This window comes from Plecotus auritus (assembly GCF_963455305.1).
Source record: "Plecotus auritus genome assembly, chromosome: 11".
In the NCBI taxonomy this organism is placed as follows: domain Eukaryota; kingdom Metazoa; phylum Chordata; class Mammalia; order Chiroptera; family Vespertilionidae; genus Plecotus; species Plecotus auritus.
Window position 1 is genome coordinate 2,188,012 of NC_137777.1, and position 281,826 is coordinate 2,469,837.

Here is a 281,826-nt window from a genome sequence, read left to right on the forward strand (position 1 = left end):
ATTAGGGCAGGAAGGTGGAGCCCCCACGCTGGGATTCGTGTCCTTATAAGACAAGGAGAGAGAGAGAACACCACTCCCCACCCGTGTGCTCAGTCACGTGAGCAGAGGCCAACTTGTGCCAGCTGCTGGCCGCAAGCAGCATCCCTGCCAGACCCACCCAGGCAGGCACCTAGATCTGTTTTTAAAAAAATATATTTTTATTGATTTCAGAGAAGAAGGGAGAGAAACATCCATGAGGAGAGAGAATCATGGATTGGCTGCCTCCTGCTCGCCCCCTACTGGGGATCAAGCCCACAACCCGGGCATGTGCCCTGACTGGGAATCGAACCCTGACTTCCTGGTTCATAGGTCAATGCTCAACCACTGAGCCACGCCTGTGCCGGCACTTTGACCTTGGTCCTGCAGCCTCCAGAACTGTGAGATATAAGTGGTTCTGGTTGAAGCCCCTGGATCGCGGGTCGTCTCTTACAGCAGCCTGGACTAGCGCACCTGGGTCCGCTTGGCGCCACTGGCTCCCTCCCTGACCCCCACAGCCACTCTGCCTTGGGGGAGGGATCCTTCAGGAGTGTTGCGAGCAGGTGTGTGTGCATGCGTGTGTGTGCATGCGTGTGTGTGCATGCGTGTGTGCGGCCCCCCTGGAGGTTGGGGCCCGGAACTGGAGAGCTCTGGCTTGTTCCCGTGGCTCCCCGAGCTCCATGGTGAGGCTCCCCGGGCTCCTGAGTGAGGGTTTGGTGGCTCCAGATGGCGTCTGGCGGAGCCCACACTCAGGGGCCTTTGCGAGGGCCCGTGTGCCCGAGCTGACATCTAACGGGCAGCCTCCGCTCAGCAGACGGCCGCCCCTCCCCGCTGGCTGCGAGAGCCTCCCTCCGGCTGTGCCTCGCCTGAATCACCACCTGAAATGAAATTTCTCCTGCGCAGATGCAGCTTAGATAACCCGCCTCCGGGCTCAGCTCCTGTGCAATCCTTTTAGCCAGGCCTGCCCTGCTCTCGGCCTCCGTCCCTCCCGCAGGGAAGGGGCAGGTGAGATGGCATCGCCTCTGAGGCTTCATCCGGTTCCGTGACGCCACCGCCCGTCAGGCTGGACAATGTGGGTGGCAGGAGGCATCGTCCGGGGGCCTGGGTCCAGACAGTGCTCTTCAGATGCCACCGATGGCATTGTCCTCGTCAGGGTTCTAACGAGCTGCGTGTCCTCCTGTTCGTTCTCAAAGCAGATGTGGTGGAACGGGCGACTCCCGAGAGAATCTGGCTTTCAATGCAATCGTGGAAGAAGGACGCTGGACCAGCAATAGCAGCTCTGCCTCCCTGGGAGGTGTGAGATGTGAACACTGTACCCACTCACTCACTCATTCACTCACTCATTCACTCACTCATTCACTCACTCACCCACTCATTCACTCACTCACTCATTCACTCACTCACTCACTCATTCACTCACTCACTCAATCACTCACCCACTCACTCACCCACTCATTCACTCACTCACTCATTCACTCACTCACCTACTCACTCATTCACTCACTCATTCACTCACTCATTCACTCACTCACTCATTCATTCACTCATTCATTCACTCACCCACTCACTCACTCATTCACTCACTCACCTACTCACTCATTCATTCACTCACTCACTCACTCACTCACTCATTCACTCACCCACTCACTCACTCATTCACTCATTCACTCATTCACTCACTCACTCAATCACTCACCCACTCACTCACCCACTCATTCACTCACTCACTCATTCACTCACTCACCTACTCACTCATTCACTCACTCATTCACTCACTCATTCACTCACTCACTCATTCATTCACTCATTCATTCACTCACCCACTCACTCACTCATTCACTCACTCACCTACTCACTCATTCATTCACTCACTCACTCACTCACTCACTCATTCACTCACCCACTCACTCACTCATTCACTCACTCACCTACTCACTCATTCATTCACTCACTCACTCACTCACTCATTCACTCACTCATTCACTCACTCACTCACCCACTCACTCATTCACTCACTCATTCACTCACTCATTCACTCACTCACTCACCCACTCATTCACTCACTCACTCATTCACTCACTCACCCACTCAATCATTCACTCACCCACTCACTCATTCATTCACTCACTCATCCACTCATTCAGTCACTCACTCACTCACTCACCCACTCATTCAGTCACTCACTCATTCACTCACCCACTCACTCATTCATTCACTCACTCACTCACTCATTCATTCACTCACTCACTCACTCATTCACTCATTCACTCACTCACTCAATCACTCAATCACTCATTCACTCACTCACCCACTCACTCACTCACTCACTCACTCATTCACTCATTCACTCAATCACTCAATCACTCATTCACTCATTCATTCAGTCACTCACTCATTCACTCACTCATTCACTCACTCATTCACTCTCTCACTCATTCATTCACTCACTCATTCACTCACTCACTCATTCACTCACTCACCCACTCACTCACTCACCTACTCACTCACTCACTCACCCACTCAATCATTCACTCATTCACTCAATCACTCACTCACTCACTCACTCACTCATTCACTCACTCACTCATTCACTCACTCATTCACTCACTCACCCACTCATTCATTCACTCACCCACTCAATCATTCACTCAATCACTCACTCACTCACTCACTCACTCATTCACTCACTCATTCACTCACTCACTCACTCATTCACTCACTCACTCATTCACTCATTCACTCATTCACTCATTCACTCACTCATTCACTCACTCACTCACTCACTTATTCACTCATTCACTCACTCATTCACTCACTCATTCAGTCACTCACTCATTCACACACTCATTCACTCCCTCACTCACTCATTCACTCACTCACTAATTCACTCACTCACTCACTCATTCATTCACTCACTCACTCACTCATTCACTCACTCATTCAGTCACTCACTCATTCACTCACTCATTCACTCACTCATTCACTCATTCACTCACTCATTCAGTCACTCACTCATTCACACACTCACTCATTCACACACTCATTCACTCCCTCACTCACTCATTCACTCACTCACTCACTCACTCATTCACTCACTCACTCATCCATTCACACACCTATTCAGCCACTGCTGCGTACCCAGCACAGAGCCACATGCGAGGGGCGTGTGGATGAACGGAGCCCCCAGGTCAAGGCGGGGAAAGACAGGGGCAGCAGCCACAACGCAGGGTGGTCAGTGCACGAAAGGGCATGCTTGGTGCCATAAGAGCCCAGATGGGCCCCCAGCCGGGCAGGGCACCCGGAGCAGGCTCCCTAGAGAAATACGCTGAGCGCTGGAGGGCACAAGGGGTGGGGGTGATGCTGGCTGGGGGGGAGGTGGGTGGGAGGGTGCCCGGGCAGAACGGGCAGGCGTGGCAGGGCCTGGACATTCAGAGTAGCCACCACACTGACCGTGAATTGGATGCTTATCCTGAGCCACACAACAGGCGGGGTTCCCTCCTCGCGCTGTCCAGCTTTGTCCTCATAAGAAGGGATGGGGCTCTGTGACCCCCTCTCCGTGGAAGGAAGACTGAGCTCAGGGTGTCACAAACAGAGCCCGGGGACCAGCTGGTTCGTGTGGAGTTTGATGCAAGGCGCGGGCTGCGGTCCGGCAGGGGGCCAGCTGGGCGATGGATTTCACAGAGGTGCCACTGAGTGAGGGGATCGCAGTGTGATCCCGGCAGACTCCCGCTGCTGCGACCTGCACGGGCAGGGGGGTGAGGAGGACCCCGGGGGTTGGGGGTGAACCTGGAGCCGGTCAGGCTGGAGCGTGACCGGGGCGGGGATGAGTCACGGTCTCGAAGACAAGCAGCTGAGTGGAGCTCAGAGGGCGCCCTCTGACCTGCAGACAGCCAGTCTCTCGGGTCCTCCTGCCTCCGTGTCCTCACTGACCAGCGAGGCCAGTGGTCGGCAAACTCATTAGTCAACAGCGTGGTTTGCCGACCACTGAGCTAGGCCAACAGGAGCCGCCTGCGGTGTGTGATGTCCGTCTAGTGTGGGGGAGCAGGTGGCCCCCTGAATAGGCAGGGGCGGCAGAGCACCGCCGAGCTGAGTGAATGACACGGTGAGAGAGAGAGAGAGAGAGAGAGAGAGAGAGAGACAGAGAGACAGAGAGACAGAGAGACGTGGATGTGAGAGAATGAACCCGCAACCAAGGCATGTGGCCCTGAATGGAACCAAACCCGGGACCCTCCGGTCTGTGGGCCGACGCTCTATCCACTGAGCCACACCGGCTAGGGCAACATTCTACTTTTTAATCCCAGCGGCACTATCGAGAGGCGGCCTGGACTCCCGTGCTTGGTAGCCTGTATGACCCTGAACGAGAGAGTTTCGTTTCTATACGAATCAGAGGACAGCACGGCCGGGGAGCCCAGGGGGGTGAAGCCCCCTCCCCAGGCGCCAAGGCTGCAGTCTGACCCCCCGTCAGCGCACGTGCAAGAATCACCCAATGGATGTTTAAAGAGGAGGAGCAACAAACCGATGCTTCTCGCTCCAAATCAGTGAAAAAAGTGGGGAGAGACGCGGAGGACGGAATCGCCCTGGGACGGAGCTCGGAGGCCCAGGGCGGCGTTCCGTGACTGACAGGAAGGACACAGAGCTTGCGAATTCTCACCAGGCCGCAAGGTGCTGGGAAGGAGACGACATTTCGGAAGCGCTGGTAAGAGCCACGTCCTCCATCCTCGGCAGAAGGTCGTGTAAACATTTTGAGCATTGCTCTCTCTCTCTCTCAAGAAAACAGTCTCCCTGGTAAGGTTATTTTAGGCTCTGTAACCACTTTCCACGAAAAAGCAGATGCTGATCTGGGAGCGAAGGCCGTCCGTCCCCCGGAGGAGGAACGCAGGAGCGTTCTAGAGGCGCGTCCCTGTTACACACACACCCGGCTCTCCTCGGTCCCACAGACAGCACCTTAGCACCTGCGGGGAGCCAGGCAGGCGCCAGAATATTCCTTTTTTTTTTTTTTTCCCAGGCATCATAATATTCTGCAGCACGAACGAACCCCCTGTGCTTACCCATCCCTCTGTCCATGGACATGTGGGTGCTTCCACCTCATGGGTGATGCTGCTATGAATGTGGGCGTACAAATATCTCCTCGAGTCCCGGCTCTCAATTCTTTAAAAAAAATTTTTTTAAGTTATATTTTTTATTCATTTCAGAGAGGAAGGGAGAGGAAGAGAGAGAGAAATACCAATGATGAGAGAGAATCATGGATCGGCTGCTTCCTGCACGTCCCCCACTCGGGATCCAGCCTGCAACCCTGGGCATGTGCCCTTGACCGGAATTGAACCGTGACCTCCCGGTTCATAGGTCGATGCTCAACCACTGAGCCGTGCCGGCCAGGCAGTTCTTTGGGGGCATATATTCAGGAGTGGGATTGCTGGACCCCATGGTAGTTCTCTTTTAAACTGTGGGGGGAGCCCTGACCGGTTTGGCTCAGTGGATAGAGCGTCGGCCTGCGGACTGAGGGGTCCCGGGTTCGATTCCGGTCAGGGGCATGTGCCTTGGTTGTGGGCGCATCCCCAGTGGCGGGTGTGCAGGAGGCGGCTGATCGATGTTTCTCTCTCATCGATGTTTCTGACTCTCTATCCCTCTCCCTTCCTCTCTGTAATAAATCAATAAAATATATATTTAAAAAAAAAATAAATAAACTGTGGGGGGAACCTTCACCCCGTTCTCCATAGTCGCTGCACTGTTTTCCATCCCCACCCCTAGTGCGCAAGGCTTCTGATTTCTCCTGCGTAATATGTTGAAACCAGAGGAAGCCACGGTTAACTGGCGCCATCTGCCCCAGTCACGTGGCCGGAACAATGGCGCACACCTGATGTACAGGTGTGTCTCCTCCTCCGGTACAACGAGGGGCCCCTCCCTCCCCGCTCGCCGCCCCTCCCCGCCCTGTGCTGACTCATGGCAAAGGGCCACCTCCCTCTCGGCCCCGCTCACTCAGCAAAATGAGAATATAATTAACTCTGCTGACTGCCCAGTGGGCAGAAATTAATAGGATTTGTAAAATTCATGGCCAGGAAGGGATTAGCAAAAAAAAGACTTTTCCTATATTACTGATGGGATTATAAATTATTACGGTCAGTTCAGAAAGTAATCCATTCTATTAAAATTAAAAATGCATCTGACTTTTGACCCAATAATCCACTTTGGGGACTATATATACGACAGAAATGAAATTACCGGCGTGTCAGGACTAATGTAGGATCATATCTTTGCGGTATCCTCTGTGGCAGGGAAAACCCTGGAAAAATGCCATTATAGGATACTTATTATTTATCTATTTTAAATCTTTCTAGTTGAAAGTATTACATAGGTCCTCCTCTCCCCTCATTAACCTCGTCCAGCCCACTCCCACCCCCCACAAGGCCCTCAGCACCCCATTATCTGTGTCCACAGGTGATGCAGACAAGTTCATTGGTTGATCTCTTCCCACCATGCTCCCCTGCCTTCCCTCTGAGGTTCAGCAGTCTGTCCACGCTCCTATGTCTCTGGTCTATTTTTGATCATCGGTATATCTGGTTCGCTAGATTCCACATGTGAGTGAGATCATGAGATACGTGTCTTTCTCTGACTGGCTGATTTCGCTCAGCATAATATTCTCCAGGCCCACCCATGCTCTCGCAAAGGGTAAGAGATCCTTCTTTTTTATGGCCGCGTAGTAATCTATTGTGTAAATGTACCACAGTGTGTGTGTTTTTTATCCACTCATCTGCTGATGGGCACTAAGGTGGTTTCCAAATCTGAGCTATTCACAGGATACTTATTACGCTGCAACGTGCCAATTTCTCTTGATAGAAGCCAAAGATCCGTCAGAGAAAAAAGGTGCATCGCAATCTATTAATCCTAGGTCCCCGCATGAGGAGATGAGCGCAGAGCAGAGCCTGGGGTTGCACCCGCACCCGCTGAGCCGAGGGCCTGAGCAGGGCCCTTGGATTGCTGTCCCGAGGGCTGTTGTGCAGGCTAGACCGTGAGAAAATGCTAAAATACGCTGTTAAATGACTGTTTCTAGAAATCCTCAGAGATGGTGTGATGAACAAGTGTAGTTCTTGGGAGAAAGACTTGATTTCCATCCTGTCAGCTACCAAGATCCGCCACCTACTCTTGGAATGTCCGTCACCAGCGGCTCCCCAACTTGAAAATTCCTCTTCAGCCCTGGCCCGTGTGCTCAATGGTTAGAGCGTCGGCCCTTGGACTGAAGGCTCCGGGGTTCGATTCCAGTCAGGGGCACATATCTCAGTTGCAGGCTCGATCCCAAGCCCCAGCCGGGGTGCAGCGTTCAAGAGGCAACCAATCAATGTGTCTCTCTCACATCGATGTTTCTCTCTCTCTCCCTCCCTCCCTCTGCCCTCCCTTCTACTCTCTCTAAAAATCAATGGGGAAAAAAATATCCTCGTGTGAGGATTAACAAGAAAAGAAAAGAGGAGAGAAGAGAAGAGAAGAGAAGAGAAGAGAAGAGAAGAGAAGAGAAGAGAAAAGAAAAGAAAAGAAAAGAAAAGAAAAGAAAAAAGAAAAGAAAAGAAAAGAAAATTACTCTCCCGGCTGGTGTGGCTCCATGGTTGATCGCGGACCTAGGAACCAGGAGGTCACGGTTTGATTCCGGGTCAGGGCACATGCCTGGGTTGTGGGCTCCATCCCCAGTGTGGGGTGTGCAGGAGGCAGCCGATCCATGATTCTCTCTCAACATTGATGTTGCTATCTCTCCCTCTGCCTTCCTCTCTGACATCAATAAAAATATAAAAAAAAGAAAAGAAAATTCCTCTTCATCCCTGGGGCCCCACGCCGTTGCTCTGACATGCTCAGTGGAACATGGGCTCTTTGAGGGCAGGTGTGGCTTCCTCCACCCTCCATCCCACAGAGCGGCCTCTGCACCCCCTCGCTTCTGGGCACGTCTGGGAAGCAATGAGCGATGAGGCAGGCCTGGGGGAGGGTTGCTCGCCAAGCCCCAGGTGTGAGAGCTTGCGGGTTCCAGGGAGGCCGTGGGAAGGGTGGACCCAGAGGCAGACGCGCTGTGAGAGCGAGCGCTCGGTGCCTGATGAAGGCAGGGACCTCGGCCGCACCTTCCTCCCGGAACCTCAGTCTCCTCATCTGCAAACCGGGACTAGCGGCATTGAGTCACAAGCGTGTCTGCTTCTGGCTTGGCCCCGCACACAGCAGGTCGGCAGGGAACGAGCCCGCGGGGTGCACCCTGGCGCAAATGGCTCAGGTGCCTCCAGCACCACGGCCCTGCGTGGAGGGGCGGCCACGCGGCTGTGAGCTAAGGCTCCTGCAGGGTTCGCACCAGAGGTACAGGTGTGACGATGATTCTTCAGGAAAGAAAGCCCTGATCTGTAACATTTGCCATTTTTCATGAAGCAAATGCTCCCCCAGGGCCCAATCCCAGCTCCTAATGGGCCGTTGTCTCCACGTGGAGTGGGGAGGAGGCGCTCCCTGGGCTGATGGGAGCCAGAGCCGCAGGCCCAGCTCCTGCTGCTTTCTCTGCCGCCCCATCACTCTTCCTGCGCTAAATGCTTGTCCAGGCCGTTCCCTCTCCTGGCAAAGGTGGGCGAGCAGGAAGCCAGGCAGGAGCTGGAGTGCATGCCATTTGTCAAAGTGATGGATGCTGCCGCCCAGCAGGGGGCGGGGCAAAGGATGCTGCCAGCAGGGGGCGGGGCAAAGGATGCTGCCCAGCAGGGGGCGGGGCAAAGGATGCTGCCAGCAGAGGGTGGGGCAAAGGATGCTGCCAGCAGAGGGCGGGGCAAAGGATGCTGCCCATCAGGGGGCGGGGCAAAGGATACAGCCAGCAGGGGGCGGGGCAAAGGATGCTGCCAGCAGGGGGCGGGGCAAAGGATGCTGCCAGCAGGGGGCGGGGCAAAGGATGCTGCCAGTAGGGGGCGGGGCAAAGGATGCTGCCCATCAGGGGGCGGGGCAAAGGATACAGCCAGCAGGGGGCGGGGCAAAGGATGCTGCCAGCAGGGGGCGGGGCAAAGGATGCTGCCAGCAGACCTGCAAGGAAGAGTGATGCCTCCAACACAGGGTCGTGCGATCTTGGCAATGGATTTATTTTTTTCGTAAAGAGGAGGGACAGGCAAGGCCACCCGTTGCCAATCATCAGGGCTCTCTGGGAACCTCCGTCCTTGCTTTCTTAGCTTTGGTGCTAAGACTGGATCACAGGAGGACAGTCCTTGCTCACCTCCCAGCACCGCTCCTCGCCTCCTACCCGTCCGCAGGGGCCTCTGAGCAGCAGCTCACGCACCGTCATAGTCTGTAAGCTAGCGAAAGGCAACCAACACCAAGCTTTTCTGAGACCGGCTGCGTGTGTGACGATTGGGTTACCTGGGGGTGTCTATCCTCTTCTCTAAGGAACTTATAAAGCTATTAGAGGCCCGGTGCACGGAATTCGGGCACAGGTAGGGTCCCTAGGCTTGGCCTGTGATCAGGGCCGATAGGGGCCTTCTGGCTGCTGGCCGGGGCCTTCCTTCATTCTTTGCTGCCCCCTGGTGGTCAACACATGTCATAGCAAGCAATCGGTCTCCTGGTCAAACTCCAGCGGGGACAATTTGCATATTAGGCTTTTATATAGAGAGATCGGCTCTGTCTCTGGGTGAGCGGGTCATTTCAGAGGTTAAAGCAGCCAACTCCCTGGATACGCTTCCACAGCTGGTAACCGAGGGCAGTGGCTCCTTCCAGGGGCATCTTGCGGGTGATTAAGAAGCGACTTGCCTAGATGAGATGCCGGCTCTCCCCTTAGGCACCACGTCGGCCACCTCTGGCCTCGGTGATCGGAGCGATGCCTTGTTTCCTGGTGGCAGCGTTCCATCCGGTAAGTGAAGAGTTTGGGGGAGAGACTCCAGGGCATCCCTCCCTCGGACGCCTCCCTCTTTGTGAAAAAGATGTGGATGGGACGATCTCCACAATCCTGAAGACTGTGCTTTAAGGGGAGCAGTCTAGGTGCTGGCCGTTAGTGAGGGCCAGGGTGTGAGTCCGGGGTCCCCAACAGATAAGCCAAAGGTGTGGGTGTGACCCACATGTGAGAATCAATCAAAGAACACACAAAATCAGTGGAACAACAGACCGATGCTTCTCTCTCTCCCTCCTCTCTCCTACATCAATCAATAACTAACACAATTTCGAAAACGGGCATTCTAGGATCTGGAATCGTGTTCACGTTATTTCTGGAGAGGATGGGGGACATGGGGTCACCTCGCTGAGCAACACCGTCTTCCGTAAAACGAGGAGGTAGCTCCTTCGGTGCTTACGGCTGGAGACAGACAGGTGGACGGAGCGGGGGTAACAGACCCCAGCTCATGAGGACGGGCCTGTGCGTCCCCGGGGGCCCCAACCAGCTCAGACGTCCCAGGGCTGGTCACCGCCCCTCTCCGCCAGGTGACGTGAGGCTGGAAATCAGTCCCGACAGCCAGCCAGACCCGTGTTTGAATCCTGTGCGGGCCGCTTCCTGGCCGCGCATCCTGGGTGAGCTACTTAACCTCCCAGCCTCAGTTTGCCCACCTGTAGAGGGAGGGTGCTTCTACTCACCTGGGAAGGTGTTGAAATAACTGAGTCAGCAGGCGGGAAGGAGCTTTAAGAGGGGGTGTCGCTGTCCTTTGGGGCCACTGCTCTCATCCAGCAGCACGGAGAGGCCGCTTGGAGTTGATGCTCCATGAACACTGTGTGAACAAAGGGGTCCCCTGAGGCAGGGGCGGGCACGGAGAGGGTTCGCAGCAAATGGCTCGCTGTCCACTCGTTGGCGAGGCAGTCAGCTTAGGGACCTCACGTCCCTCTGAGCGGGACCTCCCATAAGTTCTGCTTTAAACCCTCGGTCTTTACAGCGACGCCGCGTGTGGAAAGAAGGGGCTTTGGTGCTCAGCCAAGGGTCGGCTTGCATTCTGAGTCTCCCAGGTGTGGGCTCGGTCACCCCCAGGTCTTGCCTCCTCCAGGGAGCCTCCCTGACTGCCCAGCTCGGGGAGGAGAGAGCCATGGGCTCCCCCAGGATCTAACTCCCGCTACTCGGTTACCCTTGTACAGAAATGACACGTGTGCATACCTGCTCTCTCGCTGGACACGGAGCTCAGAGAGACTTTAAGGATTTGCCTTGTTAATCGTGTTGGAATCTGAACTAACAGCAGGTCTTAGATGAACAACAGTTGAATTTCTTGCTTCTGTCTCCACCTGCTTTCTCTTCTCAGCTTTCTATTTTTTTAAAGTATTTGTTATTGATTTCAGGGAGGAAGGGAGAGGGAGAGAGAGAGAAACATCAATGATGAGAGAGAATCATGGACCTGCTGCCTCCTGCTCGCCCACACTGGGGATGGAGCCCGCAACCCAGGCATGTGCCCTGACCGGGAATCCAACCGTGACCTCCTGGTTCATAGGTTGACCCTCAACCCCTGAGCCACGCCGGCCGGGCTGGGCTTTCTATTAACAAGAGTGCCTCCATCGAACCAACAAGAACAAACGTTACAGACGCCTTTGGGGATGAATGCACACACGGGCGCTGCCCCGCCTTCGGAGCTCACCGCATGGCGAGAGGGAGAGACGGACAGTTAGGTCCCTGTGCCCGGGTCCGAGCTGTTCAACCTCAGAGCCTCTACTCCTGCCGGGGAGGGAGCGGGGAGGGCTGGAGCCAGGAAAGACGGGGTTTCATCCGGGACCTGCCAGGGATGCAGAGCGGCCCACGGCAGGCGGTGGAGGCAGCCCCTCGCCACCACCGAGTCCCACAGCAGCGCGAGGCCGGCGGGCCAGGGGCCTTCTCCTCGCCTCTGTGGAGCCATCGCTTCCTCATCTCCCATGCCTCGCGTGACGGCCCGCTCACCTCAGGACCGCGTCACTGTCCTTGGGCCCCGTTCACCCAGGCAAGCCGTCTTTCCACCTGTCCTCCCCCAGCTTTCACTGCTGCCCGCCAGCTGCTTCTTGTTCGAGGCTTTTCCTTCTTATTCAGAACCCGGGGAGCAGGGTTTTCCTTCAATGGTGGCAGGGTACGGGAGAAATGCTGCTCTCCTCCTCTCTCCTTCCCTGGCCCAGGAACTGCAGATGGGAAATTAGCACAAGGCGGGGCCCTTTATTAGGGTGTGAAGGGACCCCCCACCGCCCAGGCCACCCCGATGGGGAGGGAGATAAATCAGGCCCTGCTGGTTTTGTTTTGCGTCGTTATCCCCAGTGACATGACAGGGTGTGATGAGGTCCATTGGATAGGGGACTTAGAACCCGACAGAGCACCCGAGTTAGTAAATCAATCATTACCTTGAATTCTTAGAACACGTGTGCTTATGTGAATAGGCGGTTACGTTTCTTATATACTAGTATGAACCGGGGTAAGTTTTTCTTAAGTTTCCTTTTCAAGGCCTGTGCCAAGCGATTAAGGAGGTGACTCAGCTGTGAATCCAGCAAGCAGAACCGATACGCAGGGTCAGACCCACCCACCAGGAGTCAAAACATCATCTCAGCCACATCGTCTCCGATGACTAAGGGCAGCAGCTGACGTCTGCGGACCTCCAGGGCCGCGGTAGCTGCATTCCGCCCCCAGTACCCCCTTATAGTTCTGCCCCCTGCACCTGCTGTAAGGCAGGATTTGAATGCTTGTAAGCGCCCTGTCTTTTGGGGGGCTGGCCTTCTCAATAAACACCTTATATGATTCAACCCCGCCTTCATTGTTGGACGCGGCGACAGGCAGCCGAGCCCGGCCGGGGTTTCCCGCACCACATTTGGAAATGGAACAATCTGGAAGAAAGACTATTTGAACGGATGCCTTGTCGTCATTTTCAGAGAACGGGATAATGGGAGACGGGCCGGGCCGAGGAAACACCAGGCCACGTGTGACCGGTAGCTCCAGGCCTCCCGCTGCCTGGACCCTCGGCCACCACCCTGGGTCCCCTCCCTGGACCAGCTCCCCAGAGGGTCAGGCCGGGCCCCAGGGACATCCTCCCTCACCCACGGCAAACCCTCACCCTGCAGAGGCGGCCGTGGCTCTCGCGCTGCTGAGATGAGGTGTGTATGTGCTACCTGCTTATTTCTGGCTCCCCGCCCCCGAAATAAAGCCCCGGCACCCCACGGCAGGCCCGTGGGAGTGCCTGGTGAACGAGAACGTGGGAGAACGATGTCCCGGGCAGGGTTTAGTATCAGAAAGTACCTCCTATGTGACAGTAACACTGATGGATGTTAACCAAACAACCCTTCAACAGCGGATTGATGGACTCGGAGGGAAGTCTTCGGCGTTAGATAAAGGGACCTTCGTGGGTCCAAGGATTTAAGTTTCATCATGACCCTATGAGCTTCCGGTCACTACTACCCCATTTCACAGGCGAGCAAGTGGAGGCTAAGAAAAGCCTGGGACGCACCCGAGTTAACAGATGGGAGCTGGTGCGCACGGCCAGGACCCAAGCCTCACTCCCCTGTACCAACCCGCACCTCGACGCCACGCCGAGGACCCTGGCTCTGTGCCTTGGGGCCACCCCAGGCTCAACACGCAAACGCACACATGACACCACCTCCCAAACCCTCTGCCCACGAACCCTCCTGTGTCTCAAGCCCCGGCAGGCGCCCCTCGCTCCCCGCAGCCCTCACGCCCCCCGCTCCCCCTGCAGCTGGGCGCTCGTATCCTGAAGCAGCAGTTGCAGCCCAGCCGGCCCGGCTCAGCCCGGTGATTCATTCGGGGTGAGTCACTTCCTGTGGCGGGGCGCGGCCAACTCTCCGACCTCCCCACCCGGGGAAGCCTGTGCCCATCATCTCCTGCCAAGTCCTCCGCTCACCAGGAGCACTTACTCCTCCTCCAGCCTCACTCCAGGCCATTGAGCAGCCCCGCCCCCTCGCCCGCCCACCGGAGGGGTGGGGGGGAGGCGGGCTGCGCAGACAGGCCTGAGAGGCGGTGACTCATGTGCGGGAGGGGCCCCTCTGCGCCGCCCGCCCGCCCCCCCCCCTGAGTTGCTGTGTGAGGACTTCACCGGCAGGCTCTGAGGCTGACCCGGTGCTGGATGCCAGGCTCTGGCTGGCTGTGAGCCCCATTTTCATTGTCCATCTCAGGGGTGACGCTCGGGTTTGGTTCCCTGCTCTATGCTAAGGGCAAGGCATGCCAACACTCCATAGCTAATTCTCCAAGAAAATATGTTTGTATTGATTTCAGAGAGCGAGGAAGAGGGAGAGAAACATCCACGAGAGAGAAACACCAAGATCCATTGGCGGCCTCCTGCACGCCCCCTCCTGGGGACGGAGCCCGCAACCCCGGGCGTGTGCTCCGGGGCCACAGGTCGACGCTCAACCACTGAGCCACACCGGCCGGGCTTGCTATCTAATTCTCAGGCAGCGCTTCGAGGACGTAGCTGTTCCCCTCATCCCCAGGGCGAGGATAGCCGAGGGCAGGGTTAGAGGTTCTGGGACGGGCAGCTGGCCAGCTGTGCAAGGCGGGGGGTGATCATTCAGAGAAGAAGCCGGAAAGCTGCGCGCTTTTTCCTTTTACAAACGAGGGTGAGAGATGGCGAGGAACAAGTGCCAGGGTCACCGGCCGAAGAGCGGTGTGCAGACTCAGAGCGCCCGCCTCTCAGGCCCAGGACGCTGCCCACCCTGCTCCCAGGTGGCCTGGTGTGAGGCTGGGTTGGGGGGGGGACCCCACGTGGGCCCACGCCTCCTGGGCTTCCCACGCTGGCAGGACGCGGGCACGGCTGAGCTATTTCGCGTCGGCTTCCTCTCCCCTGGGAGAGTTCCTACCTGTGGGGGTGTTGGAGGGTAAGTGCTAGCTTTTATTAGACTGTTCTTCTGTGTTCACAGTTCTCAGTGTTATGGAGATGACGACCGGGATACAATCTGGTCAGCGGTCCTGACCCTCCCCCCCCACCCCGAGGTGGCCGAGCCAGCAGAGGGGCTTGAGCGGCCCCGCAGACCCCTTACGGATGTTGGGTCTCTGATAGTCGGAAACACAAGCTCCCCGCACGGAGGTGGTTGGTGGCAGGCGGCCTTCTGGGGACAGCTCGCTGAGTCACTGCTGGGGAATGATGTGGGGGGTGGGGCGCTCGGGGATGGGGATGTGCAGTCTGCGCGGAGAGAGGTGTGGGCGTGTTTTGTTGCCTTTTCCACACAGCGCCGTTTCCACTGAGTTCTATTTCCGTGGGTCCTGAGAAGCCCTCTGCCTGGGGAGGGGAGCCAGACCGGGGGAGGAGACCGGGCCGGCTCCTCTCCCTGTGCCCGCAGCGCCCTCTGGTGGCGTGGAGCTCAGGTTCCTCTGCTCAGGTGTCCCTGCTGAGGGTCCTCCGGAGAGGCCCCCTCCCACCCCACCCCGTCCTGCCTCCCCCACCGTTTAGTGTCTTCCTAATTGTAATTTCCGATGGCTGCAGGATAGCCCATCCCCCACCCACAGGTGGTGCATAGAACAAGGAGGATACATGGTATCCATTAGTTGGTAGGACGATGCTACTTCTTCCCAGGAAGGACCTCCCTTCTAGCGGAGGAAACAGCACCCAGGGAAGGGGGTTGAATGAACAGAGGGGTGAGCCCTCCCCCACCGTTTAGTGCAGGGGTGGGCAAACTTTTTGACTCAAGGGCCACAATGGGTTCTTAAACTGGACCGGAGGGCCGGAACAAAAGCATGGATGGAGTGTTTGTGTGAACTAATATAAATTCAAAGTAAAGGAGCGGAGGGGAGAGCAAGAGAACCGGATAGAACAGCCGGATCCGGCCCGCGGGCCGTAGTTTGTCCACGGCTGGTTTAGTGTCTTCCTAATTGTAATTTCCTATGGCTGCAGGATAGCCCATCCCCCACCCATAGGTGGCGCATAGAACAAGGAGGATACATGGTATCCATTAGTTGGTAGGACGATGCTACTTCTTCCCAGGAAGGACCTCCCTTCTAGCGGAGGAAACAGTACCCAGGGAAGGGGGTTGAATGAACAGAGGGGTGAGCCCTCTGGGTCACCTCTGTGGGAGCCCAGGGCAGGGCACCGCCATCCGCTCGGGCCAGAAGGTGCAGACCCGACGGCTGCCGGGAAGAGACCCTGAGCGCAGCCACGGTGAGCTCCGTGCCGTGTCAGTGCTGCGACGTGTTCCGGGTGGAGACCTGCGGTGCAGGGCTGTCCTGTGCATGGCGGCGGGGCGGGGGGGGGGGGCAGCAGCCTCCCTGGGCTATGCCCACGTCAGAGAAGCAGGAACTGTCCTCAGGCGCTGCCCGCTGTCCCCTGGAGGAGGGGCAAGCCACCCTGGCGCTGAGAGCCCCCCACCGAGCCCCAGGAGACAGCGGGAAGTGTCTGGAGGGCACTGGGACTCCAGCCCCACCTGCGGGGCGTGGGGAGCCCTTGCGAAGCCCTGACAGGTGAGGCTGTGCTCCACCGAGGCCGCCTTTGCTGTGTGGCCCACGGGAGGCAGGCGCTATACCGATGTGCCCCCTGAACTCAGCTTCTAATTAGCGAGGAGACTTGGGCCGGTCCCTCTGATCCGGCCCCAGGCGGCTCCCCGCAGAGCAGCCACAGCGAGACCTCGGCCTCCTGCAGGTCCCGCTCCGCCAGGTGCTCTCGGGGTGTCAGGGTCACCGATTTCAAAGCTACGCGGCTTCCTCCCGTGGGAACGGCAGGGGCGCACGGCGGCTTTGAGGCGGGTCCGGGTCTCCTCTGATGCCTTTCACAGCGCGGCTCCGTGTGAACCTGAGGCTCAGAGGCGCTTCGGAGCCAGAAGTAGACAGTCCTCTAGGGCCTTTACTGCGTGGGGCTGTGAAGGGGGGCGGGGGGGGGGGGGCTCAGATAGTGAGCGCTTCCTCGAAGGCCCGTGGCGTTCAGCACTGCCTGGGTCCGGGCTCCTGGCGCTGACGAGGACCTGTGCTCCCCTGGGCCGGGGCGGGGGGGGGGGGGGAGAGTAAGGGGTGTGGGGTGGAACCGGCACTCCCTCTGCGTGAAGGCAAAGGGGGGGGAGGTGGGGGGGGGCCCTTGGCACCAGCAAGGAGACTTGCGGGCTGTGAGAAGCTGGTCGGCCACCGCTTCCGCCTTACAGGGTGTGGAATAGTGATTTCTGACTTAAAGAGGCATCGCTGTCTCTCCCTGTTCTAGTCTCTGTGAGTGTGAGCAGGCCCGTTCCCGAGCTCCCAACAACCCTCCCGAGAAGACACCGCTTGCCCGCGGTCACAACCCGCGGCGACATGGGCGGTGCTGTATGACTCCCCATAAAAGTTTTATTTTTATTGATTTCAGAGAGGAAGGGAGAGGGAGTGAGAGAGAGAAACGTCAGTGGTAAGAGAGAATCATTGATCGGCTGCCTCCTGCTCGCCCCACATCCCGGGCATGTGCCCTGACTGGGAATTGAACCTGTGATCTCCTGGTTCATAGGTCAACGCTCAACCACTGAGCCACCCCAGCCGGGCACGATTCCCTACTCTTAACCCCTGTGCTGGCCCAGGCTGGCTGCTCCCCTGCCCTCCCCCCTCCCGCCCACCCCCCCTCCCCGCCATCTTTTAAGGACTGGCAGAAACACCGACATTGGAGATCATTTTGAAATTAAACCGTGGTTCTTGGATAGAACACCAGAATCCCCTGGAGGACTTGCTAAAGCCGATGGCTGGGCTCTGCCCCCGGATTTCCATCAGGGGACGCTGAGCTGCTGGCCCAGGGATGTGAAGCAGCCCTTTGATGGTGATCTGGCACCTGCAGCTGGAGGTCTTGGCGATGAGGGTGTTCGGGTAAACGTGTTAGAAGTCCTGCTTGCTCCCGCCGGCTTCCCCAGCTTCAGATGGTGCTGAAGGACGCGTAGGGGACATGCAGACAGCACAGGGCTCAGCTCACGGCCTACTTAGGGAATGACATGACGGGGAATGAATGGATGGATGGGTGGCTGAGTGAGTGAGTCGTTTTGTACTTGGGTAACTGGTTTACTCCGAGTTCCCTATCCCACATTCACTGATGGGATCGTGCCGCTTGGGTGGGCTGTGGGCAGAGAGCGCAGTGCGGGGTGGAGCAGCGAGGGCGGGGTGGCTGCCCCGCAGTGCCACTCTCTCACCCCCTGCCTGCGCGCCCCCGGCTGCTTAAGCAGGCGGTTCAGCGGCAGGAGAGAGACGGGAGAACTTGCAACCCTGAGATGCAGGCATCGCCTCCCGGAGCCAACCAGCAGGCCTGGGCAGGCCCTGCCCCCTCTGCGTCCTCCCCCAGCCCCCGCAGGGCAGCAGGTGGGCGAGGACCACGGAGCTCCCCACAGGTGTCCGTGGCTCCCTGCAGGGTGGGCACGCGCTGGCAGCCTGGCCTGCGGGCACCTGCCTGGGGCGAGCGGTGACTCCAAGAGCCGAGGCTGCGCTGGTGGCTCCGCACGGTCCCCCTGATGCCTGGGGCACCACAGGCAGGTGAGGCGGGATAGGTACCCGAGCTGCTCAGGCTGCATTCTGGAGAGAAGGTCGGGGGACACCTGAGCAAGGGCCTGGCATGAAGGAGCGTGGGGAGGGTCCTGGGGTTGAGCGTCTGCTTGGACTTCTGGAAACTTCTCCGAGGATGTGGAGGACACTGCTCCCAGACACCCAGGTCGGGCCCCAAGGATGCTCCCGCAGTGGGTGTCCCGCTGGGCGTGGACCGAGCTCTGGACTTGGCCAAGCGCGCCCGGCCGTCTCCCGCCCACCCTGCGGCCTGGGGCTTCTCCAGGTGGCTTAGTTTTCTTCGCTCGTTTCCTAACGAGCGGCCAGGTCCCGGAGTGTGTACACTGTAATTTATAGGCCCGTTTCCCTGTTATTGATTGTGTGAGGCTCCTTCTAGTTTCCCCCACTAAGAATAGCGCTTCAGGGAATACATTTATATGGGGATGTTGCTTTCTTTCTCAGGCGTCAACGTGCGCCCTTGGGCTCCGTTCCCAGAGTGAATTATTGGGTCAAAGGACATAAATATTTCTGTGGCTCTGGAGGTTAGGCTGCCAAATCGCTTTCCAAAACAGCCATTGCCATCGAGAGGCAGGGAGTCCCCCAACGCCGCTGGCCTCCCTCGGGGTCTCGGGGGGGCTCCCCCGCAGAGGGAGCGAGAAGCAGCGACGCCCCTCCCACCCACGGAGACCACAGCCTCAGCCACGGAGGCTGCCGCCTGCGGTTCACCCAGCCGCTCACAGGCCGGAGGGGGCTGGGGTGGCGAGGTCGCGCTGGCCCAGGCTGACGTCCAAGCGGAGTTGGGAAGCGGGGCGGCCGCACGGGGTCCCAGGCTGACCTGAAGCGACGGCGCCTCTGCCGTGCCATTGGGTGATTCGTGGAGGGTTTTAGTTGTGAGGGTTTGAGGGCTTGGCCAGCCCCCCACCCCAAACCCACAGGTGCCTGTGGCCTCTGCCTCATGGCCACCTGCTCTCACTCAGGAGGGAACCAGGACGCTGGCTCCTGAGCTCTCAGAGCTCTCCGCCAGCCCGCAGCCGCCGGGGGCGGGGGTGGGGATGGAGGTGGGGGTGGGGGTGGGGGCATCGTGTTCGCGGCCCCCTGGCTGCCCTTTGGCAGCTGAGCCTAAGCCCCTGGCCCGTCACCAAGACTCTGGAGAAGATGAGCCCCAGGCGGCTCTGCTCCAGCCCCTTGACCTTCAGCAGCAGCAGGTGCTAGGGGAGCGGCCAGAGGCCACACCTGGGGCTGGGTGGTTCCGGGACAGCAGCTCCCCTCGCCCTGGGGAGACGGGAGGGGGGCGGGGAGTGGGCACGCATTTTGCCGAGGTTTCTGGTTAAGCAGCGTTTTCCTGCTAATGTTATGGTTTTCCCCCTAAAGCTAGTCTTTTGGAGCCGGCCAGGCCCGCCGCCCGCTCCACGGACGCGGGAGGATGCTAGGACCCGTCCTGCCTGCTGGCCCTTCCACGAGTGCTCCCTGCCCGGCCTGTCCCGCGGCCTTGCCCACAGGCTCGGGTGCCCGGCGTGCCCCCACCCACCGCTGTTTCCACAGCAAATGGAGGTCTCGGAGACCCCATCGGTTCCTCTCTAGAAGGTTTGAGGTTAGGGTCTCCCTGCCTTGTTCTTGTGAGCGAGGTGCCCCAAACCTCCCCCTGGGCCCACGGAGCTAAGGACACGCAGCCTCACGTGCTGACGGGGGCGGGGCTGGGGAGGTCGGCGTACAGGCCTCGTGGTGATGGGAAGGTCAAGAGGGACAGCTGTGCAGGCCGCAGGGCCCTTTCACGGAGGACAGAGGGGCTTCGGAGGAAAGCAGGCTTTCTCCGCGGAGAAGAGGCCAGAGCAAGTCTCACGGACACTCAGTGTGAGGGGCAGGGGACAGGCCCCCACGCCCGCCCCTCCGGGTCAGGGGGACAGAGTCTCCTAGTGAGAGCAGCTCAGGGGTGGGGGAGCAGAGAAACAGCCTTAGGAAGAGAAGGCAGCAGCTTTGCCCCAATGAAGAACCAGGCCAGGCCGGGCGGCCGGGCCTGGGCTCCCTGGACGCCCGCCCCACACTGGCCCGTTCCCGCAGCAGCGCCAGCAGCCAGCACACCCTGCAGCACCCACCCTCCCGGCCTGACCCACCCAGCGAGAGGCGCAGCCTCAGCCCTCTCCTTATACACCTCCCGCTCCTCCCCCACAATGGGCAGTAACGGTGCCCACCTGGGCCTGGACCGCCCCCTGACCTTCCTTGACCTCCCCCTGCGGGGCGCTGGGCTCAGAGGGCGGTGTGAGCACGTGGTCCACGTGGGAGGCGAGCGTGGCGCGGGCCTGCACAGCTGAGCCGGCATCTCGAGGCACGTCATTCCTCCGAGGAACAGGTGGCTCCTTCTGGAGCCGGTAAATCGTGGTTCGCCCTTCGTGAGCTGCTCGGGGGCAAAGGACCAAGACCATCACCACAGTTTCGTGAGAAAAACGTTACTTAAGGCGGACTCCCCGTTCATAGCGTTTACGGCGTGACAGGGCCTCAGCGCCCCACGACCTCTCCGGGAGCGTTCCTGAATGTCTGTCACCGATCGAGAAGCACCTTAAAAGGGACTCGAATTCTTAAAAATACAAAGTCCAACGCCTTTCCATGCACGTCGGGTGTACAAGAAGCTGTTCCCCAGGGGGGTTCGTTCTGACCATTTCCCTTGAGAACTTAGTTTGATGCTATATTGTATACACGTGGAAGGGACCTTTCATTGTTCCACTAGCTGCCGTTCAGATGTGGGGCTTCCTCTTGTTTGGAAAGGAGGCCTCGGGGCAGAGGGACCGCCCAGATGCACTGTCCCCTTAAGGGCTGGTCGGACGCCATGTGCTTTATGAATGTGCACGCTGATTTTTAAAAGGACAAGGTCAGAAGCCCGAATGGGTGGGCATTTGCTGGAGGCCTGGACATGATTGTATTTTATTTTTTTTAAATATATTTTATTGATTTTTTTACAGAGAGGAGGGGAGAGGGATAGAGAGTTAGAAACATCGATGAGAGAGAAACATCCATCAGCTGCCTCCTGCACAACCCCTACTGGGGATGTGCCCGCAACCAAGGTACATGCTCTTGACTGGAATCGAACCTGGGACCCTTCAATCCGTAGGCCGACACTCTATCCACTGAGCCAAACCGGTCAGGGCAAGCCTGGACATCATTTATAGCCATGCAGACTCGAGAGTCCCCAGTGTGACCGAGTGCCACGCAGTCTTGGGCGTGGCCTCCTCTAGCCTCACGCCTGCCCCAGCTCTTGTTTATTTTTTTGTTTATCCTCACCCCGAGGATATTGTCCCATTGATTTTAGAGAGAGTGGAAGGGAGGGGGAGAGACACAGAGAGGCGTCGATGTGAGAGAGACCCATCGGTTAGTTGCCTCCTGCACCTGCCAGACCAGGACTGGGGATCGAGCTTGCAACTGAGGTCGTGCCCTTGACGGAATCGAACCTGGGACCCTTCAGTCCATGGGCCGACGCTCTATCCACTGAGCCAAACGGGCGAGGGCCCTGCCCCAACTCTTGCTGGGAGGGCCACCTTGCCTTCCTCCTGCCACCTGGGTCAACCAGGCCTCTGGCTGCCCCACTCTGCACCCTCGAGGTTACGCCTCAGTCCCATGGGCTCACCACGTCTCCATGTGGAGAGGGAAACACTCTCCTTTGCCAAGAACCTCGGAAGCAGTGGCCCAGGGAGCAGCCAGGTTCCAGGAGAGGCGGCAGGGACCTTGAGACAGAGAGAAGTCACCACTGTCTGCAGAGGGCCAGCCCTCCAGCCGGCTCAGCTCAGAGTGTCTCACACCACGGGGGAGTGTATCGCCATGCGTGCAGGAGGGAGCTGTGTCACAGTCGAACTTTCTGAAATAAAGACATAGAAGGGACAATGACAGTATGTGTGAATTCTTGAGAAAGCAGACCAAAAAGTGGACAAAAAGCCAGGATGTATAGTGACTATGTGACAGAGTCATTTTATTCAACACTAGAGGCCTGGTGCACGAAATTTGTGCATGAGTAGGGTCCCTAGGCTTGGCTGGCAATCAGGGCCGATCTGCGGGGTGACCAGTGGGGCGACTGGGGGCCCCCCTCTGGCACCTGACTTGGCTGGCCTGGCACTGCCCACTTGCTGGCCCTGCTTCCTGCCGCCGCCGGTTGGGGCCTGCGGGCTAGGGGCAGCTCCTGCGTTGAGCGTCTGCCCCCTGGTGGTCATTACACATCGTAGCAACTGGTCGTTGCGCCGTTCGGTCGATTTGCACGTTAGGGTTTTATTATATAGGATGGCCAACGTCGCTCTCATGAATATATCTGCCGAAACAATGGACATTAAAGCAAACGCTAATTCATTTTACGAGCACTTTCTACATTCCATTCTTAGAGTGAGACCTCCTCTGATCAGAGTTGACCTCACCTGCCCAACATCGACCCAATATGGACCGCGCAGGAGGACCCAGAAGCGGATCAGTACCACAGCTGTCTGACTCACGCTCCCTGTTCTCCGTCACACTGGGTTTCTGCGCCCTGCTCTAGAAGGATAAAAAGTGCCCTTTAACCAAGGGCAGCATCTCATCTAACTCATTCCAGGAAGGTGTAAACATTCCTGAAGGGGCCTGTTGTGGGAATAGCTTTGGGGACAGACAGACAGAGGTGGGTTCAAGTTCGGGGTCTGCCCCCACCGGCTCTGGGCGAGGCATGGACACTCCATAAGCTTCAGTACGTCTTTCGCTCACAGAGTCTTTATTCCAAGGAGCTGTGAGGACACACACCCAGCGTCCGGCACCCCGTGCACCGCAGATGCTCCTCCTGTTGAACCGGCGCCCGGCATCGGCGGTTCAGGATCCGGCCTCCGATGGAGTTCGCCAGCACGAGAGGAGGGGCTGCTTGTTCCGGCAGCTACATCTCCCCCGGAAAACGAGGAAGCTGGCGCTCAGCCTCGCGTCACTGGCTCGGCAAATACGAGTCGTTCCGCAGGGCGAGACAAACCCTCGGAGGACCTGTCGGTTCCGTTGGTCGGCGGTACAAAGCTGTGGGCCGGAGTGTGTGGTTCCTCCGCTCCCCAAGATCCGCCTGAGCTGGCAGCCGCCTCCCCGCTCTGATGACACCACGTGCGAAATTCCTCTGACGTGGCTCTGCTCCGATGGCTCCTCCCGATGCCAGCACAACGCCCCCCCCCCTCGGTTGTTCACATTCTAAGTCGCCTACTGCGTGGCGCATCGGTCTCAGTCCCTGAGAGAATGACATGAGATTTCCCCGTTGGCAAGCTCACAGGCGCCACCCTGCTGAGGCCGCGGACCTCGCCCGGCAGCAGCCATGCAGCACCCGGGTGCCAGCCCCACCAGCCTCAGCTCTTCTCACCACCCCACGCCATCGGGGTGCGGTTGTCGGGCCCACTAAGTGAAAAGTTCATGGGGGGGGGATATTATTCTATGACCGTGCAGGGCCAGGACTCAAGGCTTACAAAGAGCCAGGGCTGTGATTGCCCAGGAGAATGTCCGAGATCCTCGCCTCGATCCTAAGGGTGGGAGATCCCTGCTCTGTCCCAGCACGGGGACACGGGGTGACATTCTCACCTCCGGGGTAGGGCTCAGGCTCCTCCCCCTGAGCCCCACCCGGCCCTGATGGCGGTGGACCGGGGACGCCCTCGAGGTTTCCGAGTAAGAACGGAGCAGGGGTTTTCCTGGGATCCGGATGCACCAAGGGTGCAAGAGGAGTGACCGCTCACACCTCCAGCTGTCGGAAGGGGTCCCACGGCTCGCACTGTTTACTTAACTTCATCTCATAGCAACCGCAGAAGCTGCTGTTCTTTCCAAAAACTTTTCTTAACCCTGGACATTTCCCGGGCCCCATACACGTGTGCATCTCGTCCGGACACGTGAGGTTCAACGCTGGCTCCCGGAGCTCACGCGGGAGGGACGAGGCATCCGTTAAAGGAGTGGCGTGCCGTCTTGTCAGCCCGACCACCCCTGGACTGCAAATGAGGGGACGGACGCCCGAAAACGCTGTCACTCGGCCAATTCTGCAGAACGCGGCCCACGGCCTTCTAGCGCCTTCCGAAGAGGATGGTCTGCCTCTCAGGGCCGAAGTGATGCGGCCAGTTAGCCAAACGCAGACGCCCCCCACCCCCCCAGGGCTGCGATTGGCCGCGGGCCCGCCAAGGGGGTTTGGCGCCCGCACCTGAGTCCTGTCCCTGGCAGCGAGAGCTGGCTTTGCAAGCGGACGATCCTTTTGCCAATCTCCCAGTGCTTTTCCACGATTTATCCACCATGACCCCCTGTTATAGGCTTTCTGTGTAATCTTTTATGTTTTCCTTCTGTCTTGACTGGACAAATGAGCCATTTCGATCCTGGCGTCTGAGTGAGAATTCCTGGGGTAAACGCCCCATCTCTAGTCACACGCCACATGACCTTGGGCGTGTTAACGAACCTTTCCTCGACTCAGGTTCAAATTCACGAAAAGCACGGACACAGGGTCTGCCCCGTGCAAGTGCTTAGAACGCGAGAGCTTTTGTCGGCACAGTGGAGCCCACGATCGCCCCACTGGGACGTAGTGAGATGACAGGCCTCCGCCTCCCAGGGCAGGCCGGCTCCTGTCCTCTCACTAACCTTCAAAGGGGGGCCCTCCCTTCTACGCAATCATATTGCTTTATCTCCCTCGGGGGCCTGCCTATAGCGCAGAAGAGGCGCAGCGTTTGAATGGGACCGCGTGACGCAGATAGATGCACACGTGGATGTAGTGTAGACATGAGGGTTAACTTCTTGAATTTTCACGTTGCTTCGCTGGGTCTCCGCCTTGTTGTGGGGAAAACGAAGGACTTGAATTAGATCAGCGGTTTTCAACCTTGACCCCACCCTACCTTTGCCAGCCGTTACCTTGGGTGAGTCACCTCATCTTTGTAAGCTGCAAGTTCTCCTGTTTGAAATTGATGGGGCGGGGGGGGGGGGGGGGGGGCGTGGGAGGGAGGACATGATTTCTCTGCAGGAATGTTGAATAAGTAACATTTATGAAGATAACATTTCAGCCCGACTGGCATGGCTCAGTGGTTGCGCGTCGACCTATGAACCAGGAGGTCAGGGCACATGCCCAGTCTGTGGGCTCAACCCCCAGTGGGGGGCGTGCGGGAGGCCGCCGATCCATGATTTTCTCTCATCATTGATGTTTCTATCTCTCTCCCCCTCTCCCTTCCTTTCTGAAATCAATAAAAATCTTTTAAAAAATTTTAAGATGAAATAAGAGAAATGTAATTTACAACGGAGTGATACTGTCCAGGAGGAAATCCTGGCCTGCAGAGTTCCAGGGTTGCAGGAGTGTTTGCCTAATGAATGCCTTTGTTTCTTCTACATCCCCCGCTCCCACCCCCCCCCCCATCTCTGAGCATGTGACACTCTGTCCAGGCCTCCTTGGAGGAGACTTGATTACAGCAGAAGCAAGATACGCAGGAATTTCAGGAGAAGAAAATGCACGAACTGTTAAGCAAGACGAACTTCAAACTCCAGTGGATTTCAACGCCGTTCTTCCTTATTCGTGGGTGCGAACCCCAATGTGAATCCACACACGAGGGGTTTAAAGGTCAAAGCTGCCTCATCACTTACGGTGTTAATAAGAACATGATTAAACACTCCTGATTAGACAAACCCTTGAATAATGCAAAGCCATAACTCATCGATGGTCTTTGGTGCCACGAAAAATGCTGACTTCAAGATTATCGAATTTATAAGGTTTCATATAATGAGCAGAAAAGCAGAAGTGAAAAATGCATCCCTCTTTACCCTAAATGGGTGCAGATATTTTTTCTTAATTCAGACGTACAAGCGTTTTGTGCTTCCATTATAATCTTTACCACCTTCCCAGGGGATAGTCACTCACGACAGGACAGCTGAGTGACTCTTCTGGAACCTCTGCAGGTGCACCCATCTCTCGCATCCCCGGTGTCTTCGATGAGCTCACTCCCTGAAGTCACCAATAAACGCTTCACATGTCACCTTGACTATAACCTTGGGGGTTCCTGGAAACTTTCTCTGATGGGTTCGGAAGCACCAGGCAGGTGAGTCACACACTCCGAGTCTCTGTTCCGGGGGCCGCGGCAGAAGTGGAAGGCAAGGGTGACAGGCCTTCTGGGCAGAGGAGCCGGCACCGGTGAGCGGGGAGGAATAAACACACATGGCGTGTTTGGATGAAAATGTCCAAGTTCCCTTTTCATCGGTGCATTGATGTTTGTCATTGATGAGTTCAACATGAAGCAGAGCTCAGAGAATCTGCTGGGGTCCTCTCTCTCTCTCTCTCTTTCTCTCTCCCCTTCTTTTTAAAAAATATATTTATATTGATTTCAGAGAGGAAAGGAGAAAGAGAGAGAGATAGGAACATCAGTGATGAGAGAGAATCATGGATCAGCTGCTTCCTGCACTCCCCACACTGGGGATGGAGCCCACAACCCGGGCATATGCCCTGACCGGGAATTGAACCGTGACCTCCTAGGTCATAAGTCAACGCTCAACCCCTGAGCCACTGCAGCTGGGCGAGGTCTCTTCCCTTTACCGACAATTCACACAAAGGCCCCAAGGTCTCCACCAGAATAAACAGGAGGAACCTCATAGTTAACCCAGTGGGAGAGATGTTTCGCTGGGCCACCACGTGCTGGCTGCAAAGATGGGGACCAAAGGGGTGGCCCTGTGGTTGTGGAATTTGAACCCTCATGAGGATTGTAAGAAAGCCCTCGAGTACATCTCACCCGAGAGAGAGGCGTTGATTCACCAAGGTCAGACGTCAGAAGGGGGTTTCTACCTACGACGGAGAGGAGCGCTCTATTCAAGGAGCCAAGAGATCATCGAAAAAAACAAGCATTTCAGCACCTGGACAGCTCCCGAGGGCACCCCGGCCTGGAATCCCTGTTGGCAGTTCTGAGAGGGGTTTCTGACCACCCATCCTGTAAGGACGCCAAGAGAAGCGCCGGGCACCCACACTGCTGACTGGTCACAACGCGGAAAAGAACCGCATCCTCCAGGGATGACAACGGAGAACATCAGCTCGCCTCTGAAATATCGTCGCATTTCTACAGTCGTGGGAACCCCTTTTCACGTCCCGCGTGGTTCAGGGTTCCAGTTCAGGGTTCGGGTTCTGGAGAAGGCCGCACACACATGAAAAGAGACTTGGAAAAGTATTAATTTGGGAATATTGGGGGCCAGGTGGGCGCCCAACTCTAGTGGGAGGACTACCACCTCACTCTGGCTTTGCTATCCCTTTTATTAAGGTTATGGGATACACTCATATCCTTTAGGCAGGAAATTCCAATAATAGCCAATCAGCAAGAATTTACATAAGAGTAACAGGTGGAGGAGGCTGCTTCAACTACCAATGTCTCAACTAAACAATGAGTGATTAGCTCCAACCTTTCAGAGCACTTAAGGTTGACCAGCCTTCCTGATTCCCTTTCCACATCTATTAGTGGGACAATGATCGGTTTCCGGCACTACAGGAATGCATCTGTCTGGCTTTTCCAAAAACACAGGAAGACAGAGCCGCTACAAAGTGGAGCCGAAAACCACTCCGTAAGCGAAATCCAAGACAAAAAGCCAAAAGAGTGTGTGTGTGTAGGGGGGGGGGAGGCAGTTATCCAGCTGAAAAGAGAAATGCCACCTTGCTGGGGGCTAAAAAAAACCACGGAGGTGTAAAATTGCGTAGACCCACAGTAAATAATTCAGAGAAGAAATGTGCAGAAATACCTCCGGGTCGCAGTGGAAAGTAACGGAGCTGAAAGCCAGGAAGCCCAGTTAGTCGTGAAAAGGGAGGATAGAATGATGCTTCAGAGCTGAACGTGGAGAAATGCGCTGTCCACCTTTTATTTTTTATTTTTATTTTTTAAATATATTTTATTGATATTTTACAGAGAGGAAGGGAGAGGGATAGAGAGCTAGAAACATCGATGAGAGAGAAACATCGATCAGCTGCCTCCTGCACACCTCCCACTGGGGATGTGCCCGCAACCAAGGTACATGCCCTTGACCGGAATCGAGCCTGGGACCCTTCAGTCCGCAGGCCCGACGCTCTATCCACTGAGCCAAACCGGTTTCAGCGCGCTGTCCACCTTTTAAGTGAAATTACAGATTGCTGAGAACGGGGATTATATTTTATGGAAAACACAGAATGGCCGGCGAAGCCCCTCTGGCGACGGACAGCACTGGGCGCCAGACCAAGGGGAGCTCCTAGAGGCCCTAGGAGACAGGCCCTGGACTGCCCCTCCTCCCGGACCCCAAGACATTCTGAGTCCCGTCCACCGGGGATGGGGACCGCTGGTGACAAGCGGTGTTGCCTCACGTCGGTCTCACGGCAGGACGAGCACTTGGGCTCCGGCTCCCCCGTGAGACGGGTGCTCCGTCATGTCTGAGAACCGCAGTTCATGTTCAGACCTCCCGTTTCTTATGTGTGTGTGAAAACGGAGGCCTCCAACATGGAAGGAACGGACCGGCGGTGCCGGCCAGGACCCGGATCGCACAGTCACCCTGAGACACAGCCCAGCCTCCCTCCCCTGGGCTCAGACTCAACGGGACGGCCGCGCGACCCCTCCGCTCCCCTTGGCGCCGAGAAGCTTGAGTCAACGACGGAAACGGATAAAAATGACGGGAGACGTAGAAACAGCACCACAAAGCAAAGAAAATCTAGATAACTGTAATGGAGCGCGTCCCCCGGAGATAGACCACCGAGACCAATTGGATCAAACAGGGAAAAGTTTATTGCAGATTCGAATCTGGGCCCCGCCGTAGCTGACGCAGCAGCAGGCAAGTGCCGTGGCGAGAGCGCCGTTGAAAGGGGCAGTCCCTTCCTTTATACCCCTTCCCTCTATAACCGTTGGCCTGGCATTCCCTGATTGGCCCCTTTGAATGACCATGTGGGACCCCTTTGTCCTGGACTTTTCCTAATATGGTTCGCTCGCGCAGTGAGGAAGTTCTACACCGGACCTTTCCCTATATGGGTTGTTTGTTACAGAGACAGCTCTGTAATGCCTCTGGCAGGTAGGGGAGTGGTGGCCAGGCAGAAACTATTTCTTTTATTTATGGAACGGGGAGTTCTATAGTGCCTGCAGGGGGTGACCTTTCCAAGTGGTTGTTTTAAATTTTTCTACTCTGACTCTAGACCCCAGGTCTAGTCCCTTCCTGCCCTCCACAATAACCAGCCTCAGTGAGACCCCACACGTTGCTTTGCTAGGATAAGAGAGAAGCTGCTGGAAACACACGTGCGCTCACCCCGCCTCTCCCCGCGAGGGTGGCTGAGATTTGGACAGTTTTGCTTCTTCGTGTCACGTGACTCCCTCTCCTCACCGCCTCTCTCGTGACCCACGGAGAAAAAATAAACGTGGATGGGTGGGACTCCCCGTGATACCAGCTTTGCCTTCCTGACCAGATGCAAACGTGCCATATATCAAGCCTTCCTTTTTAATGTTCTCATTAACATGGAAGGATTCAATCATCTCGCGCCAGCAGACCGATCGCCGGGGCTAATAACACAAGGTTGTTTATGAACATACAATGCGCCAGGGTGCTTCTGTACTGTTTCCAAAATGATTGCAGTAAACGTACACTCACACACACGCACACACACACATGTTCACGTGGAACGTCGAGATCATGAGCACATGGGTCGAGGCACGGCTGCAGAGCTGCCGATTTTGACGATAAAACACACACACGTTCTGACCCGGTTTGCCCAGGACGTGTGAGCGCAATGAAAGAATTGTGCTTCTGCCCTAGCCAGTTTGGCTCAGTGGATAGAGCGTCGGCCTGTGGACTGAAGGGTCCCGGGTTCGATTCCGGCCAAGGGCACATGCCTGGGTTGCGGGTTCGGTCCCCAGTAGGGGGCGTGCAGGAGGCAGCCAATCCATGATTCTCTCTCATCATTGAGGTTTCTATCTCTCTCTATCCCTCTCCCTTCCTCTCTAAAATCAATAAAAAAATAAAATAAAAATAAAAAATAAAAAGAATTGCGCTTCTGTTTCCGCCGCTGGCTGGACGGGGTAGATGCCTCTTTGTATGGACGAGGGGATTGCCTTTGAACTGCACTTTGACTAAGGGAAGATTTTTAAGGTCAGCTTCCAATAATGGAAACCGGGGGCAATTCCGACATGCCATTCCCGTGCACCCCGCGTCCACCGAGGGTCTGTTTCCCAGGCGAGCGTTTAATAAGCCAGCAGGGCCCTTCTTCAAGCAGCACCGCGATCGCGTTCCGTCTGTGAATATGCCATCCTCCAATGGCATTCCCGGAGCTTGTTGAACATGAGATAAAAACAGGTTTGTGCTCACAGCCTTTCCAATGGAATAGCCTCCCTCTGTGGCTGTTCATGGCCGGCGGGGGGGGGGGGGGGGGGGGCGCTCTTCAAGCTGTGGCAGCAGCGAGACTGGAGGAGACCCAGCACCCTCCCAGGGGACGTTCAGAGTTCTGGGACTCACCACTCCTACGGCGGACAGACGCCGCTGTTGTAACTTATTGCTTGGCCTCAACTCGGAGACTGAACGTAAGTTTTGGTCCAGTGTTTGCACACGATGAAGTAGCACCCAATCCTACGACGCAGCCCAAATTTTAAAAGTAAAATTTTCCGGGAAATTAATCATCCTAACTTTTTATTACATCCTGGCAGGAAAGAGGTGACAGGCATGTAATGAAGAAGCATATACATAGACACGGTTTGTAAAAGGAACCGTTTCATCCTGAGGGCGGGAGTGAGGGTGTCCAGGAGGGAAAGTCCGTATCCTGAAGCCGGTGACAGCTGTGGGCCGGGGCACCCCTGGACCTGCAGGTGGGCGTGGTGGGGGTGCAGTTACAGACCCAGAGAGGGTGAGCTGTGCAGAGAGCACCCCCAAGAGGAACTGGGATTGTGGGTCAAGCAGCCTGGCCTCCCTGCAGGCCGCCTCCCCTCAGCCAAGTCCAACCCCATCCCGGGAGCAGAGGGCACGGAGCCTGCTGCTGCTCCGAGCAGGTGGGCGTGCGAGAGCCTGGGGCCAGGTGGGAGCGGGTGGCGGGCAGGGGAGGGTGGGAGGTGGACGATGTACAGCGTGGAGTGTTAAGGAGACCTCACAATGCAGTCGCGATGACCCTGAATTGCTGAGTGATTTATAACGTATGCAATTTGCGGACGTTGGCATTTTCGCGGGGATGAGTCCCGCGTTAGTGGGCCATGGCTCCGCCCTCTGAGGTGCGCTGCGCTGGACCGGGGACATGAGAGAAGGGCGGAGAAGGCCCTTTCGCTGGAACACGCTGGCCTGCAATGCTCCCGACAAGCGCTTCCACCGCGTAAGTACGTCCATTCCAAAGGGTGCGACCCTCTGAGGAACCTAGAATTTACTGGCAGCGCCGTCTGCACCTGTTCTCCGAGGTGCGCCTTGGCCACAGGAAGTAAGAAACAGCATCTATGACCCATGTTTACACAGTTTCAGTCCCGCGGCTCCAGGGGCTTGTCACTCGGACCGCCCGAGCCCCCGAGAGCACTCACCTGTTTGTAAGCAGAGCTACCACTGCAGCAACGCACTCTCTCCAACCGCCCCCCCCCGCCCCCCCGCCTCCCTGGATGGCTGGGCTAAGGAAGGGCATCGGCCGGTTATCCACAGGCGCCAGTCACAGCATTCTCCCCCGCCATTCACGACGGGAAACTGTCCCGCAATTCCCAAGTTTCACCTCTGACTGTGAGTGAGACAGAAAGTGTCAGAACAAGCAATTCTAAAAATAACTAGAAGAGCTAGCTCTCTCTCTCTCTCTCTCTCTCTCTCTCTCTCTCTCTCACACACACCCACCCACACACACACACACACACACTATTATTACACATTACAATTCTATGAACATGTAACGAACCACCCCAATACATGCATGTACACACATGTGCACACATACATACCATGACTGTATAAAGAACTACCCCCAAGTCGGAGGTTTAATCCAGGCAAAAAACTGCTGCTCTAAGATCCTGCAAGCGGCACAGCTGCAGCCAGGAAGCACGGGCAGGGCCGGGGGACCCATCCCCAGGGCACTCGTCACGTGCCCGCGGGCAGTGCTGTGGGCTGGGCCTCCGCTGGCCTCCAGCGCTCGGCTGGCCTCTCCGGGGGGCGAGGCTGGGCTCTCGGGGCAGCAAGGCCTCCAGGTTCGCAGCGGGAGGTCCCAAAGCGATGCTGCTGGAGCTCGAGCCACAGGCCCCAGGCTCCTCGCTGACGTGTCAGGAGCAGGAGCGAGTCCCGGGGCCCAGCCCCCGGCGCCAGCGTGGACGGACTGCAAATGTGCATGTGCAGCAGCGAGCACAGTCCAGTGTGTGTGTGTGTGTATATGTGCATGTGTATCTGTGCATGTGTGTGTGTGCACATGTGTGTGTGTGTGTGAGTGAGTGAATGTGTGCATGTGTGTGTGCGTGAGTGTATGTTTGTGAGTGTGTGTACTTACAGGCATAGACAATCTACCAAAGAAGTTAGAATTTGGGGAGAAAATCTTAGAGAAGATAAAGATAAAATGAAGTGAATCCAAGATTGGACTGGGTATTGCTCTTTTCTCCGAGTAATTCATTTTTACGTATATGTGAACGACCAAGAATGGCCAAGGCTACCCTGAAGAAGCAGAGTGAATGTGGAGGGTTTCCATGAGCAGACACGAAGACTTACATTAAATTACAGGGTTAAGACAGGACAGTAAGAGGTGCAAAAACAGGCAAGTAGAGAGATGGGATAGAATAAATTTCTGCTGACCACACATCAATGTGATAAATACATGGATTACTCTGGATCGGTTGGATATCCATATCTTTAAAATGTGAATGCTGATTATTTCGTTATCGCATACATAACACTCATTCCAGATAGAGATCTAAATGTAAAGGGAAAATGGTTGTAAGTTCCAAAAAGTCACGCTGGAGATGGCTTACTGCTGCGATGTAGGCAAAGAGTTTTCAAAGAGGGACACTAACACAGAGTATGCTTAAAAAGATAACTTACGGGGATATAATTAAGACTCTCCATTGGTCACAACATGCCACTAAGAAAAGGCCTGTGTAAGCCACAGGGAGAAGGGGATGGTTACTTATGGAGACGGACTCATGTTCAGATTGAGGACAGAACTCTTTTAAATCAGCAAGAAAAACAAAGGAAGTTCAATAGAAAAATGGGCAAGAGATTGATCAGGCACTCTGCAGAACCTTTCTCCCCAAGGCCAGCGTGCACGGAAAGTGTCCCCCCTCTTTTCTTTCAGTGCAAATGTGAACGACGGTGAGATCCCAGGACACGCCCCACGCCCCCAGGAAGCTGACATGGAACGGCGGGCCGCGCTAAGCACCGGGGAGGGTCTGTGTGCTGCACCGCTCCCTCTAACCTGGCTCTGGTGTCAACTGCCACAACCACGTGTGTAATGGGTTGGCAGGACCCAAACGCGGAGCAAGGCAATGCTTTGTGGCCAGAAGCTCCGTTCCCAGGCCACCAGGGGAGCGTTGTTTACCAGAGCCGTGTTCCAGAACTTCCGTAGCAGCGCCATGTGCATACGGCTGCAAACAGCCCCGCCTCGGGGAGGTGGATAAACGCGTGTGTATTCACACAGTCGAGTAGGAAAGGATGGTGATGAACTGAATACTGACCTGCACAAAAGCACAGATCGGGCTCAGAGGATCCCACGGAGCGAACAATGCGGTGCACACTGTGGTGTGTGTGTGTGTGTGTGTGTGTGTGTGTGTGACTATATGTGTAAATGTGTGAATGTGTATGTGAGCGTGTGTGAGCGTGTGTATGTGAGTGTGTGTGTGTGTGTGAGACTATATGTGTAAATGTGTGAATGTGTATGTGAGTGTGTGTGAGCGTGTGTATGTGAGTGTGTGTGTGTGAAACTATATGTGTAAATGTGTGAATGTGTATGTGAGCGTGTGTGAGCGTGTGTATGTGAGTGTAAGTGTGAGTGTATGTGTGTATGTGAGTGTATGTGAGTGTATGTGTAAGTGTGTGAATGTGTATGTGTGTGTGAGTGTGTGTGTGTGTGAGTGTGTGTGAGTGTATGTGTAAGTGTGTGAATGTGTGTATGTGAGTATATGTGTAAGTATGTGAATGTGTGTGTAAGTATGAGTGTATGTGTGTGAGTGTATGTGTAAGTGTGTGAATGTGTGTGTGAGCATGTGTATGTGAGTGTAAGTGTGAGTGTATGTGTGTGTATGTGTGTGAGTGTATGTATAAGTGTGTGTATGTGTGTGAGTGTATGTGTATGTGTGAGTGTATGTGTGTGAGTGTATGTGTAAGTGTGTGAATGTGTGTGAGTGTGTGTGAATGTGTAAGTGTGAGTGAGTGTATGTGTGTGTATGTCTGTGAGTGTATGTGTAAGTGTGTGAATGTGTGTGTGTGTAAGTGTGAGTGTATGTGTGTGTGTGTATGTGTGTGAGTGTATGTGTGTGTGAATGTGTGTGTGTGTGTGCACGCACACATGTGTTTCAAACACAGGAAAAGCCCTCTTTGGTGGTAGGAACCAGGGCTGTGCTTGTCTCTGGAAATGGCGTTGGGACGGGAAGGGACCCGGGGAGCCTCCAGGCGCAGTTCTGCTTTCGTCGGCGCTGGACCTGGGCGGTGGGTGGTTCCGCAGCAGTTAGCACTGGTGACACCCCCAGTGGCAGAGCTCCGCCCTGATGAGAGGCCCCAGAGAGCTCCCTTCCTGCTCTCCAGCCCCAGCATCTGCGCCATCACCTCGCGGCCCCGGGAGGGTGGGTCCTCCTGCCCACCTGCCCTTCCCAGCTCCAGGCCTGGTCTCCGAGCCGGCCCCACCGCCCGCCTCGCCTTATGCCAGCCCATCGCCAGGTCCTGTTAATGAGACCTCACTGTCTCTGTAATTACGGTGAACTTATTACTAAGAGTTAACGTTTAAAAATAGGCAAGCGTTTGGCAGCCATCCACTAAGCACTTGAGGTGGGCTCATTAATTCACTGAGTAACACCCCCTCACGTGGATACTATCATTCCTCCGGTTTTAGGTGGGAACCTGAAGCCTGGGCATGGAGTGGCCTGCTAGCATGGTGCATGTGCAGTAACAGGAGCCACCCCTCACTGACAGCTCTCCCCTCTCCATCTCCATCGCCGGAGCCTGCATTGCAGCTGCAGAAATGAGCTTCCCGATACACGACAGCGAGCACATCCCTCCTTGAAACCACCTAGGAACTCCCATCTTTCGAAGATGCGGGACGTACCTTATCCTTCGACCTCTGCGCCCTGCCCCTCCACCTGCCTCAGATCATGCTCTTGTTGCAGCCACACTAAGTGATGATTACAGCATGTGACACTCTTTGCTGCCCCCTGCTAACCGCCCAGTTTTTAAAAGTACTGTATCTCACACACACGGGTCCATGTGCATCTATTGAATCTATAGATGGCCCTTCAAAGGTTAAAGCCAATGCACACCTCTGTGGAGTTTTTCAGGCCCATCCTGCCCTGTGGAATCGCAGGCCTCCTTCTGTTCGCACAGTTCCCAGTCTTCGGTAACAGCACTTCATGGTTTGCAAACAGCAGGGGCCAGGTGAGCAAAGTGGTTATTGGAATCCACTCTGGGCAATTGCTAACATTAAGATCTAGATTTCACAACTGGCTAGCGATGTGATGTTGAGCTATTAATTTAATCTCTCTACCACTAAGTCTTCCCTTCACAAACATGAAGATGACCATAGAAGCTGCCCTAAGAGTTGTGAAGATTAACTGCAGCAAAGTGCCGGGTACAGAGCTATGCTCAATTCCTACCCACTGTCATCATTAACATCAGTATTATCATCAATTATCTCATCCCCATCATCATCACCATTGTCATCCCCATCATCATCTCCATCATCATCACCATCATCATCATCATAATCAACATCATTATCACCATCATCATTATCATCATCTTCATCATCACCATCATCATCACCATCATCTCCATCATCATCACCATCATCTCCATCATCATCACCATCATCATCACCATCATCTCCATCATCATCATCATCACCATTGTCATCCCCATCATCATCTCCATCATCATCATCATAATCAACATCATTATCACCATCATCATTATCATCATCTTCATCATCACCATCATCATCACCATCATCTCCATCATCATCACCATCATCATCATCACGATCATCTCCATCATCATCACCATTGTCATCACCATTGTCATCTCCATCATCATCATCATAATCAACATCATTATCACCATCATTATCATCATCTCCATCATCATCACCATCATCTCCATCATCATCACGATCATCTCCATCATCATCACCATCATCTCCATCATCATCACCATCAACAACGTCATTATCATTATCAACATCACTATCTCTCCATCATCATCACCACCACCATCAACATCCTTATCATGATCCTTATCATCCCCATCCTCATCTTCATTAGTGAAAGAGGAATGTAGATTAGATTATCGGCCAGTCCCTCCCAGCACTGTGATTCTATTTTTCCCTTTCACGGTGCTCGCTAACGCTCTCAAGGATGTCATGAACATGGTCCATGTGACATCATCAGAGGCCCTTTTCTATTAATGCTGAAAGGTTTCTCATTCCATTCCATGTCTAGATCACAATTTGAGGGCGGTGCTGGGAATAGCTTATTGTTAGAAAATAAGTAAAATCCCAAGTGAAACAATTTTGTATTTATTCTCACCAAATCCAAATGATTTCATGTAAAATATTTACAAGGTATTGCCAAGTATAATAAAAACACTTTGTTTTTCCATTTCAGCAGTGACCACCATGAAGAGTTGAATGTATGATTCTCCTGATTTTTATGGGCTTACGGTATCCCTGTTTTCAGTTCTTCCACATGTATTTACCGATTTTCTGCTGTGTGCTGGAATACTCCACTCTGCTGGGGACCGGGGACACGACGGGCAGGCTCTCTCCTCCTGTGGACTTTACATTCCAGCCGTGGAGGCAGAGGAGGGCGAAGCAGATGAGCAGCGCCCCATCGGCAGAGAGACGGGGGAGAGGGTGGTGGAGCCTTGTAACCAACGGGGACCCAAACGATACCCAAGGATCAGTGGCTTCAAAGCATAAGGTACAAGAGAGCTGCGGAGGAAAATACGATCGGCTTGAAAAGGACGAAGCTTCGTGCCCTCAGCCACCAGGAGGAGTGGCTGGGTGTGTGTGTGAGGGGGCGGGAGGGAGGGAGTGGGCAGAGATGCATGGAGAGCTGGATTCCACGTCCCGCGGAACCTTTCACGGGGGCGGGGAGAGGTAGAGAGAGAGGAAAGGAGTGGGCAGAGATGCATGGAGAGCTGGATTCCACGTCCCGCGGAGCCTTTCATGGTGGGGGGGGTGTAGAGAGGGAGGAAAGGAGTGGGCAGAGATGCATGGAGAGCTGGATTCCACGTCCCGCGGAGCCTTCACGAGTGCATTCAGACAGCAGTGCATGCAGCACATCGTCATCGGAAGGTTTAGGCAAAGACTCCGGAGTCCACCCCACGATTAAAATGTGGTTAAGCACAGACACACACACACTGACACATCTGATGCTTACACTGAAATGCATGTGTATTTACACATATACAGGGTGTCCCCTAGAATGTGTACACACGTTAACGGCAACCCTCGCTGAGTCCTTGCAGTGCCTGCCACGCCGCCTGACGTCCCAGAATCGGGAAAGGCCCTGTCCTCAAGGAGCAGCAGTCTTGAGAAGGTCACACGGCACCGCACGACCAGGTCCTACCGAGGCTCTGAGCTCAGGGAGGGAAGACCGCAGAGGGACGGAGAGGCACACGCGGGCGGGGATCCAGCCCAGGGCGCCGGGGACCAGGGAGAAGCTTGCAGAGCGGCTGGCCGGGGAAGGACTTCTGGCAGATGAGGGCGGACATGCCCGAGCGGGCCGCAGGCGGACCTAGGCCAGAGCGTGGCCCAGCGTGTGACAGGTACGCCAGCAGTTCCTAAGGGGACTCGAAGTGACTGAACGTCAGGGCTCCCGACTTGCCTTCCTCACAGGCACGTTCCGTCCCCTCTCTGTGTCCCCGTCTCTACTCCTTAGAGCAGCCGTGGGCAAACTACGGCCCGCGGGCCGGATCTGGCCCGTTCGGCTGTTCTATCCGGCCCGCGGAGCCGAAAGAGCGGAGGGTTCTCTTGCTCTCCCCTCCGCTCCTTTACTTTGAATTTCTATTAGTTCACACAAACACTCCATCCATGCTTTGGTTCCGGCCCTCCGGTCCAGTTGAAGAACCCATTGTGGCCCTCGAGTCAAAAAGTTTGCCCACCCCTGCCTTAGAGGAATCCTTTGGCTTTCACATCCTGTGACTTTAAGAAAAAAGTCTGACACAGGCAACATTATGGGGGCGGGGGGGGGGGGTGGGGGGAGCGGGGGAGATTCTGCTTTGATGGCTCCTGAGCTCAGAAATGCTGCCAAGTCTCTTCCCAGCAGACGATAAAGAAACAATTAATGTGATGAGCAGTACGGACCTGGGAGAGGGTGCCTTCCGCAAACAAAGGGGAAAGATTAAATAACGCTGTCGTTATGGATTCAAAGTAACAGGGCGACATTGGGGTCAGCTCCCCGTCGATGATTTGATAATTCTCAGCAGCGCCACCTGGTGGTCATCCAACGGGCTTGCTGCTGTCCCAGGAGGCGGCCCACCCCCTGCAGGAGATGTATCTTCTCCCCTGGAAGGGGCAGGGCTGCCCATCATAGTAATGATGATCTATTTGTTAGGGTGCCCGCCCCACCCATAAACTATCCGGGGCGCTTAGACGGGACACCCTGACCCGGGGAGTCCGTGTTCCTTACAACGTGACCCCTGAGTCAAGAAGACCCATTGCCCGTCCTCTTCTCAGTGGAATAAGAATGGGTGACTGTTGCCCAGCCGGCGTGGCTCAGGGGTTGACCATGAACCCCTGAACCAGGAAGTCACTGTTCCATTCCCGGTCAGGGCACAGGCCCAGGTTGCAGGCTCGATCCCCAGGAGGGGCGTGCAGTAGGCAGCCAATCAGTGATTCTCTCCCATCATTGATGCTTCTCTCTCGCTCTCACCTTCTCCCTTCCTCTCTGAAATCAATAAAAAATATGTTAAAAAAAAGAATGGGTGACTGTAGCCCCACCTTCTCCCTGGGGGAGATGATCCAAGACCCCTAGTGGATGCGTGGAACTGTGGGGACGACCGAGCCCTATCAGCTATGGTTTTTTTCTATGCATATGTACCTGTGACAACTTTTAATTTCTAAATGAGGCAGAGTAAGAGATTCACAACAGTAACTAATGATAAACCAGAACAACTATAACAATATACTGTAACAAAAGTTCACGTGACTCTCCCTTCCCCACTCAGCAAACTAGCATGAAATTCGAGTTCCTTCTTCACGGTTTCACAGACCGGAGATTTGTTCTTGCCGTAGATCTCGGCAACCTCAGCATACGATTTCCTTATGAAGTCACCCTTGTCTCTCCAGGACCCAGCGCAGTGTCCGGTGCACGCCAGCTGCCAGTACCTGTGAGGTCCCTGTAAACCGCGAGGGAAGGACCGCCTTCACCCGCCCGTGGCCCCACCGCAGCTCTTCCTGGCGGACGGGGAGAAACCTCTGGGAAACATCTGGGGCTGCGCTAACTTCCAGACGCTCAGGGGACACTTGCAAACCGTTCAACAAATCACTGTTCATCTGACAGATCCCTGTCCGTTTTCTAAGATCACTTGTCTGTTTTGCGATGTTGGTTCCTGCCTGGGGCCTCACGGGAGCTCAGGCTGTGCTGCTTCATCCCATCAGTGCTGTTAGACCGCGATGCTCACGCAGGAGCGGTCCCGTGGCATTTAGAGCGTTAATGAGACAATTAGGCTGCTTCTGCTTGATGACATTCTTGAATAAATTCCTATTTATTCTTTAAAACTGAATTTACATATCTTATCCTTCTTAATGCCTTTGCTAAACTCTTTAAGACAGAACTGGTGGTTCCAATTAGAGATTATATATCTCTCCTATTATATGTAATAGTATGTATACATATATAATCTCTAAGGCAGTGGTTCTCAACCTTTCTAATGCCGCGACCCTTTAATACAGTTCCTCATGTGGTGGTGACCCCCAACCATAAAATTATTTTCGTTGCTACTTCATAACTGTCATTTTGCTACTGTTATGAATCGTGATGTAAATATCTGTGTTTTCCGATGGTCTTAGGCGACCCACAGGTTGAGAACTGCTGCTATAGAGTCTAAGACCATCGGAAAACACAGATATTTACATTACGATTCATAACAGTAGCAAAATGACAGTTATGAAGTAGCAACGAAAATAATTTTATGGTTGGGGATCACCACCACATGAGGAACTGTATTAAAGGGTCACGGCATTAGAAAGGTTGAGAACCACTGCTCTAATGTGTGCCAGTGTGTGTGTGTGTGTGTGTGTGTGTGTGTGTATGAATGAGAGGCCCGGTGCACAAATTCGTGCACAGGTGGGTCCGGCCCGGGGCTGGGCTGGCTGGGGGGAGGGGTGTGGGTGGTTGGCGGGCTGGCCCTCTCCCCTGGTAGAACTCCCCATTGAGGGGACAATTTGCATATTAGTCTTTTATTCTATGGGACACACACACACACACACACACACACACACATATAAGTCTTCTTGATTCTTTTTTGTTTGTTTGTTTTGTTAATCCTCACCTGAGGATATTTTCCATTGATTTTTAGAGAGGGTGGAAGGGCGAGGGAGAGACAGAGAGAAACATCAATGTGACAGAGACACATCGATTGGTTGCCTCCTGCATGTACCCCAACCAGGCCCAGGGAACCTGCAACCAAGGTATGTGCCCTTGACCGGAATTGGACCTGGGACCCTTCAGTCCGTGGGCTGACCTCTATCTACTGAAGAAAACCCGGCTAGGGCACCTTCTTGATTCTATGAAGAGGAGGGTGAGGGATGTTAAAGGACTATCGACTGACTACCTCTTATGTCCCAGCTTCTATAAAAGAGCAATACGATTTGACCAAGCGTACTTATTCCAGGAATGAAGTTTGATTTGATATTAAAATTGTAATCACTGTAATTCACACATTAATAACACAGGAGGACAACTCTGTGGTATTCCCAATAGACATGTAAAAGGCATTTGACAAAATTTGATACCTGTGTAACGATGAAAAATAATTAACGAAGTGACTTAAAGGGAACTTCTTTAATCGGATAAAAGGTATCAGCTAAAAACCTCTTCTTATTTCACACCCGGTGGTAAAGTATTTAGTGCCTTCCCTCTGGGAATGGGAACAGAAAAAAGATGTCCATGTCATCATTTTTAATCAGCTTTGTACTGCAGACATTAATCAGTGCAATTATGCACAAAATACAAATAAAAAACTAAAAAGATTAAATATGAAATTAAAGAGCCATCTGTCTTCATAAATGGCATAATTATGAATTAGATCTACAGTTAGGATTAATAAGTCAATTTAGCAGAGACGCTGGAGACAAGGTAATATGAGGCCCACGTGAAAACTATTATGGTTATATACCCTAGCAGCAAAGAGTAGGAAAGTAAAGTTGAAAATACTACTGTCTACAATTGCATAGGAAAATCCCCAAGTGCACAGAAATAAATCCACGGAAATATGCGTAATATTAAAAAATATCAAATAACTGGCGATAAATCTAAGGAGAGGTGTGCAAGAATTCCGCACAGAACACAGAACACTGTGGAGAAATGTTAAGGGAAACCTAAACCAATGGACGGATGAAGTTCATGGATTGAGATACTTAATTTTACTAAGATTTCAATTCTCCCCCAATTCATCTGTAGACGCCATATAATTCCAATAAAAACCCCGTAAGATCACCCTTTTTAAGTGAGCATTTAGATACCGATACACAAACCCTGAAGTTTTATTGAAATGCTCTGGACATAGAATGGCCATGATCATATCCTATATAATAAAACCCTAATATGCAAATCAACTGAACGGCGGAATGACCAGTTGCTCTGATGAGCACTGACCACCAGGGGGCAGACGCTCATCACAGGAGCTGCCCCTGGTGGTCAGTGCGTTCCCACACAGGAGTGCCACTGAGCCAGAAGCCGGGCCCACAATGGTGAGCGCAGCAGCAGTGGCAGTTGGACATCCTCCGGGGGCTCCTGGGCTGCGAGAGGGCGCAGGCCGGGCTGAGGGACACCCTCCCCCCCCCCCCCCCGAGTGCACGAATTTCGTGCACCAGGCCTCTAGTTCAAAAAGATAAAGGTAGAGGATTTTAGGTTTCAACACTTAGAAGGCAGTGAAGTAATTAGGTCAGTGTGGGCATTGACGCAAGGATAGACAAACAGAGCCCTCGGTCCAATCAGAGTCCAGAAATAGCCACACGGAAACCCTTGACTTTCACAGGAAAGCTGTCTTTCCACTCCACCCCCCTGCCCCCCAATTCCAATATGTGAGTGGGGGAAAACGGACTTTCTATTTCACACTTTCATTTGTGGAAAATCGTAAGCGTCGTTCTGAACGTTAAAATAATGGAGCTTCTGAGGAAAGCCGTAGAATGGCTTCACGATCTTGTTTGAGGACAAGATTTCTTCAACAGCTACAAACCACTAAAAGAAAAATGAAGATAGATGAGAAAACGTACTCAAACTAGAAAATTCTTCCCACCCAAAGACAAAACTACACCAAGGGATGCGTGGGGCTGGGCCTTGGAGCAAGTGTCTGAGGTCCCCTCCGTACCCTGGGCATCCAGCTCTGCCCTGGGCCCCGCCCCGAGCCTGGGCCTCCGCCGGGCGAAGGACAGGGTCGCTCTCTCCCCGTCTCTCCCGCGCCCCAGCTGACGGTCCCGTGCTGTGTCGCACAGGGACGAGAGCCCCTCGCTCCAGCGAAGGGATCGCAGGCCCGCCACGCCTCCTGTGAAGACGCCAATGTCTCCTTACAGGTGCTTCATTCTGCAAACGTTCAGAAGGAACCCCTCCGAACACCCAGGTTGGAGGACTCCGTTGGAAAAGCCAGTGCACGCACAGCCTGACACCCACGGCCCAACGAGACCCGTTCATCCGGGCCACGTGGACTGGCAACCGGACGGATGTGCGTTCGGATCCCGGGGGGCGGGTGTGCTCGCTGGCTTCAGCCGGACCACCACGTCCCTCGGGGTCTCGTTAGTCGCCTCTGTAACGGGGCAACTGCTTAGCAGTCTGTTTTTCATGACTGGAACAGCAAAATCTCTTCCCTGAAACATTAATTCCCACCCTGCGAATAGATGGTCCACGTACACACTCGCCCGTGATCCAGTATGGTCCAACGGTTCGGAACAGAGATTAATTTTTTTAACTCCGTGGCTCCGAAGGGGGTGTTTGCTGTGAACGTTGTCAATCTCCAGGGAGGGGCTAGAGCATATTGTTTGCTGCCACGCCTCTGACCCACGGGAACATCGTGGGACTGATGGAGAGCAGGACGGACATTCCAAACGCTGTTTGCTGTGGCTGCTACTGTCAACAAAGAGGGTTAGGGTATTCCTGATGACTTGGCAGCAACGATGATCATGCACGAGGCCCCCATCTGAACAAATCCGAGTTACAGTTCTAAAATTCACAAAGCAACCTTCCCCCCCCCCCCAAAACAACGTTCTGCGTGTGAGATGCTGCCTGGCACATCGCTGCCTTCTAGAACCGAGGGTTTGAAAGCAGATCCCTCCTCCCCTTGCTCATTAGCGTGATGGACTGTTGCGATGGGACTCAGACATCACCGTGCAGACGGTGCCCTCGCTTTTAATTAACCGGGCAGGGACCTGAATGAGTCCACAAGAAAGAGAAATCCCTACCGAGCCCACGTCCCGGGTTAACGACGAGGGACGTCAGGGGGAAAGCAGAGCGATGGGCTCACATCTTCGACCGAGTCCCTCGTGTGACCGCAGGGCTGCACGGACCGTGTTGCGTATTTATAACTGTCTGTGTTTCCTGGACGCGGGGCTAATGGGAACGCGGACAGAAAAAGCGGTGGCGGCCCATAATTCTTCGGCGCCAGCGTTTCCTCCCACTGCCTCCCGGGCTGTGCTATTAATTCCGGAGAAAGTTTGATTCGGGGCTGTTGCTAGGCGACGACGAAGACGGTCCATTACTCACCCGTGCTCTCTCTCTTGTATGCAAACAGCAGCCTCCACGTGCCAGTGTTGTTTTACTGGCTGGGACAGAGGCCCCGCCCACGGCACCCTGGCTCCCGGCCCTCCCAGCATCCCAGGGTCTCCGGGGAGACTGGAAAGAGCCTAGGCCTGGGTCTTGGTTCATAACCAACAGCTTCCCGAATGTCTGCGCCCCTCTTCCAAATTAGGGCCAAGCGGAGAAAGCCCAGTGCTCACCCCCAAACAATCACATAGCAGGTCCTGCCTGTTGCTAGGCCGCCCCCAGTGTCCCGGGGCCAAGGGCATCGGTCAGTCACACCTGCAGCCTCCCTTCCCACCCTCCACCTGGTCCGTCAGTCACCCTCCGCCGCCTCCTCCTCCCCCCTGCCTGTGTCTCCGCCAAATGCTAGTGATGGGGGCGACTCCCTGGGTAGAGCCAGCGCAGAATAAATAGCTTTGCTTGTTTCTATTTCAATGATCTGCATTTGTTTTCATAGTACAGAGCATGGGACCATGCATTTTGTGTCAAACACGAAATATGCATACTTAGTGTGGATAGCAGTGTGTGTGTGTGTGTGTGTGTGTGTGTGTGTGTGTGTGTGTGTCTGGGAGTGTGCACATGCCTGAGTGCAAGGGAGAGGGATGGCAGATGAGTTTGAGAAACCGGCCAGACCTGCCTCAGCTTCCACGGAGGTGTCAGCGGGGCCGGTCTCATCCGAGGCTGGACTGGGGAAGGGCCTGCCCCTGGCTCAGGCGCTTGTCGGCGGCACTCAGTTCCTTGGGGGCTGTTCGTCTTCCTGGCTGTTGACTGGAGGTCACTGTCATCGGCAGAGTAATGGCCCCCCAAAGGCTGCAGGCGCTCCCCCCAGGACCTGGGACTGCGTTCCCTTACCATCAGCTGGGTGGCGAACAGGGCGTGTTATTCACCAGGGAAATGAAACGTGAGACCCATTACTGTTGGGTGGTGCTGACCAGGAGAAAGACCCTGGAGGGCCTGGGCATCAGGCTGGTGCGAAACCCAAATGTCACCAACACTGCAGCGTGGCCCTGGCAACCTGCCCAGGGCACCCCGGGCAGGGCCTGGCACCCCTGAGCTTTGTGTTGGGAGAGATGACAACAGAGTTTGGTCTGCATACCGCGTCTGCTAAACACAGGCTGCAGGGAGGGCATGTCACTGCGCTGTGCTCGCCCCACACCACGCCGGCCTCGCTGCCCTGAGAGGCCCAGGCAGCCCAGCAGGCCGAGGGCCAGGGGCCGGGCAGCCCACGTCGCTGCCGGGAGTGGGCAGATGTGAGGGCTCTGGGCTCCCACGGGCCAGACCTTGGCAGCTCCTGGAATCCGCCTGAAGGCTGGGCCGTCAATCACACTGGATTATGCAACAGCCTCCAGGTGGCTCCCTGTCTTTGGGGCAAGGGGGTGCGGGGGGAAGAGGCAGGGGCATTGCTAGGGCTTTGCAGGAAACAAAGAGAATGAGGACGGCACGGAGAGCCGCCAGCACATGGTGGCTCCACGCCAGCCCTCGCTGCTGCCAGGGCCGCGGCTGCACCTTCTCGCCCCCTTACAGACGGACCCCCGGTGTTTGTGGGGTGCCGCCACCCCTGGGTCCCGGGGACTGCGCACGGGAATGCATGCTTCATCGAATGCCACGGCCCCACCAGGAAAGGGCTACTGGGCCCCGCTCCACAGGTGGACCCCGAGGCTGGGGCTCTCGGGGGGCAAGGGAGCCGGAGGGGAAGGAAGCTGGCCCACTCTCAGCCCGGGTCAGAGGTCCACAGAAATGTCCCACTTTACAGGGTGGCCTTGGGGGACCCCGCTCATTGTCCCCCAGTTTCCAAGGAGGGAACAGCCGCTCCTCTGATGGCGATCCCGCCCTCAAACCTGATGCCACGTGGCTGAGCGCTGCAACAGACGGACTGGGGGACACGCGCTAAGTGAAAGAAGCCAGACACAGAGGCAGCGGAGCCAGCGACGCGGCGGATATGAGGTGCCCGGGGGAGGCAGGGCTGCTGGGGAGGCAGTGTTGGCCCAGGGGCCGGCAGCGGCGGCGACAGAGGACTGGCTGCTAACAGGCACCAGGCTTCTTTCTGGGGCGACGAAAGTGCTCTGGGATCAGATGGAGGCGACGCTGTGTTACTCCGCTAACGTATGCAACCCCAAACGGTACTCGGAAGTGATGAATTTTAGGGACTATGGATTACATCTCAATAAAAAGGTCCCGTTCTTCGGATGTTCATGTGCATTTGTTTAAAGGCACCGAACACCCCAAGGAGTGGATGTGACCGTGTGTCAATACGGCCTCGCTTCAAAGAAGCCAGTGTGCAGAACGAGTTAAAGAGCATCTCAAATGTCCATTAAGAAACCACCCTGTCAGACCGGCGAGGGCTCGAGACCGAATAAGAATCTCGGATAAACAGATAAGAACCTCCCAGGAGGAAGCACTGTGTTCCTCTTCATCGGAGATAATAAACTCTGAAGGAAGACGTTCTATTTAAAAAACACAGCTGACTTTGTCTTCCCTTTCCCTCGCTTTCTCTGCATTCTTTTGCTGCGGTTATTCTAGAGGTGAAATGTACAGAACACAGCTGTGACACATCACAGTCTACCTGCAAGTCGCCGTGAGCGTAAGTTAGAGCTTTATAAACACACCCCTGGGCGACGCCGGTGACACTGTGTGCTCTGTGGTCACCGTGTCCCTGTTTTTACTGTTAACCCAGGTATTTAAGGCCCACGGGGCACTGTTATATATGTGCTTTTAGCAGCAACTGCCTTCCGGTGCGCACACGCCTGTGTGTGTGCTGTGCAGGCGTGCGTGTGCGTGAGAAATGCGCGTAGCTCCTCCCGGCAACGGGAATGATCCCACGTTACAGGGCAGGAGCTGAGGCCTGGAACCCAATGACCTTGCTGGAGGCCCCGCGGGTCAAAGTCGGAGACTGAGATGATGGGGTACAGATGCCGATACAGTCAGTCACAGGCCAAAACTGTTTGCTGAATATCTACATCCATATAAACACATTATATACACGTATGCGTGTCTATCCACACGGGCCCACAGGCACATCTTTGCGTGTGACTGTACATGAACCATACGTTGCCCACATCCCTGCAGTGGCCACACCCAGTCCAGGTGTTCGTCCTGACCCATGGGCTGTGGCGGGGGTGCTGGCAGCGGTGGGTACACCCCCTTCAGCAGGGACCGCGAGCAGACCCTGTCCCTGAAGGGGTGGGTGCACCCCGCAGCGGTGGGAAGGCGCAGAAGGAAAGCAGCCGCGGCCTGCCAGGGCCAGCGTCCCACTCCCTGCTCTTCCTAAGACAGCAGCGACCAGCACAGGGGCATCTTCCACGCTCCTGGAGGCCGAGTCGGTGGGGTCACTCCTGGGCCTGTGGGAGCCCTGAGCCCCGGCACAGCGCGCTCCGTAGCGTCAGGACCGGAGCCGGAGCCTGGAGCGGGAGGGAGGCAGCAGAACCTCCCCTGAGCACATAGCGGGGGCAGGGGCCCGGGAGCAGCAGGCAGGTTTCTGGGGAGAGTCCACTCCAAGGCCCTGGGGGTGGGGTGGGGGGTATGCTGGGATCTTCCGAATACAGCAAACTCACTCCCCCACCCCCAGTCAGCTCCCCTGAGTGCCCCTCCCCCGCTCCTCCTGAGGGTGCAGGTTCTCTGGAGTTTAAACCACACACACCTGGCTGGGCCCAGGCTGGCTCCCTAAGGGGCCAGGGCCCGGGCAGGGTCAGTACCCCCGCAGGCCAGCAGAGGGCCCACGCTCGTCGGGAATCAGCCCTGGCCCAGTGGCTGGAGGGCCCCTCTCCCCCCTGCACGTGCCCATGTGCTGCTGCTCCTGCGGGATCTTTCTCCCGCCGCCCCGCACCTGCACGTCGCCAGTGCACACGGAGATGGCTGCACTCGTGCTAGGCAAGCACACTTCCATCCCCGTTTCTCTTTACTCAGAACGACACGCGACAGCAAGAGCACCCCAGCCGTAACCGAGAGTGACTGCAGGACCGGGGAACCTCCCCTCGCGGCACCCACAGCACCTCCCTGCCCTCCCCGGGGAGCTCCGCCTTTTCACTCCGAGCGGACCTGTGTGTGATGGGTCCATCCGGGACAGAGCATCTTGGAGTTCAAAGGGGACGCGGGGGTTGTATTCGGACGCTCTCAGCTGTGGAACCGGGGGTGAATGCGGGTTGTTGCTCAGGTTTCCGGCTCACCCATCCCGGTGGCCGGTCCGCAGGGCCACACGTGGGCCCAGCCCAGTGGCTGGGAGCTACAGCCTGGGGGTGGGGGTGGGGGGGTGGGCGGGGGATGGGTGGGACAAGGGGGAGGGTTTCCCAGCAGCTGCCTGGCCCAGGGCCCCAGCCCGACCCGCATTCTCTCAGCGCCTGTTCTGAGGGCAAATGTTGCCTGTGGAACCGTTTTCTGAGAAAGTCCCAGAAACCCCTGCCCCTTCCCAACACAGTGCCTTTAGTCATGTGGGCGCCCTGGCGGGAGGCCCGTGGCCGCAGACAGCCCTGCTCTGGCCCACACTCACAGCGTGAATGTCCCACCGCCTGGAATCCGGCCTATTCACGGTATTGTGCCCGGAGAAAGAAGGGCGCCTCGAAGCGCGGAGAAAGGAGGGGGCACGCCTTGCCTCGAGCAGGGAAGACGGCATCCACCCTGGGGTCCTGGGCCCCCATGTTCCCACGACTCCTCTCTGTGGATTTGGCCTCATCCCACCGGCTTTGAGTCTGAAGGTCATTCCCAAGGTTGATCTGCTTGACACATCTCGGATGAGGGGAAAAGAAAGGTGCTTATGTTGGGGTGGGGACAGGCTGCGGGTAGAGAAAGCTGGGTGGGCTGGGCTCTGGGGGGGGGGCAAGGGGGGCAGGCAGGAGGGCAGCGGGCCTGGGAAACATTCTAAATGGCTCGGTTCCTAGCAGACCTGCCGGCCTTTCTCAGAAAGCCCTCTCCTGACAGCACCTTTCCTCCCCGTTTGTTCCACCCCGAATCAAATCTGCTCGCTCACTCCTCAACACCCCCACCTCCTCCTTCCGTCTGTCTCCCCATCGGCCAGCCTCCTGCTCCTGGTCGGGCCGGGGCAGCCGGGAAGCATCCCCAGTGTCCTGCCAGCACCATCCCTGCCGCTCTCCCTTCCCGGGCCCCGCCTCCGTGCGGCGTGCCTGGGTCTAAGGGCCATTCCCGGGCAGACCTGGGGCCTCACCTCTGACACACGTCCTGTGGTGTTTTGGTTTTGTTTTTTTCAAAGTGAAACTCCCTCCTCAATGGAGTGCCGGCTCCTGGCCTCGGGATGTGCAGAGGAGGACCCAGATCCAGGAGAAATTCCGGACCTGCCGCTGTCGGGCGGTGGGGACGTGGGTGGGAGTCTCCGATTCCTCCCACGCTCGGGGCTGTGGGGAGGGTCAGTGAGCCAGGCCTCCGGCTGCGGAACTGGGGGCGGAGGGCTCTAAATGACCCTTCCGTTCCCAGGTGACGCCCAAGGCCCGGGACTTCTCCCGCAGACGAAGAGCAGAGATGCTCCAAGGAGAGGCAGCGCTGGGGATCCACAGGGTCGGCTCCTGCTCGCTGAGGCTGCGTGGACAGAAAGGAGCGGGGTGCGGGAGGAAACGCCCTGTGATCTCTGTGAGCCCCCAGCCACAGAGCAGTGAAGGAGCACCCCGAGGTCAAAGGGCAGTGAGGAGGGCTGGGAGGCCCCTGAAGGAGGTCCCCGGACCAGGGGGCTAAGAGCAGGGAGGAGCCCCCCCCCCCCACCGCTTCTCTTTGCAAACCCAGGTCCATCCACGCTGCTAGTTTCCAGCCCCCTGTGACCTTGAACAGGGCGCTCCCCTCTCTAGCGCCCCTCCCGCATCTTTGAAGGCGGAGGATGAAGGGGGCATGTTCCCCCGAGGGCGGTCCAGAGACTAAGCATCGAAAGCCCCCAGGGACGTGGTCAAGGACCAGAGGTCTGGGCTGCACCCCGGACGCTGAGCTACGGTCAAGTGGGAAGACCAGTTGCCAAGGCCTCCCCTCGCTCGGATGTTACAGACAATGTTTCCAAGAGGCACCCCCTGTCCTGAAGCCAAAAGCAGAGTCCTCGGCGCAGGGAGCGCATGTGCTCTTGTCAAGCACGTTGGGCTGCGTCTCTCCTTCCTCGTGTATTGGAAGACACGCCCACCGATAACCTGGTGAAGTGGGTAGAAGAGTAAACGGATGCGACATTTATCTAGAGCAGCCGTGGGCAAACTACGGCCCGCGGGCCGGATCCGGCTGTTCTATCTGGTTCTCTTGCTCTCCCCTCCGCTCCTTTACTTTGAATTTATATTAGTTCACACAAACACTCCATCCATGCTTTTGTTCCGGCCCTCCGGTCCAGTTTAAGAACCCATTGTGGCCCTCGAGTCAAAAAGTTTGCCCACCCCTGGTAGAGAGACAGAGACCCAGGACGGCCCACACGGTGTCGAAGGAGAAGAACCAAGTCGCAGGCCTTGCTGTGGTCACGGTGGTCAGCCCCCAGGTCGCTGGGAGGGCGCGTGGTGCGGGCCCAGGGCAGAGCCCAGGTCGCTGGGAGGGCGCGGAGAGCCTGGAAATAGATCCACATAAATATTCTCAGCTAATCGCCGGCAAAGGAACAAAGCGGTATATCCGAGCAAAGATAGGCTTTTCACCAAATGGTGCTGGAATAACTGCACGGCCACGTGCAAAAAATGGAAGTGGATCTAGACACGGACCGGACACCCTGTGCCAGAGCCAACTCAAAATGGACCACAGACCGAAGGGCCATGGGCAAACCCTAAAACTCCTGAAGGTGACACAGGAGAGACTCTAGATGGCCTCCCGTTTGGCAGAGACACTTTAGATACAGAAGCAGAGACGCTTTAGACCAGCCGTGGGCAAACTACGGCCCGCGGGCCGGATCCGGCTGTTCTATCCGGTTCTCTTGCTCTCCCCTCCGCTCCTTTACTTTGAATTTATATTAGTTCACACAAACACTCCATCCATGCTTTTGTTCCGGCCCTCCGGTCCAGTTTAAGAACCCATTGTGGCCCTCGAGTCAAAAAGTTTGCCCACCCCTGCTTTAGCCACAGAACCAGAGACGCGGTCCGTGAAAGAAATCCCTGCTAAGCTGGACTCCGTTAAAATAAAGACGCGTCTGCCCTGCGCAAAACAAGGCGGGGGCGAGCGAGAAGACAAGCCACAGGCTGGGAGAGAACGTCCACAAAAGACACGACCGATTTAGAAGACACCTGTTGTCTACATGTACCAAGGCCCTTGAACGCTCAACAGTGAAATACGACGGCCCCACGAGAGAAGAGACACTCCGATGGAAAAGGGCCAAAGATCTTAACAGACGCCTCACCCAAGAAGAGGAACAGGTGGCAGGTGAGCGCCTGAAAGGATGCTCCACATCCCACGTCGTCAGGGAAACGCAAATTAAAACAACAACGGGGGACCCCTGCACACCCATTAGAATGGCCCCAAACCCAGACACCGACCGCACCAAACGCTGGGAGGACGCGGAGCCGCAGGACCTCACGCACCGCTGGCGAGGGTGCTGGCGAGGGTGCAGGCAGCACAGCCACTTTGGAAGACAGTTTGGCGGCTGCTTACAAAACCCAAGGTGCTCCTCCCACACGATCCAGCCCCTGCGCTCCTTCACCCAAAGGGGCTGAAAGCTCTGCCCGCACAGAAGCCTGCCCACGGATGTTTCACGCAGCTTTGCTCACCATCGCCAAAACTTGAGGCGGCCAGCCTGCCCTTCAGCGGCGATGGATGGATACACGGGGGCCCATCCAGACCACGGAGTAGGATTCAGCGCCAGAAAGCACCGGGCTGCTCAAGGACATGGCGGACCCTTAACGGCGTGGCACTAAGTGAACGGAGCCAGTCTCCAAAGGCTGCACGCTGCGTGATCGCGACCCTGTGGCATTCCGGAAAGGGCCACACGATGGAGAGAGTAAAAGGACCCGCGGTCGTCAGAGCTGGGGGTGGGGGGGTGACTGGGCGGAGCACAGAGGACGTTGGGGGCCGTGAAAATGCTGTGCGTGATACTGTAATGATGGACGCATGTCATTATACGTTTGCTCAAACCCACAGGATGTGTAAGAAGCATAAACCGAAGGTTAGGGACGACTTTGGGCGATTATGCTGTGTGCACGGAGGTCCATTAATTGCCACCGAGGCTCCGCTCCGCTCGGCGGGGAAGTTCACAGTGAGGTGCCGCGTGTGTGAGGAGCGGGGGAGAGTGGGACATCTCGGCACAGCCTCTCAACTTCCCTGTGAACCTGAAACTGCTCTAAAGAAAGAATGTGACATCTTAAACACACACACACACACACACAAACCCACAGAAATAAAATACAATGAAAACGCGACCATAATGAGGTAAGTAGAGGGCTCCAAAAATGTGACCGTGTGAGATAGGGGGTCATGGAAAAGCGAAGTGAAAGAAAAGCAGTGTCTTAAGTGGCCCGAAGTCGAGGAAAAGACGACAGTGAAACTCATATTATGCACAAATGAATGAGCAGCAGCAGAGGAAGTCAGCCATCACGGGCAGGCCCCTTCCATGCACGTGGTCCCCAGCCCCGGAGCAGGCGAGCTGTGGGCCCACCTGGGAGCAGGGCTGTACCGAGGGAGCAGCACCCCTCACCCCGCCCCCCCCCCCCCGAGTCCTCCCTGCACGTGTCATGTCAGCCCGGGGCCCCCTCTATTCTCTGTGCTCACGCACCCCGTGTGCAGGCCACTCTTCTCACGCAGGGGCCACGGCTAGCTTTTCTGAGCACCTACTGAGTGCCGGCGCCTGTGGCTAGTTTCATGAAGGGGACGTCATTTACTTTAGGAAACTGCTTTGCAGTGACCCTTGAACTACATCCCTGAGCCCGTGTGACGGGGGTCAGGACGTAGGGCCAGGGGTGACCACGGGCGTGTGGTCCAAGGCTGTGCAGCCAAGGAAGTGGCTGGACAGGGACTCAAAGGGACGCCTCAGCCTCTGCCCTGTGTCTGCTGGATGACGCTCTGACCTCCGGCAGGGCCTAGCAGCCCTCTCCTCGCCCAGGGAGCCCGCGGGCTGGGCGAGTCCAGGCTGCGCAGCCTCCCACTGCTCACTGCGCCTCCCCCCGGCAGAGGTGGGCGAGGGCGCAGCGGGACGGGCGTGTGGGCACAGCGGTCGGGCTGCGTAGTTCATGGTGGAGGCCCGAGGGCCGGGCGGTGGACGCCTGCCGAGCAGAGGCGGAGGATGTCACCCTGTAATACACACTGGCACGTCCTTTAGAAAGCGGGTTCGTGTTTCTGGGACACCGGGGACGGAGAAGGCCACTCCGTGGAGGCGGGGCTGTCTCCGGAGAGTTCTGGCTGTCTTTGATCGCTGCACCCCATTTCATTGGTTTCAAAGCCGGGGGGGGGATGGCTCGGTCCTTTACTCCCTCGGACACAGAACGGGTGAGCCTCTGAAGCTCGCTTTCCTGGCGTGGAAACGGGAGTGCGTGACCGGAGCTGCTGACGGGGACGATCGCGGGCGGCGCAGTCACAGGAGCCCAGGGACTCACCGCCCTGGGGGATGCCCAGGGAACAGAAAGATGGTGTTTACGGTCCTCACAGAGATCAAAGGCAAACAGGGAGGCAGGAAATAAACGCGCTTTTTTTTTTTTTTTTTTTTTTAAATTACCAATTTCAGGAAGTGCAGAATTTTGAAAAAAGGGTGAGGCAGGTCGGAATTACGACCCTCAGGAAAGTGTCCCGTCCTGCTCCCAGAACGGGGCTGTGAAGCATCGGAAGGTCCCGCGGGACTGACCGTGTTCCGTGGCCCCGTGACCTTCATGGAGGGAGGTTAGCACACAAGCCCAGGAAATCAGCCTGCTCATGTGGCAGCCGGGGGCGGCAGAAGGAGACAGAGCAGGTGACTGCAGCCGGCCCCCGCGGCGGAGGGGGGAGGGGCCACTGATGGAGAGGTGGCCGGAAGCCCAGAGCCTCCTCTGATGCTAACAGGTAGGGGAAAACAGGGGTCTCAGGGCCTCAGCCGCAGGAATGAATGAAGTCATTCATCCCAGTGAACTCAGGGCAGACGCTCCCCCGGCCTTCAGGAGGCGGCGGTCCCGCCAGCCCTGGTCTCAGCTTCTGAAACCCCAGCGGGCGACCGTGACGGAGAAGACAGACTCCGCTTCCACACGAGGCTCCGAGGCCTGGCAGCCGCCTTCGAGTTGTCCGTGTATCCATGATCCATGATGGGTGAGTGTCCGTGTATCAGTGACCCGTGATGGGTGAGTTGTCCGTGTATCCATGATCCGTGATGGGTGAGTTGTCTGTGTATCCATGATCCGTGATGGGTGAGTTGTCCGTGTATCCATGATCCGTGATGGGTGAGTTGTCCGTGTATCCATGATCCGTGATGGGTGAGTTATCTGTGAATCAATGATCCGTGATGGGTGAGTTATCCGTGAATCACTGATCCGTGATGGGTGAGTTGTCCGTGTATCCATGATCCGTGATGGGTGAGTTATCCGTGTATCCATGACCCGTGATGGGTGAGTTATCTGTGAATCGCTGATCCGTGATGGGTGAGTTATCCGTGTATCCATGATCCGTGATGGGTGAGTTGTCCATGTATCCATGATCCGTGATGGGTGAGTTGTCCGTGTATCCATGATCCGTGATGGGTGAGTTGTCCGTGTATCCATGATCCGTGATGGGTGAGTTGTCCGTGTATCAATGACCCGTGATGGTGAGTGGCAGGAATGGGAAGAAGCTGAGCCGTGCGGAGGCATTGCTCCCTCTGGCAAAGGCACAGCATGTATTTCTGGTGACGATGACGTGTGCGCATGTTCCTATCTGTTTAATCCATCTCAGAGCGTTGAACACGGGGTCATCCTGGCAGAGACCAGCCGGAGGGGAAGGCGCAGCCAGAAGCTTCCGGATCATCTTTGCAGAAGCGCTGCTCTCAGCCTCCAGCCACGCGGCCTCTCGTGGCAGAGAGAACACGGCGGGGTCTCGCGCTCCTCGGCTTCGGGGCAGAGCTGGGCCGCGCGCATGACGAGCCAGGCCGGGTGGGAGGCAGTGCTGAGCACACACCACACCAGCCTTGCCTTAGGCCTGGGGCACTCAGGTGACAAGGGGCCGCAGGGAGTCGCCGTCTGCCCGGGCCCCCAGCATTCACCTGCAGTAGGCAGAGCTGTGGGACAGGGAGCCTCACATGGGGTTCCAGAGTGGCTTCCTGGGGCGCAGGGGACTGTCCTCCGAGCCAGACCTCCCCATCACATCTCAGGGTCACCGAGGGGAGAGGCTGTCTGGGGACCTCTCAGCGGCTGCCCCTCAACTGGCTGCTTTCCACTGCGGGGCCTTCGCACGTGCTGTTCCACCCACCAGCACACGCCGTTCCGTCCTCCCGTGTCTCCGTCCCTCCTTCCCTTACGGTCTCTCTCAGCTCCAGGATAACCAGCCTCTCCCTGAGGGGGTCCGCTCCCCAGTTCTGTCTGTCTCCTGCCAGGATGCACGGAGGCCAGCCCCATACTCAGGGCGCAGGCCCAGCACCTGGCCGCCCCAGGGGCACGCTGGGCTCCTGACAGCCACCGGCGTGCGCCATGAATGTGCCACGTGGCTTCCCGGCAGGTGTGGCCACGCCCCGCGGCCTCCCACCCATCTGCGCTCTGATCAGCAGGGCACCCCAGCCAGGCCTGTCCTCACCCGCACAGCGCCTCCGCTCCTGCAGCTGGCACCCACCGTTGCCTGGCGCGCAGTGGGCACTTACTGGGCAGGCGTGGAATGAACAGTCACAGGGTGGGAACCAGGGCAGGGGAGGAAGCGATGGGGCCAACGGCCGAGGATTCCCTGGGTCGAGGAGAGGCCCCGTACGACCTGTTCATTAAACCCCGCTCCCCAGCAGGTGCCACACAAAGATGCCCCGGAGTTGAGGAGCCCGCTGGGAGGGTGCAGGGTGAGGAGGGCACACCAAGTAGGCCATGCTCTCACCTGGCTCAAACCGCCTGCCCGGGCCCCCAGCCTGCTCTGCTGTGGACCCGCCAGGGGACAAGGGCTCTCTGGGAGCCTTCCCAGTGTCTGGCTAAAGATAAGGTATCCCCTCCCCGCCTCCCCGGGGGCAGGGCGAGCCCGTCAGCCGGCCACCTGCAGATGGCAGGTGCTGGACAGGAGCAGGGGACGCTGCCCCCTCGCCCGGCCCAGCCCCTCTAGGCTTGGAGACGGGCTGCAGTTGCTGCCTGGAGGGGCTATTTCTGACGGGGCTGTAAACGGGACCAAAATATCCGGGAAGTCTATAATTGGGCAGAGCTGTCAGTCTGTGTCCCCGGCTTCCAAGGGAGGCCTCTTTGCTGCCTGGAACCCTTCGCTGCCCCTGCCTCCCCGGCCCCTGCCCCCACCCCCGTTCTTCTGGGCACCTCCCCTGCCTGCTCTTCCTGCCTCTTCAGCCCAGAGGGCATGGCTCCCCCTGGGAATCCACCGCCCCTCCCCACAGCCCGCCTCCTCCTGGCCCCGCCCACCGCCTGGCTCCACCCTCCGCAGCTCCAGGCTGGGGATCCCACTGCTCTGGCCACTCTGCCCCTGGGGGGACCAGCAGCTGGGCAGCTGCCTCTGCCGCACTCACGGAGGCAGTGTCCCCCTCCCCGATTTTCCTGTTTCTCCCCCGCTTTCCAGTTTGTTCTCTAAGCCCCAAGCCTTCCCCAGTCAGTTGTTTTCAAACTAGCTCTGTCTCAGGACCTCTGGCCTGGGGAAGCCCCGGACTAATGACAAGTCTCCTCTAGAGACAGAGGAGTTGCCAGATCTCGGGGGAGGGTGGGTGCAGCTGCTGGCAAGTGACCCCGGGAGGGGCTGCCTGGGCCGGCATCTTCCCATCTTCCCGGGACTCGCTGCTCCCAGAGGACCCGGCCTGGACTGGAGCCCCAGCGGGCATCTCCCCGCCAGGTAAGGCTGGTGCTCTCTGCGTGGCTGCTGGAGGTGGGGGCCCCACGTCCACGCTCTCAGGGGACACGAGGGGAGAGCCGTGGGCGCGTGAGGGTGGGAGTGAGCCCCTTCCAAGCTCAGGTGGCTCCTGGTGGAGCCTGAGCTGAGGGCTGTGATCTGCCTGAACGCCAGGGCCCAGGGGAACGCGGTCTGCAGGGAGCCACCTGTCAGATTCCCGTGGGGCGGCCGGGAAGCGGGGGCGCAGGGCCCACACGGTGTCAGACGCCGGCTTATTTCGGAGTTGCTACTTTTAAAGTCGCTGAGATAGCCCAGCCTCTTGCAACTTTCCCGTAAGAAATGCGGAGCAAGAGCCGGAAAAGTGGGAGGGGGGGGAGAATCCTCCCTCTGCAGCGCTGCATCTGCTGTCAAAGGAAGCCTGCCTTTTGGGTCTACATGGAGGTCCTTTCCCGTCTGAGCAATGAGCCCCCCCACCTTCTCCAGCGGACGTGCTGGTGCCCCTTCTGCATGTGGTCCCCGTCGCCGGCTGAGTTCACGTCCAGGTGACCCAGTGCAACCCGTTTGTCACGGTGTTGGCAGGTGCCCTCACTTGTCCCCACTGAAGTGAGACGCAGAGATGACAGGGACACGCTTGTCAGGACCCCCTGAAGGAGGTGACTCACTGCCCTGGGGCTCCCTCCCCAGAGCCTCTACCCTTCCTGCCATCTTCCAGAGCCCTGCGCAGCCCCTCCGTCTCCACTCGGGCAGGGCAGCCCCAGTCTCCGTCTCCACTCAGGGCAGGGCAGCCCCAGTCTCCATCTCCACTCGGGCAGGGCAGCCCCAGTCTCTCTCTCCACTCGGGCAGGGCAGCCCCAGTCTCCGTCTCCACTCGGGCAGGGCAGCCCCAGTCTCCGTCTCCACTCGGGCAGGGCAGCCCCAGTCTCCGTCCCCACTCGGGCAGGGCAGCCCCAGTCTCTCTCCACTCGGGCAGGGCAGCCCCAGTCTCCGTCTCCACTCGGGCAGGGCAGCCCCAGTCTGTCCCCACTCGGGCAGGGCAGCCCCAGTCTCCGTCTCCACTCGGGGTAGGGCAGCCCCAGTCTCCGTCTCCACTCGGGCAGGGCAGCCCCAGTCTGTCCCCACTCGGGCAGGGCAGCCCCAGTCTCCATCTCCACTCGGGCAGGGCAGCCCCAGTCTGTCTCCACTCGGGCAGGGCAGCCCCAGTCTCTCTCCACTCGGGCAGGGCAGCCCCAGTCTCCGTCCCCACTCGGGCAGGGCAGCCCCAGTCTCCGTCCCCACTCGGGCAGGGCAGCCCCAGTCTCCGTCCCCACTCGGGCAGGGCAGCCCCAGTCTCCGTCCCCACTCGGGCAGGGCAGCCCCAGTCCCCGTCTCCACTCGAGCAGGGCAGCCCCAGTCCCCGTCTCCACTCGGGCAGGGCAGCCCCAGTCTCGGTCTCCACTCGGGCAGGGCAGCCCCAGTCTCCGTCCCCACTCGGGCAGGGCAGCCCCAGTCTCCGTCCCCACTCGGGCAGGGCAGCCCCAGTCTCCGTCCCCACTCGGGCAGGGCAGCCCCAGTCTCCGTCCCCACTCGGGCAGGGCAGCCCCAGTCTCTGTCTCGCTGACCACGTACATCTGGCAGAACCCTACCAAGCCCGACTTCCGCCTGAGAACCACATCTCAGACCCTCCGAGTTGGGTCCACTGAGTTGGTCTGGGGACAGTCTAAATCCTGGGGCACACACTGTGAGTGGCTTGCTGGTGGGCGTGCCGCCTGCTGGTGCAGGAGGAGCTGGTGCCGGAGATGCAGGTGCAGGAGGAGCAGGTGCAGGAGGAGCAGGTGCAGGAGGAGCAGGTGCAGGAGGAGCAGGTGCAGGAGGAGCTGGTGCAGGAGGAGCAGGTGCAGGAGGAGCAGGTGCAGGAGGAGCAGGAGGTGCAGGAGGAGCTGGTGCAAGAGAAGCAGGTACAGGAGGAGCAGGTACAGGAGGAGCTGGTGCAAGAGAAGCAGGTACAGGAGGAGCAGGTACAGGAGGAGCTGGTGCAGGAGGAGCTGGTGCAGGAGAAGCAGGTACAGGAGGAGCAGGTACAGGAGGAGCAGGTACAGGAGGAGGTACAGGAGGAACAGGTGCAGGAGGAGCAGGTGCAGGAGGAGCAGGTACAGGAGGAGGAGCAGGTACAGGAGGAGCAGGTGCAGGAGGAGCAGGTACAGGAGGAGCAGGTACAGGAGGAGGAGGTACAGGAGGAGCAGGTACAGGAGGAGCAGGTACAGGAGGAGCAGGTGCAGGAGGAGCAGGTACAGGAGGAGCAGGTGCAGGAGGAGCAGGTGCAGGAGGAGCAGGTGCAGGAGGAACAGGTGCAGGAGGAGCAGGTGCAGGAGGAGCAGGTGCAGGAGGAGCAGGTGCAGGAGGAACAGGTGCAGGAGGAGCAGGTACAGGAGGAGCAGGTACAGGAGGAGCAGGTACAGGAGGAGCAGGTGCAGGAGGAGCAGGTGCAGGAGGAGCAGGTGCAGGAGGAGCAGGTACAGGAGGAGCTGGTACAGGAGGAGCTGGTGCAGGAGGAGCTGGTGCAGGAGAAGCAGGTACAGGAGGAGCAGGTGCAGGAGGAGCAGGTACAGGAGGAGCAGGTACAGGAGGAGCAGGTACAGGAGGAACAGGTGCAGGAGGAGCAGGTGCAGGAGGAGCAGGTACAGGAGGAACAGGTACAGGAGGAACAGGTGCAGGAGGAGCAGGTGCAGGAGGAAGAGGTGCAGGAGGAGCAGGTACAGGAGGAGCAGGTACAGGAGCAGGAGGTGCAGGAGGAGCAGGTGCAGGTACAGGAGGAGCAGGTGCAGGAGGAGCAGGTGCAGGTACAGGAGGAGCAGGTACAGGAGGAGCAGTGCAGGTACAGGAGATGCAGGTGCAGGAGGAGCAGGTACAGGAGATGCAGGTGCAGGAGGAGCAGGTGCAGGAGGAGCAGGTACAGGAGGAAGAGGTGCAGGAGGAGCAGGTACAGGAGGAAGAGGTGCAGGAGGCACAGGTGTAAGAAGCGCAGGTGCAGGAGGAGCAGGAGGCACAGGTGTAAGAAGCGCAGGTGCAGGGCCAAGCCTGCTGTCTTGCTTTCCAGTCCTCACACTGTCACTCAGTCGGGTTCTAGGGGCGAGGAGTGTGCGTCCAGTGAGCCTCAGTTTCCTCCTCTGCCATGATAAGATAACACAGGTGCCTGGTACTTGGTGAGTGTGACAGATCCTAGTTTGCTCCCCATTCCCCGACCCAGGGAGGGAGCGGCACCAGTGTTTCTGGCGAAGGAAGCACCCCCAGTTCCCCATCCTGGATCTCCTTGTCGCTCTGCTGCTCAGGGGCCACCGCGTGGCTTTGGGAAACTGTCACCTTGCTGTTGGACCTTCATGTAAAGCGAAGAGATGAGGGAATGGCTCTGGGGAGTCCACAGGCCCTTTAGATGTTTGGAGCAGACATTTGTCTGTAGCTGGTTTTCTGGGGCGTCTTCAAAGTTCCATCAGATTCTCGAGAGCTGTTGCACGCCGACGAGATGGTTCTGCAGGTGGCCTGCCGGCCGCCCAGCCCACAGGCCTTGGGAAGCTTCCTCGGGGGTGACGTTAGCGTTGTGTTAAGGGCTCACCAACACCAAACGTGCAGATTTCCTGCACAAATCTCCATCTCTGGCTTTTCTTGAAACATGAGAAGACGGGGACCTTTGGGCTTGATTTCCTGTACGGCCGGCAGAGTAGCCGCCACCTTAGGCAGGCGCGTGCCCTCCAGTCATTCAAGGTTGTCTGCGTGGGCCGCAGGGTCTCCCCAGACACCGGGTGCACGGGCTCTGGGCTGGACGATCCGGTTCTCTCTCCCGCTCCGGTTCCATCCACTGTACGAGGGCTGCAGGGGGAGGAAGCACTTCCACGGGAGGGAGGCCAGATGTCCCGGGAACGGAAGCTGTGGTTCACGTGGAATGATAAATGCCACCGTCACAAGGGCCCTCGGTGTGGAGGGAGGATGTGTGGCCACGGTGACCTGGAGGGCTGCCACGTAGGAGGCGGCTGGTCTGTTCTCCGGGTCCCCACAGTGGAAGCAGGGGGCCAGAGGGGGAATTCCACTGGGCACTGGATCCAGTCCAATCCCAGTGATGCCACTGGCAGAGGCTGGCCGGGCACTGCACACACCACCAGCAGAGGCTGCCTGGGCACTGCACACGCCACCAGCAGAGGCTGCCTGGACACTGCACACGCCACCAGCAGAGGCTGCCTGGGCACTGCACACGCCACCAGCAGAGGCTGGCCGGGCACTGCACACACCACCGGCAGAGGTTGTTTGGACACTGCACACGCCACTGGCAGAGGCTGGCCGGGCACTGCACACGCCACTGGCAGAGGCTGGCCGGGCACTGCACACGCCACTGGCAGAGGCTGGCCGGGCACTGCACACACCACTGGCAGAGGTTATCTGAGCACTGCACATTCCACTGGCAGAGGCTGGCCGGGCACTGCACACGCCACTGGCAGAGGTTATCTGAGCACTGTACACACCACTGGCAGAGGCTGGCCGGGCACTGCACACGCCACTGGCAGAGGTTGGCGGGCACTTCCCAGGGCCTGCAGAGGGCTGATCTGAACTTGACTGTGTGGACCAGGCGCACCTTTGAGGTCTTTTCTCAGCCTGAGGTCCTGCTCGGGAAGCACTCCCTGCCCAGCCTCTGGGGCCTGCGAGCCTGGCCTGCCTCCTCCTCCTCCTCCTCCCCCTCCCCTCCCTTTCCCCCTCCCCCCTTGGTGCTGCAGTGAGGGTGACAACAGGCTAGCACAGCTGTGTGGTCCCCACGGTCAGGGCCGTGAGCTGTGCGCCATCCATACCTCAGCTTTGTAAACAAGGAAGGAAAGATCGGGCAGTCCGAGTGGCTCACCTGTGGACAGGTACAGAGAACCCAAGGAGGGGGTTCAAGGGCACACCTGGAGACCGAAGCTCACTTCCATGTCGACCCAGGCTGTCTCCCTCCGGCGGGGAAACTCCCTCTCAAAGGGGACATGTCACTGATGCAGGCCCGCCCAGGCCATCCTGAACCTGAGAAAGGCACACGGGGATCTGTAGGTGGGACAGGCCCCGGAGGAGTTTCAGCCAGTCCCCGACTCCGGAAGCGGGACACCCTGGGTTCCCAACCAACAGAGCCAGCACCCAAGTAGAGGAGGCCGCGATGAGGTGGGGGGAAGGGCCACTTCCCCGCGTCCCAGGTGAGGAGGCCGCGATGAGGTGGGGGGAAGGGCCACTTCCCCGCGTCCTGGGTGAGGAGGCAGCGGCCGGGGCGATCCCGCCTGCCTCGTGTTTACACAGAGAGGTGGGTCCCAAACACGGGTCTCGTTTAGTCACCGGGACACAGAGGGGTTGACCCTTTGGTCTCTGACCCAGGACTCTGCATTGCGTGTGTGTGTGTGTGTGTGTGTGTGTGTGCGCGTGTGTGTGCGTGCGTGTGTGTGTGTGTGTGTGTGTGCGTGTTGGGGTGGGATCTGATGGCAGAGACATCCCCCTCCCCCCCATTTCAAACCCAGGGGCCCCGGCCGGCACCTCCTTTGCACTTCGGCTGGGCCAGCACAGGGTTCGTTGAATCAATGCGTGAGTGACCGACCACACACGTGCCAAGTCGAATGAATGAGTGACATGCCATGACCACTCCTCAGCTTGATGACTTAGCGAAACTGACCACCTCTTTGTGACGTGAACAAGCATGATTCGGTGTGGCTTCTTAGACCCTCCCGGGGAATGAGCGTGACGCGCTGGCTGGTCTGCTGGCGGCCGCAGGGAGCATCCTGGTGCACGTGAGCTCGGCCACCTGGCCAAGCTGTCCCTTAGGTGACGGCCAAGGAACGGGACTTCTGGGCATCGTGTTCTTGGTTCTCCATCGTAAGACGGAGCATTCCCTCCCTTCGCTTGTGCACGCCCAGTTCCTGGAAGCTCACACTTGTTAACTCTGGCTGGGGATGGGGTACCGTTTTAATTTAAGGGGGTTCATAATCCAGTAGGAATTTGCACCCTCTTTGGTTGGAGCCATCTCTAAGGCCGAGCCCTCCCTTTAACTGAAGGCTGGCAGAGGCGGGCCGAGGGGCGTGACCGCGCCGGCCTGGCATCTGGGTTGCTGGGAGGCAGTGTGACCCTGATCCCACACGGACGAGAAGAAGCAAACTAATCACACAGCCGATGAAACAAAAGCCTCACTTGATGTAAAGCAGAACCGCCGCTCCAAGGCGATCACGGAGCCACAGGAGTAGCCAAGTAATCGCCCCTTTCACGGTTCTTTCCTAAGAGGCGTGAGATGGCCATCGCAGCCCCCCTGCCGCTTATCCGAGGACCCATCACGTCCCGCCCGGGCACTGCCCGTCTCCTCCTGGCCCAGCTCCATGGCAGGCCCAGTGGCCCGCGCAGCCTGGGGCGCCCTGCAGAGGGCCCGCCAGGGTCGTCCTTGCCCCGCACGCGCCCTCCCTGCCGCTCCTCTGTCTGTCCGTCCTCACTGCGTCTTTCTTGGGAGCGTGCAGAGTAACAGAAACTGAAGCCCTGGCCCCGTGACATCTTCTGGGCTCTGCAGAAACGAACATGGTGCCCCTGGAGCCCAAGACGGGTGCCAGCTGGTGCCAGGCTGTGGGCGGGGCACACACCGCTTACTCCTGTGGACTGGCGGGCTGTTAGTCCCACACCTAAGTGAATGTGGATGGAGGGGGGAGGAGGTGGGAGGAAATGTGGATGGAGGGGGGAGGAGGTGGGAGGGAATGTGGATGGAGGTGGGAAGATACTGGGAGGGAATGTGGATGGAGGGGGGAGGAGGTGGGAGGGAATGTGGATGGAGGTGGGAGGAGGCTGGGAGGGAATGTGGATGGAGGTGGGAGGCAGCCCGTGGAGCAGGGAACTCTGGGAAAACCTATCTAAACTGAGCTGTCAATAAAGATGGAAGGAGAGGAAGGGAAGAGGAGATACCGGGTGAGGAAGGAGTTGCAGGAGCTGGGACACCCCTTGGGAGAGGCTGGGCGAGCCCAGAGACAAGGTGGCCCTGGCTGTCCGGCCCGCTCCGTGGTCTGCGTGGGAGAACCCAGCTCACCTGGGTGAAGGTTAGAAAGTGGGCGGGGGTGTGCATGCTCACCCCAGGAAATGTACTGCAAAACAAAACTATGGCAGATGAGGGAGAAGCCAGAGGCCCACAGCTCCTGATGGCGGGACACTCAGCCATGGCCAGGAGGCCAGCTCATACATTTTCCTGAATGTGTGATGTTTATGGTTGTTGTCAGCTTTTTAAATTTTGTCATGTGTCATCATTGCTTTTTTCATTCTAAGCAAGTGTTCACATTGGTTCCTAGAGCAAAGGAACAAACAGAAAGGTAAAGCGGGGGAGCGAGGGTGCGGGGGGAGGCGGGGGGCGGGGGGAAGGTCGGGGCCTCTGGCCTTTGGAAGCCTTTGCCATGCCATGTGGCCTCCAGCTTCTCCAAACTGAGCTCTCCCCTGTGGCTTCCTGGTTGGGCACCCCCCCCCGGTGACCCAGCCCGGCTGCCTTCCGGGGTGCCCCTTTGACTCATGGGAGACCTGCCACATGGAATCTTGGGACTGCAGGCTGCCCCTCCCCTGCCCCTGCATTGCCACCGCCCCCATTCCCCTCTCCCGCTCTCCTCTCCCTTGTTCACATGGGCCACGCCTACATGCAATCAGGTGACAAAGGTGAGGCCGGAGAGGCGGGGACAAGCCAGCCCACGCAGGGCTCTGAGGTGCAGAGAGGTCAGGGGACCTCCCCATCTGCACACTAGTGCGAGGCAGGCGTGGACCCCGAGCACAGGGATCTGACTGAGGAGCTTCCCCAGGGTGTTCGGTCCCTGTCCCAGGAGCGATCAGTGCCGAGGACACAGAAGGTGCTCAGGATGTCGTGGGTGACTGAGTCAGGTACACAGAGCTCAGTTCTGAGTCCAGGTCTCAGGCCTTGGCTCTTCCCAGGCCCTGGGCTCTCAGGCAGCCCCAGAGAGACACAAGCCACCAGCTCCCTCTGCCCATCCCCGACCGGCAAGAGCAGCTGGCGTCACACACAGCTCGGCAGACACGCACCGGGGCCCAGCGCTGGGCCTGTGCGAGAAGGACGTGGCACAGGGTTCTGGACACAGTCACGCCAGGCTTTCATGTCGCAGCCAGATTCCTGCCCGGAGCATCACCTGTCACCCCAGCAACACACCCTCGGTACCTCACTCCCCGCCAGCCACCTCCCCCGGCGGGCAGCAGCCAGCGGCCAGACTTTCTGAATCAGACAGAGCTCACACTCTGCCCAGCCTGCCCTAGCCGTGTGCCAAATCTCATTTTCTCCTTCTAAATTGCTTTCTGCTCAGTGTCTCTCCTCCCCCATCTGTGGGTCCCTGAAGAGGGAATGCTGGTTACTATGGTGACGGGCTGGCTTGTGGAAGGAACTCGGCTTAGTAAATTAATTGCTGGACTTTGGAGACTAATGGCAGAGCTCTGCCTCCCAGGGACAGGGTGTGGCCTACATCATGCCAGCTGGGCAGCCAGGCTCCAGAAGGAGTTCAGGGCCTGGTGAGGCTGAGGGAGGGTAATGGTGCCCATTGCAGTTTGTAGGGGCTGCCACCTGAGATGGGCTGGACCGTGACAGGGGGCGGGGGGGCTGCCAAAGGTCTCACAGTGACTGTGCGTCCAGTCTGTGCCAGGATCTGTCCTGCTTGCTTTGCAGAAACTACGTTTTGTAACCCTCACTGCACCCCCTATGGCGAAGAGGCCATCCTCCTTTTAGGGTGCGGCGATGCTCACTGACCCACGGTGGAGCCTAGGGTCCCACACCAGGCCCGCCGCCCTCAGTGGCGTTTGCGGTGATCACTCCCTTCACTCCTGGGTCGAAGGCCATTCTCTCCTTCATAATTTTTTCCCAGAATATAGAGGCCCAGGGAACATTTCCAAACTCAGTCTATAAAGTCAGCATTACCCTAATCCCCAAACCAAAGGACAGTCCAAGAAAAAGGAAATGACAGGCCAAAATCTCTCATGAACATAGATGCAAAAATCCTCAAAAATATTAGCAAGTCAAGTATGCTAATATATAAGAAGAATGTACACCCCACGAGCAACGAGGCAGGAAAAAGAAGTAAAGGCATTCAGCTTGGAAAGGAAGAAGTAAAATTATTGCTATTTGCAGATGACATGGTCCCATATGTAGAAAACGCTAAAGTAACCACAAAAAGCTATGGTAAGTAATACCCCAAATCAGCAAAGTTTCAGGATATAAAATCAACACTCAAAAATCTGTGGCAAACTCTGTACACTAGCAGTCAATAATTATAAAAAGGAAAATTAAGAAAAGAATTCCATTTATAATAGCATAAAAATACTCAGGAATAAATTTAACCAAGGAGACACAAAACTTACACACTGAAAACTATAACTCGTCATTGAAGGAAATTAATGAAGACCTAAGTAAATGAAATGATCTCCTGTTATTGCTTAACTAGAGACCCGGTGCAAGAATTTGTGCACGGGTGGGGTCTGGCCAGCCAGCCCCAATCGGGGTGCGGTGGGGGGGGGGTTGAGAGGGACCGTGGGCAGTTGGCCAGCCAGCTCCGCCCCCTGGTCGAACTCCTGGGTGAGGGAACAATTTGCATATTAGCCTTTTATTACATAGGATGGTTACAGACTTTCAGTCTGGGCGATTACAAAGTCCAAGAAATAGTGGTGATGGTTGCACAACATGCAAATATAACTTATGCCACTGAATTGCACACTTGAAATAGTTAAAATGGCAAAACTGATGTGATACATTTGTCATCATACACACAAAAAAGGCGTTCATGCCCCAATCTCCGTGAATCAGTTCCGTTACCTGTCGGGGAGACTTAAGTTACAGGTGGAATTAAGGTTGCTACCAATCCGACTTTAAAATACGGAGATTAACCTGGAGTACCTGGTGAGCTCATGTCAGAGTCCGAATCAGAGAGATGGCAACCGAGAAAGACCTGATTGGTCACCGCTGGCTGTGAAGATGAGGAGGGGGCCACGAGCCAAGGAATGCCTTTCAACTTGGCTTGGCTGGTGCTGGTTCAGGAAGCCAGACCTTCCCCCAAAATGATCATGTGACCTCCCCCCTCCCCCACTCAGTGCTCCCATAAGCCTTTGCCCTTCCCTCTACCTGCACTCATTTCATCCTCCCTTCCTCGGCCCGAGTCTTACCTGTCCTCCAGGTGTCAGTGAGTGCCCTTGAGGGGGCATTTGGTGTCATTTACCTGGCTGCCCTCAGCATCAGGCGCGTGAGGCCACTGGTAAATACCTATTAAGTGAATAGATTAACTGTGAACTCTATAAACTGTTTTTCCTTTCCTGGATCTTGCATTAATAATGCCAAGTACTTTTTGAAAAGGACGTGAAAATACAGAGAGGGGCCCCATACACATGCCTGCCAGGAGGCGGCAGAAACCAGGGCACCTCTCTATAAAGCACTATGACAATTCATACCGGGGTCCTTTCAAAACTCAAATGACACCCTAAGTATTTTCCCCAAACCTGCCCTAAGAAAAGAACTCAATATAGGCAAAGACAGGTGCAAAGATGTCCTCTTGTAACATATTAAACTAACAAAATAGCCCATTCGATGTCCAAATGTAGAAAATATCACAATGGTGCTGGGGCCACAGGGATAGCCTGAGGTTGTCAGTGATGGTGGTCCTGGTGCAGGTTTGCCAATGGATGGAGGGATGGAGGGGACAGATGGAAGCAGTGAAGGGGAGGTCACACGGCTGGCTGTGAGAGGGTCGGTCTGATGAGGGAAGACGTGCCAGGAGCCAGGTCTGGGGGAATTCCTCCCACCTGGGCCCAGAGGTTGCTTCTGCGGCGTCTCAGCTCGAGGGCCGCCTCTAAAAGTGTCTTTCTTCGCACAGGAAATGCTGCAGTAGACCCTAACGAGGCCTCTTCCTGGCTGAGAGAAGCCTGACCCCAAGCCCAGGAGAGCCATGGCCAGCCTGCGCGGGGATGGTCCCACCTGCCTGCTCCTGCTGCTGCTGCTGCTGCTATGGAGTGGGGACCGCGGCTGCTTGGCCCAGAGAGCAGGTGGGCCTCAGGGTCTGCGCAGGCCTAAGTCAGTGTGCACGCTCCTGGGGGTGGGGGGTGCGGGGCAGGGTGTGCCCTCGAGGGGGCTGGTGACTGTGTGTGTGGGGGCTAACTACTGTGCTAACAGTCACTTATCCAGCAAGGGCGTGTGCTTGCGTGTGAGTGTGTGAGTGTGTGTGTGTGTGTGTGTTGAGAAAAGACTGAGCTGTCTGAACCCGTTTTGAGTGAATCATAGAATGGGTCCTGAGCTTGTCCCTCTCAAGTGCCCGTCAGGTTAGGGGGCAGCAGGCAGGTGCTGTGTGTGGTTGTGTCCTGCGAAGGCGTTGCCGCCATTCCAGGGGAAATGGACACCCTGGGCCGGGCCAGAAGGGGTGGCCCGGCAAGTCTGCAGTGGATGAAGGAAGCGGGCACATTTACGGGAGAAGAGGAAGCTGGGGCAAGGGTGGGCTGGGGCGGGGCCTGGCCTGACGATGGCTCCGCTCACCTGTCAGCTGTCCAGGGCCTCTGGGAGGAAGACACTTTGGGAGCGGAGGCCTGCAGGGCCAGCGGGAGCATTGGGCACCGGATCACTGAACATAAAGCCCCGCCCCGCCAAGCCCTGCCCCAGAAGGCCCCGCCCCCAGAAGGCCCCGCCCCCCAAAACCCCGCCCCGCCAAGCCCCGACCCACAAAGCCCCGCCCCCACAAAGCACCATGCTCACGTAAAGCCCTGCCCCTCATAAAGCCCCGCCCCACATGGAGCCCCGCCCCCGCAAAGCCCCACTCCACATAAAGTCCCCCTCACGCAAAGCGCCACGCCCACGTAAAGCCACACCCCCAAGTAAAGGCCCCGCCCCCCACGTAAAGCTGGGTGCCCATTTTGCGGATGAGAACCTGGGTGAAGAGAGGTGAAGGCCTGTTCGGGTGAGGCTGGGGGAGCTCGGTGCTGAGTCAGAGGCCCCGCTATTTTCTCTGAATCTGCAAGAAGACAATAGAAAACAAGCAAACCCCCCAAAACCTGAAGGCTCGCGTCGGTATCGTTGCTACGAAGCCTTCTCTGGTATTTTACTCTTCCTGAGCCTCTCAAAGGCCCGTTCGCAGGAAAGGCAGCGATGCCCGTGGCCTCCTGGGCTTCAGGGGAGTCTGTGGGCATGTGTGCACCGAGGCATCCCCGTGGACAGTTCACACACAGGGTTATCCAGGTCACAAGTGGGCAGACTGAGGACAGGCCGGGCTTTTCCAAATTCCCATTTCACAGGTAGAAATGAGGCTGGAGGGAAAGGGAGTGACCTGAGGGGCGTCCCATGGCCTTCACCTGTCCCTGAGCAGAGGCCAGAGGCCAGAAGCCAGGCACCAGCCCCAGGGTCAGGGCCCTGGCTCAGACATCACCCTTAACTCTCATGGGCCCACCCCCGCATCAGCTCCCTGGCCGCCAGGAGAAAATGCGGGGAGAGCTCCCACAGGCTCCTAGGTGAGGCCTTCTGAGCAAGTAACCTTTCTGCAGCATTAAAACAGATTTGCTCGAGGATTATGAAAGGTTCCGAGTGGGCCGGGCTCGCGGTGACGTGGGGCCCTAATGTATCAAAGGAAGCTTTTATTTCAGGCTCCTGGGTGCAGCGGAGACTGAAGGAGGAGGCCGACTTCTATAAACCTCTGCTGCCTGCCAGCCGCTCTGCCGGCGTGAGGGTCTGGCCCGTCCTGGGCTCCTCCCAGGCCAGGTGTCTCCTGGTTATCTGAGCTGTGCGGTGCTCAAGGCTGCACGCTTTCTGCAAGATACCTGCTGAGCACAATACGTTTTCTCTGCCCGTGTTATTCTCTTTAGCTCTTGCAGTGTCCTCAGAGGCGTGGTCAGCTGCTGCTCTTGGCAGCCCAAGCCTCGGGTTCTGGGAGAGTCAAGACCAGGCTTCTTCTTCTTTTTTTAAATACATTTTTATTGATTTCAGAGGAAGGGAGAGGAGAGGGGAGAGAGAGAGAGAGAGAGAGAGAGAGAGAGAGAGAGAGACAGACAAGAGAGTGAATAATTGATGGGCTGCCTCCTGCATGCCCCCACTGGGAATCGAGCCTGACAGGGAATCAAACCTCGACCTCCTGGTTCATAGGTTGTTGCTCAACCACGGAGCCAGGCTGGCTGGGCAAGACTGGGTTTACTGATTGTTTCCACAGCACTTTGGGGTTCAGAAAACACTTCCCCTCATGTCATCTCATGTAAAATGGGGATGAGCAGAGTGTCTGCTCTCGTTGCTGTGAAGACCAGAAATAATGCTGTTTGCTGTTTAATCAAAAGCATTGTATCGTTAATGGGAAATTTGTATTTGTATACTTACCGTAAAACGTAAGCACATTTTTACAGAGCTTGATAGAATTCCGTAAGTCTGTATTGACAGTGTATGAATGCAGTGTATTTCCTGTGCTTTCTAATGTCGAGGGGCAGGGAACTCTTTAAATACCCACGAAGCAGCACCAGCTAAGTAAATTATGCTCATCCTTGCAGTAGACGCTCTGTCACCATGGAAACCGTATTATCCACTGAAAATGGGTTCCCAGCACCTTGCTGGATGCAGGGAAAACAGCTTGCCCGTCAGCTTGTCTGATCCAGCTCCACTCCCATCAATAACTATCCGGAAATACATGGAAAGCGGTCAGGTCGATGCAAGGTGGCTAACGGTGTCCCCGTAGATGGGAATGTGAGCATTTCAAGCATTTTTTGATTGCCTTCCCGGGCGTCTCTGAACTGGGCATGCATTCTTTTGTGGCAGGTTTAAAAAATAATGAAGTCACCTTAACCACGTCGTTAAGGAAATTGGCACAGTGATGTTCCATGAATGCTGATCACTTTCCTGTCAGAGTATATGTTGTCCGCTGAGCCTCACAGCAGCCTTGGGGACATGCATGGCCATGTGACAGGAGAGTGAGGTTTCGCTTTCAGGCAGCTGGTCCAGGCCCCTGCCAGGGGGTCTGAGGCAGGTGGTGTGACCCAGTGACCACACCTCCAGGCCCCCACGGCAGGCTCTTCCACAGCCCGTTGACCTCCCTCCCCCTTTCTGTGGCCCCTGTAGGTTGCAAAAGCGTCCAGTACGACCTGGTCTTCCTGCTGGACACGTCCTCCAGCGTGGGCCAGGGGGACTTCCAGAAGGTACAGCAGTGGGTGGCCAACCTGGTGGACACCTTCGAGGTGGGCCCCGAGCACACCCGCGTGGGGGTCGTGCACTACAGCGACCAGCCCACCACGGCCTTCGAGCTGGGCCGCTTCGACTCCAGGGAGGCGGTGAAGGCGGCCGCGCGCTCCCTGGCCTTCCACGGCGGCCACACCAACACGGGCGACGCGCTGCGCTACATTACCCGCCACAGCTTCTCCCCGCGGGCCGGCGGCCGCCCGGGCAACCGCGCCTTCAAGCAGGTGGCCATCCTGCTGACCGACGGCCGCAGCCAGGACCTGGTGCTGGAGGCCGCGGCCGAGGCGCACCGGGCGGGCATCCGCATCTTCGCCGTGGGCGTCGGGGAGGCGCTGAAGGAGGAGCTGGAGGAGATCGCCTCGGAGCCCAAGTCCGCCCACGTCTTCCACGTGTCCGACTTCGACGCCATCGACAGGATCCGGGGCAAGCTGCGGCGCCGCCTGTGCGAGAGTGAGTGTGCGCGCTGTGGGCGCAGGGGTGCAGTCTGTGGTGGAGGGGGGGTGGAGGGATGCGTGCTGCTGGGGTGGAGGGCTCTGAAGTGGGGGAAGGGAGTGAGGGGCTGCGGGGCTGGAGGGATGCGTGCTGCTGGGGTGGAGGGCTCCGGAGCGGGGGCGGGGGGGGAGGGGCTGCGGGGCTGGAGGGATGCGTGCTGCGGCACTCCCGCCTACCTAGGGCGTGGGGCTCCTTGAGCAGGGAGAGGCCATGTGGCCAGGTTGAGTGAGGCCTCAGCTACGTGCCTGGGGGTGGCCGTGGTGGCCTGTGTCCACCACTTCCGGGCTCTGTAAGGAAAGAAACCCAGTTGCACCTGCACACCGCAGGTGCCTGTCACCGGGGTCATCACAGCCTCGCAGGATAAAGACGCCTCCTGGTCGCAGGTGGAGCATTAGGACGCTGAGGCCCTGGGAGGCACAGCTGCAGGCCTGCTGGGTTCTCCGCTGTGGGCCAGAGAGGGGATGGGACCACGACGGGAAAGAGGCGTAAGGGAAGCACAGCCTAGCCAGGGTGGATCTGAGTGAGGCCCCGGGAACTGGCCTTGGGGAGCCAGCTGATAGAAGGGATGGGGGGTTGCTGGAGCCCTGTTGGGGGGCTTTCTCTCCTGGGCTCTGGCTGGTGGGTGCCTCCCATTGGCCAGACCCTATCAAATGCCAGCCAGCACAGGGGCCCACATGCAGCCCGCCTGCCCGGGCGCGGAGCAGGCAGCTGTGATGAGAGGCGGATTTCCGGGGCCACGCCCTGGGGCCTCTCCTATGGCCTCCCTACCGCCTGCTCTGGCATGTGGCTCACCGTCCCCCTGGCCTTGGCCTCATCCAGGGAAACAGCTCAGTGTCACGGCATCGGGTCCTGCCTCTCGGTGGCCTGACACGGTTCCCAGGGGACGCCATCCAGCCAGGCTTCCCGCAGCGTGTGGGGCGGGCGAGCCGGGCCCCAGAACGTCGGCTGTAATTAAGAGCTTTCTCCACCCGGGCTCTGCTGTGCCACAGAACAGCTGTATATAGCTTGTCGGGCCGCCGGAGCAGGCCTGCGGGATGCCAGCCCCACTGAGAGCCCCGCCCACTTCTATTTCAAGGACCCTGTGGTGGTCCCCTCTCCCACGGGCCAGGGACACGGCCCTGGCCCTATCCTTTAGCTCCTGGACAAGGGGGCTGAGATGTCAGCGGGGATGAGCGCCAAGAAGGAGCCTCCCCATCCTTCTAGGGCTTGGCCTCCTGGCGCGGGGTCACCCTGCGTCTCCGCTTGATGTGGTTGCAACCAGCTTCAGCGCGGCTCCAGGGAGCGCTTTGGCCGCCGGACATTGCACTCCCCCCGTGGCGGGACAGAGACAGAGACTGTGCCTCTTTGGGAGACTGATGTTTGTTCTCCCGCAGTTCTCACTGGGAAACAGGGGTGTCGGCACCCAGCGCTGCATTTGGATTAGGGTGGCCTCAGTCTCAGCTCCCGTTTGTGAGCACCGCCCCTCCTCACAGATGTGAGCACACGGTCTCCTTCCTGACGCACTCTTGCCCGGTCCTCCTGTCCCTCCGCCCGGCCTGGGGCCTCTGCAGTAAACTCGGGACACACGCACACACACACATTCACACACTCACACACACACACACACACACTCACACACACTCACACATAGCCCCCCACACTCACACACATTCACACACTCACACACACACACACTCACACATAGCCCCCCACACTCACACACATTCACACACTCACACACACACACACACACTCACTCACACACACATTCACACTCACACACTCACACACACTCACACATAGCCCCCCACACTCACACACATTCACACACTCACACACACACACACACTCACTCACACACACATTCACACTCACACACACACTCACACTCACACACATTCACACACTCACACACACACACATTCACACATTCACATACTCACAGACACACTCACACACACACACATTCACACACTCACTCACACACACACACACAGCCCCCCACACTCACACTCACACACACACTCACACACACAGCCCAAGCACAAACACAGCTCCCCCACACTCACATAGACACAACCCCCCCCACACACTCACTCATACACATTCACACACACAGCCCAAACACACACACACACACCCACACACACATACACGCACACACATCTGGGAATATGCATGTGGCCTCGAGGTGACCCACCCAGCTGGTCCCTGGGTGGATCCGGAGCCCAGGAGGCATTGGCGGCGGCGGCATCGGCTGTGGGCTGGGAGCCGCCACGTGGATGGCTGTGGCTTGGCCCTCGGGCCGGGTCAGCCTCAGGAAGCGGTGCAGGCGAGGGCCCCGCCCTTTCCCCAGGGTCACTGGGAGTGCCTGCGGGAACAACTTGTTATGCTCGAGGTCACCCTAGAATAGTCATCAGGCTTCTGAACTCTGATCATGTGTTGAGGAATTTTATTAGAAACTGACCGAAACTGCCGAAACACTGCAAACAGCCCATAATTCCCTCTTAATTTGTTTACAGAGCAAAGGCTGTGGCAGCCAGGCCCGAGGCTGGCGATGACCCCGGGGGGCCCAGACGACATGGCCCACGTACAGAGCCACACGGTTCTGCCTTTAGCTCTGCGGGACCGGGGACTGTCCCACCCTTCAGACCAGGACTGTCCCAGTGGCCCCGTCTCACCCTTTAGAATGAGAGTGTCCCCCTCCACTGTGGGGCACGCCCATTATTTCCCCAGCTCTCCCCACACCGACCTGCGGCCACTCTGCCGCTGGGAGGGTGTCCTGCCACGCGTCCCAGCTCACGGGGCTTTGGCTGTGTGTTTCACACGGCGGCCTCAGTTCTGAGCTGATAAAGGGCCGGAATAGAGTGGCCACCACCAAATTGGTACTTGCAAAAAGCGTGTGTACATATACGCACTCTATATAAACCGACGTCTATAAATACAGCTCCTTGTAATTAACTCCACGGAGGAAGGCTGGCTGTCTGAGTGTCTCCCGCCCTGCGGCTGCCCTTGTCCTACTGAACGGGTTTCACACTTGTCGGGGGCACGGGAACTCGGGGTTGCATAGCAGGTCGGGGCTTTCCAAGACATGTGGCGGGTGAGCGCGTGCCCTAGGCCAGCCTGCCGCTTCCCGGGAGGCTGAGGGCTCCGGCTGTCGCCGCCGGCTGCTCAGGTGACGCGTTTGACTGTGAAGCATGTCCATCCTTGTCCTTTTAATTAGAGACCCTGGTCTCTCTGAGTGTGTCCCCACCCGACACATGTGCAAACCCACTCACACTCACACTCACACCAACACAGACACGTGTATCCGCTCGAACACCCCGGAACACACTCACACATGCCCAGGCGTGCACACCCTAGGTGCATGCATGTGCGCACACTTCCCTCTGCCCCGCCCCCCGGGCAGCCCGCGTGCAGCCGTGGAAACGGCTTTCTAGAAGCCAGCGCACCTGATGCTGGCTGTACCTGTGAGGCCCTGACCAGCCGACTGGCTGCGCTATGACAGACACCTGGACGGGGTGTTCCGTTTGTTTGTTTCTAATAACGGTTCTTATTTACACCAGTCTAACAGGTGTGGGAAGGCGTGGGCGAGGGGGGCTCTGTGCTAACCGTGCCTGGGGGCGCCCTGAGGGGGCCTGGCAGCAGGAGGCGGTGCTCCCTGGCAGGGCGAGTCCTGGGTCCCTCAGTATCTGTGCAGTGAGGGGTGTGTTTTCTCCGCAGCCCGCTCCTGCCTCTGACCCCACATCCCGCCTTGTGCTCGGGGTGGGTGCAAGCGAGGCACTCCGGGCCAGAGCAGGGCTGTGCCAGGCAGGAGTGAGTGAGTGAGTGACACCTAGGGCTACACGAGGCCAGAATGCGGAGCTGAACCCCTCCATCCGCTGCCTCCGCCCGCCAAACCCTGCTCCGCACCGGCTGCCCCTGACCCCTGAGAGGCCTGGGCCCGAGAACAAGGGGAGGCCTGGGGCTACCCCCTCTGTGTAAGTTACCGACCATGTTTGAAAGGGGTTCCGGGGCGATGCTCTGCTGCCCTAAGCAGGGGCCTGGGAGGCAGGTCCGTGTTTGGAATCCCCTGGCCCTTTTAAGTGGCAGGCAGGGTCACGGTGCCCAGGGGAGCCGCACCCGGCCCAGCCCCCTGTCCTTGCACCACCTGTGCCATCAGTCCTGCACCTGGGGCCTCGGGCATGGGTGAGGGCACCTGCCATGAGATGCAGATCAGCTCCAGGACCCACGCCCAGCTGCCTGCCAGCCGGCCTCTGACCCCCCGCAGGAGGCAGGTCAGCAGTGCGGCTGTGCCCTGTGCAGCAGGCCTGGCTGGGGCTGCCAGTGCTCAGAGATGTGCAGACTGCAGTGGGAGGAGCAGGCGCAGGTGGGTACCCGCAGGAGCACCTGGGCAGTGGCCCTCCTCCCAGGGCGTGCACCTCCCCCTCCCCCTGGCCTCAGCCCCTTCTCAGCTACAACCCTGCTGTGCCAGCTGCATTTGTCAGGGAAGGAGCAGGGCGCCCAGCTGCTCCTCATTGACATCTGGCCGTGATTCCCCCCAGCCCGCCAGCCCCCGCAGGAATGCAGCCAGTGGCCAACCCTGGGCCCACCTCCACCAGCCCGCAGAGGGGAGAGCAAATGAGGGGCAGGGCTGGCCAGCCCCCTGGACCAGTGGCGGGGCCCTGTCCTTGCTGCCTGAGGCATCAGAGGGCAGAGCCCGGCCCTGCTGGCTGGGTGGGGGGTGGGGGTGGGGGGGGGCACTCGGTCTCCTGTCCCTGGGGCCTGCCTTTGCCACTGGTGTTCTGATTCTGGGGACACGACCCGAGCCTGCATACAGATAGGTCTGGTCCCTGCCACATGCTAATGGAGAGAATGTGGCTGCAACTAGAAAAAATAAATAGCACCGTATCTTGTTTGCCCATCTCCCCTGAGAACCGCAGGCTACTGGCGGAGGCAGGGATCCCCCCCCACACCCCCGCCGCCCCCAGGCCTGTTGGGTTTTGCAGCCAGTCCTGTTTTTCTGAGGCTGAGGGGAGGGTGGATGGTGTGTGGCCACAGGGTGACTTAGGGACAGCGCTGCCCCCAGCAGCCTGGCCTTGTTCACGGCGTCTCTTACCTTCTCTCCCGACCTGGACTGTAGTGTCCGCTCCCGAGGGCAGGGAGTGGCTCGTCAGCCCTCCTGGGGGCGCACTTTGCCATCTGATCACAATCCGCCCACGTGGGACCCGTCGCGTGGGAAGAAGGGAGGTTCCCCCTCCCTGCAGGTGTGCCCGCTGTCCTCCCAGCTCGGCACCTGCCCCTGATGGTGAAGTCCTTGGGGGTGCCCCTCCCCGCGATCCTCGGAAGCTCAGGGTTCATGGGTGACCGAGGGCAGACGGGGTGCCGTGACCTTTCCCGCAGCAGCCCGGGCCTCGGTGGGAATGGACAGGAGAAAAGGGACCGTTGCGAGGTTGTGGTGGCTTGGGACGGGGTCTGGCTCCCGTGCTGTCTGTGGACTGATCCCTGTAGGACCCGGAGGGCGGCCGTTAGGAGTGGACTGTGTTCCTGAATTGAGCAAACCCCCAGAGGGTGTAAAGCACAGCGGGTGCCGCACACAAGGGCACAGGGTCACCCCCTGGCCCGGAGCCCACGGGACAGAGAGTGGGAGGAAGCTTAGAGGGGTTTGTGCACAGGGAGCTGCTGGGGTGACCGCCCAGGCCGTGAGCGTGAGCAGAGCGTGTGCATCAGACAGAAGGCAAAGCTCTGCGGGCAGAGTTCGGCGCTGGGAGACACACGCCATCATCCCGCGGCCTCGGACCTCCTCGCTCCCTGGTGCTCCTGTCCGCTGCCTCCTCCTCTGCCATTTCCTCGTCACCTCCCAGCATTAACGTGGGCGGCCAGGACTGAGTTTGGAGACTCCTCTCTCTCTCATCCACTCCCAGGACTTAAGCCCTGTCTGCACTGGCCACTGTCCAGTCAAAGCCAGGAGCCCTTCCCAGAGGAGGTCCCTGCAGTCTCTGGTGACACCTACTGGTGCCTGGCCCGTGGGACACTCCCCTGGAGGGAAAGGGGTCCAGGGACCCGGGACATTGGGAATCACAATGTACCTGCCCCTGACTCTGCCCGGCCTCCAGAGCACACCTTGCACCCTGGGCTTGCCATCTTTCGTTGCCCTGAATTCCGCACCCTGCCTGGGTGAGGACCAGACCGCCCCTGGCCCAGCACCTCCCCTCCCTCTCCTCTCTCCTCAACCAGGTGACGGGGGAGGGGGGGTGCTTCCCTCCCAGGCCCCAGGGCAAGCCAGCCCCTCCCCGCTCAGGGCTCTGCTCTGGCTGGGATGTGGCTGGGGCCTGCTACCTGTTTGCTCTTCCCCTGCTGGTTCACGCCCCTCGTAGCTCTCAGCTCATGTGGCTCAGCCGAGAGGTTTCCCCAGACCAGCGGGTCTGAGTGGGTCCTGGCCCCACACCCAGCGCCCATCCCATGGCCACAGATTTCATCCACAGCCCTGATCCCAGGCGACCAGCTCATTTCTCTGTGTCTGTCTCTGTCTGTTCTCTGCCCCCTTCTTTGACACGTACAAAATGAAATTTCTTTGGAGAGCCACATTTTTTAAACTTAAACTTCTTCTAACACCACTTCTTCAAAATAGACTCGCCCAGGCCGTGGTATTTTGTGGAAGAGCCACACTCAAGGGGCCAAAGAGCCGCATGTGGCTCGCGAGCCGCAGTTTGCCGACCATGGGTCTAGGTGAAGCCTGCAGGCCCAGACCTCCTCCTCCACCTGCGAGGCGACCCCGCCCCCACTCCCCTGTTTCAGCCTCAGTTTACCCCGGGGAGCAGGCACGTGTGGGGCTGGGAGACCAGACATGGCCTTTGCCACCGTTTCCTTTGTCTCTCAAGCTCCAAACCAATCAGCACATGTTCCCATCAGAAGCCATGTCAGGACGGGCTCAGGCTGTCGGAGCCCCGCCCCCAGGCCTCACGCCACACCAGCCCCTCCTGGGATTGCGGACATGTGACCCGGCTCTCGGGGACCGGTGCTCGCAGCTGTCAGCAGGTCCAGAGGGACTGTCTTTCTAGCAATGTCTTGTCACGTTCCAGCAGGCTGCCTCCGGGACACTCACAGGAACATTCCCCCGACCTGACCACATCCTCCCGCCAGCCCAATGGAGCTGGGGTCCCATCCCTTAGCCAGGGGGCGTGGGGCCGCTGGGGAGGCAGCGGGTGCCGATGCCCTTTGACCTAGAAGGGAACCGCAGGCCAGGGATCTCCGGGAGGTCCTAGGACAGGAGGTGGAGGTGCCACCTGACCTTGGGTGGCCTTTTCCTCTCAGTGGGTCCACACCATGACCCTGGGGCACAGCCCCCAGCAGTCTTTGATCCTTTCCAGTGGGACAGCTCTGTATTCCCCTGTAAGGGATGCTGATGCCTGGCCTGCGGGGCTGGGACGGGACTAAATGAGAACCGTGTGCCCCTCGGACAGTGGAGCTGTCCAGCAGCTGGCCGTGTGTTGTATTTGCACGCAGACTGCTTTCCAGTGCCAAGCTGTGTGGGCAGGATAACGGCCCGGTGTCCGATGCCCAAGGCCCAAGGCCTGGGTTCCATTCTTGCCTCTGCCACTCGCTAGCTGTTGATGTTGGATGTTTCTTAACCTCTCTGAGTGCCAATTCTGCCCGTGTGCTCGGAGGGTCTTATGTCTCCAAGGAGGACTACTCTTTCCACTCCTCTTGTGGAGGGGGCTGCTGGGGGGTGGGCGAGGCTTAGCTGGAGACGTCCGGGGATTGGGAGGCGCACGCGGCTGCATTGAAACATCTAAGTGGCTTTCACGAGAGAGAACGGGGACCTGTTTGGGGGTTGGTGCCAGCAGCGGGCAGGCGGGTGTGTTTGCAGTGTGCCCACCCTGGGGCTCCCAGCTCCATGTCAGGGGCACACGCTGGCCCGACTGAGAAAGCACCTGCATTCTGTCGGCTCAGGGGAGCAAGCCCCTCTACAAGTCAGGGCCGTTCAGAGGCAAAGGGGCTCTCAGCAGGCCGCAAGCTGTCTGCCTGTCCATGCAGGCTTCAGAGACAGACAGACTTGGGGTCCCACGGGCTGGGTGACCTTGGAGAGACTGCTGGGTTGGTAGAGCCGGCATGCTGACTGTACCATTTACTAGCCTCTGGCCTCCGGCGATCTGCTTTCTAACTTCGCTCTGGCTTGCTTTCCGCTTCTGTAAACAGGAGCACCTATTGTGCACCTTGGATGGGGAAACATCCCCACAAATGTTTACACCTATTTCTGCAGGGAGCGTTGGCTTAAGTGTTCAGGTAATCAGCAGCTGGTGCAAGCAGGCTGTCTGCATGTCTGTCTGCTGGTCCCCAGGCCACTCCACCCCCGGCAGGACAGACACGGTCCCCAGGGGCGGGATCTGCCCTGAGGATCGTAGTCATTATTCATGTCATCCCTGGCCCGGGGCCTGCCTCAGCGTCTGGGGCCCTACCGAGTGGGAAGGAGTGGACGTTTCCTGTGCCCCGCATCTGCCGGCGTCTGATTCATCGCTTCCCTCCTCCGCCTCTTCCCTGCCCACTTGCAGTGTCATCATCTTGTCTGTGGGGAGCTGCCCTCAGAGCGGCTGCCGTGAGGTGATGGATGGGCAGTGATTGCTTCCTCTCGCTGCACCCTGGGCTCACAGGCTCCGCCCCCTGCCTCCCCTGGTCCTGCCCATCTGACCTCCTGGTCTGGGGTACCTCCTCTACTCCCAGATTCTGGAGGCAAGTAGGCCTTTATTTAAATTCAGACGCTCCTAGCTCATGACGTGCTCAGCCTCACTTTTTACATCTGTGCGATGGGAACAAATTGAACTCCCAGGGTGGTGGTTGTGGATAACATCCCCACTGGGTGCGGGGTACGCAGTAGGTGCTCCACGATTGCCAGCGCTCTCTTTTCCCAACTGGAGACACCCTTGGTTGAGAGCCAGGGCCTCGCTAGGTGTTCTCCAGACAGAACGTGGCTGTGCCTGCCCAAAGCAGGAGGACATTGGAGACCACCTTGTGCCAACCTTCCTCCTCCGTGAATGCGCAAACCTGCTCTCCCCTTTGCCATGTGGAAGGCTCTGGTGAAACAGAACCCGCCCTGTGGGAGGCGAGCGCCGATTTCTCTCCAGGCGTCTAGGACGCTCTGCTTACCCAGAGACCGAGGGGAAACGCACGCCAGTGGGCGGCAAGGAGGGAAGGCAGTCAGCCGGGTCCGCTCAGCGCTCCCGTGCTTTCAAGGAGGAAAATGCCCCCGCTAACGGGAACGGACTGCGGTCGCATTTTGATTCTTGAGAACCGACCCGGCCCTTAATTCCGGAGCTGCCTCTTCTGTGGCTCCGTTACCCGATCGGCCCATATTCGCTGGGGTAGAGAAGGTGGCACAGTCTGTCGGGAGACACTTACCCCGAGAAGGAATGGACCTGTTCTCCCCACCCCCGGTGCTTGTCCTCGGGCCCGGGGAGGAGAGGTGGCCCTCAGACCCTCCCGCCTGGCTCACCCCAGCCTGCAGGCTTGGAGCACACTCCACCACAAGTAGAGAAAACCCAGCTGCTGTGGCTTAGACAAACACGTTCCCTCTGCTTTTCACCTCGGCCGGGGGTGTAGAGTCCTTGGTTCTTCTAGCCGGCCGCTAGACATGGCAGCCAACCTTCGAAGGAGGAGGGAGGGGAAATAAACTCGCCCAAATCTTCCACCTGTCTACCCCTTACGAGGGGAAGAGCAGACGCTCTTTAGGAATCCACCCCTCTCCCGACCAATGCAAACGTCTGTGACTCGTTTCCTCGTCCAGAACGGGTCACAGGCTCATCCCTAGCTGCAAGGGAGGCTGGACAGACGGGGAGTCAGCGTCACTATAATATAATAGTCTTACACCAACCGGCCACAGCTTTTCTCCTTGGGCCGAGAACTCTGCCATTCGGCACAAAAGTGACATTCTTTCAGCCAGGAAGGCGCTGGGAAATGACGTTAGGCCGACCCCTCAGGGAGTCTGTGCCCCACGCAGGAGTCCCGAGCCCGTGAGCTCTTCTCACTGGCTCATCCACATCGTGAGGAAGCCCATGTCTGGAAGGGGGCCCAGCCCACCACTCAGCGTTTCTTCTCAGTTGAGGTGTCACTGTCATTTCTGTTCTGTGTGGGCTCAAGACCTGTCCCCACCTGGGGCTGCAGGGACAGTGTAGATAGAGTTGGACTGAGATCCAGTCGGGTCTGCAGACTTCCATCACGGGGGCGACAGACAGGTGCACCAGTGCCTTCTGCATGGCACCCCCAGCCCTAGGACACGGGTGGGGAGAGGGCCTTCTCACCCAGGGAGGGGGACGGAACCAAGTCGGGGGTGGGGGTGGGGCTCCAGGCCAGGAAGATTCTCAGAGCTTAGGCAGGAGGAGGGGCTGAGAAGCAAGGAGACTCGGACGATGTTGCTTTCTTGGGTTGTCCCCTCAGTCAGCCCACAGGGCCCTGGAGCCGGGATGGTGACCTATCTGTTATCCCTCTGTGTGTCCCCAGAAGCACCTCAGCGCCGGGACGTATCTGGAGCCCTATGAGGATTTAGTTAGAATAAATGAAATGCGTTAATGCAGAAATAAATAGGTCATTACCCAAGCCATGGAAACCTCTGGGCCAGAGGGATCGAGTTACGGGCTGAGAGGGACTGGATGCTACCCCTGCCTCCCCGCCAAGCAGGTGAGCCCCGGCCGCACAGGCTGCGGAGCTGTCTGGACAGGGTATTTTGGGACCCTGTGTCCTGACTGAATGGAGTCAGCTATAAATTGCCCCTGCAGCGTCTGAGGCTTAGTGAGGTCCCCAAAGGGGGTGGCAGCTGGCGTGGGGAGTCTGGCTCCTTAGAGCGACCCGGGCAAGTGCTGACACTTTGGGGAGACTATTTTTTCTGCCTTCGGGGCCTTCAGCTGTCCCTGTCCATTGGGGTTTGGGAATTAGTCTGTCCCCTGGAATACCTCTGGAGACCAGGCTCAGTGGCTCTGCCTCCCCCCGCCCCCCCCGAGCCCCAGCCACCAGTCCTGGGGTTCGCTCGTCATCAAGGCTAGAACCTCTGAGTCAACTCATTTCAGATGACGCATGCTCCCCAGCCAGTCACTCTGGCCGGCTGCCAAAGTTAAAGCCATCGATCGCCACCCCACAGCTGCCACCAGCCTGGGTGGAGCGTCTAAATATTACCCAGCGCCTGCCTCCTCCCTCGGACCGGGTCCTGGACAGACAGCTCGGTGCTGGTTCCAGAATACCTTCTTCCATGGGGCTCATCAGACCCCCCGGTGCCTTTTAGGGTCAACATTAAAAATAGCCCCTCCCGCCCTAGCTTGTTGGACTCAGTGGATAGAGTGTGGGCTCGAGGACTGAAGGGTCCCGGGTTCGATTCCGGTCAAGGGCATGTACCTTGGTTGCAGGCTCGATCCCTGGCTCTGGTCAGGGTGTGTGCGGGAGGCCACCGATCAATGTCTCTCTCTCTCTGTCTCTCCCCACCCCTTCCACTCGCTCTAAAAATCAACGGGGAAATATCCTCAGGGAGGGTTAACAAAAATAAAAATGAAAGAATAGCTCCCCCCAAATCAGGAAATGACCTCACTCATGCCCCTCACTGCTGATTGGCAAGGGGCCCCACACCTGCCCCGCCCGTGAATGTGTGTGCCCCACAGATGAGCAGAGGGCCTGGCGTGTGGAGCGGATGGGATGCGGATGTACCTAGCGGCGTGTGGTTATAACAAGAACATGAGTGACCAGGTTGCTTCATGGGCGGGGCGTCCACGCTAAGCTTCCTCGGCCTAGGAGGGGCCTCCTCCCACCCCAGTCCTGTCCTGGACCTGATCTCACCCCATCCTCAGTGCAGCCCTAGGACACGCGTGTGCTCTGGAGGGCCTCCCATGGCTAGGACACGCTTGTGCTCTGGAGGGCCTCCCGTGGCACCGGCCCGCACACCCAGACCGAGAGATTAGGAGGCGGGTAGGGGAGCCCACCCTGGGACCCAGGCCCCTCAAGTTCAAAGTTGGTGCCCTCCCTGGGATTGACAGGGCAACTAAGGAGCCCTTTCCCGCCCAGCCTTTTCCTTTATCGAGGATCATGAGGGTGCTCACGGAGTGCCCTACCGTGAAGTGTATTTTACCGCATGACTTGCCCTCCTACGACCCAGCAGTTGGGCATCCTCCTGGGTTTGCCCCTGCAGCTCCTCAAGGTGCATAAGAGACACCTCTGGTTGGTCACGGGCGCCCGCTGGCTCGGATTTTCACGTGCAGGTGCACGCCTTTCTCGGGGAGGCTCCGTCCGCGGCGTCTGTGCGTCTGGCTCGGCCTTCCTGCTCCTCATTGGAACCTCCAGCCTCGCTTCCCAGGGAGGCCCCGCCCTCCCCACGCCAGGCCGGGAGTCGGCTCTGTGCCCAGAGCCCCCAGCACCCATGTCCTTCCCTGCCCCGTATCACCTGTCCATCCTGGGTTTGGTGGCTGGCTCCCTCTCTCGGTAGACCCTCTGGGCTCCTCCCGGGTGGGGACGGGGCCTCCTTCACACGTGCATCTGCTCCAGGCACTGGGCCCTCCGTGCTGTGAGATGGGGGATCCGTGTGGACCCCTCCGTGCTGTGAGATGGGGGATCCGTGTGGACCTCTCTGTGCTGTGAAATGGGGGATCCGTGTGGACCTCTCTGTGCTGTGAGATGGGGGATCCGTGTGGACCTCTCTGTGCTGTGAGATGGGGGATCCGTGTGGACCCCTCCGTGCTGTGAGATGGGGGTGGGGGATCCGTGTGGACCCCTCCGTGCTGTGAGATGGGGGATCCGTGTGGACCCCTCTGTGCTGTGAGATGGGGGATCCGGGTGGACCTCTCTGTGCTGTGAGATGGGGAATCCGTGTGGACCTCTCTGTGCTGTGAGATGGGGGATCCGTGTGGACCCTCCGTGCTGTGAGATGGGGGATCCGTGTGGACCCCTCTGTGCTGTGAGATCGGGGGGGTGGGGAATCCCTGTGAGGTCACGTCCCAGAGGGGCTGGCCGCCCCGGGCTCACTGGCCTCCCTGTCTGCTCTTGCTTCTCAGACGTGCTGTGCCCCAGTGTCCGCGTGGAAGGACATCGCTTTAAGCACACCAACGGCGGGACCAAGGAGATCACAGGTGAGAGCACGCGCCCGCACGCGAGCCGCTGCAGTACTCACTGCACCTGTGTCCGACTCCCCGTGCAGGGTGGCCTCAGCCGTCCTGGGCCCGGGCCTCTTCAACCAAAGACCCGCGGGGATGGTCTGACTGTGCGGGTGGCCAGACCCTTCAACACTCCGCCTGCCGGTCCAGACTGCACGTGTCCGTGGGCTGGTGACCCGTAGGAGTCACCGCGTGGTGCGTGAGCTTGAATGCGCGGTGACACCGCTGTGAACGGGTAACGGGTGATTGGCAGGGCCAGCAAGAGGGAATGCTGAAGGCGCTGGGAGTGAAGGGGCCGGGGAGCCACAGTTGTCAATATGTGAGTGAATGGATGGTGAGAGAACAAAGGGACAGGTGACCCAGCCTCTCCTCAGAGGCTGTCTCTGAAGTGACAGGTGTGCTGGGGACAGGCGGGCATGGCTCAGGCGGCTTCCCATCATCCTGATAACGGTGAGCACCCGTTTCCTCCCCGCTGTGGCCTGGCGTCCTGCCTGCAAAGCACCTGAAGGCCTGACCTCAGGGACTTTTCTCTCCCCCGGGACGGCAGCCTGCCCTCCTCACCAGGCCACTGGGTGCCCCTCTCCAGTCCACCACGCCTCGGGTCCAGTCCTAGCCCATGTGTGATGCCCACAGGTCAGGCTCCCCTCCAGAGAGTGAACCAGGGACAATCAGGATGGGGTGCTATGTGGGTGCTGCCAGTCCCCGCCCGGGACCTGCCAGGTCAGGGGCTGCTGCCGAGGACTCAGAAGGGCCAGCAGAGAATGGGGGCGGGCGTGCTGCCCGGGAGCACTGGGCGGAGAGGGCGGGGTTCGCAGGCCTCAGGAGCAGCCTCCACCAGTGACTGTTTTTCTTTAATATGTTTTTACTGATTCAGAGAGGAAGGGAGTGGGAGAGAGAGCGAGAAACATCAGGGATGAGAGAGAATCATTGATCGGCTGCCTCCTGCACGCCCCACACTGGGGATCAAGCCCCCACCCCGGGCATGTGCCTCCACTGGGAATTGGATGGTGACCTCTTGGTTCATAAGTCACCACTTAACCACTGAGCCACACCAGCCAGGCCAGCCAGTGACCATTGATGTAGAGACCCCTTGGGCCTCATTTCCCGGTTTCCCCGTTGGATCCAGCTGCAGGCTCAGCCCCATGCTCTTACCAGCTGCTTCCTTCCCTGCCCCACCCCCCCTACCCCGTCAGCGCCTCCCTAACCTCCAGCACCTGGTCCTGCTCAGTGCCCAGGGAGGTGCCATCACCATCTGCTTTGTCCGACTCATGAAATGACTCAGCTTGTTCGCCTTGTTAACTCGATCACCTTGAAGTGAATGTGTTCACAGCCGAGTCACTGCCCATTGGGGGACACTGCTGGCCACCCCCGCCGACTGCCCTGGTCTTCCGTCCCAGCTGGGCTCTGACGGCACCCGATTTCAGTGGGTGGCCCGGTGCCTCCCCTCTCCCCCTCCGCCCCCCGCACCTTTTCCTGGGACAGGAATTGAAATGAGAGCTGGACCTCTCCTTACTCACTGCTGTTTGTTTGCTCCCAAGTATGTACCTGCAGGGTTTCCCCCGCTGAGGCCCCATCGCTCCCGGGGTGGGGGGCAGCTCCTTGGTCTCCGTGCCCCTCTCTCCAAACTCACCCCCCTCGCGCCTTCCCACAGGGTTTGACCTGATGGATTTGTTCCGCGTGAAGGACGTCCTGGGACAGCGAGAGGACGGGGTGCAGAGCTCCTACGTCCGGATGGGGTCCTTCCCCGTGGTGCAGAGGACCGAGTGAGTGCTCCCCTCCTCCTGCGGCGGGGCTTGTGGGAGGGGGAGGCCAGGCCACGCTGCTTCCTGCGGACAGTCGCCGCTAGTGACCTTTCCCGTCCTCATTGTAATAACTTCCCTTGTTTTTCCATATATATATACATGTAGTGTATGTGTGTATATATACTGAGTACCAGATGATGATGATCTCTGAACGCATAATCATCTGGCCACTCAGTGTATATCCTATAGAATAAAAGGCTAATATGCAAATTGTCCCCTCGACCAGGAGTTCGACCAGCACGCAGGCCAGCCAACCGCCCATGTCCCCTCCCCCTGGCCAGGCTGGCTGGACCCCACCCATGCACAAATTCATGCGCCTCTAATATATATATATACACACACACATATACATATATATATGTATATGTATATATATATACACACACACACACACATACACACACACACACACTGAGTGGCCAGATTATTATGTGTTCAGAGATCATAATAATCTGGCCACTCAGTGTATATGTAGTATATGTGTGTATATATGTAGTATACGTGTGTATATATGTAGCATACGTGTGTATATATGTCCTAAGGAAAGTCTTAGTTCCTCTCTCTGTAGACACAGATAAATAGAAACAGATGTAGATATAGTATAGATATCTATAGGCATAAATATATAGGTAGAGTAACATATAGCATATAGAGATATATACATATATACATATCTCTATATACATATCCACACACACGTGTGTTCTTTCAAAGGTATAAGAAGAAAGTGTGTTTAGAAAACAACAACAGACCAGTAGGACTCAGGAATGAACTTAGAGGAAGTGAGGGAAGTGAACTCCGGCTTCAGAGCCCGTGTGTGCGGACGGAGGGGAAGTCCAGGCCATGGCCTCCGTGTCCCTGGCTCCGGGGGAGGCCCAGGCGCTGAGCCCGGCCCTGCTCCTGGTGCCCGGTGTGGGCCTGGGAAACCAGCTCAGACAGGGACTTGGAACAACCCCCCACCCCCCCAGCTTAGGTCTGTGCATGGGAATCGGAGAGGGAGGCCCAGGCTTTGCCAAGCGCAGGGTCCCTGAGGGTCTGCGCGTCTGAGAACCAGGAACCCGGCCGCCTCCTCACTTCCCCTCCCGGCTCTCTGGCCAGACGGCTAATGGGGAAGCCAAGGCCGAGTGCGCTCCCCAGGCAGCCGCCTGCCCCAGGTGTGCAGGGAGGGCGTAGGCAGCTAAGGGGAGGCAAGCTCTGCGACCAGCTGGCCCTCAGCCCTCGGTGTGAGCCTTCGCCTGCCACGTTCCAGCCAGACGGGAGCTAACCCTCCCAGCCTGGCTGCCCCAGCCGGAGAGAGGTCGGGACGCCCTCAGCACTCCTTGCGAGGGACCCCTTCCATTCTGAATTGGGAGGGGAGCTGCAGGGAGTTGGGGACTCCCCCAGGTGGGGGCTGCTCCCACGCCCACTGGAACCCGGTCTCCATGGAGACGGGAGGGTGTCCTGGTGTAGGGGCAGGGGGCCAGGTAGGGCAGGGTATCAAAGGTGGGCCTTGCTGCCAGGGACAGCAGGGAGTGCGGCTGGGCCACTCAGCTGCTGTGAGCCTGGACTGTGTCAGGGACGGTGGCCCTGGGGAGAGGGAAGCTTTGTGGGTGGATTTGAAGGGGCCAGTGGAGGGGCCACAGGAAGGTCTGACAGGGCCACCCCCGGCCCTGATGGAAGGAGGAGGCAGTAAGGCGGGAGGGCGGGGGAGAAGTGTTCAGGAGGCTCAGCGGGCAGGGCTTAGGGACCAGGCTGCGTGGCCGCCATTGGCAGCTCCTGTCTGGCCTCGTGGGCGTCACTGTCTGTCTCCGTCCCCCAGGGATGTGTTCCCCCAAGGCCTGCCTGATGGGTACGCCTTCGTCACCACCTTCCGCTTCCGGAGGAGCTCGCGGAAAGAAGACTGGTACATCTGGCAGGTCATCGACCAGTACGGCATCCCGCAGGTGCGCAGCCCGGCGCAGGCCGCAGCCGTTCCTTCTCGGAGCCGGCCTCGCCGCCCCCCCTCCGCCCCCCCAGGGCTCCCAAGGGCCTCTGTCCTGGGCCTGGATGTATGGAGGCCATGGGGGGTGGGGGGGTCACAGCTCAGAGAGGCACCGCTTCCCCCGGGGCGGGTGGCATGCTGGCTCTCCGGTGGGGCGAGGACCTGACCTGCTCCCCACAAGCGTGGCAGCAGCTCCGCTGGCCGATGGTGCCTGTGTGTCTGCAGCCTGAGCGAGGCTCGGGACGGAGGAGAGGAAGGTGGACCCGGGTTCCGATCTGTGTCTGGGTGCGGCCCGGAGACGTGGTCCTCTGGGTCTTGATGTTCTTCGCCGTGAACTGGGCACACACCCACCACCCAGGGCTGGTGGCAGCACCTGGCACAGTGCCTGACCCAATACCGTTGGCACAGGCAGCGCCCTCCCGGGACTGAATTGGGAGGGGAGCTGCAGGGAGTTGGGTGTCAGCTGCATGAAGCAGGGAAGCGGGTCTTTGCCCACCTGGCGTGTTTGGGCTCCGTCCCTGCGAAGGTGGATCATCCCACGAGCAGCCGTGGCCGGGGAGGAAGCCGGCCTCAGCATCGCAGCCGCAGCACGAGGCGCTGGAGCGAGAGGCAGCAACTGTGCTTTGTGCTCTGCCGAGTCCCAGGGCCCGGCTTCGGCGCCCGTGGGCCAGCCCGTCGGTGTCCGTGGTTTGCCCTGTTCTTTCCTGACCCGTGAACCGTGTGAGGGAAGACAGGGCTCCCCAGCCAGGGGTGCCAACTGGACTTCCACTCAGGTTTCATTAGCATAGAGGCGGCTCAGGCCCTCGCGTGGAGACCAGCTCCCCCGGACCCTGACCTGGCACGCACCTGCTCACCCCCATGGGCTCGTCCACACGCGCTTATCCACCTGTGCTCGTCCACATGGGCTTGTCCACACGCGCTCACCCACACGCGCTCGTCCACACGCGCTCACCCACACGCGCTCACCCACACGCGCTCGTCCACACGCGCTCACCCACACGCGCTCACCCACACGCGCTCACCCACATGTGCTCACCCACACGCGCTCACCCACATGTGCTCACCCACACGTGCTCGTCCACACGCGCTCACCCACACGCGCTCACCCACACGCGCTCACCCACACGCGCTCACCCACATGTGCTCACCCACACGTGCTCGTCCACACGCGCTCACCCACACGCGCTCACCCACACGCGCTCACCCACATGTGCTCACCCACACGTGCTCGTCCACACGCGCTCACCCACACGCGCTCACCCACACGCGCTCGTCCACACGCGCTCACCCACACGTGCTCGTCCACACGCACTCACCCACACGCGCTCGTCCACACGCGCTCACCCACACGCGCTCACCCACACGCGCTCACCCACACGCGCTCGTCCACACGCGCTCACCCACACGCGCTCGTCCACACGCGCTCACCCACACGCGCTCACCCACATGTGCTCACCCACACGTGCTCGTCCACACGCGCTCACCCACACGCGCTCACCCACATGTGCTCACCCACGCGTGCACACTTGGTAGGAGCCAGGGGTGGTCTTGAGCACGTCCCATATCCCAGCTCACTGAGTCTCATCACAGCCCTGAGAGTGACCTGCTGGACCAGCTCACAGGGGAGGCACTGGCCCCAGCGAGGGTAGGCACGTGCCTGCCTCTTTAAGGTGGCGAGAGGAGAGGTGGGATTTGAACCCGGGCAGTCAGGCCCCACGGCTGTCTCTTCTCCACCGTGTTCGGCGGTTCCTGTCTGGCGAGTTGGTCCCGAAGGATGAGTGATGCTCCTGTCGCGGCCCTGGTCACGCCGACCGTGGGCTTCCTCAGGCTGCCTGCCGTGCGGCCCGATTTCTTCACGTGGGAGGCAGCGTGCCTTCTGGAGAGCAGGCAGCTCGTGCTGACCCTCACCCCTCGCCTGCCAGCACCCGGTCCTGCTTCTCCGGTTCCCAGGGTCTCAGCCACGGGCTGGGCGCCGGCCACGACATTCCTGTGGGCCAGCCGGCCTCCCCCGCAGTCTGGGTCCCCGTCCTTTATGAGGTTTGCAGAGCTGGTGCTCCGCTGCCCGCCTGCCTCCCGCGTCTGCCGGCCGGGCCGCGCCGGGATGCTGTGCGATGAGCCGGGCGGAGGCTGAGCCGCTTGCCAGGACCCCAGGCGCGTTTTCCCAGAGGCGCCTGGCAGTTCGCCGTCCCTGGGCAGCCTTGGTGGCTGCCGCCACTGGCAGTGTGATGGGCATCTCCGTGCCCTGGGAGGTCCTGGGACACTGAGCGGGATGGCTCACCAGCCGCCCATGCCCTTAGCCCTTGTCCATCCGCTCACAGAGGTTTTCAGATGCGTGATCCTACTTACCAGTAGTGTTTACAGCCACCCTGCACGTTGGCATTTTCCATTGCCTTTGGGAGAAACCGAGGGCCGTCACTCATTCCGGCACGATAAAGGGGCAGGCGGGAGGCTGGGGTGGAGGGGCAGCGTGTGGGGCAGTTAGAGGGGAGGCCACGGATCCTGGCCCGGTGGGCAGCCTAGAAACAGGGAGACGGTTACAGTCGTCCGGGCAAGGTGACGCTGACCGGCCCCCGGTAGGGAGAGTACCTGTGGGGACGTGGCCCGACTCTGGGTGGGTGAAGATAAAACCGACAGGACTTGCTATGGGTCTGAGCTGTGAAGCGCCTCTGGGGCCCCAGCCAGTGCTGGTGGGCCCAGGCCTTGGGTCCGCCACCCTCCCCCACCCCCGATCTGCACCTGCTGGAAGAATGGAGACCTGGAGGGGAGCCCCGAGTTCTCAGGAAGCCCCCAGGTGGTCGAGGACACAGGGCTCCAACCTGTGAAACCAGTTTCAGGAAATCGAAGGCGTATTGGATTGATTACGTGCATCAGAAGTGCTGGGTTATCAGTCAGGGTTTGTGGTTTTCCAGGTTTACACCCGAACAGAAGCATGCCGGCAGGGAATTGAAATGTGTGCCTCAGGCTCCCTGGGCCGAGAGAGAGGAAGGACCCTCCCGCTCGGCCCCACGCAGCTCACGGAGCCTCTGGTCTCCCTCCAGGTGTCCATCCGGCTGGACGGCGAGAACAAGGCGGTCGAGTACAATGCTGTGGGTGCTATGAAGGACGCCGTCAGGGCGGTCTTCCGCGGCACCCGGGTCAACGACCTCTTTGACCGGGACTGGCACAAGCTGGCCCTGAGCATCCAGGCCCAGAGCGTCTCCCTGTACATCGACTGCGCGCTGGTGCAGACGCTGCCCCTCGAGGAGAGGGAGAACATCGACATCCAGGGCAAGACCGTCATCGGCAAGCGCCTCTACGACAGCGTGCCCATCGACGTGAGTACCAGGTGCTGGGGTCGCCGGGGAGGAGCCTCGGGGTCACGTGCTCCCCATGCCCCCCACACCTGCCTGTATCATTTGTCAAGTCATCGCCTCGCTCTGTCTTAGAAGGGAGGACCCTGACTCAGAACTGCCATGTGGAAGCTCAAGGTCACATCACTCGCTCACTCACTCATTCAATCAGCCAGCCATTCAGTCATTGATCACATATATATTGGGCACCTATTGTGTGCCAGGCACTGAGCTCAGCCCTGGTACAGGGTATGTTTATCTACATATCTATATCTATCTCTCTCTCTATATATATATCTGTTAAGAAATACGGGCAACTTGATAGCATGTAGCCCATATGCATACGAACTATTTAGTACTGTAGTTATACATGCTTATGTAATCCTATCTAATAAAAGAGTAATATGCAAATTGACCATCACACCAACACACAAGATGGCTGCCCCCATGTGGTCAAAGATGACTGCCCCCATGTGGACACAAGATGGCCACCACAAGATGGCCAGCAGGGGAGGGCAGTTGAGAGGGATGAGGCCTGAAGGGGAGGGCAGTTAGGGGTGACCAGGCCTGCAGGGGAGGGCAGTTAGGGGTGACCAGGCCAGCAGAGGAGGGAAGTTGGGGGTGACCAGGCTGCAGGGGAGAGCAGTTGGGGGGTACCAGGCCTGCAGGGGAGGGCAGTTAGGGGTGACCAGGCCAGCAGAGGAGGGAAGTTGGGGGTGACCAGGCTGCAGGGGAGAGCAGCTGGGGGGTACCAGGCCTGCAGGGGAGGGCAGTTAGGGGCAATCAGGCTGGCAGCGGAGTAGTTAAACATCAATCAGGCTGGCAGGGGAGTGGTTAGGGGGTGATCAGGCTGGCAGGCAGAAGCGGTTAGGGGCAATCAGGAAGGTAGGCAGGCGAACAGTTGGGAGCCAGCAGTCCTGGGTGGTGAGAGGGATGTCCGACTACCCGTTTAGGCCCCATCCTACCAGGACAGTTGGACATCTCTCGAGGGGTCCCAGATTGGAGAGGGTGCAGGCTGGGCTGAGGGACATCCCCCCCCCCCCCCCTGCACGAATTTCGTGCACCAGGCCTCTATATAGAATAACCCTACTGTTTATTCATTTTACTAATTCTATGTGTCCCTCCTTTGGTTCAGGTACTAAAAATATAACCTAATTTGATTTCCATAATGCCTTTGAAATGTCTAGATGATATTTACATTTTAAATATAGAAGCTTTGTCTCGGGGAGGCTACACTAACTCAATAAACAGTTTGTTTTATTCTTTGTTGAGGCGTAATCCGTCAGTAAACCGCACAGATGCTAAGTGTGTCCCTTGATGAGTCCTGTCAGGTGCATACCCTGTGCAGGGCCCCGGGTCCCAGAGACGCCCCTCCGCCCTGGCTCTCTTTCAGTTTGACCTGCAGCGAATTGTGATTTACTGCGACTCCCGCCACGTGGAGCTGGAGACTTGCTGTGACATCCCCTCGGGCCCGGTGAGCAGTCCTTGCGCAGAGGCCGGGAGGAAATGGGTCCTGGGCCTCCAGAAGGGGGGTGTCCAGGCCTGGGGAGGGGCAGTTGGGGTTCAGGGGACGCCCACCATTAGAAGCCCGGAATCATTGCTAGGGACCCGTTTCCTGGTCCAGCTGGGCGAGCAGGCCGTGAGGTCTGTCCGGGGTCGTGAGGAGGCTCCAGACAGCCTGACGGGGAGGGGTGCTGGGGGAGAGGCAGGTGCTGACCCGCCCGGGTTTCCTTCCAGTGCCAGGTGACCGTGCAAACCGAGCCGCCGCCCCTGCCCCCGCCGCCACCCACCGCCGGCAGCGAGCAGGTTGGGTTTTTGAAGACCATCAATTGCTCCTGCCCAGCCGGAGAGAAGGTACCCCCTGCAGCCCCATCTCAGCCCTCAGCCGGCAGCCCCAGAGCTGAGGGGCAGGCTGGCCCATAGGACCGGCCGTGGAGGTGGGAGTTTCCCATCATGCATTTGTTTTGCCGGGGCCTGAGGCTCCCAGGCGCCCGTGACTCTCGGGTCAGGGAAGTGTTCTTGCTCCTTGGACCTCTCACTTCTTGGTTGTGTGCACGCCAGGACAGGGGCCCCTCACACAGCTCCGAGGGCTTTTTCCCGAAGTCCGTGAGGGGTTCCCGCAGAGTCCCGGCCCCACCTGCGTCCCCTGCCCTCACGGGCAGCCAAGCCAAACGGGACTTGGTTTGTGAATCAGAGAGAGGGGCTGTGGTGGGGTGTGGGTGTCTCTGTGGACACCACGTCCCTTTCTTCCCCACGTTTCTTTAACTAGCTGGACTCTAACAGTGCACAGGCGAGTAGGTTTTTATGCATCTTGTTCTAATTTTAAAAACGAGTGTGCGTCTGTGGACACACGGCATCCATTACCTAGACGGAGTGTCATCGAGGGCCCGGGCTGGCTCATCCAGGGAGCCAGCCAGGCAGACCTGGGGCTTCTAAGGCGCCTCAGGGGCCCGGGCTCGGAGCAGGGCCAGGCCGTTCCCAGGGACACGCGTGACCTTGCAGCCACTCGCTTTCTCAGAGGCCCTCGCTCCTGGGGGAGGAGGCTGGGAAATTATTCACATCTCCCCTCCTCAGTGTGGGCAGGGTGGCCTCATGGTGCAGGCACGACAAACACATACAGCACCAGATGACAAAAGCAGAATCGTGCTGGGCAGGGTCTCCGTGAGGTTCACCGACCCACAGCCCCGGGCCTTGGCCTCCAGCCTGCCGTCCAGTCTGTGGCTGTGTCTGCCCCTCCCAGCAGGGCAGTGCCAGGAGGTGCTCGGTGGTGCTGCCAGGGGGGAAGGAGACAAAGACCTGGGCCGCGGGACGCAGTGGCTTGGAGATCCTCAGCGCGGCGCACAGAGAGACTGGCTTATGCTCGTGGGGTGGAGCGGCCAGTCGTGCAGGGAGAAGGGGGAGCGAAAACTCCGCCTTACGCGTGCCTTTTCTCCTTTCCCTGTAGGGAGAAAAGGGCTCCGGTGGCCCCGTGGGACTGCCCGGCCCGAAGGTCAGTACTGGGGCCGGCAGAGGTGGCTCTGAGCCCGGACACCTCGGCCATGCTCTCCGTGTGAGAAGGAACCCGGTGCTCGGCCCCCGTCCCGCAGGCGTGGCTCCCCGGCGGGTGGGATGGAAGGAGGAAGCAGGGCCTGGGGTAAAGGACCTCTGAGCCTCTGCTCAGCACCTCCATTTCTCACCCGAAATCGTGAGCAAGGAGGGGCGAGGGACACAGCCCTGACTCAGCAGCAGCCCAGCTGGGGTTCCCCCTGGGGCTTCTTTAAAACAAATTTTTTAAACATATTTTTATTTCAGAGAGGAAGGGAGAGGGAGAGAGAGAGAAACATCAACGATGAGAGAGAGTCATGGATCGGCTGCCTCTTGCATGCGCCACACTGGGGCTTGAGCCCGCCACTTGGGCGTGTGCCCTGACCGGGAATGGAACCATGACCTCCTGGGTCAGAGGTCGACGCTCCACCATGGAGCCAGCCAGGCAGACCTGGGGCTTCTAAGGCTCCTCGGGAGCCCGGGCTCGGAGCAGGGCCAGGCCGTTCCCAGGGTCAAGCGTGACCTTGCAGCCACTCGCTTTCTCAGAGGCCCTCGCTCCTGGGGGAGGAGGCTGGGAAATTATTCAGCTCTCCCCTCCTCAGGGTGGGCAGGGTGGCCTCATGGTGCAGGTGACAATGCCAAGGTCAGCTGCTCCTCGGGTGGGGCACGCGGGCTGTGGGCCCCTGTGCGGGGAGCCCTGTGGGAGGACCAACATGATGTTCATCTCCGGTTTCAACTCCCCAGGGCGACAGGGGAGGCCCCGGGCCATTCGGGGCTCCGGGACCCAAGGGTGAGAAAGGCGACTCGGTGAGTGAGGGCGCCCCTCCGCTGCGTGGCTGGGGTGGGAAACCCGGGGGCCCCCGGTCATGCCTGTCCCTGGAATGCACGGAGCCCCTGGTGGGTGCCAGGCCCCGAGTCCCGTACTTCCTCACAGTGAAGCCCAGGCTCCTGTCCGTGGGCACGGGGTGGGGCCTGTGGGCAGGGCACAGCCGGCCGCTCTGACCGTGTCCTCACCTCCGCTCTCACCCCTGGACCTCTGCCCCCCCCGCTGGGAAGTCAGGCTTCCCCACATGCTCACCTCTTCCACCGGCCCCTGCGTGCTCTCCCTACAGGACAAGTGTGCCCTCCACCCGCCCGGTGTCCCCCGCTCCTTCCGTCGGGCTCACATTTTCTCTTCCCTCACAGCTGGCTGTGGGGTGCCCTGGGGTATCCCCGGCCCCCAGGTCTGGGTCACCCACCACCTCTGTGCTCCCGTGTCACCTCCCTTCCCCAGTCCCAGCATCAGCTGACTCCCTCCTGTCCCCATCTGTGGTGTGTCACTGTGGCAGCCTCAGGGACTGGCCTAGCCGGGTGGTGCTGACGAATCCTCCGCTGGGGAGGGATGAAGGCCACGGTCAGGGGGAATCCTGGAGACGGCCAGGTCCCGGTTCAGAGCAGGGCCTTAGGGGCCACGTGCCTGGGAAGTGAGTCCTGACTCCAGCGAGATACTCAGCCTTTCTGTCCTCGGTTTCCTCACCTGTGAAATGGGATGATGAAACTAACTGCCAGTGGCGTCATGAGGATGACGTGTTCTCCATGTCCAGGCGTCCTCAAACTACGGCCTGCGGGCCACATGCGGCCCGCCGAGGACATTTATCCGGCCCGCCGGGTGCTGCTGCCTGTCCTGCTTAGCAGCCGACTCATCCCGGGCCCACAGTGCTCATAGGAATTTGTTCATAGTTTTTTTTTTAAACTATAGTCCGGCCCTCCAACGGTCTGAGGGACAGTGAACTGGCCCCCTGCTTAAGAAGTTTGAGGACCCCTGAAAACGATCTGGAACGTGCAGAGATCCAGCCAGTGCTCCCTGCCGTTCCTCTTCCCTGCCTGTGAGCGCACTGGCCCCGCCCCCTTCGCGTGGGCATCGTAGTGTCAGCAGCAGGAGCCGGGTGTCCGAGGGACCCCGTAGTCGCCCCGGCTCAGCCTCAGTTGCCGTGTGATCGCGAGCAGGTCCCTTTGCTCCCCGGAAGCCTCACCGGCCCCGTTAGCAGCGTGAAGAGAGGCCCAGGGCTTGGTACACCCCCGCCCACGGCTGGGCAGCGAGGACCGCGGTCCTTCCCATGTTGGAGTGAGTCCCTCTGGTGCTCGGTGCGAAGGGGGCGCCTGGGGACTAGACAGCCTCTCCGAGAGCGTTGCCCTGGAAAGGGCAGCCCCTCATCGCCCCCGCGGTCACCACGTGGCTTGTCCCGCAGCCGCGCACGTGGACCCTCCGGTCCTCCGCAGGCGCTGCTTCAGCACCGTCTCGTCTCCCCTCTAACGGGAGCGGCGCAGCGCTCTCAGGCTGCGTGACGTGTCCGTCACAGGGCCCGGTCTGGCAGAGGCCGGCTCATCCTGGTCCCTTGTAGCCGAGGCCCGGGGCCCTTTCACCCGTGGCCTCTGCGCCCACCTCCTGAGTGCAGGCGGGAGCCCCGCTCTCGAGAACCGCGGGGAGAAGAGCTGCTGCCCTTGAGCGGCCCATGCTGTGCGCCTGGCTCCCGTCTCCTGCTTATCGGGCTTCGGGCTCATTTAAACCCACGTCAGCTGGGTGAGGCGTCGTGGACAGAACCCGTGCGCAGGGCAGAAGCGGGACGGGAGCTGCCCGGAGAGGGCGTGGGCGTGGATTTCGCACCGTCGCCCTTCTAACGGCGTCCGGAGAACCGCAGGAAACCACTCTTACAGAAACACGGGAAGGTCACGTGACAACATCTCATCAGACGCTGAATATTAAAAAGAGAGAGGAATCGTGGAAAGGAACCAAGTGGAATTCTGAGGTTTAAAATGATCATAACAGAAACGTCAAAGAAAACCACTAGGGAGACCCACAGCGGGTTGGACGCTGGCTGGAGAGCCCGCATTCTTGAAACTGGATCAGCAGAGATGACGTGATCCCGAGTTCAGAGCGAAAAACCATGAGGAAAGATGAATGAGCTCAGAGACAGGTGGGCCCATCGTGTTCCCAGCGTGCACAGGATGGGAAATCCAGAAGGAGACGGGGAGGGGAGCCGAAGGGTTTCAGACGTGCGGCTGAGGCGGCGTCGGTACGTCGTAGAAGCGCAGTGAGCTCCGGGCCAGATCCACACAGAGACCCCTCCTCAGGGAAGCATAGTGCAAATCCTAAAAGATGTGAAAGCACCAGGGGAAAAAGAGTCACTAGACAAGGACACCCTCTGTGAAATGTCTGGACTAGGCCGACCCACAGACAGACCATCGGAGAGCGTGTTCCTAGGCCGGGGGCGGGGGAGCAGGGGAGTGACCCCCGGCAGGCAGGGGGGCAGGCAGAGGAGATGAAACTTCCCAGAGCCAACTGGGGCGATTGTTACCCAATTCGGCAAGCCACGGAAAGCCCTTGAATTGTGCACGTTAGGGTGTGAGTTACAGGGTGTGCGGGTTACGGCTCCGTGAAGCTGAAACGGGAAGAAGGGAGAGCACCGGACTGCGGCGGATTTGTGGGGGCTTTAAATGCGACGTGGCTCACGAGAATCATCGCTCTGCATGGCGGTGGCCATCTCGTAGGCTCCTGGGCAGAGCGACGAGAAGGTGCCCACGTGTCCCACCCCCGGGAGCTGCTGCCATGCGCTGCCAGGCCCCAGGAGGCCCCAGGGTCACCTCTGCCCTTTTCCTTCCTTCTCAGGGCCGAGGACCGTTCGTCCACGGAGAAAAGGGTGAAAAGGTAAGCGTCCCCCTTGCTGTCAGACTGACTCCCCGGGGCTGCGGAGGTGGCTTGGGACAGGACGGAGGACTCGGCTTTGGGAGAGGTGTGGCCGGTGAGGATGTGAGTGGCAGAGGCGGGGTCTCCAGGGCTGGGCGCCGGCCTCGGGTTAGTCCTCCTGTTAAAGGCACAGGCACACAGTGACCGCTGCACGGGCACACAGAGCAGTTGGAGAGAGCGGGACCCCAGCCCAGCGTGAGCTTTGCACCCGGCCCCTCTGGCCTGGTGACTTTGCTGCGAGTTTGAGAGTCTGAGTCTCCTGGTGCCTGACGTGGGGCTGACGGTGGCCACCCTGTGACTCCATGTGGCTCAGAGCCCCGCCCCCGGGCCCCGGTGCTCAGGCTCCACACCTGCCCTTACACTCGCCGGCGTGCCTGCTCCCTGTGGGCCCAGAACCAGAGCTCGGGTGTGAGGAGGGCCCCCAGGTGACCCTCTATGTCAGGATGCTGGAGCCCTGGGGGGCAGGTGCCAGGTCTGGGCAGTGCCAAGGTGCCACCCCTGCACTGCCTGTCCTCTGACCGGCATGTGGGTATCTCCGTCTGCTTCGTCTGTTCTGACAGCTCAGGACGCGCAGCCTTAGGCTCCTGACGCCCGGAGGCCTCCCCGGTGCCCGCAGCCCTCCTGTGGCACGGCTTCTTGCCCCCGGAGCTGCAGGGTCACAGCTGCCGCGGGGCCTCACATGCTCAGTCTGGCGGGAGGGACGGGCAGCGGAACAGACCCGCCCTCTCGCTCTGTCCTTGGCTCACATGCTGGGCCGCCAGTTGTGCATTCTCAGCAAAGTCCGAGCCCTGGCTGCGCGACAGAGGAGCGGCTGTGTGGCTTGGGTGCCACCTCCCTCTCTGAGCCGCTGCTTTCCCATCCGCAGACACGAGGGGCGGGACGCCGATGCCTGCAGGCCTGGCAGGCGTGGCTCTCAGATTTGGCCCTGAGCCCCCTGCAGCCTGAGCCCCTGGGGCTTCCCCCTATGGAGTCTCTGGTCTCCCTCGGAGGACGGGGGCAGCCCGGCAGGTCCCCCGGACCACAGAGTCCGCGGAGGGGAGACGGTCACTGTGACTAAGACACGTGAACAGGGCTGAACAAGTGGCTTCCTGGCTAGAATATTCTCTCCAGAGTGATTTGCCGAGTGGTGGGGGCGGGGAGGGTGATTGGAGGGACTGGGGCCGTGGGTCCGGGCATCATGTGACTGATCTGGCTGTGACTTTTCGATTTTTGGTGTAGTTTACCCGGAGACGGTGCGCGTTGGCCCTGCGAGGACCAGGACCCTGGAGAGTGTGTGTGTGTTTGTGGGGGGGGTGGCCTGCGTGCCCCCCCTTCTCTCCAGCTCACCGTGAGGGTGTGGTGTAGGTCTTGTGGGGCGGGCCCTGGGTCAGTGCGCGTCCGTGGAGGTGTGGTCTGCAGATCCCCGGGTATTAAAGTCTAGAAACAGCAAACACAAGTCCATGCTGTGCAGTGTCCAGTGAGCTCCCTGGTGGTGCCTCCCAGGGTCCCGCTCTGGGGGACCAGGGCCTGCAGGGGAGGAAGCTGCAGCCTTCCTGGGCCCACAGCGCCCTCTGGTGTCAGGAAGCCAGAGCGCAGGCTCCAGGCTGGCTCTGCAGGGCCCCTGCCATGTGACCTCTGTCTGGAGAGGCCCTGCCTGCCTTTCGGGCATTGGCCTCCTTTCCTGGCCCCTGGGGAGCCTTGGTTTGGGGCTCAAACCAGGTTGGGGGAGGTGGGCAGGCCTGGCCTGGATCCCTGCTCTGCGGTGGCTGGGGGAGCCTGGTCTATTGCCTCTCTGGGCCTCAGCTTCCTCATCTGTGAAGTGGAGCCGGGCATGTCGACCCCCTGGGATGTGGGGGGATTGCAGGAGGTGGATGATGCCCGTGGACACACCCGGCGCTGTCCCTGGCACACGGTGGCTGCACGTACAAATCAGCGCAACCGCTGACCACACCGGCCGGGCTCCGCGCCTTTCCTAAGTTAGTTCACAACGAACAAACTCGGTACTTTTGCTTAGGAGTCCGGAGACAGCGGCTCCGTCCCCTGGGTCCGAGGCGGGAGGGTGGAGCTGCAAACCCCTGCTGTTTGGCTGCCATGAGACGGGCCAGTTCGAGCAGGGGAAGGAGGAGCTCAGAAGTCAGCCCAGAGTGGGTCCTCGTGAGCGACACTGCTGAGCGGAGTCAGGGCTCACCCGGGCCAGGTCTCCCGTGGCCCCAACAGAGGAGACAGTGTTGTTTGAAGGAGGCGGCTGGTACCCACATTAGAGCTGAGCTGGCTCGGGATACAGTGGGAGAAGGCCTCCAGGCAGGGCCGGCCGAGCCCAGGGCAGGGAGAGAAGTGCTGAGGAGCCTGGTTTTCCCGGAGTGGGAAGGAGCAGCACGGGAGGGAGCGGCCCCACGGCCCTCGGGGCGTCTGCCCCCCCTCAACCCCCACAGATGCCCAGGCCCTGGAGACGCGAGGGACGGAATTGGGGCAGAGCGTCCGCAGAGCGGTGCCTGGGTCAGCAACTCATTACTCAGCGCTCGCTAGAGGGAAAAACCCAGAAACAACCACCCAGGAGCCTTCCTCAAGCATCTCCACAGGCGCCCACACGGCAGTAAATACAGCTCCGTGTGGATCCTGTGCCAGAAAAAACACCCGAACAAATGCGCCGACTCCGCTGAATTTGACTGGGCCGGAGAGGCCGCAGCAGACGGACTCCGGTCACGCAGGTGTCGGTTCCTTGTCTTGTATGCTTGTCTCCCGTTTCCAGCGGGGCCAGCAACCCGACGGGGGACAGCGGGTGCAAGGGGTGTCTGCACCGCTGACACTCAGCCCAGGCCGCCCCGACTTCCCAGGATGCTCGCTGCTTCTGGAAACTTCAACTGGATGCCCCGAGAGGCTGCCAGGGCCTCGTGCAGGCGCCTGAGCTCTGAGGTCATCGCGTAGGAGGGTCTTTGCGGGTTGGCTCACCATGAAGCTAGAGAAATCGGTGCCAGAGGGAAAACAGGCCAGAGATGAAGTGAAGGAGGGTTGTGAGGAGGCGGGTGCAGGCGGTCAGTGAGCCCCCCCCCCCCCCGGGCTGAGAAAAGCAGCTGCTGCCCCCATGGATTCCGACCCCCCAGGGGGCCGGCGCTTCCTTCTCTGACTTGAAGTTGGACAGCGCGGGAACCTCCGCCCCGCTGTGGACCACGAACCGTCCCGCCTCTCAGGCAAGGCAGGGGGCTTGAGGGGCATTGAGGACCCCCCTGCCAAAAGGTGACTCCCAGCGGTGGGGTGAGGGGACAGAGGCCGTGCCTGTCTGTCTGACCCTAGGTCCCCACTCGCCCAGTTTCCCCGAGCGATGCTCAGACCTGAGAAACCTTGACCCTCAAAACCAGGCCCCCTTGGGAAGCAGCTTGTTTTGTCTGAGGGCTGCATGGCCGCGTCTGGGCCCTAACACACGATGGTAGGTGTGTGTGTGTGTGTGTGTGTGTGTGTGTGTGAGAGAGAGACGTCGAGGTCGTTCATGCCCTTTGCCTCTGGCTCTGGGTCCCTTCTTTCTGGTCGGGGCCGGCTTCCTCATCTCGGCTCCTATTCTTAGCCTGTGCGCTAATGTGTGTTATTCATGGCCATTGAGTTGGATAACTATGGTGGAGAGCCTCCTATTTTTATGATAATTGAAGGGTTTAGGGTAAAATAAGTTAGCTGCTTGTGCGCCCTCAAAAAGCCTGTAGGTTGTGGGCAAAATGCCAAAAGTTGGAATACATAAAGGTGCCTCCAGGCCCTGTCCGTGGTGCTGAAGGACGCATAGGGGAAGTTGTGTGTTCAGGGGACCTCACAGGCCCAGGCAGAGCCAGCCAGGGACGTCTGCATTTCCCGCCCCGCGCCCCCCCCCCCCCCCCCCAGCTCTGTCCGACATGGGGACCATCTCAGGACCCAGGGCTGCACACAGCAGGTGGGAGCATTTATGGGGGTGGGGGTGCGAATGCTGGATGGCTGGCCGCTGGCCTGGGAGGGCCGGGAGGCTGAGGCGGGAGGCTGAGGGCTTGGCCCTCACAGCTGTGTGGCCCTTGGCAGTTACTCCACCCCTGAAGCCCTCGCTCTTCTCAGCATAAACCAGCGCCTGTCAGCTGCCCCAGAGGGTTGCTGCAAGGATGAAATGAGCCAGTGAAAATAAATGAGTTATATTTGTACAAAGTGCTCATACGTGTTAAGGGTAATTACCCTTTCGGCAGCATGGCGCCCCATTCTTTGTACACAGATGACGTCTTCTTTGCCCTCCGCATCCGTGAGGTCTGATCCCCAGGGGCGGCCCCCGGCTGGGAAATGCCAGGGTTCCTGTCCCCCGAGGGGACTTGACCTCCCAAAGCCTCAGGAAGCCAGGGGGCGTTATTAGAAAGTGCATTCCAGGTGGCTGACGTACAGGGGGAGGTGTCCTTTCTTCTCTTCAGTTCATCCGAAATGGCTCACCGAGCAGCTGAGGATGCTAGCAGCACCGGTGTTTAGGGGGGCTGCTGCACCTGCTCCTCAGCGTAGGGGGTGTTCTCTCCCCATTTTACACGCTTATCAACCATGTGGGCAGGAGCCAGGGAGCCTGTCTGTCTACGTGGCCGAGCCTGGACCTGGGCTGTTGTCCGACTCCCCAGCCTGCACTTAGCGGTGCTGAGAAGCGGTTCTCAGACCCTGACCGAGCCTCCGAACCGCCTGGACGGCTTGTGAGAGCAGCTTGCTGGGCCGCACCCCAGTGTCCGAGGCTGCCGGTGCCAGGCACCCCCTGAGGACCGCGGCCCAGAGGGCCTCTCGGACCCCACCGGAGCACCTGGCCTGGCTCCCCCAGGTGGGTGAGGAGCTCACATCACCCCTCCTGCCATGAGCAATCTCTTGGTCAGATTTAGGGAAAGGCCCCGATCGTTCATGAACCGGAAGTGCAGGATGCCGGCTCTCTTCTCGGTCTTTTGCCCGATGAGGTAACCACCCAGTTCCTGGGGCTCTGGTTCCGACACCTGGGTGTGGCGGGCCACTTCCTGCCAGATGTCCCCCTCCGGCGGCTCCCAGTGAGCTCACGAGGCGGGGTGGGGTGCACAGGGAGGTCAAGGCCTTGACTTGGGCTCAGGGCCGGACTTTGAGGCACAGCTGCCAGTGTGAACAGGGGCTGCGCCTCTTCCCCAGCCTGGTCACCGTCCGAAGCGGTCACCGTCCGAAGCGGTCACCGTCCGAAGCCGTCACGGGCTTATCTAGTGTCATCCTCTTACCCGAGTGGTTTGCTTTTATGTTTTTAAACATATTTTTATTGATCTCAGAGAGGAAGGGAGAGGGAGAGAGAGAGAGAAACACCAATGATGAGAGAGGATCACTGATCAGCTGCCTCCTGCATGTTCCACACTGGGGATCGAGCCCACAACTCAGGCATGTGCCCTCACCGGAAATTGAACCTCAACCTCCTGGTTCATAGGTCGATGCTCAACCACGGAGCCACGCCGGCCGGGCGAGGGAGTTCCTTTTCACAGGCAAAGCATGAGGTTTGGATCGTTTACCCAAAATGGCGGCACTTATGCTGGTTTCCAGTCCCCTGTGTGCAAAGCGTCATCACAGCGTCTTATGAGCCACCTTGGGCGGAGCCCTGTCCCTAGTGTCCCTCTTTGACGGCTGCGGCCAAGACACGACCCAGCAGGGGACTCGCTGGTTCTGCTCAGTGGCAGAGGTTACGTGGGAAACATCCCCAAAGGGCTCACCTGCCCTGCATCCCCGAGGACCCATGAGCACGTCTCCCCTCCAACACCCCCCTGAGTGCAGTGCTTGCCAGTGGGCGGTCCCCATCTTTCCTCGTCTTGCTCTGAGGAAGGCCGCCCCTCCTCTCGGGCTCCTGGAGCCCTTGCCTGCGGCCCCTCGCCCCTCCGCACAGCAGCATCGATTTGCTCCGGATCATACGGAAAAGGGACAGGGAAGCTGGGCTGGGGGTCTCGGCGGGATCCTTGAGTTGAATCAGATGGATGGGACCTGGCCCGGGAGCCTAAGTCCCCTGCTTTTAAGTTGCCCAGGCCCCTTGGGGAAATGTGCACAGGGGAGAGCCAGGGAGGTGAGCGGCCTGGCCCGGGTCTCCCTTCACCTCACGCCGCCCCTCGGGGTGCTGGTCACCAGCTTCTGCGTGTGTCTCAGTCCAGTGGAGACCTCCAGCCCAGCTGCAGAGTAAATCAAACGCCTGCGCTGGCCGGTTGGTCCTGAGCGGGACCGTCTGGCCCCAGGGGCACTTGGCAGTCTCTGGAGGCGGTCTTGGTTACGGCGCCAGGGATGCTGCTGGCCACCTCACAGAGCCCAGGGCAGCCCCCGACAGAGTCGTCCCGCCCAGTGGCCTCAGGCCTGGGCTCTGCTCTCCGCGTGGCCCCGAGCTGGCAGCAAGGTGGCCGCACTGTGCCCAGGGCCAGGAGGTGGCCCTTCCTCGCACCCACGCCGTCAGCTGCACGCAGACCTCCGGGTCCTGCTGAAATGTGAGCCTGGCACAGCAGGTCCCGTGTGAAGCCCGAGCGCCTGCGTCTCTCACCCTCCCAGGTGCTGCCCAGGTGCAGGCGGGGGGTGGGGGGGCCCCCTCTGAGCAGCCACACCTCGGCTCATCCTGCCCGCCTGTCTCCTGGTGCCAGCACGCCAGGAGCCCGTCCCAGCGCCGCCTCCTCCTGTGCTAACGCTGTGCTCTCTGTTCCTAGGGTTCCCTGGGCCCGCCCGGTCCCCCTGGGAGAGACGGCAGCAAAGGCGTGCGGGTACGTGTGCTCCTACCGCCCTCCCCACAGGGCTTCGCCAGGCCAGGGCCCCCTACCCTCTGCTGGGGATGGCCTCTGCCAGGGCCAGGCGTCTTCCCAGGCCCAGGAGGGCAGCCTGTGGTGACAGCAGCCGCAGCAGCAGCAGCGGTGGCTCCGGCCTCGCCTGCCTGCGCTCGGAAGCTGTTTCTGTTAGTTCTGCACGGGAGGTCGTGTCCCCAATGCCCAGACTCGGAACCAAATGGAGGTCCAAGGGGAGGGGTTCGCCCACGACCCCTGTGTGTAGCTGGAGGAGTCGGGGTGGGACCCGCACAACACTGTCCCCCGCATGGCCAGCCCGCCTCCCTGTGCCACACCCCTTCCACCTCCTGCTCCGGACCCGGACAGCGGTCTCCCCTCCGGGCTCAGCCTTCTCCACCGGGAACCCGCTGGAGACCGGGTCTGGTGCCCACCCCGGCTCCCTTTGCGATTCCAGCCGTGGTGATGAGGCCTCAGTGTGGGAGTCCCGACGGGGGAGCCCCCTGAGCCCACCGCCTTTAGCACTTGAGGATGGGAGGTCTGGGTGGAGACAGGAGAGAAAGGGGAGCCCCACGAGGCTCCTGACCCCCTCTTGCTCCTCCGTGAAGAGAGCCTCCTGTCGCCCCCGTGGCTCGACTCCCCACTGCCCGTCCACACTTCCTTCTGAGAGCCTCGGCACAGGGCGACGGGGTGAGGTGACACCTCCCAACCAAGTTCAGCTCCTTCGCTCCCGGAAGGAGGCTCGGGGGGCCTGGGGCTCTGACCCTGGGGCTACCCTGCACCGTGATGCGTCCTGTCCTCAGTTCCAGGAAGGGGGCCCCAGGTGGGGGCTGCCCGTGGGGCTCGGCCCAGGCCCCCTGGGTCCTGACGGTGCTGTTTGTCCTGTGTGTGCAGGGGGAGCCTGGAGAGCCGGGGCTGCCTGGCGAGGTGGGCATGCGGGTGAGTCGCTTCAGCTGTGTTCTCGCGTCCCAGGGGGCGAGCCTGATGCGAACCCACAGCTTTAGGTGGGGGGAGGGCCCAGGTGCGTCCCTGCCTTGGGTGTGTCTGTCCATAGGTGATTTTTCCTAAATTCTTACAAAATGAAGCACCCCACACTCTGCGTTTATCTGCTTCATTTAACGAGAGACCAGAGACCCTGCCCACAGCGGCTCGGAGACACCGTGCTCCTGGGCAGTGCGCCTCCTTCCCCGACACGGCAGCGTCTGTACACAGCTCCCCGCCTCATGGCCCCGAGGTGGTTTCCGATGCCACTGGCTGTCTACTGAAATCAATGACGCTGTCTCCGTATGTCCTCTGTTTTCGTTCAGGGAGAGATTACACAGATTGGCACACCTTCTGCGGAGGAAATGCACCTTTTAACTTAAATAGCTTTTAATAGAAATGGCCAAATTAGTTACTTAAAGGCTGTAGCCGTTCGTGGTGCAGGTGACGTAGGAGCCCTGGGGCCTGAGGGCGTCGGCGGGGCTCGGTCAGGCCCCATCAGGCTGCAGGGGCCGGTGGGAGGTGAGCCCTGCAGGCCTCGGCCGTGGGCATCAGGAGCTGTGCGCATGTCCTGGACTGATCATGGCACAGGGGCAGAGGGCAGCGGGCACAGGTCAGGGGCAAGGGGCACAGGGCAACGGGCACAGGTCAGGGGCAAGGGGCACAGGGCAACGGGCACAGGTCAGGGGCAAGTGGAGGGGGGAGTGGTCGCACGGGCCTCATCAGAGCTCAGACACACTGGTCGCTAGTCTGTGAAGTTGAGCTGATGGGAGGTGAGTCCTGGCCCACCAGGCAGGGGGTGGCAGGGGGTCTTGGGGGGCAGTGGTCTGGGGGTCTCGATGGGACCTTGGGAGCAGCGTGGCGGTGGCGGCGGGGGAGAGCAGGGATCCCGCCCCAGCTGAGCGTGGCCTGGGCTCCTGCCCTCGCCTCCCGATCGCAAACCTGTGACTCTCCTCGCAGGGGCCGCAGGGGCTGCCTGGACTTCCCGGCCCTCCCGGCCACGTCGGGGCTCCGGTAAGCACTGCGCCGGTCTGTTCCCTTCCCCAGGGGCGGGAGACCCAGGCTCTCGGACAAGGCCCCCCGCCATCCATTCACGGGGACCACTGTCCTACACGTGTCGGTGGAGTGATGGTGACGGGGTCGCAGTGCTGCGCGGCTATGGCTCTGACTCAGGAGCCTGCCCTTGGCCAGATGAGCTCAGGGGCCAGGTGTGTCCCAGTCTCGCCGGAGGCCCTGGGTCACCCAGCCCAGGGGGCCAGCCGGGAGCCCCCTCCCCTGTCAGGCTGAGGGGGAGAGCAGCCTGCTGTGTGCAGGGAGACCTCACGGGGGGACTCCTCACCCCGTCCCATGCAGCCACGCACAGCCCCACGGTGAGGACAGAGAAGCTGGACCAATACGTTGTTGTGACTAACCGTCTCCCCCACCACCCCTCCAGGGTCTCCAGGGAGAGCGAGGGGAGCGGGGAGCCCCAGGAGAAAAGGTATGTGCAGTCGCTCCACACTGACGCAGCTTCCCGTGTGAAGAGGAAGAGGGCGCTGGGCCGTCCGCTCTGTGCTTGTGTGTGCGCGTGTGTGTGCACGTGTGTGCACATGCCTGTGGGGTGCACGGGCCCCTCCAGGTCAGGTCTGGGAGAGGAAGCGGGGCGTGCCCCATGGCCTCCTGCTCGGTGACTTGGGCCCTGCCTGCCTTTGGGTCCCAGAGCTGGGATTCCAGCGTGGCTTCTGGAGGGCTGTTGGCCCTCTGCTGTCTGACTCCGTCGCGGCTAGGAGGACATCTGCACAGAAGGCTGCTCTGAGCAGCGAGAGCGTGAACACTTGTAAAATCCCGCGAATGGTGCGGGCAGCATGTGGCACGTGTTTACAGCATGGACAGACAGACAGACAGACAGACAGAAGGGGAGGAGAGGGAGGAGCGGGAGCCCGGCCCTGCCGGCTCAGCCTGGGGCAGGTCTGACTCCAGCACTAACTCCGGTGACGGAGGCCCTTCTCGGCACCCCGTTGTTCCCACTGTCAGAGGCCCGCCCGGCCGTGGGACCCCTCGGGCCCCGTCCCAGTTCTGGGCTCTGACGGGTATTAGAACAGTCTAGATTCTCGCCGACCCGATTCCTTCCATCCGCAAGGAGGAAGTTTCCGTCTCCCCTTGAGATGGGCCTGCCCAGCTGCCCAGCAGAGCTGGGCCAGAGGGAGCCATCGTCGCCCGTCCACGTGGCCACTGCCTGCCAGCCTCGTGGCGGGGCATCTTGCTTAAGCCCGCACCCTCTTAGGGGTAATAGCACCTTTTCAGAGCAAGTGGCGTGGAAGAAACACACCACGCGCCCTCCCATGTGAAATGTGTGTAGCAACATCCAGAATTCAGAATTGTCAAGACTTCAGCCCCGAAGACAGGCTCGGAGGTTTGGCTCTGAGTGGGGTGCGCGCGCCCTCTGCTGTCGGAGCCTTGGAACTGCAGCAAGTGGGCCCAGCGTGGAGGGGTTGAGACCTGAATACCTGAGGCATGAAACCCCACCCACGCGGGACTTCGTAGAACAACCCCCCCCCCCCCCCCCCCCCCCCCGCTGGGGAAGGCCAGGGCGTGAGGAGACTGGTTCAGAGAGGCTCCATGGCCCCCCTGGGTCACAGATTAGGGAAATGAAAAGCAGCGCTGGGAACCTGGTTTCTCTGACCTTTGATGTCTGCTCCTTGGCCCGCTAACACGCTTACTCGCTGGGCTGTGGCCAGTGTGTGGGTGTCCTGCCGCTGAAGGCGCCCGGGGGAGCGTGGAGCCGCGTCCAGTCGGACACTCGGCCTCTGCATGCCTCTCCGTGACACTGACCGTGGTGCACATCTGGTCTTCTCTTCGTTTTCTTTCTTTGCCAGGGCGAGCGCGGCCTGGATGGTTTCCCCGGGAAGCCGGGGGAGACGGGGGAGCAGGTAGGTGGCGTTGGCACTGGGAGGGGGTGGGTTTTGTCGGGGGACAGGGTGGGCTGGGGCTGGAGTGCTGTCCGGCTGGGGCCTCGGCCTCCGTGCCACTCAGCTGGGGGCTCGGGCCCAGTCACCAGCCCAGCAGCAGGCCACCCAGCAGCTGAGTGAAGGGACCCAGAGATCACGGCACCTTAAGTCCATCCTCACTCAGCGACGGACGTGTGTTCACGAATGTAAAGATCACGGATGACGTGCACGTGTTCTAAGTGTTGTGTCCTCTTTGTGAAAGTGTGTATGTTTTATTGTGGACAGTATTTACAAGTGTCCCCCATTTCCCCCAGGGAAGGCCTGGTCCTCCCGGCATGGCCGGGCCCCCGGGAGAGAAGGTAAGCCAGGCCCGGGTGGGAGGTGGTCTGGGCTCTGGACTGACAGGGTGTGAGCTGCCCGCCTGCACGGATCAGTCCCGGGGTGATGGGGGGGCGGGAGGCAGGCTGGGCTCCGGAAGCTAAGTCCACACTGGCCTGCGCTGGGCCTGAGGGCCTCAGCTGGCAGGTCATTTCTGGTTACTCACTTCCTGTTTTCCTACTTGTAGGAATAAAACTTTAATCAGTTCCTGTTATATTCAGACACAGTAAAATATTATGTGACTTACATTGCTTTTGGACTAAGGCAGGGTAGGAATGAATACCCAAAATATCTTACTACTTTTCCTCTTCCTCTCCCCTCTGCAATGTTTAAAAAGATTTTTACATTTTTTTGCAACCGGGTTAAACATATCTGAAAATGGACTGGATCCCTGATAAACTGAGCAAAGGGTATCTCTCTTGTCATACTGGTCATCTATTTTATTTTATTATTTTTTAAAAAATATGTTTGCCGAAACCGGTTTGGCTCAGTGGATAGAGCGTCGGCCTGCGGACTGAAGGGTCCCGGGTTCGATTCCGGTCAAGGGCATGTACCTTGGTTGCGGGCACATCCCCAGTGGGAGGTGTGCAGGAGGCAGCTGATCGATATTTCTCTCTCATCGATGTTTCTAGCTCTCTATCCCTCTCCCTTCCTCTCTGTAAAATATCAATAAAATATATTTTAAAAAAATATGTTTATTGCTTTCAGAGAGGAAGGGAGAGATAGAAACATCACTGATGAGAGAGAATCATTGATCGGCTGCCTCCTGCACACCCTCCACCGGGGACTGAGCCCACAACCCGGGCATGTGCCCTGACGGGACTCGAACCGTGACCTCCTGGTTCATAGATCGATGCTCAACCATGGAGCCAGGCCGGGTGGGCTGGCCATCTGTCTCAGAACCGGTCTCTACAAGGCTTAGTTCAGTTAATGCCCTGCTCAGCGTCCCTGTATCTCAGCTGGACAAGCTGTGTAAGAACTCTCCGCAGATCTGGGGGCGCTACAGAAATGACTGTGAGGAGAAACCTTCCTAAGCGTCCGGCAATGGGGTGGGGCCAAGAAGGTGTGATGTGTTCTGGGTGACAGGAGGGGTCAAGGCTCTGGGACAGGCCCTCAGGAAGGACATCCCATGAGCTGGGCTGAGGAGAGCTGGGGAGAGGGCGGGCGGGAGGGTGGGAGGAGCCAGTAAACCGAGATGGGTGTGGCCAGCGGGACATCTGTCTACTGGGGTCCCTGAGCTCCTGTGAGGGTGGCTGGCTGACCTGGGCTGGTTCCCAGCGTCCGTCCGCTGAAAATGCAGAAGAGGGAGGCTGCCCAGACGGGAAGCAGATGGGGAGGGTGTGCGTTAGAAGGAAACACACAGACCCACGGGCTGCGCGGCCCCAGGGAGGAGAGAGCCCGGACGCTGGTGTCTGCCAAACCCCCTCCCTCGGGCTGCGATGGGAGCGGAGTTCATTATTCGCTCTCCCTCTAAGTATTTTTAGAGTGAAGTTTACATGTTATATGATCCCGGTGTCAGGATTTTAAACTTTTCCTGCACTTCCTTGACAAGATGCTAAGTCCTAAAATAAGCACGCAGTTTATTTCAAGTCACTAAGAAGGAAGGATCATTGGCGTTTGGATCTGATGTCGACTCTTTCCTGAGAGGGAGAGAGAGAGAGAGAGAGGAGATTATATTAAATTCTGAACTCCCACCGCGCCTATGGATTTCTAAAATTAAATTTATCGGGGCGACGTTGGTTAACAGGACCCCACAGGTTTCAGGGGTGGGTTTCTGTGTGACAAGACCTGTATGTTGCACCGTGTGCCCAGCACCCGAAGTCCCACCTTCTCCCGCCCCGTATGTTAGGACCCCCCTTTCCCCACCCGCCCCTTCCCTCTGGCAGCCACCGCTCTGCTGATGGTGCTCCGAGGTTCCGTTTCACATCCCTCATGCGGGTGAGATCATTCGGGTTCTCTTTTCCTGGCCATTTCACTTAGCGTGAGGTCCTCGGGGCCATCCGAGTGTGGCAGTGACGCTAGTTCATCCTTCCTCCCGGCTGAGGAGTGTCCCGGTGTGATGTCGCCACCTCTCTCCCCGGTCCTCTGTCGCAGGGCATGCCGGTGTTTCCACGTCTTGGCCACTGTGAGCAGGGCCCCTCCTGTCGGGGAAGCAGCTGGGTTAGGGTCAGTTAGAGGGTGAAAGCAGCAGGAGGGGGACGCGAGGCCAGGGTCGTGGTGCTATTGGGGCGCTCACTGGAGTAATCAGGAACCCAGGGAGGCTCAGGGGGGCGGCCTCCCTGCTCATGGTGAGAGGGCGCCGTGGAGACGAACCGGGGATGTGTCACAGTTGGAGAAAGTCGCCAGGACCACAGCGCTGAGCTGCTAAGCCCGCTTCCTTTTACCGCTGAGAGAACAGAGGCCCGGAAGAGTAGGGGGTCTTGTTCAGAGCTCAAGTCTATTCAAAACACTGTCATCTGAGATTTTAGAAAAACACCCCGTGCTGTGGAAAGAGGTGATTTTTGCCAGCCCTGGGCAGCGGCCGGGACAGTGGGGCTGGGGCTGTGTCAGGTTTGTGGAGAGAGAGCACGCTCCGTCCACGTCGGGAACCGCGGGCGCAGCGGGGGACGGCCGCCTTGCTGCCCTCCTCCATCTCTGCCTCAGCCTGAGGACGCCGTCAGCGCGTCCCTCGGGACTCGTTCGTTCCTGGCCCCCTTAGTCTGCAGCAGTGTTTGAGGGTCACCCGTGCTCCCTGCGCGCCCCTAGGGAAATGGTAGGTTCTGTCCCCAAGCGCAGGTGGGGACATGGGCTGCCTGGAGTCCTTGTTTGAGACATAGGGCAGCAGAGCAGAAGCAGGGAGGACTTCTCTTTCTTTCTTTTTTTAAATCCTCACCCAAGGATATTTTTCATTGCATTTTAGAGAGAGAGTAACAGGGACAGAGGGAGAGGAGAGAGGAGAAACATTGATGTGAGAGAGACACATGGATTGGGTGCCTCCTGTACCAGCCCTGACCTGGGCCGGGCATCGAACCTGCAACCCTTCGGTGCCCAGGCCGACACTCTAACCACGGAGTGACGCCAGCCTGTGAGGGTTTGCCTGTGGCCACAGTTGACAGGTGTGCCTACGTAGAACCCAGGTGTGGCCCTCAGGCTGGGCATCTGACCCAGCCACCATCCCCGTCGCTCCGTGGCCTGGTGGTAACGGAGAGGGACAGGCCCAGGCTCAGGCCTCCTCCCCCGGGGAAGCAGGTGGGAGCCTCACCGCCTTCGTGCCAGTCACCCCTCTGATTGATACTCTGACGCTGGCCGTGTGCGAACCGCGGGCCCGCAGCAGAGACGCCAACCGTGGGCGGGGGCCGCTCTAGAGCGGAAGGTGGTGGCGAAAGCACCAGCAGACGCAGGACTGGCCTGGGCGTGAGCCCGAGATGCCTGTCTCCTCCACGGGATTCGAGTGTGTCTCGGCAGGAGGGAGGCCAGCGTGAGGGCCGTGCGTGGCGGCGCAGCGCAAGGAGCGCCCGTGAACGTGCGGGGACGTGCTGGGGCCTCGGAGGAGTGGGGGCAGGGCAGGGGTGGCGGGCCTGCCCTCTGGTGACATGTCTGTCATCTCCCCGCAGGGCGACGTGGGGCCTGCAGGACCGCCGGGCGTCCCGGGCTCCGTGGTAAGTGGGACCGTCCCCGGCGGCTGGAAAGCCGGAGGCCGGGCTGAGAGAGCAGGGAGCGTCCCTGCTCCTGGAGGCAGAGCTCCGTGACAGCGGAAGCTTTCCCCACTCAAATGGGCAAAATCCACGGAAAGTCAGGAACGGCTGCATACGGCCGCCCTGCCGTGAGTGGAGCCAGAGGTCGACTTGAGAACACGCTGACGCCTGTTTGTCCCCTCAGGTGCAGAGAGAGGGCCTGAAGGGCGAGCAGGTAAGCGGACGTGGGTCCTCCATGTGGCCTGCAGGTGGGAGCAGGAGGAGGAGGTGGAGGAGGTGGGTCCTCCAGGTGGGCTGCAGGTGGGAGCAGGTGGAGGAGGTGGAGGAGGTGGGTCCTCCAGGTGGGCTGCAGGTGGGAGCAGGTGGCAGTGTGGGTCCTCCAGGTGGGAGCAGGTGGCAGTGTGGGTCCTCCAGGTGAGAGCAGGTGGGAGCAGGTGGAGGAGGTGGAGGAGGTGGAGCAGGTGGCAGTGTGGGTCCTCCAGGTGGGCTGCAGGTGGGAGTAGGTGGGAGCAGGTGGCAGTGTGGGTCCTCCAGGTGAGAGCAGGTGGGAGCAGGTGGAGGAGGTGGAGGAGGTGGAGGAGGTGGCAGTGTGAGTCCTCCAGTTGGGCTGCAGGTGGGAGCAGGAGGAGGAGGTGGAGGAGGTGGGTCCTCCAGGTGGGCTGCAGGTGGGAGCAGACAGAAGGGCACAGCTGTGGGGGGAACTTCCTGCTGGGAACGCAGATGCCCCCTGTACCTGGGTCCCTGCTGGGAACTTGGGAAGTGAACTCTGAGCCCGCCGAGGGGAGTCGTGGCTAATGTGTTTCTGCTTGGGTTACAGGGAGCTCCAGGACCACGGGGTCACCAGGGTCCGCCTGGGCCTCCAGGAGCCCCGGTAAGTCACCGTCCCAGCCCGGGTCTGCTCTGCACACAGTAGGTCTGGAAAGCAGCAGGCCTTGCCATTACCGAGCATCCTGTTATTCCCAAAGCGCAGGCATCGCCCAGGAGGACACCGAGCCTGCCCACAGGTGATGCAGGTCCCAGTGTCTGCAGCCCGGCCTGCCTGCCTCCAGAGCCCCTGTCCCAGGCCACGGCTGGGGTTCGGGGGTTCGCTCTGGTGTTACGTTCCCTTCAGATAACGGGGAATGAAAACATCGGGCACATCCTGCCAGTTGAACCGCGTCCAGTGCACACGGGCTCCTCCCGGTGCTGACTGACGGACGCCACCATGGCGCTGAAGGCCCAGCCTCGGCTCCTCCCTCTGTTAGGAATGTGATGTGTGATAACCATTCCAGAGGGCCGTTCACAGGGACTCGGCGGCCGTGGAGCGCTGAGGGCCGATGCTCGGATGACTGATGAGAACACGCGATGCCAGGCCGGCGACCTCGTGCCCCTGGGGGTGTGCGGCGTCCTGCTGGGGACGGGGTTTTATTGCAGGAGAAGACAATTCTCCGTCTTCTATCGCACCGCCGAGGCCGCTTCCTCGATAGCATAGATGTGCGTGGCTTTGCTGCGGTGAAGCTAGAAGCAGCGTAGAAGATGTTCCATTCCAGCAGCATCGTAACCATTTCACGCAAAGAGTTCAGGTCAGAAGAGCTCCCTCCCGGGGCGGCGTCTCGTTTCACCTCCATCGTTGCTGTCACTGCTGTGAGACGTAACGCAGGACACGCGGTGTCTGCCCAATAGTTAGCTCTGTGCACGTGTATTTCCAACCCATAACTGGCCAGCACCGAACGTCTACACTGTAGCATATTTTATATGCAGACATACCTTACATGTATGACGCCTGCACGGGTGAAGGTGTTTTTCTCTTCCTTCACAATGAAGACCTTGTGTGGAGATACGGAGTGGCTTGCACCGAGTCGCACAGCTATTAAGAAGCAACGCTGAGAGCTCTGAACCCAGACCCGTCCGTCACGCCCACTCTCTTCCTCACTCCCGGGTGCACAGTGCACCCGATCCTCACTCCCGGGTGCACAGTGCACCAGTGCTTCCCCCGAGATGCTGCAGGAGAATTGCTCTGCTCCCTGGCTCCCGCGGAGGAGTGAGAAGCTAGGAACGCGTAGCCCGGCTTCATCACAAGGCAGCATTCTTCACCACTCACTCCTCTGCGACCTGGGGTATCACAACAGCTGCCCCCCCACCCCGTCCCATGTGCAGATTTTGTGACTGAGGGAGGGAGAAGAGGAAGCGTCACACCTGTGTGGCCACCTACTTCCTATGGAGCAGAGTGTGAAGCTGGGGATGCAGGGTGGAAAGTCACGGCCCGGTCTCATCGTGGGGTGAAGGAGAGGTGAAGAAGTGACCACGCTCACCCTGCAGGCTCTGCTGCATCATTCCTACAGACCTTGGTGTAGAGGCCACTGGACCTCACACCCCACCCCGCCCCGTGGAGCTGTCCAGGGTCCTGAAGAGTCCTCCAGGCTCCATGCTGCAGATGGAATGGCTTCAGTATGATACACGGGGTCCGGACAACATTGGAACAAGGCTTCTATGACCGCTTCCTGCACCGGTGCTCCTTGCTAACTGAAATCATCTCTCGTGCCCAGTTTCATTTGCGCAGACTGCCCCGTATGGCATGTCGCTGTTGACGGGGAGTCAGACACCCCCAGCCAGTCCTTCTGGGCCAGGGGAGCGAGCCGAGGCTCCGGGCTGAGCCACCTGGGTGCCCGAGGCTTCCTTTCTTACACGCTCCACGCAAAGCACTAACGCAAGGCATCGATCCTCACTCCTCCTCTGTGACGCGTGGACTCCTCTTGGTTGTTGGACACACTTGATTAGATCAGGTGGGGGCACAGGATTCCGTTTTAGATTTGAGGGGACAGCGTGTTTTCCTGCCTGCCCTCCCGCTTCCCGGTTGGAAGGACGGTATTTCCCTGCCCAGGGAATGTGTGGCCGAGTGGCGCCCGTGCTGTTGAACCTGCAGTTACCGTGGTCTCATCTGTTTCTTTCTCCCTCCCCAAGGGTCTGACGGGCCCAGAAGGCCAGGCTGGACCTCCGGGTCTGCAGGGTCTCCGGGTAAGTACACTCTTTCCTTTCCGGTCCCCAGCTCACCCATCGGTCCCCCATTTAGCAGTTCCCATGGAGGAGGTGTGCCCAGCGTTGAGCTGGGTCCTGGGGAGATGGAGGTGAGCTTGTTGTCTGCCCTGAGTCGTGGACAGAGCAGCTCACACTCGTGTGTGATCAGAGCCCTGACAGGAAGAGACAGCGGGCACTGCTCCGGCCGAGTCAGGAAAGCGGAGACAGAAGGACTTTCTCAAAACCCCACCCGGGAGCCGCCGGGGCCGCTTGGAAGAGGTGATGATAGAGCGAAGAGAAAAGCAGCAGAACCATAGTACCGCCTCCGCCTAAAGTCCTAAACCCACAGAAACGTCTCCTCGTGTGTCCAAACTCTCCCGGACTGTCTCGTACATTTCCGGGTGCAGTTCGGTCGCTGCAGGATTTGGGGTACGGAAGTGGTGTGGCCCGCTTTACACTCAATGTGGCCACTGTGAGGAGGACAGACTGCAGAGGAAAGAGGCCCTTGAGGAGATGACCACGGGGCCAAAGAGAAAGGGGGTGGCCCTGAGCAGGGCAGAGGCTGGTGGTGGGGACCCCAAGACTCAGGCAGAGCTCCTGAAGGACCCTGTGTCCGCAGCACGTGGAAGAGGGCCTCACGCTGACCAAGCGTCTGTCTTTTATTCTCACATAAAGTAGATAAACACAGTCCAGGTAAATATGCCCAAATATCTAATGCGTTTATGAGCATTAGACACAATCAGTGTGCAAGAGTGAGCCCCCCACACGCCACTCCCTGGGGGGTGACACACGCGGGTGGCGGGAGACAGAGCCAGGACCGGCCTCTGGCCACCTGGGCTCCGGCCTCCAACACGGAACGTTCAGTTGTAGAGGAGACCACGTGGTCCCTTCCGTACCTTTCTTTTATTTTGCCTTGACCTTGCTCTGTGGTGCTGAGTCCCACCTCAACCCGCCTGGATTTCCTCTTTCCTCTTCATTGTCCAAAAAAGAGAAAGAAAAAAAAGCTCGTTTTTGTTGAAGAGAGTTCTGTGTTGTCAGGCATTTGAACTCAGTGTAAGACGTGGCCTCTCTCAGCCTCAGGACGGTCCTGGTGGGAGGGGTTCCTGAGATGGAAGGTTCATGTCCAGAAAGATGTAGCGGCCCACCTGCCCCCAGTCACGCAGGCCCCTGTCGCTGCTCCTCCCACAAGCCAGTGGCAATCTCTTGGCCCCTTGGGTCAATCCCCACATCCTGTAGGTGAGAAGACTACTGTCCCTATCAAATACGGTGCTCCCCTCTCCCTAGCAATAGTGGTCCCCAATGTCTCCTGGTGCCGATCCTGTCACCTGCTTCCAGGACATATTTCTCAGAGCAGCAGCTCTGCACGCAGGGGCAGAAGCAACGCAGGTAGAGCGGAGATGAGCGAGCGGACGATCGCGGGCTCAGCGAGGGAGCTGCCCGCTCGCAGGTTTCTCACTTAATTCTCACGAGGATCTCAGGAGGGGCGGCGTTTCAGTCTCCTTCCGCGCACGAGAAAACCAGGACCTGAAGGTGTAAATCAGGTCACCCTGTCACCCAGGTGATGGATGGTGGGGCGAGGATTAGCGCTCGGGTCTGTCGGGCGCCAGGCCCTCCACTGTTCTGCGTTAGGGTGGTGTGTGTGTGTGCGTGCGCATGCATGTGTGTGTGCGTATGCGTGCATGTATGTGTGTGTGTCTGTGTTTAGGTAACACCAGCGTTCTGAACTGGATGCTACGAGTCCCTGCAGCGGGGGCCTGGGAGAGATCGAGGAGCCCTCAGAGCTGACAGTGCCTGCCCCGTAGGACGGATTGAACACCACGGCGTTCTTCTCAGGCGGCAACCCTTGGAGCGGAGGGTCCTCTGTCCTGAAACCTTGCAGGCCCATCAGCACTGACCCCTAGGAGAGAAATGAGCGGTCTTTAGTCAGCGGTTGCCTGGATTGCGTTTGTTTTACTTTGCAATTTTTAAGGCTTTTATCCTGCGCTGCCAGATGGTAACTGCGTCGTTTGGATCACGGGCTGCTGTGGGATTCATTCCGTGGCGCGGGGCCAAGGGTGTACGCGAGGACAGCACCTGGGTCGGCTCTAACCGGTAGAAATAATCAAGTTTGACACTTAGAGGCGTGGAGAACAGGAGCTGAGCGAGAGACCAGACGCCGCACGTTAGAACCCCTTGCACAGCAATCCTTGCATCTGCTGCTGGCCCCTCGCAGCTCTGCTGACGCGTCCTGGCCGGGGAGGGACTGTGGCTCTGAATGTACGGCTCCCTCTTCCCCGCAGGCCGGCAGGCAGCCTTGGAGACATCAGTCCCTGTCAGCATCCGGCGTCCGGAGTGGCTTGAATTATCTGCCCTCGTGATAAATGACAAACACTTCCCAGATACTGTGTTGGGCAGCAATTTAAAAGAGAAGAAGAAAAAAAATGACAAGAAAAAGGCTTATTGTTAGTGAAATAGTTCTGTATTGCTTCAAAACTTGCTCTGGCCAGCACTTCTCAAATCCTTAATTTTATATCCAAAATGCAGAGGTTACGTAACTACTGCTACATCCACTACTAGAGCCACCTTCCTCACCACCACCACCAACACCACCATCACTACCACCATCACCAACACCATCACCATCACCACCACCACCACCACAATCATCATCACCACCACCATCACTGTTACCACCATCACCTCCATCACCATCACCACCACCACCATCACCACCCCTACCACCACCACCACCACCACCACCACCACCATCACCTCTACCACCATCACCTCCACCACCATCACCACGACCACCATCACCACCACCATCACCACCACCACCATCACCACCACCACCACCACCACCATCACCTCCATCACCATCACCACCACCACCACCACCATCACCATCACCACCATCACCTCCATCACCATCACCACCACCACCATCACCACCACTACCACCACCACTACCACCACCACCACCATCACCACCACCATCACCACCACCACCTCCACCACCATCACCTCCACCACCATCACCACCACCACCACCTCCACCACCATCACCTCCATCACCAGCATCACCACCACCACCACCATCACCACCACCATCACCTCCACCACCATCACCTCCATCACCACCACCACCATCACCACCACCATCACCACCACCATCACCACCACCACTATCACCTCCACCATCAACACTACCACCACCACCACCACCACCACCATCACCATCACCACCACCACCATCACCTCCACCACCATCACCTCCATCACCACCATCACCACCATCACCACCACCATCACCACCACCATCACCTCCATCACCACCACCACCACCACCATCATCACCATCGCCACCGTGACTGCTGTGCATTCCCTAATGTCCGGTCCTGTGCTCGGCACCTGTGAGCACTGTCTCATTTAGCCTCCACAGCATCACGAGGATCTGTTTGACCCGTGGTCTCACCCACTATGGGGACTCAAAGGAGCTAGCATCCTGGCTGTTTTCTTTCTTCGTCCTTACTGTCACCACCATCTTCCTCCTCCTCACATTTACCTGGTACATTAGCATGGTGCTTTATTATGCTTTATAAATGGCTTCCTTAAACACTGGGTTATTTCTTCCATTGCTGTCTTCTCAGATAATTATAAGGGTTATAACTCTCCACCTGAGGAAACTAACACTCGGCAAGCTGAGTGGCTTGCCCTGCCCCGTCTGCCTTGGACTTGGAACTCCTTTCTTTCAGGGCTGCAGAGGCAAGGGCTGGGGGCAAGGCCGTGATCACAGCGAGCAGCCAGGGCCTCCTAACTGCTTACTGAGACCCCCTCCCCTGTCCCTGGGGGGCGTAACTCATTATCTCTTGGCAGGAAGTTTTGGGGAATAGATGTCTTGGGTATGTCCTTGTCCTATGTTGCCATGATTCCTCCGGATCGCTGGGGCCTCCTGGAAGAGGTGGCGCTGGACTGGGATAGGACTTTGACAAGCTGAGATGGAACGAAGGGGTGACCACAAGGCAGAGGTAGCAGTGTGGGCAGCATCGCAGAGGCCAGGAGTCCTAAGGGAGTCTTGTGGGCCCATCTAAGCCACTGGAACTGTTGTTCAGGGACCAGAGTTTGGGCACCGGGCACAGAAGGTGCCAGAATCACAGCGTCTAGCCAGTCCCAATCGAGCGGCCCAGATGCCGGGTCTGTTACATGAGGAGGAGTGCTGACTGTGCTGGAGGTGGACGGCGACTTGGACCGAGTTTCTCTTGTCCTTCGGGGAGAATCACCTGCTGGCACGGGTTGGCCCCGGAACGCCTGGAGGGAAAGAACTGGGTGTGAGCAGGGCGTGCCCCTGTGGGCGTGGCTCAGGTGCTGGGCTGGCCCAGGTGGTGCCCTTCCTGGGTGAGCTATGAGCAATGATGCCTTTCTTGGGGGACAGTGTGATCACACATTCCTGACGCTTTCCTTTCTCTGGACGGTGGGCTCGCGGCTGCGCTGCTCAGAGGAGACATTCAGGGCCTTGGAGCGAGGCCGCTGGCGGGGTGGGGGGGGTGGTTGATCCCGGGGACACCTGGGCCCGGCCTCCAGCAGAAGGAGAGGCCAGTAGAAAGGCCTTGAGGTGGAGCGTGTGGGCGTGTTCAAGGTGCGGGAGGGAGGCCGGGTGGCTGGCGGGAGGGAGCAGCACAGGACGGGCAGCAGGGAGCCGGCGGCCATGGAAAGAGGGCCGAGGCCCTGGGAGTTTTGCTCTGAGTTTGGCGGGAAGCACTGCCTTGAGCCCAGGAGCGTCCCACCTGGTGGGAGGAGCTGCCTTCCAGGAAGGAGCTGGCGGCTGGGCACGGGAACAGGACGGGAAGGTCGCCCGCGGGGGCATCGGTCTGGTCCTTTGGACGTGGGGCCACGTGTGAGCAAAATCATCCCAGGAGCAGAGCCGGGCCCCAAAGCTGGGCCTCGCTGCCCCCCAGCTGGAGCCGGTCCCCACCCCTCGATCCCTCGCCACTACCCAGGGCCTCCAGGGCACTACCCGGCCATCGCCACTGAGAAACAAAGCCCCAGATGTCCTCGGAGACATGGCCTCGGGCCCTCGCCTGCCGCCCGCTAACGCTGCCTCTTTTTCTGCACTCAGGGCAAGAAAGGCGAAGTGGGCGCCCCTGGACTGCCCGGATCGCTGGGGCCACAGGTAACCTCTCCTGCCTTCTCTGGTGGAAACACTGCTCTGTCTGATGGACCGAATGACCAGGTAGCACTTGGGGTGGTGACCAGCATCGGGGTGGCCGCTCCTCGGAGCACTGAGAGGAATGCTCCGGGGGCCTTTGCCCTCCGTCCCGCCCTCGCCCTCTGTCTTCCTGCTCGTGGGCTGGGGGAACGCCCGCTGTCGCCGTCCTGGAGGAATTTCGGTGCCGGGGAGGGCAGACCAGGGGTGGCAGTGCTATGAGGCGGGGAACAGTGGCGTCGTGGGAGAGGCGCTGGGATCAGGGTCCACGGGCGCCCTGTGCGGCTGGTCAGGTGGTGGCGGGAGGGGCTGGACCTCAGCGACAGTGTCTGCTCTGAAGACAAGAGGGAAGGGAGGTACGTGTCTAGTTTCTGCTGTGGCCAAACTCCTTTGTACCGTTCGCATGTAGTGGCGTGTGCTCCGGGTGACCACCGTTCCCATGTAGTGGTGTGTGCTCCGGGTAACCACCGTTCCCATGTAGTGGTGTGTGCTCCGGGAGACCACCGTTCCCATGTAGTGGTGTGTGCTCCGGGTAACCACCGTTCCCATGTAGTGGCGTGTGCTCCGGGTAACCACCGTTCCCATGTAGTGGCGTGTGCTCCGGGTAACCACCGTTCCCATGTAGTGGTGTGTGCTCCGGGTGACCACCGTTCCCATGTAGTGGTGTGTGCTCCGGGTAACCACCGTTCCCATGTAGTGGCGTGTGCTCCGGGTGACCACCGTTCCCATGTAGTGGTGTGTGCTCCGGGTAAGCACCGTTCCCATGTAATGGTGTGTGCTCCGGGTAAGCACCGTTCCCATGTAGTGGCGTGCGCTCCGGGAGACCACCGTTCCCACGTAGTGGCGTGCGCTCCGGGTGACCACCGTTCCCATGTAGTGGTGTGTGCTCCGGGAGACCACCGTTCCCATGTAGTGGTGTGTGCTCCGGGTAACCACCGTTCCCATGTAGTGGCGTGTGCTCCGGGTAACCACCGTTCCCATGTAGTGGCGTGTGCTCCGGGTAACCACCGTTCCCATGTAGTGGTGTGTGCTCCGGGTGACCACCGTTCCCATGTAGTGGCGTGTGCTCCGGGTAACCACCGTTCCCATGTAGTGGCGTGTGCTCCGGGTGACCACCGTTCCCATGTAGTGGTGTGTGCTCCGGGTAAGCACCGTTCCCATGTAATGGTGTGTGCTCCGGGTAAGCACCGTTCCCATGTAGTGGCGTGTGCTCCGGGAGACCACCGTTCCCACGTAGTGGCGTGCGCTCCGGGTGACCACCGTTCCCATGTAGTGGTGTGTGCTCCGGGAGACCACCGTTCCCATGTAGTGGTGTGTGCTCCGGGTAACCACCGTTCCCATGTAGTGGCGTGTGCTCCGGGTAACCACCGTTCCCATGTAGTGGCGTGTGCTCCGGGTAACCACCGTTCCCATGTAGTGGTGTGTGCTCCGGGTAACCACCGTTCCCATGTAGTGGTGTGTGCTCCGGGTAACCACCGTTCCCATGTAGTGGTGTGTGCTCCGGGTGACCACCGTTCCCATGTAGTGGTGTGTGCTCCGGGTAACCACCGTTCCCATGTAGTGGTGTGTGCTCCGGGTAACCACCGTTCCCATGTAGTGGTGTGTGCTCCGGGTAACCACCGTTCACATGTAGTGGTGTGTGCTCCGGGTAACCACCGTTCCCATGTAGTGGTGTGTGCTCCGGGTAACCACCGTTCCCATGTAGTGGCGTGTGCTCCGGGAAACCACCGTTCCCATGTAGTGGCGTGTGCTCCGGGTGACCACCGTTCCCATGTAGTGGCGTGTGCTCCGGGTGACCACCGTTCCCATGTAGTGGCGTGTGCTCCGGGTGACCACCGTTCCCATGTAGTGGCGTGTGCTCCGGGTGACCACCGTTCCCATGTAGTGGCGTGTGCTCTGGGTGACCACCGTTCCCATGTAGTGGCGTGTGCTCCGGGTGACCAACCGTGAGGAAAGAACGCTCGTCCCATTGAGCATCGAAAGGAACCGAGCGCCGGGCCCGTTGGCTGTGTGTGCAGCCGGACGGCCCCGCGCAGCCTGGCCGTGCAGGAAGCCCGAGGGCAGCCGGCGCCGATACGGCGGTTTCGCTGCCTCTTTCTGAAAATGAGAAACGTCACTGCAGGATGTTGTATTTATTGATTTGTTTGTTTGTTAAATATGTTTTTATTGGTTTTTAGAGAGCAAGGAGAGGCAAAGAGAGTTAGAAACATCACTGATTGGCTGCCTCCTGCACGCCCCCTACGGGGGTTGAGCCTGTAACCGAGACACGTGTCCTGACCGGGAATCGAGCCCTGACCCCCTGAACCCTGAGCCGTGCCGGCCGGGCAGGGTGCTTTAGATAAAGGTGCCCGTTGATGATGCTGCAGGTGGCGGCTTCTGTATCCAGGTGGCCGCTTAGGGAGAAGGGACGCCCGAGTCCGGTCTGGTCAGGCGTGTGCAGAGGCAGTGCTGCCTGGCAGAGCCCCTGGAATCGGTGGGGACACAGCCGGGCGAGGGGCGGGCGCCTAGGGCGGGTGGTGGGCCTGCAGGCCTGGGCCCCACAGAGAACCCGCTGGGGTGGGCAGCCCTCGTGGGCGGGCTCAGGGGCCACCGTGCGAGGGGAGGCCTCGCAGAGCATGATCAGCTCCCCCGGCAGGCAAACGTTTCCACGCCGCTGATTTACGAACCTCGTCCCTGCGTCTTCAGATTCTCCCCCGCTCCTTATCTGCTTCAGTCAGAACCAGCTGGCTCGCGGGAATCGCTGCTTGCCATTGGCTTATCGATGACATTTCGGTCAATCGGCCGCTCGTGCATCATCACTCTCCTTGCTAATCGCATCCACTAGCTGGTGGGGCGCTGTCGCCTTGGAAAGATCAAATCCTGCTCCCCTGGTAATCGGGCGGCTGGCCAATGAACAGGGAGCACCGTTAGCTGTTTTCATTAGTAATAATTAAAAGAGCCATTACTTTGTTGTTAACATTTGGGTCTATTGGCTAATCTGTCTCTCTCAGTAATAAGTAGATTAGTTGGTTTTAGACATGGTGATCGATAACAGAAGAGAGGGGAGCCACATTTGTGAAGCCGCCCAGGTGCTGGGCTAGGCCGCAGCCCCCCGTGAATCACACCGCAGTGATGGGGAGGGGCCTCCCACCTGCTGTGGAGGGGGGACCGGGGCGCTGGGCGGTGACAACCTTGCCCAAGCCCGTTCGGGTCGCATGAGGTGACCCAGCATTTGACCACCTTAAGCCAGATTCTTTCATCTCTAAGCGATCATTGCTAGCATGAATAATGGTATTATATTAATAGTCCAGTAGTCTTAGTTCAAAACCACCTAATTTATCATCTTTAAATCCAATGCTAGAGTAGCAGACAGGGCATCTGCCCGTGGTCAGAAGTCCTGTGCAGGGCGAAAGCCTCACGCCAGCTGGGTTCCCTGGAGATGGGCACCTGGGGACTCACAGGTCCCCGAGGGACACCTGCCTAGGCTGGGCTGCGGGTCAGTAAGGAGCAGAGACGGGTGCCCGGGCTCGGCTCCTGCCTGGTGCCACCAGGGGCTGGGTCAGAAACAGACATGGGCTCCACCCTGCAGGAGGTGCTGCTAACCTCCAGGAGGCTGGGGCGGCCTTACAGGAGGGGCGGCCTTAAGGGAGGGGCGGCCATATTACAGGAGGGGGCGGCCCTACAGGAGGGGCGGCCTTACAGGAGGGGCGGCCTTAAGGGAGGGGCGGCCTTATTACAGGAGGGGCGGCCTTAAGGGAGGGGCAGCCTTATTACAGGAGGGGTGGCCTTAAGGGAGGGACGGCCTTACGGGAGGGGCCATGGGCTGCTCTGGGCAGAGCTTCCTCCACCTCTGTGCGTCCCTGCTGGGCCCTCAGAAGGCACTGTGTGGCCCCGGAGAAGGGTCCTTGGCGTCTGGGGCAGGCGGCTGGAATTGCATCCTGACTGCTGTTTCCTCTCCCACCACGCGTGTGTTTCCCACCTGGACTTGCAAGAAGCTTCCAGTCAATTGCAGAGGACTCTGCAGGCAACTCGCCCTCCTCCCCCCCACCACCCCCGCTCCACCCCGCGTGGCCGCTGCTGCTGGGAGCAGTCTCCACTCTGCAGCTGCTTGCACCTGCTTCCAGCACATTCTCCCTCTGCAGACAGCTACTGCGCTCTTAGGCTGATTGCTGCGTCGGCTTTTGCTCTTGTTCTGAGCGCCCAGCATCAAACAAGCCGTCGTCAGCTCCCCACGGTGCATCGCAGCGAGCCAGGCGCTGGGGTCCCATGTGGGGGCCTCCACCCTCCAGCCTGTATTACCCCCCTGGCTCGTGACCCACTTCATACACAGAGCAAACTCTTGGGGGTAGAGCAGGCTGATAGGAGGGGTCCCCAGCTGTGTAGACGCCTCCCAGGGTGGAGTGCGGGGCTGGAGGGAGACGGGGCCAGGCTCACGGATCTGAAGGCAGTTTTGTCCGCCAGTTCCTTTCCCTCCCAGTTCCAGCTCTGCATCAGCGTGAGGACTGACAGGAGCTGACGTGCGGAGCGGGCACCGGGACGGGGGTGTGTGCGCGCGCGTGTGCGTGCGTGTGCATGTTTTCTGCTCCTCCTCTCACGGGCCCGTTTGTGTTCCCTGTGCCTCCGTGTCACCAGCAGTGAGGTGGTACATGGGGTTCGTCTGAACGGGTAACCTCCAGACCGGGTGACTCTCCACAGTTACCGGGGGTGTTTCCAGAGTCACGGGCCCCTCGGATGCGTCCCCTGTGCACCCCAGGACCACACGGGCCTGGGCACCTGTTTTTAGGACAAGCTCCCGGGATTCCTCAGGACCCACCGGAGAGGATGGCTGTGTGGCCTCAGGCGGGGCCCTGGCCCTCTCTGGGCCTCGGTGTCTGTTGCTGTCACACAGGGAGGGTTACTTTCCGGGAGAAGATGGCTAAGGGTCTGTCCACTCTAACCTGCTGTGAACGCGGACGGGCAGCCAGTGGCCTTTGCAGTTTGCAGGAGACGCGGGAGGGAGGGAGGGGGGCGGTGGGAGTCGGGAGCTGGTAGAGGCCGGCTTCCCGGAACAGCCCCTGGGAGGCAGCTCAGAACTTCCCCGGGGCCATCGCATCCCGGACACGCGAGGAGGGAGAAAAGTCACTACCGCAGCCAGCAAAGGGTGCAGGGAGAGGGGACCTCGGTCCCGCTTTGGGGGATTGAGGGGCTGTGAGGACCCCGAGGTGACGCTGAAAGAAAAACCCCGCCTGGATCGTGCCTTCTGGAAGGTGGTGGACGGAGGCTCCTGTTAGCTGCAGGATGTGGGTGCGTATGGCTGAGTGACAATAGGGGTGAGGCCGGGAGCCTTCTTTGGTGTCCTCTGCCCCCCATCCATTGGGGGGACCCTGTATTCATACCTGCCCCGGCTACCTTCTGCCCAGCTCTGTCCAGCTCCTCCTTTGCCGCAGCTCAAAGCAAGTGTCTTCGGAGAAAGGTAGACGCTGCCCCCAGAGCGAGCTCAGAGAGGACAGGTCCCAGCGCCACCCCGAAATTTCGTTCAGGCCCCTCTCCAGGCCTGTGGCTGACACAGTGCGCCCCCAGAGGGAGACAGAGGGGCCTGCAGGGAAGCAGCGGCCTTGGCCGTTTGTAAGTGTCCATTGCCCTCTAGTGGGGACGTGACACTGCTCCGGGCGCACAGCCTCCCTTCAGCTCTCCGTGAGCCAGTGGCTCTCCTTCACACCCTGACTGGGTGCCTGCTCCCCGCCTCGCCCTGGGCTTGTCACATGTGAGATGAGATGCACAGGGGACAGGAGGCGCCCCTCCCTCAGGGCACGTGGGTCAGAGGCGCACAGTTCACTGGCCTTGGGCTTGGCCGAAGGCGTGGTGCATTCCTCCTGGGGACTGGAGAGGATTTCAGTGGTGGAGACCCTGGAGAAGGGAGGGTGGGGGGGGGGCGCATCTGGAGAGGATGCTGAGCCACCTGAGGCCGGAGGTCGCCTCCCAGGACGTGCGTGGGGCTGCGATCCATCGCAGTGGTGGGGGCGGCTCCGCCAGGCCCCGCACTCCCCTGGCTGAGTGGATGCTGGTCGTGTCTGGGAACCACTGTGTGTGTGTGTGTGTGTGTGTGTGTGTGTGTGTGTGTGCTCATACAGGCCGTGCATGTGTATTTATTTTAAATGCCCAGTATAGCTCCACTATATGGCAGAATGCATCACGTAACAGGTATGTTCCCGTTACCCCAGGAGGACACGTTAACATGTTACACGTTTTACTTCAGATATTTTCTTTTTGGTTTTTCTGTTTTGCTTCAAACACAAGACATTACAGGTAAGGCTGAAGCCCGCCCGTCACCGTGTGACCCCCCCATCTTCTCTCACAGGACAGGACAGCGTCACGGGGCTGCTGCACGCGCCCCTAACCCCTCCTGCTCTCTCCACAGGGCCCCCCCGGACCACCTGGTGTCCCCGGCCCCCCTGGCCCCGGAGGCCCCGCGGTAAGGTGGCTCTGATGCCCTTTCACTGGGCACTTAGGTGGGGGTTCCGTAGTTGTGGGCGCCAGCAGCATCTTCACGGGTGGCCACACCCACGGGAGACCCGCCTGCGGCCCCCAGCCTCTCGCTGCCCCGCCCTTGAGCCTCCCATGAGAAGCATCATTGAGCTCATGCACCGCGTCGGCCGCTGCTGTAGCGACACGTCAGCGGAGGCCCGCTGGGCTGGGGTCCTTTGGGGGTTGTCTAGCGGGTGCGGTGCGGCTCCCAGACTCAGGAGTGCCAGGGGAGGCGTTTGCCACCGTTCCCCTCCCCCGCGTCAGGGTCAGCTGGGGACATTGCTGTGGGGACGGGGAGAGACCCCGGATGGGTGGACCCAGCAGGCATCTGCAGAGGGAAGCGGACCCTCCAGGTGGTTCCCGCTGCCTCCCCCACTACCCCCTGCCCTGGAGGCAGGACTGGCCCAGTGCAGACCACACGCCCTAGGCCGCAGCTGCGGGTGGGGTCTCTCCCCGCTCACGTTCACGGCGGCCTGCCCTGAGCACAGCCGAGGCCTGGGTGGAGCCCCCCTGGCCCCCTCCTCACAGCAGAGGCCTGGGCCGAGCCAGGAGAGGGGGGAGAGGGGTCTCTGATGAGGTCACACTGAGTCTCCTGTGGTTCCTTCCCAGGGTTTGCCTGGAGAGATCGGCTTCCCTGGAAAACCTGGGCACCCCGGGCAGGCGGTAAGCACCCCCCCCCACCCCCCCCCCCGTCCCCTCTGTGCCAGGACCCGGCCCTCAGCCAGGGCTGCTCTGGAGCGGGGCTCCCTGGGCCCTTCCCTCCCAGCAGTGGGCCCCACGGTGCTCAGCCCGACTCCTTCCCGCTGTGGTACCTCCACGTGCTCTGTTCCCTGGGCCTGCCCCCCGTGGCCTGGTGGAGAATGGAGGGGCACCCTCTCCCCAGGCCCTCTCCCTGCCCTCGTACCTAAAGGCAAATCCCAGAGGCCTTGGCTGTTTAAAGTGTGCCTGTCTCCAAGGGACGCCTGCAGGGGGCCACAGGAGTGATGGGCGGAGGGAGGAGAAATGGCCCATCCAGGACCTGCTGAGCGCTCCTCCTCCTCCTCCTCCTCCTCCCCCCCCTCCTCCTCCTCCTCCCCCTCCTCCTCCTTCTCCTCCTCCCCCTCCTCCTCCTTCTCCTCCCCCTCCCCCTCATCCTCCTCCCCTCCCCCTCCTCCTCCTCCTCCTCCTTCTCCTCCTTCTCTTCCTCCTCCTCCTCTTCCTCCTCCTCCTCCTCCTCCTCCTCCTCCCCCTCCTCCCCCTCCCCCTCCTCCTCCCCCTTCTCCTCCTCCTTCTCTTCCTCCTCCTCCTCCTCCTCTTCCTCCTCCTCTTCCTCCTCCTCCTCCTCCTCTTTCTTCTCCTCCTCCTCCCCCTCCTCCTCCTCCTCCTCCTCCTCCTCCTCCCCCCTCCTCCTCCTCTTCCTCCTCCTTTTTCTTCTCCTCCTCCTCCTCCTCTTCCTCCTTCTCCTCCTCCTCCTCTTCATCCTCCTCCTCCTCCTCCCCCTCCTCTTCCTCCTCCTTTTTCTCCTCCTCCTCCTCCTCCTCCTCCTCCCCCTCTTCCTTCTTCTTCTTCTCCTCCTCCTCCTCCTCCTCCTCCTCCTCCTCCTCCTCCTCCTCCTCCTCCTCCTTCTTCTTCTTCTTCTTCTTCTTCTTCTTCTTCCTGTTCCCGGACGGAGGGTCCGGGGAATCAGGGCCTTTTCATTTCTTTCCGGTCCGGGTCCCGAGGCGGCACCTCAGCAGGTGTCTGTGCACCTCGTGGGTGGGTGAGCAAGCACGGAGGGCGCGTCTGCCACCCGCTGCCAGGAGCGCTCCGGGGCGGGATGGCAGGTGTGGCCTGTGGGCTGTCACTGTGGCGTGACATGGGCCATGGGCCATCCTAGACCTGACGGTGGCCCTCAGGGAGGCCGGTCCGCCTGGTGGGCTTTCCTGACAACGGGTGCTCTCTGGTGGGCCCTGGGTGGGGAGGCCAGGCAGGGCCACGATCGTCTCCGTGAGGACGAGGGTGTAGGAGGACCAGCTGCAGACCAGCAGCCTCGCTGCGGAGGCCCCGGTGTGCAGGCAGCTCCCCGCTGCAGACCGCCCAGCACGGGCTCCCTCACGTCTCATTTCCCCTGTCTCCCTCTCGGCTCAGGGGCCGCCTGGAAAGGAGGGGCTGCCCGGACCCCCAGGCCTGCCAGGGCCCAAGGTAGGTATTCTCGGGGCGGCACGGGCTCGGGAGCCCAGAGAGCGGAGAGGAGATGACGGGCACCATTCCTGTGGTTGGGGTTCCCGGTCAGGCGACTGCCGAGCCCGGAGGGGCTCGGGCTTGAGTTCCAGGTCCGGTGTGGGCAAGTCCTTCCCTTTCCTGAGGGGCCCAGGGAGGGCTCGGAGGGTGTGGCTTTAACACTCATGTTAGAAATTCATGTGTATTTTATTGGCCAGGAGGACAAACCTCAGAGACTCTCACATAATAAGAGCTGTCAATTTTAAAGATGTCCTGGTGGAAATCATTATAGTAGGAACATTAAGAAAAGAATCAGGTTAAACATTGTAAAAATTGTGGCGCACAGTCACTGTTTGCAAACTGCGAGTGCACAACTACAAACCCTACAACACGTGTTTACAGAAAGCGCTTCGTTCTCCGAACAGCGCACACAGCCCAGGTTCCGGGTCAGCACCCTTACGGGCGGCGTGTGCGTGTCATGGGGAAGCTCACCTTTGCTGTAAGCAGACGCAGAAGCTCCGTGTTTAACGACAAAATAAGCATGGATTTAACTCAGTGCCACAGGCATTGAACGTGAGCATTCCCCACCTTCTCTCGAACATTTTAAGACGGAAGTAAGGCTAACTAGGAACTTTGTGCTCTGAAGCAGGGTGTAACGTCTTCCTCATAAACCTCCCGTGAGAGAAGGGCACCATTCCTGCTCAACTATCTCCTATGTAGAAGCCAAGAGATCGGAACCACCGGTCGCTATGGCTACGATGCACACTGTGGCTGGCCAACCTCCCGCGGCCCCTCCCTCCGGCCGCTGGCCCCGATCGGGGTGGACCGGCCAGACCCCACCTGTGCACGAATTTGTGCACCAGGCTTCTAGTGTTTACTAAAATATGTCAAAGGTGGAGGCAGGTCCTGTGGGAGCCAGGAGGTGGGATGAGCTGCAGTTGGTAGCAGGGTCAAGGGGTCACACAGAGTGACAGCGAACCTACCTGAGCAGGGGTCTCTCCTCGCCCACCTGGACCCCCTGTGCCTGCCCCCTGTGCCCCCCTCACTGTGCCCTCCCCCTCCCCCATGCCTGCCCGCCTACCCGTGAACCTGACTCGGCTCTCCTTGCAGGGACAGCCCGGAGACCGTGGGATGGATGGCCTGCCTGGGAAGCCGGGCCTGCGGGTATGGACTCGCCCCCTTTTTGGTTCTAGGGGTGTAGTGGGGGCGGGCGTGAGCCTCTCCTGACGGAGCGGAGTCGGGCCAGCTGGGGTCTGGCAGGAAACAGCAGGATCAATGGGCAGGGGCTGCAGCCGGGATGGCGACAGCGCCTCTGGGACGGAGGAGCAAGAGGACCCCGTGGCTGGGGCCCCTCCCTCTGGATCCCTGCCCCCTGCCCTTGACCCTGCTGTCCCTCCACGGCTCCGAGGCTGGCCGACACCTGCAGTGAGAGCGTGTGTGTGTGTGTGTGCAAGTGTGTGTGTGAGTGTGAGTGTGTGTGAGATGTATATGGTGTGTGTGTGTGTGTGTGTGAGTGAGGTGTATATGGTGTGTGTGAGTGTGAGTGTGAGTGAGGTGTATATGGTGTGTGTGAGTGTGAGTGTGAGTGTGAGTGTGAGTGAGGTGTATATGGTGTGTGTGTGTGTGTGTGTGTGAGTGAGGTGTATATGGTGTGTGGGAGGGATGTACATGTGGTATGTAATGTGTGCTGTGTGTGTGGGGGGGATGTGTATGTGGATTGCGTGTGGTGTGTATGTGGTGTGTGTGGTGTGTATGTGGAGTGTATGTGGTGTGTGTGAGATGTGTATGTGAATTGTGTGGAGTGTTTATGTGGGTTGTGTGTGGTCTGTATGTGTGCCATGTGTGGTTTGTATGTGGTGTGTGTATGGTATGTGTGTAGGGTATGTGTGTAGGGTATGTGTGGTGTGTATGGTGTGTGTGTATGGTGTGTATGTGGTGTGTGTATGATATATATGTGGGGTATATGTGTTGTGTGTTTATGGTGTGGTGTGTGTGTGTGGGATGTGTATGTGAGTTGTGTGTGGTGTGTATGTGGGGCATGTGTGTGTGTGTGTGTGTGTGGTGTATATGTGGGCATGTGTGGTGTGTGTGGTGTGTGTGGTGTATATGTGGGGCATGTGTGGTGTGTGTGTGGATGTGTATGTGAGTTGTGTGTGGTATGATGTGGTGGGTGCATGCACCTGTGTCGTGTGGGGAGGCTGTGCCAGACAGGAGACTGCTGGGGGCACGTCCTTCCCTGGGGAGCCTCCCAGCCCAGACCTGCCGCTCCCTGCCCGCTCCACACCACTGACCCTCCCCTCCGTCGCGCCCGGGGCCCTGAAGTGGCGCCAAGCTCAGAGTGGGGGGGCCGGGCTCACAGATGTCGGCCCCTTGTCGTTTTGAACTGTGAGCGTCTAGACTCCGCATGAAGGGGTTCAGGCTGCTCAGACTCTCGGGGGGTCTCCAGACGTGGTTCCCTTTGGGGGAAGCAAAAACCACACGAAGGCGTGGGGAACCCCCTCCCAGACTCGGGACACACCACGGTTCCCACGGCCTGTGACTTGGGCCGTGACCGTGTGACATGTGGAGAACAAAGGGCCGTGGCCAGAGGAGCCGAGGGTGTGTGGGCCACCTGGGCATGGCAGTCCCCCTGTAAACGGGGGTGGGATTAACGGGGTGTCTTCACTCTCTCCCCAGGGCGACGTTGGGGAGCAGGGCCTGGCCGGCCGCCCGGGAGAGAAGGTGTGTCGTCCCTTCCCTCATTCACTTCCCCTCCGTTCCTCACGGACTGCATTCACACACACACACACACACACACACACACACACACGGCCGCCTCGGGGGTCTGGGGGGCTCGCTTCATCCATTTCACGCGCGTATTCACTCCCTAGCAACCCCGCACGTGCTGGCCCCGGGCCACTGGTGAGCATGTGCAGGTGAGGGAGGTGGGGGGGCAGGAGAGGCCCCCGCGGAGCCTTGGGGACTGTCAGGGCAGGTGGCGGGGAGGTGACGTTGTGTCTGAGGAGGTAGACACCAGGCAGGCCACACGGGGCTCCTGGGAGAGCGCACAGCCCAGGAGGGGGCTCGGACACCCCATGAACGAGTTCTCTCCCATCCCCCTTCCTCCAAACCCACAAGCCAGAGACCTGGGGGTGCTGAGAGCAGGGGGAGCTCCCGCCCCCAGCTTGGCCTGCAGGAGGTCTCCACCCAGAGTCTAACCACAGGATGTCTCCACAGGGCCAGGCGGGCCTGCCCGGAGCCCCCGGGTTCCCGGGCCTGAGGGGAGAGAAGGGACAGCAGGTAGGTGTTGGGGCGTCTGCCCCGAGTCCCCTCTCCTGTGCCATCGCCCGTGGGAAGCAGCCCTCGGTCCCTGGGGATTGGGGGGGGATTGGGCTGGGATTGGGGGTCCCCGGGGTTCATGGGAAGGAAGGGCCAGGCCTCTGCTGGGAGCTGGGACAGGACAGTGGCAGGCGGCCTCGCTGGAAGGGGGTCAGGGTTGGGGGACGACGCCCATCAGGGGCCCATTGCAGTCAGGTGCTCCCCACTCTCCGCTGGATGCTGGCCTGGCTTCACCTGTGGTTACGGGGGCATTGTGGGGGGAGGGGAGGGAGGTGGGGGGGGAGAGGTGGTGGCCCCGGGGCCTCTGGTCGCGCCAGGAGCGGGCCATACTGCAGCTGAGCTCACGCTTCCTAACTGTGTCTCCGCAGGGAGAGAAGGGCGGCCTGGGCCTCCCGGGACAGAAAGGTGACCGAGGTGAAAAGGTAGGTGCTGGGCGCCGGGCGTCAAGGACATAGTGGGAACCTCCCCGCTGTGTGCGTGAGCTCCGTGGGCAAGAGGAGGGGCCCGTGCCAGAGCCCGCGGGAGGCCTGGGCTGTGACCTGGTTCCTCTGACCTGTGCCCTGGCCGGCTGTCCGGGTGACACACCCAGAGGGGCCTGTGCTCGCCCTCCCCCTCAGCACCGCCCAGGCCCCATCCCCCAAGAGTGCAGCCTCCTCCCCTCCAGCCCCCCTCCCCTCTGGCTCTGCAGCCCAGGGGCCGCCGTCCACACACACAGGGTGTGGGCTGGGAAGGGTTGGCCTGGAAGCCGCCAGGCCTGCTGCTCCCTGGGCGCCCCCGCCTGACTCTGTTTCCCCATCCTCTGCCTCCCCTGCCCACCGCCCTCCATGAGCCTGGAGCCCGGCCATCTGGGGCTCCTTCACTGGATCCTGGGGGCGGGGGTGGGACCCCAGGTCTGTCACATCCACTCCAGGCACAGGGGCCCTTCCCAGCCCAGCCTTTCCTCCTGGTGGGAGAGCCAGGGGTCGTCCTGCCCTGCCTTCCCCGCCCCCCTCCCCCCTGCCTCCGGGTGGGCCCTTCCCTTGCCCACAGTGCACAAGGAGGGCAGCTTCCCCAAAGGCCACCTTGGCCTCTGGGCTGCAGGCTCTGCCCCTCCAGCCCTGCTCATATACACCTGTCCCTGCCTTTGCCCGGACGGGTGTAAACTTGGATCCTTCGCACTCTTTTTTTAAAAAGTTTTTTTTTTATTGATTTCAGATGTGAGAGAGACAGAGGGAGAGAGAAAGACATCAATGATGAGAGAGAATCATGGATCGGCTGCCTCCTGCTCACCCCGTACTGGGGACTAAGCCCACAACCCGGGCATGTGCCCTGACCGGGAATGGAACTGTGACCTCCTGGTTCATAGGTCAATGCTCAACGACAACTACATCGGCCTGGGCATCATCCTTTGCACTTTCCTCCCCCTCCCCCATCATTTGTCTTTTTAATGGAGCGTCGGGGGCTTAGATAGGATCGGTCCTGCGGCCGGAGGTGAGCAGTGTGGGGAGGAGAGATGGGGAGGCGCGGGCCAGCAGGAGCAGGAGGACCTGGTTTGCTCTCCGCCTCCCCGGAGGCTCACCCAGGCGATGCCGCAGGTGGCTCCGCACGTGGATTCTGGGTTTGGGATTGGGCCCAGCCGGCAGCTGGCTCTGTGACGGGCAGGTGGACGGGTGCTCCTCTCCCCTTTCCTCACCTGTCACGTGGACACCACAGTACCTCTGCTGCGGGCACTTAGCCGGAGAGCAAATGCGTTAATGCACGTACAAACGTAGCCGGCACTGGGGACTCACTGCTACGCGGTGCTGGAAACTGATAGCAGACGATGCAGTGACTCCTTGTATTGTGTGTGATGGTTACTGAGGGCACCTCGCCCTCTCGAAGCCCTCTTGATTCCTTCCTTTGTCCACTGGTCACCATGTGCGAAAGTCTGCCACCGGCCCAAACCTGGGTGGAGTCACCTGTGCCCTGACCTCTCCTGGCACAGGTGAAGGGACAGGTGTGGGTACCCGGTCTGCACTGCGGCTTCTCCACATGCAGCGGCCCCTGTCCTTCCTCGGGGCAGATGCGGTAACAGTTTCCTCTCGGCCCTGCTGATGACAATGATCCCAGTCCCCAGAAGGTGCTGTGATCCCAAGAGCTGAAATGATGCATAAATGGGAGAGTTGGGGTTCAGGCTCGGGAGGTTCAAGTCTGAATTGTTTACAGGAATGTCACATTATCCCCTCAGGCCCCTGAGGACAGCCTGTCCCCTTAAAGGGGGGAGCAGGACCCCAGGGGGGTCTCTGAGAGAGCAAGCGGGAGGCCTGGGTGCTGCGGGCACAGTGCCCGGGCCTGGCTGCCACGCTGGGTGCAGGTGAAGGTGATGCCAGGGATCAATAGTTGATCCTATCAGCAGGGATGCTTCCCAAAACGCAAGGTGTTATGTGTCTGCGTATTTTATAATTGGGAATCTGCGTGTCTGTCCGTCTGTCTGTCCATCCATCGCCCCAGATGTGGGGGGACAGGTGTCCCAGGACAGGCAGTGTCAGTGGGATGGCCGGTCACGTGCTTTCTGTTTCTCCATCAGGGTGAAGCTGGTCCAGCCGGCCCCCCGGGATTGCCTGGAACAGTAAGTGCCTCTGCTTCTAACCTCCTTTCGACTCCTAAGGCATCAGGCCCCCCACCCCCACACACACCACTTAGTTATCAACATCTTTTCAATAGATTGCCAGCAGCTGGACCTATTCTTCGGTTTCACCGTCCAAAAATACTGTGTCAGCTCTCCAGGGCCCACCTGTGCCCACCCTTTATCCTGACCAGCACGCACATTGCCACGTATCAGAACACTGGCCAGGCCCTGAGAACACCCACCCACCTGGCACAGGGGGAAACAGGCCCAGGGACAAGAAGTGATGGGCACGTGGGGTGAGCCAGGCATCGCAGTAGTCAGGGGGAGACACTGAGCCGCAGGGCAGGCTGGGTGAGCCTAGAGTACAGGTCAGTGATGCTGTCAAAACCCAGGATGCTTCAGGGAGAGTGACAAGGGGCCTGACTCTTATTGGAGGGTCAGAGGGGAAGGGGGTCTTCGATGTCATAACTTTCAAAAGAGCCTGAAGGCTGGGCCGTGGGTCATTGGATAAAGGGGGAACAGAGGGTGTTCGGGGATGGGGAGGGCACACAGAAGCTTCGAGGCTGGAGAAAACATGACCCGTGGGGGTCCGGAGGGCATGGGTGGGCGAGGTGGTGTCTCCCTGCCTCGGCCAATCTAGGGGTCTCTTCCTGCAGAGATAAAGAGTCTGAATGAGCTGGGCTCTGTGCCCAGAGGCTGAGCCCACGCCCTGGTTTCTGCATCACCTGTGTCCCTGCGAGAGACGCTGACAGTGGGAAGCATGCAGTGATGGGTTGTGCTGAGCCTGCCTCAGGTCCCCATACTCAGCCCCACGTTGGGCGCCATATGTGCCGAGCTGGCCCCAGATCCCCATACTCAGCCCCACGTTGGGCGCCATATGTGCCGAGCTGGCCCCAGATCCCCATACTCAGCCCCACGTTGGGCGCCATATGTGCCGAGCTGGCCCCAGATCCCCATACTCAGCCCCACGTTGGGCGCCATATGTGCCGAGCTGGCCCCAGATCCCCATACTCAGCCCCACGTTGGGCGCCATATGTGCCGAGCTGGCCCCAGATCCCCATACTCAGCCCCACGTTGGGCGCCATATGTGCCGAGCTGGCCCCAGATCCCCATACTCAGCCCCACGTTGGGCGCCATATGTGCCGAGCTGGCCCCAGATCCCCATACTCAGCCCCACGTTGGGCGCCATATATGCCGAGCTGGCCCCAGATCCCCATACTCAGCCCCACATTGGGCGCCATATGTGCCGAGCCGGCATAGCCACGGGTGAACCTGAGAGGGGACGGTGAGGGATTTAGAAAAGACTGACCAGAGAATAATGCAGGGGCTAGGTGGACGCAGCTCTCTGATGGAGAGACAGTGCCACAGCCTGCAAGCCGAGTCTTTATTTTATAGCCAGTTTCCACGAGGCAAAGTAAGGGCGTGGTCACATCGTTCTCCTGGGTTTCGAATCCACTCAATTACATGCACCTGGTCAAGCTTTGTTTACTTGCTGCACCTCCCGCAGCCCATATCACTCAGCCACGTGGGGCCACAGGCTCGGACCATAAGGTCAAGCTTACAACCATAGCCTTTGCTAGCGTTGTGCTGGGAGGACTCTGCCCTCCAAGCTGGGACTTGCATGTGGCTTTGCCATGAGAGGACCATGCCCTCTCATTCGTCCGAGGCTTGAACCTGTCCAAACGCTGTAGCCACTCTTCACAATGGGCCCAGTGTCTGGGCTCAGCTCTAGTTACACGCACAGGTTCAGGCCCCCCCTCCATCACGAGAGGAGGGTGTTTCATCCCGTATTACTGCTGAGGATGCAGACGCTGGCAGGTGCTAGAGGTCACGTGGGTTTTAGGCGGGGTGACCAGGCTTGAGCTCAGACCCTGTGACGCCAGGGTCCCGACATATAACCACTGTGCTTTCCTGCCTTAACCAAAGCACAGGGGCCTCGGAAATGTCGCTCTAATGGTCAGGGCTGGTCATGAAGGATGCGGGGGGCTGTGTTCCCGGGCTCAGTCCTCAGGGCGGGTTTCAACATGGATTCACGTCTCTCTCGTTTCTGTGGTTCCTTCCAGCCTTCCTTCTTCACCCCGTACCCCAGGATGCCAGTAAGTAGAGCGGCTCCTTGGGGCCCCTGTCTGTGACCCCCGGGTGCTCTGGGGACTGGGGCTCGGCTGGGTCCTGGCTCTGCCCACCATGCAGGTCACCGCTGGCTCATGCTGGCAGCCGTGGGAACAGGCCGTGTGAGGAGCAGGCTCCATGTCCAGGGGCCTGGAGGTCACCTCCCCGTGGCCCAGGCCCAGGGCAGACCCTCGGGGGTAACTTCCCTCTTACCTCCCCGCAGGCCCTGGTGGTGTGGAGGGAGCAGGATCATGGGGCGGGGGGGACATGAGTGGCTGAGTGAGGCAACTGCGGGGGAGTTGGCAGTGACAGGGACCCGGGAGGCGGGCAGTGAGGGGTGGGCCTGAGAGAGGCTGTTCAGAGGACGGGCAGAGCCTGACTGATGGTTGACCAGCCGCCCAGGCTCCCTGATGCAGATGCTAGAACATGACTCCCCGGGCGGCCAGGGGCCCTGGGCACTCTTTGCAGCAGTTCCCGTTGGTCTTGCCAGTCTCTGGGCGGGAGGGGCAGGGTGAAGCCCCACAGATAAGTGTAGACCTGCCACCTTAGCTGTCCCACGAGGAGCAAGGACGCTCTGCGTGCCTGTGTCTGTGGCACGAGGGCGTGGCCGGCCTGGGGTTCGGTTACCCTGAAGGGGCCGTTCTTGACCTGAGGTCTGAAGGATGAGTGAGAATCCGTCAGCAGAGTGGAGGAGCTGCCTTGGTGGGGGGCGGGGCAGGTGCGTGCAGAGGGCGGGGGGCTCTGGGCGGGTCTGCGGTGGGTGGCGCGGGGTGCCCTACCTGGTGCTTCCCCGCCAACAGGGAGAGCAAGGCCCGAAAGGAGAGAAGGGGGACCGCGGCGTGCCTGGGGAGCTGGTGAGTGCCCCTGCCCACACGCCCCCGGCCCACGCCCCCACCCTGAGACAGGACGGCCGAGGCCCAGCAGCCCCAGGTCTGAACTGCACAGCCCACCCTCAGGAGCCCAGCTGAGCTGAATGTGGTCTCTTCCTCCTCCCTCGGGGCTCAAGGATGTCCCCCCACCTGTGGATCTCAGCTCACTCCCTCTGCGCATGTCCTCACCTGCCCCCTCTGCACAGAACTGGGGTGGCCCGTTCATGGCGACTGTGTCATTGCAGGGGCCGCAGGGCCGTCCTGGAGAACTCGGACCTCCGGGACTCGCTGGGCCGCCGGTAAGAAAGCCTCGCTCCACCCATTGGCCCCGGACGCAGAGATGCCCACAAGCCCCTCTATCCCTCTGTCCCTCCCTGGCCCCCTGGCCCCGCTGGCCTGCCATTGCAGGAGCACCCACCAGAGGGCGCTGGCACAGTGCTTCTGGGACCTCCAGCCCAGCACCCAGGGGTGGACTGGTCTAACCAGAGCGCCCCAAAACACAGCCCCCCACCCCAGGGCGGGCCTGCCTCCGGACCCCTGGGTGTCCTTGCTTGTCACTGACGTGTCGGGTTGGGAGGGCCGGGCTCGGTCACACTGCCTTCCTTCCAACGCTGCACCCGCCCTCGGGGTGGCGTGCTCAGGCCCAGGTGCTCCTGGCTCCCGAAGGCTTCTCGGGGGCAGGAGCCCTCTCCGTCCGGCCTGGCTGGCAGCTCCGGTTGAAGGACGCCGTCATATGCCTTTTCGTTTTGGTGTTCTTCTCGGCTTTGGCTTCTTGGCTGGCTGTTTCTGGGGCGGGGGTTCAAGTTTTTGGGGGACCCGGTGGGGGACCTGCCTGGGCCAGATCCCAGGGCCCCTGGCTGCCGTGTGCCTGGGCATCTGCCCCTCGGAGCCCCTTTTACGTAAACACACAGCGTCGTGTTGACCCTGCGTCCTGGGTGGCGAGGATGGGGTCCAGGGCCACGTGCCCGTGAGGCCAGACCTGCTTCCTGCACCGGCAGAGCCCTCCCTGTGGTTTCAGTGTGGGTCACCTGACTGGCCAGCAGGGGGCTCCGAGAGTCCCTGCATGGGGACGAGGACAGTGTTGCCTAGAATGTACCCCCCCCACTCCATTTTATTTCCCGTGCAGGGCGCCAAGGGACAAGATGGTGCACGCGGAGCAGCTGGAGACCCCGTGAGTCCTGCCCTGCCTGCCTCCTCGGGGTCGGGGGGTGGAGGGTCACCCAGGAGGGACCCTGTGCTCAGTTCTGGGTGACTGGGGGAAGGGGGAGAGCGTGCCACCCACAGGGAGGGGCAGGCCTGCCTACACCCCAGCGTTTCAGGGCCCAGGTGTCCACGTGCCCCGCCCTCCTTCCACACACTTGGTGATGCCCACGAACACACAGATACCACTGCCAGATGGGCATGGCTCTGTGATGTGTGCTTGTGTGCATGTCACACACACATACATTCCAAAATCCGGTGCATACACTGCGATGCACTTGTGTGTATAAACGCCCGACGTGCAGATGCAACCATGAGCACAGACACGCCTCCATGCACACGCCTCCATGCACACGCCTCCATGCACATGCCTCGGACGCTCCTGTTGTGCCTGCCCCGCCTGGGCCCGGAGCCTCAGAGGGGCTGGCACGTGTGCCCTGGCCGACTAGAGTTCTGTCTCCCATGGGAGGCAGGACGAGGCGCCTCCCGCCCGTCTCCCGGGGGCAGTGGTGGGCGTGAGAGCCGCAGGGCGTGTCCCCTCGCTCCCGGGCTGGATGTCCGGCTGTAAAGTGCTTGCATGACCAGGCTGTCGTGCACGTGGCCTCGCGGGAGCAGGGTCGGCCACGGCAGCGACTAGTCGGAGGGCAGGTGGCAGCTCCTCCCTGCTGGAGACGCAGCCCTGGGCCCTGTGCCTGGAGGAAGCGGAAGTCCACGGCCCGCAGGGAATGGCCTCCATACCTCCATACCCCCTCCTCCCCACCCCACAGTATCCACCCACCCGGAACACCCTCACACGCCTCCCCGGGAGTCTGTGCACGGCCTTCAGTGTCGAGGTCATGTCCACTTCCTTCAGGAAGCATTCCCTGGTTCGCCAAGCCAGCATGCACACTCGCACAGACACACCCCACCTCTGTGCCCCGGGAACCTCCCGGAGTCCTGCCCACCCCGTCCCACCTTGGTGCCAGGGTCCCACATTTTGGGGTTTGGCTCCTTGGGGTGCTAGGGCGCTCTTATCGTGGAGGGAAATCTCGGGCTACACGGAGTCCCAGCAAATCCTGGGGACTGAGTGCAGGCGGGTGTGGAGAGAGATGGGGGTAGCTCTGTGAGCGGTGCACCGGGCCTGTCTAAGCTTCTTCTGCTTCTGAACAGGGCGCTCCTGGTCCCATAGGTCCCCCCGGTCCCAGTGGCCCCCCAGGAAGTGTGGTGAGTAATCGGGGCCGGGGCAGGGCCTGGAAGGCCTCAGCTTTTGCATCTCCCAAGTGGAGGAGCGGGTGGCGCTGGTTCAAAGTTCATGCCTGCCCCCCCAGGCTCTGCCTCCCTGTGGCCCCAGGCGGCTGCGGAGGGACTAGCTTCAACTCCCCGCAGACACAGTTTCACTTTCCTGCGGTGAAACCCCCGGGGCGGTGCTCCTGAGGGGGATCCAGCCTTGGCCCAGAATGACCGTGGCTGTTCAGAGCAGCGGTCGCCAACCTTTCGGACCTCACGGACCACCAGTGGTCCCCGGACACGGGTTGGTTCCCGCTGGTTTAGAGGGCGGATGCGGGCGTTGACGTCCAGGCTTGGTTCTGAGCACCACACGTGTGGACGTGTTCACCCTCCCCACCCCGGGGGTGGGTACGGTCGCTGCCCCGTTTGCACTGGGGGAAACCGGGGCACCGGAGGCTGAGCCCCGTCCTGAGCGGTTGCTGTCGCTGCTCCCAGGACGTCGCCCCACCCCACCCCACCCGCTTCCTTGTGCACCACCCGCTTCCAGGAGCCGCACTCCTTTGCTGGGGTTTCCCTGGCGTTTAGCGACCGCCTTGTCCAGCCACACGGCACGTGGCCCCAGCTGCCCAGGAGCAGCCATGACCGATGGGGTGTAGATGCCAGCTCCACGCTGGCCCCCGGGGCCCGGGCGGCACTGAGCGCCTGCTGCCCGCCCCCCCCCCCCCCCTTCTCCATCCCTGGGTGCACCCCCTGAACACTTACCCTTGAGCCTTGTCTCAAAGTCACCCTCTGGGCGCTCCGGTCACAGCTGGAGCAGGTCTCTTGGCCAGCCTGTCCTCAGGTCATCCTCATCCTCCCTGTGTCCCCTGAGCCAGCCCCGCCCTGCCCCGCCCTCTGAGAGTGCAGCCGGGGGGCGGAGCATCAGCAGCCTGTCTGCACGTGGAGCGTGCTGGGGTGCACGGGGTCCGGTGCGTGAGCAGAGCAGCACCAGCCGCTGTGGTGGGCCGGGCAGGGCGGCTCCGGGGAGTTAAGTCAGGAATGGAGAGCCATGGGGACAGTGACCCGTGGTCACTGTCTAAAAAGGGGCCTCGTCCCCCTTCTCTGGCGGCCACCATGTCAATAACCTTTCCTTCCCCAGGGCCCCCCTGGGCTCAGAGGCCCCCCTGGGAAAGACGGGGAGCGCGGCGAGAAGGTAAGAGGGTGGTCTGAGCACAGCCGGTGGTCCCATCTCGGAAGCAGGGACCGAGGAGCCCGCACTGCCCTCCGGGGGGAAGGAGCTAGCAGGCCCCCGGCCACCTCACGTCACCCTCACAGCAGACCTGTCAATCACACCCCCCATTTGACAGACGTGGGGATTGAGGCTCTGAGATGAACTGATTTGCCCTGTCACATAGCCCGGCAGCCAGGTCTGTCCGACTCTAAGTCCCGCTTCCTTTGATCTCGGTGCACCAGCGTGACCAGGCATGGCTCTGCGTGCAGTCAGGCCCCCGGGCCGTGAGGAAGCGTGTTAGTTCTTGGGGAGCAGAGGGACAGTGTCCCCGGGAACACCAACAGTTAGCACATTCCACCTCTAGAGGGAGCCAAGCCGCTGTCCTTGGCTGCGGGAAGCCAGGCTGAGGGCCAAGGCCCGGCTGTGCAAAGCGGTGCAAACCCCTGCCCTCCTTCTCTGTGTGTGAGCAGGGCTGGCCGGAGGGCCAGGGCCGCGCACCGCCCTAGGCCTGGGAGAGTCCCCCTCACTTGCTTTGCGCCCTTGCTGCGTCTCCCCTGTCAGGTTGCAGGAGGCCTCGGGGAGCCCTGCCTGGAACAGGGGTCCCTGTGGCTCCTGGGGCCCTACCTGGGGTTCCGCAGCCAGAGCCGCCCCCGGGCTCAGGGCTTCGCGGTCAGAGAGCGTGAGCATTGCCTGGAGCGAGCGAAAAGCCCAGCTCCCTCTCGGAGCCTGAACGCCTGGGTGTGGGGGCTCCTGCTGTCAAAGGCGGGGGGAGGGCTGCCTGTGGGAGCCGCACCTGCTGGGCGCCCTGGGCAGAGGCTGGACCGGAACACCACGGATGTCCCTTGCATTCCCATGCCCACGTTGCCTTGGTTTGCTCCGGCAGCTCTAAGAGAGGGTGGCAGACGGGTGCCTTAAACTTCACACATGGACACGCTCGCCATCCCCACCCTCTGGGCGCCCTGCATCCAGGGGTCAGCACGCCCCCTGGCGGCCGTGCGGGAAGGGTCTCCCCCACCTTTCTCCCCGCTGAGGTGGCTGTCTTCCCCGGGGCCCCCCAGCGACTTCCCTCTGCGCCTGTCTGCGTCCAAGGCCCCTCCTCACGAGGACTCCAGCTCCTATTGGACGCAGGGCACGTGCCCTGACCCGGTTAACTATTAAAAACGAATTAAAAAACAATTTCTCAGTGGAGGCGTTGGGTTAGGCCTGCAGCACGTGAATCGGGGGACACAGTCAGTCTGTCACATGTCGTCAGAAAGCCTGCCCACCCCGCGGGCTGCCTCACCCGTGGAAGGCTGGTCCCTGCGTGTCACTGATTCTGGCACCTGTCCATTTTCCTTCCAGGGAGCAGCTGGGGAAGAGGGGCGCCCGGGGCCGGCGGGCCCCCGCGGGGATCCTGGAGCTCCCGGGCACCCCGGGCCTCCCGGGTCAGGGAAGGACGGAGAGCCGGTGAGTCAGGTGCAGGGGCGTCTGCGCCCAGGACAGCCAGGCAGAGTTAGAGGCGGGAAGGGGAAAAGGATCCCGGGCCGATCTTTGCAGAAGGCGAGCCGGACAGAGCCAGTGACACTGGGCGGGCGGGAGGAGGCTGTGGGGGGGACAGCGGTCTCCAGGGCATCGCCCGCCAGCGCGGCCCAGCGCCGTGTGTGGGCGGCTCGCTGTGTGGCAGGTGCTGGGGACACAGCTGGACCAGGTCTGCGATGCCGAGACGCCCCTGAGACGGTCAGGCAAGCTGCCCACAGCTGGGCGGTCAGGGCTGTGCACACAGAGGCCTTCCCGGCTGAGTGTAGAGGAGCATCTGGGAAGCCCTCGGGCCGCGCTGGACTGTCCCTCGGCTCCCGGGTCTGCGGGGCCGGTAAACAAGGAGGAGACAGGCTTGGGGCCGGGCCCGCCTTTACTCGGGAGCCGGTGAAATTCGGAGCTCAGGTGGAAAGCAGAGGCGGAGAGGCCAGGGACGGGCTCGGGGTCACACGGACGCGATAGGTGGTGGACTCAGGCCTCTCCCCTGAGGGCCCGGTGGCTCAAAAACGGGGTGTTTCAAAGTCACCCTTCCACAGTGAGGGGCGGGGAGACACCTGCACATCGGAACTCCCCACCAGCAGACGGTGCACACGGCGGGCGGGCACGAGGCGGGCGGGCACGAGGCGGGCGGGCAAGGCCTCTGTGGCTCCATGACCGTCCTGTCCCATTCCTTTCCCAGGGGCCTCGTGGACCGCCCGGGTTACCTGGACCTCCTGGAACCAAGGTACGTGTTCACCTGAGCACGCCGTGGGCGCCAGGGCCGCACCTGTAAAACTTCGTTGTCAGCATCTCTGGTCACCTCAGCCACCTCCAGGCTCCTCAGTCCATCACGTCCCTCTTGATGGGCATTTGGGAGAATGTTCTATGTTTTTCTAATTGATGAGGGTCCTAAGGTGCAGAGAGGTCATGGGACTTACTCAAGGTCATAGGACCAGCTTGACATTGTCCCGAGACTGGACCTAGAGGCAGCCACCTGCCCGCTTGAGGTCTTCCTACCTGACCCTGCCCCCCTCCCCTGCCCCCCCGCTCCGTGCAACATGCTGGTGGCGGGCACAGCGCCGACCCCGTCATTCTCAGTTCATTGCTCTTGTGTCCGTCTGCTTACTCCCTGTCTTCCCTCGACGCCTCCTTCCCCTCGCACACCAGTTAGATGTCCCAGCGGCCCCAAGCAGCCTGTGTTTCCCAGAATCCGTCAGACCATGTTACTCTAAACTAGCCTCGACCTGTGAACCAGGAGGTCATGGTTCAGTTCCCCGTCAGGGCACAGGCCCGGGTTGCGGGCTCGATCCCCAGTGTGGGGTGTGCAGGCGGCAGCCAATCCATGATTCTCTCTCATTATTGATGCTTCTCTCTTTCTCTCCCTTCTTCTCTGAAATCAGTAAAAAAATATATTTTTAAAAAGTATTACCAAAGGGAAATGGAATAGCTCTTTAAAAAAAAAAAGAAAGAAAGAAACAGCAGGTACCACCTGGGACTTGGAAGAGAATTTCAAGAGGGACCTGGCCGAGGCGAGGGAGGGGCAGAGGGACGCTGTGGCTCTCAGGAGACATGGCCACGGTGGGCCGGAGCGTAAACTGACTATTAATGGGACTTTTCAAAATGTTTAAAGCAGGAGGCTGATAAAGCCCTGTGCTGCCTGGCCATGTCAGGGCCCCCCCGCCACCACGCCGCTGCTCATTCTCTCCCTGGCTCGGTCCTCCTGGCATCGCCCACAGCTCTGCCGTTTGTCCCGTAGATGATGGCATGCCAGGGACAGGAGAGGTGGACCAGGTCACCTGCCCTTGCCCACTGGGCTTGGCTGAGGTCACTCAGAATGTTGGGGCCACGTGTGTTTTGGACCCCGTTTCTTCCGCTCCCCCAAATACATTTTTATTGACTTCAGAGAGGAAGGGAGAGGGCCTGTGCCCTGACCGGGAGTCAAACCGTGACCTCCTGGTTTATAGGTTGATGCTCAACCCCTGAGCCACGCCGGCCGGGCTCAGTTTCTTCTGGGAATTTGAACGGGCAGCGATTGGCAAACGCTGTGTGTATGCACAACACTCACTGCGGAGCGTGAGGCACACGCCTAATCGGCCTTGTACTATCGATGCACCAGACATGTGTCTCTGTCCTAAGTAGCGGACAGCTAAGGGCTGTACTAGCCAGTGTCAGGACAGCCGGACCCCGCCCATCGGGCCCCGACGAGCCCGTCTTCAGAGGTGGCGGCTTGTGAAATGGTGCATGAGAAGGCCTGGCCGCCTCAGCTCCCTCCCGCGGGAAACGGCGAATGCAGGCCTTCCCTTTTTTCTCTTTCTTCGTCCTTCTCTGTCTTCCCATCGAAGTCCGGAATGGGCGGGGCATGAGAGCGCCACACCCCACCGCTGGCTGGCGTCGGGTGGAGTGCCGCCAGGCAGCGTGCTGGGCAGGGCTGTGTCTGTGTGCACGGCAGCTCCTCTGTTACCCACCCTCCTGATTACAGCGGCTGGGGCTCCAGAGCTTGGCGGCCTCTTACGCCGGCAGTTGGTCAGGGCTGAAGCCAGGACGCAATCCCCACTCCGTTAACCTCGGCGCTTGAGGCCGAGGCTCTCTAGCTCGCTCACCCTTGCCCCGCTCGCCCTGGAAAGGGACCACGAGAGACAGGTTCTTGGAAGTGATTGGTGAATCGATGAATGCGTTTATTGGTGATCGGGGACCTGAGCTGAAATGCGGGTGCAGGGTCAAGTCTGGGGTGTGGTCAGGCTGGGGCCACGATGGGGTCTGATGGGAGCACAGGTGACATTGGATCTGTGGTCACGTGGAGGGTTATGTGTTATAGTTGCCCAGCCGTATAGTCACAGGCTGGGCGTGGTCAGCCTCGAGGGGCCTGAGGACCCTGGTGGCCGTGGTCCGTGCCTGTCGCCTGGGCAGGATGAGGGGCTGTGCAGGAGCTGTGGGTGTGCGGGGGCCAGGCGCTGGGGTCCCGCTGGGGCAGTGAGGAGAGCATATTCCTGGGGAACCCTGGGCCCCTCCTTCCCGGAACTGACCTCTTCATCTTGTTTTTCTCTTTCTAGGGGGACCGAGGTGCCCCTGGGATCCCTGGCTCTCCGGGCACCCGCGGCGACCCGGGCATCGGGGTTGCCGGCCCTCCTGTGAGTTCCCATTCACCCAGCATCCTGGGCTGGACAGCTTGCAGGAATGCAGACCCATGCGCATGTGTGTGTGTTCGCGTGCAGGCGTGTGTGTGCATGTGTGTGCGCACATGCATGCGTCTATGTGTGCGCCCTCTCGTAGGAGGCGGAGGGGCACCCCCGCAGCCTCAGCCCTGTGTCCCCCAGCCCGACCCCAGCAGGAAGGGGGTGCAGCCCAAGGATGCTGGGTGCTGGTTCCCGCCCCAAAGGAGAGCTACAGACCAGGGAGGGGCTGGGTGTCAGGAGCCTCATGGGAGCCAGGACAGGGTGGTGCCGGTTCCGGAAGGTTCCCCGTGCATGGATGTTAGCGGGTGGGGGTGAGGGGGTGGCCGTGGGCCTGAAGGGGAGGTGGTTGCCTGCTCCTTTAAGGAAGCCCTGGCTCAGAAGTAAACCCTCGGCACGTTGAAGGAGCCTCTCCTGCCTGCTCTGCTGACTTGCTGTGTGTTTGCTTCCAGGGCCCTTCTGGACCCCCCGGAGACAAAGGCCCCCCGGTACAGTATGACATGGGTGAAGGGCCGGGGTCCCTGGAGCAGTCCTCTGTAACGAAGCAGGTTTACATCGGAGGGGCTGTGACCCAGCGTAAAGCAAACCCCTGCCGTTAGAGGGCAGACGCCCCGCACGTGAGCGTGCACCTGCGGGTGGAGGGCGGGAGGGGCGGGGTCACCTGTCCGCGTGCCCACCTTGCAGTTGGGCAGACTGTCTGGCTGCGCTTTGCGGCATCTCTGCATCGCAGAGGGACGGCCGTGCGGTCACGGGTTCGTCAAAGCCCCAGGAGCACTGATTTTGAATCCTGGCTTCATCAGCCCCAGCCACACAGCCACGCGCAAACGAGGGATCTCTCTTACCCTGTCGGGGCACGCTCCGCCCCTCAGCCCATCATGGAGACTCCATAGACTAAACGCACAGAAAGCCACAGGGGCCTCTCCTCTTTCTCCCCAGGGACCTCGAGGCTCGCCCGGATTCCCCGGCCCCCAGGGCCCCGCTGGCCAGGATGTGAGTAGAGCGCTGGTCTGGGCTGGGTCCAGGTTAGGCCCTAGACTCCCAGGGCGCCCACCCTCCACCCCTCCAGGGACTCTGCCCCTCACCGGGGCCTTGGAGGAGTGTCGCCTGCTGGTGATGGTAGCCCATCCTTCTGTGGGTCCAGTTTTATTCCTTTGGCTGTTGTGTTACACCTTCAGGACCCTGTGAGCTCCTGGGCGTCCCCTGCCTCACCTTCTCCTTTCTGGTCCATTCTCTCTCACGCCCGGGCGATCCGTCCTGTTCAAATTAGGTCCCACTTCTCCACCGACAGTTCCCGCCCCGTCCCCATGCCTTTCTCCCTTCAGGGTGTCCTCCAGATCTGTCCGACACTCGGGGTGCACCTCTCCTACTGTTAGCTGCACAGTAGGCGTTTGCTCAGACAGACCTGGGCTCCGAGGAGACAGGGAGCGTGTGTCTGCAGGTCCCCAGGCCTGGCGACGTGCCCCGTGCATAGAGGTCACGACTCTCGCTCATTGACCGAGTGGGTACATGGTGACCCCGAGTTCCTTCAGGACAGAGCTGTCCACACCGGGGCGGTCACAGTGGTCGCCTCGCTGCGCATCTTCCCATCTCTCGGTTCAGTTCACTCTCAGCAGGACCAGGAAATCCCGTCCCTTCCTGCCGTCCCCACACATTCACATTACCCAGGGCATTCTCACAGCCCGGAGGGTAGATGGGCCTCCTCCCCTGCCGAGTGGGCCGCCCACCTGAGCTTGGGAAAGGATGGCAGGCGTTTAAGATAGGCGGGTGTGTGTATGCGTGCGCGCGCCTGTGCACACGCGTGTGTACACACTCTGTGCACCAGTTGTGTCCAGTTTGTGTCTGGGACGGGAGTTAGTGGAGGGGTAGCGCTCTGTCCTAAGCACCTTTGGCACCCGACCGTTTCCTGGGAGACAGGAACTTGGGCCGGTGCCAGTCGGCACAGTTGGGTGGTTTCTTTTCCCACGGAGTTCCACTCTGCAGGTGGAGGCCGGGGCGGTGTGGGCCGAGCGGAGTGGCTGCGTGCTCAGCGCAGGTAACGTGTCTTCTCTCTCCTTCTCCTAGGGCGCACCAGGAAGTCCCGGCGAGCGGGGGGCTCCGGGCAAACCAGTACGTCATCTCCCTGTTCTGGGTGAATCCTGATGACCGGTCAGGGCTCCGGCGGGAATAACGGGCCGCTCAGACGGCTCAGGGACCTTTACGGGGCCTTTTCCTAAAGCTGTGGGCAGAGGGGGCTGTGTGAGGAGTGCGATGCCCAGAGACAAGCCACGTGCGAGCCGATGCCACCGTTAGCCTGTTTCGGGGCCCACGAGAGCGAGAGTGGCAGTGGTGGGAGCTGTAGCCCTGGATCCAGAGCCAAGGCCAGAGGGGTGATGGGCCGGGCGGGTGCAGGAGGCCAGGTGTGAGCTCCAGGGGTCCTTCCCCTGGGCACCGGGCAGAGAGCCCCTCCGCCAGGTGTGATCCACGGCAGGTGGGGCGGCAGCGAGTGCTCGGGCGGCAGGACGTGGGGCCCCTGCAGGATGTCCACCACACCTTCCCGGGGGTGACGGGGATGGAGCGCAGGCGAGGCTGAGCTGCTCCTCAGCGTCCAGCGCTCCGCAGGCCCAGGCCCCACCGTGAGTCACACTGTTAGCGTGGACCCTCCGCGTGGCCCGTGGGCAGGTGAACAAGGACACAGGAGCTGGCAGGGCCCGACCTCTCTTTGGCACATGCAGGGTTTGTCTCCCCCGCACTGTCGCCATCCCCTGGTGGGACCTGGGCACTCCCCAGTGCTGCACCCACAGTCCCTGTGCGGGGACACCCGCCTTGGGCTGGGTTCTCTCGAAGCAGAGCCACGGGCGGGATTCCTGGGCAGGTGACGGGTGGAACCCACAGGGCACGGCAGCTGACAAGCCCGTCCACGCTGGGCTCACCTGGCGACCAGCGCTGGCCCGGTGCCCAGGCGGGTGTGGGTGGGCACAGTGCCGTGGAACTGCCCCACCTTGTCAGCACTGGCCTGGGGCTCCTGCCACTTCAGCCCGTGGTCCCACAGCAGGCGGGTGGGCACCGCAGAGGTGAGGAGGGTGGGGTAGGGCACACGCTCAGCACCGCCCGTGTGCTCCCTGTCCCCCCGCGTGACCGGCCCTCCGAGGCGGCGGGGCAGGCTTACCCTCCTGCGCCCGCCTTCGGGAGGTCGCCGCCCCCACACCCGGCTCTTTTGCGTCTTGAGCCCTGTCTTGCGAGGTTTGCAGAAACAGCACAGAGCAAAGCCACTAATTACGTGATCCCGAGGCCACTCTACCTGGACGGCAGTCAGCCGCCTCCTCTCCCCTTGTAACGTGCCCAGCGTGCGTCTAATCAAACAAAGGACCGCATGCCAGCATGCCAGGAGCACAGCGCGGCGACGTGGATAGGTCCTGACCCGAGCAATGTGAACCCTGTACCCGATTAGCTTCCCAGGGCGGCTAGGAGGCTTCAGCATCGCACCCCCGTCCCCTTTTACGTTAAAGTCTCAGGAAGGGAGTATGGCCAAGGACGGCTCCTCCACGGGGTCCCTGCAGGTAACGGGGAAGGTCTCGGCTCTCTCTTCAGCGCCTCGACCTCGGGGAGCTGTCCCTGCAGGGCTGGGCGTGTCTTTAGTACCCCAAACCCGAGTCGGTCCAACCCCACTGTCGCTTGGGTGTCCTATTGCCGCAGCCCAGAGGGTTGACCGAGCACTTGAACGTGACCCCAGATGTTGCCAAGGTTATGCTTCCTGTGCAGACGCGTATGGCGCCAGGCTCACCTGCCTCTGTGACCCCCGTGGGGCCGGACACAGGCGCCGTCAGGGGGATTGTCTCGGCTTCAGCCTCCCAGGGTGCTGGGCTGGGTCTGTAATCATAAACCCAGACTCAGCGTGCTGGGAAGAGATCGGCCACCACAGGCCCAGGGGTGGCCGCAGGGCCCCTCCTCCTACAGGGGATGGGCCACCTTCCTCCGCAGCGTGGGTGCTCGCCCCGATCCTGCTCGTCATTGCCGACTCACAGGCCGGCAAAGCAGCACGCCCCTCTCCAGTTCTCCCCTGAGGCCCTTCTCCCTTTGGCGTCTGCGTTTTCCTTGTCCTTCTTTTTCTCCCCCCACCCCGCCCCGTTTCTTTGGTGCCAAAACCCGGGATCGAGCCCTGTGTTTCTTGCCCCTAAATGGAGCCCAGCCTCCACCCACCTTGGGCTCCGGGCGGCCACGATCGTAACACGTCACATCCTCCCACACGGGGTTTGCAGGTGAACTCAGAGCCCGGCCCACTCCTACCTTCCTCAGGGGCTTTGTTCTCACCCCCGGAGTCAGAGACTTTCAACCGGTAATAACAGATGAGGCTTCAGATGCTCCCTCACCTGGGGGAGCTGAGGAGGTGGCTGTAAATCACACGAGGCCGTGGGTGACGGATAGACACACTAGCTTGTGGGTGACCGATAGACACACGAGGTTGTGGGTGACCGATAGACACACGAGGTTGTGGGTGACCGATAGACACACGAGGTTGTGGGTGACCGATAGACACACGAGGTTGTGGGTGACCGATAGACACACGAGGTTGTAGGTGACCGATAGACACACGAGGTTGTGGGTGACCGATAGACACACGAGGTTGTAGATGACCGATAGACACGAGGCTGTGGGTGACCGATAGAGACACGAGGTTGTGGGTGACCGATAGACACACGAGGTTGTGGGTGACCGATAGAGACACGAGGTTGTGGGTGACCGATAGACACACGAGGTTGTGGGTGACCGATAGAGACACGAGGTTGTGGGTGACCGATAGACACACGAGGTTGTGGGTGACCGATAGACACACGAGGTTGTGGGTGACCGATAGAGACACGAGGCTGTGGGTGACCGATAGACACACGAGGTTGTGGGTGACCGATAGACACACGAGGTTGTGGGTGACAGATAGACACACGAGGTTGTGGGTGACCGATAGAGACACGAGGTTGTGGGTGACCGATAGACACACGAGGTTGTGGGTGACCGATAGAGACACGAGGTTGTGGGTGACCGATAGACACACGAGGTTGTGGGTGACCGATAGACACACGAGGCTGTGGGTGACCGATAGACACACGAGGCTGTGGGTGACCGATAGACACACGAGGTTGTGGGTGACCGATAGACACACGAGGCCGTGGGTGACCGATAGACACGAGGCTGTGGGTGACCGATAGACACACGAGGCCGTGGGTGACCGATAGACACACGAGGCCGTGGGTGACCGATAGACACACGAGGTTGTGGGTGACCGATAGACACACAAGGCTGTGGGTGACCGATAGACACACGAGGCCGTGGGTGACAGATAGACACACGAGGCTGTGTCGACTCCTCTGGGGAATGCGTGCAGCCCACCCCTTCACCCTCCGCAGCATCCACGTGACCTACAGGCGTTAATGGGAGTGGGGAGGAGGGGCCACCAGGAGCAGAGAGGAAGGAGGCAGGAGAGGACTGGGGACCAGAACGGACGATGTCTGTCAGACTGGGCGAGGACTGGCCGCCCGCACAGTCCCTGCCTCAGGAGAGTCCGCTGTGGCTCCCAGGCTTGTGAGCGTCACGGCCCGGGTGTGTGAGGAGTTCCATTGTAAGGCCCTTCGCTGCCTGAAGATAACGGGACGTGCTGCCTGCGTGCGCGTGCATGTGCGTGTCTGCACGTGTGCGCGTGTGTCTGCGTGTGCGTGTGCACGTGCCTGCCTGTATTCATTCACTTCTACCTCGGCAGGGCCCCTCCTCTCCACTCGCTCCCGAGGACGTGCGGCTCCTGGTTCAGGTAAAAGCATCAAGTCACCTGCATGCGTTTTGCAAATGCCGATGGGGATCGGGGCTCTCGGGAGTGTGATGACGTGCGGGTTTTCTGTCTGAACAACTGTACTGGAGCATTAGTAACAGCAACGTTTGTTATGAACGCACGGTGCCCGGGATGTGCTAAACCCACTGTCCAACCGGCAGCCACAGGCCACGTGTCCGTTCAAACTCAAGTTAGTGAAAATGAAATACAACGAAGCCTCAGCCCCGGGTGGCACAGCTCAGGTGCGGGGGCCACATTCCAGGTCCGTAATAGCCACAGTGGCTGCTGGCTGTCCTATTGGCCGATGCGGATACAGGCGTTCCCGTCATCCCAGGGGTCCCATGGGCAGGGCTGGGAAACGCCTGATGTGCATCTGATTCCATTCTCAGTGACCTTAGAGGCTGACCTTTAACCCCACTGACCCCAGAGGCTGACCTTTAACCCTACCATGACTGCCTCCTGCTCTGGAAGGAGTCAGGTTGGGCGTGGGTTCCCGCTGGTGCTGGACCACAGCTCAGGTGCAGGGGCCACAGTTCAGGTGCAGGGGGCCCACAGCTCAGGTTGGGGGGGCCACAGCTCAGGTGCAGGGGCCACAGCTCAGGTGCAGGGAGGTGGAGGCAGCTGCTTGGCCACAGCTCAGGTGCAGGGGCCTCAGCTCAGGTGCAGGGGGCCCACAGCTCAGGTGCGGGGGCCACAGCTCAGGTGCAGGGGGCCCACAGCTCAGGTGCAGGGGCCACAGCTCAGGTGCAGGGGCCACAGCTCAGGTGCAGGGGGCCCACAGCTCAGGTGCGGGGGCCACAGCTCAGGTGCAGGGGCCACAGCTCAGGTGCAGGGCGGTGGAGGCGCTGCTGGGCCCTGAGCCAGGCTGGGTTTAGACAGGAGGGCAGACATAGAGCCCTGAGTGGCCAAGGCCTGCGAGGGGGGCAGAGCTCTGCTGACAGCAGCGCACGCTGGAGGCCCAGGTCTCCAAAGGGTGGTGAGTGGGCAAGGCTGCGAGCGAGCTGCAGGACTGGCCCGTTTCCGAAAGAACAGTCCCGCTGCAGGAAGGTGGAGGCGTGCTCTGCCTCCGCTCACAGCCTCTGCCTTCGCTTCGGGTGAGGCTGGGCCTGGGTTTGTGATCAGCCCCCTCCGCACGTCCTGGGCTGGCACAGCACCCGGTGATGTGGGAAAGCGCGGTTCATGCCTGAGAGCAGGGGGAGCAAGAGAAGCAGAGCTCAGGAGCCCGTGCCTTTCGTCTGTGCACACGCAGCTGCCGGTGGGACGTTACACATCTTATCAGAAAGCGCCAGCAGCACCATCTCTCCTGACCGTGTTGGCGGGAGAGTTTTCCCAGTCAAGGACGTGAGGAGAGCTCATTCTCTATTGACCCCTGTTATGCACGCTTCCACGAGCCGGTCACGTTTCACGATCCCCTCGCTCTGGAAGGAAGGGGTTTGCACCAGCCCCGGGTGCCCAGGCTTCATGCCACAGCAGGCGTGGGGCAGCGAGGCTTGAGCCTGGCGCTTCGTGGCCGCAGCACCGAGACAGGTGCTTGGTGAGACCCACGTCCCCAGCTGCCGAGGGACGCGGCTGTGCTGTCACAGCAGCGAGGAGCCACAGGGAGCGGACCCTGCCTGCGGCCGGTGCCCGGGGCTCCCTGCTCCCAGGGCCCGGCGCTGCGCCTGCCTGGGATCCGCGGACAAGGGCCGGTCCGTGTGGGTCTGCCCGGGTCTGCAGGGTGGACTGCGTAGCTCCTGCCTCATGTCACAGCTGCCCCTCGGGCTGGAGAGGAAGCCGTGGGCCGGGCCCCGGTGGCCGGCGGCAGGACTGTCCCTGCTGAGAAGGCATCTTACACCGAGCATTTCCCCCTGCCAGAGGATCTCATAACGGATCGGATGGCAAGCGCGTCTCCGAGAGCCCCTGTGGGTGGCTTTATGGCGGGTGCAGCCGGACTGGAAGAGCTCGGGAAGCCACAGACGGGGTAGAAGACAGTTCGCTGGGCCGAGAGACGTGGATTCCCTCCCTGGCAGCACTCACTGCCTCTGAGCAGCCCAGGCCCAGGACACCTTGATTAAACTCCTACCTGGGCCAAGGAATCCTGCGGGCGTGGTCAGGGCGGGCGCGGCCACAGCAGACGCCCTGAGGGTGTGGCCCCCTTTCTGCTTCCCTGGAAAACGCCTCCCGCCAACTCGCCAGGGGGGCTCAGCGTCCGCCCTGCGTCTCTCTGGCCCAGGGCACAGCGGCTGTTCCCAAGGCCCAGCGTCTGCACTGACGCTGCCCTCTGAGCGCTGTAGGTGCCGCGGACGACAGCTGGTGCACTTCCTTTTTTCACTCCTCACCGAGGATAATTTCCCATCGGTATTTAGAGAGAGGGTGGGAGAGGGGGAGAGACAGACAGAGAAACATCGATGTGTGAGAAACACATCGATTGCCTCCCACACGCACCCCGACCGGGGCTGGGGATCGAGCCGGAGACCGAGGGGCATGCCCTTGACCGGAATCGAACCCGGGACCCTTCCGTCCGAGGGCCGATGCTCTAACCACTGGGCCAGGCCTACCAGGGCTGTTTGTGCACTTTGGACATCACTGCCCTGGGCTCTGTCCCAGCAGCCTGCTGGCTAGAGTGGGGAGAAGCGAGGCAGAGGTTCCGAGGGACCCGTGCTGACCTCGGTTCAGATGGAGGCAGAGCGGGAGGCAGGGCAGCGTGCTGTGAGGGCGCCTCGCCTGCTGCTCTCGGGGGCCTGCAGCCTGTGGGGGAGGCGGGCCCGGGCCTCCTTTGCTCTGCAGGTCACTGTTGTGTGTTCTCTCCCAGGACTTGTGCAAGGACTGCCCCCCGGGACCCCCGGGCCTGCCCGGCCTGCCGGGCTTTAAGGGGGACAAAGGGCTCCCGGGAAAGCCAGGGAGAGACGGCACAGACGGGAAGAAGGTGAGGAGCGGAGGGGTGTCACCTTGGAGGTCCCAGGGCTCCGCCGGGTTCCAGTGGGCCAGCCCCGTCCAGGGCGTGACCCCGGGGGCGGCTGGTTGGGCTGTGGGAGGGCCTGGCTGCCACACCGCGGACCAGTTGGCTGTGGGTCCACCTGTGAGTCCACAGCCAGCGCCCTCTGCTCCCCCAGGGGGAGGCCCCGGAATAGGAGTCGCCGGGTGATGGGTCGCTGGTGACTGGGCGTGGGCTCCCACACTCCTTCTTTTTTTTAAAGAGATGGGACATTTTAAAAAAATACTTTTATTGATTTCAGGGAGGGAGGGAGGGAGGGATAGAAACATCCATGATGAGAGAATCACTGATCAGCTGCCTCCTGCACGCCCCCCACTGGGGATCGAGCCCACAGCCGGGGCATGTGTCCTGACCACGGGGAATCAAACGTGACCTCCTGGTTCCTAGGTCGGGCTCTACCACCGAGCCACCCGGGCCAGGCAGGACACTCATTCCTGTTCTCTCTGTTCCTGCTGCAGGGAGAGGCCGGGCCCAGAGGCCTTCCTGGGCCCCCAGGAACTGCGGGCGCACAGGTCAGTGAGCTCCTTCCTCCGCTGTCTCCCTGCTTAGTGTGAGGGAGGAGGAGCACTGTCAGGGGGAAGGATGGTTGACCAGCAGAAACCCCACGTTCAAGGTCCCACCAGGGCACGGACGCTCCCGCGACCTTGGGCCGGGCAGGGTCACTCCCCTTCGTCCAGTCTCGGGTTGTTCGCGTACAAACACCCGAGGGGTTGGCAGCACGTGATGGGCTGTGGGACTGGGATGTGCAGTCTTACTGGTTAAGGCGCTTTTCCTTTGGAGCTGTGTGGCCTTCGGCAGAATCCTTGACCTCTCTGGGCCTCACCTTCACCTCTCCCTAACGACAGTAAGAACGGCCTCCGCGGCATGTTAGTGTGGGAGGATGTAGGCCCGGGGAGAACGTGGCTCTCGTAACATCCGTTAGGCAAGTGCTGGGCGAATGCCGATGCGTGTGGATGGTGTTGGTGACCCGCACAGGAGTGAGGCTCGCCCTGCGGCTCCCAAAGCAGTGGGTGCTCTGGCTGCCGGAAGGAGTGTCTGGCTGTGGCCTTGGCCCTCTGGGGACAGCAGTTAGCTCTAAGAAGAGACTGCATGAGCGCTGGCACGGGGCCAGGGAGGGGAGGGGGCCACCTGCCACCCTCATCCCCGTCCCCCAACCCTGGGGCTCTCCTGGGCCCTCCCTGACCCCCCTGTGGCCTCTGCGGCTGCACGCTGCGGCCACCACCCATTCCAACGTTTTAAAAAAGTGCCGCCGCGGCAGCGGTCCCTGTGGCCCGCCTGGGACACAGCGTGGCTCGGCCGCCCAGAGAGGCAACATCAACCGTCAGGAGGCGAAGGCGCTGGGGCAGACCTTCCGGTTGGGATCCCCTCTGACCTGGGACGGTTCTCACCTCTCGCCCTTGTTTCCTCTCTTTCCACCCGTCGCTGCCTCAGTCCGGGAGCATTCTCACCAGCCATCCCTTTATTTATTTATTTATTTATTCATTTTTAATATATTTTTATTGATTTCAGAGAGGGAGAGGGAGAGAGAGACAGAAACATCAACGATGAGAGAGAATCACTGGTCGGCTGCCTCCTGCACGCCTCCCACTGGGGGTTGAGCCCACAGCCCGGGCCTGTGCCCTGACCGGGAATCAAACCCTGACCTCCTGGTTCATAGGTCGATGCTCAGCCCCTGAGCCACGCTGGTCTGGCCCAAGCGTCCCTTTAAACAGTTCCCCCCAAGTCAGGAGATGGCGAGTGGGGGCAGAGATGGGCCACACTTCCAGGCCTGAGGCTGTGTGGGGAGAAGAGAGAGGGGTGAGTTGGTGACTCGCAGGGTAGGCAGGTAGGCAGGCGGGCCGGTGGGCACCGAGCGTGGGGGGCACAGCCCTGGCTCTGGAGGCCAGCTGCTCCCCAGCCTGGCTGCACCTCTTCTGCGCTGACGGACACTTGCTGGCAGGGTGTGGGATCTGGGCGGTTCGTTAACTTCTCTGAGCCTCAGGCCCCTCCCCGGGCCGAGCTCACGGAGAGGATGAGGTAGGCGGCGTTCCCAGAGCGCCCGCGATGGTGCAGGCTCGGAGGGAGCGTGGGACACGCGGGAGGAACTCTGAGCGCCCGCAGTCATCGCTGCTCCAGTGATAGCAGCATCGCACGCGGCTGCAGGCTTCCTGTCTGTACTGCGACAGCAGCCCCACCTCGCGGCGTCATCTCGTTGGCTAGATTAGAAAGCATAGATGTATTGAATACGTGTATATATACACTAGTATAAATATATTTTTGTATCAGCTCAGGATATTAACATGGAAGTGCGTGAAGCGGGTCTCACTGGGGGAGCCCGGCAGAGTGCCCAGCGAAGAGGGGGCGGGGCTCGGGGAGTGTCAGCCCTCTCTCCTGGGAGGAAGCCAGTCAGGTTGGGGCGCTTGGCTGGCTTTGAGGCCCACCTGCGTGGAGAGGAGACGAGGACGGCCGTGGAGATCCGGGAGCCGCCACGTTTTCATTGTCAGGAGACGGGGCTGGGAACCACGCCAAGCCCAGACCGAGGCTGGAGTGGGAAGGAAGCATTTGCTTTGGAAGCAGTTGTCCTAAATGTCAGAGGGCCCGTGGCCGACCCCCGTCCCATCTCTTCCCTGAGAGCATAACGGGGCTGCAGACGGTGCTGGCTTCGTAGGCTTGAGAGCAGTAGAAAGAACCCACGCTGAGATGTGGGAACAAGTGCCCCCCCCGCCCCCCCCCGTTTTCCTGCTCGACACGGGGCACGGGTTCCTGTGGCATTCCGCCCCCACGGCCCCCGGAGGCGGGGTGCCGTGCTCAGCAGTCAGTATCGTCAGGAACTGCGGCCACGGTGCATCCTTCCGGGGCAGGGCTGGACGTGATGTTTCAGCGAGAGAACTGGGGGTTCTGGACCAGGAAGGCCCCACTAGCCCAGTGGTTCCCGACGTGGTGCACGCCCCACCGGGGGGCAGTTTGATGTTTAAGGGGGGCAATTCAAGAATGAGTTACTAACAGTGAATTTTGTGCATTTCTTACGGTTCTAGGGGCCTCATATACAGCATATAAACTTACATTGTGACATATTTATGCATCTCAGTTCTCTATTATATGTTCTGAAACTTTACTTGCTATTTCTTCATATCACTTCATATCATTGTTATTTTTTATAACTGTATATATATATATATATATATACACACACACACACATATATATATATATATGTATATATATATATGTATATATATAATTGATTTTTTTACAGAGAGGAAGGGAGAGGGAGAGAGAGTTAGAAACATTGATGAGAGAGAAACATCAATCAGCTGCCTCCTGCACACCTCCTACTGGGGATGTGCCCGCAGCCAAGGCACATGCCCTTGACCAGATTCAAACCTGGGACCCTTGAGCTCGCAGGCCGACGCTCTATCCACTGAGCCAGACCGGTCAGGGCTATAGCTGTTTCTTAGTGATGTCTTCCTCAGGACTTCAGCTGTCCTTTCGTTCTTTCATTTTTCTCTCTCACGGGTGCCATGTTCTCTGGAAGCTTGTTTAGACCAAGTTCATGGCCTTTTCGGCTTCCTCCCCGTGACCAGGAGCTCACTTTTTGAAGAATAAGAATTCTATGTCACGGGGCACCAGGGTGTCAGAGATCCTCGGGGGCCACGGCCAAGAAAAGGCTGGGAACCGCTGGGCCAGGTGGACCTCGCCCATCCTTCCTTCACTGATGAGCAAACTGGGAGCCAGGCCCGGCTCAGGGATGCGGAGATGCGAGACCACAGGCCTGGAACCGGAGCCGACCGACTCGCTGCCAAAGATGAGCTCTCGCTGCACCAGGCCTTCTCTCAGGCGCCGGGACCTTCTCCTGTAACCACGTCTCCCGAAGCACATCTGTTCTCCAGCGACTGCAGGGCCAGCGAAGGGGCCGCTCAGAGACGGGCCTGTGAGCGCTGCCTCGGGCTGGGCTCTGATGGCGTGCGTGGCAGGCCGGGTGTTACAGTGTTTTCCTAGCCAGTGATGCCGACGACGATGGTGGTGACAGCAAGGACGAGAGGGCGATGGCCAGTGTTCACTGGGAGCCAACAGTGCACATGCCCCTAGCCTGAGCGTGCTGCGGACTTGAGCTCACTGAGCCGCACAGCGTGGTCACAGACGCTGCGATTCTCGTTTAGAAGCCAGGACACAGAGTGGAAGGACTTGCCGAGGGACTCACGTCAGTAAATGGCCAAGGCGTGATTCACACCCAGAGTGATGCGAAATGGCCATTGTCACCAGTGCATTGAGCTCTTCCAGTGCCAGAGCTCCGTGCTAAGCGTGTTCCACGTCTTCTCTGGTTTTACGTTCCTAACGTTTCCCGGGGTAGGCGATCGCCATTGTCTCTGTTTGTTGATAACAAGGCCAATGTAGGGTTTAGCTGACCAGCTCAAGGTCCTGCAGGGGGTCAGGGAGGCTGCCCCGCCCATCACCCGCTCAGCTCCCCACTCCTCACCCCATACCTGCCGGGCAGTGCCCAGACACCGCTGGTCCTGCTCCCCTCCCTGCCCCCCTGTAACACCCCACGTTCCTCCCACCTGACCCTGCTCTCTGCATCCTGAACCTTCCAGCCCTCCCCCACCCCCCGCCCCGGCACACTGTAGCCAGAGGAGCCCTTCTGAAACGCGGGGCGGCCACACCTCCTCCTCGTGGTTTCCAAAGCCCCCAGCTCCATCCATATTCAAGGATCGACCACGAGGCTCTCGGAAGGGGGCTCTGCCTGTCTCCCCAGCCCATTTCTCCTGCCCCACCAGCACCCCACGGCCCGGTCACCCCTCCCATGGGCAGTCCTTCAGACTTTATTTCTGTTGCGGACACCCGCTGGGTCTGCAGCAGGGACTTTCTCTGTGACTGGAGAAGGAGCGGGGAATGAGCGATGAGTGGGTGAATGAGCACACGCAGACGCCCCCTTTCGCAGTGTAGCTCTAGCGAGATTCGCACTGACTTGCGTTCTTGTTCTTGAAGGGAAGTGCAGGAGAGCGCGGAGCAGACGGCGAGGCGGGGCCGAAGGGCGACCAGGTAAGCGCGCGGGGATGAGCCGCCCCCTGGAGCGGGGAGGCTGTCTCTCCCGCACCTCCCACCGCTTCCTGAGCGCAGGGGGCTTCGAAACATCACACGTCCTGCTTCCCATCTGGATTCCTCTGGATCCTGGTCACGCTCCCACCCCCAGTTCTCCGAGGAGCCTGCTTTTCATTGGTTTTGTGTGAATCCTCTCCTGAGAACATTTTCCCATGGATTTTTAAAAATATGTATTTTTATTGATTTCAGAGAGGAAGGGAGAGGGAAAGAGAGAAACGTCAGTGATGAGAGAGAATCATGGATCGGCTGCCTCCTGCACGCCCCACACAGGATCGAGCCCACAACCCGGGCCTGTGCCCCAACCTGGAATGGAACTGTGACCTCCTGGTTCCGAGGTCGATGCTCAGCCACCGAGCATGCCGGCCGGGCCCGCTGCGTTTCGGATGAGCCGTGGAAGGCACTGCAGTCCGTGGTGGACGGTGCAGCTTGCGTTCAAGGGGCAGGAGGGGAGGTGGACGGCAGGAAGTCGTTTATTTCAGGGCGGTTTGCTTGGCTTTGTAACGCGGTTGTGTGAAACGTTTTTGATTTATTTTTATTGTTGATAGTATTACAGCTACCTCCCATTCCCCCCCTCCCACACTTCACACTTGTTTAGTTCTTTCTAAAATTCGCCTGGACTCCTCTCCGCATGGAGACAAGGGTCTTTTCCTAAAATAACTGTATGATTGTCGCAGTGCGGGCACACGGCCCCTGTAACCCGCTGGGGCTTCCGCTGTGTCTGTGCGTCTGCTTGTTTCCCAGCTGTTGCCAGGGGGCCCTGCCCTCGCACGTACCAACGAGAGCGCGTCAGGGAGGACCCTGTGCCAGCCACGTGTTCTCAGCTGTCGTGGCCGCTCTCCCCATCTGTCTCCTCACTCACTCCCACGCCTTTTTCTCTTTTTCCCAGGGACGCCCCGGAGTTCCAGGCCTCATGGGGCCCCCGGGGAGCCCTGGGCCGCCGGTAAGCACCGTCTTCAGTCCCCTCCTCTTTCGACTCTGTCCCCTGAGCACCCCCCCCTTCTCACTCAGATGCTGTCTCCCCAATGTCTCTGTGTCCGAGATGAGCCCAGCCAGTGGGCAAGGCAGAGGCTGCCTTGGAAATGCATAAGCTCAGGCCGCTGGGCAGGGGGCAGGGCCCAGGGCGTGAGAGCGCATGTTGCTTCGTGCTCAGAGCCGTGCTCCTGACCGCGGCCAGGCGCACACACACTCACTTTCCGCTTGGTCGTCCTTAGGGAGCCGATGGAGTCGCGGGAGCTGCCGGACCGCCAGGCACCCAGGGGCCACCGGTACGTTCCTCCATCTGGGTCTGGGTCTGGCTTTCCCAGAAGCCCAAGTGCTCGCCCACCCTGCCCTGGTCCTCCCTCCGCCCCGCCCCCCGAGGGTCTGTCACTCCTAGTCCACCGCCGGGGCCACCTTCCACCTGGCCTCTAAGGTAAAGGCTCCGGTGACATGACCTGGGACCTGAGACCAGGATTCAGTTACAGCCAGCACAGGCCCACGTGGAGCCCATCTCCCCGTCCCTCGGGGTGGCTTCTGTGTGAGCAGGCGCAGGGAGAGGGAGGGCTTAGCGCTGACCCCCTGAGCCTGTGGTGATGCGCCAGGGAGCGTGCCATGCGAGGTAGCCGCTGTCAGCCAGTTGTGCAAAAGGCAGAGTGTCGCTAAGGGAGGGGACGCCAGGGGTCAAGGCCTGGGAACCACGACTGGTGAGCTGGCTCTGGATCAAGCCTTCGTCTCAGACCCTCAGTCCTGCTCACGCGGGGCTTCCAGAGCCTCTCCTGGACTCCGTGGGCAGAGGGGGCCCCAGGGGCAGGCATCGGGGCGTGGCCACTGTGCACACACTCGCTCGAAGGACCACATGGCGAATGAATGTCCCTGATCTCAGTGACCGCCCGGAGCATTAGGAAGGTCCTGAATCCTGATCCCCACTTTATTACTAAGGAAAGGAGGGATCAGAGAGGCGAAGCTACCAGTTCAGGGTCGCACAATGGGGAAGGGTCAGCACCAGGTCACAGGGGAAAGGTCAGCGCCAGGTACAAACCCTCCTCAGGAATCGCAGAGTCATGTTCCAGGTCTGGCTAAGCCGCAGGTCAGGGCCGGCGCCTCTGGACTCTGGTGCCAAGAGGACAGCTTCCTCCTGCTCAGATACCTTTTCCTCATCCGCTTCCAATCGCATCCCTCCTCAGTCCCTGTGACAGGGCCAGGATGGGACCCAGGCTACACACCAGGCTGCCTAGTCATGTGCTGCTCGGACCCCTGGCCGGGGAGCGACGCCGGAGGCAGGAGGCAGGAGCAGAGCACCGTTGTTTCTCACCAACGACCCCCCTCCCCACCCCCCCCGCCGAGCCCTCGAAGGCAGTTCTGTGTGACATCATCAGCCTGCAGAACAGCCAGTTCGAGAGATTTGATGGTGCTTTTCTGTCTTGGATCTTTTAGGGGAAAGAAGGTCCCCCCGGCCCCGAAGGCCCATCGGGGTTACCCGGAATCCCAGTAAGTGACATTTTAAAAAATCCAATTTCTCTCCTACACAAGTAAGCAAACAAAACTGTGTTTCACCTTCGTTAAAGCAAGACAAGGTTGCCAGGGGAGTTGTGTGTGTTATCGAATACTAGTGTCCCGGTGCACAGATTCGTGCACATTGAAATTAATTAGAAGAAATGTTTTAATATCGCTATTCACCCTTTCTCTATAATAGAAGTGTCAGAGATGAAAGAAAATTAGTAAAATGTATATGAAAATAATATATAAATTGATTAATAAATAATAACAACAGGATATAACAACAAAATCATGATACAAAAACAATAAAAACACGATATAAAAACAATGACTGGTAAGTGGATTAAACTCATTCTAATATCTCCCTGTATACCACATTAAGAGTAAAAACACTTTCAGAGTGCTTAACTAATGTCAACGAACACAAAGACATTCACGATGGACAATTACAGACTGAAACACGCATGCGATTGGCGCCAGTGAGAGCTTTATATGTATTGTGCATGAGTGTGTCAATGTTTAATTTTAAATTGCCAGTGCGTGTTGGACATTCGGCCGGTCACTTAGCCTTTTATATATATAGATAAAAGAAAAATAGTCACTCAATTAAATTGAATTTTTGGTGGGGTCTATCTTAGTATCATTCTTTTATGTACATATTTATTGTTGTTTCCTTATTTAAATAGTATTTTTGTCTCTCCACACATATATGTGTATGCATGTATACATATGTGTATGTGAATGGTGTCTATATATGCCCATACATTTAAGACAATAGAATCATGTATGCATACAGAATTGAGATAATTAATTATTGTGATAATATAAACATTTTCTACTTTCCACGCTGGTATTAAATGTTCATAAATTCCACCTACAGTCCATCTCATAAATGTCCCCTAATATGTGCGCTCATGTCTCTGTTGCCTCATGAATCTGTTTACAGTTAGTTTTAAGTCTGCAGTAGACTAGCTTGCATGCATAGCCCCTTTCTGATTCTGTGCGATGGTCCCTAAGGTGGGGTACTTGTCAGAGGCTAGTCCTGTCTGAGGTTCTAGGATCAAGCTGCATGATTTCTGGCCACAAGTGCTGGGCTTTTTAACTCAGCAGCCTTCCCACCAGGATGGAGCTCTCCGCTGTGTTAGCAACACGGCCGGTCCGGAGAGGCCAGGGCTGCCTTCTCCGCTGGGAACGAATCCTTGCCTGTGGCTGCAGTCTGGCCGGTGCCCGCTTCTGGGGCCTCCATGCCCCCCGCCCCCCCCCCTGCCGCCACCGTGCCTTCTTTCCTTTCAGCCATACTGGCTTCATTCTGGTTCCTAGGACACCCGCATCCTCCCCTCTCCTGGCCACAGGGCCTTTGCACGTGCATTCCTGTCTGCCCAGAAAGCCCTCTCCTCACCCCTAGTGAACAGCAGATGCCTTTGACCTTTGCAGCCCCTCGTGAGCTCCAGGAGCCGTGCTGAGTGCTGTCCATCATTCAGTGTCCTCCTCATCTTGGTCAGCACTGGCGTCTCCCCCTCCTCACCGCCGTGCTCAGAGCCCAGACACGAGGCCCATCGTCCCACGTTTGACCTCAGGAATGTGTCCTGGAGGGCCTCCTCTAGATCGACAGCAATAACGAAGAAACGTTTGCAATCTCTCGATCTTTTTATTATTTGCCAGACACTGCGGACCAGACACCCAAGCCCGAATCTCAGTGCTGGGGAAACACCAGGAAATCAGACCAGTTCTGGTGGTTGAAACGCCTTTTTAGCTGCTACGTGTGAATGGAGCTGCGTGTGTCCCCCTGCCCCATGCATCTTGGGACAGATGACCCATGTGAGTTTCTCTTGCAGGGAGCAGAAGGCAAAGAGGGCAGGGACGGAAAACCTGGCAGCCCCGGAGAGCCGGTAAGGGACTGACTTCTCACCATTCCATGGGCCCAGGTAGCGCTTTCTCGGTAACAGCCGCTACGTGTCCAGGAGCTGCTCCAGCCTGGGCACAGTGAAGGCTACTTTCTATGCATTATTTCTGCCACTTCTATACTTTAGGGACATGGATGGATAGATGATGGATGGATACACAGGTAGATGGATAGATGATGGATGGATGGATACACAGGTAGATGGGTAGATGATGGATGGATACACAGGTAGATGGATAGATGATGGATGGATGGATACACAGGTAGATGGGTAGATGATGGATGGATACACAGGTAGATGGATAGATGATGGATGGATACACAGGTAGATGGATAGATGATGGATGGATGGATACACAGGTAGATGGGTAGATGATGGATGGATACACAGGTAGATGGATAGATGATGGATGGATGGATACACAGGTAGATGGATAGATGATGGATGGATGGATATACAGGTAGATGGGTAGATGATGGATGGATACACAGATAGATGGATAGATGATGGATGGATGGATACACAGATAGATGGATAGATGATGGATGGATACACAGATAGGTGGATAGATGATGGATGGATACACAGATAGATGGATAGATGATGGATGGATACACAGATAGGTGGATAGATGATGGATGGATACACAAGTAGATGGATAGATGATGGATGGATACACAGGTAGATGGATAGATGATGGATGGATACACAAGTAGATGGATAGATGATGGATGGATGGATACACGGGTAGATGGATAGACAGGCAGCCTTTTGAGTTGTCTGCTGCATAATTTTATATTGGAGTCATTTGAGCCATAATTACAATAATAAAGAATGCCATATAGAGACTCTGGAGCCAAAATGCCTGGGTTAGAACCCCAGCTGTGTGACCTTGAGCAGATCGCTCACCCTCTCTGTGCCTCAGTGTTTGGCCTGAAGGGGAACAGCAGCCTCCCTCATTGGGTTCCAGTGATAGTCTCCCATGAAGTGCTCCATTCTACTGCATGTTGAACACCCTGAACAGTTGCTGTTGTGAGCGTTTTTCTGCTGGTAACGGGCCAGTGATGGGATGGCCAGCCCACCGACTAGGGGCCAGAAGCCAGGCCCCTATTCCCTCCGATCACAGAGACCAGTGAGGGGGTGGCCCTAACTTACAGCTGAGACCCAGACCCAGACAGAGAAGGGCACCCCGCGGTCTCACAGCTAGGCTTGGATAGCGGTTCCAGCCAACCCGCTGGAAATCGGATTGTGACCCACCCTCCTCTCTCTACAACTTTCTCTCTGAGTCCAAGGATGCCCACACCCCCACCCCTCGCCACGTGGGCCCCATCGGACCCTCCAGGTGCAGATGCTGTGCACCCTGGGCCGGGGCAGGCGCCCCGCTGTAAGGAGGGCCCCTCGCGCACTGGCTCTCGGTCATGGCCTGGCTCCACCCAGGGCAGTGTGAGCTGCTGGTGGCGAAGAATTGGAACAGTGAGAGGGAGGACCAGGCCCCGCCAGGAGGCACGGCCGCCGGGGCGAAGAGCGGCCTCTTGGTGTCCACGCAGTGGGCGTCAGGCCGCCTGTGCCATGGTTCACTCGGCCACGTTTCCTTGAGCCTCCGTGTCCCCAGTTGTAACGTGCGGTCGTTACCAGCTGCCGGGAGGGGCCGGTGGGGAGGTGAGCCCTTTAGGACGGGGAGTCTGCGTCACTTCTCCAGCAGCCGGGGCGCCTCCGAGAAGGCGAGGCCGAGGAGCCAGCACGTCCCAGGGGCAGCGGGCCGGGTGCGGGGTGACGGTGTGAATGGGTGACAGTGGACCGCAGAGCCGGGGTGGGGCTGACAGGGAGGCAGGGATGGGCGTGTGGAATGTAGTGCTCGGGAGCCCAGGCAGCAAGCATCGGGGGATCCCTTACGCTCTCCGCAACCCCTCTCTTCCTCTTTCCTCAGGGCAAAGCAGGAGAGCCGGGCCTGCCAGGACCAGAGGGTGCCCGCGGGCCCCCCGTAAGTGGTGTGCATGTGTGAACATGTGTGCGTGTGCGTGTGTGCACATGTTTTTGTGTGCTTGCATGTGTGTGAGTGTGTGCATGTGTGTGTAAGTGTATGTGTGCATGCGTATGTGTGTGTGTATGTGACTGTATGGCTGTGTGTGTGAGTGTGTGCATGAGAGTGTGAATGTGTGACTGACTGTGAGTGTGTGACTATATGACTGTGTGTGTGTATGACTGTGTGTGAGTGTGTGACTGTATGACTGTGAGTATGTGTGTTGTGTATGTGCACATGTTTTTGTGTGCTTGCATGTATGTGAGTGTGTGCATGTGTGTGTAAGTGTATGTGCGCATGTGTGTTAGTGTGTGTGTATGTGTGTGAGTGTGTGACTGTATGGCTGTGTGTGTGTGTATGACTGTGTGAGTCTGTATGGCTGTGTGTGTGTATGACTGTGTGTGAGTGTGTGACTGTATACTGTGTATGTGTGTATGACTGTGTGTGAGTGTGTGTATGACTGTGTGTGACTGTGTGACTGTATGGCTGTGTGTGTGTGTGTGTATGACTGTGTGACCATATGGCTGTGTGTGTGAGTGTGTGTGAGTGTGTGTGTGTATGACTGTGTGTGAGTGTGTGGCTGTATGACTGTGTGTGTGAGTGTGTGTGTGTGTGAGTGTGTGTGAGTGTGTGAGTGTGTGTGAGTGTGTGTGTGTGAGTGTGTGTGTGTGAGTTTGTGTGAGTGTGTGTGTGTGAGTGTGTGAGTGTGTGTGAGTATGTGTGTTGTGTATGTGCACATGTTTTTGTGTGCTTGCATGTATGTGAGTGTGTGCATGTGTGTGTAAGTGTATGTGCGCATGTGTGTTAGTGTGTGTGTATGTGTGTGAGTGTGTGACTGTATGGCTGTGTGTGTGTGTATGACTGTGTGAGTCTGTATGGCTGTGTGTGTGTATGACTGTGTGTGAGTGTGTGACTGTATACTGTGTATGTGTGTATGACTGTGTGTGAGTGTGTGTATGACTGTGTGTGACTGTGTGACTGTATGGCTGTGTGTGTGTGTGTGTATGACTGTGTGACCATATGGCTGTGTGTGTGAGTGTGTGTGAGTGTGTGTGTGTATGACTGTGTGTGAGTGTGTGGCTGTATGACTGTGTGTGTGAGTGTGTGTGTGTGTGAGTGTGTGTGAGTGTGTGAGTGTGTGTGAGTGTGTGTGTGTGAGTGTGTGTGTGTGAGTTTGTGTGAGTGTGTGTGTGTGAGTGTGTGAGTGTGTGTGAGTGTGTGTATGACTGTGTGTGACTGTGTGACTGTATGGCTGTGTGTGTGTGTGTGTATGACTGTGTGACCATATGGCTGTGTGTGTGAGTGTGTGTGAGTGTGTGTGTGTGTGTGAGTGTGTGTGAGTGTGAGTGTGAGCTGTCCCTGGTGGAATAAAGCATCAGCCGCACGGCTAAGACGCGGTGGGTAAGGTCTCTGAGACGGTTGGGCCCGGGGTTCAGGCCCCTCCTTCGGGACCCGGGGCTCCGCGGCGGGCTCAGTGCTTCCATGCGCGGTTGTGCAGCGTCTTCCAGCCTGCAGCCACGGGCCGTGTCGTGGTTCTAAGGCTCCTTGGTCCTGTCCTCCTGGTTTTCGTCCCCAGGGCCTTTCCCTGGACGATAGAACCTGAGCAGGAGCCTTCGTTTTAGCTTCGAACACTTCCCATAGCTAAAGGTTCTTGTTGCAGAACAGTAACGATGACGATGGTAATAGTTTAAAATATGGAGGAGAAGACAGGTACTTGTAATGCTACAACCCAGAGAGGTAACGCTCTGGAAATGGTCATGATGTTCTCTTGGTCTTTTTTAAGTGCATGAATTCTGACCTTTATGGGCCCCCATCTCTACCTGGTGTCAGGCCATCAGAGATAACGGCTAGTTTCCTATAAAAATGCACTCATTCTATATGTTTTGGGGTTGTTGAGGATTTTTGTGGGTTTTTTTTTTTGTGTGGATTTGTTTGTTTTTGCTAAATACTTTACTCCTTCGTAATTTTTAAATTGTTTACACAAATCCTTAAATTTGTTTTTGAAAAAAGTACTATCTTTAATGAAAATTCTAAAATCCAATTATCTGGCAAGAAGGAGGAGATCAAACTGCCAGTTCTCTTTCCTTAATGTGTTTTTCTGTAAAAAAATCAATAACTTCGCTGGCCCACATTCAATACGGAGGAAATAAACACAGATCCATGCCCTTTTCGCCGAATCCTGCTGCTGCCCACCCGGTCACACCGGGAGGAGACCCTCGGGGTGGAGAAGGCACCTGCGTGGGGCTCAGACCCAGATGGGCGATTTCGGTCCAGGTGGCGCCTGCTGATTGGGCGGGAGGGCTTCCTGGCAGTTGCCATGGAGACCCAGGTGCTAGGGCCTGTGTTGGGGCAGGACCCAGCCCAGTAGTGTGAGGCCAGGAGGAGGAGGAGGAGGAAGCATGAGGCCAGGCCACACCCGGCTGCTACCCCACCACCTGGGGCACGTGTGGGGCCAGCCCTGCCGTGCTGTGACTGAGCGGGAGGAAGGGCCCTCGCCTGGGCCGCGGGCATCGGGGACATGGCCAGCGCCCAGCACAGAGCAGGGCCCAGGTGGAGAGAGAGAGGAGTCAGGACCCGCCCGGCCATCTCGCAGGGTGCCTGCCCCTCCCTCTCGCCAGCCTGCCCTCCGATGGGATAACTCGGGTCTCTCTCCCCTAGGGCTTCAAGGGACACACGGGCGATGCTGGCGCCCCCGGCCCCCGGGTAAGTGATGTCCTGCCGCGAAGGTCGTCCCAGGTGGGCCTGGCTGGCACTTCCAGACACTGGGCTCCTGGGCCCTGCAGGCCAGTGCGACACCTTGTCACCCGAGAAGCCTAACGCGTCATCCCTCGCCTGGTCTAGTTTTTCTAGAAATTTCTTTTGAGTGGGGGGGGCGGGGGAGGGCAGACGCTGACTTACAAACAATTGGACCAAGTCAGCTGGAATCCGGGATGGCACCGGGCCGGGCTGCACAGAGCTCACGTGAGGAGAGCATCGGTTTATCCTTCAGGATAAATGCCCTGAACAGAAGGCCCTGCTGTGCCCTGTGAATGGGGAGAAGCTGGGGGTGGGGGTCAGCAGGTGAGGAGGCAGAACTCCAGGCGGTGTGCCCGGCCCTTCGCTGCTGTTCCCTGCAGCTCAGAGGGGCGCACACGGCCCAGGCCTCGCACTGGCCTTGTGGGCACCGCAGCCCTAGCGTGGCCCGGGCCCGGGGCGCCTGCTGTGGGCCTCCGCCTCCCCTCGCTGGCACTCAGCGTCTGAGACCCTGGTGTTCTGCATCTCCCTCCCTCACCGCAGCTGCTTCCTTTCTGCTTTTCCTTCCAGGGAGAGCCCGGGGCCATGGGGCCCCCCGGCCGGGAGGGCTCACCAGGAAAAGATGTAAGTGGGCGTCCTGGGGGCCTGGCTGGGTCTGTGGGAGCAGGCGTGTAGGGGAAGTGCAAAGGGCTTCACCGAAGGACCCAGGGGCCCCCAGAAACTGTGCCGGGGAGGAGCTCCCAGGGGCCCCTGCGGGAGTAACGGGCAGTCCTGGTGAAATGCTCGCAGTTTGCTGGTCTCTTGGGTGGCAGGGTGAGTCCCGGTCCGCGTCTGTGTCCCATCACACGCCTGCCTGACTCGGCGATAACGCCCCTCTCTCTGTTCCAGGGGGATGCTGGACCCGCGGGGCCGCAGGGTCCCCAAGGACCGAGGGGCCCACCGGTGAGTTTGCTTTGAGACCCATGTGCGCCATGTGTCTGCAGGGCCTGTTACCATGGTGATACCTGTGGTTGACCCCGTAGCCCCACGTGCTGTTAAAAGCCCTTAGAACGTGGTGACCGTCCTAAGTCCCCCAGCATTCCGCCCACACCCCAACTCTTTTCTGGAACCACCTACCCACAATCAGAAATTTAAAAGGTGCCACCTGGTCGGGCAGGGCCCAGGCCCTCTGGGGCGTGCGTTGCCAGTGGGGGTGCTGTCACCCCAAGGGGCACACATTGGTTCTTATGGTGCCAGAAACCCTTCACGTATTAACCAGTGTGCACACAGAGCAGACACACACGTGTATAGCTGTGATGTTACCGTGTCCCAGGGGTAGTTAGGGAATAGGACACGGGAACAGGCAGGGAGGAGGGGGTGTGATAAGGTGGAGGCCGGGCCCCGGAGCCCCTAGGCCTTCACGGGCATCCCGACCCCTTCTGCCCTGGCATCGGGCTTCCGCCCCAGGATCCAGGCTTTTCTCTCGGCCTCGGCCTCAGCCGGGAGCATCTGCTTCCCTGACTCAGAGGCGGTCCCTCCAGCCCCAGCGGGTTGTCTCCACCTTGAACCAGACGCCGCCTGTGTACGATATCGGCAGAGCCCGGTGCCAGGGCTGCCCGGGCATCTACATAGCTCACTGAGTCCTCCCCAAACCCTGGGAGGCAGGTGCCGCTGCTGTCCCCGTTCACAGACGAGCACTGGAGGCACAGAGAGGTCGGGTAACTTGCCTGAGACCACACAGCGACTCAGGGGCAGAGCCAGGGCCTGGGCTCCAGCCCTTGGGTTCAAGGCTGCAGCTTAAGTCAGCACCTTCCTGGGCCACAGTTTGCGAGATTTCCTCCTCAGAACCACCACGTGGCAGGAGGGTCCTGGGGTGGGAGACTGGAGCTCAGGGCCATGGGGAGGGGCTGTGGCCGCCATCCCTGAGGGGCATGGACTCTGAGGGGATCCCCGATGACAAGCGGGACCTGAGCAGGGGCCTGCAGCCCAGGAGGGAGCCGGGTCTCCGCCCCGTCAGCCCCGAGTGAGCAGGTGGCAGGGGCCGCCGAGAGCCACCCTCCTGTGCACATCCGCCGTGTGGATGCCGGGAGCGGATGTGTCTTGGTGTCTACCCTCCCTGCAAACGGCGAGGGCCCCAGGGAGGAGGGGCAGAGCTACAGTTGGCACAGGGCTGGGCGAAGCGCGTATTTTTAGAGCCACACAGATGGGTGGTGGGTGGGCGGAGGGAGGGCCGCCCGGCAGCCTTCCCTGGAGGGGTGAGTGGGAGGGGGGCACACACACAGGCTGGCTGTGGCCCACACAGGCCCCATGCCTCAGTTTACCCACCTGTGCCAGCGACAACGACAGCTACGTGACAACTTTAAAAAATGTGTATTTTTATTGATTTCAGAGAGGAAGGGGGAGAGAGAGAGAAGCAGCAATGATGAGAGAATCATTGATCGGCTGCCTCCTGCACGCCCCGCACCGGAGATCGAGCCCACAACCTGGGCGTGTGCCCTGATAGGTTCATGGGTCGATGCTCAGCCACTGAGCCGTGCCGGCCGGACACACGTGCCCTTCCGAGGCCCAGGTGGCGGCCCTCCTTATGCTCCTACTGACAGCGCGTCCTCACGCGGTCGGGAGCACGCGGTGGGCTTCGGTCGCCAGGGCCCAAGCTCATGTCCCTTTCGGGCAGGTGGCCTGGCATTTCTGTGCTGGTTGGAGTGTGTGCCTGTGGTGAGCAGTGGGTGGGCCACTGGAGCTTGGCACATAGGGAGTGCCCGCAGGGAGTGCCTGCAGGGAGTGCCCGCAGCGAGTGCCCGCAGGGAGTGCCTGCAGGGAGTGCCCGCCTGCAAGGAGTGCCCGCAGGGAGTGCCCGCCTGCAAGGAGTGCCCGCAGGGAGTGCCCGCCTGCAGGGAGCGCCCGCAGGGAGTGCCCGCCTGCAGGGAGCGCCCGCAGGGAGCGACCGCAGCGAGTGTCCGCAGGGAGTGCCCGCAGCGAGTGCCCGCAGGGAGTGCCCGCAGCGAGTGCCCGCAGGGAGTGCCTGCAGCGAGCGCCCGCAGGGAGCGCCCGCAGGGAGTGCCCGCAGGGAGTGCCCGCAGTGAGTGCCCACAGGGAGTGCCTGCAGCGAGCGCCCCGCAGGGAGTGCCCGCAGTGCTGGCTCCTCTCCCCTGTAACCCGTGCCCACGCAGCCAGCACACGGAGCGCCTCTTCCCGGGTTATGGGCGTTGGCGCTGTGGGTGGAAGGGTGCGTGGAGAGGGGCTCCCAGCTATTGTGGGCTCATGCGCGCAGCAGGGGCCTCCTGAGTGTCAGGCTCTGTGCTGGGCGCCGGGCATAGAGGTCCTTGGGGTGCTCCTGGCAGGACGAGCACCAGGCAGACGCTGCCACCCAGTGGGGCGTCCCGAGAGGGAGGGCAGTGGTGCCCAGCGGAAGTGACCAGCTCGGCCAGCGGAGCTCCCTGCGGTTGTCGGGCTGAGCGGGAATTTGCTCCTCGAGGGGGTAGCCAGGAGCCTTCCTGAACTTCCTGACTGGTGTGCTGCCAGGGATCTCACCGGCTCAGTGTCTTCATTGAAACGACAGACGTGCCCACAAGACCCACCAGTTAGTGGGTTCGGGATCGGGAGTCGGTCCTGGCGTCGGGTGACCCTGCGTGAGCCATGCATCCGAGTCTCAGTGTCCGCATCTGTTAAATGGGAATACGGGCGCCCGTGGCAGAGGGGGAGTGTGCAGAGCGGCCAGCTGGCAGACGTGCCTCCTGAGCCGCCAGGAACAGCGCGGCTGGGATGTGAGCAGTTTCGTGTGGGACCGTTTGCCCTTGAGACGGCTCTGAGTGAAGGACGCGTGGATGCACGGGTGGACAGGGTCCTGGTTAGTGACTGTGCGGGGCCGTGGGCACTGGCCTCCGGGTAGGCTTTTTCACGTGCCTGGATGCATTTAATTCTACAATATTCTGAACTTGACATTCCGAGCTCCTATTAGAAGCGCCTGTGAGTCAGGAGGATTGACAGGGGCCTCGCTGGGGGAGCAGCTCCTGGGGTGACCCTGCCCCGTCGCTGGCTCTGTGCCTTCAGGCGGGGCCCCTCAGCAGTCTCCCTGTTCCTCCCGCAGGGTAAGAGCGGAGTGCCTGGGACTTCAGGGGACCGCGGCCCCGCAGGAAACCCAGTGAGTATCGCCCTGGGCTGCGTGCCGAGTCTGGCCGGCTCCGAAGGGGCGTGTGGCTCACATCGCACATTACCTGCTCTCCATCCCTAGCAGCGTCGATGGGAAAGCATGGGGTTCGAGGGCAGGAGCAGGCGGCGGAGGCAAGAGGGTGCAGGCAGGCCTCCTCTAAAGTCTAAAATACCTGGGGCGGGGGAGGGAGGAGGGGAGCGGGAATAGAGAGGATAAATGGTGATGGGAAAAATAAAGAAATTAAATAGATGCGATTATGCAGCTGGCTCCCTGTGGACAACCGCAGGCATGCAAAGGGACAAAGCTATGCAAGGCTTTTCTGAAAACGGTAATAAAGTGGCGCAGCAGCGGCTGGCTGTGTGCAGAAGCTGAAGGCTCAGCCCGAGGCGCCCCAGGGCTCAGGGAGCAGGGCAAGCCGCAGTGATGGACGTTCCACAGGGTTAGCTCGAGGGTGTCCTCCTGCTGGTTAGGGGGGCATGGGAGGCAAGAAGGATGGTGGGTACAGAGTAGGAGGAGGGTGGGACGAGTCATCAGCCAAGTCCTGGTCCCTGGAGAGAGGATCCGGGATCGGGGGTCAGGTCTGCTAGGGGGGGGCATGGCGGGGAAGATGGATCTTTGATGGATTCTAGGCTCAGAGATGTCACCTTGTCTGTGCGTCTCCTCCCAGCCCTGTCTCTTGTATATTTTGTTGTTGTTAGTCCTCACCCGAGGATATAGTCTCCATTGATTTTTTTTTTTAGAGAGATTGGAAGGGAGGGGGAAAGACAGAGAGAGAAACATCGATGTGAGAGAGACACATCGATGGGTTGCTGCCCGCACGTACCCTGACAGGGGCCAGGGATCTAGCCTGCGGCGGAGGAGGGACGTGCCTCCGCTGGCACTTGACCTTGAAGAACTAATCGGGTTCTCCCTCCGCAGGGCCAGAAGGGAAGCAAAGGAGAAAACGGCAGCCCGGGACTCCCTGGCTTCCTGGGTCCCCGTGGGCCTCGGGTAAGCAGAGCACCCCTAGGGGGCCGAGGTGCCTGCCTCTGGGGGTACAGTTCACGTGTCCTTCCGCCCCCCGTGTCCTCAGGTCCACCTGCTGGGTTACAGTGACCTGGTGTGCGGTCCAGAGTGCCTCATGCATGGGGTTACACCTGTGGGGGGGCCTCACCCCCTCTCCCTAATGTGAGGCCTGGCCCCTCCTTACTCAGAGGGGGCACGGCACCTGTCTCTGGGAGCGGGAGCTGGTTATGTAAGCGGGCTGGCGGTGCCCCGCCCATGGGGGCTTAGTACACAAACCGTTTCATACAGTGGGCGTGGCGGGTGGGGCGGGGATCATGGCCTCGAACTTCACGGTCCCTTAGGCATCGAGTGGCAGATGACATGTTTGGACTGTAGGGTCAGAGCTTGCGGGTGGGGGTCAAGGTCACCTGGTCAGCTGGCGCTCCAGCCGGCCCTGCATTCAGGTCTCCTGACATGACCACCTGACGCAGAGGAGCCGGGGGTGAGGGGGGCCAGGTCTCTGGGCTGAGGGATGCGAGAGAATGAACCATGTCCGGCAAGCCCCCCTTGCCGCCTTCTGTGAGCCACGGCCAACCCTGGCTCCTGACCTGTGAGTGAGGGTCGCGTGGAGCGTGCTGCGGGGAGGGCTCACCCTGCTCCTGTCCACCCCCCTCCAGTTCACTTCTGGACCCCAGGGTGCCCCACTGCCAGCCCTGCCCCGCCACTCGAGCTGTGACCTCTCTTCGCCCTTTGCTGCCTTGTAGCCCGGCCCACAATGGCTCTGTGCTCTGGTGTTCACGTGGGCCCTTTTGTTCACTGGACACGCCTCCTTCTCCACGCCCGTCACTAATCTGGCTGCCGGAAAGCAGCCGGGAGCCCCCTCTTCTCCCAGACTCCTTGCTGCAGACCCCTTGGTCAGGGTGACAGCCCATCACGTGTTAGCCCCTCCTTGCTACACGCCTCCTCTAGTTCCAGGGGCATTCCAGGTGCCAACACATTCAGCCTCATGGCCACCTGTGAAGCCGGGACAGCAACTGGTCCCGTCTCACAGATGAAGAAACGGAGGCACGAAAGGCTTTAGGAAGTTGTAAGGAGGTTGTCCAAGGCCCCAGAGCCAGCAAATGGAGGAGTCAGGACTTGAACTTGGGAGGCTGCCGCCAGAGCCCAGTGTCTTCTGGAAGCCTCATTTCACCCCTGAGCCTGCTTCTCCGGGAGGTCTCGCTGTCACAGCTGATGCCCCGGGGCCCTCTGGGTGGCGGCACAGCCGTCCCCTTGCCGAGGAGGCCGGACCCGAGGCTCCCCCCCACCTGGAGCGTCTCCCTGTCGAGGCCCCTGGTTGGCTGGTCCGCGATGTCTTTGCTGGAACGTGACTTGGGCGGATTGTGTTTTGAAGACGGTCCGTACGTGCGATGTGCAGCCGCCGAGCTCACCATGTCGTGTTCTGTCTCACAGGGCGAGCCCGGAGAGAAGGGAGCCCCAGGCAAGGAGGCAAGTGTCCCCCCTCCCCCCTCCCTGGGTGACCCTTTGCCGTGCAGATGCGGGCCAGCTCCGCGGGGGGGACACAGGGAGTCCCCGGGCCCTGGGCGTGGCCGAGCTCCACACTCGCTCACTGCTTTCTGAATGGGGGTTCAGATTTTAAATTTGCAAGGGCCCCACCAATTCCGTAGCTGGTCCCGGGTACCATCTTTTTTTTTAAAAAAAGTATTTTTATTGATTTCAGCGAGGAAGGGAGAGGGAGAGAAAGAAACATCAGTGATGAGAGAGAATCATTGATTGGCTGCCCCCTGCACACCCCACACTGGGATCAAGCCCGCAACCCCGGCATGTGACCTGTCCGGGAATCGAACCGTGACCTCCTGGTTCTTAGGTTGATGCTCAACCACTGAACCACGCCAGCCGGGCAGGGACCCTGCCTTTGGAATGAGGAAGACTGCTCCCTCTGCACCTTCGGGTCACTTTCTTAACCGGAGGAGCCTGGTTGAGGGCTCCATACCCGGGAAGCGGGTGCCCCTCTCCGGCCATGCGTTAGCTCACCGGGCGTATGGCTCACTCACCCAGCGATCCCCGTTGCCTCCTGCTCACTGCCTGTGGCTGCCATCGTAGCAGCCCTCCCTGCTCCCTGTGCCTCTCAGCCAATGGCTCTGAGCAGGCACCCAGGTCTCCCCAGCCTGACCCACCCCCTTTCCAGTGGGAGCCCTGTCCTCTGCTGCCCGGCTGCACTGTGCCCCCCATTCCCACCTCCAGATAGAGGCATGGGGTCCTGTAAAATTGCTTTAGGGCCAATTGGTTTTGGTTGCTATGAAATGGACAGAGACTTGGTGGCCGAGACAACAGACGTGTATTTCTCAAAGCTCTGGGGACCAGGGAGGCCCAAGGTCAAGGTTCTGGCCAACTGGTTTCTTCCCTCCCTCATTGCGCTAGCCGGCCACTGAGTCCCCGGCCCACTCTCCCTAACCCCGTTATGGGGGCCCTCCCTCATGACCTCATCCAAACCTAATCACCCCCAAAGACACCCCCCACACCTCTCATACCACCCCGTATGAACTGGGACACGAACATGCGTCCATAGCAGACGGGGAGTGTGCCTCAGGTGGAGGGGAGGTGGCAGGCCGCGGCCACTGGACAGCAGGGCCGCACGCTCCTCATCGGGAGTCAGAGGCACCACCGCGGTGGGAAGGGTGTGGAGTCAGCCAGGCCCTTGGGCTGAGAGCCACTGAGGACCCTCCAGGCCGGGGCCCTGGGGGCCAAGGAGGGAGGCTCCAATCCTGATGAGGACAGTCCTGGAAAAGGGGGGGAGGACGGAGAAGGGGGTCGAGTGTGAGCTGGTGCCACGGTCCAGGTGGGCCTGGGCGGGAGGAGGCCAGGGGCGGAGGGGGCGCAGGCCTGCAGGGTCAGCACAAAGTGGGGTTCCCGGAGGAAGGAGTCTGGAGACCCTTGTCCTCAGCACACGGGTCGGGTAGAAGCACCTAGAGACGGAGGTGCCCGCGCAGTGGGACCGCCCGGTGAGGGACCGTCGGCCTTGGGTGTCATTGCAGGGCGAACCCGGGAAGCCCGGAGCAGCAGGACCCAGAGGAGAGAGGGTGAGTGGGAGCGTGCCACCTGCAGGTGACGCTTCAGGGGCCGGGACTGTCCTGATGCCGCGTGCCCAGCCGCCTGGAGAGCTGACGCCTGCATCCGCCGTTCTCGGAGATGAGTCCTGCCCACTGCCTTGTTGTCGTCAGCGCTGTTGGCCCCCACCCCCTTCTTCATCATTTCTTACTGATGTCAGAGAGGAGGGGAGAGCGGGGGAGAGAGAGAGAAACACCAATGATGAGAGAGAATCATGGATCGGCTGCCCCTGCACACCCCACACTGGGGATCGAGCCCGCAACCCAGGCCTGCGCCCTGACCGGAATCGAACCGTGACCTCCTGGCTCATAGGTCGATGCTCAACCACCGAGCCACGCTGGCCGACGGTCCCCCTTTCTTGGTGGTTATTTGAAGAAGTGACATCATTGCAATTACAAATGCCAAGGAAGTGAGAGGCTGGGCCGGCTCCCCGCCCCGGGCAGGCCTGTGTGCACCGCGCTGGGCGCCCAGGGCCGGGCTTGTCACCGGGGTGATACGGGAACAGGTTTTCTCACAATGAATTGCTGGGCGTTAGGCTCAGAAAGCCTTCCCTTCCCTTCCATTTCATTTCATTTCCCCAGAAAGAACCGCAGAGGGAAATCATTTATTTTTTTAGCAACAGCAGCGGGGAGGGGCATTCTCGCACTGTGGCAGCGTCCCTGCCTTCGGCGGGTTCAACGCCGTGTGTGCCCACGAGCCTCGTGTGGTCACCTGCCACACGGTCGCACCACACGGTGTCGCCGCCCCCACCCCAGGCGTGTTTTCCCTCGTCCTGCGAAGAGTTTACCCTGGTTTCCTTCCGTCAGGTGGGCAAGGAGAAGCCTCTGCTGCCTCTGGTGTCCCCTCCCTCCCTCCCTCTGCCCTGTGGTCTCTGTTCTGAGGATGAGCCAGGAAAGGGGTTATGGATGAGACGGGATTGAGGGGTCCCCCCCACCCCCGGCCAGTGTCATGCAGGTGCCCCGGGAGCTCTTGCTGCGGGGATGGCTTGGGTTTGGTTGGGAGCCAGGATACAGCCCCCAAATAGGAATCTTCTCTCGGCCCAATCACTGCGCCGAGCTTGGCCTCCACGTTAAGTGGTTTGGTGGAGCTCTGCCAGGGAGCGACAGGCCAGGTCTCTGCCCGCAGAGGATGCTGGGCGGGATGGATAGGACACGCTGGGCCCCGAGGGGAGGCGCCTCAGCACCCCGGGCCCCGGGCCCTGGGCTATGATCCCGATGAGGACGGTCCCCGTGACGTGATCGCACCCGAGACATGGATGACCACCTCGGATCTGGCGAAGTTCATGTCTAATTCACTGCTCTTTATTCGTTGCTAAAGTCATACAGACACGCAGACAATGCAAATCGCAAAAAGCGGATGCAGTGAAAGGAGGGGCCCTCCCCCAGGGCCTTTGTTCCCGTCCCCTCCCCAGGGTCCGTCCCGCCCGTCCGTGCCCAGGACCGCGGGTGGGTGTGCAATACACCTGCGTGTTCCCCTGCATAATGCCCGGATAGCCCAGACGCTCGCGCTGTGCCGTTTCTTTGGTTCTTCATGGGAACATCCGCGGTGACGTCACATAACTACCCGCCTGCCTTTGCCGCGCTCCGGCCACGTCCACGCCAGGCCCCCTTTCCAGCTGTCACCTGTTTCTGGTCTTTCCCCCCATTTCTCCCTCCCTCTGCCGCTGCCCCGCACTGGGGCCTGCTGACCTCGAGGCCGATCATGTGACCACCATGTGTTCAGACCCTTGACCATCGCTGAGTCCTGCTGGTCAGCCGCACAGTAGCACATGGGGTGGAGGACTGGGCCGCCCCCTGGTTGCCATGGTTTCCAGTTACTGATCCAGGACCTCAGACTCTGGGTCCACAGTGGGGAGAACAGGGTCCAGGCAGCATCATGCTCGGGGGTCCCACGAGAGCTGGGAGGAGGGAGCGGGAGGTTACCTACGTGTGAGGCACCTCTGTCCATGGTGCTACTGTCCCTGCAGCGGACGGAGGACACCGGGGCCGGAAGCGGGCTGGCAGCTGGGCGGTCAGTCTTAGAGGCGGGCAGACGGAGGGAGCCCTGGACTGGGGTTTGGAAATCAGAATTCGTGTCCTGTCCCCTGCAGACCACCTGCGTGACCGTGGCGGGTGGCCGTGTCCCGCTGGGCTCCATGTACTCACCTGGGCCAGGACTGAGGCCTCTCCGAGAGGCAGAGGATTGGGGTGCCCTGCCCCAAGGCACCTCCAGTTCTTTGCTTGCTGACCCTTCCTTCCCCCTCTAGGGAGATCCCGGCATCAAGGGTGACAAAGGAGCTCCTGGTGGGAATGGCCGGCCTGGGGACCCGGGCATCCCAGGCCACAAAGGCCACACGGGCCTGATGGGCCCCCAAGGCCCGCCTGGGGAGAGCGGGCCGGCCGGGCCCCCGGGGCCTCCGGGCCAGCCAGGATTCCCGGGCCTGAGGGTAAGGATGCTGCTGGTGCCGCAAACGTGGGCTCCTCGGGGCCGAGGGGGGCCAGGGAGGGTGTGACCTTCAGCGAGGCAGGGGTGTAGTCCCAGGTGGCATGAGGACTGTTCCCATAGATTCTTCAGTGCCCACGCCTGGGCCGCACTGCTCCTCTGAGAACCCCACTCCAAGACTGTGTGGTCACCCGTGCAGGGCTGGGGTGACGAGCGGAGGGTCAGAGCCAGAGGACATGCGACTGGAGTCCATGCAGGCGGGCGGGCTGCGGGCCGGTCCTGGGGGCGGGCAGGACCTCACCAGGGGGAGATCCGGGGCCAGGCCCCCGGGTTTGTGCAGGAAGGAGCAGGCAGGCCAGCGCAGGGGCCCAGCACACCGAGTCCAGGTCACATATAAAATGGGACGACTCCGCCCGCGTGATGAGGAGAGGGGAGGGAGTCGGATGTGGGAAGGACTGGGCCAGGCAGACATGGAACATGTGGTTCCTGTCAGGGGTCTCAGAGCAGGAGTTCCCGGGGAGATGCATAACCCGCCTCCCTCCCTCCCAGGGCGAGTCTCCCTCCCTGGACACCCTGCGGCGGCTCATCCAGGAGGAAGTCGGGAAGCAGCTGGAGAGTGAGTCCTGCCTTCCTCGCAGCGCGCAGATGCGGGCGGGGCTCTGGCAGCCCGGGAGCAGCCTGCCGTTTATCCCTCAGCTCTTGGCAGCCTCGCTGGAAAAGGCTGCGGAGAGCGGCTCCATGGCTATCTAGGTTGAGGCCACCTGGCAGGCTCTCGCCAGCCTCCCCTGACACGGACCCCTCTCCAGAGCTCCCGCGAGTGAGGCTCGACTTGCCTCTGCTTGATTACCTCTCGCACGGGCAGCTCACCACCCGCAGAGCCGGTTCTGCCGTGACCATGCACGTTCTGTGCACTCAGTCCCCAAGCCTTGCAGCGGGTCGCCATGCTGTCCTGTGGTTCATCCCTCCTTCACGAAACCTCTGTTTTCACCCTCTGCAGCCAAACTCGCCTACCTCATGGCCCAGATGCCCCCGGCGCACGTGAAGGCGTCTCAAGGCAGACCTGGGCCACCGGGGCCCCCCGGAAAAGACGGGCTTCCAGGCCGAGCAGGCCCCATGGGGGAGCCGGGACGGCCCGGGCAGGGGGGTCTGGAAGGACCGTCCGGACCAGTTGGTCCCAAAGGTGAGTGAGGACCGGGGCGGGGGGGTGGGGGGGACTGTGCTTCCCAGTGTCCACAAGGCAGAGAAGGACCTCGGTGAGGCGCCCGCACCACGGAGGTGTGATTTATGCCATCCTCATCGCGGCGTGGTAGCCAGCATGTTGGCATCGTGCACTTTTCCCATAGGGTAAACGGTCGGCAGAGTTGACAGTTTTGCAAAATTCTGCTGCCAGGAGGACTGAATCCACTGCCTTCCCCTGCCTTGTCCTCCTGCATCCCCACCGCTCCGGTGTCGGGGTCAATGAAACGCCCTCCTGCCCCTGTGAGAGTAGAACTGACTGAGGAACCAGAGATGGAACCTGCAGGCAGATGGCCACCAAACGCCAGCTTTACCGCTGGATCAAGTGGCTGGAGCTGCAGCTAAAACGGCGGCAAACCCGCCAGCTCTCGGGCCCCAGGCCTTCCCTGGACCCGGGCACTCCTGGCAGCAGGTCTCTCCTGCAATGTAGCGTAGGGGGCAACCAGCGAGGAGGCGCTCGCTCTGCAGGCAGACAGACAGCCCTGCAGGCAGGCAGACAGACAGCCCTGCAGGCAGATAGACAGACAGCCCTGCAGGCAGGAAGACAGACAACCCTGCAGGCAGACAGACAGACAGCCCTGCAGGCAGACAGACAGACAGCCCTGCAGGCAGACAGACAGCCCTGCAGGCAGACAGACAGCCCTGCAGGCAGGCAGACAGCTCTGCAGGCAGGCAGACAGCTCTGCAGGCAGACAGACAGCCCTGCAGGCAGGCAGACAGACAGTCCTGCAGGCAGGCAGACAGATAGCCCTGCAGGCAGATAGACAGACAGCCCTGCAGGCAGGAAGACAGACAACGCTGCAGGCAGATAGACAGACAGCCCTGCAGGCAGGCAGACAGCTCTGCAGGCAGACAGACAGCCCTGCAGACAGACAAGACAGACAGCCCTGCAGGCAGACAGATGCGGGAGAGTGAGAGGAAGAACCGAAACCAAACTCCCCAGCCTGATAACTGGCTCTTCCCCCGGGAAGAATAATGGAGTGGGGCACCGTGTGGGGCCTGATTTCAGCTGCCACTTCGTGACTTGCGTAACTTGTGCTTAGGGCAGTGGATGCTTCTAGCATCTTTCCTTCCCACGGCCTGTTTCCTTCTAGTCATTCATTCATTCACTCATTCATTCATTCCCTGTAATGTTCCCCCTCCGGAAAAGGCTTTCTGTTACATTTGTGTCCAGATCCCATCTCTTTTGGTTCATAAAACAAAATGCATGAAATAAGTGTCCGTTAGAAAACATAAAATGTAGGAAAACATCAGACTGGGAGGCAGACAGCAAATGTAGCAGTTCCAACAGGAAAGACTGGTCTCACGCCTCCCGGACTGGCACACTTCCCAGGGGATTACAAAAGAAACACGTCGCCGCAGGAGATATTGTAGGAACGACATAAAAAGGTGAACAATGAGAAGGAAATGGAGGGGGCCAGCTTAATCAGTCTGTACAGTGTTAACTCAGACGCGTCTCCTGTATCCGCGGGGGGTGGACCCGGTCTCCCTGACCCTCTGTGGTGCTTACCCCCCGCTTCGGATCAGCGTGCTCTCCGTGCTGCGCTGCTTCTTCGGCTCAGCAGCTTCCCAGCTTCTGGGGGGGAGCTGTGTCTTGTGCATGTGCCACAGGCCCTGGGATGCTGGGTTTGTTCCCTCTCGGAGTCTCCGGCAAATGCTCTGAGGACATGCAGTGTAGGCCTATGTGAGTGGATGTGCGGACGCGTGCATCTATGGAGAGTGTGTGTGAGTGTGTGCACGTGTGCCTGTGTTTGCGTGAGTCTCCACGTCTGCATGAGTATGTACCTATTTCCTGATGTGTGTATGTGCCTGTGTGTGCATGTGACAGGTAGTTAGGTGCTGGGGTCACCGTGTAAATGTGTGACTTGAGCATGCATTTAGGAGAGAGTGTCAGTTGTGTGTGCACCTGTGTATATTTCCGAATGTGTGTATGTGAAGGTGAGTGTGGTGAGTGTGTGAACAGGAATTAGGGCCCAGCTGTGGGTGGTCGGAGTGGAGATCGCAGGTCCTTGAGGACCGCCCCCCCCCCCACGGGGGACCCTTTCTCTGCGCTTGCCATGGTCTGTCTCTGCCTCTGAAGGTGTGTGTTCCCCTCACAGGTGAGCGAGGAGCCAAAGGTGACCCAGGAATGCCAGGTGTCGGCCTCCGAGGCGAGATGGGCCCCCCCGGAATCCCAGGTGGGCATGGCATCTGGGGTCTCTGGTGGGGACAGCATCCATGGTGGTGGGTCCCTTCGGGGAAGGCTGGGGAGAAAGGGTGACCTTTAACCACAAGGTCACCAGACACTGATTTCCTGTCCCATCTGAAATGGCCGCTTCTGGACTTGCTAGGACAATGGTGGGACGTCCCTGGGCCCTTGACTTGGGGTGAAATAAGCCTGGGCCGTGCTGGGAGCTGCGTGTCCCTTCTAGCCACCCCCAGCGCACGCTGGCTTCTTACACGTGCCGAGGAATTTGCATAAAAACGCACGTTCAGTTGGTGTTTCCCAAATACCCTTGAACCCTTGATTCTTTCCCTCTGCACCCCATCCTTATGTCTCAGCATATCTGGGGGGATGCTGGCCACTAGTACTGGCTTGTCCTAGGCTGGCCTGTTCCTGGGACCAGGCAAGTTCATCTCCCCACCCCGTGGCTCTATGGGAAGGCAGCAGTTCCACGGTGCGAGATGGAGGCAGGAAGTGGAAAGCGTGACACTGCGTGGTTATCGAGCTCTGTGCCACTGAGCTTTCTAGGTTTAATTCTAGTTCATACAATGACCCGAAGTCACTTCTGAATATTAAGCCTAGAGGTCATTTTAATTTTAGTGTGTGTATATTATATATTTATATATATATATATCTCCTATCTAATAAAAGAGTAATATGCAAATTGACTGTACCTCTGCTACACCACAAGCCACCCCACCAGCCAATCAGGAGTGAGTATGCAAATTAACCCAACCAAGATGGTTTCCCTGGCAATGGAGGAAGCCAAGCTTCCCCGCACACTCTGGCGGGCCCTGGACTCCACTCAAGGGTACAAAGTTTCAATTATATAAGATAAATAAATCCCAACAACAATGGCTGCGGCCACTGAGTGAGCAGGAGGCTTGGGTTTCCCCAGCAATGGAGGAAGCCAAGTTCCTGGCCTGCCCTGGCCTCCGCTGAAGGCTACAAAGTTTCAATTATAGAAGATAAATAAATCCCAGATACCAGGGCCTCTGCTTGGGTCGCCAGGGGGCGTGGTCGGCCTGCAAACCACCACATGCCCCTTGCCCAGGCTTCCCCATGCCCCAATGGAACCCCCACCCTGATCCAGGACACACTTCAGGGAAAATCAGCTGGCCCCCACCCATGCACCAGGCCTCTATCCTATCTAATAAAAGAGTAATATGCAGATTGACCATCACTCCAACACACAAGATGGCTGCCCCCATGTGGTCAAAGATTGCTGCCCCCATGTGGACACAAGATGGCCACCACAAGATGGCCAGCAGGGGAGGGCAGTTGGGAGGAACCAGGCCTACAAGGGAGGGCAGTTGGGGGCGATCAAGCCTGCAGGGGAGGGCAGTTAGGGGTGACCCAGGCCTGCAGGGGAGGGCAGTTGGGGGCGACCAGGCCTGCAGGGGAGGGCAGTTGGGGGTGACCAGGCCTGTAGGGGAGGGCAGTTAGGGGCAATCAGGCTGGAGGGGAGCATTTAAGCATCAATCAGGCTGGCAGGGAGTGGTTAGGGGGAGATCAGGCTGGTAGGCAAAAGCAGTTAGGGGCAATCAGGAAGGCAGGCAGGCAGGCGAGCAGTTGGGAGCCAGCAGTCCTGGATTGTGAGAGGGATGTCCGACTTCCTGGTAGGATCGGGCCTAAACATGCAGTCGGACATCGCTCTAGGGGTCCCAGATTGGAGAGGGTGCAGGCTGGGCTGAGGGACACAACCCCCCGTGCATGAATTTCATGCACCAGGCCTCTAGTGTGTGTGTGTGTGTGTGTGTGTGTGTGTGTGTGTGTGTGTGTATATATATATATATATATATATATATATATATATATATATATATCTTCTTGATTTTCCAAATGTCCTCCAGTGGCCACAATTGCTATTCTCCTTAGAGAAGATACCTACAAATGCATTACAAATACTTATTTTTTACTTCTTGCCTGCTTCTCAATAGCTTTAATGTTAATAGTATTTTTAAATAAGGCGATTCCAAATAAAGAAGGGGGAGTTGACTGGACAGATGAAGTTGGGGTAAGACTGGTCTTCAGAGGTTCTGAGCTGAAGGAATGAGTAAGCTGCTGGTCTCAGGACCTGGTCTAAGGCAGGGCTGTAGGAGACATAACGGCCACCAAAGCCCTCATGAATTTTAGTGTTCCTGAAATGTCTGAAGGTCTTTTTAACGTAAGAATCTACTTTTTATTTAGTTTACGGGGACTCAGATTTCCTAACATGATTATTAAGACTTAAGAAGGACTCTCATTGCTAAGGTTAACTCTAGCCCTTAGCACCAAGCTTCCCAGTTGCCAAAGCAAAAGGGGAGACAGGTTGATTATATATTGTATCATGATGCTTAATAAGTGGAGGCAGGGAAGCGTGCCTACGGGTCATATTTTCTGGGTCATTCTGGTCTGTCAGTTGCTTACATTCTGCTTACATCGTCTTTGCCCATGGTTTGCAGAATAGGCTGATGTGGTCCCAGTCTGCAGTTGCCCACGTGATAAAGCTTAGAAATTGCAGACAAGCTGGGTGTTGGAGAATGGGGTGTTACCAGGTGTCTCTAGGGACAGGTGAATCGGGCTGATGGTTAATGACAGGACTGGGTGTCCCACTCGCAGTCAGAAGCACCTCCCAGGAGCCTGTGAGAACATAGAAGGCCGGGTTTCCCATCCGCCCCGTAACGGAGCACATGTTCCGTCCCGGGCCATCATCTGCCTCTGTCTGCTCCTCTCCAGTGGCACCGATCACTGTCCTAGTCCACAGACCAGGCAGCGCTTCCCCTGCACAGCCAGGTGCCCCTGCGCCCTGGTGCCCACGGAGCCTCCGGAGCCCGTCCTGGTCCCTCAGGGACCCGTGCCCAGTGCCCAGACCCGGCTGCTCTCTGAGGGCGTCTCCAGGGCGGCTCGCACTGGGAAGGGCTCGTTTGCTCCAGAGAACCCTGACGCCCTTCTCTTTGTTTTGCTCCTTGGCCAGGTCGGCCCGGGGAGCCCGGCTACGCCAAAGATGGGGTTCCTGGGGGCCCTGGCCCTCAGGGGGAGACCGGACCCTCTGGACACCCCGGCCCTCCGGGCCCGCCCGGCCCCCCTGGCCAGTGCGACCCCTCCCAGTGCGCCTACTTCGCCAGCCTTGCCGCCCGCCCGGGGAATGTGAAGGGCCCCTAGAAGATTCCGGAAGGCCCGGGGACTGCGGTGGATTTCTGAAACTTGAACTCAGAGCCGAGAACGTCGGAGATCTTGAAACATTTCGGCCACCTGCTTTTTTTCTTTCATCACTTATTTTCTCGAGAGACCTCGGTGTTATTCAAACCAACAGATGCTGGCGGTCGGTCAGATTATTAATATTTTTATTAATTATTATTATGATTGCATTTGTTCATGCTTTGCAAGTTTTGCTCCCTCTCCTCTGAAGTGGAAACTTGATTTGGGGGCAGGAATCGAGTCATAGTCCTGACAGCCTGCTGACTGGCTGCTGCCCATGACGGAACTCCTGGTGCTGAAACCCGGCCAGACTCGGGCCAACTTCCCCTCTTGGCCCTGAAGGGAACTGGAGAAGAATGAGTCAGAGCTTCTCTCCTGGCTGAGCGGAGGGAGGGCGCCCGGGAACCTTCCCAGGAGGGACAGTGAAGCAGGAGGAACGAGTTTGCAGTTGACGGGGTGCAGAGAGCGGGGATCTGGGCGGGGGCAAGCACCCCTCTCGTGGTTCCAGGCCTCTGCACAGCAGCGCCTCGGGATCGGCAGCGGCTCGCGGGATCCTGTCTGGACTCGGATCGGGAGGCGGGTGTGGGGGGAGCAGGCCCTGCCCTTCGATGCGGATTTGGCATCTCAGCCACGGAAGGACCTGTCGGTGCGAGTTCCTTCCTGACCTCACTCCCCTGCACTGGAAGGAAGGCGGCCGCTCCGGGCTCTCCTGAGGGTGCAGGTGGGCAGGTGCTGCCGGAGCTCGGATGTGTGTCTCCCCGTCACCCCTGAACCGGCCTGGGTGTGTGTGTGCGCGTGAGTGTGTGCGTGACACGCTGGCCCGCACAGGTGCTCAATAAATCTGATTTCCTGTTCCTCAGTCCCCGTGACGATTCCTTTCTGACCACCGTGTCCTTCTCCAGTTCCTGTGGGAAGGAGAGAGGTGGGGTTTCTGTCATCAAGGCGTCTGGGACCTAAAAACGCTCATCAAACAAAGCAGGACCTGCACAGACCGCACCCGTTCCCACGGCTGCTCCTCCCCAGGAGTGTGGGTCACAGCTCCGCCTCCATCACCCTGAGGTCTGAGGTCAGGACGGTGAGGACGAGGTGGGCCCTGCTCTGGGAGGCTGTGCCCTGTTGACAGCTGACCTTGGGCTGCTTAGTAACCCAGACCCCTCGTGTCGCAGGCCAGGCTGTTGCTAGGGAGACGTTTGTGAGGCATCTGGCCTGGCCTCACCTTGGTCTCCTTCCCCAGGTCCCTGTGGTCCCGGTGGTCGGGGAGAATGGAGAAGGGGAGGTATTCCTGGGCCGGCTGTCACTCAGTGCTGCCTCGTTCTCCAGGGGGCGGAGCGAACAAGGACGTGACAGAGACTGGGCTGAGGACCAGCGTCTATTCCCAGATGGACGCTCCCTCCTTTAAGCTCAGCAGACATGGCGCCAGGTGCTGGGGAGGGGGGCCAAGGTGACCAGGGCGCAGGGAGGTCACTGTCTGGAGAGTGGCCTATAATTAACTCCAAGCGCTATTTCTGGACAAGGCATGGGAGACAGGCATGCCTGGGACAGCGCCTTACGATGTAATGTCATTAGTGCCGCGAGAGAGAAAATCCTTGGCTGGCGTGGGCAACTCTACAGTAACAATAAAAATAATAGTATCTGCCCAGTCTAAACTATTACCTCTGAGCATCTTCCCCCTGAAAGTCCCCCTGGGTCCATCCTTCCCCAGAACAGAGGATTGTGGGAGACACTGAAGGCTACACTGTGCTGGAAGCAGAGTATCCAGTGAAGGGCAAAATAGGCAAGTTTCCTGTTTTCAAGAAACACAGCATCTTGTAAGGCACAGGTGAAATCCTATATAATAAAAGCTAATATGCAAATTGTCCACTCGACCGGAGTTCGACCAGGGGGTGGGGCTGGCCAGCCAACCACCCATGGCCCCTTCCCCGGCTGACCCCACCTGATTGACTCCAATAGAGGCGGGCCAGCTGGACCCCACCCATGTACGAATTCGTGCACTGGGCCTCTAGTTGTACATAAATAAAAAGATTGTCAGCGCTCAGTGGATAGAGCGTCGGCCTGCGGACTGAAGGGGCCCAGGTTCGATTCCAATCAAGGGCATGTACCTTGGTTGCGGGCACATCCCCAGTAGGAGGTGTGCAGGAGGCAGCTGATCGATGTTTCTCTCTCATCGATGTTTCTAACTACCCCTCTCCCTTCCTCTCTGTAAAAATCAATAAAATATATATTTAAAAAAAAGATTTCCAGCTGTTCACGATGCGCTGGGGGAATTCCAACGAGGGGGGCCCCTGAGGAGCCTCTGGTAAAACCTGCACCGACCTGGAGATTCTGTAAGAGGGGTGACTGGACTGCTCCCCAGTAGGCGGCCCCTCCCTCCTGGCTGAGCTGCTGGGCGCAGGAAATGGCTGTGGGGAAGGCGGCCTGGGCACGGGTTCACGCAGGGAAAAGAGGCGGCCCCTCGCCTCGCATTCCCACTCCCAAACGTAACTGACGGGGCCAACCGTGCACAGGCCCAGATGGAGCGAGACGGGGGTTCAGGCTGGTGAGGACCCCTGCACGGAGCCGAGTCCTCGCAGCAGCAGGATGGCGCTCCACGTGGGACGGAAGCAGGAGGCTGTGGTGGCGGAAAAGACCGAATCCGACTTACACGCTGAAGAAAACCACTCTCAGCGGGAGGGGTCCTACGACCACAGCTGGTCCATTAGGGAAAGTGACATGGGCTGGCGCTCCTGCCTCCGGCGTCATTTCCTCCCTGAACCAAAGCTGTGCGGAGAGAACACTGACTGTTGTAATAACGATACATCGAGGGGCGTTGCTGTGTAATATCAGTCCCATGGTTTTTTGTGTTGTTGTTTTTCCTTTTGAAAGTATCTCCAAGTTTATTCTCTTTAAATGTCTGTAGTGGTGGCAGTGGGAAAGGGTAAGGGCCCAGGAGGCGGCGTTTTATTCCGTTTCTTCTGGTTCTGCTACTGGTTGGCAGTGAACCCTAAGACCTAGTCTTAAGTAGCCCTTCTGATGGCTTACATCAGCCTTAAACGCAAGACCCACCACGGTCTTCCTTCTGGAGGGGAGAGAAGGAAAGAGATTCATTTCCAAGCAGAAGCAGAAATGAACGGAAAACGGCTGATGAATATTAAGAGGCAACTCAGTTCTCCTGGAAACAAAGAAACAAAACAGACAACAAGCAAAAGCATTTGGAGCACACACCCGGCCAGCAGGCCTTGAGGCTCCTGGCAACTGGCATCGGATTGTCACAAAGGAACAAAAGCAAAGTGGAGTGGAGAGCGGGGCAGGCTCAACGAACCGTCACTTCTCGCTCATTCACAGAGTGACGTGGGTAAACACCAGGTAAAGTAATGGGCCAAGTCCATCACGCATAATAAACCGCTACTTGAATACGGGATGCCTCCTGAACCTGGCGGGTGCTGATTTTCTATAAATACCGAAACTTAATGATTGTCCCTGAGCTATTCATTAAACTTGGAAAGCCCATGAATAATGAATAGGAAATCCATTTGTTCATTAACTTGAGAAATGAAAAATCTCTCCCTCCCCAGTTACGTCTGATTGATTTGGCTCTGACACAAGTTAGCAGCTCTCTCAACGTTCCCCAGGCACTTTCTGAGGGCATGCACACCCGTCCGCAGGCCTGCTAGAACCTGAAGGTGGGTGGCTTTTGCTGCAGCCAGGAATCGGGGCCCTTCAGGAGCACAACCCCAGACCCTGCCCGGCTGGCTCGCTGGTCACCACTGCTGCTCCCGCAGCGGGAGCCTGTGTCAGGGGCAGGGCTTTTGTTTAGTGGCAGCTGACAGACTGCGAAGGAGCCATTTAATTTTTTTTTTTTGATTCTTGGTTTCTTCGTCTATTATAAACAGAGAGAAAAAAGAAAAATAACAGCATATTGTTTTTCTGTAGCTTCTATAACAAGTTGCCTCAAATTTAGTGGCTTAAACCACCTCAAGTTTATCTTACATTTCTATAGGTGGAAAGTCATATCCAGGTCTCCAGGGGCTAAAGTCAAAGAGTCAGCAGGCTGCTTTTTTCTTTTTTTGTTTTCCTTTGCTTTTTTTCTGGAAGCTCTAGAGCAATGGTTCTCAACCTTTTCAATGCCGCGACCCTTTAATACAGTTCATGTTGTGATGACCCCCAACCATAAAATTATTTTCGTCTCTCTCCCCCTCTCCCTTCCTCTCTGAAATTAATAAAAATATATATTTTTACAAAGAATAGTTTGAAGCTCAGAGAGGTGAGGCATTGCCCCAGGCTGCCAGCTAGCCAGCAGCTGGAGAGGGGGCCCTTCTTCAGCTCCGTCTCAATAAACCTTGGCTTAGGATTCTGGGACAGGGCCGGGGACAGTTTTGAATGACAAAGCAGTTTCTGGCTTGAAAAGCAATCACAGCAAAGCCCAATGGTGCCTCTCACGGGGCCGTGCCAGAGCTCTAATGGAACGTATTAGTCAAATTGGAAACAGGCTGCTGTCCTCAGCCACAGAGAAAACCCTATTTCACGCCCCGGTGGAAAGCGGCCCCATTCTCCCTGAGCCCTGCCCCCTTCCTGCAGTCTCAGGGCCCTCACCCCCACCCCTCTGGGCGCTCCCTCCTGACCCCGCCCAGGGCATGAGGCTTGAACCTGGGAGGCCCACAGAGAGTGTCAGCCCCCCACGTGCTGCCCCATGGGGACCGCAGATTCTTGAGAAGGCTCGGGCCCCTTGGTGATGCTCGCAGCCGGGCTGTGGGAATGGGTGTGTTGACAGGAGGGTGGGCAGAGGCACCTGTACTAGAGTGGACCCTGGAGTGAGAAAAGAAGACAAAACCGTGGACTTTTCCATCAAGCACCATCGAGGAGGCTGAGCCTTGAGGACATGGGGATGTTGGGACTGTGTGTCAGCCCTTGATGGGCTCCCAGGCCAGTGGGCGAACAGATATGGACAGAGAGTCTGCCAACACTCCTGGGCTCATGGCCCCTTCCAGCACCATCAAAGCCAGCAGTTTCAGGTGGTGTCCTTCCCACGCCACATCTCTGAGCGTGCAGCTGACCCTGCATGACCTCACGGGACAAGCCCTCGGCTCTTGCTTGGCCGGGGTGGAGCAGGGAAGGCAGGAGAGCGCTGGGCTGAACACCCCATCTTCGTGTCATTCGCCACAAACCAACTACGTCATCGGAGTGTCCACACACACTCCAGGTGCCTGAGCTGGGGGCCACCGTGAGGACCGCAACCCCGGGTGCACGTGATGGCTGGTGCGAGGTTGCCCACCACCTTCCAGGAGAGCAGGGCCTTCTCTGCCGTGTTCTGTGGAGTCTCAGTGCGCAGAGCAGTGCCTGGCGTGCGGTGGACACTCCATCAATAGTCCTCGGTGAGGGCCAACGGAGCCAAGTTTGCAAACAATAAAAGGCTGAGCTGATGCAATCGTCTAAACGTTGAGAAAGAGCACTGGCTTGCTAAGAGATTCCCTCCATCGTTACAGAGACCAGCGGGAGGCAGAAACGCTGCAATGGTGGCGAGGAAGGAAAAGGGGCGTATTTGCAGGCGAGGACAAGTACGCTCCCAGACCTACGCGAAGGAGAACGTGTCTAACTTACAGAGACAAATGAACAAGCATGAAATGCTGAGTCTCACGCACCGTATTTTCACTGCCGGGTAAGAGAGACCATTGTGCAGTTTCTTGTTAAAACCCGTCGCGTAAAGAGAAACTCGGAGCGTGAAGGAAACCTATTGCAATGTTAATGGAGTGTGTGTCTGGCTGGTAGGTGATTTCATTCCCTTCTTCCCGCTTTGGTGTAATTTCCAAACCCTTGTGAATGAGCACGTATGACTTGTGGAATGGAACACATCATCAGCCCATTCACTCCCCGCGATGTTTCTTCTTACTTGTGCGCAGCGCCAGTTCGCTTCGTGACTCCAGGTCCTCGCCTTGGCGCTCTCGCGTGACTCCCGGTCCCTGGCTTGGCGCTCTCGCGTGACTCCTGGTCCCTGGCTTGGCATTCTCGCGCTGACTTCCGGTCCCTGGCTTGGTGCTCTCCCGTGACTCCCGGTCCCTGGCTTGACATTCTCGCGCTGACTTCCGGTCCCTGGCTTGGCGTTCTCGCGTGACTCCTGGTTCTCGGCTTGGCATTCTCGCGTGACTCCTGGTTCTCGGCTTGGCGCGCTGGCGCCGACGTGGTCCTGGGCTCGGCGCTCTGGCGCTGACTCGTGGAGACCCGGACCTTCTTCACCAGGAGAATAACCGCTTCCTGCGCGGCCGCGGATCCCAGCATAGGTCCCTGTGGAACTAGCGTTCTGCGTCTCACCTCATGGGGTCCCAGCACTCCTGGGGGGCTGGCTGGCTGGCTGTGAATCCCGTAGTAATTCACCTTTTGTGAGCTTCCTCGTGCCCCGGCCCTGCCAGGCAGCACTTACCACAATGCCGGCAGCAGCCGTGTGTACACGACAGGCGGACCGATGCTCGCAGGAGGTAAGTGACAGCCACTCAGCTAACGGGAAGGACGGGGTTTGTCTCATTCATGGTTTCCTTCCTTCCTTTACTTGCCCACGTCCTCACAGCCCTGGGCAGTGACTGGGAAGGCCCAGGCCCTGAAGATAGAGGGCCTCGGCTGCCACTCCGGGGGAACGTGCTAACCCTAAGGCGGGGAGAGGAGAGCCCTCGGTCCAGGGCTGCTGCTATTCTAGAGCGTTTACCTAAATCAGGTTCAATGTCTCCCTGGTCACAGCCCAACCTACGACTTTGCAGTATGGTTACTCCATTAATTACTGTTTTACTGTCATAGAATGGAGCTCAATCCTCTCTCTTCCCCCCTGTCCCCCCCCACCCCCCAGACACGCGCACATACACCCACGCATTCTGGCCAGAGCTGCTCTCCACGGCCGCCTCTTTCATTTTTATTTCCCCTTCCGAAGTCACGTCCCTGTGACCTGGCTTGGCTCCAGCTCACCGTCTGGCTCTCCACACCTGTGATCTTTATTAAAAACACACTGGACGGTGCCACCCACCTGCTCAGCATCTTCCAAGGACTCCCCAGGACACTGGGAACAAGACGCCCAGATCTCACACCGGGGCAAAGCACAGGGATTGGACTGGCTCTGTGTCTGTCCAAATGGCCACACTGCCTTGCACGCCACTGAAAACATGGCAGAGATTTCCCCGGAATGTGTCCTAAGCGGACAGACACGTGCCACGTACCTGCATGTCTCTGGCTACACAGCCCACTGGAGAGAATCGTGAGATGAGCCGTGGGCAGACGGCCTGGCCTCGGACGGACAGCCCACTTATAGAGCCTGCCCACCGCGCCTGTTCCCCCTCAGGGACCGTTTCCCATTAGCCCGATTAGTGAGATTATTGTGTTCACGTCTCCCTCCGGCCACTGTGTAAACACCGCTGTGACTCCCCAAGGCTTTGGACGAGGTGCTGAACCACGGACCCCCGCGCAGAGAGTGGATGGACCAGCCGTTTATCCCGAGACACAGAGGCGCTGGCGGTAAACGGTGCCCTTTCAGCCAAACCCAGGGCCGCAATTTCCACTCACAGAGCCAAGCAGCTTAACTGAAAAGCATGATGTGCAAGTGGAGACGGAGGGAGTCCAGGCAGGAGCCCGACTGGGAAGACTGGCAGGGAGTTGAGTTTCCTAACTGTGTGTCCAAAATCAACTTGTCCTTTCTCAGCAAATGAAGGGGCCCTGTGGCCCACTGATGCCCCTGCCAAGCCGCAGGCACCGCCCCCGGTGGGTATCGGAGAAGCCCTGGCCCATTTGCCCTGGCCGTCGGAGCTCCTCCCACCAGGGGTGTGTTCAGAAGCTAATTGTCCAATACTTGGGAACAAGCAAAGGTGTATTCCCGGGGTTCTGTTCTTCGGAGGCCTTTGTAAACGGGCTTCTCTCTTGATCTCTCTGGGAGGTTGTTACTAGTGCATAAAAATGCAACCCATTTCCAGACACTGATTTTGGATCCCGTAGCGTCACTGAATTCAGTTATTAGTTCTAATAGATTCCGGGTGGCGTCTGTAGGGTTTTCCATGTATAGTATCACGTCGTTTGCAAATAGGGACAGTTTTGCGCCCCCCTTTTCTGTTGGGGGATGCATTTCCTTTCCTTGCACGGTTAGCGCGGATGAACTTCTAATGCAGTGTTGAATCCAGGTGGTGAGAGAGGGAATGACGCCTGCTTTAAGTTGGCAAGTGGGCAGGAAACGTCACTGTCAGCGCCCGTCGGTGCTCCATTCTGGAAACGGCACATTTTCCTTTTCTCGTCCCCATGGGCAGCCGGTTCCCTGTAGGGTTTGTGTGGATTGTGCTGTAATAACTGTGCTTCAATCTCGTGGACTTGGAGCTTCATCGTGGGGTGGGGCTGTCTCCCTGAAGACAGTAAACTCTCAAAAGTCTGTGCATACAGCAGGTGCTCACTAACTAGTGGAGGACTTGAATGTGATATTGCCCATCCCCTCAGCTGAGGAGCTGGCCTCTGGTTTTCTAAAAGAAGCATTGGAATAGCTGGTCATGCGGCTTCAAATCCGTCCCGTGCGCCCCACGGAGAGGCTACGGACGACGTGCCAATATAACGGTTGATTATGCAGCGAATATATAATTTTTATATTCATAAAGCAATCATCAATTATTAAGATTTCTTCTTTTAATATATTTTATTGATATTTTACAGAGAGGAAGGGAGAGGGATAGAGAGCTAGAAACATCGATGAGAGAGAAACATCGATCAGCTGCCTCCTGCACACTCCCCACTGGGGTTGTACCTGCAACCAAGGTACATGCCCTTGACCGGAATCGAACCTGGGACCCTTCAGTCCGCAGGCCGACTCTCTATCCACTGAGCCAAACCGGTTTCGGCAAGATTTCTTCTTTTAAATGAGAGGGTTCTTTCTGTGGGAAGTGATTAAATTGCTTTCACAGCGGCGGGGACGGGCCACATTTTCTTTTCGGCGTTGACATCCTAATCGGAGTCTCCATGCTTCCCAAGATGCGTTCATGTGCAAACTGGCTTGTAGGGCGGGCGGGTTTCCGCAACAGGAAGTGGGCCAGCGAGAGACTGTGTGGGGGATGGACATCGCGGGTCTCCATGAGGCCGGGGACGCTTTCCACACCTGTTGGTTATTTTGTTGCTTAAGAGACCCTAAAAGCAGGCAGTGCTAACCAGGGGCGTGGTCACCACTGACAGACACTGATGCTGTAACCTGAGGCCACAAAGCCAGCGGGTGGCATTGGTGTCAGTGAGCAGTGGGGAGAGAGGTGGGAATGGGGTCCTTGTTAGGGCTGCGCCTCTCAGGGTCCCTGAGCTGGACTTCTCTCCTCCGTGTGCATGAGGGGGCTGCCCAGCACCTGAGGCACGGGCTCTGGGACCGGTGAACGGCTGGGTACAGGTGAGTTTTCACTGCCTCACAGCCCCTGCTGCTGAGACCCTCGCCTGGCGATCTTCCCACTGTTCCTCAGCGCAGAGTCTGACTCAGGAGTCATGCCAGGCATTGCCCAGCGGGCCTCTGGCCCTCACTTCTGCTCCCTCTCACTCCTGCTCTGCTCCTGGCTGCTGCCCCGTGAAGCCGGCACTGCGCCCTGTTTATTTTGTGACGGGCACTTGGGTCTCGATGTGAAGGAAGGACCACACCACAGCCCCCCACGTCCTCCCTCTGCATTTCAGATTCCCTACCTCCCTCGGCTTCATTATAACCTAAGGGTCTCAGGAAGTGAGGCCAACATCGTGGGATAAATGATTTGTCCTGGTGTAGATGGATGGAAGGATGGGTGGATGGAGGGATAGGTAGATGGATGGAAAGATGGCTGGATGGAGGGAGGGAGGGATGGATGGAGGGAGGGGTGGAAGGAAGGATGGATGGATCGATAGATGGAGGGAGGGAGGGAGGGAGGGGTGGAAGGATGGATGGATGGATGGGTGGATGGATGGATGGGTGGATGGATGGATGGGTGGATGGATGGATGGGTGGATGGATGGATGGATGAATGGAAGAATGGATAGATGGGTGGACAGATGGTTATTGAAATATACAAAGGCCTAGAATTCAAAATTTTGGGTCATTTGAATCAAAGTGATTTTTAAAATGTTAAACAACATTTACTTTTACCTGATGACATAAAAAATAATGTCTTATAGGCTCTTTAGAAATGTAGCAAAACACAGTGAAAAGAATTAAAATACCAACTCTCAGAACCTATCTTGGTTTTGTATACTTTTAGGATATTATACTTTTTCTACTAATTTTATACCAAAACGGATCACACACCATAAAACTCCTATAAAAATCTATGTTTTCATTTAAGAGAACACTTTATTTTGAAATACATTCAGAGCATGACTTTATCATGGATTAATAGCTTGTCGCCTTTCATTTTATTCGACCGCTCTCCCCTGTTGTTACACATTAAGCGACTTCCCTGGAGTCAGTGTTCCTGAGAACAGTGCTGGGTGGACATCCATGTGCTGCAGGAGAGAGGTTGGCTCAGAATTCCAGGTCGGCTCAGGGGGGCTCTCCACACCTGTGGCGGCCTCAGAACCACGGACACCTTGAGAAGGTGACGGAGGGCTGTTGCACGCATTTGGTCTCTCCTGACTTATCTTGACATCCAGCAGTTTGCCCAGGAGAGCAGATCTAAGGCTGTGTGCACAAGTGTGTGTGTGTGTGTGTGTGTGTGTGTGTGTGTGTGTGCGCGCGTGCACGCACGCACACGCGCGCATGCGCATGCACTTGTGTGGTATGAGGCTTTAGTTCTGATAAAGAAAAGCTGATCAATGACAGTGGTTCTAATGAAGAAGCATATCAGAACGAATGAGCTCTGGTACATAAATGCAGGAGCGAGCAGGGGCCGGAGGCTGACAAGAGATCAATGGTCTGAGACAGGCGAGGTGCCCTGCGTGTCTGGGGTGCAGACCGCGTGGCCCAGGAGGTGACATCTGAGTCAGAGTTCCAGCTGCCCGGCTGTCATGCTAAGCAGCTGGGACTTGACTGCATCCCAGGGCAGTCACCTTCCTGGTAATTATCAGCGTTTGTAATGCAGGTCGCCGTGTATAGAGCGCTTCCTTAACCTTCCTGGATCTCCCAGCCGTGCCCTGGAAGGACTTGTCACGGGTCGCACAGCCCGTGAGTGACCAAGGCCCATCTTCTGGAACCTCTGACTGCCCCTGGCCTGGGGAGCTGCCCTCTGGCAGGCTTCCTGTAATTCTCAATGACCTGTTTACAGACCCTGTCCCCCCACAGGCACCCTGAGCTCTCCTGAGCTCTCCGGGCCTACCGCAGTGCGGGGCCACAGTGCACACTCTCTGTCCAATACAGGATTAAACAAACACACGGATGCAGTATTTCCTTCAGTCTTCCCTAGGCTGAAACACACTGAAATCCACCTGCCAGATCTTTATCCATCCGTCCTTCCAGCCGCTGAAACCCACCTGTCACCCATCATGCCCAGCCTGTATCTGCCTTCTGAGGTGCTGGCTCTGCTGGAGTGTGAGGTAGAGGGCGGTCGGGGTGCATGCGCCCCAGAAGCAGGGACCATATACTGCATCCCAGATCGTCTTAGCTGTGGGGGACCTTTGCGCACATTTTACGCAATATCCACTGCGCATGGCTCTCTGTCTCTCTGAGCATGTGCTCTCCATCTAGAGATACTATTAGGACCCCATCATCCATTTGAGGGTGAGCATTACATTACACCATGTATGTAAACTCCTCAGCACTCTGCAGGGCAGACAGTAAGGAGAACATAAAGGCAGACTTCAGGGGCAGTAGGTTCTCTAAGGCCCTGACTCCATTGTCTCTCACCTTGAAGTCCCATGTCTCTAGGATTGACTTAACCTTAACCCAACCCAAACCTGGACACCCCACCGTGACAAGCATACACTCAGACCGGTTCTTTCTGATCCAGCACCTGCTTCTCCGTTTCCTCCTTCCCTCCCACTCCTTATCTACACTTCATTCTTATTTTTATTTTTTAAATATATTTTTATTGATTTCAGAGAGGAAGGGAGAGGGTGAGAGAGAGAGAAACATCAATGACAGAATCACCGATCAGCCGCCACCTGCACACCACCCACTGGGGATGGAGTTCCCAGTTCTCTCTCTTCCAGTCCATCACGATCCAGCTCTTCAGCCAACATTATGTAATAACCCGAATTCATAGCCCCCCCCCAGTGCCTTTCATTCTAGGCCTGTGAGAGCCCCTCTAGAATCCCAACCTGGCTCTGTGACCTGCCCTATGGGGTCACATCAGGCCAGACCAGCTCCCTCCCGCCTATTCTCCTCCTCCATCAGTCCTCCCACCCTGATTCCACCTCTTCCCTGCCAGGCTGGCTGGCCCACGTGCTCCCTCCCAGAGGAAACCAAGGCCTGTGTGCTCCCTCCTGGAGGAAACCAAGGCCATTGGCAAGAGTTAGTTCTTCGTGCTTCCAGCCTCCATCACCTTTAGAGACCCCGTCTTTCTTACATCCCGTCCCTGGGGCCAGAGTAGCTCCTGGGGTCTGTCTACTCCACTGGGCATTGGGCTTGCCTCTTGACCCCCAGGTCCCCTCCACACCTTCCCTTCCTCTCCTTTACCTCCGTCTCACCCTCTAAGCTTCTTTCCGTTTATAAACAGGCTTGGTCCTGAAAAAGCAAGCCTCGCCCTCCCTGGGCTTCCTCTGGTAACTCTTCCACTTAGCGGCCCAATCAATCAGTGCCCTCTTCCCTCAAAGAAAAGGTTACCCCCACTCCCCGCCAAGGCTTTCCAGTTAAATATTTTTTTAAAAAAACATGTTAATATTATAACAAACATTCCCAAGAAGTGAAAAACGGGAGAAGGCACACTGCTTCCCAGAGGGTGGTGTAACCTTGATTTTTCGACCAAGCAAGGTTGGTAAAGAAAATTAATATTGGAACCTTTTTAATGGACACCATGAAACAATGCTGAGTAAAACTCTGGCAGCCTGCAGAGAACAGGAGACAGAGAAAGGGAACATTGTGACCGGCAGGGCCTATTCCAGGAATGCAGATGTGCAGCAGCTTTATGTGACGCATTAATATCATGGATTCCATTAGCAGAAGTGTAAGGTCACTCCCTGATCTGAATAGACAGAAAACATTTCAATAAAATCTCAAGAACCATTTATTATTGAAAAATGTTAGTAACATAAGCACAAAAGAGAACTTCCTTAAACGGGTAACTAGTAAATGTCCACAGATAAAACAGTGGGACCATGTGCACGACATTGAGCTGTCATAAAGCCTTCTCCCTCCAAAGGGCGGCGGGCTGCTCACTCCCATTTCTTCCATTCCCTGCTCTGCAGGGGCTCAGCCAGAAACCTGACGTGGGAGATGAACCATCTATACTAATAAAAGAGTAAGATGCAAATTGGCTGTACCTTCGTGACACCCATCAGCCAATCAGGAGTGGGTATGCAAATTAACCCAACAAAGATGGATTAATTTGCATATGCAGGTGCCTAGTGGCCGGGTGTGGGGCAGGCTGCTCCGGGCCTCTGGGAAGCATGGGAATGAGGAAAGGTGGCTCTGGGCCGGAGCAAAGGCGGTGCCGGCAGCCAGGGGAAGGAAGGCCCATTCTTGCATGAATCTTCATGCATCAGGCCTCTAGTTTGTATAAAACATGTAAAGGGAGAATTACAATTACCACCATTCGTAGATAACACAGCTTTCTCTGTAAGAAACCAACAGACTACGGACAAATTATCTTAATTCATAAGAGATTATAGGGGTGTGGCCAACCAAAAACAATGCCATAGTCTATTGCATTTCTACCTGCCCAGGGTTAGAAAGTGTGATTTTCCAAAGGACACATTTAAACTAGTCACAGATCTACACATGGTATCTAGGTCAAAACCTAGTATAATATTTGCAAGTAGTTTAAATTTAAAAATGAGCCCTAGCCAGTTTGGCTCAGTGGATAGAATGTCGGCCTGCAGACCAAAGGGTCCCGGGTTTGATTCTGGTCAAGGGCACGTACCTTGGCTGCAGTCTCCTTCCCAGCCCAGGCCCTGGTCAGGGCTCATGCAGGAGGCAACCCATCCATGTGTTTTTCTCACATTGATGTTCCTCTCTGTCTTTCCCTCTCTCTTCCACTCTCCCTAAAAATCAATGGAAAAACATTCTCAGGCAAGGATTAACAACAACAACAAAATGATTAAAAAATTGTATTGCATTAGAAGACTGAAATGGATGTATAGTCATTTTCCCAAGTATGTCAGTTATTTCCAAAGTGTTCTATGGATTCAGTGCAATTCCAGTGGAACTTAACAGAGCCTCGTCTAACATTTACATGAAGAAAGAAATCAGAGTCCCATTCCTTGCAGACTCTGACCATCTCATCTCCTGTTGTCCAGAGTAGCTCATGTATGAACCAGGAGACGAGCCAGGTGTGTGCTGTCATCCTGCCAGATGGCAGAGTTTAGTGTAAAACTGTTGTGTTACAAACAGTGCAAGTTGTTGGTAAGAAGGAGAAAAACTGAACCCATGAAGCAAATAGGGAGAGAGCCAGCTCCTGGGCGTGGGAAACTTCATCTGAGGATTCCTGGGGGGAGTGGCCAGGACAGGGCATGCTGCTAGGGAACTGGATGGGAGACTTAAAGGTAAAAAGCAAAGAACTTAAGAAATGATAATGTAGAAGAGGGTCTTCATGGCCTCAGGACAGAGAACAGTGTGCTGAAGAGCTCAGGAAAGAGCCAAGATAAAGACAAACTAGGTCAACGTGCGTTAATGCAAGAAGACGTCACGCACATGTGGATACACAAGAGCCACCTGCTGTGAGAAGATGTTTGAACACAAAACTGGAGAAGTGCTATGAATCTGTCAGGAATCCCTTCACACCTACAGGAAAAGGGAAGTGATCCACTGACAGTCAGCAAAAAGCAAGCATTTCAGGGCACAGGAGACATGAATGGCCAGTGAATGTATACAGACATCTGAACAGTGTTGGTCATGGGAAAAGCTCAAGTTCAAACCAGCATGTTCAGTCCGTCCAAATGGCCAAGTCTCAGTCTGACCTTACCAGCTGTTAGAGAGAGAGGCAGCCGTGGGACCTTGTGTCCTTTGCTGAAATGAGTATAAGGTGATGCAAGAATTTTGAGAAGTAGCATGCTGCTCCCCAGTACATCGGAGCATGGGTGCACTCTCTACGTAAGCAATTGCCCTCCTGCACACAGAGAAAAGCTGGCACAGGTGTACCAGGAGAGGCACACGGGGCATCATGAATATTCATGAGCTCATGCATATTCATAATGGCCTTATTGGAAATAGCACGCAAGCGCACAGACATACGGGAAATGACCCACATATCCCTCAAGAGTAGGATTTCTTAAGTGAGTCCCACTTTATGCTTTAGAAATTTTTTCCAATTATAGTTTACATTCAATATGATTCTGTATCAGTATCAGATGCACAGCCGAGTGATGAGAAAATCATGACTTCACAGAGTGGTCTGCGATTGCTTTACGTCCCCTCCTGGCCCCCCACACAGTTACCACTATATTACTGACTTCATTCCCCATTCTGTAATCCCCATCTCTGTGCTGTCCTGCAGCTGCCCATTTGTGCTGCTTGATCCCTTCACCTTTTTCACCCAGCCCCCCAACTCCCCAACCCTGTCCCCTCTTTATTCTTAAATGAAATATTATGCAGCCATGAAAATGAATGAATGTACCCGAACCCACATGACTGACTCTCAAGAACATGATGAGAAAAAATATATAGGTCTCAGAAGAATGCATGTAATTTAACTCCTATCACAAAAATAAGGAGTACATTTGAAGAGATACATACATGTGCTAACTACAGGAAAGCATGGGACTTAATGACACAGAATTCAGAGCAATGTCCACGGGTGAGGAAGAACCAGGGGATCGGGTCAGGAAGGGACACACTTGACCCCTAAGAGTGCCTTTCCTTCAACTGTATACATAGGGTGTGCCCAGTTTAATTTTGTATTGTTATTTTTTATGAACATGTATGTTTATACTGTGTGTGTAGTATTTATGCATATATAATATATAATTTTATGTTTGAGCTAATAAAAGAATAATATGCAAATTGACCATCACTCCAACACATAAGATTGCTGCCCCCATGTGGACACAAGATGGCCACCACAAGTTGGCCAGCAGGGGAGGGCAATTGGGAGGGACCAGGCCTGCAAGGGAGGGCAGTTATGGGCAATCAGGCCAGCAGGGGAGGGCAGTTGTGGGGGACCTAGGCCTGCAGGGGAGAGCAGTTGTGGGGGACCAGGCCTGCAGGGGAGGGCAGTTAGGGATGACCAGGCCTGCAGGGGAGGGCAGTTAGGGGCAAACAGGCTGGCAGGGGAGCAGTTAGGCATCAATCAGGCTGGCAGGGGAGTGGTTAGGGGGTGATCAGGCTGGCAGGCAGAAGCAGTTAGGGGCAATCATGAAGGCAGGCAGGCGAGCAGTTGGGAGCCAGCAGTCCTGGATTGTGAGAGGGATCCCAGATTGGAGAGGGTGCAGGCTGGGCTGAGGGACACCCCCTCCTGTGCACGAATTTCGTGTACCGGGCCTCTAGTTTCACAATAAAAAAGCCTTTAAAACAATAGACAGTACATTCACTTCAGCCAGAAAACATTGATACCCAATAAGAGAAATGTATTTGAGCTATGTTTTGTGTTGAACTTGTATTTTTTAATGTGAGACACAGAGATGTGGAGGAAACGGGGTGCAGGTCTGGTGACCCCAAAACTGTCACAATTAGAAGGGACCACCTTTTTGCTCCACTTGCAAATCCTTTCTGTGATAGAGATGAAGAACGAGGCTCCGAGGGTCAAAGGGATTTCTCAAGGTCACTGTGCTCCGTAGAGCAGACTGCTCTAGAGGAGCGGACTGTTCTAGAGGCACGGCTGGTGCAAGGCTCCTGACTTGGTTGTTCTGTGGAGGTAATGACCTGGCCACTGAGCCTTCTACATCCCTGACAGGAGCCTGAGAAGGAGGGTGGGCTGGAGGGGACTATGTTCCAGGGGACAGGATCTGGGAGGCATGCTGCCCCCCCCCCACACACACACTTGGGGCATTTAATTCCTCAGCACATCCCACGGGTGGCGCCGTTCAGATCCTATTACTCAGAGGAGGAAAGGAGTCTCACAGAAAAGGGGTCTGGATCCTGCCCCTGATGAATTCTTCCCTCTGCAATTCACCGAGGAGGGCCTGGAATGGGTCCGGGACACTTCGGCTGGGAGAAGTGAGAACACGCTGGCCAACTCCCAAGGCCGTGCCCTTTGTAACAGGAAGAACTTGTCCCCGAAGCACTACTGCAGTCGTTTAATTTAATGATGCACAAATTAAAATGACGAAGATGAGTTTTATGTACATATATCCCTTCTCGAGTGAAATATGGTGCCGTTCTTTCCAACTCAGGAAGGGCATTTGTTAATGTCATGGGACTATCAGCTCGATGGTCTCTTCCCCCAAAGTCGCTGCTGACATTCTGAAAGGCGCAGGTGATTTGTTATCCACTGCTTTTTCTCGGTAGTAAGTCTAGTGTTTCTCAGCAGTAAAGCAAGGAACACCATTAAGTGGAACACGGAAGCATGAAGCCTGTGCCCGAGATTTCATCCGTTGTCTGTTACAAGCATCTTTCTTGCTACTTCTCGGGGTGTGTCGGAGGGGTCATCGCGAGGATGTGACCCTGGGGTGACCTGTGAGCTGGCCCCGGGCGATAGGGGGCTCCCTGCCCCTCCTGTCCTTGGAACATACACTCTACCCACCGTCCCCACAGCGGGAGCTTTTTCCAAGGACGCAGCCATGAGAGAGGAATGTCGTGTTGAGAGGCTCTGGACAGTGGACGGGACTGAGCCCCGGTAAGGCTGCTAATCTTCACATTTGGAAGATTCTGGAAGGTGGGTGCAGGAATCTACTCGTCTTGCCATACCCCAAGACTAGCCTCGGAGTTCCCTAACTTCTTAACCCGCCACCCACCCATGTGGAGGGGCCTGCCTCTGTCTGAGATTTCTCCCTGCGTCTGCGTCCGGGGCCAGTTGCAGATTTCACCCAGGAAACTCCGCGGTTGTGAACCAACCGAGCGGAAGCCACGTGACCATTGCTTAGTGTTGGACCTTGGCTCGCCTCCTTGTAGGCTGGAGAAGTTCTATTAGCTAGCCGCACCTCAGCTTCCTCGCCTGGGAAAAATCAGACAATAGTAGCTCCCATCTCCTGGGGCAGTCCTGGGAACTGTGGGTGTGGTTTTGGGGTGGTTATCTAGTGGTTTGGGAATCTGTGTGTCTCTACTTATGTTACAGAATCAGCTACTTAGTGCTGTATACACAGATAAACTCAGATCCAGTGGCATCAACATGAAGTTTTGGGGCCTCATCACTCACTGGCTGCTGGGGGTCAGGCAGGTCCCACCATGAGCTTCCTCGGCAACTTGGAGAGACAGAAAGTAGAACCGATGAACACGGCACCCCAAGCTCCTTTTCTATTTCTCCGACTCATCCCAACATTCAAAACTAATATTAGCTCCCGCCTGTGCAGCCCTCCCTCGGCATGAGGCATGGTCCTAGGTTCGAATCCCTTTACGTCCATGTAAGTTCTAATTCATGTGAACTTCACCACCAACCTACGGGATGTGGTTTATCATCAGCCCTGCTTTCCAGGCGGGAACCTGAGATACAATTCAGTCGCGGGGTACCGAGGACGCAGAGAGGAGCAAGCCAAGTCTCGAGGCCAGGCACACTGTGGGCGCTGCCTTCTGTGGGCAGGAAGTGACGTCCTCTCGGGCACCTGGCTCCTCCCAGGTGTCCTAAAACGAAGGGGCCTCCCAGGGTCCGAGGGGAGGCTCTTCCCCGTCCCCCTGGTCACGTGGGACATGTGGAGCCTGCTAAGCATTTCCTGACAGTTGCTACTTGTTGCCACAGGATGTCAGCATTGAAGCCTGCCTTCTACAGGACGCAGGAAATGCCTGACTCCTCACCCACCCCGAGCAGACCGCTGCTGCGGCCCCCAGAGCTAGACTCGGCCAGAAGGACCCCAGGCTTAGCTGTATCGCTCAGTGCTCAGCTCTTTAAAAGGGGGTGTCACCTTCCAGCCGCCCCAGAACTCTGTCCCAGCTGCTCACCTCTGAGCATGAAGGTAAGATGGCACCTGTTTCTGTAGACACCGTGCATGGCTCACGGCTCCTCTTGTGGGACCCCGTGGTAGACGACGTTGCGAAAGCTATTCCCGCGGTGGACCTGGCAGAGGTGGTGTTTAATTGTATGAGTGGAGAGGAGGGAGGAGAGGAGGAGACAGAGGGAACAGGAAGCCTCAGAGGACGTTGGGTGTTGGGTGTCTGACACGTGGGGTCCATGGATGGCTCGTCACTTCCTGGGAAAGCAGGTGACCCTGGAGGGTTATGTTTGTCTTCCAGTCGGTGGTGCCTGCCCTGGGCAGAGGCCGGGCCTTTCCCTCCCGGACCCCCCACAGTCCCCTTGGGGTTCAGAGCCGCACCTTGTGGGGCTGAGAATGTGCCAGTTCTGAGCAGGGCACTGCACGGAGCCTGTGCGCCAGGAGGGCACGGGGGGAGGTAACCTCTGGGCCTGGAGGGCGTCGCCCCCGCCAGATGACTGATGGGTGTTGTGTTGGCCACCAGAGGTGGGTGACTGTCGCCATGGGGAGGACCTGTGGGCCCTGGCACAGAATCACACCCCACGACTCCCTAGTGCTGCGTGGGTACACCTGGACCCTGAGGCGCTGCTCCTGTCTCTGTCCCTCCTTCTTGTCTCGTCACCCCCAGTCCCTGAGCAGCAGGGTCTGAAGAGGAAGACTCCCCAGTAATAAGTCATAATGCTGTGTTACCACATAGGCTCAGGCAGGGCTGGGAGGGGAGGTCTTGGGAATGCCGGGAACGGGTTGCATGTTTCATTTGAGGTTATCTCCGGGGTCATTAAGATTCTAGACAGCTCAGCTGGCATGGCTCAGTGGTTGAGTGTCAACTTATGAACCAGGAGGTCATGGTGCAATTCCCGATCAGGGCACATGCCCAGGCTGGGCGCTGGATCCCCAGTAGAGGGCATGCAGGAGGCAGCCGATCAGTGATTCTCTCTCATCCTTGATGTATCTCTCTCTCTCCCTCTCCTTTTCTCTGAAATCAATAAAAATATATTTTAAAAACTGATTCTAGACACAGATGGCAAAACATTGTCCATATGTATGTGTATAATTTATTTTTGGTTCAAAAATAAAAGTTTCATAAAAGTGGACATTGAACGTCTCACTCCCACCCATTGAGAGTCTCACTCCCACCCATTGAGAGTCTCACTCCCACCCATTGAGAGTCTCACTCCCACCCATTGGAAGCCTCACTCCCACCCATTGAGAGTCTCACTCCCACCCATTGAGAGTCTCACTCCCACCCATTGAGAGCCTCACTCCCACCCATTGGGAGCCTCACTCCCACCCATTGGGAGCCTCACTCCCACCCATTGGGAGCCTCACTCCCACCCATTGAGAGTCTCACTCCCACCCATTGGAAGCCTCACTCCCACCCATTGAGAGTCTCACTCCCACCCATTGAGAGACTCACTCCCACCCATTGGGAGCCTCACTCCCACCCATTGAGAGTCTCACTCCCACCCATTGGGAGCCTCACTCCCACCCATTGAGAGCCTCACTCCCACCCATTGAGAGTCTCACTCCCACCCATTGAGAGTCTCACTCCCACCCCTTGAGAGTCTCACTCCCACCCATTGAGAGTCTCACTCCCACCCATTGAGTCTCCCACCCATTGAGAGTCTCACTCCCACCCATTGAGAGTCTCACTCCCACCCCTTGAGAGTCTCACTCCCACCCATTGAGAGTCTCACTCCCACCCATTGAGAGTCTCACTCCCACCCATTGAAACCCTCACTCCCACCCATTGGAAGCCTCACTCCCACCCATTGAAAGCCTTACTCCCACCCATTGAGAGTCTCACTCCCACCCATTGAGAGCCTCACTCCCACCCATTGAGAGCCTCACTCCCACCCATTGAGAGTCTCACTCCCACCCATTGAAACCCTCACTCCCACCCATTGGAAGCCTCACTCCCACCCATTGAAAGCCTTACTCCCACCCATTGGGAGCCTCACTCCCACCCATTGAGAGCCTCACTCCCACCCATTGAGAGTCTCACTCCCACCCATTGAGAGTCTCACTCCCACCCCTTGAGAGTCTCACTCCCACCCATTGAGAGTCTCACTCCCACCCATTGAGTCTCCCACCCATTGAGAGTCTCACTCCCACCCATTGAGAGTCTCACTCCCACCCCTTGAGAGTCTCACTCCCACCCATTGAGAGTCTCACTCCCACCCATTGAGAGTCTCACTCCCACCCATTGAAACCCTCACTCCCACCCATTGGAAGCCTCACTCCCACCCATTGAAAGCCTTACTCCCACCCATTGAGAGTCTCACTCCCACCCATTGAAAGCCTTACTCCCACCCATTGAGAGTCTCACTCCCACCCATTGAAAGCCTCACTCCCACCCATTGAGAGTCTCACTCCCACCCATTGGAAGCCTCACTCCCACCCATTGGAAGTCTCACTCGCCCATCCAGCTCCGCACCAACCCATCTGCGTGGCTAATCCCCACTTTGCAGATGCCTCACGCAGCCTGCCAGTGCACATGGTCATGCGGATGCGAGCAAACCCAAATGCACAGCGGCCTCCCGCCTTCTTCCATGAGAGCCACCTTGTGAATGCTACTCTGCACTTTGCTTTTCCACTGAACAATACATCCCAGAGGCCTCTGCTCCGGGCCACGGAAACGCATCCCAGTACAAGGGAACCCTGTGCTCCCGGCACCGCTCTGCCCTACCGGGGCCAGCAACTGCAGAGGACAGTGCTGGGCACTTGCACAGACTCTCAAAAACATGGTCACAAGAAAATGCACTGGTGACAGCAAAATCAACGTCATGTGATTTTGATCACAGTTTAAGGACAGAAATTGGGAAAGAAAGGCGTCTGTCCGTTTTCTCGCTGGAGAAATAGTATTCATTTGCTTGCTATTACCCAAGCATTTGCTGAGCATGTGTGTTGTCCAAGGCTTGGCTGGGTGCTGCAGGGAGGGCTGGTACGACAGACAGACAGGGCCTACGCTCCCTGGTGGGACTGCAGCACCCCCCCTTCCTCCCAATGGTGCCCAGTCTCAGCCTCCATGCCCAGCCGGACCCCTTGCCTGTCCCTGTCTCCTCTTTCGGGTGTCTTCCCTGATTACCTGCCTCCCCCTCCCCAGTTAGATTAGCTGCTGGTCATGCTGATTGCAATTGCTTGGTTACAGTCTGCCTCTCTTCCTGGGCTGTGAGTCCGTGCAGCCCTGTCTAGTGGATGGAGCTCTGGTCCCTGGTCTCCTCTCCCAGGCTGTTTTCTCATCTGCAGCCCCCCTAACAGTGATGGCGAGAACAGAACTCTCTACCTGCAAGGCCTGGTGAAGGGTGCTCTGTGGATGTTTGCTGCTTCAACCCCCCTCCCACGCGCCCACCCGGCGTCTTCTCTCCACTCTGGACCGAACCCTACACATGTCTAAACCCCAAAGCCCAGATGAAGTCGGTTACCAGCAAATGATGGGTTCATTGGTTGGTGGAAGAGGCGCAGCTGCCTGTGTTGGAGGCAGAGATTGCTCAGGGCTTTCCCCTTGCTCTGGCATCCACTGGATTGAACACCCTCTTCAAAGTGTAACACCCCTCCCCAGCCACGTGATGTGTGTGGGGGTTAATTTCCCTTCCCCCGGGGGTCTGGGAAGGACCTTTGATATTGGGCCGCATCCCAGGCTCCAGTTCACAAGGGCAGTTCCAGACTCCACGCGGAGACTGAGCATGCTCCAGGCCAGGACGCCTGTAAGGCTGGGGGGCTTCGGGTCTGGCCGCTTGCGCCCCTCGCAGGCCAGGCGGGCGAGCGGGCGGGGCCAGGCTGAGAGGGGGCCACGCCTCCGGGCACTGGCGCAGCGCGGGCGGCGCGCGGCTGCGGGGAGCGCGCGCGGAGCGAGCGGGCGGGCGGGCGCGCGGCCCGCTCTCCAGGCCGCGAGGGCGCGCTGTGCGCCGCTGCGCCGGGGTCTGGTGCGTCCCGGCGGGGGAAGGAGAGCAGCAAGGGCGCCGAGGTGAGCAGAGCCCGCAGGCGGGCGCCAGCGCAGACACCGGTCGCTTTTCCGTGTCAGCAGTGAATCCCGTTCCTTCGCCGCGTCAGCTGCGCCGCTTCAGGGCCGGTTGGCCGGGGCTGCCCGGAGGCCGCGGCCGGGCAGCTGTTGCGCCAAGAGGGGACAGCTGCGGAGTTCCATAACCATAGCAACCGCATCAGCACCGCGGCGGCGGTGGCGGCTGCGGGGAGGGCAGCATCCTCTCCTCTTGCTCCTCCTCCAGGTGGCCTTGCTGCCCGCGGGGACAGGGACGGAGACCCAGCTCACAGGTGCCTGGGCTCCAGGGTCCGCCCACCGCTGCCGCAAGTGTTGGCGCTGAGGACGGTGACAGAGGAGCTAGAGGGCCCTCGGAGTGGGGGCCAGAGGCGGCGGCAGAGGGAGCCCGGCGGTGGAGACAGGTAGGTGAGAGCACTGGCGGTCCGAGGCGGCAACTCTCTCCTCGGTCTCTGGCTGTGACATTTCTGGAAGCCTGATCGCTAGTTGGATGGTTTCTCTTACTTAACAGGGATTCCGCCTCGAAATGTGGGTTCTCTCCGTCTTTCTCCCCCAGCCTCCTTGTCCTCTGGTCTCGGGCACATCTGGGCAGGTCTGGAGAGGCCAGAGGGGAACATCTGATGGGGAGAGTGGGGTGAATGGGGGGGGACCCCTCCGAAGTGCCTGATGGAGGCTGGGGGAGGGAGCACATCTGGACCCCGAGCAGCAGGTCCTCTGAGCCCTTGAACCTGGGGCAGGTTGGGGCGAAGACCCTGTTGGGGTGAAGGGGCAGTGGTAGCGGTTCCCTGTAATCCAGGCAGACCCCGAGGCCAGTCTGGCTGGGGCTGGGCTGGGGTCGGGGTGTGTGTGGGGGGTATCCCTGCAGCTCAGCTGTGACATGCACAGGGACCAGCGCACCCCAGCCCTTGGTCTGGAAGTCAGCTGCAAAGCCAGCAACTGCAGGGATGTGTAGACGAGGGAAGTGGTAACTGTGGCCGTTTGGGGGTCCAGAGGTGTCCCGGAGTTTATCCTGTTCTTGCCTTTGGCTACTGGGGCTGGGTGGGAATAGAAATAAGATTAAAAACTAGCAGTCAAGACGCCCCCTCCCTTTCTCCTCACCTCTTTTCTAGCCATCTCACACCGCCACTATTGCCAGCAACACAAGACGACAGAGGGTATAGGGAAACCCCTTCTCTCCCCGGCCCCCCTCCCCCTGCCTGGGGCTCCAGCCATTAGCAAACTCTCCCACATTCAGACACTGCAGGATCCGCCTCAGCTCTGTGCGAACCAGGGAGGCACCTCCCACCAGGCTTCACGCTCTGGGTGTTCACAGCTGTGTCAGTGAGAGGCACTGGGCTGCCCACCGCAGCGATGGGCGGTGAGCCTCGTCCGCAGGCCAGAGGCAGGGGCAGAGGCCTGGGGGCCAGGCCAGACCCGCTCAGCGGGGGCCAGGGCCCCGACACCTGCGGAGAGGGAGATCAGGTTAGGTGAAGCAGCTGGGTCTGGGGGCTGTTGCTTACGGGTAAGTGGGTCTCTGGGCAGTTTCCGGGATGGGCGGTCATTGATTCTTCTAGGGCCCGCTCTTTATACCCCGGCCTCCAGGGGTCGTGATAAGTCCCAGGTAAGAGGCCCTGCTCTTTAATTGGGCTTTTAATTCATGCCATAGTTCTGTTGCCTGCGGGGATGGGATGTGGTCTGCATTTCATCTGGGACTTGTGTCGTAATGAGGGTGACAGGACTGTGTCCCAGGCAGATGGTGAGGTGGAGAGAGAGGATGGGTGTGAGTTCTGATGCCATCCTATATCTGCCGTGTGACCTTGAGTGTCCCCACCTGCCTGAGACGCCTTCTCCTCATCTGTAGCATGGGGGCACCCACCCTCCCTGCAGCTCACCTGCTCCGGCGACAGTTGAGTGGGACGATGGAGAGGATGCATGGGGAAGGGCTCTGAGAACCTCACGTGCCACGCGGGTGAAGGGAGTTACCACTCTTTTTCAAAGAAACCCCAGCCTGGACCGGCAAACAGACGTCAGCTCTGAGAAGGCAGCACAAATGCTGGCCGGTAACTCACAGTGGAGGCGCTGTGCTCTGGTCGGAGACACACTCGGGGAATAGAAGTGGCCTTTATCGGGGGACACAGCATGTCATCTCCTTGCTCACAAATGGTGAAGGTCAAGGGCTTTGGCATCAAAGGCAGGACTCGTCTCTTTGGGAACATTGGGTCTGCTCAGCACAGGGCTGGGCTAAGCACTTAATAGTGCCAACAGGATCTGCACACAGTGGGGATTCATTTCGATGTGGGTTAGGTGGGTACGTCGGACACACAGGACCTTGTGGGCAAGGTTCCCTTTCATTCACCTGGGCTCCATCATGCCTGGCATTACCGGCTGTTTGCCCGCTGTGACTGAGTGCCCACAGCTGGACGTAACGGCCAAGGGGACCACGGTTCGTGGAGGAGCCAGGACTCGCGCACAGTGTGTCCTGCTCCTTGATACCCTTGCTCTCGCTCATGCCAGTCTCTGTCCAGAATGACTGACTCTCCCTTCCGTCTTTCCTTCAGGACCCAATTCAGTGCCCCTTCCTCTGGGAAGCCTTCCTGACTCTCCCTCTGCTCCCATAGCTCTTGGGACCCACGCTGTGTCGGCCTGTGCGGTGTCATGCTTGCACACATGCCTCTCCCCGCTCTCGAGTTCATGCTTCCTAAGCACAGGAGTCTCCCCCGGACCTACTATGGTCATGGCCCAGCAGCCGGTGCAGCGACGGCCATGGTGATGGCCGCTGAACGAGGGAATGAGCCTCGCCGGCCACATGACCACCTGCTCCGGGGGCGGCTGGCACAGAGGAGGTTCTAGCCGCTGCCCTCGTCCCGGAGTGGCCACAGGCCAGGAGGATGCTCGCTGGGCTGGCGTGCAAGGTGAGGGCCGGCCCCCTGAAGCAGAGGGAAGGAAAACAGAAACGCCTGGTTTGCCTTAAATGCTCACGGTTTGTGAAGTGGGCGCTGTGGGGTGACGGCAGTGTGGGATGGCCTTCGCATACCGCTTGCTGAAAACATCGGATGAAAGATTTTAAACTTAAAATGGATTGCCCTCCCTTCCTTTCCTTGACCTCAGCTCCAGTCCAGTGGGAAAGCACGTGGTTGGGTTGAGAAAACCTAGATTTGAATCCTGGCTCTGAGGGGACGCGGACCTAGGACGCCTGATTTCCTCGTGCCTCAGTTTCCCCCTTGGGAACTGTAGATGCTCATGCCCAGCTCACAGAGAGGGTGCGGGCTCGGAGTGGCCTAATAGCTGTGCAGTCTTGGCAGTTTCACCAACTAACTGCAAAATACCCTAGCCAATGCATCCTTTATTTTTCTTGTTATTTTCTTGTCCTGAAAGAATGAGCCCAATCTCCGTGTCTGATGAACACAGCCTGGGCCAAGATGGGTGGGAATCCCAGCTCCCCCACTTGCGAGCTCCGCATGACCTTTGGCACTCATCCCCCCAGCCACTGGTCTTATCTGATGCCACAATAATGATCTTTCTGGGGGGGTGGGGGCGGGGCTTGAGGAGATGCACATGAGGACAAGCGCCATGTCTGGCACTTCCTGCATGAAGTGATAGAAGTTTCCAGAACTTTTTGAAATGCCCCAAATGCATTTTTCACCTTTGTTATCTGCCTGTCAGAGAGGGGGGGGGGGGGGAGAGAGAGAGAGAGAGAGAGAGAACTGAGAAGATAGCGGTAGACCCCATGGCCCACAGCCCCTTCCCCCGCGAGGGGCCCAAGGGCTGAAGTAAGCTGAAGGTTCAGATTCGGGAGCCGCTCCTCGCTCCAGCTCTGAAACCAGCCGCTGCAGGTGTGTTGGTCTGGTCTCCTCACCTCTCCGGCCCCATTTCTCCTCTAACTGCCCTGGCTGATGACCCGCTGGCTCTCCCCGTGTCCGCACACTGACCACAGGGTCTGGGCCGCTGCCCGCCCAAAAACGGAAACAGAAGGCACACTGTGTGGCCTGCTCACTAGCAGGGGTCCTCAAACCGTTTAAACAGGGGGCCAATTCACTGTCCCCCAGACCGTTGGAGGGCCGGACTATAGTTTAAAAAAAAAACTATGAACAAATTCCTATGCGCACTGCGGGCCCGGGATGAGTCGGCTGCTAAGCAGGACAGGCAGCGGCACCCGGCGGGCCGGATACATGTCCTCGGCTGGCTGCATTCGGCCCGCGGGCCGTAGTTTGAGGACCCCTGCAAGACTTCTCACTTCCTTCCTGCACCTTTGGCCTGGAGGGGTTGCCCCCGCTGCTTCCCCGGCCCCCTCCCACCCCTCATTCAGTCCTTTCTCTTCAGAGGCCTCCCTGAGCCACGTGATCCTCCTTCCCTCCCTCCTTCCCTTCCTCCCTCCCTCCCTCCTTCCCTCCCTCCCTCCCTCCCTCCCTCCCTCCTTCCCTTTCTCCTTCTCTCCCTTCCTCCCTCCCTCCCTCCTGCCCTCCCTCCCGTCCGTCTTGTCTTTTCTTTCTTTTTTTCTTTTCTCTCATTCTTCTTCCTCCTCTCCTTCCCCTTCTCCCCTCCTCCCCCCTCCACCTCCTCTCCTCTTCCTTCTCTTCCTCCCCCCTCCTCCTCCTCCTCCTCCTCCTCAGCCTTCCTCACTCTCAGTGGTTGAAAGGCCAGGACAGAAGTGCCTGTGACTGTTCTGACCACCTCCTGCAAGTCTGTGGGTTCCTCGTGCGGGACGTGGCCTCTTTGTAGCTGCAGGGGCATTTAGCACAGCTCCCCGCGCTCAGGGAGCAGCGAGCAGTGCTTCCGAAGCTCATGGAGGGGAACTGGGGCCAGAAAGCTTCCATCGGGGGACCCCTGGCTTCGGTGCACACCACAGCCACAGCCCATGCGAGCACCTCTCGGAGCTCCCGTCAGAGGGAGGGTCCAGGTCAGGGAGACAGGAGGCCTTGGCCACTGCTGCCTTCTCCCCAGAACTCTGCCCGTCCTGTCTCCTCAGCCAACCCTGACAAGTGCCTCTCCATTAAATGGAAGAGATACTTCCCTGCCAGGACTAGGAGGGGCCCTGGAGGGCGGAGCCCAGCTGCCCCCCACTTGCTCTGGCGAATGCAGATGGTGTTGGGTCATTGGCTGGGAAACATCTCCGCTGGAGCCAGTACACGCCACACGTATGCAGCGCTGGGCTCTGCTTAATGCAGAGAGAAGCAGTGCGTGTGGGGCCATTGTTCGTAACCTTAATTGTTTCAAGGATCGCTTTGTGCATCTGATGAAATCTACAGTCATTCTTTTCAGAGTAAAACAAAACAACCAACTGTGTCATCGGGGCCATGGACCCCTGTTGTCCTCTGGTGCCTCCCCGCCCCAAGGGTGCCTGTTCCCTGAGAGGGGGGAGCTGCAGCCAGCATCCCCCAGGCGCTGATTGTCTGGGGAAGCCCAAGACAGCGGGTTACACACCAGGAGCCTCTCACAGAAATGAAAGAGCGCCGTCTAGACTGAGACGCCCTTTGGAGTGAGATGGGCGTGGGTTCAAATCCCAGCTCTGCCTGCAGCCAACAACTTGTCAGTGTTTTGGGGGGATATTCCAGTTTGAAACTTGGGAGTCTTGCATTCAGGGAACTCCCTCCCCTGGACACCCCAGGATGGTGGGTTCCCCTCATCTGACATTTATTAGCCACGTAACCCTGGAGAGGGACTGGCCTAGTGGAGTTGTCCTCCCTGTCCCTCGGGTCAGGTCCCGAGAGGGAGGCCTGTGTCTCCATCCTGAGTCATGGAGTCTGCAGGGGTCCCAAGCGCGGTGGATGGGGGCTCCCCGCCAGGTCTCAGAGGTGGTGAGGGAGCGGGACAGATGGGTGACGACGGGCAGAGAGATGGAGGTGATGCCTCATGTCGCCTCAGCCTGACCACAGGGTGGCCCTGGGCACACAGGGCCCTGCAGTGCTCTCCACCCGGAGGCAAGTTCATGGCCATGACTCTGACTCTGGGAGACACACCCACCCAGGCATCTTTGGGCAAAGCAGCGCCTTTCAGCTGAGGAAAAATTTCAGGAGCCCAGCCAGTGTGGCTCAGTGGTTGAGCGTCGACCTATGAACCAGGAGGTCATGGTTCGATTCCCGGTCAGGGCACATGCCCAGGTTGTGGGCTCGGTCCCCAGTAGAGGGCGTGCAGGAGGCAGCCCCTCAGTGATTCCTTCTCATCATTGATGTTTCTCTCTCGCGTGCGCTCTCCCTTCTCTGAAATCAACAAAAATATATTTTGAAAAGTTTTCAGGAGAACAGAGCAGTGTGGTTATCAGCCAACACAGCAGCGAGTGACAGGCACCCCAGCCTGGCGCAGGGGACCTGTGTCCGCTGGTTGCAGTTGGCATTTCCATGAGAGCCCCCGCCTCCCGCAGGCAGTGTTCCAGCCGGTATCCCGCAAGAATTCTCCCAGCACGCAGCACCTGACGGCTCAGTGAGGGCGCCGACCTCTTTTCCCTTAGGCTGTCAAATTTAAAAACGGTAACAGCCAGCACAACAACAGCTGTCTGGTGTGAATGAATCAAAACTACACCTATTTTCATATTTTGTCGGATCGGCAAAAGAAAGCGGTATTTTTTGGTGCCGCAGAATGTTAGTAATTAGTTTTTGTGTGCCGTGAGATGGAAAAGGTTGAAAATCGCTGCTTTTTAGACAAATGAATTGCCCCACAGCCACTTCCTTGGGGCGCCTGACATCAGACATACCATCCTCTGAATGTCTGTGCCCACGGGAGTCACCAGAACTTGCTATATAACCAACCCCCCTTTGTCATGCGGGGAACCCATACAGCGCTACCACAGGGCCCCATCTCCACTCGCCCACACCTGCTCCCTCTAGAAGCGTCCTTGGTCGGGTCGCAGTGGGTGCCGGCCGTGCTGGTTCCAGCCAGCCTGGCCAGTCACCGAGGCACAAACGGTCCTGGCCACTGATCAGCCGGCACCTGGGTCTTGGCTTCCTCCCCAGCCCCAGCCCAAGCCCCGCCATGGCCTGAGGCCTTCCGAGTTCAGCCCCATGGCACCGGGCCTGGCCCTTCTCTGCCCTCTACTCCACTCGGCTGTATGCATGTTCCCATCATGAGTGACGTGTGTGCACTCGTGCATCACGCTTGTGTGTGTAATCTGTGGGACACAGCCTCCTCCTGGCCCGCTTGCGGCATTTCCCCATGGTGGTCCTTCTTTGCTTTCATGGAAGCCTCTGGACCGTGCTCTTTCCTCTTCCTCTCCATTCATCAGCTCCTGACTCCACCCTACGCGACAGTCTCCCCCCAAACCTAGGCGTCACCTCATTTCTCTCTAGGACATTGGTGTTACTCTACCTTATTGACCTTCATTTCTTTAGCTCTGGAGCAATGGTAACAGGCAACCATAAGAAGTCTGAACAAAAATCCAGTGAAAAAAATAAAATTTTAAGAGTCCATTGTAATTCCTGGCCCCAAGTAGGTGATTAATCACTGCTGCTTCCTCTTTTTAAATATATATATATATTATTGATTTTTTACAGAGAGGAAGGGAGAGGGATAGAGAGTTAGAAACATCGATGAGAAAGAAACATCCATCAGCTGCCTCCTGCACACCTCCCACTGGGGATGTGCCTGCAACCAAGGTACATGGCCTTGACTGGAATCGAACCTGGGGCCCTTCAGTCCACAGGCTGATGCTCTATCCACTGAGCCAAACTGGTTAGGGCTTAAGAAAATTTTATTGATTTTGAGAGAGAGAGAGAGAGAGAGAGAGACATTGATGTGAGAGTGAAACCTTGATCAGCTGCCTCCTGCACACCCCTACTGGGGATGGAGCCAGCAACCAGGGCATGTGCCCTGACCGGGAATTGAACCAGCAACCTTTTGGTGCAGGGATGATGCCTAACGCCCTGAGCCACACCAGCCAGGGCGAGTGTTTATTCTGATTAAAGACTAGCCTGCATACTTCAGTGTCAGCTAAGAGGGTGGTGAGGCTGACATTCCCCTGTGGGCCCTGAGGAACTTGGCGGGGACTCCTCCTCACAGGGAACCTCTGTGGGGTGGACCAAGGGGTTTCCATAGGTCTCACAGGTCGAACGTTGGGACTGTGAGTGAGGGAACTTGGAGATCTCCATGCCCTGGGAGTCTGGGGGGGGGGGGGGGTAGCAGGCATGCTGGCACTCAGCAGTAAGTCACGTTCACAGGTGACAGTGAGTCACCAAGGAAAAACGAAACTACAGTCTGGAGAGGCTGCTGAACTAAGGCAGGGAGTATAACTCCTAAAATAAGTCCCGTCAGAAGTCGCTGCAATTAAATATGAAAGTATTTGCTGTTCTGAGGATTTGGTATCCGTTTTCTGACAAGCTGGTTCCTGGGTCCATCATCACAGCTGAGCTTCCACTGGGGCGGGTGTGGTGAAACCATGTTGGTTTTACATCAGCATATAAAGTGCGCTGGAGAATAAATGGCCTTTTTCTAGTCTGTTTAAAGGAAACACTTAAAGATCAGGTTATCCTTGGAATCTGTGCCCAGGCTGGAAGAGCAAGCTCAGGATTTAACGTGCCGGCCTGTGCTGGCCCTTCCGCAGAATAAAATGAATATTAATACAACTGTTTCTGAATAACAGGATGAGATTTCCCGGTGCGTTGTTCCCCCCCTTCTTTTCAAAAGCCTGTGGATACTGGAAACAACCACAAAAAAGGTCAGAAATCTCTTTCAGTGATAGGTTGGGTTGAAATCTGTGGTATAGTGCAGGTGCGGGGGGAAGCTCTTTCTAAGCACCTACTACGTGCTAGTGACCACAGTCAGTAATTTCCCTGGAGCTAAATTTATTCGTTCTCTGTCAGGGTTCTTTCTAGCCCTCTTTAATGCTGAGGGGACCGAGGCGCAGGGAGGGGAAATGATTTGCTTACAGTCCCACAGCCAGCAAGAGTGAAAGCCTTGCCCTAGCCAGTTTGGCTCAGTGGATAGAGCGTCAGCCTGCGGACTGAGGGGTCCCGGGTTCGATTCCGGTTAAGGGCACATGCCCGGGTTGCGGGCTTGATCCCCAGTTGGGGGTGTGCAGGAGGCAGCCGACAATGATTCTCATCATTGGTGTTTCTATCTTTCCCTCCCTCTCCCTTCCTCTCTGAAATAAAAAAAGTATATATATATATATATATATATATAGAGAGAGAGAGAGAGAGAGAGAGAGAGAGAGAGAGAGGGTGAGAAAGAGAGAGAGAGGAGGGAGGGAGCCTGAACGTGACCCCAAATCGGTGTGATCCCCACGTGTCTTCTTTCTCAGCTGCCCTGTAGATGCCCCTTGTGAAGGGCATTTAAACCTCTGCTATTGCTCATAAAACAAACAAAAACCCTATTCACAAACCATTCCATCAAAGCATGTGGCTTCTCACCAATCAGCTGTGTGGATCTGGGGATTGAGCCTGCAACCCTGGCATGCGCCCTGACCGGGAATTGAACTGTGACCTCCTGGTTCATAGGCCGATGCTCCACCACGGAGCCACACCGGCCTTTGTGAAATGTGCAGAACACGTCTCCCCCAAGGCTGTTTGTGGCGATGCCATCGCCGGGGCTGGGTCCTGGCTGCCCGAGCTCATTTCGTCCATAGTTTTATGCATGTTGATTGACAGCGCTTGGACTGAATTCAAAGGATAGAGTTATGATTGAATAGAAAGGTGCTTCCTCTCTCTCTCTCTCTCTCTCTCTCTCTCTCTCTCTCTCTCTCTCTGTCTCCCCTGCCCCTCCCCCCTCCTCCCCACCCCCAGGTATTGGTAGGTAATAAGAGGAATAACACTAAACTAACTGCCAGTTGGTATTGGTAGGTAATAAGAGGAATAACACTAAATAACTGCCAGTTGGTCAAGGACAGTCTCCCCGTGTTTGTTTTCACTGCTGTGTGTTAATTGCGCTGACCTCGGGGCTGTGTGCCGGGGAATTACCGCGGTGTCCTCCTGGGCGCCCATAGCTGCCCTCAGTACCCAGAGCCTCTAGGAAACTGCTTCAAAAGAATCAGGCTGCATCTGGCTCAAGCCATGGCTTTGATTCTTTGGAGTATTGTTCCCATTTCAGGAAGCATTTAGGAAGGAAATGGCCCTAGGATTTGGAACGCTCTGGAACATGTGTTTCCATGTAGAATAGGGGATCTGTAGGGGCAAGAGCAGGGGCTGCACCCTAGAGGGGGTGTAAGGCGTCCCAGGGGTGCTATGCATCACCCTTTAGGCACCGTGGATCCTGGAGAGTTTTAAGCACGTAAATAAAACAGTGCTAGAGGCATGGAAACCACCCACCACAGGACAGCAAGGAGAGCTTCACCTACAAACCGCCTTGCAGTGTTGACACGGGTTAGGTTCTGCACGTGCTATGGGGATGTTGTTGGAACAGAAGTTCTGTCATGAAAATGTTCACCTACCCAGAAGAGTTGGGAAAAAAGGCATGTCACATACCTACAGTTCCTACACCTAGATTCAGCCGCCGTTAGCGTTTTGGAATATTTGCCTTCTCTGCATATGACTGCTGCTTATTTTTCTAAATCGCTGGAAAATACATTGCAGAGTTCAAGACAATCCAATCCACATGTTTCGTCATGCTCAGCCAGGAAAAGCTAGTCTTCAGTGTGACTCCAGGGGCGATGTCGCAGTGAAGGAAATGAAAACAATATTCCATAGCACCTCTGCTCCTTGTAAAAAATAAGGTAGTCTATTTGTGTGAGTTTATTTCTTGGTTTTATGTTTTATTCCATTGATCCATTTGTCTATATCCCCTCCCCCTACACACACACACCAATACTATACTCTCTTTAGCTTTATAGTAAGTGTTGAAGTCGGGTAGTGTGAGTCCTCCAACTCTGTTTTTCTATAATACCATGTGGGCTAGTCTGTATTTTTTGCCTATCCATATGAACTTTAGCATCAGCTTATAAATATCCATTAAACAACTTGATAGGATTTTGATTGGGATTGAATCTGTAGATCAAGTTGGGAAGAATTAATAACTTGACAATGTTGATGGAGCCTTCCTATCCATGAACATGGAATCTCTCTCCATGTAGTTAGTTCTTTGATTTCTTTCATCGCAGTTTTGTGCTTTTTCTCATATAGAACTTGCATACATTTTGTTAGATTTGTGCCTCTGTGTTTCATTTCTTGGGTGCTGTTGTTTTATGGAAAATGAATAAGTGGCCTGGTAGGCAGAGAGGAATGGGGATGTTTGATACTCAGTTGCTGGATGAAAGTCTAAATTTGAAATGAGCCAAGTGTTTTAAGGGTAACAGAATAAAAGTTGAGGTCCCTTAGGACACACAGATGTGAGCTAGAAATAGCCTGCCTGGCTATTTTGGATAAAGAGTAAAGACTTACATAGCCTGGCTGTTGGAAAAGAAGAATTGCGCACGCGCGCACACACAGCAGTTAGTGAAAGCCTTTGATCCAACGCAGGGAGCGTGGCACCTCTCACTGGATACCAGCAAGCTGCCCCCCACAGTTTGCCCCTGAAATGTGCAGAGCTGCTGGACATGTCTTAGCCCAGGCCCTCCAATTCCCCTTCCCAACCCTCCACCCAGAATACTGACTATTTGAGAGTATCAGCCCGTTAGCTTACAAAAACTCCCAGGTGCTGGAGTTTTCTGGTTGATTTCTCGTAACGCCCCTTCCCTTGGTGCTCTGCCCCCTGTATTTCAGAAACTGAAGGCAAGAGTGTCCCATGGGACTTCCTGTGGTGAAAATGCCCTGTGGTGAATTCCTGTGGAGAATTGTCCAGTGCGGTCACTGTTGCCTCAGGTGGTTACTGAGCCCTTAAAATGTGGCTGGTGCAACTAAGGAGATGGGCTCCCCCTTTTCTTCAGTAACTTAAATGGGAGGTGCCCCGTGTGTCTCATGGCACTGCTTCTGGCCCAGGTCTAGCGGCTCGAATCAGTTCAGCTTTAGCATTTCAGGAGAACGCCTCGGGGGTGTTTAGATGTGTTTTGCAGCTTTAAAGGTTTGGGCTCTCCTGGCCTCAGGTGCACACGAGGGTTACCTTGATGTGCACTCGGACACGGCGGCATCTAATGACCCACCGGCCACGTTTTGCAGGGTCTTGTGCAGGCGAACAGCATAGGCCCAGTGGAGGCTTCTGATACATTGGGACTGTTGGGGGAGGCAGGATGACAGAACTTTGACGGCCAAGGTCTGAGTCAGGACCGCCTCCTGAGCGAGGAGATGGATTACTGGAAAATGTCACCACATTTCGTCTGGCGTCTGCCTCTTCTCCCCACTTTATCACACCTCCTGAACACATATCTCCACGGATAATAGACGGCGTCTCGCTGAGGACACATGGCCTGCTCCTGAATCATCGGAGCCAGCGTGTGTGACTGTGCCCCACCATCTTACTAAGGGAAGAAACACCCTTAGCTACAGCGATGGATGCAGAAACCATGTTCTCTCGTCCCCTGAACTAGCCACAAACTAAACAGAACACCCCAGCCCTCCATCCAGGTACTGGGTAGCTTTCAACCCACAAAGATTTCCTTCTTCTTTGTATTGATTTGAGAGGGAAAGAGAAACATCGATTTGAGAGAAAAGCATCAATTGGTTGCCTCTCGTTAGCACCCTGAACAGGGATCATACCCACAACCTGGGTATGCGCCCTGACCAGGAATCGAACCTGGGACCCTGTGGCGCCCGGGCTGATGCTCCAACCAGCTGGGCCACCGGCCAGGTCGCGGAGATGTCTTATAAGCCCGTCTCCTTGCATTGGCATAAATACATCATCCGTTACCTCCCAAGCTGAAAGACAGTGTCACTGTTGTCTTAGATTTTTAGTTCAGCTGCTGAGCCATTCATTTCTCCAGCAAACATCGGTGGGCAGAGCACATCATCCAGTGGGCATTCTGGCGGCTCCGTCCCCTCTACGCACCCCACCTGAACCCGACACTCACCCGCCCACAGGGCCACTTTGCCTTTCTTGTGCGATATTCCTACGCACAGGCCTTTTCTAACTTCACTTCAGGCTCGCTCCACACAGCCCGAACCTGACCTATTTCTCTCTCCTGACCGAGATTCCGACCCGCGCTCTAACTGGGTCACAGTGCAGCTGTCTCGCTCCCGGGACCTGTGTTGGTGTGTTGGTCTCAGCGCCAGCGGAGAGGTGTGGAGAGCTGGGGCCGGTCTTCTTAGGAGTCCGGGAACATAGGGCTGTGCAGGGGCCAGCGGCCAGGCCTGGCTCCCGGGGGAGAGCGGAGCGTGGAGGTTTGCAGCACTGGGCCCGGAGCTCTGCTGTCCGCGTGCGGCTTCATTAAGGGGAGGGTGCGGGCGGGGCACAGGGCTCCACAGAGTGCAATGCAGATTTCACGTGCTGGTGGGTAGCGGGTGAGGGAGTTGTTCTGAGAGGCAGCTCGACAGAGCGGACGAGTAAAGTATCTGTGGACGTGGCGGCCCCGAGTTGCCCTGGCAGCCTGTCCCTCACCTCGTCGTCTGTGGGAAAGGCACTGCCCCGTGGAGCCCCTGACTTCACCTGTGCATTGGGGTAGGCCTGGCCCCTCCAGGACGATGAAGTCCCCAGGAGATGGTGTGTCGGAAGGAGCCCAGAACGCCCACCAGGAAGGAGCTGAAGGGGGAGCCACACGGACCTTTGGGGGCGTAGGATTCTGTCAGAGACAGCCAGTGAATGCCCTCCCTTCCCCCACCCCAGGTCCCTCCCCACATCTGGGCCTGCTGATCCTTCTCCTCCCCTCCTCCGGTGCGGTGCAACCTGACAGCCAGCGTCTCCCACAGCAGCCTCTAATTGTCTTAATTGCCTAATTGCCCTCGAGCCTGGGATTCCAGCTTGTTGCTGCTTCTCATTAATTGTTCTTTAGTTTAAACAGTGAGAACAGCCATCATTTCCCCAGCTTCTGAATGTACCCTGCTCTGGCTGAAGTGTTATGCCATGGCCAGGGAATTCCAGGGCCAGGGCACAGGGAGAGGCGGCTCTGTCCCTTTAAGGGCCTCGGTCCAGGCCCGCAGCGGGGTGAGATGTGGTCTGGGCACTTCATGTGAAGTTACAGCGCCTTGGGTGCATTGTCTCTGACGCTTGTTTTTCTGGTGTCTGGGCATCAGGCCCGCTGCGTCCCGCCCGAGGACCGCGGTGGCGAGGATGGCAGAGCACCCTGAAATCCTCCCGCCCGAGGACCACGGTGGCGAGGATGGCAGAGCACCCTGAAATCCTCCCGCCCGAGGACCGCGGTGGCGAGGATGGCAGAGCACCCTGAAATCCTCCCGCCCGAGGACCGCGGTGGCGAGGATGGCAGAGCACCCTGAAATCCTCCCGCCCGAGGACCGCAGTGGCGAGGATGGCAGAGCACCCTGAAATCCTCCCGCCCGAGGACTGCGGTGGCGAGGATGGCAGAGCACCCTGAAATCCTCCCGCCCGAGGACTGCGGTGGCGAGGATGGCAGAGCACCCTGAAATCCTCCCGCTCGGGGTTTTTCCATCTCCCACCGCACTGCAGCGTGGGGAGCCTCTCTCCTCCCCCCTTTTTTTTAACTCATTCCCCGCCCCCCTGAATTCCAAGGCCAAGTCTTCATGGATCAGGGTGTTCCCTCCAAAAATGTATACACACACTTTAAATGATGGGAGAGACAGTGTTTATTCACGTACAGTTCATTTTTCAAAATTTAAAGGAATCTAGAGAAATGAATCATTTTTTCGGTTGGTGCCTGTTTTCAAATTGAAGACTGTTCTGGCCCAGGCCCTGCTGATAATGCGAAGCAATGGAACCGCACACATCAAGAATCATTTCGTGCCATATCTGTGCGCCCCTGATTTGTCGATGATTGCTGGTTTTGTACCGTAAACTTTATCTTTTATGCATCTCCATAAAAAAGTCTAGTGGATAAATTTTCATTGTTCAAAGCTTAGTCTGGCTTCACCCATTATTTCAAATCAGACCTGAAAAGGAGTGAGGATTAAGTGAGTTAGCTGTTAGAGTGTCTACATTTTTTGGGGGGACACCCTGTGTCCTAAAAAGATGTATACCCACTATGAGTGATTATAAAGGCACTGTTTGTACTTCAACTGCGTTGTTAAACTTCCAGCAGCATTTTAGGATGAATTTCCTTTGTTCAAAGCTTCGTCTGGCTGAAAAAAAAAAAAGAAACATCAGTTGAGCTATCCACTGTTCAAAGTGTGTGTACATGTTTTGGGGACACCCTGTATTTGGGGGACAATGGACGCACCTGGTCTGTGGGCGTCCCTGAGGCCAGAGGGCTCAGAGGTGCCCCTGGACTTCTTGCTCCAAAGGGCCCAGGGGTTCTCCGGTCTTGGCATTGAATACCCGAGGGACAGGCTTCGAGAAGTCCTTCTCTGGAGTCTGGACCTGAGAGGGGGGCTCTTTTATGAGACCCACCCTAGGAATTGGACATGGCAGACGGGAGATGTCCCCCCACCTCAGGAGGAGGCAGAGCCTGTCCTGAGCATCACCCACCCTGCCCGCAGATTCACCTGGTTGACTTTTGCTCAGTGACATCTTAACTACCATGCTGTCCTCCATACTGAACTGCAGCCCTCCAGAGGGCAAGGGTGGTGGCCACCTGACCTCGTTTTACATACACACACACACACACACACACACACACACACACACACACACTAGTAGTGCTACGCATGAATCCGTGCGCCAGTAGCTCTCTGCGGGGCCTGGCCACTCCACACCCACTGCCCAGAGGCTCTCCGTGGCCCAGAGGCCCACCCGCGCCCCGGCCTGGCCAGAGGCGCACCTGCGGCCGGGCGCGGAACGCTTGCCTCATTGCTGCGGCGACGAAGCAAACATTCTGCCAGGCCGCTCACACTGCCCACTCTCAGCGGCCTCCCCCCTGGGACTGGGGCACTCCGGGACTGGGCACTGCCATCTTGTGGCTATCGTGCTGCCATCTTTGTGATGGAGTGATGGTTAATTTGCATATTACCCAGGATATATATATATGTGTGTGTGTGTGTGTGTGTGTGTGTGTGTGTGTGTGTGTGTATGTATATATATATTGATTTCAGAGATGAAGGGAGAGGGAGAGAGAGAAAAACATCAATGATGAGAGAGAATTATCGATGGGCTGCCTCCTGCATGCCCCCTACTAGGGATTGAGGCCACAACCCGGGCCTGTGCCCTGACTGGGAATCAAACAGTGACCTTCTAGTTCATAGGTTGATGCTCAACCACTGAGCCACGCCGGTCGGGCTCATCATCCCATTTCACATGGAGGAGCCGATGTGCAGAGCACGTGACTGGGAGGTGGGGGTGCTGGGGTTCTTGCTACCCCTCCCTGGGGCAGCTTCAGAACTTCTTAGAACAGATGCTGGCTCTGTCCCAGAGGCCTCTGCCTCCTGCTCTCCTGCCCTCTGCCCTCCTGCCCTCTGCCCTCTGCCCTCTGCCCTCCACCGTCCACCCTCCTGCAACCCCCTCTCCCCTCCGGAGTCGCTGATGCATCTGTTTCTGCCCGTCCTGAATCCACTGCCTCCCCTCCTCCCCTCGCCTCCCTTACGGGCTCCTGCCTTCAGTTGTTGGTACTTGCCCCTGGGCCTCTCCTCTCGCGTTGGATCTGAGAGACCTTGAAGGTGTGAGCTTCTCTTTTCCATCTCCTGCCTCCCACCTCCTCGGCCACGGCACCTGGTGAGCACGTAGCCAATAGGGGCCTGTGGACCCGAAGCCTCGGAGCAGAGGTGGCTCTGGGACTTGGTCTTGGCGATCCTCGGCTTTGTTTTTAACACTGAGTAGGGGCTTGTGGGTCGGCATCACAGAGGACGTGGGAGTTATTTGCTTTGGTAGATAATTTACTGTCGTGTCTTACGCTCTCAATTATTTAAAAAAATGGAACGGACCTGTCTTTACATCCCAGACCCCAGAGAGCCCCTAGAGAGGCTGCGGGTGGCACGCTCGGCCAGGTCACCCGGGGACTGAGGTTGTCTGATTGGGGTCCACCCCAGGTGCGCTCTGGTCCTCCTCTTGTTTCTGAAGCTTGACCCGCCTTGTTTCCAGACATGTCATGCTGGCGCTCGCTAGATGGATAACGCTCTAGAACGTTCTTTCTCATACTTACGAAAAGGCACCAACTCCCTGTTTTTCAAATGAAGCCGAACCAGAAAGATCTCCATATAGAAGTGGACAAGAGGAGAGCTACTTGGGTTGAGCGATGGTTGTGGGTCCGAGCCTCCATGGCTGCCCTGGCTTCCATGCCGCCCACCCCTCCCTGGCCCTGGGCAGCGTGCCAGCCCCCGGCTCCCGAGGCAGGTTTAGCTTACAGCCCACAGCTCTAGTGCTTTTCCCACTCTCCCTGCAGAGATGCGCTCAGTTGGAAACGGCCTCCTGCAGATGGCGTGGCTCTAGCAGAACCCTGGGGCCTAGTCCCCACCTCGCCAAGCCTTGCAGGAACTTGGCTGTCGCTTGCTCTACCAAACAGGGATGCCTTCTGCAAAGCTGCACAGCCACAGAGAAACACAAAGAGCACAGAGCAATGTGTGTTGTCCCCAAACCACCTTTGGTCCATGCAAAAGGAGAGATCCGTGGAGAGGAAAGGAAATCATTGAATGATTGCATGTGCATGGTCTCCTTGTTTCTGGAAGTGTTTATGTTGGATGGAGTTGTTGTTGTTGTTGTTATTATTATTATTATTATTATTATTATTATTATTATTATATTTTGTATCTTCTGAGCCAGCCTTGGCTAACTGGCTCAGCTGGCCGTGATCCTGACTTGGGTTCTGAGAGGAGACCAGCCGTCGGTGATGGTGTGTGTCGTTGGGACAGGGTGACGGCCCCATGAGTCACGCTGCGCTAGGTGGGCGGTGATCAGTCCCTCTCCCCCCCCCCCCCCCCCCCCCCCGGTGGTTGACCACAGCGGGAGCAGATCATCGTTGCTGAGTGTGTGCCAGCTTTGAGCAGAACCAGGGACTGTAGGGTTGTGACCACGGCTGATAGAGGGAGTCAGGCTGGTCTGGGACCTGATGTCGTCGGAGGGGGCTGTGGGCCCTGCAGGGTCCGAGGCTTTCCCTCTCTGGGTGTCCTCTCTTGTTAAACAGAGTCATCCTACTCGTTTCATGGGGCTCTCGTGTAACGGACCTCGCAAGGGTCCTCAGTCTGCAGAACGGGGTATTTGTTAACATGCCATTTGCATGCCTTGACATGCACTCAGAAACCAAGCGCGAGGCCCGTGGGGGTCCCGAGGCCATCTGTGCCTGATGTTCCTGGCGATTTCCTGTGTGTGTACTCTACCTTTATCATGTCACGTCGCTGCTCAATTCCCTGTGTTAGTTCCCCTGCGGGACATCATAGCAGCTCTTCACGGAACGTCATAGCATCCCCTCACTGAACAGAAAGCCACCCTTCCTGGATCTGGTTTCATTTCCCTTTTTACAGACAGAATTGCTCTCCCAGAGGGTGAGTGTTTCCTCGGGGAACAAGGACCCGCCCTGCACCTGGCTCACTCTGGCCCATGGCCAGCACTCAATGTCCTGCAGATCTGAGCAGCCCAGGAGCGCCAGCCAGGGCGCCCGCCCGCCTCAGGAACAGTGCCCTTGACTGGCGGTGGCTTCCCCGGTCACTCACTGGACAAGCCTGCAGATAACTAGTGCTTCATACTCACACAAAGGGATCCACTCTGTTTCTCAGGTGAAGTTCTTTGCCATCTTTAGCGTGGGCGTGTTGCCTCCTGGTCGCAGTATGACGACCACAGCTCCGGACATCACCTCTGTGTTCAAGGAAGAAAGAAAAGGGGAGCACAGCCCCCTGCTCCTCACTTCCCTCGACTGTCCCGTTACGACGACAACGAAAAATCACTCCACCAGCTTTCTGGAATATGTGCCCTTGAATGTCCTTGTCCAGTGCAGGGTCACATGGCGATTTTAGCTAGCGGGAAGGCTGCAAGGTGAGTGACTGACTGTCTTTTTCCCCAGCCTTTATGGTCAGAGGCGGGTGTGCGAGGAGGAGACTGGGAACGGGGAGTCCTCGGGTCACGCAGCCAGCGCGCCTGCCACACTTGGGTTGACACTGTGTCGGTGTGAACTCCTTCCACGACTTTTCCCAGGACCCTCTCTCCCCTTCTCCCCACCCTTCCAGGTGGGTGTGTTTCACGCTCCAGGCTCCCATGTTGGAAGGAGGATGCCAGCTTCCGGGACTGGGCACCTGGGCAGACCAGTGGGGCACTGGCTTGCATCTCATGGGCTCAAAGCCCGAGAGCCCAGGGAATCGCCCAGGCCCGGCTCCCCCCCCCCCCCCTCTGCCTCTGAGCGAAAGGTGTCCCTGGTCTGTGCCTCCGGGCCCCCACCTGCGGGACTGAGGGGAGGCCTCTGCCTGCCTCCCTCGCAGCGGCTGTGGGGACGGAGTGATGCAGAGTGGCGCGTGCTTGGCTCAGCGCAGCTCCCACAGCCAGCGCGTCGCTGCAGGGCAGGCGGGGAAACAGTCCTGGAGCGGATGCTCACAGGAGCCCAGCTCAGATCCGAGCTGCTTCTGCATGAATCACACCAGGTCCTCTCCGCAGGGGCGGCAGGAGGGGGCCCTGTTACTACACGCACCTCTCAGCGGAGGGAGCGGAGGAACTCCCTAGGGGTCTGGGGTCCAGCCAGGCTGGTGGCGCTCGGGGCCACGTGTCCCAGTGCTCTCCGGGACGTGCCGAGGGAGCCCAGTGTTTGTCGTTCCCGCTCCCTGTGCGGTTTACATCCTGGGGACAGCTTCCTGTTTGTTCCTTTCCTTTGTCTTTGCACATCTTCATGGTGTGGTGTTCTCCCCGAAGCTTCCCGGGAGGATTTCCCTGACCCTTCGTTCCTTTCATCTTCCACCTCAGAGATGCGAGAGGGAAGGATCCGGGAGGGGAGCGGATCAGGTGTACCCATCCTGTCTCCCTTCACCTGAGGCGGTGGATCGAGGGCGAGCGTGACGCCCGGACCTTGGCTTTCGCTCCGACAGCACGAGATCCTTTTCGTCTTCTCTCTGATGCGGAAACCTGGGCTTCTGAGGGGTTCGGGGGAAGATGGGAAGCGCCTTTCGGAGTCTGTTCTAGTGAAGATGAAGGCTGGGCACACGAAGATGATCTTGTTTTCCTAGCGGGATGCCCGACCTTCCCCAGGAGCCGGTGGGAGGGCTCAGGAAACGCAGAGAAACCCACTCCGACCTTGAGGACGGGCTGCCCACGCGGGTGCCGGAGAATGCCTTCTCCCTGGGCTGGCGCTTGGGTTCAGTAACAGCCGCCAAGCAGACAGCGACCCCTTGTCCTCCCCGGTGCCTTTCTCCAGACTCCCGGTAGCCACATCAGAAACGCACTTGGTTTTTGCAGAGTGTAAGCCGGTGGCTCCGAGATGCAGAGGCTCAGGACTGGGACCTGGCTTTCAGGATCACAGTCCGCACTCGATCACTTCGTGAGTGTGGGCACAATCAGAGCATTTCAACCACGTGTCCCGTGATACCCGTGAGGGTCCACAATAGGAATCTGGAGATTTTCATGGTTTGTGGCTTTGGGGGGATTTTGTAGCTCAAACCAAAACATAAGGGAGACCCACTGAATCCCGGCTTTAATCCAGATCCCTTTTATGTGTGAGATGACATGAAGGTTGACTCATTGACACATTCTTTCAACATGCATTTATTGAGCGCCTACTATGCGCCTGCATAATGTTTGGTCCTCACACACTCTTCTGAGTAGATCATTCATTTCCCTCATTTTCTAGAGATAGAAACGGAGGCTCAGAGATGTCACTGTCAAGGCCAAACAGCCTGCCACGCTGCGGAGTCGGCAGATGAATGGGCATTTCTCACGCCAGAGCCTGCCCACAGCACCCCCTTCTTGGCCTCCCCAGCCCGATGCAGCCCACACAACAGTTATTCCCATTATGAATTATGGATTAAGCTGGATACTCAGAAACTATATATCCACAATAGCGACACCCCCTTAATTATTTCCTGTCTCTTTCCATTCCTTCCTTCATCCATCCATCCCACCCACCTACGCATCCATTCACAAAGAAAGCCATGGCAGGCAGGGAGAAGCAGAGTCCAAAGCTAGAAGCAGTTGGTCTGTTGGACTTGGATGTTGTGGTCTTCCTCAGTTCCTCATCTGTGAAATGGGAATTATTACAGCAGCCATGATAGCCTCCTTGTTAGGCTCTTGTGAAGGATAAAGGAGGTGATGCGTTTAAAGTCGTTCGGCCATGTAAAGCTCTGGCCCTTGGTGGTTATCATGATCTCATTGCTATGTATATTACTGTAATCTCACATATGTGTCTGGAACTTATGAAGAGAGGTCGTCAGGCCAAGGACATGGAACTTACAGACCAGGAGACCCTGGTTAGTTTTGGACTTGGGTGACAGTTGTGCGGAATGTGGGTCCAAATGTAGCTTTCCTTTCTCTGGTCCTGGTCAGAGATTGTGTTGAGCCAACAAGGCAGAACCAGAATCACTTCCCAGGGACACATTTAACCTCCAAAGCCCTTGGGAGGGACTCGTGGAGTAACAGCATCGTGTTTGTCGGATTCAAAGCAATCTTACTTCTGCATTAAAATAGGTCCCCCCGGACTTCTTCCTGCCGAAGGTCACACAGTCGCTCCTCGCTCCCGCACTTTTCCCTGAGCGGATGGGACAGGTCATTCAATGAAGCCGAGCCTCCGCTCTCTCAGACATCACCACTCAGTGCTCACCTGGTTCCTTAGGGTCTCAGTGAGGTCATTCCTTTACTCAGCTCGTTCACGGAAGGCCTGCTACCTGCCAAGCCCGGGGCTGCAGGCCGTGATGCAAAGCTGAGCAGCAGTGGGCATGGTCCTTGTCCTCATGAAATCGAAGCCTAGTGAGGAACACAGGCTGTGCATGGGAACTGTATCAGGAGCCTGGCACGTAGTAGGTCCCCAGGAGTGCGCCATTCTCTGCGAGTCCTGTGAGCCCAGCCAGCATTGGCCAGAGCCTTCTCCGTGAACCTCAGCTGCATCTATGGCTGCGCAGGGCTTTGGTTGGTTGGTTGGTGGTTGGTTGGCTGCATGTTGAGCACAAGAGGAAGGAAGGGTGCCAAGGCCCCCTCGTACTTGTGGTTCTGTGCTGTGCTCGGTAATGTTGAGGCAGCAGACTTCTCTCTTGCTGTTTCCATGTTTGTCGCTGTTTCGGTGATTGTCGCCAATTCTCTCCCCAACCAGAGGGTTTCAGCTCCACTGCCCTGTCCCCGAGGCCGGGTGGAGTAAATTCGTAATGAATTACGTGGAGCAGTTTTGGAAGTAAACATGCCTGGGTTGACTAGTTCGCCGTTGTATTTGTGCGTCCTGCCTCCCAGGTGCGGTGGAGGCGTTCAGAAGGTCATTCTTTTGGTTGGCTTTCATTTCCGCATCTTGATCCTTGTTGTAAAAGGTGCCGGCACTTGAGTACCCCCCTCCCCCTACTCCCCCTCTACCCTCCTCCCCCCCCCCCCCCCCACCGCAGCACTGAATTCACTCACAAACTCACGTTTCCTAGCTCCTTGGAGAACTGTTTTTTTGGAACCAGTATGAGTAAAAAAATTTAAAAAGATTATTTGAGTCAGAGAGACTAAATCTCAAATTCTGTCTCAGCCACCAGCTCTGGAGCAGCTGCTTCCGGTCCTATGACTTGGGGTCGACCAGATGTCCGTCACTCAGAGGCGATAAGAGACGCGGCTCTTACTGCCTGGTAGACCATGAGCCGTATTCCCACCTCACGCAGCTACACACACACACACACACACACACACACACACACACACACATTGCTGTCTGCAGGGAGGGTCATTCTGTTTCCCTAAATGCAAGACTCAGGCAGCATCCGACTCCCATGGGAAGCTACTGTCCGGCGGTAACCCACCCTCAGGTTAAACCATGAGATGGCACAGGCATGTCCTCCCGGAACCATCGCCTGGCCCTCTCGGACTAGTCAGTGGCAGTGCATTATTCTTTCTGTTTGGCTTTACATCAGTCCCTTTCCAAAACTCCATTGCCGTCCTTCCCTTATCGAATCTCAGAGCCCACGGCAGCGATCAGCCCGTCCCCCGGGAGCTGGGACTCCGCTGCACAGTGAGGCCCTGGGACACAAGACTGTTTGCTGGGGATTCATTCCTCGGGGGAGTTGGAGAAGTGAAGAGCTATTACTTTTTACATTCTGCAGTCGGTGGAGTGCCGGCATAATGTCCTGGCTACCCTCCAGAATCACTTCATTTCGATTGTTTCTCTCTCTCTCTCCTTGTTTTATTTGTTTTGTCTTTGGTGGTGGAGGTTAGGGGAGGATAACATAGTGGATAAATATATTGAGTCTCATCTGAAAAGTAGAACCCGAGTCCCAGCCACACACAATCACTTGGCATTTCAGAACCTGTTGAAAGGGGATGGCCAATAGCATCTCCATGAGGGATGTTGTAAGCACCTGCACATAGTAGGTGCCAGTAAATACGTGTTAAGAAAATGAAATACTAAACATAGAAACACACATGTACACGCACACAGTGACCCATAAAGAGAGGTCCTAGGACAGGGTCTGGCATGCAGCAGATAACGCGTGCATTCCTCGTTTCAGGAGAGGCCCTGCCATCCCGATGGCTGATGTGCTTTGTGGCCCACACCGTTCCTCAGGAGGCAGTGTAGCTGGAGCACACGCATGTGTACCCAGCAGAGGAGTTAGGGCTAAACTAGAGCGAGTAGCCGCGAAGCACCCAGGAGAGTCTCCGGCACGGAGAGGGCCTGAACCCAAGCAAGTCCTCCCCCTTCCTGTTCACAGCACCCCATGTACAGGATCGGGGGTCTCTTGATGACATCCAGTCAAAGGGAAGCCCCCGTGCTCCCTTTCTCAGTACGATGTCCCCTTCTAATGTCGCAAGGTTTTTCCGTTAGGGCCGAAGGTGAGCCTGTGCATGGAGGCCACACAGCACAGTGGGACTGGAGTGGGATTCGGGATCGGGAAAGCCAAGGCTCGCCCCGGATGGCGCTCTCCGTGACTGGTTACTTACCCCTCCAGCCTCCTTTATTGCCCTCTGTGCTGTGGGCTTCCCGCATGCAGACCGCGCGGGGCCGCTGTGACATGACAGTGGACCATCCATGGGACGGGGCTGTGCTGGCCCTCAACAGCGATGTCCCTGGATACGCGCTCTGGACACGCTGCCTGGTAGAGCTCCCCGTGGACAGATGGAAGCTTTCCAAGGCACAAGGAATGATCTCATTTCCATGAAAGCTAATTGAGGTCTGTGTTCTGTAAAGGCTGATGGTCCGAGGAGACGGCCTGAGTCAAGCGAATGTGAAAGCCACTTGTTTTCTCAGGTACCAATTAGTGAACAGAAGTCCCCTCCATTGCTGGTGACCTGTTTGCACGGTGACCTCTCTCGCCCGCCCACGAAGTCTCTGTGGCAGTGATGGGGGAAGAGCATCATCCCAGTGGAAGAGATGAGATGCTCATGAGTCAGATGCCGCTCTCAGGAAGCTTAGCGTTAGTCATCGCCATTTCATCGGAAGCCGGACCAGGATGTGCTTAGGGCCACTGTGTGCCAGGTACTGGGGAGGCACAGGCTTGAGGGAAAGAAGCCGTGACCCCTGTGCTTAGCGGGCTTGGCTTTTTTGGGGGGGTGAGGTGGGGAGAAGATCTGAAGCAAAATTGTCAATGTTACAAGGGTACCCACAAGTCCACATAAAGTATATATGGAGTGAGGATGAGGTAGGGGGTCGGGGGGAGAGAGAGAAATACAATTTTGAACTATGTTTATGTATGTCAGCAATATACATCTCTGATACCTAGATCAGCTTTGGGGTGAGAAGATGAGGACAGGATGCATGAAATAAGGTTTAAGATCCAAATAAAACGGTTTCAATTGTCAATTACTTAATGTAAACTAATTATCTCTCACAAAGCGAGGATAATCTATGGTGAATGTGTAACCGAAGGTCCAAGAAAGCTGGTAACTTGTTTAGGTCGATTTTAGAACCATGCCTGGAATCCAGTATGTAATTATCTATTGAGTTAGTTAATGAATTAATTAGTGGTTATATTGCATTCTCAGTCTCTTATAGCTGGTCTATACAAATATTTTGTCTCCAGAAAAATGTGAACTTTCCCAAAACTACTGTCTTTATGAGATAAATATTTTCTAACCCTATGTGATTCTTCATTTAATTTCCATTTGAAATCCAAGGGATATGCAAGATTTATAGCTAATTTTCAATCATTACAAACATATTTTCTATTATGTCGTCGAGCCTAGTTATAACTTGTGCTAATCCCCACATCTGGTTATCTGGATCATCCATTATCTTTCTTTTAAGAATGGGTCACGTTTTCATATTTCCTCTCACGTTGAACAGTTTTGGACTCTATCTTAGCTATTGTGAATGTTGTGTTGTGAAGACTCTGGATTCTGTAACATTCTTCTGATGAGTGTGTTTTGTTGTTGATGATGTTATTTGTTGGTTTGCCGTCGTGGACAATTAACTTGATTGAATTCAAACAGCAACCTGTGCCCTTTGGGCAGCACTTCGAATGTCAGTTCAGTTATTTTATCCGAAGTCCAGCTGCCTGGGGTCTGCCCCAGCCGCTCGCTCGTGGTTGGGGCTCAGCCAGAGGTTTGGACAGAAGGCAGACGTGGAATGTGTGGCTTCCCTCTCTGCTTCGTTCCTCTCTTGGTTTCTGCCTCACTTTGCAGAGGTTGAAGTTGCCCTGAATTTTGTCTTCTTGTCTTTTGGGCCCAAAATACTCTAGTCTTTTATGGGCGGGGTGCCCTGTCCTGATGCTAAAGCCGTAGAAACAGGGACCAGGGTTGCAACTTAAACTAGAGTTAGGAGGAATAATCAGCCTTTAGCTGGTACTTGAAAGCACTCAAAATGCTCCTTCCTTTTACTATCTTTTACTATATTTTCCAACCATTGTCCACAGTTTTGCCAAGGAAGCAGAGTTCCAAGGACTTTTGGGGGATCCGCAGGATCCTGCCCCGAGTAGATGACACAGCACCTCCTGCCTCTGAGATGAGAGGTGTGGAATTGGAGGAGCTCATGACTTGAGAGCCCCTGAGTAATCCTCCTCAAAGCATGTGATAACAGAGCTGCGCATCTGAATTGCCTCTTATTCTTAGGGTGTCACAGTGCTTTACAAACATGCCTTGCTTGAAGCCTTTTGGGTTAATGAATGTGAGCAGATTTCCCAGGAAGAGAAGGTGCCTATTTCTGTACTTCCGGTGCTTTTCACAGGTGAGCGCACGGAGCCACCAATAAGCGCTTCACCAGTTAGCCGGCTCTGGCACGGGCACACCAACCCTCTTGCCAGATGACACGGCTCTTCAGTCATAACGAGCACGTCAGTGACTCCGGGACCCCGGTGGTCACGTGGGAGCATTAGTGCGTCCATGAATCGGAGGTAGGTCAGGTGTGTGCCTGGCACGTGCTCTGCGGTGATGGCTTGTTCCTCCCAGCGCCTCCAGCAGCAGGCCCCCCCTCCGCTCTGTGCTGCTGGAGGTGGGCCTGACCTTCAGCCGACAGCTCAGGACACTGAGGCTCCAAGCGGCTAAGCGCCTTGCCTTGGGTCTCCCGGCTGGGAAGTAGCCGAGCTGGCATTGTAACTCCTTCATCTGACCCCCGTGCCTCTGCTTCTTCTCTGCCAACGTCATTGTCCAGCATTACTGTGTCTCCCCCCTTTCCTAAATTCCTGAGGAGTGTGGCACGCCCTCATTGGCAGTAAAGCTCACCCCAGACCCGCTGCCTTGCAGTAGGAGCTCAGTGTTGGCTGTTAGCAGAGGTGAAGGTAGACTGTCGGGGAGTCGGAATGCGGGGGGCCTTGCCCAACAAGCCCTGGCACTTGGACTTCATCCTGCCTTACACCCCGTCCAGTCTGCTGGCGGTAATCTTCAGCACGCAGCGGCCCGGGGAGCAAGGGGAAGGGTCCCCCGTCCTCTCCAGCACACCCCTTGGGCCGACGCCGTGGCAAACACATGGTCAAATGTTATTCTCGCCAAATCCCTCTGAGGTAGTTCTCTTCCTTCTACAGAACCAGAAACCAGCACTTAGGAACGTTAAAAGATGTCCCCCGGGTTGCACAGCCCTTACAAACGTCACCGGCTTGTTTAACTCCAAGTCAGGTTTCGCGTTCTCACACTGTTTAGAAAGCCGCGTCCCAATGGGCCCAAGGCCGGCCTGTCTGGACGCAGCCGGCCCTGCGTGGACACGCTGTGCAAGGCTTTTCCGTGCCAGGTGGACACATGGCTGCTGAGCTGGCGCTGGAGGCTATTGCCTCTCCATCCAGGTCGTATCAGCAGAATACAGGGTGCCCTTCCCCCTGCGCTGCCCTGGCCTCGCATGCCGGGCGGGTACGGACGGCCTTGCCCTGAGACAAGCCCGGGGTGCCCCTTGAAGTTCTGACTTCCATGTTGATCCTAGTTTTTCATGAAGCTGAGCTCCCCCCACCCCTCCCCCCCAGCCCTCAGTCTTGGGTTCCCCGAGGTTGACGCGAAGGGGACGCAGACGACACTGCCGTGTGCATTTCACGGAAGGCCACTCTCCCGGCATGGGAGAGGCCGCAGACATGTTGACCCCTGCTGTCCACCTCAAATGCATGCGTCCCCACACATGATTCTGTGGGTGGGCCGCATCTCCAGTGGCATTGCCGTCACCCCTCACATCCCAGGAACAAGGCGCATCTCGGAGGAGACAGTGTGGGCTTGTCCTCCTGAGAAATGGGAGGGGCGACCACACTCGTGTGATCTTTCTGCCAGTTGAGGTGCGTTGGCCTCCCCGGGAACTGTCCAGGGACCCTCTCTTGTGACTGCCAGCTCCATCCATCACCAAGGACGCTGCTCATGCTGTTGCCCTCCCAGGCCCAGTCGGCACCCCTAAGACAAGCTTTAAGCTCAGTGCTCCTTCTCCATCACATTGGGCGAAGGCGAAGGGCCCCAGCCCATCTCTGACAACATGGTTATTACAAAGTGGGACTCTAGCAGCCCCCCCCACCCCCACCCAATACAGCGGGGCACTCGGGTTGTCTCGGATGGTGTTGTCCAAGGGCCAGGAAATGCAGGGCATTAGCAGCGACTAACCCTGGTCACCACGCCATGTGTACGGGTGCCTGGAAGTACGTGACCACTCCAGCCCCCGCCTTCAGCCAGATGGCTGGGGTCGCTGCCTGGAATCCCAGGGGGGAATCAGATTGGAGGTCCCCCCCCCCTCCAGTTTTTAAACAAAAGGCTCACCACTTGTGACTTCCCAAGGTCACCTTGAGAGCGGACCAGAAGGCCACGTGTGATCTTTAACCACCTGTTTCGTTCCTTTGTGTGGGTTTATGCAGAAACATTTGTCATGGCCCTGATTCTCATGGAGACATAGAGGCCTGGTGAAATAATGCAGCTGAAGACCCACGAAACCTCCCAAACACTCCACATAAACTGCTGATGCTGCTATTGCATTGACAAGCAGTGTTGGATATTGTAATGTCATTATTGCATTTTAATAAGTGATGCAGTCGTGGGATCACTGTATTTGGATACAGTAGCACTGCAGAGCTAAGCAGCACTCCTATGCGAGGATAGCACTCTAAGCTTCCCATGCTCTGGTCATCCACCCTAAGAACCAGACTCGGGTCCTAGCGGTTTGGTTCAGTGGAAGGAGCATCGGCCTGTGGACTGACAGGTCCCAGGTTCAATTCTGGTCAAGGGCACATGCCTGGGTTGCCGGTTGTGCAGGAGGCAGCCGATCAATGATGAGAATCACTAAATGGTAACTCCTTCCATATACAGCGAGCAGGTTCAGAGATGTTTGGCTTCCCAGCTGCTAGAGCAGCACCCTAAGATGATAATAGACGACAAACCCAGCCATGTTTGGGGGAGCTCTGAATGCCATTTCCCAAAGCGACCCAGGGTGTGGACTCCCTGTGTCACATTTCTCATGCTGAGACCAGGTGGGGTGGCGCAGGAGCCCCGGAAGCATGGGATTGGGGCCTAGCACACCTTCATTGCACCCCAAATCTGCTTCTCACTAGCTGTGTGCTTCTGGGCCAGTGAATGGAGTCTGTAAGCTTCCGGTTGCTTGTCTATCAAATGGGAATGGTTCCAGTGACCTTGACCCGGGAAAGGGTAGAGCAGAGTCACGGACAGGGCAGATGCTCAATAGGTGTCACCTTTTAAAAATTGTTTTTATTTTTAGCTTTTCTGGTGATTCTCGCGCCCAAAGAAAAGGCAGGCTCAGAACTGAATAAGTCCAAGCACTTGAGAAACCACATTAGATTCCTATTTAGGCAGCAAATTATTTCTTTTCTTGGGGGAAGAAAAATTATACACTTGCTTCTAAAATATGAAGAGTGTGGTTATGATTCACACACACATGATTCAGAGAGGAAGCGGGAGTTAGCACACAGCTCAGCTAAGCTCACCTAATAATACTCCGTCCTTGGGACTGACGCTGGTTGGAGCTGGGGCTGGGTACCCAGAGTTGGAGCAAAGACCCCCAAGAGCAGATTGGCTGCTGCGTGGACCCGGTGTTGGAGAGGTGGCTGTCCCCTGTAGCCCACCTGCCCAGGGTGGGTGCTTCTGGGCCATCTGCAGCTCTTCCTTCCCTCCACCCACTTGGGTTCCAAGTTTGATTGATTTCTGGAATTGGTGCCTGGAGCCAGGCTTCCGCCTCTCTGCCATGGGTTCTTGCAGCAGCTCCTGACGGTGTCCCAGCCCATAACATCTCCCCTCTCAGCACACCTGTCCTCTCTCCTTACTGAAGAGAATTCTTCAAGCATCAGTCACCCACGCGTGCAGCTGAGAAGAAAGGCCATAGACTTGGGCAGTTGACATTTTTTCACCACGAGACCCTCAGCCACCTAGCCTTGCTGAGTGTGAGTCTCGCCATGCCCGAAATCGAGTTGGCTGTCTACTTACATTTCTTTTATGAGGATTAAGTGCATATGCATTAGCTAACACAGGTCCTGGAACACTGTAGGTAATCCGTACATGTTGCTTGCTCTCCAGTGGCTCTTTGTTGCTGGAAGAATCAGACCTAAATGTATTACCACGTTCTGGGCCTTCCGCATCTGTCCTCCTTCCACATCTGTCTTCCTTGCACATCTGTCTGCCACCTTCGACCGTCTGTGCACAGCCCGCTGCCTCCCCGCCTCCTGCCTCAGTGTTCTGTCTGACTTTGAACTTTGCCCCTTGGAGTTCCTAACACAGATGCATGGATGGATACTGTTCCATGGTCTTTCCATCCCATGTCCCTTTTGATTGGGTACTTGGACATTGCAAGAAAATCAAGGTCTTCTGGGACCCTATCACCCCCATGAAATCGAAGCAACTGATGCCACAGCCTAGACTACTGTATCTGATTCCAGGGACATTCATCGGAAACAGTGTGTGCTCACACTGTGTTAGATCTTCTCCCGGTGGCTGTGGATCTGAGTCAGGTGTGGTTGCCGACCTTAAGGAGTTCGCATCCTAATGGGAGATGAGGGTCCACACCTAAGTCTGTGCCACAGAGAATGAGAGAGGTACCCAGACTGGGCGGGGGAGGGTGGAATAAGGAGGAGGGCACACCTGGTTTGGAGGTCATGGTCAAAGACCTCAAGGAGGACCGCGCTAGGAGAGACTATCGCTGGAGAATAGGTGCCACTTTGGCGGAGACACCTGGAAACCCCTGCCAGCCCACCTGCAACTCCCCGGCTGCCTATGGAGACGCCCCGCTGAGTTCTGCTTGAAGTCCTGACCCCCCGAATCAGGAGCAAACAAGATGCTCATTGATTTCCTCCCAGAGTCGCAGGGTGGGCATGTCAGGCATCACTGTGTCGTCATCACTACCGAGGCTCATGCTGAATGGCTGCCCGTGTTCTGAGCCTTAGACGTGGTGTGTGCCGAAGAAAAGTACAAAATAAGTCCACGAAGCACCAGGAGGAGAATAAAGCCGTGGGCCCAGTGGGAGGACCTGGCATAAGGACCGAATGAAACCCTGGCAGAGCGGGCCCGGGGCCGGGGCCGGCTTGCTGTGGGTCTGGAGTTCATAGTCTCAGGTCTCAGTCACTTTCTGTGTCTATTGTGGAGGCTGGAGAGCATTTTCTGAAGATGTTTTAAAATCCAGTTCTGATTTTTAAAGAACCCAAGAGCAAATCTATTTTTTGAATGTATTTTTCTTTTTAGTTATTCATTGATTTTAGAGCAAGAAAGGAAGGAAGATGGAGATGGAGCTAGGTAGAGATAGAGAGAGAGAGAGAGAGATTTATTGTTCCACTTATTTATACACTCATTGGTTGCTTCTTGTATGTGTTCTGACCGGGGATCGAACCTACAACCGTGGTGTATCAGGACGGCCCTCTAACCATCTGAGCTACCAGGCCAGGGTCTCAAGAACGAATCACTTGTGCCAAGCCAGCTTATGTGATCTCCGCCCTGGGCTGGCTGGCATCTCCGTGCCCACAGTACTCCTGGTAAGCCAGTGCCTTTACCGGTCTTGATGCAGAACACCCTGGATGTCCGGGACTTGCGAAGGGGCGTTACAGGAGCGGCCCCTGCTGCCAGCTTGGAAAGGGCTCTCGGGAGCTGGAAGGGTTCTGGGCGCACCAGCCTCTCGGGGAAAGCGTCGGGGTTGGTCAGCTTCCCAGTTCCTTTGTCATCGACCAGCTGTGCTTTTCTTCCTTAGGGTGCCAAGAAGGCGCCCTGAAAACAGAGCCCCTCTCACAGGCTCCCTCCGATAGTGTCTGCATATTCCTCTAACAGTGGGGGTGGCCTCAAGGACGCGGGGACCACGGTGATGGTCATGACGTTCACCTCAAGAGACCCACGCAAGCTTTCTAGTTCATGAGATCCAGGCGAGAATGAGACGTGGTCCCGTCCTGGGGTTACTCATGGACTGTAGTGGAGACAGACAGGAAACCAAATTACAGGGCAGTGGCGTGTGTGCGGGCACAGAGGTGCCAATGGTGCCAGGTTAATTGACTGCCCGAGGGGGTCTTCCTGACCTCCAACACCAGCTCCAGGCCCCGCCGTGTGGTGAAGCTCCCTGTACTCTTCATCCATGGAATTTCCCGCCGTTGGCAATTGTGTTCGAGAGCCATGCACTTGAGCCCTCCCCTCAGAAAAGTGTAAGGCCTGGGACAGAGGCCGTATGGCAACTCACTCCCCATCAGACTCTCCTCGTGGGCCCATGGGAGCTTGTTGAGCACATTGAGTGGGCAAAAGATCAGAGGAGACTTCTGAGAGAATACTTGAATTGGGTTTTGAGTCCCAAACAGCAGGGACAAGAGTAAATCTACAAATGCGGCCAATTGGAAAGGAAAGTGGCCCAGCCGGCGTGGCTCAGTGGTTGAGTATCGACCTATGAACCAGGAGGTCACAGTTGGATTCCCGGGTTGTGGGCTTGATCCCCAATAAGGGGTGTGCAGGAGGCAGCCGATCCATGATTCTCTGTCTCGTCGATGTTTCTGTCTTTACCTCCTTCTCCCTTCTTCTCTCTGGAAAATCAGTAAAAACGTATTAGAAAAGGGAAGTGCATGGAAGCCAGACCAGAGCAGGCCTCGGGTGCTGTGCGCGGAGCTGGCTGCCAGTGTCCTGGTGTCGGGCAGCCAGTGGAGGTGCTGGTGAGGGAGCCGTAGGTGGGCCTGTTTCGGGAGATGGCCCTCGGGAGCAGAGGGACAGAGTCAGTTCACGCCGCCGGGACTCTGGAGAGCACTGGGATTCCCTGGGGCCGTGTCCTCTTCATTACCTCTTTGCACTAATGAGCGGCTCTTGTCCTTCTGTCCCGGCACTTAAGTCGGGAGATCCTGCAAAGGCAGCTCTGGCTCCCCTTCGGGGCGCTGCGGGGAGAGGCGAGAGGTCTGCCCTGGGCCTGAGACCTGGTCCGGGTCCTGGCAGTGTCCTGGGTGTCCCCTCACCCCCTAGGGTGTTTGCTCCCTAACTCGGGATTGAGGGAGCTGGCCTGGCAGGCTCCGACCAGGGAAGGACTCTGTGACTGCGTCCTTCGTTGCCGTCCCCGCAGGTAGCTGTGGGGCATGAGGAAGGGCCGGGGAAGCGCATCCTGAGGCCCTTTGCTCGGAGCCAGGTGTCCTGCGGGGCCATTTGCTCGTGGCCACAGAGCTCCCCAATGCAGCTCCATAGGAAATGTGGGTATTTCTCTGCAGTCGAACCCCTTCAACGGGACACCTGCCTCCTCGGGGGAAGGTGAGCTAAGGTCAGGATCACTGGCCACAGCGTCTGGCCCAGGACAGATACTCTGCCTGTCACTCACCAGGATTGTTTGGGGACGGGGTTGTGACACAGTGGAGGGTCGTCCTGAGAGGGGGGTGGGGGAACAGAGGCTGCCCAGTCCCTTCATCCCGGGGCTGTGTGTCCAGCGCTAGCACAGAATCAGACATGAATGAGAGATCTTCTCTATCCTCCTCTCTCTCCCTTCCTCCCTCCCTCACACACACATGTGCGCGCGCACACACACACACACACACACACACACACACACACACACACCAGGGCCAGACACTAGAAGGCACTCAGTAACCATCTGTAACCCGCTACCTGGTACCTGAGCAGCGTGGGTGTCCGTGGCGACCACGCTTCCCCAGGCAGAGCGGAGACTTCCTGTGAGGACCCAGAAGTGATGGGGTGAGTTTGCTCTCACAGCTGCACGTCCAGGTGTATCCCCGGAGCTGAGGTTTCCTGCCGGGTAGTCCGTTCGTCACCAGGCTGTCGAGGAAGGAGGTGCCGCCCGTCGTCACCTCTTTAGGAAGATGCTGCGTTCGATGGAGAGGCTGGCGTCCTTGCCCGGCCCAGGCCCCGCTGCTGTGTCAGCCGGTGTTAAAGCGCGTTTTTCTTCCTTCTTGCTGAAGGCTGGGAGATGGATGTGCACATGTCCCCGAGGCCACTATTTGGCTGAGAGCCCGGGCTCCTTTCAAGCCCGCGGCTGTCCCTGACTCAGGGAAGAAGGCCGAGTGGGTGCCTTGTGGGCTCGCTCGTGATTTTCAAGGCTCTGCCACTGCGGGCTCCTGCCTCGGGCGGGCCTTCTAAGGAGGCAGCCGCGCTCAGAGGGTCCCCAGCAGGGAAGGCAGAGAGGCGTTCTCCGCTAGACACGCGTAGGAGGAATTGTCACGTCAGGGGCTCTGCGAAGTCCTGCAGTCCTGGCGTCTGCAGATCCCAGTTCCTCCCGAGTTCTGTGGCACATGGAAACTTTGGACATGACACCAACTAATGCCTCATATAAACACGTGTCCAGGTTCACCAGGTCATGAAGTGCTCCGTCCTGTGATTCAGGAGGACTCTCCTTTTGGGCCCACACGTTTGGTGAGTTTTCTGAATTTCCACGTGGCTCGCGGAGCACCCTGCGCCGTGCGGTCCCGTTGGAGGTGTCGGTAGGGTAGGTGGTTTACTTTCCGCCGTCACCACGCTTCAGACAGTCAACCGCAGATAGTCTGCAGCGTTTCCCCGCTTCATCAGAGACAGCTCCTCATACACCCCAGGTCCGGAGCCCGGCCCAGGGGACGGGGCGTGAGGGTCCGGGATGGGGCGTTGTCTAAAGTTGGGGGGGTTCCCCCCCGAAGTGCGGCGTGAGCCCTTGGGAAGCCCGAGGGAACAAGAGGGTCATGCAGCCTTGGAGGGTAGTGAGCAGGCTGAGCAGCAAGGTGCTGAGGAAGGAAAGGGGATTCCTCGGGTAGCTTCTTCCACGTTGGGGGTTCTGCCCGCGAGTAGGCGGCTGACCTACTTTCCCTGACTCATCTCTCCGCCGCCGCCTCCTCCTCTTCCTCTCCTCTCATTTGTCTCTTCCTCCCACTCCCATCCGAAGGCAGTGGGTAGAGGGTGAGCCTGGGATAAAGTCTGGGAAACACTGGGGCCATAGCCTATGGGAATGGCTGGGCTTCTGGTCTACCACCCAGTCCCAGTCCCTGGAACTGCCGCCACTCCCCCGATATTCCAGAACTGAGAGTGGGCAGCCTCCCAGTCTATACAGGGTCCAGGTGCATGGCACTGATTTGCCTTATGTCGGCAGCGTTATTCCCCAAATCAAGCCGTCACTGCCCACCCCAGGGCTGGGTCTGCGCAGAGCCCTCCCTCTGGGGTCCCTGAACGGGGCTGATTTCTATTAACACCGTGGCTCCTCCTTCCCCACACTGCGAGCCGCTGTTCTAGGTCACCCGAGGCCTGCAGGGGCGGGAAGGAGGTAGTAAGATGTGACATGGAAGTTGAGCAGATTTAATGTGAAATCATCCAGAGAAAGACTGCTATTTTTACCAGCATCCTTCTGGCTAGATATGAACCCGCATACCCTTGACAATCCAGTTGGGGCCTCCTCCCTCCTCGGGGCCTTTCTTCTGTGCAGACCCGAGAAGGCCCCGGGGAGGGGAGGGTCCACGCCTTGACCCCCCTGGGCCCGGCAGGTGCTGCCCGGTGGCATCTCCCATGTTGCGGCAGCTCCCCTGACGTCACACAGTCCTGGAGAGCCAGCTGCAGAACCTGGTCTCCCGCTGGGTCTGTGAGTCTGGGAGCCGAGGGCGAGGCGCAGCCGGGTTCATGTGCAGGAGAGAGCCCCCTCCCGGCCAAGGCTCTCTGAGGCTGGGGTGCACCTCCTTAGGCTGTGAGCACCGATGCCAGGCCCAAAGGGGCAGTACGCCTTCCTGCCAGGCACATCGGGCCTGCGATGGGCAGTGGTGGCAGTGCCAGGCTCTCTGAGGCCGGAAGACCCCAGCGAGTGGGGTCTTCAGAGGGGAAGGTTCCGGGGACATGGGCTCCGAGGCCACTCCTGGAGCTGCCCTGTACGAGATGGAGACTTGGTCTGTAGAGTTTAAAGCAGGGGTGGGGAACACCCAGCTCTCTGGCCGAATGAGGTCGGCGAAACCATTGGGTCTGGCCCCGCCAAGGCACAGGGCTGAGTTAGTGACAGGTCGGACCCAACGCTGCAGGCTAGTTTTTAGGCTGATCATCTTGGGCAGCCTGTGAATGACGTGACATGCGCCTTGGCAGGAAACTTTCCCCTCCCCTGGTAAACCAAGAATGGAGCCCCAGGAGGGCTGGGGGCGGGCGGCCTGGAAGTCAGAAGGAAGACACAACAGAACCGGCACAGCCCACGTGTGACATCATTTGCTTTGTTTTCACTGGGCTACGGGATGTGTGAGGAGCATCATAAAAGCATGCGTGGTATCGGAGACTGCATGGTTTTGACTGAGGTGAAGCTCACATAGCATCACATTGGAATGGCGCGATTTGTGACATTTAGCACATTCGCCATGTTGTGCCACCACCGCCTCTATCTAGTGCCAAACATTTCGTCTCTCCGAAGGACGCCCCAGGCTGTTAGCTGTCACTCACGGGACCTCTCCCCACGGGCCCTGGAAGCCACAAGTGCCTGTCTTTATTTATTTTTAATATATCTATTATTGATTTCAGAGAAGAAGGGAGAGGAAATAGAAGCATCAGGGAGGAAAGAGAATCTTTGATCGGCTGCCTCCTGCACACCCCACACTGGGGATCAAGTCTGCAACCTGGACGTGTGCCCTGACCAGGAATCGAACAGTGACTTCCTGGTTCAGAGATCGATGCTCAACCACTGAGCCACGCCAGCCAGGCCCACAAGGGCTTACCTGTAGGGATTTACCTGGTCTGGGTATTTCATAAGAATGGACTCGCACAGCGCACGTCCTTTGTGTCTGCTGCTTTCCTATAGCATCATGGTTTCCTTACTCATCCGCGTTGTGGGATGGATTTTGCACACGGACCTTCCGGCCAGAGTTCTGGGAAATGTTTCATCAGTCACAGAGCCGGGCCCACGTGGGGTCCCGGATGCCTGTGGAATCTGAGTGCACGCGCTGCTCATTCGGTCCCCGGGCAGCTCAGGGCGGGCTGGGTAGGTGGCTCACTCACCACTCTGCTCTCCAACAAGGGGACTGCACGCCGGCTCGGGCACAGGTCAGCTGGGGCCTAGGACCCGTTAGCCAAGGGAACCTCTTTTTACAGATGTTTAGTTGGTTTCCTCGGACCCCTCCTTGTGCCACTGAGGGCGCCATACGGGCCCACGGATACGTGAGGGGCATGCGTTCCCTTTGCAGCAGCAGCAGCAGGTGCTGCCTGGGGACAGAGCGAGGGCGAGGCAGCATCCTGTTTCAGGCGAGGGGGCACGCTCTGCCAGTCCATCTGCCCCTGGGGCTGGAAGCTGAGTCTCATGAAGTCAGTTCCCTGTTCGCAGACGATACTGCTCCCGCGCAAAGCACAGCATGGCCCTAACAGGCAGGCTGGGGCTACATGCGTGTCCAGAGAGCACTCCCGCCTGGAGAGTCGCACCGAGTGCCGCATGTTAAGGGCTCTGAGAAGTCCTGCAGGAGCGAGAGATGACCTTCTTTATTGGTGGTTCCCAAACTTACATGCCCAAGAGCTTCTCTGGGGAAGAGACATCTGTGAACGAACCTGTTCACCCGGCGGCGTGGCTCAGTGGTGGAGCGCCAACCAGGGACCAGGAGGTCATAGGCAGGAGGCAGTCATTCAGTGATTCTCTCTCATCATTGATATCTCTCTCTTTCCCTCTCCCCTCCTCTCTGAAATCAATAATATGTATATGTTTTTTAAAATAGGACCTGTTCCGAATGCAATCTGGGAGGTCATTTCCGATTCCCTCCCAGGGGACTGGAGGGGGAGGAAGAGGGGATCGACGCTGGCGTGGGGGGTGGGGGAGGAGGAGAACCAGCACCCAGCACCTGTCCCCTGCTTGTGCCAGGACTGTGTTGAGCTCCTCTCACCCCACCCCTGAGACCTGTGGTCGGCAAACTGCGGCTCACGAGCCACATGTGGCTCTTTGGCTCCTTGAGTGTGGCTCTTCCCCAAAATACCACGGCCTGGGCGAGTCTGTTTTGAAGAAGTGGCGTTAGAAGAAGTTTAAGTTTAAAAAAATGTGGCTCTCCAAAGAAATTTCAACCGTTGTACTGTTGATGTTTGGCTCTGTTGACTGATGAGTTTGCCAACCACCGCCCTAGGCCCATTGTACCTGGAAGTTGGGGAGGTGTTAAGGAGCTTGCCCAAGGTCACAAGGCTGGAAAGTGGCAGGATTCAAACACAGGTCCGTCCAAAGCACGGTCCTGGTCCCAGATGTCTCAGAAAGCTCCCTCGTGAGTGGACCACAGCACTGCTTGGCTCTGGACTTCACAGAGAAGGCGAGGGAGGTGGACAGGCTGACTAGGAGTGGTGGTGGTGACCTTGAGTTTCAGAAGGACTGGCAGGGCAGCAAACACAGGATGTATTCAGTGCCTGCTTTAAAATGCAGCCCCTCCCTGCTCCCCTCCAATTGCTGGCTTCATTCACACTCTAGTGTGAATTACTTCAATTAGCTAATGTCTTCTTCACACATAGCAAAGTGCTGCTTAGGCTTCTGGCCTAGACAGTTCCCTGCAGCAGCCCCGGAGGACAAGTTGGGAGGAGAAGCTAGCTTTGGGTGGGAGGGGCTCCTGGGCCGGGGGCCAGAGGAGGAGAGAACAGTTTGCAGAGACAGTTGCAAAGACAGGAAAGGCAAACATTTATTTAAATGAGATGGTTACATTCCAAACCTTATTTGAATGTGTGACATTCAGTATGAGAGGCATTTCTCATCTACCATCTATCTATATATTCTATCTACCATCTATCTGTTTAACTATCATCTAGCTCTCTATCCATCCACCTACCTACCATCTGTCTGTCTATTTACCATCTGTCTATCCACATATCTATCATCGATTTATCAATCATTTATCCATCCATCATCTATCTCTTCATCTATCTATCTCTTCATCTATTTATCTATCTCTTCATCTATCTATCTATTCATATATCATCTACCTGTCTGTCTGTCTATCCATCCTTCCTTGTCCCTGACCATAGAGTACAGGGCCTGAGCCTCCTGGGGTGAGTGCTGGGAGTTGGGGGCTGGGAGGCTAGAGGCCCAGCTCAGGTGGGGCCCCTCAGAAAGCCTGGCTCAGCTCTCTCCTCTCCCCTCTCCCCTCCCCCAGCCAGCTCCCATGCCTGTCTGTGCAGCTGTCTGTGTGAACTGCTCCCACTTCATTCCGAGTGTCACTTGGCACTGTGCCTAGTTCTACGTGTCAGGCTCCGTGGCTGGTGTTCACCTGGTGCTTGCGTTTCTGTGCGGGGCGGTCTCCATCTCCTGCTCCCACTCACAGGTGGGGAGCGCGTGGCCACCTCGTGGTCCTGTGACAGGCTTCCTACCGCGTCCCCTGAGGTCCTTACCGTCCTCTTGCAATTCTGTGTGGTCGTGTTTCCCTTTCTCGAACTCCTGTCTTGCTCATTCATGTCTCCCCAATTCATTCATGTCTCCCTACTGCCCAGTGTGGCTGCTGACACAGACCGGCCTCCAGTTAATATTAATATTTGCTGAATGATCGAAAGAGCCAGTGGTCTCATTATGTCCACGGAGCTCTCTGGGCAGCCTTTGCTGAGACCGTCATAGAGGGAAGATGATTCTAAAAAACGAAGAGCATGAACTCATGATTAATTCATGCTCCCAACTAGGTTGTTCATTGTAATTTCTCAAAGATTAAGGTTTGAAGGTTTCTTCTTCAGGTTTGCTGCATGTGACACTTGCAGGGACCACCGATCCTTCGCCTTGCCAGGCCCTGCGGGGTCCTGTCCCTCCGGGGCCCTCCTGTAACTGGACCATCAGTAGGTCTGAGCTGCCTGTCACTGCTTGAGCCAATTCAGCAGAGACAGGGTTGAATCCTAGATGAGCGTTTATTCCAGTCCTGCCGGCAGCGTGGGAGCAGCAGGTCACCCACAGAAATCTGCTCTGCACCCCCGTAAGCCAGCTGCTTATATTGGGTGGAAGGAGGAAGGTTACATGGGAAGTAGGCAAAGGGCATGCCAAATGGGCAGTTAACAGGTCTGCAGATTTGCAAAGGCCTGTGGGTATGCAAAGGCTGGGGGTCTTCATAGGGCTGGCGGCTCTGGTTTCTGCAACAAGATTGGTCATCTTTCCATGCTAATAGGCAGCTCCCGATGGGGAGGGTGGGCTGCATTTCCAGGTGAGCTCCCAGGTCCCGCATGCAACTCCCAGCCAGGTTAGAGTGTGCCTTCTTTAATCAGAACAAAACAGTCACGGTGAACAGCGTGATTAACATTTCTTACAATTCTAGCTGGACCCCAGCATTCTACTTCTGCCCCTATCCCTCCCTTGCACATCCCCAGGTCCCCAGCCCGGCCCTGGCTCACCCCGCGCCCCCCCCCCCCCCCCGCCCTCGCTGGCCAAGGACCCAGTGCGGTCCCTGCGGTTTCAGATCGGCCACATCATTTACCAGCCGTGTGGCCTCAGGGAGCCACAGCAGCCTCCATTAGCATCCGCTTCCTCCCACAAAAGCACGGGCGTGTTGACAACCCCCTGTGAGGCTGGGTTTTGAGAGAGGTTTTGAGGACGAAGTGAAATAAAATGATGAGGTACCGTCTGAGAGCTGTGCCAAAGGGTTGTCCCTGCCCTGCAGGCCTCTCTTGTCCCCTTTACACAGGCCATCCCTCCCCTCCTGAACCTGTGCTTTCTCCAGGACTCAGCTCAGTGGTCACTGCCCGTTTATTGAACAGTCACGTGTGCGGCTCTGTCTGGGGCCAGGCATCGGCTGCCCCCAGGGACACGGCAGCCCAGGTGCTTGGGGGCCTGTCCTCCTGGCGGGGACTGGGGGAGGGAGACAGAAATTAAAGCCATAATCCCATGTGGTGGCTTACGGTCCAGAAATAATAAAGAGGGGGATGTGCTGGAAAGGAACTGAGAGAGCTGAGAGGCTTGCTGTGGAAATGACCCTGAGCCGAGACCAGTAGGGAAAGTGAGGACCAGCTCTGGGCCATCGATAGAGAGAGGTGCGCACCCCGGAGACCTGGGCCCCAGGCCCACGCAGCCCGGGGGTGAGGAGCAGTGAGGAGCCCGCAGCCGCTTCCCCTGAACCAGCTCCGGGTGGTGCTTCCCTCTGGGCCCCCCGCCCCAGACAGCCTCCCTCTTTGTTCCTACTTGGCCCCCCATTCTGGTGGGAGGGGCCCTGGGAGGTGGGTGGCCCACGCCAGGGGGAGAAGCTGGCAGTGCAGGCTCAGAGACCTTGTGGGTGGTCCCTGTGGGACCACAGATGCAGGCTGAGTCATGTGGCCCTTGGGAAGTTAATGACAGATGCATGCGAGCGAGATCACCAGCAAGCGCCTTGGCCTGGGCACCAGCAGCTAGCGCGGGGCTGGTGCCAGCCTGACTCCCTGGGTGGCGATCTGGTGGCTTCCTCTGTCCTCCTCTCCTGTTCAGGCCCGGGTTTGGCTCCGGGAGGATACATAGAGCCTTCCTGCCTGCGGCCCAGCAGCTCCCGTGGCCCCTGCGGGATCCGCGGGCAGGCGTGATGGATGGCGCCGCCTTCACCCACCTTCCCTCCGCACACAGAGGACAGCGGAGCCGGCTGGCATGGAACTGAGGGCCGCGTGGGTATTTCAGGCTCACAGCCCGAACGGGGGCAGGCGCCAGAGCTGCGGCCGGCTTTGCATTTGCTGGGGCAGAGGAGGAGCAGTCACTCATCCCCGCGGGCCTTGCTCTGCGCTGTCTGTGCTCCATCCTTCCTCCTGCTCATCCCACGGCTGTGATTGCAGGCGCCACGCCAGGCTTTGGTCCAACTCGGCGCTGTCCCTCCTTTCAGGACCTGGCCTCCTGACCTGCTTCCAGGACGTGATGTGGCCAGGGCTGTTGGGGGGTGCACTGTGGGGGGGCCCCGTGCAGGGGGCTGCTGCAGCACCAGCGAGGAAGGGCTTCCCGGGGAAGGTGCCTTCACCTGTGAGCCTGGGAACGCCTCAGTGGGGAGGTGACAGGTGGGCCGTCCAGGTGGGTGTGTGCGGGGGGAGGGGAAGTGGGGGGCTCTCCGGAGGGCTCTGCTGGGTGGGCTGCTTCTCTGGCCGGGCGAAGGCAGTGCATTCTGATTGGCTGGTGCCCTGGGGCCAGGTGAGAACCTGCTGGTGATGCCCAGCAGCCTGCCTGGTTCTTCCCTTTCTGTCCCGCAACTTGAGAAGGCCCCTCCCTGGACCCCCCACTCAGCCTGTCGTAACCCTTTGCTGTGTCATCTTTTGAGCACGTTAGCTCCACGCCCCCTTCCTAAAGCGAGTGCTGATGCGTGCGAGGACCAACACACTGGTTTTCATTTCATCGTCTGAAGGCCACACACTTGGAAGGCTGATGTTTTAAGAGAAAAACAACATTTTGAAGGAAAACATGTTTGTCAGAGGACTGGATGCCAAGCAGTGTCTCAGGAAGGGTTGGGATCGTGGTGTTTCTCCAAAATAGTCCTTAATATTTTTAACAACTTTCCTCGGAGGCAACGGAAAATGTCCTAAAACATGTTAGAAAGCGTAAATAACGGATTGAACATTTTAGAAACGTTGCAGGGAAAAGCACACATAATTCCTCATGGTTAACGGACGTGGAGTCCAGGCCTCCAGCCCCCTAGGAACGCCACCGTAAGGAAGAGAAGCCTGGTGCGCTGGGTCCCGCTTTAGAATTAGGGTGTCTGGGCTCCGGTCCTGGCCCTCCCAGGGCTGAGCTGTGTGACAGCAAGCAGGTCACTCCATGTCGCCGTCCTTCCCTAGGAAAGGAGTGGTGAGAGATGACGGACCGCCGAGGCCCCGTTCGTGGGACACGCTCACGCACCCACATTAGTGCTCAGGTTTCCTGCTCTGGAAGCTCGGGCTCTGGGTGTGGCGGATGGGATCTCACGTTGTACGTTTCTCTCTTGCCTTTCAGGTAATGAACCAAGAAGATCATGTCTGAAGTACAAGGAACGGTTGAGTTTTCTGTGGAGCTCCATAAGTTCTATAATGTGGACCTGTTCCACAGAGGGTGAGTGTTTCTCTGCCTGGAGTGTGTGTGGGGGGGCGTTTCTTTCTCCTGGCGGGGAGGGGGTTGTGGAGGTAGGGAGGACAGGTTCCAGGACATTCTTTATTAATGGAGAAAGGATTTTCATCATTTTCCCTGCCAAGTGGAAAACCCAAACCTTTTGTGTCCTTCAAAATAAACCGTATACTGAGAGACTAGACAGTGCTACTTTCCTCCTCCTGCACTTTCTCCCACCCCCTCCCTCTGTAGTCGATCTGTCCACTGAAGCTGCCAGTCCGTGTGAAAGGAAAGTGAACTCATTGGGAATGAAGCGTGTGCAGTTCTGATAAAAAGGTGTTTGCGGGCTCAGTGCTCATAGGGTGTCTTTTCAGACCACGCGTCGTAAAACCTGTGCCCAGCTCTCTCAGAAGTGGAGAATTTACAGCATCCTCCTTAAAGACATAATTAAAATACAGTGGCTCTCAGTGTTTGAGGGCATACTCTGAATTTGGCGTTTTCCAAGCAAGATCTCGATACATCTTCATCGTAGACTTACGCCTCTCAAGGTCATTGCACATAATAGCAAGGACGCGGAGTGGTTAGGGGCAGCATCTAAACGCAGACGCGTCTGCGTCCTCACGTGCCTGCATTCCTTCCCCGTGACACAGGCCAGGAAACGTCCGTTCACAGAGGCTGAGTGTGAGGCCACTGACACAGCAGAGCCGTAGGTGCCTGTCAGTCGGTTGTTGCTGCGTAACAAATGGCTCTAAACCTTGGAGGCTTAAGGTACCAGCTTTGGCTGGAGCTCAGGATTCTGGGCGCAGGCGAATCGAGCTGCCTAGGGCGTGTATGAGATCGTCACGTAGCAGGACGTCCAAGGCGACTCGTCGCAAACACCAGGAGACCCCGGTGCTGTCGGCAAAGGCGGTCGAAAGAAAAGGACAGAAATGGGACTGACTCAGCCAGCCTGGGTACCGTTCTTCCCAGATCTCCGGGGGTGGGGAGGCATCTCACATAGCCAGGCTCAGCGCTGGAATCTAGTATTGAATTAGGCCAGCCGTGGGCAAACTACGGCCCGCGGGCCGGATCCGGCTGTTCTATCCGGTTCTCTTGCTCTCCCCTCCGCTCCTTTACTTTGAATTTATATTAGTTCACACAAACACTCCATCCATGCTTTTGTTCCGGCCCTCCGGTCCAGTTTAAGAACCCATGGTGGCCCTCGAGTCAAAAAGTTTGCCCACCCCTGAATTAGGCTCAATCAAAGCCAGAGTCACACACAACACATTCATAACTGGTTTGTGCGTGCTTACGGCACCGTGGGCCTTCCTCGCTGGTATTGTGAGCTGAGTGGGAACCAGGATCTGTCCTGGAAAATGAATTCCAGTTCCATGTTCAGTCCTAATCCCGACGACGCTCTCCCTGGAACCGATTTCCCTTCTGAGTGGAGTTTTCCGGCCGAGGTTCAGGTCCGTCTCCTGCCTCTCCAGGGCCACTGAGAGGATCGGCTGCTCCGCGGTGTTCCATGGTTTGGGGGTAAACTCGGCCCTGTCCGCAGAGCACTGTGCAAAGGCCCTCCGCTCGGTGTGACCAGGTCTGATGCGAAAGGTCAGGTGCTCATAGAAATGTGAAGATCGAACCCTCGAAGCGGCTCCCCTGCCTTTCCCCACCGGAGGGAAGAGGGGTGAGTTTAGGTCAGGCGGTTCCCGGAAGAAGCTGCCAGCCGTGTGTGTGCCCTGACGTTTGCCATCACGGCCTCATGTCAGGGACAGCCAGCTCCCTGTGAAATTAGCTAAGCAGCCTCAACCGGCCTTAATAGACTCTGAAATACGATTACCTTGGCTCGCCAGAGATCAATTAATTGATTCGTCTGCTTCTGTCAGAAATGATCTTTTTATTCTTCCACTTCTTTCAGTCAAGTCTGCTGATCCTTTGTGCCCACTCCACTTGTGAGAGGGAGTGGGGGTTAGACGTGGTTGAGGGCCACGCCGAGTGGTGAGCTTGCAGAGGGGCAGACGGGGAGGTCAGCGAGCAGGTGGACCTCAAGGTCGCAGCGCCAGGGCCTGACGGGGACCTGTTTGCAAAGACAGTGCCCCTCCCCCCATGGATAGCCAGTGGGTAGCACGTTCACACCGGAAGCCATTGGTCTAATGCTCCATTTCAGTCACATGACTTCCCACCAGTGCAAACCAAGCCGTTCCCCCTCTTTATTTTTCCTGAAATCAGTGTGACAGGACTGTCACCACCTGCCTTTCCATCCGGCACGAGGGGTAGAGGTCGGCTCAGCGATTTCTAAGAGGCTTCTTCCTCGCAGATTCCATAATCCTTATTTCCATAAAAAGATACTCTTCCCTCCCCGTGGCACGGCGTGACCATCCTGCCTCTGCCAGCGAGCAGGGTTGGCCACCGCGGTGCCTCTGGAGATGGGCACTCGGGATGATGTTCTAGCAAATCCACATTCCTGTTCACAGAGACCCTGACCATTTTTTTACTCTTGGTTCCGGTGGAGCCTGGGACTGCGTGAGCCCACTGCTGCGTGAGGCCTTGGATCCTCTGAATCCCGGCTGGGGCTGACTCGGCGGGTCTGCAGGGACAGGAGCCTGCAGGGGCTGACGCTATCCCTGCGGAGATGAAATGCCTCCGCTGAGCCCAGAACCACCCACAGGCCCAGCGACCGCCCCGTCGAGTCAATGCAGAGCGCATGCCCAGGTGGTGTGGGCCCCTCCAGCTCACACTCCCAGTGGCCCTCCCTCGGGCCTCCCGACGACACTGAACAGCCTGCGTGGGGGCAGCCCATAGAGCTGTCCCCAAAGGGACAGAGGTCTTGGTTCGGATTCCATTTCTCTGTCACTGGCCAGGTGCCCAGGGCAAGTGCCTCACCTCCTCAGGTCTCAGCTTCTTCACTGGCTACGCAGGGGCCTTCTTAGAAGTCACGAGGTCGCCCGGCCAGCGTGGCTCAGTGGTTGAGTGTTGACCTATGAACCCGTCATGATTCGATTCTCCGTCAGGGCACATGCCCGGGTTGTGGGCTCGATCCCCAGTAGGGGGCATGCAGGAGGCAGCCGATCAATGATTCTCATCATTGATGTTTCTGTCTCTCTTTTCCTCTCCCTTCCTCTCTGAAATAAATTTTTAAAATATTAAAAACTGAAGCCATAGGGCAATATTGGGGTCTGGGATTTGCACTGCTGCCCAGGTGTCCTGAGCCCGCGACAGCCTGTCTGTCCCCCGATCACCTCTGGGACTCTGGGCTACACGGCCTGGCTGGGGAGAGCCGGGGCGGGCGGCCTGGAGGCTGTTCCTTTTGGGTGGAAGCAGGTGCTTTTCTCCTCACCACTGACCCGGGCCTCAGGGACACACGCTGGCGCTCGTGGCCTCATGGGGGAGTTCTGCTTTCTGCTTTGTTTCACTTTCGAGCTTCATGAGGGAGAAGTGACATGGGACTGTGGGAGTTTCAGGTGCGTGGCGTGATGACCTGGCAGACGTCTATTGTGAAAGGAGCTGCTAAGGTGGCTTCAGCACCCATCGCCTCACCGGCTCACCGTGGGCGTGCGTGTCCGTGCGGGGGGCGCACTTACAGTCCCTTCTCCCCGCTGTGCGACAGAGCTTCCCTGCTGCAGTTCAGTCCCACAGACTCGTCGCTTGTGGGGTCTGTGGAAAGCTCAGGCCCACCTCCGGTTTCCCTCCCGTGGCGCAGCGGGCTGTGGAGCCGTGAGAAGCGGTGTGACGTAGAGGTGGTGTGCTCGGTTATAGCCGGCAAGAAAGAGCCCGTGTTGTTTTCACGCGGGGTGCTGAGAAAGCAGATTGAGCGCTGAGGATCAGGCATAGGCCTGAGGCAGCCCCAGCTGAGATCCATCTTTAATCTCAAGTGCTTGGAGGCAGTGAGAGGGGGAGCAGGAGGGAGAGGGGGAGCAGGAGGGAGAGGGGGAGCAGGAGGGAGAGGGGGAGCAGGAGGGAGAGGGGGAGCAGGAGGGAGAGGAGGTGGATGGAGCCCTGGCCCAGGAGGAGGAGCCTGGTCCCCTGGCTGCGCCGTTTCCTGAGCAGGAGGCGCGCACTGCAGCCGGCAGCCTGGGCGTGGCTCTGGAGAGTGAAGGCGAGGGACCCGCCTTTGATCGAAATGCAGCCCATTCCGCATCTCAGGCCGTACCCAACCGACCTGGCAGCGCTCCTCTACCTACACTCGCTTCCTGGCCACCTGGTTCCGTGGGGGAAATACCGCCCCGTGCCACTGGCGTCCTGATTTGTGTCATCAGCTCAGCCTCCTCCAGACTTTGGGACTTGCCCGGTAGGCATTCGACTGCACGTGGCCATCTTGCTGTCTAAAAGGCCTTGCCTCAACTCGGTACATCCACACTGACCATCTCTCTGCTCCCCTCCCAAACCTCTCCATCCGCAACCCATCTCGGTTCCTGGCAACTCCATCCGGTCGTCGAGGACAGCATCTTAGGGTGACTCTTGACCTCTCTCTGTCTCACACCTCATATCCCAGTCAGCCGGAAATCCTGGCAAAACATCCCGCCTATGACGTGCCTCACTCTGCTAACGCCCTGGTGTAAGCCACCACCGTGCCAGCCTGGATTTGCACAGGGACCTTCCCTCTCCGATCCCCCGGTGCTGCCCTTGCCCACGTCTGGTCCCCTCACACCACAGCAGCCAAACGGTGCTCTGAGTCCCCTCCAATGTCTCCTGGGGGGACCAGAGTTGAGGCTTCGCTTGCTGAGAGTGTTCAGGTGTGTCACACACTGCCAGGTGTCCTAGACTTGACACCTGGAGGGGGATTTGGAGCCCCAGACTGGAGCAGAGCGGGGCAGACATGCCCTGCCTGCCTCGTACCAGGACTGGTCACTGCGGCCAGCCAAGAGGTTCGAGTTGGGCAGGTCCTTCTCGAGCTCACTGTGGACTAACACCCTGTCCAAGCACGTGGCAATGGGCAGCGCCTGTGGCAACCCCCTCGGTTCTTGGCGAGGTTGGGAGGGGCCCAGGTGTGGGTCTTGGGAAGGAAGTCGCCTGGCCGGATTCAAGGTCAGCTTGTAAGAACTGGTGCCCTCCTTTATTCTTCCTCGATGTTGCCATTGGTATTGTTAATAATGACGAAGTACCTGAAAGTAACGGTAAGATGACTTATCCATCTATTGGTAGAAGGTGTTTCTCATCACTTAATAGCAATACACATCCAAGAATTAAGTGCATCCCAGTATATCGGTACAGTGGACTGGACGAGTCCAAAGTCGCCGTCTTGGGTCCTGGCAGGGACCGAGCAAACATCTGGGTGGCCTTTGGGGTCTTCCCCCACTTCTACGTCACTGCCTCCCATCAGCAGCACCTGGGTGAGCCACACGGTGAGAAAAAGCACAGCCAGCTTTTGGTTTCGGTTTTGTGAAGTCTCACTTGAGAATTTTCTTCCCATTGCTTTTCAGAGAGAGGGAAGGAGAGAGGTAAGGAGAGGGAGAGAGAGAGAGAGAGAGAGAGAGAGAGAGAGAGAGAGAGAGATGTGAGAAAGACACATCGACTGGTTGCCTCCTGCACCTGCCCCAACCGGGGGCGGGCAGCGAACACTCAACCCAGGTAGTGCCCTTGGCTGCGAATCTAACCCACGACCCTTTGGTGCAGTGTCCTAACCACCGACGCACCGGCCAGGGCACAAAGATAGCTTTATTTTTCTTATTTTTAATTTTTTTTACAAAGATAGCTTTAAGAGGACCCGTGCTCACACGACCGCATGCCCTGCGCCGGGGCTTCCCGGTGCCCTATCCCATCTGTCCGTCATACCCAGTCAATCAACGGTTGATTTTCCAGGTGAGAAAACCTGTGCTCAGAGGCTAAGTGATGGCCCCAGGTCACGCGCCTCCCGTACGTGGCCCATCGGGTGTCCTACCCGGGCCTGTGGGGGTGAACGCTGCAGCGCGGGTGCTGCCCCTGCCCTCACACCCTGCCTGCGTCCCTCTGCGCGAAGACCCGGACCGGGTCGGCTTCCCCAGCCTGTCCTGCGCTGGCTGCTGGGCCGGTGGCGGCGGCGGTCTTGCCAATTAGAAATGTTCTCTCTGCCGAGACCCCGGTCGCTCTTCCGGTCTGAGGTTCCCCATTTCCCGTGTCCTCTCAAGCTGTGCAGGAGCAGGAGCGCAGCCTGCACGCGGCTCATCTCGTCAAGCGACACGCAGGCGAGGCAAGTCAGTGTTCCCTCCAACCAAAGGGGACGCGCTGCCATCCGTGGGCATCGTGGGTGCCAGGTGCTTGGGTCGCGTCCCGCTGGGTACCGGCTCTCGGAAGGAGCCTTCCTTTCACCAGCAAACGGAGCTTCTCGGGGCGGCGGGAGACTGGCAGCACCCCTTTTCCGAGAGCAACGGGGCCACCTGGCTGCCCACGCGGATCAGGAAGCCCAGCTGGGCTGCCTCGTGGGCCGGAACCACCAGGTGACGCTAACGATGGCCGCCGAGTGAGGCACGACGAAGGGTTTCATTATTTGCTGTCAAGGCCAATAATTTAACAAAGTGTCGTGCAGTCTTGTCTCGGCGGCTGGATACTGTCAGAACAGACGGACCGGTAGGTGAGTGTGTAGTGAAAATAGAGCGGCCACTTCCTGGGTCTGCTTTTTCTGATTCGTTTCGAACACCAAGGCCTCCCTTACTTGGCAGGACGTCCCGGCTCCCCTCCTAGGCCAGAGAGTTTCACCCAGGATCAGCTGCTCTTCCACCGGCAAGCTGGTCTCATGGCCAGTGGCAGTCCACACCCTTGACCATGTGCAGTGTTGCCTCAGGAGACTCCAAGAGAGAAATTTCCCCACCAGGGGGCGCACCACATCAGAGAGCAGCGGTCGCCAACCGGTGGCCCGCACATCACTGGTGGTCAGTGAGGTCCGAAAGGTCGGTGACCGCTGTTCTGGACTGTAGAGAGCCTTAGTGTTGTGTCTGCCATTCTGTAGGGTCAGGTACAATGTGCCGTAGGCATCTCGCCCACCCAGACCCTCGCCTGTCCCAGCTCCCCCGCCGGGGAGGCCGGAGGAAAGATTGGGATCGTGGATGGGGGACGATGTCTGGGTCCCACGGGTCTTAGGAAATAATGACAATATTTTATCTCTAATGAAATATGGGGGTTGAGCATCACTCCAATGGCTGCCGGGCACTGTCCCGTCCGCCTGTCTGCCTGTCCTGACAATTCTGTGAGCTGACACAGGTCTTGTCACCCGTGGAGAAAGGGGCTCAGCGAAGGAACACTGTTAAGTTTGCCGACTTGAGCCTCAGTTTTGACCTTTTCACAAACAGTAATTTGTATCTTAGGTCCTGTCTGGTGTCCCTGGGTCAGACTGGCCGTTTCATAATAGACTGGATGGGCAAGTGATTACGACTAAATGTCACAGAGCTCTGTTCCCGCAGAGGACATGTTCCTGGTTCTGTTGACTTTGTAAGGATTGCATGTGGATTCTCAGGCGCTCACAGAGTGGCCATGTGGGGGTTGGATGCCATAACCTGGGGTTTGCTGAGGGAGTCTCTGTTCCTGGGACATGTTCGTTCATTCATTCATTCATTCATTCATTCCTCTGGCATGGGGTGGGTGCCAGCCATACGCCAGCTCTGCGTTAGTTGCTGGAAACAGAGGTGAACAGGGCACGGCTGTCTCCTCCAGCAGCTGTCATGATGGAGATTTCCAGAATCAACGGAGAGCGCGTGTTTATTAGATTTTTTTTCTTTTCTCTCCTTCGTGTGGTGGTAAGAGCTGTAAGGGATACAAAGGAAGGAAAAGGTAGCAGTTGTATTCTATGTGGTTTTGAACATATTTCTTTCAACATATTTCTATAGACGCCTCTGAAGTTCCAAATGATGAGTCACTCCCTGAAGCGAGGCTCCTTGGCCTCCAGTGTTTTTAAGGAGTGAGAATTCAGAAGTGATTGGGAGTTGGTTGGAAGCGAGTTTTGATATCTGTCACCAAAGGGGACTCCTGGAAGGTGCGGCAACAAGACTCATCTCTGGCGTGAGAGTGCCGGGAGCCTTTTGCCAGCCTCTCTGCTGTGGATAAGTGGTTCCCTATCAACCATGGCCCGCCCGGCCGGTGTGGCTCAGTGGTTGAGCGTCGACCTATGAACCAGGAGGTCACAGTTCAATTCCTGGTCAGGGCACATGCCCGGGTTGCGAGCTCCATCTCCAGTAGGGGGTGTGCAGGAGGCAGCCGATCCATGATTCTCTCTCATCATTGATGTTTCTAACGCTCCCTCTCCCTTCCTTTCTGAAATCAATAAGAACGTATTTAAAAAAATAATAAAATATTATGTTGTCATGGCTACAGCTGAGAAGCAGCTGCCCCGACAGACAGGGCGGGCCCTTCTGCCCATCTCCTTCCACGGATGACGGTGTCCACGGCTGTCGGTGACGGCGCTTCCCTGGGATTTCACGATGGAGTCACTGACCCTGACAATGAGCCGTTGCTCCCAGGGGACCTGCAGGGTCAGGTTCCTGGGCGCCTCTGGGTCAGCACTTTTGCCCGCTGATCAGGACTCACCGTGCTTTAGGTGTGTTTCTGTTTAGCTGGATCTCGGCATCACATATACTTGAATTCATGGCCAGTCACGCCAGCTCAGACCTGAATGAAGCCGGCAGGGAAACGCGCAATATGGAATCCGTAGATAAGGAGGATCGTGGGCATGCGGTTTGCACATGTTTTCTCTCTCCCCAGGGTTTGCTTTGTCATCCTCTTAATGGAGTGCTTTTCAGAAGACAGGTTGTTTTTTTGTTGTTAATCCTCATGGGAGGATATTTTCCCATCGATTTTTAGAGAGAGTGGAAGGGAGAGACGGAGAGAAACCTCGATGTGAGAGAGACACATCAATGGATTGCCTCCTGCATGCGCCCGGACCAGGGTCAGGGAACCTGCAACCAAGGTATGTGCCCTTGACCAGAATCACACTCAAGACCCTTCAGTCGCCGGCCGACACTCTGTCCACTGAGCCAAACCGGCCAGGGCCAGACGACAAGTTTTTAATTCTCAGGTGAACTCGGCTTCCTGTCTCCAGTTGTCCCGCCCCATCCCTCCCTCACTGTTCATGCTACAGAGCGAGCCTCCCTGGTGCCGATGACCACGCATGTCTGGACACATCCCTGCTTCCCAAGGGCCCTTAGGATGGAGTCTAGGTGTTTCTGGAAGAAGCCAGCAATCAGGAGTGTGATCTCTGCTCTTTCTTAGGTATTACCAGATCCGCGTGGCCTTGAAGGTGTCCTCAAGGATCCCACACAGACTGAGCGCCTCCGTCGTCGGGCAGACAGGTGAGCAGGGGGGGAGGGGGGCTCATCCCCACTGGCAGGCCTTCGTGGATCACTGCGGGCACCGTGTGCCCTCGGGCCTGCCGCTCCCCGTCGCTGTTGCCTGTGCTGTGCCCCCTCCCACCCCGTCTCTGCCAGAAGGAGGTCGGTGATCTTGACTGAGAGGAGGGGTGTGAGCCCCTCCATGGGGGTGTGAGCCCCAACTGGCTGTGTGGCCTCGGACACTGGCAGCTCTGAGCCTCCCTCCCTCACCGGAAAAGGAGACTCGGAACCCGCCCTCTGCAGGGCCCTTGTCAGGGCTGGTCCGTGAAAGGGCGCTGTGCGTCTCCCAGAGATGCCATGCGCAGAGGGGCATCTCACAGAGAGGACACCTGGACAGGGCCAGGGCAGGGACTCGCCCAAGGTCAGGGCCCGTCCGCCTGGCCTGTGAGTGGCCCTGTGGTCAGGGCTTCAAGGCTGGCGGGTCTTGTGTTCCCTGACAGGACGCAGTCCCAGGGGCGATGTCTGGGAGTCAGGTGGGACTGAGGCCCGCTGACCTGAGGGCAGCCACCCCCAGGTGGACCAGGCCTCCGATTCTCCTGTGACTGCAGAGCGAGAGCTGGGTTTCCTCTCTGGCTGAGCCGCCTCCGGGAACGGACACCCCCCCCCCCCCCCGCGAGGACCAGACTGCAGGGCCCCCACAGCTGGCAGAGGCCAGCGAGTGGCTTGGAAAAAATGAGACTAGGATGGGGCCATGCAGAGACAAAGAAAAGAAAATGACATGCAATTGGCAGAGAAAAGCATTTTCTTTCTGGGTCTCGTTGACACGGGGTAATCACGGAGCATTTGGTGTGCCCTTGCGTCGTACACGAGCATAATATTTAGAACAGAGCGTGCCCGGAGGCCAGCAATGACCACAGGTCACCCCTGGGGAGGAGCAGAGAGCATTTCGGATTTCGCCCTCAGAGTGAGCTTTCCAGTCAGACTCTTTCCAGTTGGATATTGCTGCATTCTAAGGGACTCCAAACCTTAATGGCTTAAAACAGCGATGGATTCTTGAGGGTTTGAGTTGCGGGGGATTAAGAGGGGGGCTCGGCCAGGAACCCTCGTGCTGCTTCCTGCTGAGAACTCGGTGGAGGAGGGAGCCTCTGAGATGTGTCCACCCGCATGTCTGATGCCAGCGTGGGCCCCCTGCACCCCTTCGTGGGCCCCTCTGTGTGTTCAGCTGTGGGAGGGCGCTTGGGCAGTCACCCTGGCCTGCGCTCATCCAGATAGATGTTCTGCTACCTGCATGCATTTCCGAGTTAAAAGGAAGAAAAATACAGACGATTAGACAGTGAGGTAGGATGGATTGGCAAAGAGCCGGAAAGAATCCAGACACGTGGGATCCGCTGGCGTCTTGGGCACTCATTCATCCAGCGGTCTTTGTTGGGACGAATGATTTCACTTGGCTTTTTTGCTCTACTCAGGTCTAAAATGAAAATAGACAACGCTGGCTGTGGTGTCTAGAGAGGCAGAATCCAGCCCGGCCGGGTGGCTCAGTGGTTGAGCATCAATCCATGAACCAGGAAGTCACCCGTTTGGTTCCCTAATGGGGCACATGCCCAGGTTGTGGGCTCCATCCCCAGTAGGGGGCATGCAGGAGGCAGCCGATCAATGTTTCTCTTATCAATGTTTCTGTCTCTCTATCCCTGTCCCTTTCTCTCTCAAAAAATCAATAAAAACCTATTTTAAAAAAGAGAGAAGCAGCCAAAACCGGTTTGGCTCAGTGGATAGAGCGTCAGCCTGCGGACTGAAGGGTCCCGGGTTCGATTCCGGTCAAGGGCATGTACCTTGGTTGCGGGCACATCCCCAGTAGGAGGTGTGCAAGAGGCAGCTGATCGATGTTTCTCTCATCGATGTTTCTGACTATCTATCCCTCTTCCTTCCTCTCTGTAAAAAAATCAATAAAATATATTTAAAAAAAAAAAAAAAAGAGAGAGAGAGAGAAGCAGCATTCAGTGGAGTGAGGGCCCCAGGCTCTGGGCTCCCCAGGTTCTTGCTGTTCCTTCCATGTCGAAGGCCTAGCCCTTTCGCCCCCCAGTCCCCTGGACCAGCAGGGGGGATGTATGCAGCTTCTGCAGGGCAGTCCCAGCCCTGTCTAGTTGCTGACTTCTGACTAATTCTGAGCTCTTCCTCACCACCTGCTTGCACCCAGCACCGCCCCACCCAGGCCACCCACCCACCTCAGTGCCGCTGTGGGTCATGGGCACCAGGGCCCGCTGGGGAGGATCGCCCCGGGCTCTGGGGAGCACTTTGCCCAATTCAGGAGCTTGTCCATGTCCCTGTCTGCACCCCCAGCTCCCGCTGTGACCCAGTGGTTGTTACACAGGAATATGGGAGCCCAGCTCCTGGCCTTGGGGGGCCCGAGCTGAGATGTCACACACCCCAAAGTCCCCCTCAGGGTCAGGCTGGTCCCCTTCGCAGAAACCTTTGTTCTTTGTGGGAACTTTCCTTTTTGAATTCTTGCGTAATATCAAGGCGAATAGTGAACATAGTGGAGGAGGCATTGAAATAAGAAACAACCCCAAAACGATGTGGGGGTGCATGGGAGCACAAACAGGAAAGCGATGATTGTAAATGCTCAGTGTACCGCGTCCTCAGAATCGCCACCAGCTGTTATTGATTTCCTTCAGCAGATGTCCTGCGCTGGAAATACTGAAAGCAGTGACCCCTGGACGTTTTACAGACGGGAGTTCCACTACGATTAGTTATGACCCAAGGCACCCGCGGCCCAGCGGCCCAGCGCGGGGAGCCAGCGTGGCTCCAGGGAGGGTCTGGGCGGAGTTCACCATGCCCTCCCCAGCAGAGCCAAAGGCTGAAGGCAGCCCGGAGCCTGGGTGCCCCCTGGAGACCCTGTGGGTGTGAAGGGGAGGCCGCCAGCGACCTCCGGGCGCAGGGAACAGCAGTGGCGGGCAGCGTAGAGGCTTCCAAGCTTCCTTCGGGAGGAACGGCCCCAGAGCTGAGAAATTCAGGATGGGATGGCTTTCCAAGGGGAGGGCTCGGCGAGGCGGGGCCAGGGGTACAGGCAGGCTTCCACGTGGCCTAAAAGCATCGTCCCCGGCAAATTTCTAAGCTTTGTCTTCGAGGTCTTTGAAATAAGACTTTCCAAGTTTTCACCCCACACGTGCCCTGGCTGGGCCTGGATCGCTTCCTCCTCCCTCGGACGTGAATGGCCTCCCTCATTGTGTGACACCCACAGGATGTGCTTCTCCCCCGTGTTGCCTCCCCCACACCTGGTGTGACCACACCGTCACCACCTCCCCACCCCCCGCTCAGCTCCTCTCCCCACGATTACCCTCCACGTGGGAAGCATTTTGCTTCTTATCATCTTTCCATGATGTGCTGTGTGCCCATCGCCTATGACCTCCCTGCTGGCCAACATACATCCGTGTTGCACGTGGGTGAGCGTTCCCATGAACATGCATTTATATGTTTCTCCTTCCTTCTTCCCTCCCCTGTGCCTCTTTCCTCCTCCACTTCCTCCTCCTCCTCCAGAACTTTGCTCACAGGCCGCTTCCTCCAGGAAGTCTCCCGGCCTGGCTGAAAGCAGGGGTGCCTCTGCTCTGTGGCCTTCATCCCAGGGGCTCTGAGGGCTGCAACCGCTCCCTCTGGGAGCCCTGCCTGGAGCCTGGCTTTTCTCATTGGTCTGCAGGGTCTGCTGCGGCCCCTGCCAAGCTTCAGTGTTAATAACCCGAAAGAATGGTGGCTGTCACCTCCAGACCAGCAGCTGACACCCCACCCCCAAGCTAAGGGCTCCATATTTCCGTTTCCTTCGGTTTTTCTTTTTCTTTTATATGTATTTACTGATTGATGGATTTCAGAGGGGAAAGGAGAGATAGAAACATCAGTGATGAGAGAGAATCATCGATCAGCTGCCTCCTGCGTGCCCCACACAGGGGACTGAGCCCGCAACCCAGGCATGTGCCCTGACCGGGAATCGAACCTGGGACCCTTCAGTCAGTCTGCAGGCCGACACTCTATCCACCGAGCCACACCAGCTAGGGCCAGTTTTTATTTTTGTAGCATTTATGACATCACAGGAATGATTACTTGAAGGTTTCTTTTTTCCCCTCTTACTTTCGTATAAATCCTATGGGGAGAGGAACTCTATTGCTCAACCGAGTGGTATCCCGCCTTGGCCCTCAGGGCTGCTGTGCTGAGCCAGTGGCAGGATGGAGGGAGAGTGACAGGAACTTCACTTCCTGCCGGCAGGCTGCCCGGGAGCACACATCCCAGGCTTGGTCACTTTGGCCTAGAGGGGAAGGTCAGGTGGAGACCGTTTAAGTTTCACACACGACAGAAGTCGCGAGTCCTGAAAATGAATGTCCTTGTTTTTCTTCCCTGCAGTAAATGTGCTTTTCCTCCGCCGGCTGAGGTGGGTGTTATTGGCTGGCCCACATTTTCCGATGGGCAGCCTTGGCGCTAATGATGGCTATTGATCTTACCGAGGAGTGAGCGCACCTGGCCCGGGGCTGGGAGGAAGCGTCTGGTTTTATTTTCCATCTCAAAGACTTCATAAATGAGGAGAGAGACCGCGGGGGGTGTTTGTGGGTCATTGCTGGAGCTTGGTGGTTCATTTTGTTTCATCAAGTGCACACAACTAGCCTTCTCTACATTTTTTATGACTTTTTGTAATAGTCAAATAACAAGGAAATTATTATATTTTAAATATATTTTTACTGATTTTCAGAGAGGAAGGGAGAGAGAGATAGAGACACCAATGATGAGAGAGTATCATTGATCAGCTGCCTCCTGCACACCCTACACGGGATCAAGCCCACAACCTGGGCATATGCCCTGACCGGGAATCGAACTGTGACCTCCTGATTCATAGTTCGATGCTCAACCACTGAACTATGCCAGCCAAGCAAAAGGAAATTATTTTTTTAAGATTTTAATAATTTTATCGCCGAAACCGGTTTGGCTCAGTGGATAGAGCGTCGGCCTGCGGACTAAAGGGTCCTGGGTTCGATTCCGGTCAAGGGCATGTACCTTGGTTGCGGGCACATCCCCAGTAGGGGGTGTGCAGGAGGCAGCTGATCGATGTTTCTCTCTCATCGATGTTTCTAACTCTCTATCCCTCTCCCTTCCTCTCTGTAAAAAATCAATAAAATATATTTTAAAAAAATAATCTTATTTTTTAATCCTCACCTGAGGATATATTTTCCATTGATTTTTAAAGGGAGTGAGGAGGGAAAGAGAGAGAGAAACCACTGCCCTGAGCTTTCCTAGCCTCCCCAGCACTGGCCCCTTAGCCTGGCCCTGCCCCAGGGCCTCACACTCCCTACAGTCCTGAATCAGGGACTTAGGCTGGCCCAGCAGGTGGCCTACAGGATGCTGCCCTCTGATTGGTTGGTTCCTGGGCTAACCCATTTGGAAGGTTCTGCCCCCTTTCTTGACTGCAGGTCTGACCCAGATAATGGACCAGGTGGAGGAGTCCATAGGGGAAGGTGAGGCATAGAGGAGAGGGGGCAGCGAGAACACCCAGTGAATGGGGAGTGCCACTCATTCACAGCTGGGGAGGGGGGAGGGCAGCCGAGTTGGGGACTGAGGCTGCTGATCTCTCTGGCTGGTGAGGTGTGGCTCAGCCCTGGGCAGTGGGACTGGCCCTCGGAGGGACCTTCCGTCCCTGCAGAGACAGATGCAGAGCCATCACCGGGGCTCGCCCGCTCAGCAGTGACTCTCGGGGCTCCGTACTATTTCTGTAGCAGGTCCCCGCTGGCCCCTACCTCCCATGGTCTCCATGGGCCGGAGAGCGGCTCTGTGCTCCTTGGAGCCACAGGGGACACCGCTGGGAGGGGTGCTGCCGCTCTCACAAACAGCAGGTGCGCTGCCTGCGATGCTGGCCGCACGCGGCTCTGGGCAGCAGATGGCCCAGCAGATGGTGCAGGAGTGCGGGGTCACATAGCAGGGCCTTAGCCTCCTGGGGCTGGGTCTCCTGATGGCCTGAGACAGAGAGGGTTTCAGGAGAGAAGATAGAGCCTGGGTTCTGCTCCTCACAGAAAGCCCGCCTTGTGCTCGGGTGGGTTCAGTGCAGGCAGTCAGCACAGGACCGGGGAGGGGTGGGGGCGGGGGGCTGGTCCCCGCAGGGACGCAGGGGAAACAGAGGCAGCTGCAGTGGGCTGGCTTCCCGAGCCCAGACCCAGCTCCCTGCCACTGCGCTCACCCAACGCCTCTGCCAAATCCTCGGGCTGGGTGCGGGGAGCTTGGTCAGCCATGGGCTCTGTAAATGTGTGCCCGACCTGGGCACCATGCGGGCCGGTCTGTGGTAAGCCCTCACCTGGACTGGGGCTTCCCCACGGGTCACGTAGGGCCGGCTCCACCACCGTCACATTCACATGCCTTTTATCACGGTGTATCGTTCTGGCGGTTCTGTTTCATTCCTAACGTACTGTGCCTGCCTAGCTGGTGAGGTGACATGTGCACAGGTGTGCGCACGCAGGAGAAAGCGGAATGTACAGGCGTGGGCAACAGCGGGTCGGCAGGTGCAGGGTGATGTTCTTTTGAGTCCATAAAGCTGTTGTCGTCATCACGACCTGCGTGTCTTTTTCCACGCGGACAACTGCAGACCTGCTTGTGCCCGCCCCTGTGTAGGACCAGTTACTATCTGAGGTTTCGGCACCCGTGGCGGGTCATACCCCCACAGGTGAGGGGGCGACTGTACCCTCCATGGCGAATGCCTTGCTGGGCCAGGGGTATGCACGGCCTCGAGGGCCCACCCCTTGGACCCAGGTCGTAACCCCTTAGCATCACTCACATAGCCACCGTTGTCTGCAGACCCCAGCCTGTACCTGGTGAGCTGGCCCAGGTCACAGTGCGGCCCAGCTGACCTCTGACTCATGACCCCGTGGGCCTGTGTGAGCCCCCAGAGTCATCCCCGGGCCCCAGCTTTCGTGGAGGCACCCTTATTTCTGGAAATGGGTGTCCTTGCCTGATACACACAGTATAGGATTACCTCCTTGCTGGGAGGTGTCTGTCCCAGTCGCACAGGGCTCCCCACCTCCCACACTCCAGACAAAGTCACCAGGCTCCGGGGCCCTTCTCCCCGGGAGCCCCTTTCTCCCGCAGTGTCCCTGCTGGGGGCGACGGGCTCCCGGGAGCGTGGCAGCCTCCGTGGCCTCACAGAAGGTCAGATCTCTGTACCCCGCAGTGAGTGCCCCGGCCCGGCCTTCGGAAAGCACTTAGGAGCTAGGAAAAGTCACGCCGCTCACTTCCTGGAAAAACCCGGGAACGTCTCCTGCAGGCGGCTTTCCCTTCTGCCCGTTCCCCAGAAACCTCACCAGCTGGCCTCCCAGGTGGCTCCACTGTCCCTGTTCCTGGAAAGGCCCAGGAAGCGATCTGGTGTAGAGTCGTCCTGGGACCGCGTTCGGCTCGCCAGGGAGTCTGCTCGGTGGGGAGACTTGCACAGTTCAACACACTCCTACCCCCATCTCAAGGGAGCCGCACGTCCTTTAGGAGAAGTGAGCGGCCAGGATTCTCCCTTATTTACGCTCCGATTTCGTGGCCTGACCAAGGCCACACTGCAGGAAGGGGAACGGGGTTTGGGCATTGCTCTCCTCGGGCCGGACAGACACCGAGGAGGCCGGGGTCCGGGGTCCTGGGGTTCACGGGCCCCTCGCCCTCCTGTTTTGCAGAGGGCGACAGCCTGCACGCGGCCTGCGTCCACGAGAGCGCCGTGCACAGCCGCGTCTTCCAGATCTCGTACAGGAACGAGGAGGTGCCCATCAGCGACGCCGCCGTCTTCCGGGCTCACCTGCTGTTGGACGGCGAACGGGTGAGTCACGGACCCGCCAGCGGCCACGCGCTGCCGTTCCTGCCCTGAGGCACGGCTCCCGCCAGGTGCCTCTGTGTCCACCAGGGGAGAGAGGTCCGGGAAGCTGTAGGTCTGCTCTGGCATCTCACAGATGCGAGATTTCCCCACCTCCCTGCTCTTATTCACCTAGTTGCTCGTTCTTTCATTCCTGCACCCGCTCGTTTCCCAGCCCAGGGCGTTGCCGTAGACGCGCGGACTGTCTCAGCCACCTTTCCTTTGCCCATGGGTCCTGTGGATGAGCCTGTGGGGGTCTGTGAGCATCTGCTTCGGGCAGGGCTCTCGGCCCAGACTCTGGGTGAGGGGCGACCCCGACGAAGGCCGCAGGTCCTCTGCCCTCAAGTGACTGCTCGCTCATCAGGGAAACGGTCCATGAACAGCACCCGATCGATGAGCTCCTGTCCTCGCTGTGTGTGCAAGTGAGCAGCAGTGAACCAGGACGGGGAGCTGGGCCCTGGGAGGATGCCAGCGGTTCTCAGGGGAGCCGGCTTTGGGGTGCACACGCCAAGCGTTCCTCAGGGGAAGAGGAAGAGGAAGGGCGTCTCTGGGGGAGCAGCATGAGTCAAAGCTCAGAGCCCGGGGGCCTCGTTCCATTTGCTGGAAACGTGGTTGCAGGTGCCCTGTCCCACCCTGGCCGGACTGGCTCAGTGGCTAGAGCATCAGCCCGCGGACTGAAGGGTCCTGGGTTCGAGTCTGTTCAAGGGCATGTACCTCGGTTGCAGGCTGCCTGCAGGAGACAGCCAGTGGATGTGTCCCTCTCACATCAATGTTTCTCTCTCTGTCTCTACCCCTCTCTTCCACTCTCTCTAAAAACCGATGGAAAACCATCCTCGGGTGAGGATTAACAACACCACAATTACGCAGCTGCCCTGTGCATCAGATTAGCACACGTCAGAGGAACACGCGGAGTAGAAACCACCTCGGCCACCCCCAGACCCCCGGTCCCCATGGCCGCGTTCCCACAGAGCCCTTCCTGCTGGGCCTCCTTGAATGAGGGCAGTGACTCCCAGCTGGGAACGCAGACCAAGAGGCCCGCCTGCTCCTCACGGTCCCGGTGCTGTGCCTGAGGCCACCGGGCATCCCCCCGCCCCGGCCCCCATCCCGTGGCTTTCTGTCCCCACCCTTCACGGCCCAGGTGGGGACCACATTCCCCTGCGCGGCTGGAAGTGAAATGTTCCCGCTCATTCTTCGCTCATGAACCCACGCTCCCATCAAGGATTTGTGCCCCCCGTTAACCAACCCTGACGGGCCAAAGGTAAAATGGCGAGGGAGAAACATGCCTGGTGCCTTGGGGCGTCTATTTCCATGTTCGGTCCCTACGGCCCAATGTAACCAGATAAACAGACCAGGTTCGCTGGGTCCCTGAGCCTTCCCGCGGCCGCGTGCTCCGCTCACCCGCCCTGACGTGTATTTATAAGGGTGTCGACAGGAGGCGTTGTCTCTTGATGGATCCTGTGAGCTCCATGGGACCCGCCTCAAGTGGGCGCGAGCGCCTGGCGGGCCCACTGGGCGAGGCTCGCTGCTGCCTCAGGAGAGACCCTCCGATGATGGACCGTGGGACGGCCAGAGTTCAGCCCAGCACAAGTTCCCCACAGGACAAGGGACAGATGGGGGGCCTCCCTGGGAGCCAGCACCAAGCGGAGACCCCAGTGCGGAGGCAGAGCCTGGGCACCCAGAGCTCTGGGGGACAGGCCCCGCGGCAGGAGGAGGGTGGGGTTCCAGGAAGAGCAGCAGGGCCACGGTGACCTGCACGGTGAGTGCGGAGAAGGAGCAGGAGGTGGCGGCGGAGAGGCCGGGGGGCCAGACGTCCCGCACTCTGAAGGCCACGGGCAGGGAGGCAGCAGAGGCCTCCAGGCTTGCCAGAAGGGTGCAGAGGCACGGCGTTCGTTTGTGCCTGTGGGCTGTGCATATATACACATAAGTTCTTCGCTTAGTCCCTTCCTGTCCCTACACCCCCCCCCCCCGCCCCGACCTCTGTCAGTCTGTGCCATGCATCCGTGTCTCTGGACCTGTTTTGCTCGTGAGTTGATTTTGTTCCTTAGATTCCACGTGTAAGGGAGCTCATGTGATGTGTTGTCGTTCTCTGACTGGCTTATTTGCTTAGCGCAGTAGTTTTGTCCATGTTAGATAAGATAGCATGTGGAGAGGGGAGCTCCCTGCCTGCGCTGGAGGGAGTCTGCGGTAAGTACTAGCTGCTGTGTTTTCACCACCGTGTACAAAGGTGCTTCCTGGTGCAGGAAAGAAGGAAGGAAAGAAGCGAAGGGAAGGAAGGAGGGAGGAAAGAAGGAAAGAAGCGAAGGGAAGGAAGGAGGGAGGAAAGGGCCCTTGAAGGGAGGCGATGGCATTAACCAAGAAAAGGCAGAGCCATGGAAGGACCAGTACATGTGCATGTGAAAGTGTGTGCATGTGTGTGTGATCCTGTGTGCATGTGAATGTGTGTGCATGTGATCCTGTGTGCATGTGAATGTGTGTGCATGTGAATGTGTGTGCATGTGATCCTGTGTGCATGTGAATGTGTGTGCATGTGTGTGTGATCCTGTGTGCATGTGTGTGCGAGTGTGCGAGTGTGTGTGTGTTTGGAGGGCAGGGCAGGAAGCCAACAGGCAGCGATGAAATGAATGATGAGAGAAGGCAGTGACTTCATCCGGAACACCTTGCAATGAGATATTTTGGAGACATCGGCGAAGTCATAACTGGGCTCAGTCCAGCCCCACTCATCCGGCCCGGGCTTCCCTCCAAGCCCCGGAGGAACAGCAGCGGGCCTGGATCTGGGGCGCACCGTGAATCTTCGCTCCCGGGCCAATGCACGCCCAGAAGGCGGTCGGGGGCTCGCCGTGCCAGGCTCGCTTCCTGGGGCTGCGCAGGAGGTGGCGACGCTCAGGCTGTGTGTACACAGCGAGGTCCTGATTATGCAAAACAGCGCGAGGAGATGGAGTTATTCATAGCCCTTGGATCCAGCAAAATGCTAACTTTCAAAGGCTTTTTTTTCACAACAAATTTTAAAACACCAGGGGCCTAAAGATAAATTCCACCCATATGTCTCAGCCCGAGTTATGCTTCACCAGGAATATATTTCCAAAGAGGTGAGACAGTGCCATCCCTGCAGGATGAGAACATTCTGGCAAAGGAGCGAAGCCCAAAAGCTGTGGGGCGGAGATGAGCTTTATTTATTCCTCAAGCTGCCTTAGTGTTTCCTGTGGCGGCTCTGCTCCTGCGCCAGGTCCAGAAGGCAGCTAGGTGACACTGTCCCTTATGATGCCAGTCGACGGGATGCTGGGCAAGAAATGGGCGGGGGTTTGCTGCCGGGGCTCAGGCACAGGCAGAGGCGCTGTCCGTGACGGGGGGAGCCTGAGCCAAGCGGAGCTTCCAACTGCATGGCCTGATCAGGGATTCCTTCCTTCCTCCCTCCCTTCCTTCCTTCCTTCCTTCCTTCCTTCCTTCCTTCCTTCCTACCTTCCTTCCTTCTTACCTTCCTTCCTTCCTTCCTTCTTACCTTCCTTCCTTCCTTTTTCCCTTCCTTCCTTCCTTCCTTTTTCCCTTCCTTCCTTCCTTTTTCCCTTTTTCCCTTCCTTCCTTCCTTCCTTTTTCCCTTCCTTCCTTCCTTCCTTCCTTTTTCCCTTTTTCCCTTCCTTCCTTCCTTCCTTTTTCCCTTCCTTCCTTCCTTCCTTCCTTTTTCCCTTTTTCCCTTCCTTCCTTCCTTCCTTTTTCCCTTCCTTCCTTCCTTCCTTCCTTCCTTTCTTCCTTTTTCCCTTCCTTCCTTCCTTCCTTCCTTCCTTCCTTTTTCCCTTCCTTCCTTCCTTCCTTTTTCCCTTCCTTCCTTCCTTTTTCCCTTTTTCCCTTCCTTCCTTCCTTCCTTCCTTCCTTCCTTTTTCCCTTTTTCTCTTCCTTCCTTCCTTCCTTCCTTCTTTCCTGTCTTCCTTCCTTCCTTCCTTCCTTCCTTCCTTCCTTCCTTCCTTCCTTCCTTTTTTCCTTCCTTCCTTCCCTCCCTCCTTCCCTCCCTCCCTCCCTCCCTTTTTTTTTTCTTTCATGAGCTAAAATCTATAATAGAAACGTGCAATTGCCTGATTGTGAAATGTTTACAGCTTTCTGAGGACAAAACCAAATATGTCACAGGCTTCCGGCTATAAACCCGAAGCAAACAAATGTAATGGGGAGCCTTGAATGCCAAGATCGAGACAGAACAGGGTGTTGGTGGTTATGGGGGAGCAAGGCTCCGCACAGCCCGGGAACCGTGAACAGGGATCCCCGCTGAGTAGGGCCAGTGGTGAGGTCTGGTATTGAGCAAGCAACTGCCTTTGAGGGGGTGGGCTGACAGTGTTTCCTGTGGGAAAAGAAGGGGGCGGGTGCCATCCTTAGATGTGTGTGAGCATCGGGCAGGAAGGACAGAGAGACACGGGTGCGAATTAATGCCAACAGAGCTTTGGCAAGCTCGGAGGGGTGCAGCCATGACTAGGACATAAAACGCTGAAGCGGCTTAAGGCATAAACAGTGACATGGAAGGGCCTCACGGCAAAAGATGGGCTTCCTCAGGATGCTGAGCCACCTCGGGGAATGACGTCACTGCCCTAGCACTGGTCTCCCTGTACACCAGGAATGGTGCCCGCCAGGCGAGGGTGCCCGAGGGCAGAGGTGACAACCCCTCCAGTGTTACCCACCGCTAGCCAGGTGGGTTTCCCCACTCCCCCAGCAGGCGCTGGGCTGGGACATGGTACGCCTGCTTGAAATAACTCCACATCAACCCAGCTGGCGTGGCTCAGTGGGTGAGCTTCCATCTGTGAACCAGGAGGTCACAGTTCCATTCCCAGTCAAGGGCACATGCCCAGGTTGCAGGCTCGATCCCCAGTAGGGGGCATGCAGGAGGCAGCCGATCAAAGATTCTCTTTCATCATTGATGTTTCTCTCTCTTTCTCTTCCTCTCTGAAATCAATAAAAAATAATAATAATTTTATGTCAAATCTGTTTGCGGAACGAGGTTCTTGAGGTCCTGCAATGTAGAAAAATGGTTTAACTAGCATTTCTTTGACCAGTGGGTTCTTCCCCAAATTTGACTGTATAAATCCCTCCCGTTGTCCATGCAATGCTCACAGACACCCTGTCCCACCAGAGTTCCGTGGCGCATACATGGACCAGTGTGATCTCACATCACCGCTTCCTGCTGAGATTCCTCTTCCACATTTTGAAACAGAGACTGGCCGGAGTTGTCTTTTGGCCCCCACCTGACCCCTGAACTCCCTCGAGCTTTGTTTCTCCCGCAGGTGGAAGAGGCCCTGAGTGAAGTCGACTTTCAGCTCAAGGTGGACCTGCACTTCACGGACAGTGAGCATCAGTGAGTGCCCTTGAACTTGTGAATCCTGGCACCGCATTCCCTCCCCCAGGCCTTCCCCACCTGGGGCAGCCTCATGGCCATGCACCTCAGAACATCTTTAAAAATGCCTTTCCCTGACTGACTTATTCACTTAGCATAATACCTCCTAGGTCCATACATGCTGTCACAAAGGGTAAGATTTTGCTCTTTTTAATTTTTTAAAAATATTCTAAAAAATATATTTTATGATTTCAGAGAGGAAGGGAGAGGGAAGGAGAGATGGGAACATCCATGATGAGAGAGAATCATCGATCAGCTGCCTCCTGCACACCCCACACTGGGGATGGAGCCCACAACCCGGGCATGCGCCCTGACCGGGAATGGAACCATGACCTCCTGGTTCCTAGGTCAACACTTAACCCCTGAGCCCCGCTGGCCGGGCAGGTTTTGCTCTTTCTGTTGCTGAGTAATATTCCACTGTATATATGCACCACGGCTTTTTATGCCTCTCGTCGACTGACTTGAGAGGCTTCCATATCTTGGCTATTGTAAATGAAGGCTGTAATGAACGTAGGGGTGCATACATTCTTTCACATGCTCCTTTTAATAAGCCAACATTTGATCAGCTCCTACAATTTGCCATGGACTGTGCTAGGTGTTGGGGTGTGAAGGTGAATTTCTCACATCTCCTGGTCTCAGGAGGTGGGGTCTAGTGGAAAATGCAGACGCGCGGAGGCAGCTCAGTGCTGGCGTCTTTCGGGAAATAAAGCGAGTGTGGATGGGGGGCCAGGCGGGGTCCCCCCTGAGACGAGCCTCGGACAGATTCTGGCTGTCCTTCCATCCTTGGCGGTGGGCTTGGAGGTAGTGACAGCGGAGCGCACACCCCAGATCTGCCAGGGAACAGCGGGATGTCTCTTTCCCTCCTCGGAGCCTCAGTTTCCTCATCTGCCCGTCACGGGAAAGACAGCTTCTACCGGATGGTCTGCACAGGGCTTGGAGGCATGGCGGCGGGCGGCCGGGGCGAGGCTGTCGCGCAGATCTGCCTGGACGGAGGCAGCGATGACGCAGTCACTCACCTCGCCCACTCGCTTGCCTTGCAGGCTGCGGGACGCAGCGGGGGCCCCTGCCATCAGCAGCCGGATGCTTGGCTTACACTTCCACCCCCGCCAAGGCCTGCACCACCAGGTGCCCGTCATGTTCGACTATTTCCACCTGTCGGTGATCTCGGTGACCGTCCACGCCGCCCTGGTGGCCCTGCAGCAGCCCCTGATCAGGTACAGCGCCGGGAGCCCGAGGCGCAGGGTGGGCACCGGCTGGTTACACCACCGTGGAGGGGGCGTGAGGGACACGGAGGTGGCAGCGTCGGTCAGCACTGACCAGAGATGCTTCTCCCAGGCTGCAGGTGGGGCGCAGAGCGGACTGCCGGGCAGGGAGAGGTGGGCGGGGCAGCTGAGGGTACCAGGAGCCCCGGGGGCACAGGCCCAGGTCGGATAACAGAGTACAGACCCGACCCGAAGACTTGGCTGCTACACCTGGCTTCGCTTTGCCTCAGTGGGCCTATTGGAGAAGTCACGTGACGGCCCTGAGACTCCTGATCTTCCTCTCTAACAGGAACGGGTCCTGTCCGTCGAGGTTTCCTGACTCTCACGGAGGGCAGTGGCCGGGCAGGGCAGGGCTCCGATGCCTCCCCACTTGCAGGAGAGGAGCTCGATGGACACCCATGGGCTCAGGCTCCTCCAGACCAGGGTTAAATAGACCTGGCTCCCGCCCTCTCTCGTCTGCAGAAAGGGCTTCTTTTTTTTAATTTTTTAAAAAAAATTTTGAGTTTTTAATAAATCTTTATTGTTCAGATTATTACAATTGTTCCTCTTCCCCCCCCCTCCCCATAGCTCCCCTCCACCCGGTTCCCACCCCACCCTCTGCCCTTACCCCCCCCCCCCCCACTGTCCTCATCCACAGGTGTACGATTTTTGTCCATTCTCTTCCCGCACCCCCCACACCCCTTTCCCCCCGAGAATTGTCAGTCCACTCCCTTTCTATGCCCCTGATTCTATTATATTCACCAGTTTATTCTGTTCATCAAATTTTTTATTCACTTGATTTTTAGATTCACTTATTGATAGACATGTATTTATTGTTCATAATTTGTATCTTTACCTTTTTCTTCTTCTTCCTCTACTTAAAGAATACCTTTCAGCGTTTCATATAATACTGGTTTGGTGGTGATGAACTCCTTTAGCTTTTTCTTATCTGTGAAGCTCTTTATCTGACCTTCAATTCTGAATGATAGCTTCGCTGGGTAGAGTAATCTTGGTTGTAGGTTCTTGCTGTTCATCACTTTGAATATTTCTTGCCACTCCCGTCTGGCCCGCATAGTTTCTGTTGAGAAATCAGCTGACAATCGTATGGGTGCTCCCTTGTAGGTAACTGTTTTTCTCTTGCTGCTTTTAATATTCTCTCTTGGTCTTTTGCTCTTGGCATTTTAATTATGATGTGTCTTGGTGTGGTCCTCTTTGGATTCCTTTTGTTTGGGGTTCTCTGTGCTTCCTGGACATATAAGTCTATTTCTTTCACCAGGTAGGGGAAATTTTCTGTCATTATTTCTTCCAATAGGTTTTCAGTATCTTGCTCTCTCTCTTCTTCTGGCACCCCCCATAATTCTGATGCTGTTACACTTGAAGTTGTCCCAGAGACTCCTTACACTATCTTCATATTTTTGGATTCTTTTTTCTTTTTGATTTTCTGGTTGGATGTTTTTTGCTTCTTTGTATTTCAAATCTTTGACTTGATTCTTGTTATCCTCTAGTCTGCTGTTGGATCTCTGTATATTATTTTTTTATTTCAGTCAGTATATGCTTAATTTCTAGTTGGTCCTTTTTCATATCCTTGAGGGTCTCGCTAAATTTATCGGCCTTTCCTAGAAAATTCTTGAAAGACCTTATAACCATGGTTTTGAACTCTATATCCAGTCGTTTGCTTTCCTTCATTTCTTTCATTTGTGACCTGTTTCTTAGTCTCCCTCTCCCTCTCCCTCTCCCTCTCCCTCTCCCTCTCCCTCTCCCTCTCCCTCTTTCCCTCCCATCCTCTCCCTCTCCCTCTCTCTCTCCCTCCTATCCTCTCCCTCTCTCTCTCCCTCTCCCTCTCTCTCCCTCCCATCCTCTCCCTCTCCCTCTCTCTGAAAAAGCACTGGAAAAAATATCCTCAGGTGAGGATTAACAAAAAAATAAAAATAACCTACTCCCACAGCACAGAGCTGATAGGTGCTGCTGGGGTCGAACCCTGGCCGCCTGGGCACACTGGCTGCCTCTTAATACTTGTCCACACTCTACTTGGGCGACATCCCTCACTCCTCATCCTTCCACCCAGTGTGGCTTATAAACTGCTCTACACTCACTGGCCTGAGTTCACCTCTCTCGTATTCCGTCTGCCTCGCTCTAGCCCAGTGGTTCCCAGTGTGGGACACACACCTCACAAGGCGGGGGCGGGGGGGGGGGCGGGCAATTTGATTTTTAAGGGGGGCAATTCGAGAATGAGTTATTAACAGTGAATTTTGCATTTCTTATGGTTCTCGGGGCCTCATCTACAGTATATAAACATATGCCATATTTATGCATTTCAGGTCTCTATTATATGTTTTGAAACTTTACTTGCTATTTCTTTATATCACTTCATATTATTTTTTAAAACAATTTCTAAGTGATTTTTCCTCAGTACTTCAGCTATCCTTTCATTTTTCTCTTTCATGGGTGCCATGTTCTTTGGAAGCTTGTGTAGACCAAGTTAATGGCCTTTTCAGTGTCCTCCACATGAATAGGAGTTCACTTCTGGAATGGGAGGACTTCTGTGTCACAGGGGCATCGGGATGTTAGAGGTGCTTAGGTGGGGCATGGCCGAGAAAAGGCTGGGAACCACTGCTCTAGACCCAAGTGTGTTTACCGTGAGGGCCATGCCTTAATCATGTTGCTGCCTTAACCCCGACTCACAGCCCGGCACGTGGCAGGAGCCCAGTGAATACCTGACTACGTGAATGAAGCAGAAATACGATGCTCGCTTCATTTCCCCGCCAGCGTTTTAAGCAGACACGGGTCTCTTGGGTTAACACCTGGCAGGGTCCTTCCTGAGCACCTGTGCTTTATGGTGTCACCTGCGGCTGGTTATCCTCAGGGTCTCTTTGCCATCAGACACCTGGAATCTCGCTGCGGGAAGAAGACATGCCCATAAAATAGTCTTGACAATGGAGGACAATTGACCGTTAGGGTAATTAATAAAAGAGATGGAGAGAAAGAGGCCATGAGAACACGCAGACGTTGTCACTCCATCCATGGAGGGAAACCACAAAGGTAAAGGAGGTGGTCATGAACCCAAATACGAGAAATCCAAGTGATTGTATCGGCTCCTGAATCCCCTTCGATTCTGCCTGTGACTGTCGCCTTCACGCCCGTCAGCTGGTCGTCCCGTTGACTTGCCGAGCTGGCGGGGCCTGTACAGTTGTCCATGGAACAGATTACAACATCTCCAACCGGCATTGACCTCGTGGGCTTCATCGTCAACAATCTGACAGCCACGATCCTACTAGGACCGCCCCTTCCGTAGGACTTGTTTTGTGGGCTCCCCAGCCATTCCCCCAAGGAGCTGACTTGGTGGAATCATCTTTCTCTACATCCTCTTTCTCCCTCTTCACTTCTCTCCTCTTCAGCTTTACTCGCCCGGGAAGAGGCTCCTGGCTTGGTAAGGGCGGCCCGGACGCGGGCCCGGAGCAGACCAGCCTTTCTCTGGAGAACCTGGTCTTCGGAGCTGGGTACTGCAAGCCGACTTCCTCCGAGGTACGTCAGCGTGGGGCTGCGCAGTGGCTCCGAGACCAGCAACCTTCACTTTGTGTGTGTGTGTGGGGGGGGGGGGGGGGCGGGGGCGGGGGGCGGTTTAGTCAAGTGCCAGCTGCTTCAAACGTCCCACTTAGAGCATCGTTGCTCTGGGCGTCCCTCACTGTCATCTGTCCCTCCATCCCTTGTTCAGTTGCTGCTACTTCCCGCAGACATACTCCAGCTGCCAGGCCTGGGCAGGCGCCGAGGGTCCCGTCTGCGTGTGGCACCTCTTTGACCTGGTTCCTCGAAGGATGTGGTTCTCTGGGGGCCACAGGGCATGTGGTGTGGGGCTCCCCGAGGTGGCATGGGAGTGCCAAGGGGCTGCCCTGCGAGACTTCAGAAACCCTAGGTCTGGTGTGGGTGGCAGCTGGGGTCCCTGTGGCTCACTCAGCCCATCTGATTCTGTTGCATCCATGGAGGTCGAGGGTGAGCCGGCCACCTCTCTACCTCTGAGCCGTGGTGACAGGAGAGAGAGAAGTCTGGTCTCAGGCGCCTGCCGTGCTAAGTACGAGGTGGCTTGGGGGTGGGTTCTTCACCTCTGGGGAAACTCAGGTTCCTCAGCCCTAACGTGGGGTGACTGTATTTTAGAGAGGGTTTCGGGAGTTCACATGTGTCAAAACAGTGCAGAAATAGACTCCGAGCAGGCATGTGACACGGCATCCTTTTTTAAAAATTCTCCTTTCTCGGCTATTTTGGGGGATGTGTGTCAGAGAAGACATCCTGGTTTCCCCCGGAGTCGGATAGAACGCGTATTTGTGGGTGCAGCTGTGAGCTTGCTCTCGGGGCGCAGCTCCATGGGTGGTTTTCAGGACCTGATTCTCTTCCGTGCATCGTCCATCTGGGCCCATTCAAACGTGCTGGCTCAGCGCTGTGCCCACAGCTGCCTGCCCACCTGGCAGGGGCTGCGGGCAGAGAATGAAGCTCACCCCTGCCCCACCCCCGTCCCCTGGGGCTGTGCCTCCAAATCCCTAAGAAGCAGGTGCCTCAGGGAATCGCGCTGCAGCCTCACAGACCGCAGCCACAGCGGGTCAGGGAGCAGGAGTCCCTCCCACACCGGCTCCTTGCAGAGGCCTTGGCACCGGGGCTGGTGGCAGGACCAAGCCCAGGAGGGGAGGGTTGCTGTGACAAGTGTGTCCCTTTGTCCTCAGCCCCTCCCACCCTCAGCCCCTTCTGACAGCTTCCGATTTAGGGCC

The 281,826-nt window shown here is 58.0% G+C and overlaps 2 protein-coding genes across 10 annotated transcripts in view; both read left to right on the forward strand.

Moving 5' to 3' along the window:
• Positions 1-57,094: 57,094 nt before the first annotated feature.
• COL22A1 (collagen type XXII alpha 1 chain) lies at positions 57,095-188,557 on the forward strand. 3 transcript variants are annotated; one of them, XM_080646832.1, is made up of 64 exons: positions 57,095-57,225; positions 68,070-68,238; positions 71,273-71,839; positions 84,862-84,936; positions 86,612-86,723; positions 88,561-88,684; positions 91,761-92,036; positions 93,445-93,525; positions 93,789-93,905; positions 94,996-95,040; positions 95,820-95,882; positions 98,722-98,760; positions 105,435-105,488; positions 106,398-106,442; positions 107,445-107,498; positions 107,920-107,964; positions 109,340-109,393; positions 109,726-109,770; positions 113,383-113,427; positions 113,648-113,677; positions 114,281-114,334; positions 116,404-116,457; positions 121,553-121,606; positions 128,016-128,069; positions 128,732-128,785; positions 130,229-130,282; positions 131,411-131,464; positions 132,977-133,021; positions 133,517-133,579; positions 133,987-134,040; positions 136,164-136,205; positions 138,269-138,301; positions 139,115-139,168; positions 139,429-139,482; positions 140,310-140,354; positions 141,533-141,586; positions 142,728-142,781; positions 144,141-144,245; positions 144,994-145,038; positions 147,344-147,421; positions 147,916-147,951; positions 148,400-148,453; positions 149,525-149,569; positions 153,192-153,239; positions 156,049-156,162; positions 156,690-156,743; positions 161,197-161,250; positions 162,197-162,250; positions 162,522-162,575; positions 163,723-163,776; positions 165,621-165,674; positions 167,617-167,670; positions 170,368-170,412; positions 171,013-171,066; positions 171,331-171,384; positions 174,509-174,562; positions 175,490-175,561; positions 177,008-177,043; positions 178,591-178,635; positions 180,909-181,088; positions 181,634-181,700; positions 182,082-182,264; positions 184,420-184,497; positions 187,480-188,557. In XM_080646832.1, exons 2-64 carry the CDS (start codon positions 68,142-68,144, stop codon positions 187,665-187,667), a joined length of 4,803 nt encoding a protein of 1,600 aa, XP_080502958.1. In that variant the 5' UTR covers positions 57,095-57,225; positions 68,070-68,141; the 3' UTR covers positions 187,668-188,557. The 3 variants fall into 3 exon arrangements, with proteins under 3 accessions (XP_080502958.1, XP_080502960.1, XP_080502959.1); XM_080646834.1 differs by lacking the exon at positions 141,533-141,586; XM_080646833.1 differs by lacking the exon at positions 109,726-109,770.
• A 22,055-nt stretch (positions 188,558-210,612) lies between these two features.
• FAM135B (family with sequence similarity 135 member B) overlaps positions 210,613-281,826 on the forward strand; it is a 96,950-nt gene continuing 25,736 nt past the window's right edge. For 4 of the 7 annotated variants that reach the window (XR_013959354.1, XM_080647112.1, XM_080647116.1 and 1 more), the window contains exons 1-8: positions 210,646-210,741; positions 211,001-211,175; positions 253,319-253,414; positions 262,559-262,638; positions 270,291-270,430; positions 275,722-275,792; positions 276,872-277,045; positions 280,468-280,594. Coding sequence is in view for 6 of the 7 variants with exons in the window: in XM_080647112.1 (XP_080503238.1) it covers positions 253,338-253,414; positions 262,559-262,638; positions 270,291-270,430; positions 275,722-275,792; positions 276,872-277,045; positions 280,468-280,594 (669 nt within the window). In the remaining variant the exon portion in view is untranslated. Of the gene's footprint in view, positions 210,742-211,000; positions 211,176-212,247; positions 212,273-253,318; positions 253,415-262,558; positions 262,639-270,290; positions 270,431-275,721; positions 275,793-276,871; positions 277,046-280,467; positions 280,595-281,826 lie in introns of those variants that run through there. The other 3 variants (XM_080647115.1, XM_080647113.1, XM_080647114.1) reach the window with 3 other exon arrangements.

Bases quoted from the DNA above. Each gene is read 5' to 3' on its own strand.
- COL22A1 (XM_080646832.1), top strand. From the start codon at position 68,142: ATGGCCAGCCTGCGCGGGGATGGTCCCACCTGCCTGCTCCTGCTGCTG. The intron at 138,302-139,114 runs GTAAGTAGAGCG...CCCCGCCAACAG, and splicing joins CCCCGTACCCCAGGATGCCA to GGAGAGCAAGGCCCGAAAGG. The intron at 156,744-161,196 runs GTCAGTGAGCTC...TTGTTCTTGAAG, and splicing joins CAGGAACTGCGGGCGCACAG to GGAAGTGCAGGAGAGCGCGG.